Here is a 288,358-nt window from a genome sequence, read left to right on the forward strand (position 1 = left end):
ATTTGGCAGAGGCAACTGGAAATAAGCATTCACCCCATCTGTAGGAAAGAATTATCTTTCTAGCATAGATACCCTTACCTTTGCTTGGTGTCAGTGTGTTTTGACTAGTTCACTGGGATCTTGCTAATCAGGACCTCAGTGGCAGAGCTCTCTCCTCTAAATTCTCTGGTAAGTACTTTGTACACCCCACACTTGGCATACTGGGGTGCCATTATAGGTCCCTAGTGTACGGTACTGAGGTCCCCAGGGCATTGGTACACCAGTGGTCTCCCATGGGCTGCAGCATGTATTATGCCACCCATAGGAGCCCACGAAAATGTCTGCAGAGCTTCCATTGCAGTCTACATGAAATGATGCTTGCACCTTTCACTTTGGACATAAGGTTTCCCTTATATCCCGGTCACTGCACTTTAAACCTATAAGTCAACCCTAAGGTAGGCCCTTCAGTCCAGGGGCAGGGTGCCTGGTTCTAAGAGTCTGGGTACCCCTGCACGAGAAAAGGTACCCCCTACAATTTCAGAGTCCATTCTTTGGGCTTTGTAAGTGTAGGGCAGCCATTTTAAGGTATATAGTGGGCATTGGCAAGTCGAGATTCCAACTACATAATGGCTGCCCCAAACCTGGTCATGTTTGGCATCAAACAAGTTGGAATCATGCAACTACACCGATTCCAGTGTTTTTTTTAATTTATTTTTTATTAGCATTGTTAAAATACAAAACTTTAGAACAACACAACAGGTCAATTTGTTGTCACAGCAGTACGGAGTATATCTCAGTCACACATCATATATTTGAATAAAACAATCCTTAAATGGTCTCGTCTTGCGTACATTTCTAATACAGAGAAGCACTAACCATAGAATTCAATACACTCTTTGACAGTAGTTTATGAGAATTCAAGTCCAGATTACATAGTATAGTACCTAGCAACACATGGTTTGTGCAGGGCATATCACATCATATCCAAATTTTCAGCCCACCACACAAAGGTGATATTAACCAGGGGCCACAACAAAGCCAGTTTTACCTGCAACTGCTCTCTACCTATGGTACAGTCTGCGCACCCTCAATGTGTTCCATTCCAGCCCAATTGCTCTGACCCCTAACCCATGTCAAAATGGTGCCCAAATGTCCCGTGGGCGGGAGGTGAGGGGGTACGAGTTCCCAAAATGTACTCAGCTGTATGTTGCCATAGGTGATGTCAGCAATCCACCCCTTAATCAATGGCGCCCTCCTCATCCCCCAATACACCTCAATTTGTCGCTTCGCGTACAGTAGAAGCATGGTGTGTAACTTGCGCAGTTTGGGCGGGATGTCTTTGACACAGCCCAGTAGTACTAGAATGGGTGACGGAGCATACGGCACTTCAAGAATTTGGCTTATTGAGGTAAAAATGTTGAACCAATACTCTGCTATCACTGGGCAATCCCAAGTCACGTGTAAGAACGAAACAGGAGAATATTTGCAGTGCCATCAGCTATCATCCTCTCTTAATCCCATACGCTGTAGACTGATGGGTGTCCTATGAAATCTGTGTAAATATTTAAAGTGGATTAGTCGAAGCCTGTAGTTTGGAGACAGCTCTTTCAGTTGCCCACAACAGAAGTCCCATTGTGCTTTGGTCAGTGGGGTGGGAACCTTCTCGTTCCAATACTGAAAGGATTTTGATTTTTCCACTGGGGCTGTGTTTTGCATGTGTGTATATAATCGCGTGACTAGCTTTTGGGGGAGAAGGGGATTTTAGTAGGTTCTCCAATGCATGAAGTGTTGGGGGGTCTCCAGGAAGTTTTTGGACAGGGCTGTATACGTCGCTCGTATCTTATGGTATAGGAAGAGTTCAGAAAATGGCACTGCATGACCTTCCTCCGCTGACGTGGGTGGTCTAAATTCATTTTCAGGAAATAAATCTCCGAAGGTGCGTAGTTGCAGTTTCTGCTCTAGTGATTTACTAATCCCATTTCCGAGACAGGGCAGCATTGGATTGTGTGTCAGCGGGATCGAGGAAGCATACAGCAGTGGGATTCCCACCCTTTTGCGCAACTCATCCCAGGCCCAATGCAGCATACCAGTAGTGTCTATATCCCCATGCGGGCACCGCGTCAGCTTATAGAGAGCCACTTGTAGCGGGACAGGCGTAACGGCATCAATTTCTACTGCCACATGAGGCTAGAATGGCGTGGGGTGTACCCAAAAGTGCAAAAACTGGGCCTGGGCGCATAGCGCGTAAAGACGCATGTCCGGAGAGCCTAGCCCACCCTGACGCAGCGGAAGTGTCAACATGTCCCATGATGTCCTAGATTGCCCTCCCGCCCATGCCAGGGAAATTAAGTGCGACTTAACAGTGGTATGGAAATGCATTGTGAGTGGGATCGGAATATTTACAAATCGATACAAAAACTTGGGCAGAATGACCATTTTAGCCAATGCTATCCTCCCAGCTAAAGATAATGGCAGTCTAGACTAGATCTTGACCTTTTCCTCCTACCACTCAACAGCCCGCCCATAATTTAGGTTCCAAACTTCCTGTGTGTCACAACTGATTCAAATGCCCAAATATTTGACCTCTGCAGCTTCCCATTTAAGGGGGTATTCGGAATTCACCTGCGGCGTACTATTAGAGGAAATATCACCGATTTTGCCCAATTCATAAAAATACCAGGCGGGCCGCCAAAACGGATAAACTCCCTTAAAACTGGGTCTAGGTTCACTTCCGGGTTAATTAGATACAGGGTCACGTCATCTGCATACAGCAATATTAGTAGGCTCCTGGAACTAAGCCCTATGCCTCGCGCAGTGTGGTGTTGTCTGATACGGGCGGCCAGGGGTTCCATCGCTATCGCGAACAGTGGCGGGGATGGAGGGCATCCCTGCCATGTGATATAGGGAAGGGATCAGATAACAGTCCATTTACCCTAATACGGGCCCTGGGCAAGGTATATAATAACTGTATCCAATTAAGGAAGAGTGGACTGAATCCCATTCGGCCCAATATAGCAAATAGATATGGCCACTCAAGTGTGTCGAAGGCCTTGGTTGTGTCTAAAAAAACTACTGCGGCGTGAACCTCGGGATGTAAATAATGCAGGATCGAATAAACAGTACGTAGATTATGAGAAGTAGACCTTCCTGATTGATCCGGGAGTGCTACCATGGGGAGCAATGGTTGCAACCGATTTGCAATCAGTTTAGCTAGTATTTTTCCATCTACGTTTATCAACGATAGGTGTCGATATGAATGTACTTCCGTGTCTGGTTTTCTAGGCTTTAGTAAAGTGATAATTGTTGCTTCCCTCACAGATGTAAGCAGTACCCCCTCCTCCAGTGCCTCCTCATATACCGCCAGCAGCCTAGGTGCCAGTTCCTCCACGTATGTCTTGTAAAAGGATGTAGTTAGGCCATCGGGGCCAGGGGCTTTGTCAAGCGGTAAACTTTTTATGACCTGGGTGACCTCTTCAGTAGTGAACGGGAGATCCATATACTGTCTGTGTACGTTATTGAACCACACCAGGGCAGTTGAATCCATAAAAGACTGCAATCCCTCAGGACACGTGTCTTGGGTGGCAGTGTAAAGGTGTGAATAGAAATCAGAGAAAGCGTTTAGAATGTCTGCCTGGCCTCTATCTGTGGTGTCTGGTGCAGTGTGTATTTCGTGCGACCTGGTCTATCTCCCTCTCCATACCGCCTCACCTCTGCATATTTGCCAAGGAATTTAACCTCTCGTTGTGCTTCATCAGAGAAATCAAGCAGCTTGTCCTTCAGAAGGCCAACAGTGTCTGAGCCCTCAGTGGAACAGAATCGCTCCTCAAGTTCTCTAATTTGGGCCTCTAGAGAGGCAATCGTTCCCCTAATAGCCTTTAACACTCCCGCCTGTCTGGCAATACACTTCCCCTGATGCCAACTTTGAACGCTTCCCAGAGCGAGGCCAGCGTATCTACAGATCCAGTGTTCAAATCAAAGTACTCATTGATATCTGACCTTATCTCCTCCTTAAATGCTTCATCAAGCAGCGCGTGAGATGGGAGGCGCCAGATGAAAGCGCGCAGGGGAGAGCCAGGAACAGACAGTTTCAACAGGCATGGGGCGTGGTCAGACAATGTGTGCGGCATGTGCATTACATTTAAAGTCCAAGAGGCTACATCACGAGACACCAGCCAGAAGTCCAAGCGGGACCAAGCACTATGATGATCAGATTTGCAGGTGCCCTCCCTGAGCAATGGGTGCCTGCTGGCCATATGTCTATCAGGTCACCGTCAGAAATTATAGCTTTCAAGGCAGCGCCAGCTGTGGGATGTAAGGGTCGGGAAGCCGCCCCCCGCCTTTCCAAGTCATCATTCAATACAGCATTGAAATCACCTCCCCACAGTATCGTGCTGCAGCCCGTAGCCCTCGCCTTCATCCAAACTTCATTAAAGAACTCAGGGGAATCCACATTAGGGCCGTAGACGGCTACAAGAACCAAGGCGACACCACATAGCGGTCCTTGTAGAAGGGTGTAACATCCCGCTGGATCCACTTTCACCGATCACTCCTTCCAGTCCAGCCCCCGCTTAATCAATACAGCCACACCACGTGCATAATTCGAATATACAGAGGAGTAAACACTACCCCAGCGACCATGATGAAGCCTACTTGAAGGTGTCACATTTAGGTGCATCTCTTGCAACAGACAAATATCTATATTATGTCTAGATAGGTAGGCATGGACCAATCTTGATTTCCTACCGTCATTGAGCCCTTGAACGCTCCAAGTAATGCAATTTAGTACATTAGTGAGGACGCGCGTGATACGCACCCATAATCCTCACATGAGTAGCAGAGACGAGTCTTCTCCCAACCGTGAATCCGCGACTTAACCCATGAGTGACATTCAGACTGGCAATGAACAATAAGCTAAACCCCACCTCCCTTTCCCCTCCCACTCCAACCCCCCAATCAGGTTGTAGAATACCCACCCTAGAAAAAAGAAACCACAATTATGTGCTTCGCAAAACAGGGAAATTTTCCATGGGGGCGCAGTGATACCGACAAACAACCTCGTTCAAAGAAGGTGGCCGGGAATACTGCGGATGATGCTACATGCCCTAGCTCTCGGCAACACAGGGAAAATAATAACAGCATAACTGGGACCACCCGGTCATATAACAATAGTTGAAACAACATGGCTCCGGGCCCACTGCATGGTTGTCTATAGAGAGAAACCAGCTGAACTTACAATACCCACATCAGTCATTGTCAATGAGGCGATCCTCTCTAGATTGAGCAGCCTCACGGTTACCCTTGCTTTTCTTACTCCCTACATGTTTGGTAAATTTTAATGCATATTTTGAGTCAGTAAAAAAGTGTGTAGTGCCTTCGAAGGACACTTTCAACTTGGCTGGATACAGCAGGGAGTACCGGATCTGTGCCTGTAAAAGGATACGTTTGGCTGAGAGGAATTCCCGTCGTGCCGCCTGTACCGCCGGGTTGAAGTCTGGGTAGAACGAGATGTCTTTGCCTTTGTGCTGTATGCACAAGTTACTACTTGTGTAACGATATATCTGTAAGAGACATTAGTTAGTATTAGATTCCTTACCTTAGAATATCCCCAGGCGTCAGACTGGATCCGGAAATTTTTGCGTAGCAGTACCCTTGCGCGTCGGTAGGCGTCGTCTGCGGCTCCGCGTCCGTCGTCGGCATCGTGGGCGCCGTGATGACGTCGTCGGAGTACTTAGACGCCGCCTCCACGTGCTGACGTCAGTTCTTAGACACAGCTTTTCCGCGCCAGAAACGCAGAGCCATGTTAAAAACCAACACTGGTGCCATTGAAACTAGGGCCCTGAAAGGGGGTAACCCTAACCCTAGATATTGGTTCGCAGAACGGGGAGGATGGGTGGGTCGGTAAGGAATCTAATACTAACTAATGTCTCTTACAGATATATCGTTACACAAGTAGTAACTTGTGCATCTGAAAGAGACACGTTAGTATTAGATTCCTTACCTTAGAATAGATACCCCAGCAATACCAACCCCGGTGGTGGGTCTGCGAACCAATAATCACACCAGAAAGTCCTGGAGGACGGAACGGCCAAAGAAGCCATCCCTCCGGACTTGGCTGTCCAGGCAGTAGTGTCTTGCAAACGTGTGCAGCGATGCCCACGTAGCTGCCTGACAGATGTCTTGTAAGGGCACACCCCTGCCCAGGGCAGTGGTAGCCGCCGTTGCTCGGGTAGAATGAGCCCGCAGTCCAACAGGGGGCTCCTTCCTAGCCAAGGAGTAGCATGCCTGGATACACAGGATGATCCACCGGGAGATGGTCCTCTTGTGCACCGCTTTCCCCTTCTTAGCGCCCACGTAACCAACAAAGAGTTGGTCATCCACCCGGAACTGACGTGTGCGATCCAAGTAGAATGAGAGCGCACGTTTTGGGTCCAGACGGTGGAGCCGCTCTTCCTCTTTAGAGGGATGCGGTGGCGGGAAGAAGGTTGGCAAGGTGATAGACTGCCCGATGTGGATGGCCGTTACAACCTTGGGCAGGAAAGAAGGTTTGGTACGCAGCACCACTTTGTCCGGATGGACAGAAAGGAAAGGTGGAGTACAAGAAAGGGCCTGGAGCTCACTCACTCTCCTGGCAGAGGTGATGGCAACCAGGAAAGCAGTCTTCAAAGTCAGAAGGCGAAGAGGACAGTTGTGAAGTGGCTCAAAGGGAGCGCACATCAGAAACGTAAGAACCAGGTTCAAGTCCCACTGAGGCATCACAAACGGAACAGGAGGAAACGTGTGTGTGATGCCCTTAAGAAATCTATTTACAATAGGGGACTTGAATAAAGAAGGTTGATCAGGCAGCCTGAGAAAGGCCGAAAGGGCAGAAAGGTAGCCCTTGATAGTGCCCAGAGCAGAGCCTTGCTGGGCAAGAGAAAGAAGGAAGAGAAGGACCTCAGAAAGAGGGGCATTGAGGGGATCCACAGCCTTTGCTGTGCACCATGCCACAAATCTGTTCCACCTGCAGGCGTATACCGACTTCGTGGAGGGACGACTGGCTGCCAGAATGATGTTACAAACTTCAGGAGGCAAGTCAAATGGCCTCAACTTTCGCCGCTCAATCTCCAAGCATTGAGGTGGAGACTGGACAGGTTGGGGTGGAGGACCGTCCCCTGCTGCTGCGACAGAAGGTCCTCCTGAAGAGGCAGATGAACCGGGGGATCGACTGACAGACTGAGTAGCTCTGGATACCAGTACCTTCTCGCCCAGTCCGGAGCCACAAGGATGACTTGGGCCCGGTCGCGCTTGATCTTCTTCAGCACTCTGGGCAGAAGTGGTATAGGCGGAAAGGCGTACAACAGACCGCAACTCCACTCGAGACGAAAAGCGTCTCCGAGCGAGTGCCGCCTTGGAAATTCCAACGCGCAGAACTGATGACATTGCGTGTTCTCTTCGGTGGCGAATAGATCTAACCAAGGCTCTCCCCATCGCTGAAAGAGGCCTTGCGCCACGTCCGAGTTCAGACGCCATTCGTGATCCATCATGCACCGACGGCTGAGCTTGTCCGCCCTGGCGTTCAGAGAACCTGCCAGGTGTTGAGCCACCAGGGTCACGCCCTGGCGTTCCAGTCATTGCCAAAGGCGAAGAGTCTCTTGACAAAGGGTCCACGACCCCACCCCGCCTTGTTTGTTGCAGTACCACATGGCAGTGGTGTTGTCCGTGAACACCTGCACTACACTCCCCCGGACAGAGGGGAGGAATGCCTTCAGTGCCAGACGAATCGCCCGGAGCTCCAACAGGTTGATGTGGAGCCGGGTCTCCGCCGGAGACCAGAGGCCTCTGATCTCCGCCTCTCCCATGTGGCCTCCCCACGCCCTGGAGGGACGCGTCCGTCACAACTACGTGCTCCGGTTGGGGAAGGGAGAGGGATCTGCCGCTGACCCAATCACGGTCCGTGAGCCACCACTGCAGCTGTCTCGCAGTGCCCTCCGAGATCAGGACGTGGTCGGATAGGTTGCCCTGATGCTGGGCCCACTGAAACTTCAGGTCCCACTGCAGAGCCCGCATCCGCCACCTGGCGTGATGCACCAGTAGGATGCAGGAGGCCATCAGCCCCAGAAGCCGCAGCGTCAACCTGACCGAAACCCGGGATAACGGCTGAAAGATGGGAATCAGATCCTGAATATCCCGGACCCGCTGTTCGGGTGGATAAACCCGAAACCGCGCCGAGTACAGAACCGCTCCGATGAAGAGGAGCTTCTGAGAGGGGCACAGGTGTGACTTTGGCACATTGATGGAGAACCCCAGCTGGTGCAGGAGGTCTGCCGTAGTCTGGAGGTGGCTGACGACTGTCTGGGGCGAGCCCGCCTTCAACAACCAGTCATCGAGGTAGGGGAAGACTGAAACCCCTAACCTGCGCAGATGAGCTGCGACCACCGCCATCACCTTTGTGAACACCCGTGGGGTGCAGGTAAGGCTGAAGGGGAGCACGGTAAACTGAAAGTGCTCGTGGCCAACCATGAACCGCAGGTAGCGCCGGTGGGCAGGCAGGAGGGGGATATGAAAATAAGCGTCCTGCAAGTCCAACGCTACCATCCAGTCTCCTGGGTCCAGGGCAGCCAGGACCTGAGCCAGTGTCAGCATCTTGAACTTCTCCTTCCGGAGGAAGCCGTTGATGTTCCTTAGGTCCAAGATAGGGCGTAGGCCCCCTTTGCCCTTCTTGGGTACCAGAAAGTAGTGGGAGTAGCAACCACACCCTACTTCTGGCCCAGGAACGCGCTCGATGGCCCCCTTGGCCAAGAGGGCCGTAACTTCCTCCTGCAGAAGTCGCAAATGATCCCCCGATACACGGTGGTTCTGCGGTGGCATGGCTGGAGGAGTCACCTCGAAGGGGAGGGAGTAGCCCCTTCGGACGATTTGCAGCACCCACCTGTCCGATGTGACAGTGCGTCAGTGGAGGTGGTGATGGCGAACCCTGCCCCCCCACTGGCGTCACATGGGCCTGAAAGCACGGACTAGGAGGGTTTTGAGGCGGATGCTGCGGGGGAAGGTGTGGACTGACCTCGCCGTTGCCCCCGACCGCCCGGACGGCGGTTCCCACGGCCGCCACCGCGTTGGGTATTGCCCTGCGGAGCGTGGCTGGCGTGGCTGGCGGCGCGTGTGGGCGCACCCCTTCTGTGGCCACGAAAGGAGTGAAAAGCAGCCGATTGCTGACGCGGGGCCGAGAGGACCAAGGACTTGGCCGTAGCCCTGGAGTCCTTAAAGTGCTCAAGCGCATGGTCTGCTTTGTCGCCAAAGCGGCGACGGCCATCGAACGGCATGTCCATGAGTGTGTTCTGGACATCTGCCAGGCGTGGCGTCTGACCGCCACCGTCGTTGCCATCGCTCTACCTAGCGAGTCGGTGGTATCCAGCCCACACCTGATGGAATACTTGGCTGCATCCCCTGTGGAATTTTAGTTCGTGAACTGAACATCATCTGCGCCATCTTGCCCATTCCTCAGACTCACGTATGAACATACACGACAGCCATTTTAGGTACCATGGTCTCCCTGTTCACGATCGATCATCAGCGCACTTCCCTGACCCTGCAAGCATCCCCCATGCACCCTGGCTGCCCCCGCTCTCACATGCACAAGTCATGAACCCCCCCCTTCCGCATGACTCTGTCTCTGGGAATCACACCCCGCGCCTGACCAACACCTCCTTTCCTTCCATGAATACCCCTCTTTTCCTAAACCCTTCCTCTACGCTCGATTGTCCACACCGATCCTACCTTTCATGAATATCTCTCCTTTGATGACCCCTTCCTCTGAGCCCGATTGTCTGCACGGACCGCTGGTCATCCCTTAGCCTGAGGATACAGTTTATTGCCCACTACTGTATGCACTCGCCCCTCTTCAAAGGAGCTACTATTGATCATGACCTCCCCACCCCCTGAGATTCGATCAGGCGCACACATTCCAAATGAATCGGCGGAACACTCAGCTGCGTGATAGCCCCCTCCTATTGTATGGGGGGTGAGGACCTCTACTGTAGCCACGTGTTGGAATGAGCCGGAACTGGGGGGTACCGGGGATGTCTTTTTTTCATTACTTCACAATGTCTTTATTGTAATAAAGAGCGGTCACATGTCGTAAACCAGTGAATAAAAGGCCAGGCCTCAGAGAGGCTGCTAGAGAGCACCTCAAGACGATACCTTGTTGTCCGATCTGATGTGTTCTGCTCCGTCGGAATAAAACTTGTTTCCTGTCTTCCTGTCTCCAGCGCCTGCCTCTTTATTTGATAAACTTCGTATGGTATTAGAGGCGTTTAACGCCGGGCAAAATTACTTAAGAAACATCGACTAAATCGCCTGACCATTTTTCTGATTTTCCTCAATTGGCGTCCCAAGCGTGGGGCCCATCAGCGACACGTGGATCCAGTGGGAGAGGTCCCGACGAGAGAGTGAACGACTGCAACGAACGGGAGAGCTCCTGTCCGATAGACCCTCGTCTGACAGCCGATCATCCGAACTTCACTGGTTCCGAGCAGACCTCTCCCGAGTGATCTACGGTCCTGACTGGGAACCATCAGGAGTGCCGCGATAGCAACAGAGAGTAGAGGACGATCGGGCGCTGGAAGCGGAAGACGAGAAACTGTCCATGCGGTCCGGGTAAGGTCGTGACACACGACGAATTGCGAATTGATTAATTGTTTGATTGATTGAAATACTAGTATTTGCTTTGTCGCTCTTTGAGATATTCGCTGCCTGCAAACGGGGAGGAATAGGAATATTCTATCTCCCTTTGCGGATAGTGAAGGGTAGGTAACGCGGACTTTTGTCCCCCATTGCAATCTGCCGTACCTATTTTTCTCCCCACTGATTGATTGTCCGAACATAGATTGTTTGGAGTATAGTTCTTTTGAGGTTCTCTGCTTGCAAATAACGTGGAATAGCAATATTCTGTCTAGTCTTTGCAAATAGTGAAAGATAGGTAGTGCGGACCTTTGTCCCCCGTTGTAATCTGTCATGCCTGTCTTCTCCCCACTGATTGGTAGTTGGTACAACCCGGACCGCTTATTAGAGATGAACCATCCAGCTCCATTGGAAGGCACCCCTAATAAGGACATGTTCACTAAGCAAGGACTAGTCGCTATAGCTTATAGTAAGTTATGGCATAAATATACAAAAAAGGACCCCGAAAGTCAGTGGCCACTGATAGGTTCCTTTGATGATCATAAAATAAAAACGTTAGAAGCAGCTGTTAGAACAAATAAGGCAACGCCCACCATGCTCGATAGTATCGGCATGTGGCGCAAAGAAGCAGAGCAACGAAGGAAAAGAGAGGAAGCAAAAATAGGGAAAGAGTTACCAAAGGCAGCCCACCTGGCCGCTAAGGAACTAGATGAAGAAATAAGAAGGAGAGAGGAAGTTAGACAAACGCAAGAATCAGGGTCGGCAGGCCAATGCCCTGTTAGGACCCCCTCTACGCTCTACCCAGAGATGCCCTCCAAACAACGGGCAAACGACGAGTTACTGCTAGGTCCTCCGATTATCTACATACCCCCTCCTTATGCCCCGTGCCAGCCTCTAGCACAGCACCTACCAGTTCTGAGTGCGGGCGAGGGTGACCCTAGCGCTAGTGCCCCGGCTCTTACCGCCTTCGCACCGGCCACATTGGTAACAACATCAGATGAACTCGAGATTAGCAAGCAGCCAACAGCCAGACCAAATAGGTTGAGCAAAGACGAGCGGGATGGGATTGACAAGATAGCAAAGACACTGGTAGAACGGAAGGAGAGCGAAGAATATACGATGGATATGCACAATTCACATGCCGGTAGCCACAGACGGCATTTCATTTTACGGTTCAGCTACCACACCCTGAACGCATATGAGGATAGGTATCAAAATAAGGGTCCTGCTAAGCTGACGGCTCTATATAGAAAGGTCGATGTTGGAGATGGGACTGAGTGCGATGTGACGGACCTCTTCATGCAAACGCTTGAAGTCTTCCGCCACCTCACGGAACAGAAACCAGAGGTTAAGATCACAGTCCCTGAAACGGCTGAGTCCCCATTAGAAATAGCCAACACTATGATGCCTATCAGAGAAGCCGCCCCCTACTGGGTTCCCCCAAGAGGTCAGGGAACAAACGACGATATCAACCACGCAGATGCAAAAGGGAGGGTTGTGTACAATTGGGTTTACCAACCATGGGATCGACAAGATATTTTAACCTTTAGGCAAACCCTGCCTGATTTAAGGAAGAACCCGACAGCATTTTACACCGAATTAGGCACAGCCTTGGGTTCAACGATAATGACTCTAGCAGACATTGATTTGTTTTTCGGGTTATGTCTGCCGGCTGACGTGTGGAAGCAAATCCGGAAAGCCGATCACACAGATCTGTTCGGACATACCTGGAATCAACTCAGTGAGCTAGATAGACGACGAGAGCCCGGAAGGAAACCGATAAAAGACATACTGGAACTACCGGACAAAATAGTTCAGAAGCTAAAAACCTTGATCCCAGAGAAAAAGGTAGATTGGTCAATAGTCACGGCTTGCCGTCAGAAACCCCAGGAAGACGTATCAGAATACTTCTCCCGATTTGAAACGGTGTTCTCCGACTACAGTGGCCAAGATATGACCACCGCAACCGGACAACACCTATTTGTGCAAAACTACGTAAAGGGTCTGTCACGAGAGGTTTCCCAAAAGTTACAAACAAGCGAGAGTAGTTGGGGGGCCTCCAAACCCGCCGCTATCCTCCAAATGGCTCAGTACTACGAACACCAAAAGAATGAGAATGATAGGGCAATCGAGAGAAAGAAGAAAGATTTGAAAGAAAGGGTGATGATAGCCCAGATACAAGGGGTGGCAGTCGGGAAAGAACTACACAGGGGGAGCTACCAATCAATCGCCCCTAGAAATCCACCCCCGAAGGACCGCACACCCACTCCCTACTCTGGACGTAGGGACATAGAAGATAATCAGTGTGCATTTTGCAAAGGATTCGGGCATTGGAAGTCTCAATGTCCGGTTCTTCTGGAACTAATTAAAAATAAAGAAACGAGGGACATGACGAATGGCCCCAGGACTAGAGGGCAGGGGCGGGGGTACACAAACGACACCAACAGCGACAGACCAGGAAGATCGAACACATTTGACCGTCCCCGACAGAACCAGTACCAACTATCTGACAGTGAGAACACTCCCGACTTCGCATAGGACTGCCAGGGGCAAGGGAGGGATTGTGTCGAGCTCTGTGTTGACCAGCAAGGTCCTTACGTCACCGCTAAGGTCCTGGGTACAAAGTCTCCATTCTTGGTAGACACTGGAGCGACACGTAGTGTATTATCAAAGCGACTGATTCCAAGGGCACCCTTGTCTGGCTCACACATTACATCGATAGGTTTCGATGGAACGCCCTCCACTAATCCCCTGTCTGTACCTATCTCCTTTGACCTAGGAAACAACCCCACTGACACAACATTTCTGCTCTCTTCCAACTCCCCTGACGCCATTATGGGTATTGATTTACTAAAACATTTCCGAGCTACTATTAGGTGTTCCCCAGATGGAGTCCGAGTCATCCTGTACGACAACCCGAGCATGTCCAGATCCCGCCCCGCACGACATATGTACTCTATAACTGATGCTGACCCATCCTTGCTCGACACACTAACCCTGTACCTATGGGCCAGAAACGACTCGGATGTAGGACGAATGATGATCGACCCTGTGCACATAACTGTTCGACCAGACGCAATACTCCCGAAACTCCCACAGTACCGGATATCGCCCGAAGGCGAGAAGGCATTGGTAGCGATTATTCAGTCCCTGGTAGATGCAGGAGTGGTAGAGGAAGTGGTTAGTAATGTCTGCAACAGCCCTATCCTACCCATTGTTAAGAAGCAAGGTGAGGGAGATGAGAAAGCGTACCGCTTCATCATCGACCTGCGAGAAGTCAACAAAGTGGTGGTGCCACAGTACCCCGTAGTCTCAGACATCACCACCATTCTGACCCTCATCCCGTCCACTGCCACCACCTTCACCGTTATTGATCTCAAGAATGCATTTTTCTCTATCCCCATCCAGACAGCCGTTATCTCTTCGGCTTCACCTTAAAAAACCGTTCGTACCGATTTTGTAGAGCTCCCCAGGGCTACACCGAAAGACCCAGCATTTACAGCCAGGCCCTCAAAAGACAGCTGGACGCCGTCCAGCTACCAGATGGAGTGGTGTTGATCCAATATGTCGATGATATCCTTTTGGCGGCCGACACCACTCCACTTGCAATCACGGCCACGATCCAACTCTTGCACTTTCTTGCGGAGAATGGCCACAAAGTCTCCAAAAAGAAACTGCAGTTCTGCCAGCCTCAAGTGACATACCTAGGCCATCTCCTGTCCAAAGAAGGGAGGAAACTTACGCCCGACCGAATCCAAACCATCCTAGACACCCCATCCCAAAAACACAGAAGCAAGTCCGTTCATTGGTGGGCCTTACCTCTTTTTGCCGACAATGGTTACCAAATTTCAGTCTCATTATAAAGCCCCTACTTTCCCTGTTGGCCAAAGATGTTCTCTTCCCACTGCCTTGGACCCCCGAATGCCAAGCGTCCTTTAAGGAGTTGCGGGATGCCCTTTGCTCGGCACCCGTCCATAGAACACCAGATTACTCCAAGCCCTTCTCCCTCTTCACTCACGAAAGGGAGGGATGCGCATTGTCTGTTCTAACTCAGCCCATCGGCTCCAAACAACGCCCTTGTGCCTACTTCTCTGCCACTCTTGACCCAGTCGCCAGAGCTTTACCTGCCTGCCTTCGAGCAGTAGCCGCCGCTGCTGTCTCTATCCGTCAGAGTGAGGGAATTGTACTTTCAAACTCTCTCACGGTGTTAGTACCCCACGCAGTTGACACCCTTTTGAACCAGACCAAGACTCAACACCTGACTAGTGCACGACTGTCGGTGTACGAATTGACTCTACTTGCACCCCACATCACTCTGAAGAGATGCACAACTTTGAATCCTGCTACACTGTTGCCCTTGCCTGAAAATGACCCCGATGTGCCCCCTATACACGACTGTGTGACCCTCACGGATGAACAGACCAGGAGTAGAATTGACCTCCGAGACATTGCTTTTACAGACCCTGATGGAGAACTATGGGTAGACGGCTCTTGTATCAAACTCCCAGACGGCACCACTTCGGCTGCCTATGCGGTGACGACAGCCCGAACAGTAGTTGAAACAGCCCGCATCACGCAACGATACGCACAGGCGGCAGAGCTAATTGCCCTCACACGAGCATGTATCATAGCAGCAGGAACCACGGCGAACATTTACACGGACAGCCAGTATGCCTTCGGGGTGGTTCATCATTTTGGGCTCTTGTGGAGGGAAAGGGGATTCCTGACGTCCCACGGCACGCCCATCCTTCACGGAGATCTAGTCTCCGCCCTGATTGAAGCAGTTCTCCTCCCCAAATGATTAGCAGTGATCAAATGCCAGGCACACAAGAAGGTGACGGACTTAGTTGGACAGGGAAACGCACGGGCCGACATCACTGCCCGAACCACAGCTGAGAATAGGACGACGACACGCATATATGTGACCAGGTCACAAGCAGAAAAATGGACTGACGCTAGGGAAACGATTAGGGACATCCAGTCGGCCAGCACACCTCACGAACTGACTGAGTGGGCACGGGTGGGTCTAAAGGACGATGAAGGCTGCTGGCGGGCAAAAGACACGAACAAATGGTTGCTGCCTGACTCATACTTGATTCCCATACTGACTATGGCACACTCCCCTGCACACATAGGTTCTGCCCCCATGATTGAACTCATTTCCAAAGTCTGGCACAACAACAAAATCCCCGACTCAGCCAAACGCCTGGTCCAGCAGTGCCTTATCTGCCTACAACACAACCCCGGGAAAGGAACTGTGGTACCCCGGGGAGGGTTTGGGATCGCCGACCACCCCTTTGAGGTCCTCCAGATGGATTACATCCAGCTGGAGAGATGCCAAGGCTTGAAGTACGTATTAGTCATTGTATGCGCCTTCAGCAAATGGGTGGAAGCCTATCCAACCCGTGATAACACTGCCATGACTACTGCCAAAGTACTACTGAAAGAGTTTTTCCCTCGCTACGGCCTTTGTCGAATTTTATGGAGCGACAATGGCCCCCACTTCATAGCTGAAGTTATCCAACTAATCTTGAAGGGGCTGGGGGTAAAGCAGAGGTTCCATGCGGTCTTCCACCCCCAATCCGCTGGCCTAGTTGAGCGACACAATGCTACACTGAAACTGAAACTGTCAAAAATAGTGGCCACCACAGGACTTAAGTGGCCAGATGCCCTCCCACTGGCATTGCTATCGATGCGCTCCACTCCCACTAAGCACCACTTGACCCCCTACGAGGTTGTGTTTGGGCGACCAATGAACCTCTGGACTGCCCCCAAACCAACCTCCATTCACGACGTCCCCGACGTCCTGCTGTCAGATTATTTATACAAATTAACTAAAACGTTGTCTGTCATTCATCAACAGGTGCAGCAGGCCATCCCCGATGCTTCCAGGGGTCCCGGTCACGATATCCAACCGGGAGTTTATGTTTTAGTCCGGAATTTTCAACGGGCAAAGAGTCTGGAACCCCGGTGGACGGGCCCCTGGCAAGTACTGATCACCACTCGGACGGCTCTTCGAGTAGAGGGAAAAAGGCACTGGCTGCACGCACACCACTGCAAGAAGGTCTCCTCGACCCTGGCCACGACAGAAAACGTCGACACCCAAGAAGAGCTCCTGAACAAAGACCGGCCATCACTGAACTGCTATCCTGATACCGAGGCACTTGAACTTGCAAAATTCTCTGATCCCACTGTGCCATCCCGGGAAGGGTATTTCCTGCGTCAAAAAGGAGGGAGCTTCGGCTAAGTAGACCACGGACTAAGTTAAAATCTCAGAACGGTGGCCTAAAACAACCAAGGGTTACCCGGAGAGAAGCTAAACAAAGTCTGTGGTTCTGCCCATTACCGAGCACCTTGAAGATGATGGAAGCGCCAGATAAGAAGATGATGGAAGCAACCGGAAATACCCACTACAGGAACCCAAAGGCTGACAATTTGCACAAATCAAAGACAATCGCCTTCTTCATTCTCTTCCTCCTTTGCCTCCTCCTCATGACTTCCTTCTGGATCTTGGAGGAAAGCACACCCGCTCATCAGATATTGCCGACCACTGCACAGCCAACCACCATGAAAGAGCATCACCTGATCTCCCTTTCGCCTCAGCTCCGAGAAAGGCGTAAGGAGTTGTGGAACAATTCCTTCGTGCAGTTATTGCACCAGCACAACCTTGCTGCAAATGCCACGAACTGCTGGGTCTGCGGGTTGCTCCCGCATGCCACTGGACACTCCATCCCCTTCATCCCTTCTCCTTTCTCAGTTCACGGCTCCTGCCTCGCCTGGTTGATCCTCTTGCAGGAAAGCCACAGGACAAACAGTGTCACACTTCTACTATGGGTTCTGGCTGAACAAAACAGGAAGGACGTCTGCCCCCTTTTGTCCTGTGACCTCAGGTTCCGCCTTCCATATGAACATCCCTGCCAAAGAACGAGTTGAAATGCAAGTGCTCCACAATCCAGCTAGACCCACCTTCTCCTACCTGCGGAAGCGAACGGCTGCCACTCTGACTGTGGCCCTGTCTGTCATCAATGTCACAGGTCTCGTGTGCCTCGAAGGCCAGGGAACACAGCTGGTGGGTCACAGTTCCTGCCACATCACCCGAACATTGGTCTCAGTTGATCCCCCCTCCTTTGTTGCTTCTCCGAATATGTACTTTGTTTGTGGCATCAAAGCTTACACTTGGCTCCCGAAAGGTTGGAGGGGTACGTGCTACATCGCCTTCATTCTTCCCCCCACGTATGTGGCCCCAGCCTACCATCACCGGCAAAAGCGCGCCGGAGACATTGGACAAGCCGACTCCACCGGAGCACAGTTCCTGGATGCAGTGAAGGGACTTGTTCCTCTGTGGGGCCCAATGGCAAATAGCCGCGCTATCCGACACCTGACTCAGGCAGTAGAAACAACCATTAACATCACGGCTGGCATCCTCGCTAACAACACGGCTGAGCTTCAGGCAGTCCGCCTGGTGGCTCTTCAAAACCGCCTTGTTCTAGATGTGGTTCTGGCCGACCGTGGAGGAGCATGCCGCATCATCGGCTCCAGCTGTTGCACCTACGTGCCAGATAACTCGCCTTCAGTCGACAAAGCAATCGAACACCTCCACAGACTATCCTCAGAGGTTCACCAGGAGCAAGACGGATGGTCGCTTGGAAGCTGGTTTTGGGACACTTTGAAGGACTGGGGATGGAGGTTGTTTACATTTATACTGATACCAGTCGTGGTACTGTGTGGGTGTTGCTTAGGTATTCAATGTTTGCCACCTTTGTGTTCACTCATTTCTAACTGTATGTGCCCTAAGACTTTGGACTTCAGAACTGAGCACATGAGTCCCCTCTATGAGATAGAAATACGTGGTCTTATGGGGATAGATCCGAATTGACAAGCTGGCGAGACATGTTAAAAGGGAGGACTGTGGAATTTTAGTTCGTGAACTGAACATCATCTGCGCCATCTTGCCCATTCCTCAGACTCACGTATGAACATACACGACAGCCATTTTAGGTACCATGGTCTCCCTGTTCACGATCGATGATCAGCGCACTTCCCTGACCCTGCAAGCATCCCCCATGCACCCTGGCTGCCCCCGCTCTCACATGCACAAGTCATGAACCCCCCCCTTCCGCATGACTCTGTCTCTGGGAATCACACCCCGCGCCTGACCAACACCTCCTTTCCTTCCATGAATACCCCTCTTTTGATAAACCCTTCCTCTACGCTCGATTGTCCACACCGATCCTTCCTTTCATGAATATCTCTCCTTTGATGACCCCTTCCTCTGAGCCCGATTGTCTGCACGGACCGCTGGTCATCCCTTAGCCTGAGGATACAGTTTATTGCCCACTACTGTATGCACTCGCCCCTCTTCAAAGGAGCTACTATTGATCATGACCTCCCCACCCCCTGAGATTCGATCAGGCGCACACATTCCAAAGGAATCGGCAGAACACTCAGCTGCGTGATAGCCCCCTCCTATTGTATGGGGGGTGAGGACCTCTACTGTAGCCACGTGTTGGAATGAGCCGGAACTGGGGGGTACCAGGGATGTCTTTTTTCATTACTTCACAATGTCTTTATTGTAATAAAGAGCGGTCACATGTCGTAAACCAGTGTATAAAAGGCCAGGCCTCAGAGAGGCTGCTAGAGAGCACCTCGAGACGATACCTTGTTGTCCGATCTGATGTGTTCTGCTCCGTCGGAATAAAACTTGTTTCCTGTCTTCCTGTCTCCAGCGCCTGCCTCTTTATTTGATAAACTTCGTATGGTATTAGAGGCGTTTAACGCCGGGCAAAATTACTTAAGAAACATCGACTAAATCGCCTGACCATTTTTCTGATTTTCCTCACCCGGCCCTCCACAAGGGCTTGGCCGAGTTTGGCCCGTACCTCCAACGGACACTCTGGCAGCACCTCCGCGACCTTATCCCACACAGAGTGGGTGTAACGTCCCAAGAGGCAGGCGGTGTTGGAAGACCGCAGGCCCAGACTAAGGGATGAGAAGATCTTCTTCCCATACTGGTCATACCTCTTGGATTCCCTGTCCGGTGGGGCCGACGGGAACGCGGTCTGGGAATTGGAGGCCTGGATGACCAGGCTCTCGGGGGTAGGGTGGGTGGACAGGAAACATGGGTCGCCCGGGGCTGGGCGGTGGCGTCTGGCCACGTTCCTATCTACGGGCGAACCCGTAGCGGGCTTGGACCAAGTGCCCAGAAGAACGTCGGTCAAGGCCTCATTTAAGGGCAGTAGAGGCTCTGCCGAGCTTGACTGCGGTTTAAGGACCTCAGTGAGGAGATTAGTCCTCACGGCCGCGACGGGGAGCTCAAGGCCCAAGGCCTTGGCAGCCCTCATCAGCACCACACTGTAGGTAGCCCCCTCCTCCGTAGCCACGGTAGGAGGGGAGACAAAACCAGTGTCTGGAGAGGTGCCCAGGCCACTGGCCTCCCCAAGGTCTCCTGTCCAGTCCTCATGAGACTGACACTCTCTGGTCAGAGGGTCCTCAGACCCCTCCCAGTCCTCTTCAGCACCCATCTCCTGAAACTCAGGGTCCTCAACTAATGGGGCCTGTTCATAGAAGTTAAACTCTCCAAACGACGTCTGGAGCGGCGCCCATCGGGGCCGTCCCGATACCGGAACAGGAACGAAGGTAGGACCGGGGACGGCGCCGCCCGAGGACGGCGCCGGAACAACTGAACCCCTCGGCGCCGGGCCCTCGGCGCCGGCGGCGTCGGGATAGCGGGAACCTGCGGCGCCGGGCCCGAAGGCGGCGGGGCCGTAGCACCCGACGGCGTCGGGGCCGAACCCCCTGACCTGCTAGGGTTCCCAGACGGGTCCGCTGGGCCCGAAGGCGCCACGGAGCCCGTTGGAGGAGAGAGATTCCTCATGGCCATGAGGAAGCGCTCAATCTCCTCCTGCGTCGCGTGAAGCCCAGGGACCGTAGGGTATGGGGCTGGGCGCGGCGCCTGCGACTCCGTTGGAGCCGCGTGGGTGGTGTCACCCGAACCCCCGGCCGCATCGCGCGAGCGTCGGGGGGAGTCCGCAGAGCGATGACGCCGCTTGGACTTCTTGTGCCTCTTACCTGACAACGACTTCGACCCGGAGGAGTGCGGCCTACTCTCGGAGCTGTGGTGGCTCCGAGCCCGCGACCTGTCCCTCGACCTCCCATGGGACCAAGACCTCTCGCGGCGCGGGACCGACTGCCGGAGTTCGAGTCGCCTGCGGGACCGCTCCCGTCTGGCTTTCGAAGAGAGGGCCCGGCAGTCGGAGCAGGCCTTGTCGTCGTGATCGACGCCGAGACAAGTTAAACACCGTCGGTGAGGATCCGTGACCGACATCAGACGGTCGTAATCCTCACAGTGCTTAAAGCCGGGCATCCCTACGGCACCGTCGGTGTCGAAGACTCGAGAAATGATCAAAAGTGATCAAAAAGGTTAGTCAAAAAATGACTAGGGTTACTGCTTTTTCCAGATCTGCGCTTGCTGGCGCGGAAAAAAGAAGAACTGACGTCAGCACGCGGAGGCGGCGTCTAAGTACTCCGACGACGTCATCACGGCGCCCACGACGACGGACGCGGAGCCGCAGACGACGCCTACCGACGCGCAAGGGTACTGCTACGCAAAAATTTCCGGATCCAGTCTGACGCCTGGGGATATTCTAAGGTAAGGAATCTAATACTAACGTGTCTCTTTCAGATTTTCCCTTTCTCTCTAGCTAGCCTAAGGATAAGGTCTCTGTCTTGGTCGTTCAAGAGTTTTGCTTTAATGGGCCTCAGTGGAGCGCCAACCGGGGCCTCTGTCCCAGCGACCGATGAGCCCTCTCCACCACAAAGACAGAGGATAATTGGGGATCAAATAGTTCATGGAGTAAGTCAGTGATGAAGGTCTCCATTTTGGATATGGCGGTCGTCTCGGGAATTCCAGTTATTCAAAGGTTGTTACGCCTCGCCCTTGCCTCCAAATCATCATTCTTGGCTCTGATGACCCCAAGTAATTTGTCAATGTGAAGTAGCTGTTCCTTTGTCTCAACCTGGAATTCGTGGAATTCCGTTTGTGGTTCTCCAGCATATCAAGGCGAGTCTCGTGCACAGAACCTTGATTTAACTGAGTCTAGCTGCGTCGTCAAAGTGTCAGGTTTCGTGACGATGTTACCAAGGCTGGATCGCATCTCCAGCATAAGGGTCCGTTGGTCCTCTCCTTGATCCTCCATCTGCGTATCGTGCTGGCCATGTGTCGGAGACCAGTTCAACTCCGCCCTGCGCCACCAGTATATAGCTGCAGCGCAATGCACCTCCCCACGACACGCAGCTACCAGGGGTATCGTGCAATCTGTGCAGAGCAAATGCCCGTATTATTATTATGTCGCATACCCCCAACTTGAGGCTGCCTGGATTAGCATCTCAAACGACTGCAGCACACAAGACTCAACAGAAATGCCACAAATGACGGCCTGTCGCAAGTCAGCAGCGCCGCGTGACAGTGGTAAAAGGGGAAACGCCAACTGCTGCAAGCAATCTGTTACTTAAAGCACTGGCACCGCTGATGTTGATACATTTGGATTAAATGGCGTTATCTCTGTTTTAATACTTGACTGATCTAGACTTTTGAATTATGCACATGGCTAATTAGCTGCAGCCCCTTCCTTCCTCCTGCACCAAAGCCCTTTTCACAAAGTGCGCTGACAGATGACAGTGGGGCCGGCGTGGGCAGTGTAGGGCTGTTGATGGTGACGTGGGCTTAAGTGATCGGGGCCCTGCTGCACTGCCCCCTAAAACCTCCATCTCCGCTCCTTGGGATACGGCAGCAGAGAAGATACCAGCCAGCACTAAGGATTCGACTTCTTCTGTGAATACCTGCAGCCTGGAAGACGCATGGGGTCAACACACAGAGAGCACAAAAGAGGGTCCCTGCTTTCATATGCGTTTGGATCCTGGCGGCCGCCCCTGTGGTTTTCCCTTGTCAGTCACGCTGCTCTGATTTGTGTTGTGTAAGACAGCAGAGGGTCCCAGCCCCAATTTAGAGCTGGCATCGTCTCTGCATGGTCTTCACTTCCAGAAATTTTCTATATTTTTATTTTATTTATTGACATACTTATAATGCATATCACTGCAATCTGGTATTTGAGTATTACTTATCTTATATTATTTACATTAAACCAATTTGGCCACACCAAGGACAAGCATTGGCATAGCCAATAGGTCTCACCTTTGGGACCTTATAAGTGTTTAGTATTCCAGCACAATATCCTTGGCGCAACAACATCAACTGTTGCATGGCTAAACACTTATATGGTCCCAAAGGTGAGAACTATTGGCTATGCCAATGCTTGTTGTTGTTTCTTGTTGCTTTATCGAATTTCTAACTAACAAAGTTAGAATAAAAACCTCAGAAAGTACTGATTTACTCATTCAGTTTAGCTCTTTCTTTCTCTCGAATGAAACGCCTAACAGCATCAGGATGTATGATTCCAAGCAAATTATCCACTGATCTGGTTGAGACAGCCTACAAGATGTGTACTCCGTGAATTATACCAAGGGAAATGTTCAACTTTCAGCTATGTGACACAGAGGCTGCACTGCTGTGAAACATGGCAAAAAAAAAATACAATGGCAAAGCCAATAGTTCTTTTCTGGGCGAGACCTACTGGCTATGCCAATGTTTGTTTACTGTTGAGCACCGCATACTCCCTACTCTGGTAACCCTCACGTTCCCATTTACCCAGACCACAACTTTTACGAACACTGGCAAAGCAAATAGGTCAGGCTTTGGCATGCAGGGTCACTGGTTGTTTTTTTTTGTTTTTTTTACATTTCTTAATGCAAGAATATACCATAACAAGAAAACAGACGTCTGCATAAACATGGCCACCATTTGCTTGCAAAAAGATTATTAAACTTAAATGAAAAAATATTCCCCGACGTGGCTTTTTTACTAGTGAGCTTTTTCAATAACAAGACTTTCAGTTGTGCCATCCATCTTATTGTAGGAAAGTGCCCCTTTTTGACATGGTCTCCTCCACATTTTGCCTGGTATCTGACAGAATTGCATTGTGTTTGTGCTAGCCAGGCCCCCAGTGCCAGATCGCTTTCCCTAAAAACTGTACAATTGTTCACAAATTGGCAAGACTTTTAGCACCCCATACATATCTAGTAAATGGTATAACTGGTACCTAGGGCATGGGTACTAAAGAGGATCCATAAGGGCTACAGCATGCCTTGTGTCACCCTAAGGGACCCCACAGCACACTCATGCAGACTGTCATTGCAAGTTGCATGAAATGGTGCAGACAAAATGGAAAAGACGACATGGCACAAACCAGGTGTGCCAAGCCTGCAGACACTGCATGCAATATATGTGTGTCACCCCAACATCAGGCCTTACAGCCCTAAGGCAGAGTGAATTATAATACAGGTGTTGACATATCTGCATGAGCAGATATGTCTCTGTGATGTCCAAATTGGTTCTTAGACATTGCAAGTGAACAGGGAATCCATCTTAAGTATATGTACTGGGCACCAGTGATTACGAGTTCCCGAGCCACATGATGGCTTCACTGAAACCAAAGGTGTCAGTTATCAAATACCTCATACTAATAAAATGACACTGATTCCAGTGATGGATTTAATAATACATGCACCCAGAAGGTACCTTAGACGTACCCCCTGAACCCTATTAGTCCTCTAGTGTGCTGGCTGACTGGTACAGTCCAGTCTGCCACCACAGATGCACTTCTGACCCCCATAGGAGGAGAGAGCCTCGCTCTCAGAGATCAGGAACAGTGCCTGCTTTGGTGGGAGGTGTTTACACCTCCTCTAGCAGGATGGCTTGTAAAGCAGCATACCACTGGCAGAGGCTCAAAGCATCTGCTGCCTATGATATGCAACCCCAGCTTCCCTCAGACCCGGGAGATGCCACCCTCTGCCCTGACGCCCATTCGGCACCAGTACAAGGGAGAAATTAGTTATGCGTGCTGTGTGGAACACCCAGGTCAGACCCACCCCAAAGGTGAGCTGCCTGATGTGCCCCAATCTAGGAAACATGCGTCATCTTGGTGATGGCAGGATTAGGAACACTGGGACAGGGTTATGCCCACTTGCCACAGGAAGTGTGATTTCTTTAATACATTTAACAACTGTATTATAAAAACAGTATTCCTGAGGTGGTAATGTGTGATAAGAACGCTTGTGGACAATTCCTGTGACATTTTCTTGTAATGATGATGACTTCTGTTCTTTGTGCTGCATTATTGCAATGTGATTCTATTTTGTTGTACTGCAGTTTTTGTTTTATTTATGGTTTTGACTGTTTTGAAGTTATTTACCAGGTTATGTTTTAATTATGGTGTAATGTTGCTTGGGTGCATTTTGTGTTGTGTTTAGTTGTTTACTTAAGATATGGAAACACTTAGTTTTTCAGCCGAAATCAGCATGCCTGGAAAGTTCCTTTTCACAAGCAATCGTTTAGACATTAAGACCACCTTCAACATTGCAGTCCAAAGACCTTCAGGATCAACACTGAAACACAAAGAAAGTTATCAGTGTTGAAGAGATCAATGCAGATTTCTGCAGAAGGTGCACGACTACTGAATAAGAGGAGCTTCCGAACACCTCTGACTCCCACATGTGACATCACCCTTTTGGTCCAGCCATCTGCTATTCCCTCACCAAGGCGGTCTGTTTTATCTTGCTTCTCACCAGCACCACCAGCTTCTCCTCAATTATTTCCTAGAGTAACACAGATTGTTCCACAGACATCCTTATTACTTGTATGTACTCCACATTAGACTTTATGATATATAAGCCCTCGTAGAAGGCAGAGTTCACGTTCAAGAAGAATTAGAAACAGTTTCAATCTAGAAGCTTGAGGTAGGAGAAGATACTGATCCTGACTGCAGTCTCACGCTTCTAGGACATCTACATCCTCCTATTTCACCAGTAGACGACATATCGTCCTTTACTGCGGTTAAGCGCATTATAATGATGCCTGTACCACCTGTAACCTCAATGGTTATTTTAAGATCCATCACCATCGGTCAACCTCCAGTCTGCTTGTACTTTTGGTTACAGGCCTTTTGGAACTGATTTTTCTCACTCCACATTGGACAAGTCTGCTGAAGCTAGATGTTTCAAAACTACTTATTACATAGAACTGATCCTCAACCACATTCGATTGATCGTCTCAGAAGGAAGAAAGTCTCATTGCATAGCACCAACCTCCCCTGAACTCCCGGATAAAGAGAGTAAGCATCTGGACTCCATAGGAAGAAGATGAGCAGGACAGTGGCAACAGACATAAACATGTCAAGCACTATCAATTTATTATGATTCTATGGCAGGTCTCAGAATGCTCTCTAATGCTTCGTGGAGAAGTTACAGCAGAGGAAGACAAGAATTTCAATAAGTAATCCAAGAAGACAGCTCAAATCTGGTGATTTGCACGGTTGCAGATACCTCCAAACTTGCAACGCACTACTATTGCCATGGATTGTATGCAAATCATGGTTCCTGTTTTTTGCCTGAATAGACTAAAACCAGAAGCTTAACAACCCTTGACGAACATTACTTTCTCTAGAACTTCTCTATTTGACACTCGTGGGGAAGATCACATAAATAGAATGAATACTTAGCTGTAGACATTAAAGCAGGGGGGGGTTGGAAAAGAGAAAGGAATGTAGGTGCCACTATAAACCTTTTGACAGATGCAGCTAACCACAGAGCGTTCAATTCCCTCAATGGTCCCAACAAAAATGAAGAGATGGTCAACAATGATCTGCAGCCAGAGGGAAACCACCACAAAACCACTGACTCCATTTCCCCCCTCTTTATTATGCACTTCAGTGAGGAAAAGCATAATGAACCACATGAAAGATTCGCAAAAAAATAGCAGGAGACAGATGGGTTTTGAATAGTGTTCAAAACCGATACTCCCTTTAAATCAAGTTTTCCCCTCTATGTGTTTCACCAAGAAGATCCTCTCATTACCACGGACAGCAACTCTGAAAGGAAGTCCCCACAGTGCTGCAGAAAGAAGTGGTGGAAGAGGTCTCTCATCAAAAGGATTGGGAATTTATTCCTGTTACTTTCTGGTTAGAAAAAAAAACAGCAAAACAGGAGTTCAGACCCATTCTTGATCTCAGAAGGATTCACATATGAATGAGGAAAGAGAAAAATCATGATCTTGGCCTTTTACTAGATTTTCCCATAGTTCTATCAAGGGGACTACATGTGTGCTGTAGATCCCCACCTGCCAATTGTACAGAAAAATCAGAAGTTGCTAAGGTTTCTAGTGGGGAGTGATCATTTCTAGCGCCAAGTAAATTATCCAAATGAAAAGAAGTTGCTGACATATCTCAGAAAATAAAAGATCTTAGTCTATTCCTACGTAGAAGATTGGTTAATCAAATCTGCAATGTCGGAAGAAGCCCATAATCATTTCCATATAGTTTGAGATTTTGTGCCAACTGCATGTCAACCATAAGAAGTCAACTGCCCATCCAGTTCAATGAATCCACTATTTGAGCGCAATTCTGTAAACTCAAGTGTGTATCTTTTGGAGGAAAAACTCATCTATTGGGTCGAAGTATAACAATCTGTTACAAACTCCTCATCCAATGGCACACCAGGTATCTCTACTAGGAACGACGGCCTCTTGTATTTTTCTAGTTTCCCATACCAAGGTCCACATCAGGCCTCTTCAGCAATAGCTGTGGGAGAGGATGTGGCATAGTGGCTAAAGCGGTCCACTTCATATCTGGGGAACTAAGTCCAAGTCTCGGCAGGGACGCTAAACGTCCTGGGACTCGGGGCAAATCATTTAATCTCCCCACGCATACTAAAAATAAATGTGTCCATCTGTAACGTAACTAGTGCTCATGTAAAGCACTCTGATACCTTCAGGTTGAGTTTGTGTTATATGTATTTATTTGAAAGGTTTTATAAAGCGCAAACATGACCCTTAATGGTATCAGAGCGCTATACAAAGTGGCGAAAGCACAAATTGAACCAATATAATGGCACACATGATTTAGTTAAGTCAACACACTGTCAACCAAAGGGGAGAAACAATCAAGGTCAGGGGCAGGGGAGTCGGCCCGAGAAGAGTGACCAGTACAGTTTCAGAAGGGCTAAAGAACGAGATAACAATTGAACAGACAAGCATAAAATATATCGAAACAGTTTAAAAGAAGTATCAAATATGTAGACGGGTGGGGGGCTTGAGAAAGAGTACAGGTTGATGCTGTTAATGTTCACTCAAGAATAGCCATTTGACATGTTTCTTGAAAGATGCAGTGGAAGGATTGGATCTGATCTCAGTAGGAAGAGTGTTCCAAATTCTTGGAGCAAGGCCGGTGAAGAAGGCACAATTGTACGTTATTTTCTTTTTGAATTTGGGAGGTGTCAAAAGGAGGGTAGTACTTCTTATCTTCCGACCTGAGCCAGATAGATCAAGCTTTTTTCGCCAGGTAAACCAGGGTGTTGTAATGTATGGCTTTAAGTGTCCAGCAAGCTATCTTGAGACGTATCCTAGCTTTGATAGACAGCCCATTTAGTTGCAAAAGGTCATGAGTGATGTGGTCATGCTTTCTGGAGCCTGTGATGAGCCTGGCCGATGCGTTTAAAGGGGCTCTGAGCGGGGCCAAACTAACTTCGGAAGCCCAGCAAGAGTCACCAAACCATATTCCAGGCGAGAGATAACCTGGGATTGTACTGCATGCCCGATGTCCTCAGGCGGAAGGAAATGCTCGATTTTCTTAAGGGTGTTGAGTTGAAAATTGGCTCCCCTAATAGTTGAACTGATGTGAGCTTGCCTATTTAGGTATTTTTCCAAAGTAATGCCTAACGATTTAGCGGAGTCAACCACATGAGGGATGCAGTTAAGAGCAGTGAGTTGTTTAAGCTAGTCCAGGGTAGGTGCAGAGTGGTTGCGGGGGGAAATCAGAAGGAATATATAAGTTATATAAAACTCTATAACAAAATAAATACCTGAAAGACCAATGATGCCAAGTCACTGGCAGTTGGGAAGACAGACTCACTGTATCCCAGTCTGTGATTTAATCATTCCGTTGGTGGGACTAGTATCGTGATATGTGGAAAGGTGTTACTTCTCATAAGGAAATTCTGACACAGACATTCGCCACTTGCACCTTCCTTCTTGGATGGGGTGCTCACAAGGACCACATTGACGTTCATGGAACATGATCATTAAAGAAGATTCTCAGTCCATCTAGTTCTAAAGTCTTTCCTTTCATCCTTCAAGATGAAGTATTTACCTGTAAATAAGTACTATGCAACTACAATAATGTACGATCTGAATATGCAAAGAGGGATAGATGCCATGATCTAGAAATGCCTCATAGCAAGCATTTACAGTTCACAGCTATTCACTTCCCAGGTTTTCAGATAGACTAGTCAGGGATGTTTCTTTAAGCATGTCTTTCAGTCCCACTGATCCCGATACTACTACAAAGCCAGAATGATCCTCCTAGCTCTGGGGTGGATGCGATAATCAGTTTACAGGCCGTCTGCACCTGCAAAGTAATCAAACAGGAGGCTGCAGAAGGGTAGGGGCCAGATCCTGCATCCCAACCTTCTATCATTGAACTAAGTGCTCTGGCTCCTAAACACATACAATATGCTCATTTGAATTTGCCACAGGTCTGTACAGACATTCTGAAAGAGGGAATGCATCCATTCACCAGCACATCATATACTTTCAAGTGAAAGAGGCTTTGCATTTTGGTGCATTCAAAATAGTTTTGACCCTCATAGTGGTCAAGAATAAGTAGTACTTCCTTATTGTCTGCATTTAGAGATCTGGGTTGCACTGTTCTTCAATGAAGGTAAACATTGTGCAAATTACTACCAATAGAGAAATCTCCTTCTCAAACCTTTCTTCAAGATACTAGTCGTGAAATATTTCTTAGAGGGTATTAAATAAAGGTGATTCCCCCATTAGGTCTCAGTTTCCATCTTTGTAGTATATAATCACCCTTTCTAAACACATGGGTCTGACATTTGAGCCTATGCACAAGGCATATCCACAGCATTTTACTTGAAAGTCTGCTTTTCAGGTAGTTATAATTTCAGCATTAGCTCCTAGGGTTAGCAAGATTCAGTCCTTATGCAGTCAGGAATCATGTGCCAATCGGACTATATCTTTGCCCAATTTTATTTCCAAATCCATAATCTCCAGGGGAAACCGCTCATCACACTTGTGAAGCGAGATTTGAAATTTATATTAAATAAAAACGAAATATTTTAGGCAATACCAATTTGTAAATTATTGTCCTGTGAAAACAGGTCTAGTCACTACGAAAAAATTCCATCTGCACATCGATAGTCTCTTGTATCTTACTACGCAAGCAGTTGGCAAAAAATAATTAGGCCCATCAGGCCTAGAGCCCATTCCTATAAAGGTGAAACTCTCTACAACGTCTCTTTTGTGAGATGTTCTTATATCATAGATATATAAAGCTACCACTTGGAGGTCTGTCAGTACATTTATAAGACACTATTGACTTGAGTCAAACTCTAGGGCGAATATACAAGTAGATCAGGCATCATTTAGGAGTCTTTTAGGGGGATGACATGGTGCTTTCTCATCCATTCCTTTCCCTTTATGTGGGGCGGGCCTGCTATGCTATTCAGTGCTCATGACTAGCATTAGGGACCTTTTATGGGCTATTTCTTATGGGAGGAAACATGCTGGACTGATTTACAGGGTATATCAACACCATCCTCTTCGGTGTTTTCAGGGTGGAGTGGATTAATACAAAATACTGGCACACCTTTAGATAATTTTAACTCTTGCATCCCTCACTCTCTCTACAGGTACTATAGGGTCAAGACAGTGTCTTTACACAGACTGGAACACCATAAGTACCCCCTTAATGGGGAGGTTCAGACCACACATGTCAGAGACCACTGGCATGTATCGGGAGCAAACCATATGGCGTAGCATTTCACTTCAGGTTGGGTGAGTGCTCAGTGTCCTTTAAAGATAAATGCTTGACATGCGTGGTGGTCCATTGCCAAAGATAGTAGGCACTCCCTTACAAGAGTCACAAATGGGGGTGGGGTCGCACACTACTCACACACCGGCGGTGTCGCCCCTAAGGACTCTGGTCAATGTAGTAAAGTGTTCGCGATGCATCATCTTTCGATCTTCGCTGTCTTCGCCATCCCTGGACACGTGTTTCGGGGTATTACCCCTCATCAGCAGGGATAGGCCGTGTACTGGGGTTGCCGATGGCTGCCAATATCTGCCAGGTATAGTACCACTCAGGCGCGTAGGTGCGGGATCCCAGGCTCGTCAGCCCGCTGCTCAAAGGAGCTTTAAAGTTACAAATGGGGGTGGGGTCGCACACTACTCACACACCGGCGGTGTCGCCCCTAAGGACTCTGGTCAATGTAGTAAAGTGTTCGCGATGCATCATCTTTCGATCTTCTGCTATCTTCGCTGTCTTCGCCATCCCTGGACACATGTTTCGGGGTATTACCCCTCATCAGCAGGGATAGGCCGTTTACTGGGGTTGCCGATGGCTGCCAATATCTGCCAGGTATAGTACCACTCAGGCGCGTAAATGCGGGATCCCAGGCTCGTCAGCCCGCTGCTCAAGGGAGCTTTAAAGTTACAAATGGGGGTGGGGTCGCACACTACTCACACACCGGCGGTGTCGCCCCTAAAGTCTCTGGTCAATGTAGTAAAGTGTTCGCGATGCATCATCTTTCGATCTTCTGCTATCTTCGCTGTCTTCGCCATCCCTGGACACGTGTTTCGGGGTATTACCCCTCATCAGCAGGGATAGGCCGTGTACTGGGGTTGCCGATGGCTGCCAATATCTGCCAGGTATAGTACCACTCAGGCGCGTAGGTGCGGGATCCCAGGCTCGTCAGCCCGCTGCTCAAGGGAGCTTTAAAGTTACAAATGGGGGTGGGGTCGCACACTACTCACACACTGGCGGTGTCGCCCCTAAGGACTCTGGTCAATGTAGTAAAGTGTTCGCGATGCATCATCCTTCGATCTTCTGCTATCTTCGCTGTCTTCCTTGAGCAGCGGGCTGACGAGCCTGGGATCCCGCACCTACGCCCCTGAGTGGTACTATACCTGGCAGATATTGGCAGCCATCGGCAACCCCAGTACACGGCCTATCCCTGCTGATGAGGGGTAATACCCCGAAACACGTGTCCAGGGATGGCGAAGACAGCAAAGATAACAGAAGATCGAAAGATGATGCATCGCGAACACTTTACTACATTGACCAGAGTCCTTAGGGGCGACACCGCCGGTGTGTGAGTAGTGTGCGACCCCACCCCCATTTGTAACTTTAAAGCTCCCTTGAGCAGCGGGCTGACGAGCCTGGGATCCCGCACCTACGCGCCTGAGTGGTACTATACCTGGCAGATATTGGCAGCCATCGGCAACCCCAGTACACGGCCTATCCCTGCTGATGAGGGGTAATACCCCGAAACACGTGTCCAGGGATGGCGAAGACAGCGAAGATAGCAGAAGATCGAAAGATGATGCATCGCGAACACTTTACTACATTGACCAGAGTCCTTAGGGGCGACACCGCCGGTGTGTGAGTAGTGTGCGACCCCACCCCCATTTGTAACCCTTACAAGAGTCCCCTTTTTTCGTAACTTTCCCAGTAATTAACCACCTTTTCTTTTTCCCTGGTGTACTGACCTAATTGTCATACTGATGAGGATCCCATGGAGGAGAAGGAAAAGTTACTTTGCTGTACACCTAGGTCTTTTCCAGGGGAATCCTTATCAAAGTCGTAAGCAACCATATCCCCTTCCTTGACGAATGAATGGAAAACATGCATGTCTTATGTCTAGGTCCCTCTGGTTACCTTAAAAAAAAAACTTAAAAATAACTAACTTGTCACCTGTGGGGATTATGGGACACTGAAGAAGAGTTGATTTCTTCAAGAAACAGTGAGTTTTTTGCCCACCGAGCTCTATAGCAGCCTATCAACTAACATCACCCTGGTCTTCCTTTCGAAAACGTTTTGTGTAAGGTTTATTTGGGCACTTTTTTATTGAATTATTGACTATTTGGATAGAATTGGCTAATTTCTAAAATAACTGAAAATTAATGAAATGCGGTCCAGTTTTAGCCTTTTATTAAACTGCAATCTTTACCATCTTTTTCAAGAGGAGTCTTTGTATTGCTCGTTAGAGAGAGAGGCCAAAAAGGTTGACTATTCCCTTTATACACACTCTCAGCGCTGGGGCCCCTCTCTCACTTCATGTATATATTTTTCACTCGTGTTTGATTTCGGGGCCTTTCAACCAGTAAATTCCCACTCATCCCTGTACCTTATCCCATCCACGTCACTCACAATATGGATAATGGACAGTTTACATCAGCCCCTTCACTTGCCCTCTTGATGACTGGGGCAATCTGTTATGTCCTTCTAGCTCAAACACCTGGTATTACATCTCGTACTGTCACTTTTATCCACACTGCTGACTCACAGCATCTGCATTCCTCACACTGCTGACTCAGACTGGAACTTACTCTTGTCAGAAAGTATCTGATCTTTGACATGTTGCGTGGCACTAGGTTATTTTTTCCCATTTGAGCCAGTCTCAAGTTGGTGGAGGAGCAGACACTTGTGGGAAGCTCCACATTTTTCTCACAGTGTCGCATTTACTATCAGTTACTCGAACTCCTGATACTAGGGTGTTTGTCTCTGCTTAACTCATACTCCTAAGACGAACCGTCTACACGGCCCCTTCTCTAACACTCATCATTGTTGGAGAAGCAAGTTACATATATTTGGGAAAAAATAGTTACACGGATTTACTCAAAATATAACTCCAATTATTACAACTTGGCTTTCATATAAAACTATGTTTTAATTTGTTGACCATAGCAATTAGAGGTTTTAGAACAATCTCTGTACAAGGAAACTGGAAAGAAAACAAATTCTTTGCCACCAAGGCTGAGCCTCCCCTAATACTGAGCCACAGCCACTCTTCAGGACTGCATTGGAGTCTTCTATGCCGCAGATCAATGTTTTCCCTCACAGGCTCGGACTGCCATCACAGCTTGTCTGGCTCATCATCCAATATCTCCCAACACAAGACTGGGATCACACCTTCTCCCGCACATCAGTTAGGAAGATGATGTTATCTGCAACAAAATACAAATATTTACACTTTTTGTTAAGTTCGAGTATTATACATTTGTTATTTGTACAATGCATGGCTGTCATTCGTCTGGTCTTTTAGAACTGCTCTGGTCTGGAAGGTGGGTTTCCAATGTCAAGAGAGATGTGTGACGCCGAGCTCCGGTGAACAAGTCAACTGGATTTTCAAAAGTTGCACGCTTGTGTGGAACAAGTGTGGGGTTTTAGGAGTATTTAAGTTGAAAATGTGTTTGTACCATGCATTCTTTCAAAGCTTCATGAATCATTTCAATTCTTATTGAGGTGCTTTATCCAGATTAGATCCCCCCAATTATTTAAAAAAAAGAATATTGCTTTAGCTAATCTTTTACAATTGCAAATTAAGTACTCAACTCCACATTTTTTGGTACCATCATCAGATGGGAGATCAGAGAAACAAAGCGGTGAGGACGAAACAGAGCTTCAAGATTTAAACTGATGGTGAACACATGCTTGTAGTCCAAGGAACATGAAAAGAACCTCTCCTAGAAACTTATATAACATTAGGTAGCATATCCATCAATATTTATAAAACATCATTGTCCCAAACAGAACCAATATATAAGCAAAACATTTATTTTTTTCTCATTTTTTCAGTTCCATCAAAAAACACGAATTCATAAAAAAACTATATATATATATAATTATATACAATGTAAATAGTCAAATAGACATAAAATGTAACTCTCAATCAGACTCAAACATTCAAGCATTCTCTCAACCAATCACCACAAAATATACTGTAAAGCAAAAGTGCAGTAACATAATCACAAAACCAGAAGGGCCTAAAACAAAAAATACAAACAAACAACAAAAAAGCGCCGACGCGCGTTTCGGAAAGGGACAACAGATCCAGAAGTTCCTTCTTCAGGGCGCAAGGAGAGTCACAATTTATAGGAAAATTCTCCACAAATTAGAATGACTTGGATATTATTAACACTTGATATCGTCAGAACCACACTTTCAGGGGTTAAATATTTGACGATGATGGTTCAACATGCAGAATACAAAGTCTGTGGGGACAATGAGGGGAAACAATAAGCAATCATTTTTAAATAACATCCAGTTTCGCTGCTGGAGAAACCACCACCAAGTCGTGCTACTTAAATCGACTTGTGCTTAGAGTATATGTAGTGCACAAAAGATGATAAGTGTGAAATAGAAAGAGAACACTCTATAGCTAAGATACAATGACGAATGAAGGATTGAGTCTACAGTAAGCCTCGGATCCAAGCACATGGTTATATATAGAGACTTCCCTCATCTGGACATGGCTTATGACTGCCATTAGACACTGGTTTAATGGTATGTCCAAATCAGACCTTGTGATGGCTCTGCAGGTCATAATTCGACTGCTAGATCTTCTGAGCTTCAAGTCAGAAAATCAGTGAGACAGGCAAAGAGTTGAATAATTTTTCCTTTGCCTAATGAACTTTCCTGCTTGAACAGGACCGCCTCCCAATTTAATGGACAGGGGGATCTCTAGCCAACATGGCCCTTCTAAGTTCAGGCATCTCTGAGATTGATCCCAGCAAGGAGTCTCCCAGTTGCCTGAAATTCCTGGGCTGCGCTTTGTTCTACATAGATAACACCAGCTAGCACTCGAAAGAGGCTGCAAAGTGACATGTTTTAGCACTTTACACAAACACAAACAAATAGGGTTCAGTGTTATCTCCATGAAGCTAGACACCCTTCCAATGTTTCCCATCTCCTTCCAAGATTTGCAAAGATTTAGATTTTTTTTATTTCAGATGATCTCTGCATTTTATGTTGGGAATTTATAGTTATCTTTTGTTCCTATAACTGTTTTTTCATTTTTATCTACAGCGTGATCAGATGCAATAGGATTACATAGACAGCAGAGTCCTGAAATAACGTCAATATATGGTTCTAAATGTTAGCACCACAGAGACCCTGCGGTCCACAGACCCTATTGTATTCTTCCTTATGAGAAGGGATGAGCCCCTCACTGCTACTGCCGCCCTGCAGGAGGATAGCCTGCTCCACTGCTGCTGTGCTAGACCTCTTTGCTGTATGAAGCAGGTTCCAACTTTTGTGGTATGTACTGTATACGTTATGTGCACATAAAGCATAAACTACTCACACAGTGTCCTACAAGTGAAAGGAAGCGTACTTTGCTGCTGTTCAATGAAAACTTGTACTACTGTCCCCTGTGCTGTTCCTCTTGCGTGTGTGGGCCTTTGAAGGAAGCTTGCTGTGCAGATGTCTGTGCAGTACATGTTATGCATGCATGAGGGAAGCGTGCACTGCTGCAATCTTTGCTATACTCGTGTTGTGGGTCGAGGGTAGACCGCACTTCGGCTGTTGGAGCTGCAGTTGCTTTTGTAAAGAAGCTTCAAAGTGTCTCGCCCATGCTGCACATGCTAACTGAGCGAGGGAAGTCTGTACTTCTACTGCTTGGAATAGGCCGGTGTGTGCGAGCTGTATGAGAAACTTGCACTGCTGTTTCCATGCTGTACCTGTTCTGCGTAGAAAGGAACCTTAGAATGCTACTACCACACTACAGCTATAACCCATGAGATGGAAAGGGGGGGGAATTAATTATTAAAAAAAAAAAAAAAACTATTGGCTTTGGCAATGCTTGCTCTTTTTTGGGATAGTCATGATGCAACGTCCACACTCAGTGTACTAATGGGTCACACCATAGTACAATTTTAACTCACGATCTGGGACATTTTTGAAAATTTAAGCAGCTCCCAATTATTTTGACATGTAATTTAGCACTGCCAGCGGGTGCTACCCTGGGAGCCCTGCTGAACTAAAATAAAATAAAAATAGGAACACCTTGACATACATCTCTAAAACGCTGAGTAGGCATGCGCAGCGATAACATGAATGGGTCCTTTCTCCTATGAACAACCACGTCTTTTTGTAGGTGTTTTCCAGACCTCCAAAAACAGACTTTAACCACTGGTTTTCATCAAGGTCTCCACCTCTTGAACAAATGAGCTAGGTAATTGCTTCTGGGGGCATGGTAATAAGAGCCTGTGGTGAAAACAGGATTTATGGACAGGGTGGCAGCATGGCCATCCTGAATTTGCCATGGTTGACAGAAAGCCTTGCCCAGAACGTTAAATCACTCATTGTCCACAAAGGTCGCTGAGTGGAAAGGAAGCCACTGTTTGTTGATCTCACACAAAGGTGGCGTTGTTCTATCGTCATACACATTGACGGCTATTTCACACTCTGCTTTGCCATAGGAGTCCCTAAGGACGCACCGGGCCCCTTCTGGACAACTTGAGTCAAGGATAGTGCAGTTAACATGGACTCCGGGGCAATAAACTGATATGCATGCCCAATTTTCATACACGTACCCTTCCACATTTAGCAGTCAGGATAAGCGTGATTCAATGTTTTTTTCCAAACTAAGGATAAAGGATTAACGCTTGCTATCTAATTAATTTTGTAACATAACTTGTTTTGCAGGATAGCCCCCGGAGCAGGATGGGCACTTCACATCACACTATGTTGCCATGTGCCTCCAAACAGGAATATTTAACACCGCATACACTCAGTCTTGAGGTTCTGCCTAGACATTCGCACCTGGTTAAAAGAGTCACTCATTCTGGTCTTTCCACCATCTAGGCTCATACCGTATAGGTCTTCGCATCAATAATCCATTGCACTCATGAGATGTTGCCTACACACCCGGCTGTGGCTGCTTTAGGAGGTTTAGAAGTTCCTGCCTTTACACGCTTTACTACTAGCACAGAGATCTTTGCAATAGCTAAATGAAACTACCTTGTTTGACTTAACAAAACAGCTAAGACACAAATTCAGGATGCTAAAATTATTTATTAAAAGAAAAAAAAGAGCCGACTTCCAGCTGCAGTGTTGGGGTTGCCAGTGTGCAGTCTGGCTCTACACTGGCAGATCCATTGACCGCGCGGCGGCACTGCGCTCTAAGGTCTCTGCATTACCAGAATATCGTGCTGTGAGTTTCCCAAGGACGCTAAGTAGAAGTAAAGAACTACTATTGAGGTAGTCTGCAGACCTCTAGAAAAGTGTTGGCGATTGGTGAAGCAATGTGTCACAAAAGTCCATGCAAGTTAGTTAAATTTGAGCTGTTGGAATCAGCTACATAGTCCATCAGTCTCGTATCTAGTACATCCTTTAAGATATATCCATAGCACATTCATTAAAGTGTTAATATGAAAAAAAATTACTCCTTGAAAAAGTCCTACAAGGGAACAAAACGTGTCAGCTGTCAATGTGTGCCGTTTACTGGGCCGATGAAAAACATCAATTTTTCTTTAAAGAACAATCACTAACACCACGAGAAATGTAACATTGCTTTGATTATGTCAACACCACCATGGGACAATAACTCAGAGTCCTATAACTTGAATTTATGGACTATGCTAACTGATTACTTTGCTATTGGACTCAGAAAAGCTTTTTGTAACAGATGAGAGATTTTGAAACCTATATTACGTAATGTGTTGTTACCAACATAAACATTTTTTCATTCCATTTAAAACGTTGCTGCTCGGAGTACTCCCATATAATTTTTTGCTTCCTAATCCTGCTCCTCTCATGCATTTAACTTCCTGTCCTCACCCTTCTCATCCAATCATGTTTAGATGGTCAGCGGAAGGGGAGAGTGGCCTGAGATGATGTCTTTTGCAAGGTAATCAATTTACGTGCACCTTTGAAAAAGTGTGTGTGGTGCAAAAAACGTACTCTGCCTTGTGAACATGTTATGAGCTCCTTAATAAAAGGAAAACTGTGAGGCATTCTCATATACACGTCTCCATGCATCCACCAAGCCCACGGTGGATAGGAAGCTTCTGTTCCTGAAATGCCAGTGTTCATCTAAGTTGGCTAGCGTAAGCTGCCCTCCTACACCACTGGTGTCACCCCCATCGTTCAGTAAACGATTATGGTTTAGCACTGAAAGGCTGTAAATCTTGTGGTCAAAACTCTACAACCAGAGTTGCATTCGTAGTCCTATGTGACAAAGGATATATGCTGTTGATAGTATTTCAGAGACTTGCTTTGTTGCATGCTGTAGCATGTCCTCCATAATAAGAGAGGGAACTTGTGTATGATCTAAATTTCATCCCTTCTCAACACTTTCAAGTTCAGAATCTATCGTCTGCGAGCACTCTACCTCATCTTCTCGAGGCCAGGAAAAACTGTAACCAGTGTAGGTCTTAGCTTCTTTTGTGGTCCTTCCCTCGGCAATGTCAAAGTCAAGAGAGGTATCAGGATTTCCAGGACCCTTGCAATTTCTCATTGGAGTGTCTAAGTCAAGTTTTTGGTCTCTTCCTCGCCTGTGGTTTACCTTCGCTCCAGAAGGTCGCTAAATGTTGAGCCAATCCCACAGCAGTGTACTCAAGAGAAGGTTTTACCTCCTGCGACAATCCTTAATCAGAGATGAGATAGCTCTGTGGCTGGAGCTATTAAATGCCTCTGCGCCAAATACGAAGGCTGCATATTCGGTGCCTCTATACTTTACTAGCAGACACCCCATGTCCCTTTATCTCACTCTAGCAGATTCTTCTCAACTCCCTTTGTGATTGGTTTCACACCACCTTCTTCCTCCTTTTATGTCTCGTTCTCTGCAATGTTCTGATAAGAAAAGAGGTGCCTACTATCAAAAATGAGGGCTGGTGTGCCTCAGTGGCAACCACCAGCTCCAATTAAGCACTGCATGTAGTGCTTGTCAATGGTGCTGAAGCTCTTCCATTTTGAACTGAATGTGTGAAACCAGGTGTTGGACTTGGACATTTTTGCAGGGTCATCCCTAAACGTTTTGCCTTTCTCTTAGCCTTTTTTCTGACATGGTGTTGGTGGTTTTAGGAATCTGGGCATTTTAGCACTGCTGTTCAGTGTAAAGTGCGTGTGCTCTCTGTGTTACATATGGTAAGATTGGTCTACACCTGTTTTGCCTACTTAATTTATCTGTCAGTCCCTTGTAAAGTGGTATCTCATATACCCTGGGCTGGTAAATTAAATGCTACTGGTGGGCTTGCAGCGCTGATTGCACCACCCACCAAAGTAGCCTTTCATACCTATCTCAGGCCTCTGCCATTGCAGGGTCTGTGCGCGCAGTGTTACTGCCGCCATGACGTGGCACCTAAAGTCTGTGCCATGTCTGTGACCTCCCTTTTACGGCATGTCAGTCACCCCTAAGGTAGGGCCTATCTAGCCCTATGGGCAGGGTGCATTGTAGGTAAAAGATAGGACATGTACCTTAAGTGTGTGACATGTCCTGGTAGTGACAAACAGCCATTTTGGTTTCTCACTACTGTGGGGCTGCCTTCCCATAGGAATGCATTGGGTATTCCTGATAAGAGTTTCAGTAGTAATTCCTGATATGAGAGGAGCAGCGTGGTCAAGTTTAGTATATTTGGAATTATATATATAATAATAAATGCTGCACAATGGTGTGTGCAGTTTGATTATAACTATTTTAGAAATGCCACTTTTAGAAGTTGGCATTTCTGTGTGCTATGTGTCTGCCTGCCTGATGTGAATTGCATGTCTGGCTTTTTTTTTGAGTGACAGGGGCTGGGAGGTGTGTGTGGCTCCAGGAGGGGCAGGGTTAGCCAGCACTAGGCTGAATGGGACATCTGCATTGAGAGTAGTGGGAGGAGTAATCCCCTGACCCTGAATAGGTCTGTGCCTAGCCTGTACAATGCTGGCTCTGGCCCCTGTGGTGTGTCTGATCACCGAGCCCCCACCTGACAAAGGGGAAGAGGAGCCTTGTGCTCCTATTCCCCCCTGAACCAGTTGCTTCTGGTTCCCCCAAGCCCTGTACTGCAAAGGAATGTGTAGTATAAATAAAGGGGCTGTGACCCCATGATGGAGTGCTGTTTCTGGACTTGCTGGGGGCTTGCTGCTGCTGGGGCCTAGGAGGAGCTGCCACAGGGGCTTGCCTCCCTGAGCCCAGCTGTGACCCATGGACCTAGGGACTTCGGTTGCCTCTAGCGCCTGAGGGGCGCTATACTTTGGTGGCCCTGAAAGAGGAGGAGCGTGTGGGCCTTCCAGCTCTGACCTGCAACTTGTTTGGAGGGAATCCCGATGTAGGGATCCCCCTCCCCATTGATGCCAGGAGAGCGGATGCCTACCCGCATTGTGCCTGCAGAGCGGGAGCCTACCCCACTTTATGAATATTTAAATTGAGGGTGCTCACCCCGCATTTGTTGCTGACCTAGCGGGTGCTAAACACAAAAGCGTACGCAGTTCCCCAATAGAGGACGGTAAAAGGAGGGGGAAGGGGATGAACCAAAAGTGGGTGAAGGCACACCTGAGGGGAATCCTCCCTTTGTTCTTGACCTAGCGGGTGCCCACCCCGCTTATGTTTTTTGTTGGCTATCGAGAGCCAACCCCGCATTGTGGTGCTTGGCGGGAGCCTACCCCGCTGTATAAGTGTTCCAAACCGCGGGTGCCGACCCCGCAATATGATGCCTTTTCGCGGGTGCCCACCCCGCATTGTACCTCCAGGAGAGGAGAGGCGCCGCACCTCGTGTGCGACGCGGAAACCAGGCGGCCTTCATGCCTGACTGTGGGCAGGGCCTGCTTGCATCTCGGAGCCGGAGCCTCGAGCTCCATTCCCGCCCCTTCCGCCCGCTGCAGAGAGGATCGCGTGAGGAAAGCGAGGCCGCGAAGGAGAAGAGCACCAGAGGAGGAGTTCCCCGACAGCCCCGGTGAGTGGGGCTTCTCAGTTGTCCATTGTGTGTGCCGATAGAGGCACAGTGCCAGTTCCATTTTCTGAGCGGACCCGCAAGAGAGAGGGCCGCTCCTACGATTGGGGGCCATTTGTTTAACAGAGTCCCGGAGTGGGGCTTGTGGGCAGTTTTGTTTAAAGAGCCCCAGAGAGGGGCTTCATGATTGGCACATTGTCACTTTTATGGCAATATGTTGCCGAAATAAAGATGATGATGATGATTGTCACATTGTCAGTGCATATTTTTCTGAGGGGAGCCGCAGGAGAGTGGGCCACACCTACGATTGGTGGCATTTTTTTGTAGAGTCCCTTAGTGGGACAGGAGAGGCACAGTCGTGTCAGGGTCTCTTTATTTGATTCACAGCTGTGCCGCACCAGTGCGGGCAGCTGCAACGTTTGGCAGTATTATTTTAGAGTCCCAGTGAGGACCCATCCAGAGGCACAGTGAGTGATAGTGCCCACGTTTTGCTTCACAGCTGCACAGCAATTAGTGGCAGCTGCAACGTTTAGGCCAGAGCAATTGCGCACCTTTGGATTCTGCTGCTTTGGCAGCACGCCCTGACATTATGGACATAGGGCATGTGAGCCCTCTGAGAAGGCCAGTTGGCCGGGGGACAGTGCGAGGTTGGTAGGGCGCCAGATGTGTTTTATGCACCATGATTTGTGCCTCTGATGTTTATGTTTAGGAGGTTATTCCCTAATCTGAGGTTTATGCGTGTGAGGTTATTCTCTACTGCAGTGTTTCCCAAACTGTGGTCCGCGGACCCCCAGGGGTCCGTGACACATTCCCAGGGGGTCCGTAGGCAACAGTTTTAAAAGCACAGAAACGTTTCTTGTATAATTAGCAGCCTTCCAGCAACAATAAAAGTGTCAACAGAATGCCAGTGATAAATGCACCTGCTGGAGCTGAGGAGAGTTTTGTTCAGTGGCAGCTTTGATTGAACTAATGTAGCACAGAGGGTTAATGTGCCTACTGCAAAGAACGTGTATCATGCATCTTAAAAAGCAGTATTTTATATGCATAGGTTCGTGGTTACTGCCTTTGTTACTGTGCACTTCATAAGTGACAATCATAATCTAGCAGAGGAACCTATAAACTGTCATCAAAGAACTGCTTGCAAACTGCATGGAACCAGTTATTAACTTATATTTTTCCCAGTTATTCATTATTCTGATGCTGCTAAAAAGATTTATTTGGGTGGAAATGCATTTTTAATGTTAAAGTCAGTGCTAGCCACTGTGTTATGTTCTGAATCCTGAGTCTGTGCTTTTCCAGACCAAGCACTCTTTAAACATTTTATATACACACTGATTTACATGTATGATTCAATGTCTCTATATGTGTGTGATGTAAAGCGCTCTGACATCCTACAATGGTATGAGAGATGCTATAAAACAAATGAAATACATGTGACAGAGGGGCTATTACTTCAATATGAAATACTAAGTGCCAGATGTACGATCTGTTTTTATATGCGCGAACGGGTTCGCGAACCCGTTTATGCATGCAAAAACCTATTGAGCCATGTACATAGCCTATTTCGTGAGTCACAATTTGTTTGCGACTCGCTAAATAGGTTTTGCAACTTCCTATTTGGAAGGGGCATTTCCTTCCAAATAGGGAGTCTCAAAACCATGTACAAATGTTTTGCGGTCGCAAAACAGTCGCAATTACCACCTACTTCAAGTAGATGGTAATGCATTCGCAAATGGGAAGGGGTCCCCAGGGGACCCCTCACCCTTTGCAAATGCATGCAAAATAATTTTTTAAGGGCAGGCAGTGGTCCCAGGGACCTCTGCCTGCCCTCAGAAAATGAAACTAAAACGTTTCATTTTATTTTTTATTTTAAATGCATGGAAAACGCAGCATTTTTATTTTTTAACTGCTTTATTTAAAAGCAGTCCGAGACATGGTGGCCTGCAGAGCCCAGCAGGCCAACATCCCTGGGAGGGCTGGCATTCCCAATGGGCTCGCAAATTGCGAGAGGCTCATTAATATTAATGAACCTCGCAATTTGCGACCCTATTGGGAATCTCAAACAGTGTTAAACACACTGTTGTACATTTCATTTAGCAACTCGCAATGTGTCGCCAATTGCGAGGCGCTAAATGAAATGGTCGTACATCTGGCCCCAAAATCCTTAGTACTTTGAGTATTTGTTTTGTGTGCACATGTGTGTATTTTTTTCGAATTACTGTTTTAATTTTGAAATTTAACTCATACAAATTGCTTGGGGGTCCCCGGCTTCCAGTGGTGACTCAATGGGGGTCCTCAGGAGTCAAAAGTTTGGGAACCACTGCTCTACTGTGATTCATGCCTCTGATCTGTGATTTATGCTTATGAGGTTATTGCATACTGTGTTTATGCTGGTGAAGATATTATGGTCTAATGTGTTTAGGCTTATGAGGTTGGCACAGAATGTATTTTACGCCTAATGTGATGGTTTATGTTGCAGGATATACTGCAGAGTACAGTGTTTTGCCAGTAGGTACTGGTTGTGTTCTAGGTTTACTATTTTTACCTGGTGATGGTTCTGACAGTGGCCCAATTGGCCGTCATGTGTATATAATCCCCTGTAAATATTGCCTAGTGCTAGTTGGCACAGTGTATATTGTGTGATTACTATTCTAATGTGTTTATGATAATACAACGGCTATTTTTATATATAACCTTGTGTGGAGTTCCTTTTGTGGTGTGCCTAGTGTGTTGCTGCTGTGTGTGTGTTGCGCAAACGCTTTATACATTGCCTCTGGCTGACTGCCCGTGCCAAGTTAACCAGGGGGTGAGCAGGGGTTATCTTCAGCGTGTAACTCCCTTGCCCTGACTACAGTGGTGGTTTCTGCCTGGCTTAGGCGCACGCCCTAGCCAACCAGAAATCCCATTTCTAACACCAGTAAACAAGAGTAAATCTGTCTTTCATATGGGATCGCCTCCTAAATGTGTCCTCCTGCAGGCCGAGTCTTTGTCCGTTTAAATTAGTATTCAGTTACCAAACAAGCTAGTTGTGGCTCCAGGCTGAGGAGATAAAAGGGGAACTCTCTGTGTTCGAATCTAAAGAATGAAATGTGTACATTTGATTTGAATAACACATCCTTCAGCAAACATTCTAACACTAATTCTTAGTCCGATCTGGCACACCCACCATCCATATGTTGTTGCATCTTAAATGCATCTTCCACCTTCAACACATCAAGTTATTGATCCTGTTGTTGGTGCATTGCACATCAGATGAGGAAGGGAAGGAGGTCCAATACGGACCAGTTGCCTGCCTGGGAGCCAGTAGGCTGCAAACCACTCAAGCTGAACTTCCATTGATGCATGGATGATGGAGCCAAGTGGGACACCTACTTCTCACCAAGTTCCAGCGGCCTTGTAACCCCTCCATTCCCCCAGCCACCTTCTTGGGTCTCTCTGTGGCTGGGTCTCAGTGTGCCTTCAGCCTTAATGTTCTGGGGCTCAGTCCTTGGTGAACATTGAAGAGCTGAGAGCCCATGGACTCTCTTCACTTAGCTGCCAGTCAGGAGATCTTCGTCCCACAATCCTTCTTTTCGAAGTGGCCGGACTGCGTGAGGGACGTGACCACTCTAGCGACGGCTTCTACAGTTGGGCGGAGGAGCGTCACCCTGCCTGCTGAGGCCTCAGGAAAAAAAGTAAAATAAAATGGTAATAAAATTACTATTACCATTTAATTTTTCCTCTGCCAGCCTGAGCTGGTTGTGAGGGCGGGGACATTGTCGCAATGCCACTGACTGGCAGCAGGTGATGGGGATTGGTGCACAAGCTAAAGTGCACATCTTTTTGGCCAGGTGTCTTGAAATGGACAGTCTGACATGCACACTTTAAATCTCTCCAACCAGAGATGTATTAGACCGCTGGGTGGAGAGCAAGCACAAGCTCCTAGCGGCTTAGGGAGCACTGAGACAGCCTGCTCCATTCAGTCCTGGTGCTTCTCTCATGCTGATTAACAGCAGGAGAGCAGTGTCTGGACTGGTTAGGGGAGTTGGCTGGGGCCTGCGCTGAAAGATGAGTAGAACACCAGGACCGGAGGGCGTGCAGCAAGGTAAGTGAATGGTTAATTTTACTTTATCCAATGTACAAAAAATCAACAACATGCATTACATTAACGTTTTAAAATTAGAAATTTACACACAAAAAAAACTTACCTTGCGGCCAGGCCCGCTTCTTCTGTGCTTCTGCTCTTCTGAGTCCGCTTCCAGGAACAGGAAGCAGGCAGCCAGGCTCCCTCCCCATAGCCAATCACAATGCTGCAGTGCATCGTTGCGATTGATCTGAGTGCCGTGACATGGTGCTCAGCCAGGGGCTGTAGGGGTGGGCATGTTCTGCATGAAGGCTCTATTGGAGCCTGCATGGAAAACAGGGAAGTGCACATGACTGCTTTGGGCTTCCCTAGAGGGCTGACCAAACAGTAATTGCGCACTTGAGTAGGAAAACCACTCCGCCCCTGCCCTGCTCCGTGAGGTCACTGTACCTCACAAGGCTGACGGAAGCAGCCTTGCTACTCTAAAAGGCGGAGCGCTGTCCCGCAGGATATTTATCTACATTCTGGTTACAGTGCATTGTCACTGGTTAACATTTACCAAAGGGATTTACCCCTCTACGGCTGTAGCGAAGTACGCCCTGAGCCCATCTGGCCGCATTCCAATCGTTTTACTGGCAGTTTTTCCTCATATTGAGTACCTGGACGGGTTCTCATGTGAGTAACTTCTTTTCTTCTATTTTTCCACGTGTGGCACACAATTCACGAGACTTCCCAGTTACATCCTCAGATGTCCCTTCATCGTTAGTCCTGAAGAGAGCCTACACTGCATATAGGGTCGAAATGCTGTTGACACACAGAAGAAGCGAACCATTACACAGCGCATGTCATTGCATATTGCTGCTGTCTACATAGAGATTATTGGTCGACTTAAAAAATTGTAGAAACCTTCTATATAGAAATTCACACTGTCACTTAACTTTGGGTTCCTGTTCTCACTTGGGACGCAATGCACTAATGTTTTTTGTTTTTCAAATTATGTTTATATTGCTTTTGGTCCAAAAATGTATAAACATGTTACATGAATTCTTCTATGTTAGTGTTTCTTTCGCCCTCTGTCATTGAGGTACCCTCTAAAATATTGCAATTTTATTACAAAGTTATCTTATCAATCCACAGGGACCGTTATTTTTCCTTATATACTGCTCCGTGAGCAGAGCAGCCCCACCCACCCTCCCCGCCTCCCACCCGCAAAGGAAACATAACACGATAATAACTTTCAGTTATTATCATGTTATGATTCCTCTTCTTGCACTGCTTGAAAGCAGTGGGGCGACGCTTCTCTGTCATAGCTTGAAGTACACTGCATAAGCACATAGTCAAGGCTATGGTGCACAGTAACACCATCAACACAATTAGCCGCAGTGGAAGGGCTAATAATTAGCTAAATCTAATCTTGCATGGTGGGTAAATGTTTTAATGTCAATAGGCGAAGAAATTATTTTTCATCTTGCCAACTGCTAGGAAGGGCAACAGGGCTGTCGTGGGATCAAAAGAATACTGGCCATGTTAATCCCTTCAGCGGGCATCTTTGCATAGATCCTGCTGCACACCGTGAGCCTTTTGAGAAAGACTCCCTTACAGCCAATCAGATGGGTTCAATAAAAGGTTATTTCCACAGAACAAGGCATAATGGCTTCAACTAAAATGGCGAGGAGGAGCATGATCCACGCAGCGGTGCGACTGCATTGTGCTTTTGTGGACTGCTCAAGTACTTGCAACACCATTTATTTGTGTTACAATGTGTGCGCAAATATATTAGGAGAGCTGCCAAGAAATAAATATCACAGTTGGGATATTGTACATCAAATTGGGGGCAGCTGATGCTACCTACCCAAAGCCTATGGTGTGACATTATTTTCAACAAAGGCACAACACAATATTGTGTTCTCACATCTCCGTTGTTTAGTCTTTATGAGCACGAGTTAAATCACTACTTACTGTATTGAACCTTTCCCTCAAATGTGGCCCTTCCCTACTGCAAACTTTATCCTAGGTTGATTACACTGGCTCACTAGACTGCACCCATAAAAGAAGGTCTTGCCAATCTATTCTCAGCATGATGCTGTGCCCCTTGCAGCAGTGAATGGAGTTAGCTTCATAAGCATCTCCCGAACATCTGTTGCTAGAGCCTCAAAACCGTTCAACCAACTTGGAGGATACTCTTGTGCACCAATTTTCTTAATGTTAATCAACCACCAATCATCCACTAGTGTGTTAAATGATAAAGGAGCTTCATCAAAACTAAGGATGGACTCCTTGATTATGAACACAGAAGCACAAGCACTGGCTGCGACACATGGGGTGAACGTGAAGCTGACTCCCCCCCCACACTAGGGGTGTTAAGGGACCTACAGTGCTTCCACCTACTAAAATCTGCTACTAAGCTTCATAAACCTTCCTCCAGTTTGTCTTCAACCACTTACCTGGGTAATAAACTAAGGTTGCCTTTGCCCGCCACAATAAGACACTCTTGTACATGTAGGCTAAAAACGTCTTTTTATAGTCAACTAGTGGGTCACTAGACAGTTAAAAATAAAGAGTAATAATGTTACATAATATTGGTGATTTAAAACGTTGCAACAGATTCTGAACCTTAAGGGCTTACGAGGGTCTGTTGCTGAAGCTCAGGCCCCCACTTCTTCATTCCCTTCAGTACTCCAGCAGGCCATGCATCAGAATGTCAACGGAGACATACCGGCACCAGTTCTGGAGTGCAGCTTCATGCTTTGGTGACCCAAGGTCTTACTCTACCACTTTAGGGATGCAGAGGGAACCCTCTTCTCCCTCATCCCATTAGCTTGCAGTCATTCACAGTTTATTCTCTATGCAATGACTGAACCCAACTGGCCCCAAAGCAAGGGAAGAACTGGAAGCTGTTGGAGCGTACGAGAGAGCGGGGTGCAAATCCTCAAACATCAGTTGATTAAATTTCTCTTCTCCTTGAGGCTGGTTACTCGTAGATACCTAGGGCAGGCAAGCTCTTGAAATTCACTAGAAAGGAGAGTGATAAATAGCACCCAGACACTCTGGAAGCTCACACCTCTATATAAAATACCCAGATAGTTTTTCCACCCCAGTAAGTTCCAGATCTGTTACAGGCAGACCCTGCATTTAGGTGGTTTATCCGTGTTCTACTGTGAGGTACTAACGTGTTTTTCTGCACAGTGACCCAAGATCACTTGCTTACCTTTCAGTGAGTGAAGGGGAAACAACTGTCTACTGGGAAAGTCAGGAAGGATGTACGTCGAGAAGCTGGGAGTCTAGCTGTTAAATATCATATCTATAGCATCTTCTGAGATTTTACTTAGCTTTCCCAGAGTACGTTAAGTAAAATGCATGGGTTACTGCAGCCAATCCAGCTGTTTCTCGACTTCCAAGGGCCCCACTTGTGTATTCGTGCTGGAGTCAGATACCAGTATGAAGTTATCTTCAGAACGGATTCCCGGTCTCTGCTGCTTCTAGCAGTAACTCGGGCCGATGGAAGATCTGTTCCCATTCTTTATCTGAGAACAGTCTCCCCATTTTTTTATTCCATCTCTTGGCTGGGCGTTTTGTCTAGTCGCTTGGTCTGTATTATAAGTTAAAAAGTTCTGAAAGGAATTATTTTATTTGCTTTTGTAATCTCAAATGCAGCTGATGTCCTACTTGCCGGAAGTCAAATGGATTTTTGAATGGCCCAATTTGGAGGTATATCAAAATGTATTTCAGATTGTGGCGGAGCATAATCACTTTGGGTTGGTCAAACTTGAGGATTCCCTTTTGATTGTAAAGACACCCTATCCTTTTACAAACATGCTCTCAATTTGATACATTCCTTGCCTTTGAATGAAGTGATGAAATCTGAGTTGCCCATTTTTGGAGAAAGCACTCGGGTGAAAAGTTGTAAAAGCCATCCCCTATGCCACCTTGTCCCAAACCACCATTGTAGCTTTGTGTTTGTTTAGGCAATCAAGGGACACTGTAGATGTGGGCCCCTGCAATAAACTAATCAACAAAACATCAGTTTTTCTCTGACTCAGTCCTACTCAACTTCACCATACATCTAAGCTGAGTTGCCTGGTAGAAACACATGCTGTTATGGACAGCCAGGCCCACCTTCAGGGCATCAGAATGCCTTTTTTCTGACAATCCGAGGTTTCTTTACAGCCTAGATAAAGCTGCTCACGGCTCCCAACAGTTTCAGTTCACCTTCCTTGGGGGGGAAGAGAGGGTGTTGAAAGATGTTCACCAAAGTGTGGATATACATATTCATTGTATGTACATCTTACTCTTTCCCTATTTAAACTTCTGAGATGTCCTTGTAATGTCTCACTCTCTCAGTCATCGGCCCTGTGTACATAGCAAAGGTCAAGGGAGAGGTGGCAGCTCTATTTTGTACCTTTCTGTGGTGAGAGCAGGCTTGACAGGATCCCATGCACCCTAACTCTTGCTTGGGGATTGCTATATCCGTAAAAGTTCATTTTTCAAAACTTAGGCTGAATCCGTAGTGTTTAAGGGTTTGTTCGAGGTAGCGTAAATGGACCCTTTCAAACACTTTACTCCACCAATACACAGGAGTAGCATATTGTTTTGGGTTCTTTTGACGTGATCTATAATGTGTACGATTTGTTTAGTATTATCACTGCAGCTCCTGTTGTGGAGAAACCCACATCGGTCAGGATCAATTGAGCATGGCATTACAGGGTTCAGCCAGTAACCTAAAATAGAGGTGAATAATTATTTCATGCTCAGGTTGAGTAAGGAGATTGTTCTATGCAGGAGGAACATTGTGTGCGATCTTCGCCCGGGTTTGGAATTACTGGAATTGCAGGCTCTAACATGGTTTGTAAATGTTGCAGAGTATAAGAAGGAATTAAAACATCAAGTCAACATGGATAGAGTATGTGACTTGTTGGCTTGCACTCTAACACTGGCTGATATCAACTTGTCCAACTGGACAGGGCTGCCCAGAGAATCTACAGTAGTTGTGCAAATTTTACAATACGGGCCTGAGCAAGGTAGTCTTGTATGTGGTCATGGGCTTATTTCTCAGTAGTAAATTGGGTGTTATGATATTCTCTGAATTGACTTGCTATCCATGGGTCATCTCTGATCCTCTTTTTTATGATGCTTCATCACAGCCATGAATTGCGCCTTACTGAGATGGCTCTCCGTCATTACGAGTGCATATTGCATGCTATATTGCCCCGTGTAAAACATGTGCCTTGTTCGGCACAAGGCGCATTCCATCCTATCCAAATCAAAGAGCTTTAGATGAGCTCCAGTGGCAGTGAGTTTGCGCCACATTTTATGAGCAGCAGGTCTTTTATGACCAGAGCTTTCGGCTTTATCTCCTTTCTTTTCTCGATTCTCTTGACAAAGACTGGTACTACAAATCCTGTATTGCTTTCAGAGCTTCCAAACGGGTGGGTGTGTTTATGCTATTGTTATCAGGTATATACTGGGAAATTATCTCTTGTATTCCTTACTCATTATGCACGTTTTTCATTTAGATTACATTTGATACGGTGGTAACAAAAGTCCAATACATGGTCACATTCAACCTGGCACAAACCACTAATTGTCAATATGAAACAAAACAGTTCATCTGCATCTCACCCATATACATTAAATCCTGAGCCCACAATTGTATAGCTTAATAGGAAAGGGCGCATAAGTAAAACAATATGACCATCTGGTGCTAAGTTCCAGATATTTATTCCTCACCATTAGGGCTTGACTCCGTGGCCTTGGTCCTCAGGTATTGTTCCAAGGGGTCCCATATATATTTGGATCTGAAGTTTCGTGGCAGCAGCTCGCTGACTCATTATGCACTTTTTGAATGATGATGTCTCTTAATCTCCACTGGCCTGCTTAACTCCAGTGCTATGGTAACTTGAAGTTAAAGGGTAATGAGCATGCCATCGACTCCCTATCTCTAGGTTTGTAGCCCTAGATAAGATTTGCTCAGGAAATGCATACGGTGAAGTCCTATGTAACAGTGAGCGGTAGAAGCTTGGGCTCTCCAGAGGTCATCCAGTCCTATTGCTTTGAGCCACAAATGTCCACTGTTAGTAGCACCTGTTTGCCTCTTCTCTAGGCTGACCCAATAAACTTCTTCTCAGACACTGCAGTCTGCACCCCAACACCTTTCCACATTCCCTACACCACCCAATGCATATCCCATTTCTGGAGTTTCCAAATTACTGCATCGCCTACACTGCTCTCCCTTTTTAAGTCTCGCCTTTACAGCACGCATGCGCTGCATAGGAGACCTTTAGCCATCGTGCAGCTCTTTTTGGAAGCACATACTCGTGCTTGTAGAGGTATACGCCTTGCAGGAGCGCGCAGGGGCGCGCCACAAGCAAAAAAAAAAAGAGCAGACTGCTCTCTCCAGCACGCGCGTGCACTACTTGCAATTAACTTTCGCGGCCACGGGGCCGCGCTTGTGTTTCAGTGCTTGTTTTCCATCTTGAGTTCTGCTGGAAAACGCTGCGTTGGTTGTTTTCCTGGGGCAGATGGAGTCAGTTACACAATTATTGCCCGTCCTCCACTCTCGGGGAGTAATTCGTTCTGAAGCATTTATACCCGGAGTGTGAGGCATGAAACAGTAGAGGTTTTAGCAGCCACTTACACGCTGACATGTTTCCCCGCTTCACCATGAAGATGTCTGCGGGAGCCCTGCGTTTGATTACATGTTTAAAGGCTGTCAGGGCTAATCACATTTCGTTCCTGTCAATGCGTTACCGACATTTCGCGTCTGCAGAGGTTTATTTTGTCGGAGGCAGCGGCAGACAACAATCTGAAGAGAAGGAAGTCGAGGCGAGTGGAAGGGCTGCCGACTTGCAGCAGGCCACACACCAGCATACGTTCAAAAAATCCCGGCGCCACCTGGCTTGGGCACCGCTCCCTTTTGATCTGCTTCCGCCCTACGGCCGTTATTAGGTATCGGGTATTGTAAACATTTAGAGTGGCTCGTGCTTACAGGCGCTTTCTGTGACATTGCCATCCGGAAGCAATCTATCCGTGCTCAACGCACTTCCGTCTGGGGCATGGCGCATGGTGGTGGCACTGAAGCTTCCGGGTGTGTCAGCTTCAAACACATACAGATGCAATAACTGGTCGTGTTCTCACTGTGTTTGATATTTCTTGTTAGGCCTCGCTTCACTGATCAACATCCTCTTTAAATATGGCACCACATGTCCCTGTTGTGCGTAAACGCTGCCATAGAAAATTCATTTTTTATTAGTAAACTATTCCTACTCTCGCAAAAGGCATCACAGTGTGTCATTAGCGGCTTTATAGGCCATGGTGCTTCTGCTAGTGCTGATAATTTTATTTATTGAAGCATTAGTGTTGTACAGGCCTGGCTAGCACTGCACGGTGGGTAGCTTCAATGGGGCTGTGTGTGGGCTCATTTTTTTGAGCTGCGGGCCCTGACGAGACCAAGAAAAAACAAGCACTGGCATAGCCCATAGGTCTCCTTTGGGACCTTATAAGTATTTAAATTATGCAGCACAATAACCTTACTGCAACAATATAAACTGTTGCATGGCTAAACACTTGTAAGGTCCCAAAGGCGAGACCTATTGGCTATGCCAATGCTTGTTATGTGCAAGGCACTTCTAACCTCCTGGCATTCTATGTGCGTGGCACCTCTACGCACCTAGCGTTCAAGAATGCTCTCAAAGATGACACGATTCAACCTGGACAGTCAACATCAAACCTTCCCATCTAAAGCCCTTTCTGTCCCTTTTGCTCTTGCAGATAAAATGGCAGCGGCTGTAACTAGGCAAATTAGTTACTCCATATCAATTGTAAATACGGACCTGACCAGCCAAATGTCCCATTAGCCACACAGTGTGTACACTAATTGCTCTGGTATGCATTATATCTAAATCCTACTACTCAACCAAACTAGCGATTTACTAGTTCTTGACAACATTTTCAACATTACTAGAGAACAGGAGACAAAGAGTTGGCTGGGTCGCTCAGGTCTTCAATAGTTGTTCAGGGCCCTTCTCAACTGCAATCTCCCCCGCTGTAGTTGATGGATTTGGTAATAAATGCGGACATACATAATTCGATTAATGTGGAACTCTAACACCACCATGGTTGCGAACAGCAGGTGAGATCTCAGTAGTAGTTTATCGCAATGGAAGACTATAAGCAGTTATCCACCAACAATGACTGAATCTTAATTACTATGATCACCAATGTGATTAATATAAAAGCAAATTTTCAGGTCTGAAATTTCTGGGACTGGGCGGATATGCAACCTGGGCTAGGAGCAGACGGGAAGCTTCATCGAGGCCTGGGCTCTCCGGTCACCCGGTGTTTTAAAAAACAGAACTACAAATACCACAGGCGTAAAAGTGTTCTTTCATGCGGTCTGACCCACACCACCCTATGAGCCCTCCTCCCCATTAACACTTCCTGACGTAAACGTACCCATTCTAATGTAAGAGAGACTAATTTAGCAACTGAAAGATGGCCCGCCGAATGCAAGTATTGTACTTTTCTTGAAGTAACAATTTCCCAGTGCCTTTTCTGTTTTTTTTTCTGTAGTCATACTATCGTGCTTTCCATGAAATAGGTTTGTATACGTTTTAACACTTACTCCTTTATGAAATAAACATTTCACACATTTAGTAAGGATAGCATTTCCTGAATCGCCTATTTAAATTCTTCTTCAAACAGGTCTATTCAACCATTGTTAACCCATACAGTTTTTTTAGTGTTGCACAGCAGTGTGGGTAACATGGTTTAAAGTGAGAAAATAAAGCACTAGGATGCGTGCGGTCAGTGTTGGCGGTGTCATAGTACTTTTATTTTTTTCCTTAAGCCATGTTGGACAACAGCTCACGCAGCTAAGCAACATGTATAAAAAACTGAGAACGCCAAAAGATTTAGAGTAGGTAAAACCTATTGGTTTTGCCAATGTTTGTTGTACCTCGTTCAAGCTTGCAAGTGGAAGAAACTTCTAGATTCACCTCTTCACCCCTCCTCATTCCCCACCCACATCCTTCCCCCCAGTTGGTTCTGGAATTTCCTTCCTACCTGCCCAGGCGCCAAAAGATGTCTAGGGTGGCAAAGTAGGGAAGAGAACAGCTACTTTCCTTCCACCCTGGCAGGATGGCTCATCCTACTAACACTCAGTCCCCCTTTGTCTCACTGTCTGGGAGGACTACACAAGGGTCAACAGTCACTCCAATAACAGTCATGTGACCCAGGGTACAGGTTGTAGGAGCCAAATGGTTAGGACAAGAAAATGGCAGTTTTCTAAGTGTCATTTTCCACATTTTTACTCAAAATCCGACCTTACCATTAAAGAGGATTTTAAATTACAATTTGGAAGAGACACAAAGGGCTTTTCTACGTGTCCCCATACAAACGTTATCTCTTATTAAATGTAATAAGATAACCCAATGTTAAGAGAGTGGTAGCCCTCACAGTAGTGAAAAACAAATGTAGGAGCTTTCACTACCAGGACATGTAAAACGTAAAAGTAAATGCTCAACTTTTTAAATACACTGCACCCTGCTCTATGTGTTGTTTAAGGCCTATCTTAGGGGTGACATATGTATTAAAAAGGTTTATTTTACCAGGTCGAATTGCAGTTTATACCTGCACTGCAGGCTGCAATGGCAACTCTGAGACTGGTTTTAAAAGGCTACTTAATTGGGTGGCACAATAAGACCTGCAGGGACATTAGCAGCATTTAATTTGCAGGCCCTGGGTACTTGGTGTACCCATTTACTAGGGCCTTATAAGGAAATTAAATGTGCCAATCAGGAGTAGAGTCAGCACAAGCACTTTAACACTGGTCAGCAGTGGTAAAGTGCAGAGTTTTAAATCCAACAAAAAACTATTGTCAGCAAACAGAAGGGGAGTAGACAAATAGTTTGGGGGAAGAGTATCCCAAGGCTGACAGGCCTAACACCCATCCAATGTTTTGGCAGAGCAGTTTCTTGTGGAAGGACTGTATGCTTCTTTGAAAATATGCATGTAATCAACTGAAACATCTACATGCCCGCACTGGAGGACCTGAGGCACTACTCTGTTACATTAGAGAGCCCAGGTTGTAGGTCAGAATTCTTCTGATGCTCCTGGTCACCAGAACTGGTTTTCAGAGAAGTTTTAATTGAGATGCAAGAGTATTGGAATATCCAGGATTCACGTGTGCCTCACTCAGTTTGGAGCAATGAGGATGTCCTAAACTTTCTTACAATTGTTGTAATAGGTAGGAATAGCGTACACTTACGTAGACCAGCTTACCAGCAGTACGCTACAGCACCCCAGGTACCTGGAAATGCACATCTAGATTTTTTTGTTTAAATATATATAGAAGAGGTTCTATTCAGGAGTTGACGAGAAACCACATTGCAAGGAAGAAACCATTCGTTGATGTAGCCATCACGTTTTTTGATTCTGTATGTAAAATGAAGAAAAGCAGTTTACTTCTTTATGATGTATTGACTTTTAAAGTGCCCTCTACCATCTAGTGGAGAAAGAAGGGAAGTAAATGCACCTTTGAGAGGCAAATTAATCCTATTGGCAGATTTTGATCTCTGGCTCAAGTTACGGTAGACCCTACCTGGAGCTTCAAAAATTATTTAGATGTCTGCAATATTAGGCTTTTCAACAAAAATCCTAATTGTTCAGTGGGACATCTTTTAGCCCAATCTTCTGTTCCAGCAAACTAATTTCAATGGTAGAACCAATCACTCTCATATTGAAAAAGCATTCTTTTATACCGTTTCGGTTTACTATACCAACTTGTCTCACAGCACTCAATATAAGTATTAGCGATCACGAAAGAGACAGGAAAACATAATATAATGGTTTTGCCTTAAGATCTTTCCCAGTTCATGCAGACTTTAACCCCTGCCAGGCAAGAAAAACCCCAATGTTAAATGGAACCAACTCAATCAGGGAATCTTGGAAGCTTTAAGTAAAATTAGAAGAAAATGGAAAGGAATCCAAAATAAGAGAAATACTGTTTTTGCCTCAGTAAACTGAAAGAAGTCAGACAACAGAAAGAAAAAAATAGTTACAAGAACTCTTGGGAGACTATACAGCTTTTCTGGATTAATATAAAAACCAAGCTCACCTAGACACAATGTGTTCACGCCTGCCAGAATCCAGAACACTCCTATTATCAATGAGGAGCTAGATGCGATCATCACAGAGATGCATGCCGCCATTGCCCCTCTGTTTATTCTTATATTGTCTAAGCGACTGTGTGAAGACCTCTGCTTTTTTAATGGTACAATCTGTAACACGCACTCCCCTGCCCTCCTTACTGATGTCATGCCGGAGATAAAGCCCGCATATAAATACAATTTACAATTATATTAAGATCCACAGTCGGCCTTCGAGGAAGAGCTGCTAAGTGTGCTAACACATGCCTCTTGGTGTTACCCTCAGATGCATCTCAAGTGTGTATATGTTTAAGACACCTCTTTATGGACCATCTAGCTAGCAATATTGAGTAGCTCTGTAGCTAGTGGAATCAGGACCTTGTCATAGAACTCCTCCACAGTCAGAGATCTACTGAAGAAACCCTCTCTGAATACTAATGATATTTTCTTCTGCCACATTTTTCTAAGCTGTGAGCGTAGTTATCTTTCTCACGCTTCAGGAGTTCACAGACAGCAACAGACTTTTGGATGTGCTTCAAGGCAGGCTCCAGCCAAGGAAAAGGCTCAGAATCTTGATTTTTAGCAGTGTTAAATGAACTGTGGCTGCTGGTACATAAGGGGGTATTGGGGTGCTTGTACTGGACCAGCTACCTTGAACACCATTTAGTAGACTTTCTGGGCGATACCCTAGTCTAGTTGATTTCCTTTTGAAGAAAGACAAGTCTCAAGTTATCCCTCTGACTCTGTTTACCTACGTCTCGATAAGCCTTAACTGTGAAATCCCTCAAGAATCCATATTGTGTAGTTCTATTTAATATACATATGTAGCCACTGGTCAATTTCTCCCACCAGCAGGGGGTTTACTTCTGTAAGTATACAACGACAAGCAATTACGTTTCTTTTCACAGCTCAACACCACAGACCATGGAAGAAGGAACCCTTACCCGTTGACCAAGTGCCTGTCTCTTACCAATAGTAGAAGTCCAAGTACATTTTATATCTATATCCAGTTATTAACGAGACACTTCTCATCTCTGACAACATGTCTAATTTGAATGGAGACTTGTGGCTGTGGGTGAAGGCAACCATCAAAACAGGTCAAATCTATACATAATCATGGAACCAACAATTACATCAACCTGTCCCCTGAAACCAAAGTGTCAATAGGCTAGCATATAATTCATGCAACTGAGATCTTTGATCGCTCCTTTTAGCTCGTTTTGTATCACAATCACGTTTTAATCCGGTTGTGATTGTATTTTAAGGATGACATACACCTTAGCCATGATCATGTTCCACAGGGCTTTGTATCAGAAGTCCCATCACTTTATTGGCTCAATGTTGCAGCAATACTTGACAGATTGTACCTTCTTCCAACACATCACTATATACCCTAAACGTGAAATTCCTTGAAACGGAGGTAGGGTTTTTTAGGAGCTTCTGCAAAGACCCAGAACTTTATTTTGAAGTCCTTGTAGACCGAACCAGGCAGGCTGAAGTTCCACTAAAGGCTCAAAACTTACCATTCAATATCTTTTCCTCCGTTTCAGCAGTACCCAGCCACTCATTTTTATTATATTTCAATATTGAGCACCATAAAACGTCTGCATTTATGACTTGAACATAACATAACACACCCGAGTGCATCTTCCAATAATGTTTCACTGTGAAGAACTAGCTTAGAACATCTGTCTGCAATTGTAGACGTCTGGAAGATAATGAACTGGGAGGCGAATGTTGTGAGATAAAACCTGCAGCTGCTAGGCCTCCCTCCTTGGTCATAACAAAACATAAAAAGACCCCGTGCTTGTGAACTGATGGCCAGTCTGTACCAGCAAGGTCTTCTACTAAAGCAAAGGGAAGAACGGCTGATGTGGCCACTCAAAGGACCTGATCTCTTGTACTCAAGTCCCATCTGCCTTTACCTAAGGCGAAAAGACTGGGAATGCTTTAAATGTGCTAATGGATAAATGCATTAGCTGAGGAATAGGGTGATATCAATCGACTGCATACAACACATCTCTGCGTATCGTACAAACACACAATAAATACTTGTATTTAAAGATACATGTGCTTCAGCAGTCCAAATACATATATGATGCTCATGTAGACTGTTCTCCTACGTCAATTTGTTGGCAGAGTGATGCACAAACAGTGCAGCACATTCCTCCCACATAATGGTAACAGAATACAACACATAATATGCACATTTACACACACAAGCACCAAACATATTAATCCATATCAATCAAAACACTACTGCAATACTGTGCACACAACACTGCACCGCTGCCATACAGTTGTCGACAGGAGGCTCTTTACCCATATCAACTCCATAATATCAGAAGAAAGACATCCCTCTCGCCCACAGAACATAGCACCAGAGCGTTATGGTAGGCAAAGGAATGCCCCATACCGTACAATAGAGCCCCCACACAACCACAGAAAACCTTAGTCAGGCCATCAACCACAAACACAATACAGCTGGCTACGTGATGCCTCCAAACTACCCAAACTACCCAACCCTCTGGACAAGTATTCACACAGTTCAGGAAGGACCTCAAGACCTGGCTCTTCTACTGAACCTCCCCAACCAGACGGATGAGCAGGCCAACCTCCCTCCCTCCCTCCAGCCCTCCTCCCAACCTCCCCGACACCCCCCCAACCCTCAACCTCCCGCGGCGTGCGACCCTCACGTTGAGTAGCCGCACTTTACCAACCCATGATTGATTGATTGATCTGTGGAATGTCGAACAACAAAATCCTGAGGCTCAATCACCTCGTCTCTAGCACGAACCACAAAGACTCCACATAGGCTTAGACACGTCAGAAGCACAAGATATCAATGAAATAAACAGGAACCATCATACAAAAGAGATGCGTTTCACTCTCCCAGCAGTCAGCAGTTCAGTACAAATTACCACTGTGCCACTGCAACAGACATCTGGGGATCAGGACCACCGCATACTTCCTTTTTATTCTGCCCCCTTGTTTCGGGTGTGTATTTACACACTAGCAGACATGGCCGGACTGGCCGTAGCGGGCACCGGGCAATCCCCTGGTGCAACGCACAGGTGGGGGCCGGTTTTGGAACCCTGGAAGCCGTTTTTGTTACAGGCCCGTTTTTGCAGCATAGCGTGGGGGGTGGGGGGGGGGGGGGGGGACAGAGGGTCGGGGGCAGCCGAGCACTTTGCCAGGGCCGGTTTTGGTTCCTAGTCCGGCCCTGCTAGACATTTCAACCAGTCTGTAAATTTAGGGGAAGGGGTTCCAATTGCGCAGGACACAGCCACTCTAAGCTTTCCCACCAGGAAAGCCACTACTGTGTATTTCCTACATGTTTTGGGCTAACTTGCACATGCTTTTAAATAATTGTGTCCGAAATCCCATTCTTATGTGTGCACTTTTCATTTCTCAGCAAAACGGTAAAAAAAATTTGCACGCACGCAAAAGTTCCGCGAACACCCGGAATTGCTTGTTCTGCCCGTTTGCGATGCTTTTTTCCTGTTCTCGGAGAGAAATATCTCACAAACACGCATTTTGAAGCGCGAACAAGCAAAATATTCCGCGAAGCCGCAGAATGTTTGGCAATTCCGCGTTCTCCGCGGAACGCGAAATTACCCAAATTCCGCGAGCGGAACGGAATTTACCGCCCAGGCCTACCAAAAACTTAAAACAAGTCATTCGAAAGCCAATAAGTGAATAGTGAAGAGCAATAAAGAACGTGTAGTTTTCATGCGTCACTGTTTTTCTACATTTTGAGGTCAGTTCTGGACTGACATGATTAGCACACTCCTGCCATCTGGTGGTCAACTTAAAAAATGTCCGTGTGCAAGAACCAACCAGAACTACGTCGACAGGGGTTCTCTATTTTTTAACTGAATCAGCAACTTTTATGAGACGCTTATGTTTTATGAGCGCACTAATGCAGAGCTTGTTGGTGCTAAGGAATAACACAGCAAGAGAGCGAGATAGGAAGTTACTGGTTGAAGAGCCAGCTTTGGATGGCTTCCATGAACTTGGCTACAATGGGCTGTCTAGTGCAGCTGGAAAAGAGCTCCCCAAAGGAGAAGGACCTGTGTGCACATGTACTAACTGCTCGACTTCCTGGAGCTGATCGACTGTGCCAGGCCGCGGTAGGAATTTAGACAACAAAAGCAAGGCACTGGAGTACTGTAAAGTGACCTACAATAGTAATAGAACATTGTTTTCTGGATACATTTGAGTGAAGTTGTGACAGTGAGTATAAGGTGATGTTTGCGAACATGCAGTAGAGAAGGTATATTTCTAAAATGTTCCTTTGTCTCAGACATAAACAAATTTGATTCAGTGCCAAGATGTTGCAGGGGGGAAAGGAATTCTTTACAAATACAAGTTATGTTGCGTTAATTGTCAGATACTAGCACCTACAATTTACACTGCTTAAAACTGTCAAAATCTGCGGCGTCATCCACTAAGTAGAAGTAAGCCACTCTTTTTATCAGTTCAGATGAAGGTAATTCTGACACCCTGTGCTGTCTGCCACGATGAAGCGTGGTGCAGTGCATTGAGAAGACCTATCCCAAGATGTACTGACACAGAGCAGAGCCTTCTCATCTCTCAAGGCTGTTGACCAGGAGGGGTCGTGGCTTGCGCGCCGCATTGACATGGCGGTCTGCGCTTGAGCTCCGCGACGAACAGGGTCCGTCGGAGCTTTTTACGCTGATTCCAGGAGCCCCATCTCCCGAGAGAGACGTCTCTGCCTGCATGAACACATCGTGTGTAACTTACGGTCTTTCTCCGTCCTTGACAGCTGGTGGAATGATGTATTTTTCCGGCTGTTTGCACTGCTCGTATTTCTCACGAGTGGCCGCCATCTTGCATTCCTGTGACGGAGATCGGAATTTCTCCTCAGCTGACAGCGCGTTTGTCACACACTTGACAGAAATAGTCGGAACAGATTCTGGTTGGTTATTCATGACTCTTTTCGTTATTTTTACGATGTTTCTCATCTGGTCAATGATTTTTAGGGCTCGGGCCTACGCCTCCACGAAGTGGGGGGCGGAGCTTCCGGGCTCTTATGCGTTAAAAAAAAAAAAGAATTCAGAAAGGGGTCCGGCTGGCACATTCCTTAGTTTTTTATGGCATCTGCCTAGTGATTCGTCTTCGCTGTGCTGTCTATTTAGTAGCGTTGACGTGATAGGCTATATGTAATTTACGCGTGCCCGATTTAGCATATTTTCGGCGGTTTCGCGCACGGCAGACTTATTAATCTTAATTAGGAGCTGTCAGAGTGCCCGTGTAATGCAATCCAGATGGTGCGAGCGCGTTCACCATTGCATTGCATGTATCATGCGCGCGTTTAACATTTACCTTTCGCGCACGGCAGTCCATTCATTTGGCGGTCTGTTCTGTGTGTTTGTATTTGCACATAGTGCAGAGGCGTAGTGCAGAGTGGTAGTGCGTAGTGCAGAGGCGTAGTGCAGAGGCGTAGTGCAGAGTGGTAGTGCGTAGTGCAGAGGCGTAGTGCAGAGTGGTAGTGCGTAGTGCAGAGGCGTAGTGCGTAGTGCAGAGGCGTAGTGCGTAGTGCAGAGGCATAGTGCAGAGGCGTAGTGCAGAGGTGTAGTGCAGAGTGGTAGTGCACAGGCGTAGTGCAGAGTGGTAGTGCGTAGTGCAGAGGCGTAGTGCAGAGGCGTAGTGCAGAGTGGTAGTGCGTAGTGCAGAGTGGTAGTGCGTAGTGCAGAGTGGTAGTGTGTAGTGCAGAGGCGTAGTGCAGAGGCGTAGTGCAGAGTGGTAGTGAGTAGTGCAGAGGCGTAGTGCAGAGGCGTAGTGCGTAGTGCAGAGTGGTAGTGCGTAGTGCAGAGGCGTAGTGCAGAGGCATAGTGCGTAGTGCAGAGTGGTAGTGCGTAGTGCAGAGGAGTAGTGCAGAGGCGTAGCGCAGAGTGGTAGTGCGTAGTGCAGAGGCGTAGTGCGTAGTGCAGAGTGGTAGTGCGTAGTGCAGAGGCGTAGTGCGTAGTGCAGAGGCGTAGTGCAGAGGCGTAGTGCAGAGGTGTAGTGCAGAGGCGTAGTGCGTAGTGCAGAGGCGTAGTGCAGAGGCGTAGTGCAGACGAGTAGTGCAGAGGCGTAGTGCGTAGTGCAGAGGCGTAGTGCAGAGTGCAGAGGCGTAGTGCAGAGTGCAGAGGCGTAGTGCAGATGCGTAGTGCAGAGGCGTAGTGCAGAGGCAGAGTGCAGAGGCGTAGTGCAGAGTGGTAGTGCGTAGTGCAGAGGCGTAGTGTAGAGTGGTAGTGCGTAGTGCAGAGGCATAGTGCAGAGTGCAGAGGCGTAGTGCAGAGGCGTAGTGCAGAGGCGTAGTGCAGAGTGGTAGTGCGTAGTGCAGAGGCGTAGTGCAGAGTGGTAGTGCGTAGTGCAGAGGCGTAGTGCAGAGTGGTAGTGCGTAGTGCAGAGTGGTAGTGCGTAGTGCAGAGGGGTAGTGCGTAGTGGTAGTGCGTAGTGCAGAGTGGTAGTGCGTAGTGCAGAGGCGTAGTGCGTAGTGCAGAGTGGTAGTGCGTAGTGCAGAGTGGTAGTGCATAGTGCAGAGGCGTAGTGCAGAGGCGTAGTGCAGAGGCGTAGTGCAGAGGCGTAGTGCAGAGGCGTAGTGCAGAGGCGTAGTGCAGAGGCGTAGTGCAGAGGCGTAGTGCAGAGGCGTAGTGCAGAGTGGTAGTGCGTAGTGCAGAGGCGTAGTGCAGAGTGGTAGTGCGTAGTGCAGAGGCGTAGTGCAGAGTGGTACTGCGTAGTGCAGAGGCGTAGTGCAGAGGCGTACTGCGTAGTGCAGAGTGGTAGTGCGTAGTGCAGAGGCGTAGTGCAGAGTGGTAGTGCGGAGTGCAGAGTGGTAGTGCGTAGTACAGAGGCATAGTGCAGACTGGTAGTGCGTAGTGCAGAGGCATAGTGCAGAGGCGTAGTGCAGAGTGGTAGTGCGTAGTGCAGAGGCGTAGTGCGTAGTGCAGAGGCATAGTGCGTAGTGCAGAGTGGTAGTGCGTAGTGCAGAGGCGTAGTGCAGAGTGGTAGTGCGTAGTGCAGAGGCGTAGTGCAGAGGCGTAGTGCAGAGTGGTAGTGCGTAGTGCAGAGTGGTAGTGCGTAGTGGTAGTATGTAGTGCAGAGTGGTAGTGCGTAGTGCAGAGGCGTAGTGCAGAGTGGTAGTGCGTAGTGTAGAGTGGTAGTGCGTAGTGCAGAGGCGTAGTGCAGAGGCGTAGTGCAGAGTGCAGAGACATAGTGCAGAGGCGGAGTGCAGAGTGCAGAGGCGTAGTGCGTAGTGCAGAGGCATAGTGCAGAGGCGTAGTGCAGAGTGGTAGTGCGTAGTGCAGAGGCGTAGTGCAGAGGCGTAGTGCAGAGTGCAGAGTGGTAGTGCAGAGGCGTAGTGCAGAGTGGTAGTGCGTAGTGCAGAGGCGTAGTGCGTAGTGCAGAGGCATAGTGCGTAGTGCAGAGTGGTAGTGCGTAGTGCAGAGTGGTAGTGCGTAGTGCAGAGGGGTAGTGCGTAGTGCAGAGTGGTAGTGCGTAGTGCAGAGTGGTAGTGCGTAGTGCAGAGTGGTAGTGCGTAGTGCAGAGGCGTAGTGCGTAGTGCAGAGGCTTAGTGCAGAGTGGTAGTGCGTAGTGCAGAGGCTTAGTGCAGAGTGGTAGTGCGTAGTGCAGAGGCGTAGTGCAAAGGCGTAGTGCGTAGTGCAGAATGGTAGTGCAGAGTGGTAGTGCGTAGTGCAGAGGCGTAGTGCAGAGGCGTAGTGCAGAGTGGTAGTGCGTAGTGCCGAGGCGTAGTGCGTAGTGCAGAGTGGTAGTGCGTAGTGCAGAGGCGTAGTGCAGAGGCGTAGTGCGTAGTGCAGAGGCGTAGTACAGAGGCATAGTGCAGAGGCGTAGTGCATAGTGCAGAGGCGTAGTGCGTAGTGCAGAGGCGTAGTGCAGAGTGCAGAGGCGTAGTGCAGAGGCGTAGTGCGTAGTGCAGAGGCGTAGTGCAGAGTGCAGAGGCGTAGTGCAGAGTGCAGAGGCGTAGTGCAGAGTGGTAGTGCGTAGTGCAGAGTGGTAGTGCGTAGTGCAGAGGCATAGTGCAGAGTGCAGAGGCGTAGTGCGTAGTGCAGAGGCATAGTGCGGAGGCGTAGTGCAGAGTGGTAGTGCGTAGTGCAGAGGCGTAGTGCAGAGTGGTAGTGCGTAGTGCAGAGGCGTAGTGCAGAGGCGTAGTGCAGAGGCGTAGTGCGTAGTGCAGAGTGGTAGTGCGTAGTGCAGAGGCATAGTGCAGAGTGGTAGTGCGTAGTGCAGAGGCGTAGTGGTAGTGCGTAGTGCAGAGTGGTAGTGCGTAGAGCAGAGTGGTAGTGCGTAGAGCAGAGTGGTAGTGCGTAGTGCAGAGTGGTAGTGCATAGTGCAGAGGCGTAGTGCAGAGGCGTAGTGCGTAGTGCAGAGGCGTAGTGCAGAGTGGTAGTGCGTAGTGCAGAGGCGTAGTGCAGAGTGGTAGTGCGTAGTGCAGAGGCATAGTGCAGAGGCGTAGTGCGTAGTGCAGAGTGGTAGTGCGTAGTGCAGAGGCGTAGTGCAGAGTGGTAGTGCGTAGTGCAGAGTGGTAGTGCGTAGTGCAGAGGCGTAGTGCAGAGTGGTAGTGCGTAGTGCAGAGGCGTAGTGCAGAGGCATAGTGCGTAGTGCAGAGTGGTAGTGCAGAGGCGTAGTGCAGAGGCGTAGTGCAGAGTGCAGAGGCGTAGTGCAGAGGGGTAGTGCGTAGTGCAGAGGCGTAGTGCAGAGTGGTAGTGCGTTGTGCAGAGGCGTAGTGCAGAGTGGTAGTGCGTAGTGCAGAGGCGTAGTGCAGAGTGGTAGTGCGTAGTGCAGAGGCATAGTGCAGAGGCGTAGTGCAGAGTGGTAGTGCGTAGTGCAGAGTGGTAGTGCGTAGTGGTAGTGCGTAGTGCAGAGTGGTAGTGCGTAGTGCAGAGTGGTAGTGCGTAGTGCAGAGTGGTAGTGCGTAGTGCAGAGGCGTAGTGCGTAGTGCAGAGGCGTAGTGCAGAGGCGTAGTGCAGAGTGCAGAGGCGTAGTGCAGAGGCAGAGTGCAGAGGTGTAGTGCAGAGGCGTAGTGCAGAGGCGTAGTGCAGAGGCGTAGTGCAGAGGCGTAGTGCGTAGTGCAGAGGCGTAGTGCAGAGGCTTAGTGCGTAGTGCAGAGTGGTAGTGCAGAGGCGTAGTGCAGAGGCGTAGTGCAGAGGCGTAGTGCGTAGTGCAGAGGCGTAGTGCAGAGTGGTAGTGCGTAGTGCAGAGTGGTAGTGCGTAGTGCAGAGGCGTAGTGCGTAGTGCAGAGGCGTAGTGCAGAGTGGTAGTGCGTAGTGCAGAGGCGTAGTGCAGAGGCGTAGTGCAGAGTGGTAGTGCGTAGTGCAGAGGCGTAGTGCAGAGGCATAGTGCGTAGTGCAGAGTGGTAGTGCGTAGTGCAGAGGCGTAGTGCAGAGGCGTAGTGCAGAGTGGTAGTGCATAGTGCAGAGGCGTAGTGCAGAGGCATAGTGCAGAGTGGTAGTGCGGAATGCAGAGGCGTAGTGCGTAGTGCAGAGGCGTAGTGCAGAGGCATAGTGCGTAGTGCAGAGGCGTAGTACAGAGGCATAGTGCAGAGGCGTAGTGCGTAGTGCAGAGGCGTAGTGCAGAGGCATAGTGCAGAGGCATAGTGCAGAGTGCAGAGGCGTAGTGCAGAGTGCAGAGGCGTAGGCCAGAGGCGTAGTGCAGAGGCGTAGGCCAGAGGCGTAGTGCAGAGGCATAGTGCAGAGGCGTAGTGCGTAGTGCAGAGGCGTAGTGCAGAGTGCAGAGGCGTAGTGCAGAGTGGTAGTGCGTAGTGCAGAGGCGTAGTGCAGAGGCGTAGTGCAGAGTGGTAGTGCGTAGTGCAGAGGCATAGTGCAGAGTGCAGAGGCGTAGTGCAGAGGCGTAGTGCAGAGTGGTAGTGCGTAGTGCAGAGGCGTAGTGCAGAGTGGTAGTGCGTAGTGCAGAGGCGTAGTGCAGAGTGATAGTGCAGAGTGATAGTGCGTAGTGCAGAGTGATAGTGCAGAGTGATAGTGCGTAGTGCAGAGGCGTAGTGCAGAGTGGTAGTGCGTAGTGCAGAGGCGTAGTGCGTAGTGGTAGTGCGTAGTGCAGAGGCGTAGTGCAGAGTGGTAGTGCGTAGTGCAGAGTGGTAGTGCGTAGTGCAGAGTGCAGAGGCGTAGTGCAGAGGCGTAGTGCAGAGTGCAGAGGCGTAGTGCAGAGGCGTAGTGCGTAGTGCAGAGGCGTAGTGCAGAGGCGTAGTGCAGAGTGGTAGTGCGTAGTGCAGAGGCATAGTGCAGAGTGGTAGTGCGTAGTGCAGAGGCGTAGTGCAGAGTGGTAGTGCGTAGTGCAGAGGCGTAGTGCAGAGTGGTAGTGCGTAGTGCAGAGGCGTAGTGCAGAGGCATAGTGCAGAGTGGTAGTGCGTAGTGCAGAGGCGTAGTGCAGAGGCGTAGTGCGTAGTGCAGAGGCGTAGTGCAGAGGCGTAGTGCAGAGTGGTAGTGCGTAGTGCAGAGGCGTAGTGCAGAGTGGTAGTGCGTAGTGCAGAGTGGTAGGGCGTAGTGCAGAGGCGTAGTGCAGAGTGGTAGTGCATAGTGCAGTGGTAGTGCGTAGTGGTAGTGCGTAGTGCAGAGCGGTAGTGCGTAGTGCAGAGGCGTAGTGCAGAGTGGTAGTGCGTAGTGCAGAGTGGTAGTGCGTAGTGCAGAGTGCAGAGGCGTAGTGCAGTGGCGTAGTGCAGAGTGCAGAGGCGTAGTGCAGAGGCGTAGTGCAGAGTGCAGAGGCGTAGTGCGTAGTGCAGAGGCGTAGTGCAGTAGTGCAGAGGCGTAGTGCAGAGTGGTAGTGCGTAGTGCAGAGGCGTAGTGCGTAGTGCAGAGGCGTAGTGCGTAGTGGTAGTGCAGAGGCGTAGTGCAGAGGCATAGTGCATAGTGCAGAGTGGTAGTGCAGAGGCGTAGTGCAGAGTGGTAGTGCGTAGTGCAGAGGCGTAGTGCAGAGGCGTAGTGCAGAGTGGTAGTGCATAGTGCAGAGTGGTAGTGCGTAGTGCAGAGTGGTAGTGCGTAGTGCAGAGTGGTAGTGCGTAGTGCAGAGGCGTAGTGCAGAGGCGTAGTGCAGAGTGGTAGTGCGTAGTGCAGAGGCGTAGTGCGTAGTGCAGAGTGGTAGTGCGTAGTGCAGAGGCGTAGTGCAGAGGCGTAGTGCGTAGTGCAGAGGCGTAGTGCGTAGTGCAGAGGCGTAGTGCAGAGGCATAGTGCAGAGGCATAGTGCAGAGGCATAGTGCAGAGGCGTAGTGCAGAGGCGTAGTGCAGAGTGCAGAGGCGTAGTGCAGAGGCGTAGTGCAGAGGCGTAGTGCAGAGTGCAGAGGCGTAGTGCAGAGTGGTAGTGCGTAGTGCAGAGTGGTAGTGCGTAGTGCAGAGTGGTAGTGCGTAGTGCAGAGGCGTAGTGCAGAGTGGTAGTGCGTAGTGCAGAGGCATAGTGCAGAGTGCAGAGGCGTAGTGCGTAGTGCAGAGTGGTAGTGCAGAGGCATAGTGCAGAGGCGTAGTGCAGAGTGGTAGTGCGTAGTACAAAGGCGTAGTGCAGAGTGGTAGTGCGTAGTGGTAGTGCGTAGTGCAGAGTGGTAGTGCGTAGTGCAGAGTGGTAGTGCGTAGTGCAGAGGCGTAGTGCAGAGTGGTAGTGCGTAGTGCAGAGTGGTAGTGCGTAGTGCAGAGTGGTAGTGCATAAGACTCCTACTCCTGAGGCGGAAAGCCGGGAGCTGCACTTCCTGATCACTTTTAATAATTTTTAACCTTTTGAGTGTTGCTATATTACTGTGTTTTGTTTTATGACTATCTGACCGGCAGACCCTCTTTACATGGTCCTGGGAGCCTGCTGACTACGAGCAGCGCCTCCCTCACTTAGCCAAAACGCCCTCTGGCTGCCGCCATTGACGGCGTGCAACGAGGCCACACCCCCTCTCTGGCCACGCCCCCCGCCGAGTTAAAAGCGCTGAAAACGAGCGCATTTGCAAAGACTCCTACTCCTGAGGCGGAAAGCCGGGAGCTGCACTTCCTGATCACTTTTAATAATTTTTAACCTTTTGAGTGTTGCTATATTACTGTGTTTTGTTTTATGACTATCTGACCGGCAGACCCTCTTTACATGGTCCTGGGAGCCTGCTGACTACGAGCAGCGCCTCCCTCACTTAGCCAAAACGCCCTCTGGCCGCTGCCATTGACGGCGTGCAACGAGGCCACGCCCCCTCTCTGGCCACGCCCCCCGCCGAGTTAAAAGCGCTGAAAACGAGCGCATTTGCAAAGACTCCTACTCCTGAGGCGGAAAGCCGGGAGCTGCACTTCCTGATCACTTTTAATAATTTTTAACCTTTTGAGTGTTGCTATATTACTGTGTTTTGTTTTATGACTATCTGACCGGCAGACCCTCTTTACATGGTCCTGGGAGCCTGCTGACTACGAGCAGCGCCTCCCTCACTTAGCCAAAACGCCCTCTGGCCGCCGCCATTGACGGTGTGCAACGAGGCCACGCCCCCTCTCTGGCCACGCCCCCCCCCGCCTCCTCACACTATATAATGTGTAACTGGAGGAAGCGCGGCGGACGAGCGCAGCGGGAGCGCCGTTTGCGCGCCTAAGGCAAGCCCGTCTGCGCCCGTCCGCGGCCGGATCGCGACCAGCGCCAGCCATGCTGCCTGTGCCTCTGCACACAAACAAAGGATAGTCTGGTCTGGTGCGGAGCTCCGGTCACTGAATGGTGCCACTACCTGTAAGTCGCCTGAGCTCAACCTGACGACCCTGGATCTCCCTCCCCACTGCCTCCGCTGCCAAAAGTCTCCAGGCATCGTCCCTTCTCATACAACCTCACTTCTCAAAATAGCTAATAAACCTTCCCGTAACACCTTTCCCATCCAGCTCAGGATCGGTCTACTTAACTGCAGATCCCTCCCCAAGCATGCTGATGATCTATGCTTGCTTATAACGGACTCACAATGGGATGCCTTGTGCCTTACAGAGACATGGCTCAATGAGTACAATATGGCATCCACTTCGCTAGCGATCCCGCCAGGCTTTAAAATTAGTTTTTCTAATAGAAAGGAAGGCCGAAGAGGTGGTGGAGTGGCTTTCATCTACAACGAGAAATATACTTTGTTGTCCTCCACTCCTACCACATTCACAAGCATTGAGGGGTTACACTTCTGCCTTCAAATTACCCCCCAATTGTCTCTTACAGGCCTAGTCATTTACAGACCCCCGGACTGTCCGACATCAGCCTTATGCGAGCTTATGGACTACATAGTCCTAAATTCGCTAGACCACTCCTACTATATTGTAGCCGGCGATTTTAATCTGCACGCCGACAGCCCTAACTGTCCACAGGCCACTCATCTTATCTCTACCCTGCACTCGGCCAATCTAACTCAAGTTATTGCCGGCCCCACGCATCGGGCGGGGCATATGTTGGATCTGTTCTTTTCCAACATATTGAACACAACAGCCATCTCTCCGCTACCACTGCTCTGGACGGACCACTACTTAATCACCATGACCATCTCAATCCCCTCCCTATCTAAGGTCATAGGAAAACGATCCTATGTACGGAGAAAATGGGACAATCTAACAGCAGACATACTGTGTCCAGCACTTCGTACAAACCCCATACCCCTTACCTCTGATGTAAACTCCGATGCTGCATCTCTGAACTTGTGGATAAGGAAATTAGTGGACTCTACAGCGCCGGCCAGTATTGCTATGTCACGCAGAGAATCACCCTCTGCTCCTTGGTTCTCCCCTGAACTCATGGCCGAAAAAAGTAAATGCAAAAAACTGGAGCGCCTTTGGCGAGCAAATTATTGTGACTCAGCCAAAACCCGCTATAAAAAAGCTCTTCATGCTCTACATCTATCCATCAAAAAAGCCAAAAAAACCTTCTTTGAGGCCTCTATTCTGCAGGGGGAACAATCGAGCAAAGAAGTTTTCAAGATTGTTCAATCTTTCTTTAAGCCCAGAGCCATCGAGACGGATATTATCCCATCGGTCAGACTCTGTGAATCCATATCAGACTTTTTTGACACTAAAATTCTAAAAGTGTATGACACTTTTACAGATCCCCAGCCGACATTATTGGATGAGTTGGGAGTTTCTGAGTTTCCCACTACCCCCTTAAACCAATTTCAGCCCATTACCCTCTCTGAGGCAGTAAAATAAATACAAAAATGTAAATCTGGAGCTCCTGATGATCCTTGCCCACCTAAACTATGGAAATTAATGTCTGAAGCAATCGCAGTTCCCCTCTTACACATATGGAACATGTCCATTGCAACGGGCACGTTTCCGGACTGCTGGAAACAAGCCACGCTTCTTCCGCTGAAAAAAAAACCTCATGGTGCACCGGGTGACCTGAGCAATCTCCGACCCATTTCTCTCCTTGCAGCCCCCGGCAAAATGCTTGAAAAACTGATCCAACGACAGTTAAATAATTTTATTGAAGAAAGCGGTGCCCTACATGAAACTCAATCGGGCTTTAGGGCCGGTTTCAGCACTGAGACGGCCCTCATCGAGGTTGCCGAGTCTATCAGGTGGTCCTTAGATTCAGGGGCATCAGCTATGCTGGTGCTCCTGGATCTATCAGCTGCTTTCGATACTGTAGATCACAGCAGACTGTTGACCCGACTTAAGAACATTGGCCTTGGAGACAAAGCACTGAACTGGATATTCTCCTACCTCACCAATCGCTCCCAGAAAGTGGCCCTGGGTCCCTTCTCTTCTGGACCAAAAAACCTTTGGTGTGGCGTCCCACAGGGGTCGGCACTCAGCCCCCTGCTGTTCAATGTCTATTTGGCCCCGCTTTTCACCCTGATTGCCAAATGGGGGGTCAAGGCAATATCCTATGCGGACGACACTCAATTAGTCTTCCCATATTCAGACACGTCTGAGGCAGCCTTCAGTAAAATCAGGGGCTGTCTTCAAGACGTAGCCAAATGGATGAACACTAACAAGCTCAAAATGAATGCGAGCAAAACGGAGGTGCTATTCTTCGGTAATCTTAAACATCCCCCCCCCGGATCTGTGGTGGCCAACTGAAATGGGCCCTGCCCCATCTCCCGGAACCCATGCAAAAAATCTCGGAGTAAAATGGGATGAGAACCTATCTTTCCTGCCGCATATTCAACAGCTCACCGCTGGCTGCCTGCATAAACTCAGAAATCTGCGGAAACTTCTGCCCCTGCTACCAGTCGAATGTCGAAAAACGGTTGTTCACGCAACAATCACATCTCGACTCGATTATTCTAATGGCCTCTATCTTGGTCTACCCAAATATGCGGTGCAACGCTTACAGATCGTGCAGAATGCGGCTGCGAGACTGATAAAACGTGTCCCTTTCAGGCATCACATCTCTCCGCATCTGCACGAGCTGCATTGGCTGCCTGTGGCAAGCAGAATTAAGTTCAAAGTGCTGACCCTGGCTTTCAGAGCGCTAAAAAGCACGTGTCCCAATTATTTAAAACTCCGACTCCCGCGCTACCACCAAAAACGAGAGCTACGCTCAAACTCCTTGCTCAAGCTTACTGTTCCTCGCGTGAGGAAAGCTAGACTTGGAGGCAGGTCCTTTTCGGCCGGCACGGCGAAACTTTGGAATTCCCTGCCAACTGCCATCCAATCCGCCATGTCAGAAGCCAGCTTTAGGAAACTCCTAAAAACTTGGCTTTTTATGCAATAACTCGATTCTTTCTCCTGACTTTTCACTCTTGTTGTAGGACTCGCTAGCGCCGGGACACCTCCCCTGAGGTAGCTGTTCGCGCTCTATAAGCTTCTGTATTATTATTATTATTATTATAGTGCAGAGGCGTAGTGCAGAGGCGTAGTGCAGAGTGCAGAGGCGTAGTGCAGAGGCGTAGTGCAGAGTGGTAGTGCAGAGTGGTAGTGCGTAGTGCAGAGTGGTAGTGCGTAGTGCAGAGGCGTAGTGCAGAGGCGTAGTGCAGAGTGGTAGTGCGTAGTGCAGAGGCGTAGTGCAGAGGCGTAGTGCGTAGTGCAGAGTGGTAGTGCGTAGTGCAGAGGCGTAGTGCAGAGGCGTAGTGCAGAGTGGTAGTGCGTAGTGCAGAGGCGTAGTGCAGAGGCGTAGTGCAGAGTGGTAGTGCGTAGTGCAGAGTGGCAGAGGCGTAGTGCAGAGGCGTAGTGCGTAGTGCAGAGTGGTAGTGCGTAGTGCAGAGGCGTAGTGCAGAGGCGTAGTGCAGAGGCATAGTGCAGAGTGCAGAGGCGTAGTGCAGAGGCGTAGTGCGTAGTGCAGAGGCGTAGTGCAGAGTGGTAGTGCATAGTGCAGAGGCGTAGTGCAGAGTGGTAGTGCGTAGTGCAGAGGCGTAGTGCAGAGTGGTAATGCGTAGTGCAGAGTGGTAGTGCGTATTGGTAGTGCGTAGTGCAGAGTGGTAGTGCGTAGTGCAGAGTGGTAGTGCGTAGTGCAGAGTGGTAGTGCATAGTGCAGAGGCATAGTGCAGAGGCGTAGTGCAGAGTGCAGAGGCGTAGTGCAGAGTGCAGAGGCGTAGTGCAGAGGCGTAGTGCAGAGTGCAGAGGCGTAGTGCAGAGTGCAGAGGCGTAGTGCAGAGTGCAGAGGCGTAGTGCAGAGGCGTAGTGCAGAGTGGTAGTGCAGAGTGCAGAGGCGTAGTGCAGAGGCGTAGTGCAGAGTGCAGAGGCGTAGTGCAGAGGCGTAGTGCAGAGTGCAGAGGCGTAGTGCAGAGGCGTAGTGCAGAGTGGTAGTGCGTAGTGCAGAGTGGCAGTGCAGAGTGGTAGTGCGTAGTGCAGAGTGGCAGTGCAGAGTGCAGAGGCGTAGTGCAGAGGCGTAGTGCAGAGTGCAGAGGCGTAGTGCAGAGTGCAGAGGCGTAGTGCAGAGGCGTAGTGCAGAGTGCAGAGGCGTAGAGCGTAGTGCAGAGGCGTAGTGCAGAGTGGTAGTCCGTAGTGCAGAGTGGTAGTGCGTAGTGCAGAGGCGTAGTGCAGAGGCGTAGTGCAGAGTGCAGAGGCGTAGTGCAGAGGCGTAGTGCAGAGTGCAGAGGCGTAGTGCGTAGTGCAGAGGCGTAGTGCGTAGTGCAGAGGCGTAGTGCAGAGGCGTAGTGCAGAGTGCAGAGGCGTAGTGCGTAGTGCAGAGTGCAGAGGCATAGTGCAGAGTGCAGAGGCGTAGTGCAGAGGCGTAGTGCAGAGTGGTAGTGCGTAGTGCAGAGTGCAGAGGCGTAGTGCAGAGGCATAGAGCAGAGTGCAGAGGCGTAGTGCAGAGGCGGAGTGCAGAGGCGTCGTGCAGAGGCGTCGTGCAGAGGCGTAGTGCAGAGTGCAGAGGCGTAGTGCAGAGTGGTAGTGCGTAGTGCAGAGTGGCAGTGCAGAGTGGTAGTGCGTAGTGCAGAGTGGCAGTGCAGAGTGGTAGTGCAGAGTGGTAGTGCGTAGTGTAGAGTGGTAGTGCAGAGTGGTAGTGCGTAGTGCAGAGTGGCAGTGCAGAGTGCAGAGTGGCAGTGCAGAGTGGCAGTGCAGAGTGGCAGTGCGTAGTGCAGAGTGGCAGTGCGTAGTGCAGAGTGGCAGTGCGTAGTGCAGAGTGGCAGTGCGTAGTGCAGAGTGGCAGTGCGTAGTGCAGAGTGGCAGTGCAGAGTGGTAGTGCGTAGTGCAGAGTGCAGAGTGGTAGTGCGTAGTGCAGAGTGGCAGTGCAGAGTGGTAGTGCGTAGTGCAGAGTGGCAGTGCAGAGTGGTAGTGCGTAGTGCAGAGTGGCAGTGCAGAGTGGTAGTGCGTAGTGCAGAGTGGTAGTGCGTAGTGCAGAGTGGTAGTGCGTAGTGCAGAGTGGTAGTGCGTAGTGCAGAGTGGTAGTGCGTAGTGCAGAGTGGTAGTGCGTAGTGCAGAGTGGTAGTGCGTAGTGCAGAGTGGCAGTGCAGAGTGGTAGTGCGTAGTGCAGAGTGGCAGTGCAGAGTGGTAGTGCGTAGTGCAGAGTGGTAGTGCAGAGTGGTAGTGCAGAGTGGTAGTGCGTAGTGCAGAGTGGTAGTGCGTAGTGCAGAGTGGTAGTGCGTAGTGCAGAGTGGTAGTGCGTAGTGCAGAGTGGCAGTGCAGAGTGGTAGTGCGTAGTGCAGAGTGGTAGTGCGTAGTGCAGAGTGGCAGTGCAGAGTGGTAGTGCGTAGTGCAGAGTGGCAGTGCAGAGTGGTAGTGCGTAGTGCAGAGTGGTAGTGCGTAGTGCAGAGTGGCAGTGCAGAGTGGTAGTGCGTAGTGCAGAGTGGTAGTGCGTAGTGGTAGTGCGTAGTGCAGAGTGGTTGTGCGTAGTGCAGAGTGGTAGTGCAGAGTGGCAGTGCAGAGTGGCAGTGCAGAGTGGCAGTGCAGAGTGGCAAAGCAGAGTGGTAGTGCGTAGTGCAGAGTGGCAGTGCAGAGTGGCCGTGCAGAGTGGCAGTGCAGAGTGGCAGTGCAGAGTGGCAGTGCAGAGTGGCAGTGCAGAGTGGCAGTGCAGAGGGCAGAGTGGCAGTGCAGAGTGGTAGTGCAGAGTGCAGAGTGGTAGTGCAGAGGGCAGAGTGGCAGTGCAGAGTGGCAGTGCAGAGGGCAGAGTGGTAGTGCAGAGGGCAGAGTGGTAGTGCAGAGTGGCAGTACAGAGTGGTAGTGCAGAGGGCAGAGTGGTAGTGCAGAGTGGCAGTGCAGAGTGGTAGTGCAGAGGGCAGAGTGGTAGTGCAGAGTGGCAGTGCAGAGTGGTAGTGCAGAGGACAGAGTGGTAGTGCAGAGTGGCAGTGCAGAGTGGTAGTGCAGAGGGCAGAGTGGCAGTGCAGAGTGGTAGTGCAGAGTGCAGAGTGGCAGTGCAGAGTGGCAGTGCAGAGTGGTAGTGCAGAGGGCAGAGTGGTAGTGCAGAGTGGTAGTGCAGAGTGGCAGTGCAGAGGGCAGAGTGGTAGTGCAGAGTGGCAGTGCAGAGGGCAGAGTGGTAGTGCAGAGTGGCAGTGCAGAGTGGCAGTGCAGAGTGGCAGTGCAGAGTGGCAGTGCGGAGTGGCAGTGCAGAGTGCAGAGTGGTAGTGCAGAGTGGTAGTGCAGAGTGGTAGTGCAGAGTGCAGAGTGGTAGTGCAGAGTGCAGAGTGGTAGTGCAGAGTGGTAGTGCAGAGTGCAGAGTGGTAGTGCAGAGTGGTAGTGCAGAGTGGTAGTGCAGAGTGCAGAGTGGTAGTGCAGAGTGCCTAAAACACATTGCCATTTACAATGCCATTATCTCTAACTTAAAACAAACCCGAGCCCTAATGCATTCCTAATGCTTGTTTACCTTTTCAATACTACATTGTGACAGCGCTTTATTTTTACTACGCAGTGGCTTATTTTGGAGGAGTTCTGCTATATCTTGTTTTTTCCTCGCATATGGTTGGCAATATATTTTGCTCTGCCCTGTCGGTTGTGAGGCGCTTTACTATTGTTTTTGAGTGAGAATTTATTCGCGTGTCGTGGGCTCCCTCCCACTCTCCTTAATCTTTTGCTGTTCTTGAATACCTGCAGTGTTTGTTGCTTTGTCGCTTTTTGGGACGTTACCTTTATGGCTGAGAATATGGGCTTGCCCTCAAATGCCAAAGATGCTAAAGCCTCTTTAAAGAGATTTAAACAACCATCTCCCACGCCAGAGTCTTCTCAGAAGGACACTGCGTCCACGCTAGAGACTATTCTGACGCGCTTGAATGATGTTCACGACATTGCTCAGTCCACCAAAACAAACACAGATATGCTCCAAGTTGAGGTGTCTGCCATCAGGAATGAATTTAAGGCTCTCTCCCTTCGTGTATCCGCCACAGAGACACGTATTAGTGGTGCAGAAGATGTTGTGCAGAAACAATCTAGATCTCTGGGCCAATTAGAGCGTTCAATGGCGGCATTGAGGAGAGACCTCACTGAGCAAGAGGATCGCAATCGTAGATCCAATCTACGCATTTTTGGCCTTCCTGAGGACGTTGAGAAAGAGGCTCTTTCTATGATTGATTTTATATCCAATTGGCTTCCTGCTACATTGCAACTGTCTTTCCAAAGAGATTTTGAGATAGAGCGGGCACATCGTGTCCCCACCTTCCGCTCCAAATCGGCCTCACAACCAAGGGATATAATTTTTAAGCCACTGCGTCATCAACATACGGAGCAAATTTTGGCGCACATGAGAAAGGTTAAGAATGTTTCCTGGAATGGCCATCGTATTTCCATTTCTCAAGACTTTGCCAGAGACACGGTGATAAGAAGGAAGGGCTTTCTAAACCTACGGAAGCGATTATCTGAGATGAATATCCCCTTTTCCTTCTCTGGCCCTTCAAAGTTTCGAATTACCTTCAAAGGCCGTTCTAGAGTTTTCGATGAGCCTGCTGACCTGGCCTCTTTTTTGGACAATCAGATGGAGCTTCAGATGGAGCTTCAAATAGACGCTTCGCATACTCCTAGTACTTCCGGCACTTGAGATGGATGTCCATGCCTGTAATGTGTTTGTTCTCTCTCAGATCTCTTAAGTTTGTCTTTTTAGATCTGGGTGGTGGCATGATGGTCCACCGTTCTTAATGTTTCTCTGTGTTCTGATGTTTTCTGTTTGACGTTGCCACTTAAATGTGCGATATGTTCTCTTCCTTCATTCTCTCTACTCCTCCTCCCTTTCTTCTGTTTCATTCGTTCCCGCGTTTGAGATATTCTCTCAATATTTTCTCTACTCTTCTGTGGGTTGCTTCTTTTCTATATTGCTTCTATTGTGTTTGTTAGTTCTGTACCTGTCTTTTCTCTTGTTGCAGACGGATCTGCAACTGGAGGCTTCGTTTACACCTGACGCCTTTATACCTGAGACAGGGCATGTCCCCGTAATGTGTTTGCTCTATTTAAGAGCTGTTAGGTCTGTCTCTTTCCTTCGAGTAGTGGTGTTAGCGTACACAAATATTGTTCTTTTTTTAGTCACTTAGTTTATATACGATGTTTTTAACTTAATACGGTGGTGTGGTTCTTCTTCTTTTTCTTCGTTTTTCTTACCTGTTCCCCTTTCCCTTTATGCTATAGGTTGTCAATGTCTTGGTGTACTTTCTTTGTACCTTTTTTCGATTCTTTTTGTGGTACTGCCTATTTTTCTAGGTTACCTTTTATTTTGACTGTCCTGTTAGTGCTTCTATGTTTTCCTTTCTTTTTTGGTTACCATTGGTTTAGTTCAGCTTTCTTTTTCTTTCTTCTCTTCATTAATGTTTTGGTTCATTCCTTCTCTGCAGTCTCCATGATATTTCTTTATCTTCATTTTTATATTTGACCTTTCTTTCCCTTTGCTCCCTCTAATATGAGTTTGATTGATAAACTCTTGTGTGCCTTCTGCTGCTATCTATTTTGACTCTTCCATCATTTATTTCTTTTCGGTACTGTCTTATGGATTGTTACAGTTATTGCTACGCTGCTACCTATTCTTTCCAGTTATGTATCTAAAGTTATGCTTCTAATAATTGTCTAATTCACTTATTTATTTCCTGCTTGTTCACTCACTTAATGCTTATTTCTTTCCTTATTGTATAATTTTACTAGATTTAATGATTATGTCAATAGTGCAGTTTTCAGTTCTCTAATACTTTCCTGTATATTCAGTTATATTTGCCATACTCTTACATGAGGTTCTACATTACACATAATCAGCTCTACATATTTTACGGCAATTGTTTGATTAGTTGTTTTCTCTTGCTTTTTGCATATTGCTTATATGATATAACTCCTTCTATGTATTGTTCCCTGATAGGTATATTGTTTCTTATGGAAGTGCTTTATTTACTCTTAACATGTCTTTATACCTCTCCATTATATTGATACATGCATGATATACGCAGGTTGTTCTCATAGATTTTCATGTTGAGATATTTTATAATCCTCTAATTAACTTTATTCCATAGTCATGTTTTCTCTCTTCCCTATTAATTACACTTCGTCCTGCTATACAGTGGGGTTGTAGATTGCTGATTTCTATTATATTTGCTCCTTATGACGGCTCCCCTGTTTGTCGTCCCACGTTCCCCCTAGTATGAGTTTGGTCTTTTTCAGACCCCCTACGCTGGCTCTTCTCTTTCTTCTTTCTTCTTCTTCCTTTCCTCTTTTCTCTTTTCGGATTTCCCCAATGGTTTTTCCTTTTTGGACATTGTTGTTGGATGCTTGGATGTTTGTCTTCATGTGGGTTGCTTTCTGTCTATTATTTATAGCCTATGTTATTGTTTTCCATACTAGTCGATGCCTGGCTTGAATGTGTTGTCCCTTAATGTTAAGGGCTTAAATCATCCTGTGAAACGATCCAAGATCTTGGATTATTGCAAATCTCTCTCTTCAGATTTAGTCCTATTTCAGGAAACAAAAGTATCTACCAAAGTCGAATTATTCTTGAAGAAAGATTGGGTTTCAGATGTTGTTTGCTCTGATGCGTGTGGCAAAAGAAATGGGGTTGTCACCTTGGTTTCCAGGAATTCAGGATTGTCCATAGTTTCTTCTGATCACGATTCTGAAGGTCGTTGGTTATTAACTAGATTGTCTGATGGTTCTTCTGATCTTTATGTTATGAACATCTACGCCCCTAATAAGGATGATCCGGCCTTTTGGAAATCAGTTGCCAAAAAATTGAATGATAAGCCTCACTCTGGTAACCTTGTTGTTGGGGGGAGATTTTAATTTGGTGATGGATCCCATTCTTGATAGGAATTCAGTTTTTCAATTTCGTCCTCCAAAATCCCATAAACAAATGCTTAATATGTGTTCCCTTTCTCATCTGCAAGACATATGGCGCCTTCATAACCCTACTGGTAGTGATTTTTCCTTCTTTTCTTCACCTCACTCTACCTTTTCTCGTATTGATTACTTACTTGTTCATTCTTCCCTTGTTCCTGCTTCCTCCTCTCCGATTATTCATCCTATTCTGATTTCTGACCATGCCGCGGTTACTTTTACTCTCTTGTCCTTTGCTCCCAAATCGAAAGCTAGATCTTGGAGGTTAAACACAGAACTTCTATATGACACTTCTCAGGTTGATGAATTTTCTAGCGCGATTGACACTTTTTTTTTGGAGAATGAAGGATCAGTTTCCTCCCCGATTGTTCTCTGGGACTCGTTCAAATGTACTTTCGGAGGCCAGGCTATTAAATGTATGTCTAAAAGGAATGCTGATATTAAAAAAGAACTTGCGGATCTCGCTACTAACATTAAAAATCTGGAATCTTCCTTTCGTCACTCTAAAGATACATCTTGCCTTCAGTCAATTAAGCATCTAAAATACAAATACAACACTATAGTTACCAAGAGAGCCTATATTGGGGTTCAAGATCAGAAATCCAAAAGGTTATTGTTAAAAAATAGAGCTCGTAAGATGCTCGCAGCTACATTGAAATTCCAAGATTCTTCCTTTAAGTCTTTCCAAATCTCTTCTATTACTGATCATCTTGGTGTTAAAAAATTTCAGACCGGGGAAATTCTTGAAGTTTTTCGGGATTTTTACAATAACCTATACTCACCTTCTGATCAGGCCTCTTTTGAACAATGTCAAGAGTTCTTAAAATCTGTTCCTGTGAAATCACTTTCTCGAGAAGATAATACTTTTTTAGGTGGCCCTATTACTTCTGATGAAATTACCTCCGCAATTAAGGCTACTCGTTCGGGGAAAGCTCCAGGGCCTGATGGCTACCCTATTCTATTTTATAAAACCTTTCTTCCTGTGATTGTTCCCAAGCTTCAGTCTGTGTTTGATGCTTTTATTCAGAATGGCTCTGTCTCTGGTACTGCGGCGGATGCTACGATTGTGGTGATCCCTAAAGAGGGAAAGGATCATTCAGATCCCAAATATTTTCGCCCCATTTCCCTTTTGAATATGGAAGCTAAGATCTTTGTAAAATTTTGGCCAAGAGATTAGAATCCTTCATTCCTACATTGGTACATTCCTCTCAAACCGGTTTTGTGAAAGGCCGTCTTGCGCGTGACAATATTCGCACATTTTGTCACATTCTTGGAGCTGCCAAACGATCTAATCTCCCAGCTGCGGCCTTGGCGCTTGATGCTGAAAAGGCCTTTGATAAGGTTTCTTGGCCATTTCTGCGGGCTGTCTTATATGCACATAATCTTGGTGACTCCTTTATTAACATGGTCATGTCCTTATACGCCCAGCCCAGAGCTAATATACGAGTTAATGGTGCTACGTCATCTTTTTTAAATCTTCGCCAGGGTACCAGACAGGGTTGTCCCTTATCCCCTCTTTTATTCTTGTTATCCATTGACCCTCTCCTTAGATTGATTGAGCTGAATCCGGATATTAAAGGGTTTTCTTTTGGTCCTCATTGCATTAAAACTGCGGCGTACGCAGATGATGTCCTTATTTTTTCATATGATATTGCCGTGGCTATACCTGCTATCTCGGATACGATTGCCCTTTTCTCAAAGGTTTCTGGATACACCTTAAATAAGGATAAAACTGAGTTGTTTCCCTTGAATGCCTATTGCTTCCCCACACATATGGGTTCTGCTGGTTTCAAATGGCAGTCTAAACACTTAAAATATTTGGGTATTTATTTCTGTTCTACTTTATATGATACAATTGCCTATAACGAAAACCAGACTATTCTTAAAATTCGCCGCCTTTTAGATACTTGGTCACCGAAACACATTTCCTGGTGGGGTCGTCTTCAGACTCTTAAAATGATGATTACACCTATTGTTAACTTCGTATCCTCTATGCTTCCGGTGAAACTTTCAGATTCCTTTTTTCATGAAATTGACGTTTTGACGTCTAAATTTTTATGGAATGATAAACGAGCGAGAATTGCTTATAAATTTTTACGGAAGCCTTATGATATGGGAGGGGTTAATCTGCCTGACTGGGATAAATACCAAACTGCCTTTTTGGCTTCCCAAGGTGCTCTTTGGTTTTCTTGTCCCGTTAGTCACGTGCCTTCCTGGTTGTTCATAGAGCAGGAATTGGCTTCTCCATTACCGACTGCATCTTTTTGCACTGCGTCTACTCTTTCTATTCCTTTTTCCCGCTCTATTATTTTAGACACTCTGTCTGCGGTTCGAAAGGTAGACAAGTTGGTGGCGCTTCCACTTCATAAATCTAGATGGTCGTCTATTTGGCGGAACTCTAAAATTAAAATTAATATTGATCCTTCCTTGATTTCCTACTGGGCGGCTAAAGGGATATCGTTGGTTAAACATCTTTATGGTCCTAATGATGAGCCTCTACCCTTTTCCTCTTTAGCTCAACAATTCTCCTTAACTAATTTAGATTTTTATACTTTTCTTAAAATTAAGGTGGCACTTGCTAAAGTACGTCTTCATCCTAATTCTTCTACGTTTACTCTTTTTCAAATTTGGTTGAAATCTGGTCATGTAGCCTCAAAAATTTATAAATTTTTATCTACGTCTTCATCTTCCCCTCATACGGTTGCTCAACATAAATGGTTACGTCATTTTGAACATAGCGTCATCGATCATATTTCTTCAGATACATGGCAGATGATTGGTAAACTTTCTCTTCGCAATAAAATCGCCCCATCGTTAATGCAATCTAAATTTTTCTCTATTAATCTTCTTCATTGGACGCCTGTGCGCTTACATTCGCTCAGTCTCAAAGAAGATAATCTATGCTGGAGTTGTGGCTTATCGCCAGGGGATTTTTCACATATGTTTTTTGACTGCTCTCTACTCCAACCCTTTTGGGACCTCATACATAAACATATTATGCTCATTTTTGATATTAATTTTCAACTTTCTCTCCCATTAATTTTATTGGGCCCTCTTGCGGCTCCATCTCCTCTCCCCTTGGAGCCCATGGAGCTACAATTATTAGATCTTCTATTGACCGTTGCTGTGAAAGTAATTCTTATGGACTGGAAATCCTTCTCCTCTGTTTCGTATCATACTTGGTGGGCTTGGGTTTCCTTCTTACGCAGTGCTCATACTTCGGTCGATCAAGCTCATCTCTCTCCGTCGATTGCTAGTGGGGTGTGGACCGCTCTAGACAATTACATGGATTTGTCATCACAGGGGTTGGTTGATCAATATCCCTTTCGTATGTCTGACTGAATGGTGTCTTGTTTGTTCGGATTTATTCATTACTTTTAAGGTTTATCCATTGGAAAATCCTTCCTTCCTTTTCCCCCTCTTTCTTCTCTGTATCCTCTTTTTTCCATCTGCTCCCTCTTATTCTCGCTTTTCTTCCTTCTTTTTCTGCTTTTTTCCTCCTCTGACTATATCAGCTGATAGTGATACATTTGTGGATGGTTTACATATAAGCTAACCTGATTGGTCTTCATGAATGCATATTTTTATCTCTGGCAGAATACTTTTATTTACTATATCTGGATGCATTTCATATGAATTATTTTTGGATTTCATCTTCTGATGGTCTGTTTATTTGCTCTCAAATGTATCACTTTATTTATATTCTGTATCTTCATTTGTTTATTTACAACAATAAAATCTTTTGAAATTAAAAAAGGCTGTTGACCAGGAAAACTTTACCGTGACACATAATCATTTTGAGCCAACAAGTTTTTTTTTTATCCGACCGGGTTCTCTTAAAAAACTACTGACATCTCCACATATTAGGAACACCCTACCAATATATTCTGCTTTATTGTAAACGGTCTTGAATCATGCCCCGTCAATGACCAGCGCTCCGCAGCTTTACAACTATGTTTGTACTTTACAAATGTCAACACATACATATATGCATACGCATATCCCCAAAAGAGGGGCTTTAGGAAACTCCAAGGTTGGTGAACACAGCCTTTAAGAAGGGCTGGATATCGGAGCACTGGTGAGGATAAAGGTCCGCAAGGGTAGATCAAGAATCGACTGGAGTTCACTCTAAGAAAGGAAGCAACACTGTGCATGCCTATAGAGAGATCCAGAGATGGACAGTCCAAACGCATGAGTAAATCAACAGAGGGGAGAGATCCAGAGATGGACAGTCCAAATGTATGTGTAAATAAACAGAGGGGAGAGATCCAGGGATGGACAGTCCAAATGTATGAGTAAATAACCAGAGGGGGGGGGGATCCAGAGTTAGACAGTCCAAATGTGTGAGTAAATAAACAGAGGGGAGAGATCCAGAGATGGACAGTCCAAACGTATGAGTAAAGCAACAGAGGGAGAGATCCAGAGATGGACAGTCCAAACGTATGAGTAAATAAACAGAGGGGAGAGATCCAGAGATGGACAGTACAAACGTATGCGTAAATAAACAGAGGGGAGAGATTCAGAAATGGACAGTCCAAATGTATGAGTAAATAAACAGAGGGGAGAGATCCAGAGATGGACAGTCCAAACGTATGAGTAAATGAACAGACGGGAGAGATCCACAGATGGACAGTCCAAACGTATGAGTAAATAAACAGAGGGGAGAGATCCAGAGATGGACAGTCCAAATGTATGAGTAAATAAACAGAGGGGAGAGATCCAGAGATGAAAAGGGGGATGCAGAGATGAAAAGTCCAAATGCATGAGTAAATAAACAGAGGGGAGAGATCCAGAGATGGACATCCAAAATGTATGAGTAAATAAACAGAGGGGAGAGATCCAGAGATGGACAGTCCAAATGTATGCGTAAATAAACAGAGGGGAGAGATCCAGAGATGGACAGTCCAAATGTATGCGTGAATAAACAGAGGGGAGAGATCCAGAGATGGACAGTCCAAATGTATGAGTAAATAACCGGAGGGGGGATCCAGAATTAGAAAGTCCAAATGTATGAGTAAATAAACAGAGAGGGAGAGATCCAGAGATGGACAGTCCAAATGTATGAGTAAATAACAAGAGGGGAGAGATCCAGAGATGGATAGTCCAAATGTATGAGTAAATAAACAGAGGGGAGGGATCCAGAGATGGACAGTCCAAATGTATGAGTAAATAAACAGAGGGGAGAGATCCAGAGATGGACAGTCCATATGTATGAGTAAATAAACAGAGGGGAGCGATCCAGAGATGGACACTCCATATGTAGGAGTAAATAACCAGAGGGGAGAGATCCAGAGATGAACAGTACAAATGTAGGCGTAAATAAACAGAGGGGAGAGATCCAGAGATTGATTTGATTTGATTGGAAGATTTATAGAGTGTTAATAACTGATTTTGCAGCCCTACATATAATGCATTGCCATAATCTAATTTTGAAAGGACCAACAAGGTAACCAGGGTTTTGGATGTATCCGGTGGAATGTATGGCAACAATTTCCTAATTAGTTTTAATGTGTACCAAACAGAGGAGGAGAGATTATTTATTTGCGCCTTAAAAGTAAGTTTGGATTTGAATGTAACTCCCAGATTCCTTACGTTGTCCACCGGCGATGGGCATCTGCCGAGCCTATCCGGCCACCATACGTTTGACCAGATTTTAGGTTCGGCCCCCAGTAGCAGAACCTCTGATTTATCGCCATTTAGTTTTAAGCAGTTAGCCTGCATCCAGTGACTGACCTGGTCCATGCAGAGTCTGAATCTAACCCGCGGTCTCAGTGGTGTTGTTGGAGATTGCCACCACTATTTGGGTATCATCAGCGTAGGATAGTGGGACGAACCCGCAGTTTCTGATGACGTTGGTTAGAGGGGCAGCATATATATTAAATAGGGAGGGGCTCAGTGAAGATCCCTGGGGGACCCCCCACGGCAGACTGAAGGACCTAGATGCAAATTCCCCAAGCTGAACCGAGAAGGATCTGTCTTCCAGAAAACAGGCCAGCAAGGCAGTTGTGGATGTATGAAGGCCTATGTCTTTCAGCCGGGTTAGGAGTATATCGTGGTTAACAGTGTCAAAGGCCGCAGACAGATCTAACAGAATGAGGGCGGCCTTCCCCCCTGCGTCCAGTATACTCCTAATTTCCTCGGCTGCCATCACCAAGGCAGTTTCAGTCCCATGTTCCTCTTGGAACCCATATTGGGAATCATCTAGGACATGAATGTCCCTGACAAACCCCGCAAGTTGTAAATTCAACAGTTTTTCAAGGATTTTAGCAGGGAATGGGATTCTTGAAATTGGCCTAAAGTTAGCTGGTATGGAAGGGTCAAGGTTAAGCTTCTTAAGGAGAGGAAGAACCGAGGCCGCCTTCCAGGATTTAGGGAAACAACGGGACTGTATTATATTGGCGAGGAGCGGCTGGAGTTGGGAGCAAAGCAGCTCTGGAAACAAGTGTAAGACCTTGGGGGGGGGCAAGGGTCCATAGGGCCCCCCGACTTAGTTGACATAACCAAATCAATGATCTGTTCAACCGAAGGAAATGAAAACTTGAATTTAGATTTTGTGGGGCTAGAGTCTAAGGGCTTACCCTGACTAGGCTGACTAGGTTGGCTAGAGATGGACAGTTCAAATGTATGAGTAAATAAACAGAGGGGAGGGATCCAGAGATGGACAGTACAAATGTATGTGTAAATAAACAGACAGAGGGGAGAGATCCAGAGATGGACAGTCCAAATGTATGAGTAAATAACCAGAGGGGAGAGATCTAGAGATGAGCAGTACAAATGTATGAGTAAACTAGCAGCCCGTCCCGACTTTGTCCGGGAGCAACAGGCTTCCCCGACCACTGCCCGCCCCGACATTGTCCAGCAGCCCGGCCCCCGCCCCGCCCAGCCCGTCCCCCGCCTGCCCCGACATGGATCCCCTTACCTCAGACGCCGGTCCGCTGCTCCTCACGTCAGCGCTCCTCCCCCGCGCCATGTCTGCCGCTCCCTTACCTCAGCCGCCGCTCCTCCAGCCTGTCCGCTGCTTGCACCGCCGCTGGCCTGTCCGCTGCTCCTCACGTCACTGCTCCTCCCCCGCGCCATGTCCGCCGCTGCTCGTCGCGCTCCTGGACGCCGCTCCTCCCCATGCTCCTGACGTGAGCACGCACGTCGTGGCAGGCGCTACTTCGGAGGCACGACTTTTTTTTTACTGTACATTTTTTAAATAACGTTTTTTTAAAAATGTATATAGCCTATAACCATCTACACACCCTGACGATTCCAACGGTGTATCGGGTGGGTGGATTGGCGCTGTGGTTCCCGAGTTTACCCGCCTCAAAGGCTGAAAGTTCTTCCTTTATTATAGTAGTATAGATAACCAGAGGGGAGGGATCCAGAGATGGACAGTCCAAATGTATGAGTAAATAAACAGAGTGGAGAGATCCAGAGATGGACAGTACAAACGTATGAGTAAATAACCAGAGGGGAGGGATCCAGAGATGGACAGTCGAAATGTATGAGTAAATAAACAGAGGGGAGAGATCCAGAGATGGACAGTCCAAATGTATGCTATAAATAAACAGAGGGGAAGCTCAGGATACCAGTAAATCTGTTAGCAAAATCATATGAAGGTGTTTATAAAACAAATGCACTTTGATTAGAGATGAAGCAATAGCTGGCCATTTAATGGCTTGGACGTGAAGCATTGGTTTGGCGGGGGTTATAACATCCCTTAATTCGCTACTCATCTCCCCTTTTCCCCAGCCTGTTTCTCCGCTGCACAGGTGTTTTAATGGTTTTCTCATATAGCCGAATCGCAGTAGATACAGACCAGTTTCCGTTTGTATTTTGCCCAAATCCCTCTATGCTTGGGAGGTGCTTAGCAGGTAGATACACGCTGATAGCTAACTCACTAGGAGCGCCTGGGAAAGGGCTCTTAGCACTTACTTCTTGAGAAATTGAAATAATTTTTAAATTGCACCACATTGCACTGCTTTTAAACTTGCATTGTACCTGATATAGCTTTCATTTTGTACTTCCCCGGTCCACCGATGAGCAATCAGTTTGAGTGGAGGGAAGTTCTCACACGCACGCACCGGTGGTTTCTACACTTCCGGTTTGAAGCAGCTTGAAGGTCAGCAGGCTAGTTGTGCCTCCCCTTCACTACTTAAGCTCTATGTCACCTGCGGCATGCAGCAGGAGCGCCGGCGGCACGCCAAAGGCAAGCCCGTCTGCGCCCGTCCGTGCCTAGGGCCACACCCCCTGTCGGGACCTCCAAAGATTTGTGTGTCAAACCATTGATTTATACCTCTGAGCAGCTTAAATCGATATTTAATACCAACATGCGCTCTCACAGCTGCCCGGCCATTAATGTTGAGCGAATAACTCAGTTTCCTCTCTTTTGTTCCACCTGTTCGTTTTCCTTAGACAACCACCACGCTCTCTTACCTTCGCATACCAAAAAGCAACATACGGCACTTAGAATTATCCGGTCAGCCTTCATAAACGTACGGTCGCTACCTAAAGATAAATAGGAAATTCTAAATTTCCTTGAAGATCTTAAATTGGACCTTCTTTTTATAACTGAAACTTGGGGCGACCGGTCCTGTGGCCAAGATTTCTCCACAGCAACTCCTGAGGGCTTTACGAGCCTTAGATTTGCAGAGCCTCAAAAAAAGAAGGAGGTCTGGCAATTATACATCGCGACAACTATTTGGTGAGAACAGTACTCATCCACACAACAATTTGTGAAGCAGTTACCTTCACTATCACGATACCTCACTTTAATCTTTTTAAATGCATCCTTCTTTAGCGGCCCCCAAGCTCTAAAACTGAATTTCTCTCCTCTATGGGTTGTTTACTAGAGTCAGTGGCCGGAGAAAACAAATACTCCATTTTTGGAGACATCAATTTCCATCTTGAAGCCAATGAAGACCAAGATACCATGGCCCTCCTGGCGGAAATTGAAGCGGTAGGCCTTATCCAACTGGTCTCATCCCCCACTCACACTGCGGGCCACACATTGGATGGCCTTTTTTCTAACCATCAACAACTTACATTAGAAGATATTATTCCCATGCCATGGACAGACCACTGTGCGGTCCTTTTTGAAATTCGATCTAAAATTAACCCTGCTTTGCCCACTAAACCTACCACCCCTAGCCATTATAAAGCATGGGGTAACATTGATTCGCAAGAATTTAAATCTAAATTACTCGCCTCCCTACCAGCTGTTCTTTCTGACTGAGCTGGCAGCTACCACCCATACGAATTGGATTTTGGACGCAGTCGATTCGGCGGTTCCGACTAAAAAAAGGTCCACTAACAGGGCTCTGCTGTCTGCTCCTTGGTTCAACGAAACCCTTAGACTTGAGAAACATATTTGTAGACGTCAAGAGCTTCGCTGGCGATTAGATTATGATCCTATTCAAAAGTTACATTACAAACAGGCTTTGTCCAAATATAAACATCTCCTGGTTACAGAAAAAAGTACATTTTATTGTAGGCAAATAGAATCTGCACAAGATTCGGTAAATCATCTATATCAGGAGGTTACTCGGTTATCTGGACAAGGCCCTACAACTTCTATAGTGGCTTCTCAAAACCTTTGTAACTCACTGGCAACTTACTTCAAAGAAAAAGTCATTAATATATATTCTAACTTTACAACTCACATCTCCAGTGACTCTCTTCCAGCAGTTTCTCATGAACACACAGATTGTCCTGTGATGTTTCAATTACACTCACAGACAAAAACCCTGCTCCTTCTTTGAAGGAATTTAATCAGGTTTCTCCAGAAACGATCTCACACATACTTACCACCATCAATTAAGGATCTCCCGATGACCCTTGCCCTCCGCCCACTCTCAAGTTGTTCCCTGACATTATAGGCACCAACCTATCGGAGATCTTTAATTTGATGTTTAAACCGGCATATTTCCCTCTATTTGGAAAAAAAACGTCATCAAGCCCCTTATTAAAAAGAGCAATCTGGATCAATCAGAGGTCACCGGTGACAGACCTATAGCTTCTCTTCCATTTCCAGCTAAGATCGTTGAAAAGGTTATGAATGCTCAGTTATCAGACTTCATTGACCAAAACAATTGCCTGGATGAATCTCAGTTTGGATTCAGAAGGGGACATGGCACCGAAACTGCTCTCACAAGGCCTCGGATGAAATCAGGAAAATATTAGATGGAGGAGGAGCTGCAGTCCTGATATTGTTGGATCTCTCTGCGGCTTTCGACACGGTCGATCATGTGACTCTGATCGACCATGTCGCGGACGTTGGGATCTCCCACAGCGCTAAAGCCCTTCTGTCCTCTTTCCTTACTAACCAAGCACAGTCAGTCAGTTTTGGTAACTTCAATTCACCATCGTTTGCTCTGCCATGCGGTGTGCCTCAGGGATCCTCGCTGAGTCCGACCTTATTGAACATCTATGTGTCTGACTTGGCGAGGGTCATCAAATCCCACCAAAACACACAAGATGATGGACGGAATGTTGCACAATGGCAAAACATTCACCCCCAGTCACAGATCTGGGTTTAATCCATTGTTATTTTGCTCACCAAGCCACCCCAGTTCAAACATGGCCATATGCAAATCAGTCTTGACCCTGTGCCTCATGGGAACAGTCCAGCCCGAACTTCATCAAATCCCACCACCTGGGCATAACATCGTATGCAGACGACATGCAACTGGTTCTGGCATTTAATAACAATGGTGCAAAAATGGCACACAACTTCCAACAGGGAATGCTGGCAATCAGTACATGATGGCAGATAATTACCTTAAATTGAATTCCGATAAGATGGAGGTTATGATTTTTGGCAATCTCCTCCCCGTTTGGTCCCCCATTTGGTGGCCAGCAGAGTTGGGATCACCTCCATCACCAGTTGCAAAGGTATGAAATTTGGGGGTCATCTTTGCCAATAAACTGTCAGTTATGCACTATGCAAATACGGTTGTCTCTGCATCGTTCTTGATCATTAAAATGATAAAGAAACTCCTTCCTTACTCGACTACTGTAATGGGCTTCTCATTAATGCTCAGGAAAGAGTATTAAACAAGTTGCAACTGGTGCAAAATGCAGCAGCTAGACTGCTCACAGGTACTCCCAAATTTAAACCAATCTCCAACAATATTCGACAGCTGCATTGGCTACCTGTTAGAAACAGAGCCAAGTTCAAAGCTTTGTGTATCTCCTTTAAATCAATGCACTCTTCCGGACCAAGGTTTTAAAAAAAAATCACTATGTCCCTATACTCCCTCAAGGTGCTTACGTTCATCTTCAGCAAACCTCTTGATGGTACCACGGACAAAAAAGGTCTCATGAGGCGACAGATCCTTCCTAGTTGCCACTACTAAGCTTTGGAACAGTCTTCCAGCCCATATTAGGACAGCCGCGACCTTACTTACATTCAGGAAGCAAATATAAACGTGGCTCTTTAATCAATAGTCACTATCTCCCTGCTAGCATACTCCATAGCGCCGAGACACCCATGGGTATTTGTGCGCTCAATAAATCTCATAAATAAAAATAAATAAAATAACTTAAAACAGACGCTCTATTCCTGCCATAACTTCAAACAAAATTTTTTTCATCTAGATCCAGGATTAATGAAATTAGCATTTTGTCAGCTTGGAGTTGGGTTTGTCAGACAGAGATTCTACAACCAGGCTTTTCACAATCCCTATGCCCGACCCCTAGGACTTTCAACCTCACAAAGCAGGAGGAGGGATACAAGTGCCAATAATGGCCGCTTAACCTCTCCTCGCACTGGCACATTCTAAGGAGGCCCCTTCATAAACCTTTCCCATCATTACCTGCTATGATTGTTGTCGCCTGTCTCCTTACATTATTCTTGTCCGTGTACTCCCCGTAGTCAATCTTGCCTTCTACAAAGACCCGAGCCCTGCAAGAGACAAGAGGGAGGTGTTAAACTCAATGTTGGATTATTTATACGTCCGCGCTCTACAGAAAGGGAAGACTTCGATACAACTCGCGTGGGACACACAGTGAGGATCTGACTTCAGACAGGACCTGCTAAGAAAAACAGCAACAGTCTTGTGCATTCTAGGGAGTCTGACACCTAGATTCAGTTACTGCTGAAGCTTCGTCAATAGTAACAGGCCCTGTTTGAAGGTCACATCTCCAGGGAGATAAAGGGGTCAAGATAGAAGGCTAATAGAGGGATACATGAGCAGCTCTAGAACCCTACATACATTTGATCTACCGGGTCAAACACCCAAAACAAAAAAACAATGAAAAGAGGATTCAAGTAAACAAACTGAAGTTAATATCCATGTACTACTTCATTGCCCCTCCTTCCTGAGTTAAGAATACAGTCCCACCCCTTTGGAAATGTTGACAGGGCGGATGATGGGGTGAGAGCTCAGAAGGGATCCCCAAGGTACTTACCAAAGTGGCCTGCACCCGGTGCTCAATCCTTACTGCTATTTAAGACCTGAATGTAAATGTTTAGTATTTCGCCCTTCTGATGAGGCATCCTACTACTTGCCATGTACAAGAATGGGTGGCTGCTGATCTCCCTGTAGTTCTACTGTATTGTACCGGCAAGTTACTTACAAAAGCTATTTGAAACATTTGCAGGGCTAGATAAAGGAGGTTCAATGGATTACTCATGAACAATGTGTCTTAAACCACATTTTACTACTACTTATATAACACAGCAGCACTGAGAATGATAACTGAGAGCAGAGTTCTGGAGGGCGACTCTTGAACATCTTGGCTAGGTGCTGAGAAGGGAGTTAGTTTCCCTACACCCCTGAGACATGGCTACTGGGGTCTTACGCACCCAGCGATAAAAGGGCGGGTGGGCTTCAGGTTCTGGGCACTTCTGCTCATACTGACAAGAAGGCACTTAGCCATGAACTGGAAGGCTGGCTAGGCACCACCCATCATGCAATGGAGGAGAGATGAATCCCAAAGGCCCAGAGGCAGTGCTTAGCATTAAAGCAGGAAAAAAGAAAAGGAAATGGATAATTGGGAAGAAGGGATTAGGAGGAAACACAGGGCATTGGTGCCTTCGCAGACTTCTGTAACAGTGCATGTGCCAGAGTGATTTGCCCTGCACAATGGTCCAATATGAGGTAGTGAGCAACACCAGAGGATCTAGTACGAATTATTACAGGAATGCATAGTCAAATGGATTAGGGCCTAGATAGGATCACAAGAAAAATTATGTTTTAAAAAATCCAATTGAGACAGGATTAAGCAGGGGTGATTATTGGCACCCCCGCCAGGTTCAATCTATATGGCACATCTGGTCCAACAAAGTTATTTTTTTCCCTTCCCAGCCAAGGCAAATGGTTCACTAACATAATGTACGTTAATGGCAGGGCTTTAAGTGGGATGGGTCATGCCGGTGCTCAGCACCAGCAGTAATAAAAAGCAGGAGTTGAAACTCGTCTCTATCGGGCTCTCCATTTTTGCCCACACCCTCAGAGTGAACAAAAAACTTAACCCTGCAGCAGTCACATCCTTCACTGTCTTTGATGCAATCCCAAAGAGACTCGTTGTAGGTCTTTCATAGTCTCATCATTTCAGAACTGAAGCATTTTCAATATTATATGAAACAAAGCCACAGTTGTTGCTTGTTTATCTCATGCAACTAACAACCATTGACAAGCCACCAGTCCTGGCTTGTTGTAGGTGTAATATTACTTGTTGTATTATATATCTGGATGCAATGATAGAAACAGCAAAATACCAGTCTGCTGTCACACTATGCGAAGCATAGGTTTTTAGCCACGCCCTTAATTACATAGGCACATCCCTTTGAAAGAACCCCACCAAGTTTTTTCATCCCACTTAAAGCCCTGGTTAATGATATAGATTTCCGTCTCTCACCCAAATGGACTGCAAAGAAAATGGATCTTCTTAAGTGCCTTTTGCTGAGAACCACAATTTATAGATCCAACTGCACCAGAGAAAAAATTAGTTTTACGGCGTAAAAATCCATTGTGCTTTAGTCCCTGGTCAATAAATACCACCAAAATTTAAATTAGCATGTATTGTTATCTAGGTGAAGCGGAGGGGGTACATTCCAGGTAATATATTATGGCAGGTTTTTCAAGTGGCAAATTCCAATTCCATACTGCTGGGAGAAAGATATATAGCTAGTAGTGCAGAACGTGAGATGGTGGGCTCCAGTATCAGGACATGCACAAATACTATGTACATGCCATAGCATTCAGTGTGCTGCCACTGAGATTGGAATACTCTATGCAAACGCTGCAAATAATTGAGCATCACGTTTGGGCTAAACAATCTAGAACTGAAAACAATGTCTGAATACGACTCTGTGAGGAATTCACTCTTTCCAAATTCATATCTAAATTAATGTTTCTGATCATTGGTTCCAAATGCAATTCGAGCCGGAGCTCTTCTTCAGGTAGAAAAAAAATGTTCACTCAAAGGAGGGAAAAAAAGACATGGACCAGTGAAGCAAAAACGAAACCAATAACACCTGCGCTGCAAATGTTATGCATGTATGGAAGTGGCAACAAATGCTATTATTAAAATAAGATTGAAACAATCGTGCATTATCCTGTAAGAGAGATATGTTAAAATGACCCTTGGACCTATACTTTAATTATTGAAAAACAGTGTTTATCAAAGCATTCTTTCAACGTCCAACAAATGGCAGATGCGAGTCGGTAAGTATACAAGTCCCATTAGTTTCTCCCATGGGGTGAAAAAAATTAATACTGTCTGGTCGAGTGACTTGATGAGAGGACAAGGCATGGGCGTACTTCGCAGAGTTTTGCTACGCGGAACTCCACGAAGTTACAACAGCGCGAGTGGGGTAAAAAACTCTGCTGCACGGACTTTTCTGCACTCCGCGAGCTCCGTAGAGCGCGAAGTGCAGAAAACTTCACAAACTCTGTGAACGGAGCAGAGTTTACGGCCCAGGCCTAGAGAGGACTCAAGAAAGTTGGCTCAGCGGTAGATCACAAGATAAAAAGTCACTATGCATTAGTACAATGGTCTTGCACCCTGATCTGCTGTTTGTCAAGACCTTAACTGGCATATTTCAGTGATTTTTGGTGTTGATGGTGAACCCTACCAGCACTTTGAACAGTGTTCTTTCCAGTTTCCTCCCTGTGTGAATGTTACAGTTTTTGCACTGTTCTGAACCATAGTTTTGCTGTAATAGTATTTATCAGTGAAGTATATGGAATATGCTACTTACCAGTATGCATCTGTTCTTGGCATGTAGGGCTGCTGACATTCATATCTGTGAATAGATCACCGCCTAGTGGTCGGTCCGGATGATTGCACCTTGTTGTCCTGGAAGAGTCTTCGAAGTATCACGAGATAAGTGACTCCTCCCCTGGACTACAGTGCGCATAGGCATCTTCTCCATCCTCAGATTGTTTTTCGCCATTGTGGCAGAGATGCAGTATAGAAAGTAAGAGATGTCCATGTAAATGTAAGTAGAAAGTACTGCAGCTGCGATATGAATGTCAGCAGCCCTACATGCCAAGAACAGATGCATACTGGTAAGTAGCATATTCCGTTCGAGGCATGTGGGCTGCTGAATTCATATTTGTGCATAGACTGTATAGCAGTATCTCCTCTAGCGGTGGTCCCCTGTACCAGCTGCAGCAGTTTGGAAAAGTGTTTTAAGGACAGCTTGGCCTACAGCAGCTTGCTGCTTTGCTTGCACATCTACACAGTAGTGTTTAGTGAAAGTGTGTATGGTAGACCATGTAGCTGCCTTACATATTTCTTCTAGGGGAATGTTTCCTAGGAATGCCATGGATGCCCCCATTTTACGCGATGAGTGTGCTTTTGGGGGAACTGTTAGAGTGCGTTTAGCTTTGTGGTAGCATATCTGAATGCATTTAACTATTCATCTGGCTATTCCTGATTTTGAGATGGGATTCCCTTTAAGTTGTGGCGCAAAGGCAACGAATAATTGCTTTGTTTTCCTGAATGATTTAGTTCTGTCAACATAATATAGCAGAGCTCTTTTTACATCTAGTGTGTGTAGGGCTCTCTCAGCCACTGATTGCGGGTTTTGGAAGAAAACTGGCAACTCTATGGACGGATTGATATGGAAAGTGGATACCACTTTTGGCATGAACTTAGGGTTAGTACGAAGCACTACCTTATTGTTATGTATTTGCATGAAAGGTTCTTGAATGGTTAATGCCTGTAGCTCACTCACTCTCCTGAGGGAGGTAATGGCAATCAAAAAAGCCACCTTCCAAGTTAGAAATTGTAGTTCACATGAATGTAGTGGTTCGAACAGAGGTCCCATAAGTCTGGTAAGTACTATATTTAAGTTCCAGACGAAGTGAAGGTGGGTGCTTTGGAGGGATTATCCTTTTAAGTCCTTCCATAAAAGCTTTGATTGGGGGTACTCTAAACAAAGACATGTGTTGTCTGTTTTGGAGGTAAGCTGCAATAGCAGCAAGGTGTAGTTGTATGGAAGAGTACGCCAAATTGCATCTTTGAAGATGCAACAGGTAACAGATAATGTTTTGGATGGAAGCATCTAATGGGATGATGTGGTTATTTTTGCAATACATAACAAATCTCTTCCATTTAGCTGCATAGCATGCTCTAGTAGTTGGACGTCTTGCCTCCTTGATAATGTTCATGCAATCAGGAGGTAAATTAATGTACCCAAACTCCAGCCAGATCGCTAGGTTCATCTGATTGGGATCTGGGTGCCTGATTTCTCCATGGTTCTGAGTTAAAAGATGTGGCGATAAGCGCAGTCTTTGGTGGGGAACTACTGAAAGTTCTAGGAACGTTGTGTACCATGGTTGTCTTGCCCATGTGGGAGCATCCAGGATCATTGTGAGGGACTGTTGGCGTAGTTTGCGTGCCACCAGCGGAATCAGTGGGGCTGGAGGAAAAACTTACGCAAATCTGCCTGACCAGTTCATCCATATCGCATTGCCCTGTGACGACGGATGTGGGAACCTGGCGGCAAAGTAATGGCATTTTGAGTTTTCTTTTGTGGCAAACAGGTCTATCTCTGGATGCCCCCATTGCTGAAAGAATGGTTTGAGAACCTGAGGGTGAATCTCCCATTCGTGTAGCTGTTGGCTGTGCCTGCTTAACAGATCTGCTATTTGGTTGTCTTTCCCCAGCAGGTGTTCTGCTAGGAGAAAGATGTGCTTTGAAATTGCCCACCTCCATATGCTCTGTGCTAGGTGAGATAACTGTGGAGAGTGTGTCCCTCCTTGCTTCTGTATGTAATACATGGCAGTTATGTTGTCCGTCCGGATCAACACAGTCTTGTTGTACAAGTACTTCTGAAAAGCTTTCAGTGCTAGAAATACTGCTAGCAACTCTAGGTGGTTGATGTGCAGTGTTTTCTGTTTCATTGTCCAGAGCCCTTGAACTGTGAATTGAAGTAGGTGGGCTCCCCAACCTGTCAGTGATGCGTCCGCTGTTAGTACTACTTGTGGAACCGGCTCTTGGAACAGTCGCCCCTTGGAAAGGTTTTGTGGGCTCCACCACTGCAGAGAGTTAGTTGTAAGCACGACTGTCCACCAACACTAGGTCTTTTAATTGCCCTTGAGCTTGGTTCCACTGCCTTGCTAAGCATTCCTGCAGTGGACGCATTTGAAGTCGGGTATGAGGGACAATGAATATACAGGAGGCCATCATGCCTATGAGCTGCATGAACACTCGAACTGGTAAGGAGTGTTGTAGCTGAAACTTTTGAATGAGTCTCTGCATATTAGCTATCCTGGCTGGATTTGGATATATTTTTGCTACTGAGGTATCTATTGTTGCTCCCATATATTGCTGTATGTGGGAGGGCTGTAGATGTGATCTTGGGTAGTTTATGGAAAACCCCAGAAGGTGCAGCAGCTGGAGTGTCTAGGACGTATGGCTTGTACACTGCGCGTACGAGTTGGCCTTTATGAGCCAATCGTCGAGGTATGGAAACACATGAATGTGTTGCCTTCTGAGGTGTGCTGCTACGACCGCTAGGCATTTTGTGAAAACTCTCGGGCTGTAGTTACTCTGAAGGGGAGAACTTTGAATTGATAATAATGCTTTTCTATAGTGAACCTGAGGTATCTTCTGTGAGCTGGATGTATAGGTATGTGAAAGTATGCGTCCTTGAGGTCTAATGTAGCAAGGAAGTAATTCTGCTGGACTAACGGGAGTACTTGCTGTAGAGTAATCATATGGAAGTGCTCTGAGAGTATGCATTGATTTAGCAGTCTGAGGTCTAGAATGGGTCTGAGGGACCCATCTTTTTTGGGAATGAGGAAGTATAGAGAATATACTCCTGTCCCTTGATGTTGAAGAGGGACTGGCTCTATGGCTCCCTTTTCTAGCATTGACGCGACCTCTTGTTGTAACAGTGTGATGTGTTCTTTGGACATAGGACGATGTTTGGGTGGTATGTTGGGTGGAGTAGAAGTGAGTTCCAGCCAGTAACCATACTGGATAATTTGTCTCACCCACCTGTCTGTGGTAATGGCTTTCCAGACTGGTAGGAATTGTTGTATTCTGCCTCCGACCGGTGTTGGGTGGTCTGGAGGGAGTGTGATAAAGTCACTGTTTGGTGGCAGTGGAGGCTCTGGTGTTATTGCCGCCACGTCCCCTGTCCTTGTTATTGTTTCCCCTATAACCACCTCTGTTGGAGCCTTTATTAAAGGTACTCTGGGTTTTACTCTTGTACGTAGAGGACGTCTGTGATGTGTTGCCTCTTGCGGCGCCTCTATAGGAGGAGCGACGAAAGGAACCTCTATTTTGCTGAAACTGAAGTGCGCCCATAGACTTAGCTGTTTCTGTATCTTTTTTCATTTTGTCTAAGATTGAGTCTACAGCTGGACCAAACAGGAAATCTGGGTTAACTGGTTGGTTGAGGATTGTGGATTGCACCTCGTTTTTAAAACCAGAGATGCGTAACCACGCATGCCTGCGTAATAATACACTAGTATTAATGGATCTTGCTGCTGTATCAGCTGCATCTAGCGCACATTTAATAGAGGCATTAGTTATGAATTTGCCTTCTTGAATGAGGTTTTAGCTTTAGCTTTAAAAGGTTCTGGTAAATGTTGCAGCAAATCCTCAAGTTCATCGTAATGTGCTCTATCATAGCGTGCTAATAAAGCCTGTGTGTTTGCAATCCTCCATGAATTTGCAGCTTGTGAGGCCACTCTCTTGCCTGAGGCCTCTAAGATCTTAGACTCCTTGTCAGGAGGGGGAGCATCTCCTGTTGTTTGTGAGTTGGCTGTCTTTCGGGCGTTTGCCACTACTAGAGAGTCTAAAGGTAATTGGGATTTTATATAGGCAGGGTCTGAAGGGGCTGCTTTATATTTCTTTTCTGCTCTGGGATTGAGTACACACGCTCTGGCTGGATCTTTGAATATGTCCGGCGCATGTTTAAGTACCCCTTTTAACATAGGAAGTGTCCTGACATGTTTTTCAGAAGTAGGAAAGGTGTCAAATAAAAAGTCCTCTTCTATGGGGTCAGTGTGCATGTCCACATTGTGATATTTTGCTGCCCTATCTATCAATTGGTTGAAAAGAATGGTGTTGTCAGTAGGTGACGGTTTTGTAGGGTATGTGGAGGTGTCTGGGATGGACTGTGGATCATATGGATCGTTTTGGTCATCCCATGGGTTGTCTTGTGCATCAGGATCTTGTGGCTCATCAAAATTGCCATGAGGATCTACCCCTATGTTCTCTTCCTCATCATACTGTGAATGTGTAGGAGAGTAAGGCACAAAAGCCATATTAGGATAGAGAGGAAGAGGAGTAAAAGGTCTTGAGGGAGATGTCCCAAAGTCTTTTTTCTTTGGAGGAACAGGGGAAGGAGTGTCTGTGTCCAATGGTCTCTTCTTTCGATGATAAACTGTAACATGTCCTGTTTCAGGGTCTATGTACAATTTAGACTGTTCCTCACACACAGGATCAGGATGGAAGAGTTCTTCCTCAACTGTCCGTGGCGCCGATTTTTTTGGCTTAGTGACTAGTCTGTGACTTTTTGGCTCGAGAGCCTAAGGTCGTGGAGCTTTTTCTGGTTCGACAACTTTGTCTTTGTCAATGTTCTTTGGTATTTTAACAGTCTCTTTTGGTCCGGCGACCTTCTTTGGACCGACGATTTGTTTCGGATCGACCGGAGTCTTTGGTTCGATACGTTTGTCTTGTTTCTTGTGCTAGACGACTTTTTTCGACTCGATGTTTTTGCTCGAGTCGACGGCCTTTTTTGTGTCGACGAGCTTTTTCTTCGGGTCGAGTATCTTCTGTGGCTGAACGACCTTCTGTGGCTTAGAGCTCTTTTTCGTCTCTACAGGCTTCGGCTCGAGAACTTTCTTGGGTTGGCCGGCCTTCTTCGGTTAGAGAACCTTCTTCGGTTCGACGACTTTTGGGTCGACAACCGTGTTCGGGTTGACGACCTTCGGTTTGACAACGTTTTTCGGGTCGACAACCTTCTTGGGGAGAGTGTTACTCGGGCCAGGTGTATCAGAAGGCTTAGTCTTTGGCTCCGGAGCCGAGCCGGTAGGCGGGGCTTCTGAAGTAACTTGTCGATCTCGGCTAAGGCCTTTAGGCGGTGCGTCGACCGGAGCCTTTTCTTTTAGGGGTAAGCAGGGGTCGGGGTGAGTACTCACTTTTTGCCCTGGCGTGATCTGGTCATCGGAGTCCGACTGGTCCTCAACGGTGACGATTTCTAGATCCGAGTCCGCCACTTCAGGGAGGTCGTGTTCGTCCTCGAAGATGTTCTCCGGTTCCGGTGCCTGCTGCTGCATCTCTTGCCTAGCGGCCCGTTGATTCCAGATTGTTTTCTTCGAACGGAATTGGGCACAGGCTGGGCAAGTTTGCTCGTTGTGGTCTGGTGACAAACACCTGTTGCACACTGTATGTTTGTCAGTATGCGGAAATTTTGCGTGGCATTGTGAGCACCTTTTGAATGGACTTCTTTCCATCGACAGCAGTCCCACGTGGCGTCGAAAAGGCCCAACGGTCCGCGTCGACGACCGGATCGAGATGGAAAGTTTGATCTAGTCAAGGAGTACCGAACGAGAACAATACCGTCGAGGTAGAAGGCCTTTTGGCCTTAGAAAGTAGGTTAGTTTTGATTCCGAAGTTGGAGTATAGGAATAACATCCGAACCAATGGCGGCAAAAAACAATCGGAGGATGGAGAAGATGCCCATGCGCACTGTAGTCCAGGGGAGGAGTGATCTATCTTGTGATACTTCGAAGACTCTTCCAGGACTACAAGGTGCAATCATCGGACCCAACACTAGGCGGCGATCTATGCACAGATATGAATTCAGAAGCCCACATGCCTCGAACACACACACACATATATATATATATATATATATATACACACACACACACCCATGCACACTGTTAAGCCCTTCATTTTTTAATTTTAATTTTTACAGAGTTTTATATAGCACAAACTTGATCCAAATCGTGTATCAGAGCGCTTTACATACCACCAGTTGCTTTACATGAGGATACATTCATTTCTGTTACGCACGGGGAGATTAGGTGTTTTGCCCAGAATCACAGGATGTTCAGCGTCATTGCCAAGACTCAAACCCAGTTCCCCAGATTCAAGGTCGACCGCCCTAGCCGTTAGGCCAACTCCTCTTCATGAAATTAGTTTCTTTTGAGGCAGTGAAAGTCCAATGATGCTTGAAACGTAATCTGCAGTCTATCTTTAGTGTTTAAAGCTGTGGCTTTAAAAGAAGGACAACTGACCAATACACATGATTAAGACCCAGGAGGCTCGAAACGCAAAGAATTATCTGCTAATAAATGAAGTTTGAACATTACTTACCGGCTGGTGTGCATTGTTTCATTCCTCGATGTAGGGAATATATACATCGGTTTCCCTAGGGTAACGGATCAAGAGATTGCTCCCACCCAGAGGGAGTACCATAAACAGCTGCTTCCTGCAGGCGGGAGCAATACTGGCAGGGAGTGGCAGGGGCCACGTGGGGTCCTGGAGCTTCCTGTGGCCCCCAAAAAGTGTATGGTGGATGCCCTTGGTGGGCACCAAAGCACTCACTCATATTGAAGGGAGGCCCAGGGGCATGGGATCCCCAGGGCAAAAAAAAAATCTGGGGTCTCTAAGGCCTTTTTTGAGGTTTCAAACCTGGGGGTGGGGTCCCAGGGGCCTAATAAGGTTCGGGAGCTGGGCCATCACTCATGACATGGTCAGTGACATCACTGATGACATCTCAAATGACATCAATGATGACATCATCCAGTGAGTGTTTCATAAACCTTTCATAGACTTATATATAGATAAGATATATACTAAGCTACTACTTTTGTACTACTGAGTTGTTCTATTTCTAACATATGACATCCGAGTGGCTGTGTGACTGTCGGTATCAGTGTGTGTGAGTGGGTGTCTGAGTGGCAGTATGGGTGTGTGAGTGGCTGTATAGGTCTGTCAGTGGATATTTGAGTTGCTGTATGAGTCTGTGAATGGGTTTGGGAGTGGTTTTCTGAATGTGTGAGTGGTTGTACGGGTGAGTGCGTGAGTGGTTCGGTGGATGGTGTCATGAGTGATGTCATTTAGATGTCATCAATGATGTCACTAACCATTTCATGGGTGATGTAATATGTAGGGTCATAAGCAGTGCATTGTGGGGGCGCAAGTTATAGTTAGCTCAGGTAACTATAACTGCTGAATTTCTATGGTTTTGTGCATGTAAAATGTCAACCTAACTATAATGTCCTTGTAACTTTTGGGTTTTTAATTGAATTTTTAAGATTCTTTGAATTCTATTTCCTAACTATAATATCCCAGTAAACTTTGGTTCCTTCAGTGAATTTCAAAGTTTTTTCAAAATGTATTTACAAACTAGAACATCCTTGTAACCTTTGGTGTGGGTCTGTGAGTGGGTGTGTACGTGTCTGAGTGGCTCTGTGATTGTGACTGCTCACCCATCTGTATGATATTGGCATCAGGATGGAACACCTGTCCAACCCTGCTGCCCTAGATGTTGCCTTATGGTGGCCGATAATCCAATGGAGCGGGCTGTAGTCCTGCTCTCCTTAAAGTGGGTTTGCAGTCCTGCTCTCCTTAAAGTGATCCAACCCTGAGTCTCCCTTATCCCCAAAAAGTCTGGAGCCCTCAAATGGCATGTCCATAAGGCTAGATTGAACATTCCCATACACCCCAGGGGACTGCATTCAAGCATGTTAACAGGGGCCCATGCTGGTACCAATGACCATGTCCAAAGAATCCGTTGTGTTCAGCCCACAGCGGATTGGAAAATTTGCAATATCACGGCCATGCTGAACAGCCTGGGATAGATTAGCCCTGGATTCCTTCAAAACCATGGGCAGAATGTGTGCAATGGAACCCCATAGGGCATGGACATAACATCCCAAAAGACAGGAGGTGTTCACGGATCGGAGGCAAAGACTGACATACAACACTCTACCCCTCTACGTGTTGATGCAATTTAACTCTCTGCTAGACATGGCAGAGGGGAATGCATTCGGGTTAGCTATTCTGTCTGAGGCCTGCATCAGCAGAAGGGTGCTGAGACAAAAAGGACGAGTTTCCCAGACAGTGACGACAGGCAAACTGAGGAATGACTGACGCCCAGAGCAGTGTTTGGCCAAGGTCCCCAACAAAACATCCATCAGGGCCTCATTAAATGGGAGGAGAGGCTACGCTGAAGTGTGACCAGAATGTAGCACCTCTGTCAGGAGATTGGTTTTGACCTCCTGTGTGGACAGCTGAAGGTCTAGAAAATCCAGAAGGGGAAAACAAGACCGAGTCGCCTCCAGCAGCTAGTCTTACTAGTTATCCTAATACTCTCTTATGTCATCCTCTCATGTGTCAGAATCTGTCCCAAAAATGTAATGGAGGACACATTCCCAGGTCTGGCCAGGGAAGGAGTGCCCGAGTCAGAAGCATTTGCCAAAAGAGGAAGCGGCATTGAAGTCAGATTCAGATGAGGTTGATACGATGCAGTGTAGAGGTCAGCAGTGGGCCTACCCGGTGTGTCCGGCGCCAGTAAAGTCACCATCAATGTTTACAGCTGAAACTCTGGCAAGGATCGTGGCGTGGTTAGGAGGGGGGAGGATTCGGAAGAACCAACCAGCACTGAAGGAGTAATTAAGAGCATCATCACTGCCATAAACTCTTGGATCTGACAGGCGTTGCTCAAGGCAAGGGCAACTAGGCCTGGTTCGGAGCTGGTATCAGAGGCTGCTTTGCGGAACGGCTGCAAGAGCAGGTTCTAGAGGAACAACGTCCACGCATTCCCTCTGGTGACATAGGGGGAGTGACTGGGAAGAATTCGGCCTGGATTTCTTTTTCTTGGACTTACCCAATGAACACAAACCGAATGAATGCGAGCTGGATGAAGAGTCGTCAGACGAGCAGTCACAGGAACAAGACCAGGATGGGCCCGGGCTGTGCGACCTTGGCCAATGCAGAGCCTTCAGGTACCAGGCAACAAAAAGCTTGACCATGTGCTCCTCTATATTGTTGGAGTGAATCTGGACACAGTCCCAGGCATACCAAGTGGGGATCAGTCACTAACATCTGTCAAAGGCATTCTCCACAAGGCTTAAACCTTGTAGATTTGTTGCAAGACATCCCTTGCACAGTGGCAAAGAATTATTTTTAAAATCTCAAAGACCAGAGGCATTTCCAGATCAGCGTCAGTTGTCACGGAAAGAAAGAAACTAATGTCAGCATACATGGGTGGGGTCTATATGCTCCAGCACGCGTCACATCTGGCACTGACAATGTTGGCGCGGAGCTACAAGCGCCACCTCCCGGCACGCAGAGGTACTGCTACAAAGTTTTGCAGATCCAGTCTGACGCCTGGGTGATATTTTAAGGTGAGGAATCTGTGGTTAGAAGTATCTATCAGAAAATCTGTTACTGAATACTTGGAAAATGTTAATATGCTCCACTTGATTAATATGGAGAACTTCTATCCTACCAATTAGCCCTGCAAACATGACTTATAAGGGAACCTGGAACCCTTTGTAAAATATTTTTCATTTCCTGTCAACTTCAATCCAAGATGAATATTCCTTTCAGGGTGACATCCAAGCCTCCCTAATATAAGTTGGTTTTAAATCATAATAGGTTTTGGCCAATATTACGGACCCTATGCTTTTCTGATATATTGCTTGTCATCCCAAATGTTCCTGACAAATTAGTTGTTGGTTATTTCACGGTCAGTAAAATGTATGTTGTTGTAGTGTGGTGGTCAATTGTGAAAGCAGTCCCTGAACAAACAACATACTGTACCCTTTCACCCCAAAACAATTACTGTGTATCCCTGGCTAGGGGGTCACTTGACTATTATTTATTTTCACCTAGAAAAGACGTCATGGTACAGAAGGTCATGCTACAAATTCTAGCTCAGCAAAGCAAATTCCTTCGTGCCTGGACTTTCAAAGAACCCATGAACACATGCATGAAGATGCCAGGTTGGTTTATAAGTAAGATTTTGTAGCTCACACCCTGAGAAGTGCCGAGTTTGACAGCTAGAAATGCCGGGTTTGACAGGTGCTTAACTTCAGAACATTTGCAGCAAGTTCATCTAATATATGTTCATTTTCACATAATTAGCTATCACAAAAAAGGAAAATTACGTTTTCCATAACACGGGAACAGACATTACTCTGCCGAGCTCTTTATACCTGGCCGGTTTGATCGGGAATGTTGGTGGCGTATCAGGGCCACTTCCATTATCCTGCTTCAATACAGTTGGAAGTTGGGTCTTCTATATAAATGACTATTATTTTTCTGTGAATTGAGTATTATTCTGTACTTATGCACTGATTTGGATTGACTGAAAACTTCTAACTACAGGCTGTATAGCACATGGCCAGCAACTTGGCTATAAAACCGCTCTGAAATTGGACTTCATTAGGCGCCATCTGATCCGATTGCCTACCGCTTGGAACTTTATGTGGTCCACTCATTATATCATCTGCCCTGACGAAGTTCCTTCGATAGGAACGAAACGCGTTGGCTGTTGTCCCATTTTAAAATACGAAGAAGAATAAAAGAATATTGATAAAGTTCACATTTGGCTCTTCTGGGACTGCATACCTGGTGCTGCCTCAATGCTTCTTGAAGTTTTGTCTCTGGATTTCCAGTTGGACCCAACCGCAGCAGGTCCCGGAGGCCTTATGCACAGAAACTGATATATATGGGACTTTAGGATTGAGGTGCTCAACTTGTAGTCGGCTGTGGGTGCTATAGTATCTTTTCAAGGAAAATGTTACTTACTTTACAACTATCGGTATGTGGCTCGTGGTGCTGTAGACTCACAACCACATGCTATGCACATTTCTTCCATATATTTTTGGATTTCGACATTGCAAGCTGTTTTTCTTCAAAGTATACGTTTCGGTTTCGAGGTATCTTATTATCCCTCCCAGAAACCCTCAATGCACCAGGACAAGACTCCACCTCAGTGTGAGTGAAGATAAGCAAAGTGATGCGATGCAAGGCAAGAACTATTTACAGGTGCATGTTAAAACAATAATGTCACAATGCAAGCATCTGTAACACCTGCTCGCTTCCTGGAAGGTGGGAGGGTGCATGTGAATCTATCACTAAAAGTTAAAACAGATAGTTACAACGTAAGTAACATTTTCCATTTGTAACATGTGTAGGTGTAGAGTAAAATGTTCTGCGCAGACTGGAAAGCAGTGCTCTCTCTCTCGCTCTCTCAAGCGCTGGCTTGTGAGGGGATGAAGCAGAGGTGTGGAACAATGTTTTAAAGAGTTTGTATGACCTGTGCCTCATATCGGGTAAGAATGTCCACACACTAATATTTCGTTAGTGTGTGTGGATACCACATGCCAGCTTTACATGTCTACAAGTGGTATGTTTTACAGAAAAGCAATTGTAACTCTTTTTAAGAGTTGAATTTGCTCTCGGCAGACTGTGAAGAGTATGGTTTACTTTTGCCTAACATACTTGAATACATTTGACTATCCATCTTGCAATGGCAGAGTTGGAGGTTTTGCAAATGCAAAAAAAAAAAAGAAAAGTTGCTTGGTTTTGCAAATGAATTTGGTAAAGTCAAGATAATATATTGAAGTCCTCTTTACATCGAATGTGTGCAATGCTCTTACTTTAATTGTGCAATGGTGTGGAAAGAAAATAGGCAAGTCAATGGAATGGGTGAACTACTTTTGTCAAGAAACAAGATTTGTCCTCGGGACAATCTGAACTTTATGAAAGCAGGTGAAAGACTCCTCCACAGTGAAGGCATGTTACTCCCTAACCCTGCAAAGAAAGTGACTGCTACTAGGAATGATGCTTTCCATGAAGGATATTGTATTCAACATTTATGTAATGGCCCAGACGCAGGTCTCCTGAGCCTCGTGAGGACCATGTTCAGGCTACGCATATGGATACCTGGTGTCCTTGGAGAACAGCCTCTTTAGACTTTCCATGAATGCTTACACCACTGGGATCTTAAGTGAAAAATCCTTGTTATCTGTGTTGCAAGTAAGCAGCTACGTACAAAACCAAGCCTAATAGATGTGTATGTCAAGCCTGACTGTAGCAAGTGTAATAGGTAACTGATAGTCTCCGGAACTGATGCTTGCAGATGTTATATACGTTTACTAATGCAGTAGTGTACACATTTTTCCATTTCCATGGTTTGGCAAAACAAGTTCATGTAATAGGTCTGTGAACTTCAAGCAAAGGGTGCATACATACCTCTGGCACTATCACAATGCATGACTCCATCATCCTCAACAATTCCATCATCATTCTCACTTTTGGAAGATATAATGTCTGATAGAGAGGGAGCAGTCTCTGAAATACAAATACTCCATCCTGATTTGAATAGGCTTTGCCTTTTACCTTGTTTAACACCTCCCCTAAAAACTGTTGTATTTCCAGCGGGCAGATATAAGACCTTTTGGCTTGGACTGTGTAACCTAGGCGGTGGAGTAAAACCTAGCCTGTGAAACAGTGGTGCTGCTATCTCAGTGCATCCTAGGTATTGCTCTTAGCTGCTGCTCATTAATAGCCAGTTGTCCAAGTATGGAAACACAACTGGCGCCGCAGGGCAGATGAGCTGTGACCACTGCTAGACAGTTTGTGAATTCCGCTTGTGCCGTAGACCCTCAAAGAGCACCACATTAAAGTGGTGGTGTTGTCCACTTACCATGAATCTGAAGTAACAATGACAAGCCGAATGGATAGGAATACAAACATGCGCGTCTTTGGGATAGAGGGTCTCCATATGATCTCCTGGGAAAAGTAACAGGATGACATCCCACAACGGGTGGTCATTTTGAAATGCTCAGACATTATGTGACTCTTTAGTGGGCAAAGATAGGCAGCAAAGTGCTGTCTTTCGTTTGGGAACAAAAGTGTAGGAAGAATACCTCCTTCCCTCTTCCGTGGGTAGGTAGGTCCATGTTGTACGGCACCTTTGCTGAGAAGTGTTTGCAACTCTCCTTACCTTTGTGTAGGGTGGCATGGTGGGCAAAATACAAAGGACTGGAGTGCGGCCCAAGCAAATGTCAGTGGCTGAGATTAATTCGCGCTTTCGATCCATCACCTTGTTGTGGCTGCAGACGATGCTCTAAGAGCGATGGGTATCCCCAGAAGTGGATGGGGTGCTCACTGTGCCACTGGTATAAACCTGTCTGGGATTGCTAGTGGTCCTTTCTGGTCGGGGCCTCGCCTGGCAGTTTGGAACAGTGTTCCCAGGAGGAGAAGGGTCGGTACTGGTTTGCATATGGCGGGCCTTTGTCTAGAGTCGGGTCAGAAACGATGGACTGGGATGTGGCCCGAGCGACTGCCAGTGGCGGAGATTAATTGAAGCTTCCCATCCATCACCTTGTTCTTGCTGCATCTCCCTTTGCAGCAGAATTTGATGTTCTTGACTGATGGCAAAGCGGGATGTTTAGTGATGTAGTGTGAAACTCCAAGCATTATCCTTGCTGGACAATGAAAACAACGTACATATTTAAGGTTATACCCTCTACCTCCAGGCACCCTATTCTTCCTTCAACAGATTAAGTGTGATCGGTGTGAATAGTGGGTAAGTCACTGCTTGGAGTTGAAAGTGCCCCGTCCTGGAAAACCACTATCCTTTTCTCTGCCATTTCCTGTAAAGCGCTCTGTTATGTACGTAGTTTGTGGTTGTCCCTCCAGAAAAGGCTTATACTAAAATGCTGCATTGTTACTGTAGTTTTGGTCTCCCCTTGCAACCGTTACCGCTGAAATCCAGTGTTGACAGTTTGCATCTCAAACAACTCCATGGCTATTGGTGTCCTATAATATTTTCTCCATCATTATGTCCATTTTGGACCAAGCAGATGATCACTATCAAAGGAGACGATGACATGTTACTGAACATCACAATGAAATCCAGACACCCGGAGCCAGGAATGTAGAAGATGATGCTAGTATTCATCTCTATAGAGGCTGCGACTGCTTCATCTACTGCATGGACAATGTTTGCATTAGAAATCATTTTTGCTTCTTGCACCAGTTCTCAACCACGTTTGCGATAAACCTCGCGGAGATGTTTTATCAATTGTTCCATTTCCTCCCAATGGTACTGGTCATGCCCTGAGAGAATGCCCACAGAGTTGGCTATGTGCAACTGTATTACATTTCCCACTGCAACTCATTTCCCTGCTGCATTAACCTCGAGGTTCTCCTTGTCAGGTATTGGTGCATCTTCAGTTTTTATTCAAAGACTCACTTCCTAGAAGTGTGCACCACTAGGGTGTCGGTATGTACACAGCCCTGGATCTAAAGGGAGTCATCAGGTGCTGGTTTGTAATTTTTCTCTAAAAGTAAACACCTTGTCTTTAGCAACCTCCTTGAAATTTCCAGCCACATATTTTGGTCATGTTCTTAAGCATGGGTACCAAGTGGACTGACATCTTAGTTTTAGACTGTATCTCTAATAGAACATCCTCCTCTTCCTCAGTGACACAGAGCATCACCTTATGGTGCTCTACTGCTCTCTTTACGGTTGTGTGATGAGCTGGTATGTCATCTGGAGGCGAGGCTTTCACCAGGTAAGGCTTAAAGGTACTGTCATTCTGAGCATTATAATCCTTCCAATGCCTCTTCTGGGACTGGCTTGTAATATGGATGCAGTGGGTGAAACGCAATATGTTGGTCAGAAGATGTGCGTTGAGTGCAGAGGTGATGGTGATCAATGTGGTGATGGAACATGCCTGAGTAATGGGATTGGTGTCCTTCTGTCTCAGTTTTCTTAGAATATGGACCATGAGCAACTCATCGCAGCTCATTTGCTTGATGGGGAACTTTCTCTTCTTCAGAGGAATTGGGTCAACCTCATGTTGCGGGGTGAATCTTCCCCAATTGAGGAGGAATGTAGTTCCACTGATTGACATCAGGCTGTTCTTATGGCTCAATGGCTGGAGGTGTCACTGAGCGTTGAGACTGGAGTCACAACTGGTTTTGGCACCAAAGGCATCGATCAGGCACCTTTGTGTCAAGAAGGCATGGTCTGGCTTCAAAGATCAGAGCCCTTGGCTCGAGGGTTTTCCCGAGCTGAAACTGCCTGTTGGTGCTGAGCGGGCTTGGAAGCAGTGGGCAAAACAAGATTATCGATGCCTCTTAGGCTCAATAGGTGGCCCTCTTGACTCTTGTGCCTGTCCTGGCTTTGGAGACTCTTGAGGTTGAGCTAAGGAGAGACTATCTTCAAATGGTACGCGAGGAGTTGGTGCCGTTAGTTCACTGTGTGTCCTGGGTGCAGGTTTGGCTAGGAACCATGTTCCTCTTCAAAGTCTCCCGCTGTGGAGAATGTTTTAGGACTTCCACCGGATTGGTCTTCGGAGTAGGCTCCCTCGATATCCTCAGGTCCAAAGACAAGCTTCAGCGTGTGGGGCCCTCAAGCAGTATTTTATAATGCTCCCACTATCTTTCTCATCTGTATTTAGTAGTCTTTTCGTTTTTAAATGAGTGACAGGTCGAACAGCTTGATTGCTCATGGTCCCTGGGAAAGCAAAGATTGCAAACCTGGTGGCAGTCCAATCACAGGAACTCACTGTTACACTTAGAACAAAACCGACCTTCAACAAGTATTCGGATATGATCTGGTGCCAAGAAAAGCCCTCTGGCCCGTCGAGTCAGAATTGTCATCAGTTGTAGTGTGTCTTTCGATGTTGTAGGCGGTGAGATCAGTCACTGGAATCGAGCGATTGTTGAGTGTAGCTCGATGATTTCGGAGCACCCAAAGCACATCTGAAGCCGATGGTGGAAAAAAGAATGTGAGGTGGAGCCAGGGTGCACTGTGGGTTTCTGGGAGGCTTCATGAGTACCGTGAAATAAAAACTCATTTTTTGAACAAAAGGAATGTGTTATGTTCGTGTCCAACAGTAGATGGCAGGAGTATGCAGAGCATCAATCAATCAACCACTCAATCAGGGTTAGTAAAGTGCAACTACTCACCCGTGATGGTCTCAAGGCTCAGGGGAGGGGAGCACTCGAAGAACCAGGTCTTGAGGTCCTCCCTGAACTGGGGCAATGTGGGAGATTGCCAGAGGAGGCGGGTGTGCCAGGCTTTGGCTGTGAGGTAAAAGAAGGATTTTCCTCCCGATATGGTATTGTTGATACGTGGGACGGTGGCCAGAGAGAGCTGGGCTGATCGGAGGTGTCTTTTGGGTGCGTGGAAGGAGGGTGGCTGTTCAGGTGTGCGGGTCCTGTGTTGTGAAGGGCCTTGCATGCGTGGGTGAGGAGTTTGAAGTAAAATCTACAGCTACACATGTAACAACTCAATTATTTTCTATCATGGCCAGTTAGCTCAACCATTTATTTCAGACCAACTTTGAAGGCATGCTAACTAATAATTTGAATATGCTACTTACCAGTATGCATCTGTTCTTGGCATGTAGGGCTGCTAACATTCATATCTTAGCATTAGATCGCCGCCTAGTGTTGGGCTCGGATGATTGCACATTGTTGTCCTGGAAGAGTCTTCGAAGTATCCTGAGATAGGTGGCTCCTCCCCTGGACTACAGTGCGCATGGGCATCGGCTCCATCCCCAGATTGTTTTTCGCCATTGTGGCTGAAGATGGAGTGAAAAGTGTAAAGGATGTCCATGCTAATGAATAAATACAATAGTATATCTGCAGCTGCGACAGGCACCGGGGAGGAGGGCGGGCGATATGAATGTTAGCAGCCCTACATGCCAAGAACAGATGCATACTGGTAAGTAGCATATTCAGTTCGAGGCATGTGGGCTGCTAAATTCATATCTTAGCATAGAATACATAGCAGTCCCTCCATCAGCGGCGGTTGCCCGTGCCAGCTGCAGAAACCTGAAAAAGTGTCTTGAGAACAGCCTGTCCTACAGCTGCTTGCTGCTTGGAATGCACATCAACACAGTAGTGTTTTGTGAAGGTATGTGGTGTGACCCACGTGGCTGCTCTGCAAATATCCTCTAAAGTAATGTTCCCTAGGAAAGCCATGGATGCCCCCAGTTTGCGTGTGGAGTGCGCTCTGGGGGGTATTGTTAAAGTGCGCTTGGCTTTTTGATAACATATCTGGATGCACTTAACAATCCACCTGGCTATCCCTGCTTTGGAAATTGGGTTGCCTTTGTGTTGTGGTGCGAAGGCAACAAAGAGTTGTTTTGTCTTTCTAAAGGGTTGTGTTCTGTCTATGTAGTACATCAACGCCCTCCGTACATCTAAGGTATGGAGCATTCTTTCCGCCACCGTTTGCGGGTTTTGAAAGAATGCTGGTAAGTCAATAGTTTGGTTTAGATGAAACTGTGACACCACCTTCGGAAGGAATTTGGGGTTAGTGCGTAGCACTACCCTATTTGGATGGATTTGAATGAATGGCTCTTGGATTGTGAGCGCCTGCAGCTCACTGACACGCCTCAGAGACGTAATAGCCACAAGGAAAGCTACTTTCCACGTAAGGAACTGGAGTTCACACGAGTGCAGGGGCTCAAATGGCGGTCCCATCAGTCTGGTGAGAACGACATTGAGGTTCCACACCGGAGCTGGCGGTGTTCTTGGGGGAATGACTCGTTTCAGACCTTCAAGGAAGGCTTTAATGGCAGGCACCCTGAAGACAGAGAGGTGCTGCCTGTTCTGGAGATAAGCCGCTATGGCGGATAGATGTATCCGAATGGAAGTGTACGCTAGATTGCACTTGTAAAGATGCAACAGATAGCAGATGATGTTGGGGATAGATGCATCTAGCGGGTCGATGTCATTGGCCGTACAGTAAATGACAAAACGCTTCCACTTTGCAGCATAGCATGCTCTAGTAGTTGGTTTTCTCGCCTCCTTGATGATGTGCATGCACTCCGGAGGTAGGTTAAGGTATCCAAACTCTAGGACTTCAGGAGCCAGATCGCCAGGTTGAGCTGTCGTGGATCTGGATGCTGAATGTCTCCATGGTTCTGCGTCAAAAGACTGGGCGTGAGGCGCAGTCTTTGATGCGGCACCACTGAGAGTTCGAGGAACGTGGTGTACCAAGCTTGGCGCGCCCACGTTGGAGCAACCAGGATGAGAGTCATCTCGTGCTGCCTTAGCTTTCTTGCGACCAGCGGTATTAGAGGGGCTGGCGGAAAAGCGTACGCAAATTTGCCTGACCAGTTCATCCATATCGCATTCCCCTGCGACAGTGGGTGAGGGAACCTGGCGGCAAAGAGTTGGCATTTTGCGTTCTCTGCTGTGGCAAACAGGTCTATCTCCGGATGACCCCACTGCTGGAAGTACGGGTGGAGAACAGACGGGTGTATCTCCCACTCGTGCATTTGATGGCTGTATCTGCTGAGCAGATCCGCCATCTGATTGTCCTTTCCTGGGAGGTGTTCTGCCATGAGGAAAATGTTCCTCTGAATGGCCCACTTCCACATGCTCTGAGCCAGATGAGACAGCTGTGGCGAGTGGGTGCCTCCCTGCTTTTGAATGTAGTACATCGCGGTCATGTTGTCCGTCCGGACTAGCACGACTTTGTTGCACAGATGTACAATGAAGGACTTGAGCGCCATGAAGATTGCCATCAGTTCCAGATAGTTGATGTGCATCTTCTGTTGCTGCGTCGTCCATAGTCCCTGCACTGTGTAAGTGAGCACATGAGCTCCCCATCCCTGGAGAGACGCGTCCGTTGTCAGGATAATCTGCGGCACAGGCTCTTGGAACAGTCGGCCCTTGCAAAGGTTGTGTGGAGTCCACCAATGCAGAGAGTCGTATGCCCGACTGGTAACCAACACTAGGTCTGTCAATTGTCCACGAGCCTGTGTCCACTGATTCGCTAAGCACTCCTGGAGCGGGCGCATGTGTAGCCGTGCGTGAGGGACTATGAAGATGCAGGAGGCCATCATGCCTATCAACTGCATGAACACTCTCGCTGGAAGCGAGTGTTGTGGCCTGAACCTTTGGATCAGAGACTGCATGCTGTCTATCCTGACTTGGTTTGGCTGAGCCATGGCCGTCAGGGTATTGATCGTCGCGCCTAGAAACTGCCGGACATGTGCCGGCTGAAGATGCGATTTTGGGTAGTTCAGGGAGAAACCCAGATCGTGAAGAAGGTGAATTGTAGTCGACATGTCTGCGGCGCACTGTTGCTCTGACTTGGCTTGCACGAGCCAGTCGTCTAGGTAGGGGTAGACATGGATGTTCTGCCTCCTGAGGTGCGCCGCTACTGTCGCCAGACACTTTGTGAACACCCTCGGGGCTGTTGTGACTCCAAAGGGTAGTACTTTGAACTGGTAGTGCCTGCCTTGAATAGTGAACCTGAGGTATTTCCTGTGTGACGGGTGTAGTGGAATGTGGAAATAAGCATCCTTGAGGTCTAAGGTTGCTAAGAAGTCTCCTTGGTTTAGCAAGGGAAGAATCTGTTGCAGTGTAAGCATGTGGAAATGTTCCGATAGTATGTACAGGTTGAGGGGACGTAGATCTAGAATGGGCCTGAGAGAACCGTCCTTCTTTGGAATAAGGAAGTACAGGGAATATACCCCTGTGCCTTCCTCCCCCACCGGCACGAGCTCGATTGCTCCCTTTTGCAGCATCACCACTACCTCCTGCTGCAATAAGAGCAAGTGCTCTGCGGACATAGGCCGTTGCCTTGGCGGGATGTTGGGTGGAGTGGACTTTAACTCTAGGCAATAACCATACTGGATTAGTTGTCGCACCCACCTGTCTGTGGTGATGTTTCTCCAGACGGGCAGGAACCGCTGCAGTCTCCCCCCGACAGGTGTTAGGTGGTCGGGGGGCAGTGACAGAGAGTCACTGTTTGTTGGGAGTAGAGGTGCGGGAGCTGTTGTTTCCTCTGCCGCGACCTCTGTTGCTGTTATTCCTGTAACCTCCCTTGTTCTGTTTAGTGAACGAGGATTGTGCCCCACCTTTCGTGAACTGGGATTGTTGACCCATTTGTCCTCTGGTGACTCCACGTGCACCTGAGCGACGAAAATTGCTGCCACGAAACTGCTGTGACTGTAGGGCCCCCATAGACTTAGCAGTGTCTGTGTCTTTCTTTATTTTCTCTAGGGTGGTGTCAACATCCGGACCAAACAGACTATCAGGATTGACTGGCTGATTAAGAATTGTCGTCTGAATATCCGGTTTAAACCCTGAGATGCGGAGCCACGCTTGTCGTCTCAGCATAACGCTAGTGTTGATAGCCCTAGCAGCTGTGTCCGCAGCGTCAAGTGCACACTTGATGGCTGCGTTTGAGATTAGCTTCCCTTCCTCGATAAGCAGTTTGGTGCCCTCTTGGAACTGTGGAGGCAGGTGTTGTACGATCTGTTCTAGGGTGTCATAGTGCGCCCTATCATAACGCGCCAAGAGCGCCTGTGTATTTGCAATGCGCCAAAAGTTTGATGCCTGTGCAGCTACTCGTTTGCCCCCTGCCTCTAGCACTTTGGATTCCTTATCCGGGGGAGGAGCTTCACCCGTAGTCTGGGAGTTGGCACGTTTCCTGGCATTGGCGACCACAAGAGAGTCCAATGGCAATTGTCCCCGAATGTATGCGGGGTCCGCCGGTGCAGGTCTGTACTTTTTTTCAATGCGAGGGTTGACCACTCTCGCTCTCGTAGGCTCCTTAAATATGTCCCCAGCATGCTTGAGGACTCCTTTAAGCATAGGCAGTGTCTTTACTGTCCTTTCAGAGACCGAAAAAGTGTCGAAAAGGAAGTCTTCCTCAACAGGGTCGGCATGCATGTCCACATCGTGATTGGCTGCCGCCCTTTCGAGTAGGGCATGAAAACCTGCTGAATCCTCAGTCGGGGATGCCCGTGCATTAAAAGGCTGCGGGTCCTGCCCCGCACCTTGGGTGTTCTGGTCACCAGTGTCATCATATGAATCCGGTTGCACATCAGGTTCATTGATTGGGAAATTGTACTGGTCGTCCTCATCATACCCCTCACCCTCAGAGTGGTCTGGGGAGGGAGTAGGGCTCCGTCTCGGAGGAGGCTGGATTGGTTCCGTGAGGCCTGAGGCGTCAAGGGGCACCCTCTTCTTCTTTAGTGGAATGACATAGGGGTCCACTGGCTCCGAAGTTATTTTCCTCTTATAGAGGGTCAGTTTGCCCGTGTCAGCGTCGATGAAATGCGCCGAATCGTCCTCGGATTCGAGCACCTGACGTGGAAGTGGGCCAGTCGGCGAAGAAACCACCTGTTTCGGTGCCGATTTGGTTGAAAATGCCTTGGGCGCCTCCTTCGGCGGCAAAATAAAGAGAAGTTTCCCAGACGGCTTCTCTGGAGTGTCTTTTCGCGGCTGCGTTGATGGTATCGGAGCCGACGGGGCAAAGGCCTTTTCCCTGATCCTTTTCAGTGAGTCGGCTATGGGGGACGGCACACTCACAGTTTGTGTCGGCGCCGACGAGGATGGCCTGATTTTCCCCTCGGATCTGACGTCCTTGTGGGCCTTGTGCGTCTTCGGCGTGGATCCTGTCTTTACCGCCTCCGATTCCTGCGTTCGGGGCACAGACTTCTTTCCGTGTGCCTGCGTAGCCTCCTTGGAGCCGACTTTGGCGGGTTTTGACGGCGTCGGAGCCGCTGTCCCGTGCCGACCATCTTTCTTGGAGGACCCCTCCTCTGGCGTCGGTTTCGATTTCGCAGCATCGGAATCGACGGACTTCTTCGACTTCTGCGGACCGGAGGTCGACGGAGTCGATGGGGTAGCAGGCGCCGTCGGTTTCACCGGCACGGCAGCCATCTTAGGGACACTCGAGTCCTTAACTTTCGGTTTCGATTTCGGGTCGGCCATTTTAGGTGTTGTCGATCCCGATGGTTTCGGTTTCGGTTTCGAAACAGTCTGCCCAGCAAGTAAGTCCGTGGCCGGGCCCGAAGGCGGGGCTGTGGCTTGCGGTAACGGGTCTTGGGTAAGGCCGACAGGCGATCCCGTGTCCCGGTCGGTATCCTCGAAACCTTCGGGGCAGAGCTCGTCCGCTGAGCTATCCGCCGCGGCCCCATAAATCTCATCGTCGTCTCCTACCTCGTCGACGTATTCAAGGCCTGGACCCGCGACTCCGTCGTCGTCTCCCGGATCCGCCTCGACCTCCGTCCCGGGTGGGGAGATTTGGAGAAGATGACCCTGGTCCTCTTCGTCTTGGTCGCCGAAGATGTTCTCCGGATCCGGGGCCGCTTGTTTAGCTTCCATGCGCACCGCGCGCCGAAGCTTGAGAGTCTTCTTCGATCGGAACTGTGCACAGGCCTTGCACTTTCCGTCGTCGTGGTCAGGCGAAAGGCATTTGTTACACACGGGGTGTAGATCGATGTGTGGGTACTTGGACCCACAGAGCGGGCAGTACTTAAACGGGCTCCGCTCCATGTCCGAAAAGGCTTGCAGTCGTGTCGCGATGAGAAGGCCTCAAAGTTCCGAGAGCGAAGAAAACTCCGCTTTTTCCGGCTCCAAGAGACGGAAGACTCGAGACCGTGCGCAGACAATACCGACGCAAGAAAATCGAGGCCTTTTGGCCGCTAAAAGTTAGTTTTACTTGGTTCCGACAGTAAGACGTCGAGACCACATCCGAACCCAATGGCGGAAAAAAACAATCTGGGGATGGAGCCGATGCCCATGCGCACTGTAGTCCAGGGGAGGAGCCACCTATCTCAGGATACTTCGAAGACTCTTCCAGGACAACAATGTGCAATCATCCGAGCCCAACACTAGGCGGCGATCTAATGCTAAGATATGAATTTAGCAGCCCACATGCCTCGAACATACACTTATCCTATTTATGATTTGTTCTTCATATGCACATTTATGAAGGGCATCAAATCCAGAACTAGCATGTTTCGGACACCTCGAGGGATTTGCTTGGGTTTCAGAGTAAGGGATGCCAGGTCCAGGGACAGGTGATGGCAGACAGACCCAGGGATGGGAAGGGCAGCCACAGGCACCAAAAATCAACACTGAGGGAAGGAAAACTGTCAATATCACCAACGGATCACTAAAGAACACTGCATCTAGGCCTGCCAGCGAGGCACCTCCAGGGCACGGTAGGGGTGTTTGCAGCCAGAGAAGAGGAGGATCTCTCTTGGATAGTGAAGAGGAGGATCTCTCTTGGAAAGTGAAGAGGGCTCACTAAGTTGTGCTCCTGGAAAAGAGGCAGCAATGGCGCCAGCAGAGCCAGTATGAGAAGGGCTCTGTGGTACGGCTAGATGCTTTAGAATAGAACAAAGTTATAGTAGTTGACTAGGATTTTAAATTAATTGAATAATTGTAAATTGAACAGATCTGAAATATTTAGGTAATTTTCAAAAGACACACCAAGGAAGACTATGATAAAGTAATTTTTCTTTACTCTCTTAACTAAAATTATAAATCTCTTTAGATAATCTTCAGTTCTGAGTCAATTGCTACTTAAAGCAATACCGTCTGTGGAACTGCTACTTGGGGGAGAGGACAAAGAAGAAAAGAAGAAATGAAGGACCAGCAAAAGAGGTTAGTGCCTCTGGGACAGTCTGCTAATTTGTGTGTGGTCTTTAACCTGCCATCTTCTACTGAAAGCAGAGCACAACTCACTAAAAGTGAAGAGAAATTAAGGTTATACACACAACTGGATAAAGTAACTATATATAAGTGCAGACAGGAAATTACTAAAAATAGGATTACCAATTTGCACTGCTATATTAAACTATGCCAGCACTTGCCTCTAGTATGCTGCTTTGTAAGATCTGACTCAACCATATTTCATCCTGCTAGGTTTTTCAAGCATGGCATAGGTGTGTCTGGTATCCTCCTCTAAAGTAACAAAGAAGAGGACACAAAATGAATGCAATCTACAGTCCCAATCTCATTTCTAATCCTTTCACAAAGCCCACACTTACCCCTTCTTCACATACTGGTATGCGACGTCCCTCAGGCCAGGACGAAAAACAGAAATGCGATGCCACGTGGTCTTCTGACTAACATCACCTGAATCACACAGAGCAAAAGTGTTAGAGAAGCAATAATATATAGGCCATCACATCACAGCTCTGAAACCCTAATATACTCGGCTATACTAAGACAGAACTTTTTTTTAAAAGCAGGCATACAAATGGAAAAGCGGGACATTCAAAGAACAGAATCTCTCACCTTTAAACGGCATTAGCAGGTCTTTGCCAATTCCTTTTGCTGATGCTGTTCTCTACCGACAAAAAGGCAGAAACAAGCATTGGCATAGCCAATAGGTCTCGTCTTTGGGACCTTGTAAGTTTTTAGTTATGCTTTACATTATCGTGTCTAGAAGCTTTAACATATGTATTAGGCATATTATAGAACTGCATTGAGAAGTACTTATTTAAATAGTTTTTTGTACAACTAAACTGGAGGGTACATGTGAAAAATACATACTAATAATAGGGTACCAAATGAAACTGGCAGAGAATTTAATAGAAGGATTGGCATGGTATAAACACATGGCGACAGCAGCTGGTATAACATGGTTAAGAAGTAAGTTATTTTGTGTACATATATAAGAACTATGTGAATACATTCGTAAATGAGTGGAATGTTTTTTCCAATTAAATTGCATACTAAAAACGTATTTCTTCACTAATAAAGCAAATCTATGAACTTTAAGCAACTAAACTCAAGTCTTGGTAACCCGCTCACATCAGGGTTATTTTTGATTCCACCTCACAGGCTTAGATTCTTCGCGAACCCAATTTATGTTCCCTGAATCAGTATGCGTTTTGTGTGCGTATATATAAAGGTTGTGGTGCCTGCCATGGATTAAATACAGAAGAGTGTATTCAAAAAGTCGCAAAACGCATTTTGTTACCTTTTTGCACGCTTTGCTGCAGAGCGAACAGCTAACCTTTGTCCTGTTTCTGCTACTGTTTAAATACCACCACAAACAACTTTTTAAAAGCAGCCTAGGTCAGAATTTCTGTCTTTTTTCAAGCCCACGAACAGGAAACACGTGTACGGAAGAAATCTGGTACAAATAAAAGCAGGGCTGACTCTGACTTTCATCCTTCCTACTGTTCAAAAAGCATTAGCACATTACGTAGGTAATATTAACAGCATGTAATGTTATAGTACAAAAAACTCACAGCTTGTAAAAAGTGGTATGTAAATAGAACATTTTATTATTAAGAGTGATTCCCAAACAGAGGCTGCGGGCCACGCCTCTGCTTGGTGCCAACTTTACCTTAGCATAGGCGTACACTTAGCAACATTTATTTCATATTGCACCTATAAATAAACATCACTTGCAGAAAACAGGGTTCCATTCCAAACTATTGCAAAAAAATAACGATATAAAAAAAGAGCGATTTTCATGCGTATCCGGAGGTTTATTTATGCTCTCGACGTTGTACATTTAGCATGCACTGAAAAGTGCACACAGAAAGAAATGGAAAGGGAAAAACATATGAACAAGCAAACACAAATGAGCAAAATAAATAGGTGTGTATGCAAACAGAGAGAGTAAGACACGGACAGTGAGCGAGGGACAGGTATAGATAGATACGCAAGCATACACAGGGATAGACAGAGATAAAGCAAAACAAGGGCAATAATAAAGGCTATACAAGTAACTGAACAGAGACAGTAAAAGCCGGACATATACACAGAAACAAAGAAACAGAGGCACGTTGCATTATCGTCACAGGATTACCACTGTCTTTATAACGTAGCCAAAAAGACACTTGGGGCACCTGCTGCGCAAGACAACAGTTCCATACACAAGGGTTCAAAAGTATATATAAAAACTTGCTCTAAGATATATACAAAAGAATTCACTGTCAGCCAATGCAGCGCGACATGTTTATATACAAGGATTTTTAAGCTCACAACAACACAATTGTAAGTCACTAGTACGTCAAAGTTCTGTAAAAATAACTTTACCGCTCTGATACATATACTGTCTGCTTCTGCTCTGTTAGCGGTAAGAAATAGAAAAAAAAAACGTGAATGCGCGGCAGCGAAATTGAAAGACGCTGCACTAATTAAAAACAGCTGCTCGCTCCCGCAAGGTGGCCGCCGTGGGATGAAACATTTGCTTAAAAAGGAAACCAAAAGACACTGCGCTAATTAAAAACAGATGGAAGTCTGCGCGCCGCTGCTCGCTCCCGCAAGGTGGATGCCGTGGGAGGAAACATTTGCGTAACAAGGTGGGACATGTACCCCCCTTGGGCCAATTGTGTGCTTTCTTTTTGGAAAGACGCACGCAAAGGCCAATACAATGAATGCAACAAAAAAAAAAGCCACACGCACGAGTTTCATAACAGTCCTGAGCGATTCCAAGAGGTCATCTCCTAGCGCATGCGCACTGCACTAGGCACAACCTAAAAAAGGCTGTTTGTCGATGTAGAACAGCATCGACAAAAAACGATGACAAGTAGACACAAATGTATCATCACATGTCTCATCACACTGTGGCGCCCTGACCACATATATGTCGGGACGTATAATGGAACAACGAAAGCCTTTACTAAGAAGGCTTTTACAACGAATGCGAAACAACGACCCTGGCTTTACCACACCAGTTTCTACTTCGAATATTAATATCACTCCATCACATAGTAAATGATTTAAAGAACTGTAACAATGATAGCATTGTAACTCCTACCTTTTCTGTGATTGCCGTTTTAATGCCAAATGAAAATTAGTCTTTAATATAATGTGAAACTGAGTTGTGTCTCTGTATGGGGTTTCAGTGGATTGGTGGCTTGAGGGAATCGAGTTAGCGGTTAAGTTGTTTCCCTGTTCACTGCTCATGATTTCCTTGCACTTCCTGTGTTTGCAGTCGGGACAGACCCGCTCAATGAAAATTTGGTGCTGAACGACTTGTACGTTTTTTTCCTTATCAGACTTCTATGGTCCAATTAAACATTAGCTGGCAGTGTGACATTTATTTCTTTTTTCTTTTTTTGTGATCTTGTCAGCCATTTCACTTGTTTTAACAGAGCACGAATCTCTCTTTGCCTTGAGACAAGCACTCTTTCTTGTTTTTGCACTCTACGCGTCCTAATACTTCGCTTTTCTAACCTGCATATTTGAGCCTACCTATCACAGTCTTTTTTCTTCCTGGAGCTTACTAAAATAAACATCCTTAAACTGTCCCTTCTCTGGGCACTAAATCTGGCAATAGGGTGCAATCTCTCCCCACACCCTTAGCCAGGGCTTTAAGAGGACCGGGTCTCACCGGTGCTGAGCTCCAGCAGGTTTTTCAAGGGAGCCTCGAAACGGGTCTCTATCGGCCTCTGTTTTGTGCCCATTTTTTTCCAGACTGCAGTAACAGCCACATCGATGTGCGCGTACTCACACTGCTCACTTCTCACTAGTGGAGAAGTTACGGCATGACGTCATGCCAGGTAAGCGTTGTAGGGGAAGGGAAATCCTTTAAAGAGAGTAATTTTCTCTCTGGATTTCCCTTCTCTTTTTGAAACTCAGGGGGCAGCTACATTGTTGTGGGGTCACCAGGGCTTTAAGTGGAAGTTTTTTTAGTGTAATATACAAGCCATAGTTGTTTATAGCTTATTTATCTTATGCAACTAACAACCACTGACAAAGCCAATAAATCAGACTTCTTGTAGGTATGGTGTTACTTGTATCATATATCTGGATGCAATGAGAGAAACAGCAAAATACAAGTCGTGCGGCACACTATGCTAAACATAGATTTTTAGTTTAGCTGTTTTTAAGCCACGCCCTTAATTAGAATGCCAGCCCCCTTTGAAAGCCCCTCAGTTTTTTCATCCCACTGAAAGCCCTGCCCTTAGCCCTAAACTCGCTCGTGGTGTTCGTTGTACTGACATGCGTTGAAGTGCTATTTGTTGTGTTAAATGATTCGGCATAAAGACGGGCATAGTAATGATGCCGTCGTGGTGCCGGTTTCGGTGTAAAGGCTATTTGTACCAAAGCCTTCGTTAAAAAGGTAGTTTACCATATGTCGAGCAGGATGAGGATGGGCAGAGGAGTAATGTATGAAATGCTTGGAGGAGTGAGCATAGAAAGATAGAATGCACGGTGGAAGGTGGGAAGTGCAAGCACATGCGGGAAATCACTCCCACGGAGTGCTGGAAGCAAAAGAAACAAGCATTGGCATAGCCAATAGGTCTCGCCTTTGGGGGCGTTATAAGTGTTTAGACAGAGCTATTGGCTTTGTTAACATTTCTAATATGTATTGTAGAGCATTGTGAATGTTGTGCATTGTGAATGTTGTGCAGCATGTTAAAAATGTATAAGTCATAATAAACAAAGTGTTGTAACTATTTATGTCACCTTACATCTAACCGAAAAAAACATTATATACAACTGAAGTATTGTATTAAAAACCAAAATTAATACAAAAATGTGTTCTAGTTTATTTGTTTATGCAATGTTGTTAATGTTTCCTTGCTATGTTGGAAATAATTTTTGTTATAGTTTTTATTGTAAGGTGTTGGATATAAACAACGGGATGGTGGATGTTGTGAATTAGTATTTTAATTAGATAGGAATAGTGGAAAGTTATTTGTGGAGAATTAATAGATGTCAAATTTTTATGCCAAACTGAAGTGGTGTGGAGTGATGCTGAGGTGGTTGTGAGTAGGGGCGGAGGTGATGATCAGTTGATCCGGAATGATATTGAGGTGGTGCTTATGTGATGCTGAATGATACATAGGCGGTACTGAGTGATGCTGAGGAGGTTCTGAGTGATTATGTGGTGCCAAGTGATGTTGTTTTTTGTTCTGTGTTGAAGTGTTGCAGTAATGATGCTGAAGTGGTGCTGGGTTGGTTCTGAATTGCTGCTGGTGTGGGGCTGAGCTGGTGTTGCACTTTTGGTGGTGCACTGATGTGGGGGTGGCGCTGTGCTGCGGCGTCAGCCACGCAGAGGCGTGCCGCGGTGCCTGGGCGTGTAACGACGTGACTGTACGCCCCATCCATGGCCACGAAAGGTGCAAAAGCAGATCGAGGGTGATGAGGGGCCATAGAAAGGCCGTTGCCCTACTCTCCTTAATGCGCTCCAGCGCTGAATCCACCTCGTATCCAAAGAGACGGGAGGCATCAAAGGGCATATCTAAAAGTGATGTCAGGACATCCCCAGAAAAGCCAGTAGTCCTCAACTAGGAGTGGCTTCGCAGGCCCACTCTCCCTAAAGAGTCAGTGGTGTCTAGTCTGCAGCAAATGGTGAACTTAGCTGCATCCCTTCGTTAGCAGCAGCCTGGGAGAGCAGGGCCCGGGACTCCTCCGGGACGGCTGGTAGCACTTGCGCAACCACATCCCACAGAGCCCCTAGGCGGGGCTTGAACCAAGTCCAAAGCATGACATCAGAAAGTGCCTCATTGAAAGGGAGAAGTGGTTCTGAGGGGGGACAATCCCGCTGAAGCACTTCCTTCTAGACTTTAGTGTTGACTGTCACAAAGGGCAAGTTAAGGTCCAAGACCACAGCTGCCCCCTGCACCACTATTGAGTAGGATGCTACATCCTCCATAGCCAAAGTAGGGGGAGAAAGCATGCCAGTATCTATAGAAGTGTCCAGATCACTGGCTTCACACAGATCCTCACACCAGTTCATTGGTTCTTTATAAGGCTGGTATTCTTCAGTGTCCAGCGATTTCTCAAGTCCAAGGCCATAAGAATAGGGCTCAGGCTGCGGCTTGGAGAGTATAGCTCCCTTCGGCGCCAGCGTCGGATGACACTCCTCCAGCTCCTTATTGGAATTGAGGATGCAGATGGCGCCATCAGGAGCATCGGCCTCGCGATCAGCGTCAGAAAGGTCGAGATGGCACGATCTGCACGATTCAGATCCATAGGTGGTACCGTGGTACACCAGAGCCGCCAGAGTGGATCCAGTAGGGGCCCTCCCAAACCTGCGTGCCTAAAGGCACACCGAAAGGATCAGGCCACCCAAAGATGAGGTGCATGGTCTCATAAAATGCTCTCAACTGGGATGGGGTCGGTCTAGGTCCCGGAAAATCGGGAAGGCGCGGAGCCTGGCCTTGAGTGGCGACGCTCCCATCTTCTTCGTCTTCTTGCGGGACTACGACTTACCTGAATGGCTCGAAGCCTTGGAGTGCAACGACTACCTTGGGCTCCGGCACCACTCCCGGGACCTTCCTCTCAACCGGGGCCTTGATCGTCCCAGCCTCATACGCGTAGCCGCCATCAGCTTGAGGGATCGCTCCCTCGAGGCCTTCGGGTTCATGGCATGGCAGTCTGGGTGGGCCTTCAGGTCGTAGTCCAGCTCCAGACATCAGAGGCATACAAGGACTGAGTCCGTCACTGACATCCGTCAGTGACAGGTGCCACAGGGCTTGAAGCCAGCCTTTCTAGTTGACATATCCACCACACCAGGAAGTAAACCTCAAAAAGACTTCGACAAAACGTGGAAAAAACCTATTAAAAAAATGACGAGAGGTAGCTGTTCCTAGATCTGCGCTGGCTGGCGCGGATAGAAAAGAACTGGCATCATCGCTCCCGGGTGAGCCTATATAAGCATAACGAACCTCAATTCCAGCGGCGGATGCCGCCAACAACGCCACATGGAGCTGAACGACGCCACCTACCAGCGCGCAGGGGTACTGCCCATGACATTTTTTTGGATGCTTGGGGAAAATTCTTAAGTAAGGAATCTACAGCTACAAGTCTCCATCAGATACATATGTATATAAAATGGGTGATGCTTGCATGTATTTTTTGGAATAAGATGTGTTAGTTGCGCAGGTGGTTTGGCAAGTGTACATGAACTGAAAGATACCCAAGTGCTTGCATGAGTAGGAAAAAAGAATGTTGATCAATTAAATGCATTTTGGAAGCTTCTATTCTATTACTGCCTGGAGGGCACCACGCCAGTTTCACTAAACAGTACTCATGTACATTCCTTAGATTCATATTTACCCCCACCCTTCCATTAATGTTCATCAAACAGTTTGCTTACAGTTCCTTTGCTACCAGCTACACAGATTCCATAATATCTGCTTGCAGCAACATGTCCTGCATGCCATGCATTGAATATATTTGCTAATCACTCATATCAGGCTAGTTGCTGATTGATGAGACGCCCATTAAGTACTACCTCTATTTGAAGGGCATTAACATTCTAGACTGCTTAGAAACACCACTGCTGCACAGGTACAAGGCAAATGCAGCAGTAACCTTAAGTCAGTCAAGTGAGTACTTTTAATTAGCTGTGGGACTCAACCTCCTGGTTTAGTCTTTTCTCCTGCTGAAACAAATATTAAATGTATTGTAGACTGAGACCAAGCTCCTCAAACTAAGTAGCCCCCTTTCTGCCCTTCACTTAATGAGATGTTTTTAGAACACTCTCCTCTTATGCTCTAAGGCTTATAGTGAATCTTTTGTAGCTTTGAGTGATCAGGAATATCTGCCTAAGAAGATGATACATAAGTGCCTGATTTCATTTATGTTATTCATGAACTTTCAGTTTGTCTGAAGGGGCAAGAAATGTACCTCTCGTTCGGCCTTTCAATTGTCTTCATGGTATCCAAAATGCTGAGGCCTGTGATTACATTTCCTCATCAAATGAAGGGAGGCTGATCATTTATCCGAACAATGGCTCATTGGTATTCCAGTATCCGACAGCTCTCCAGCAGCATTTCAACAAGACAACAGATTTTCTAAACAATCTAGACTTACTCGTCAATTCCGGGTAAGATTTTTGCATCTTCACCCAGTACATAGATTTCCTAGAATTCATAACAGACACAATTATATTGGTTAGGCCGGCTTCTAAGAAGCAGCTGAGCTTAATCAAGAAAGAAATCCAGTCAGCCCTATCACAGGAGTCAATTTCACTTTGAACACTGCAGAGAACAACAAGACTCTTTTCCTTAGCAATCCAGTCATTCATTATAGAGTTCTTCAATAGTGGACCAGTCCACCTTCTTAGAGGCCCAACCTACTCATGTAAAATCAGGATTCAAGGGAAGGGCTACAAAACAGGGATATGTGGCATGGGACAGCCACCTTTAGAAAGACAGTAGATGTTACGACTTGATTCAGATGCCGGCTTGAGGAAACCAGACTAGACTGTGACATGGGCAATGTGTGACAATGGGAATGTTCCATTTCTGTGGTCCCACAGAAATGGAACATTCACATACCAAAGTCTGCCCATACATGCTGCAAAGGGTGTGGTCAAAAGCAAGATAGGCACTGGATTGGTTTCAGATGTCAACTTTCTTACCACCCGTTATAGTATGAACAAATTGAGGGTCCCCACCCAGAGGTTCTTGCAGAGCTTTCCACTAACCCAATACAATTATTGTCAGAGCAAATCACACCAGCCAGTGAGCAGAATCACACCAACCAGTGAGCAGAATACATTCAGATGATGTCAAATACAGCTGGAGACTAAAGCATTTGAAAGCTGGATAAGTACATCTTCAGTAGGATCAAGAAAACAGAATTTCCTGGGGACAATTTCTCCATTGGACGTCCCATAAGCAATCTCATAAGCTAATTCTTGGGGATCACTTTCTAGAATGGAGGATTTCTGCATGGCCATGGCCTTTTACACTGTACTAAGGACCTAGTCAGCAAACCAGGACCCCAAGGATCAGAGGCGCAACTAGAGTCAAATTTCAGGGGTGCGGGGGCGTCTTAGAAGAAATTTCGCGGGGGGGGGGGCTGAATCTTTAGGCAATCGGCAGAGTCGAGCTGCAGGGGCTCTTAGAAGGGGTGAAACAACAACAAAGCCCCATTAACATGCACAAGGTCTTTTAAAGACCTGTGAAATGCTCGGGTGCGGCTGTGAGCGGGCCCAGGAAGTGTCTCATCCCGGGCTGCCGCACACGACTGGGGGGGGGGGGGGGGGGGGGGCTGAAGCCCTTTGAGGCCAATGGGTGGTGCGTGCCTGCCAAGGATCATGATAGTCTCACTCTAGGCTGTTGATGTACAGGAAGACTTTTAGATCACGTTAAAAGTTGTCAATACCTCTGTGATCTAGTAAAGATGGGCCTCCAATACCGTTCCATTGATTGGCACAGTTAAGTACAAGGTCACTGTATGATCAGTGGTCTTTTCCATGGGAAAATACAATCTAGTTTTAAGACTTACCCAAATACGTTCTTTATAGATATAGCAATCTCTGGAACATCAAAGTGGTCTAGCAGCTTTTTCAGTCCTGACCAGATAACTGAAGCCTTTCTCTGAAGCAGCAATCAGCAAAGCTGGCCATGTTTCTCCACCTTGAGGAAGGCTCTGAAGCTAAGCCTTGGTCAATTGTGACAAGTCCTTTTCTTAGGAGGGTGTCATTGTTCTCAACCAGGGACGAACATAGATAATAATCCCACAGTGCGCATGATGAGTGAGCATGTGATAGTGCTCTCAGGAACCAGTGTCATAAGCTTCTGATCTTCTGCTTGCACTTCATACGGGGAGTATCGGCGGTAATGAAAGAGGCTGTAAAACCAGCTCTGTTTTTGGGACACCGTCTACTAGATGAGTCATGGCCTCCAAAACTTGTATTGTCAGAACACAGAGGAGGAAATACTGTCATATGGCATTTATTTATGTATTTAAAAAATTGGAGGCAGCTAATAATTTAGTTAAAGAGGGTGATTTGGATAGTAATGTACGTGTGATTCTTTTTAACTATTTCATTTAAGGAGTAGAACGGTATATGTATTGTATATATTTAATTTGTACTTTACATAGTATAATTAACCTTCCCTAACCTCTACTGTAAGCAAATATACATGCTACTTAAATACTCCCCGCAGATCAGGTCATACAAAGGGGGGTTTCCAAGTCGCATGCTGGAGAAATTAAAAAAAAAAAAAAAAAGATTTGAATATAGATTTAACTGCTGAATAGGATACTACTCAGTAAGCTGATAGAAGTTAGTTATTGAGATGTTTAGTTTTTGAGGCCAGGCTCTTGCTATAAGAAACCCACAACTTCTTAAACAGAGTTTCCAAAGACGCCTCACAATCTGGAACCCACCTGCAATATTCAGAGAATTATTCTGAGAGTGAAATCGTATTAAGGAAGTGACTTTGAAAATGTACTATTCACTTTATAATTTGTGAGCTAGACATAAAACACGTAGTACAAGTTAAAAGGTTATATGAACAATTGTTTCTCAGGGTATTTGGATCCACATTCTGTGAAATTAACAGATATCTAAAGCTTAATCCCTTAGCCTCTGAGGTTTTTCGTACTCCAGTGCCGAGCCCTTTTTTGATGCTTGCCACACTTTGCACTAAAGCCTTCAGAACAACATCTTCACATAAGGCCAAATTTGCAACCCACATGTTTGGAATTCGAAAGGTACTTGGGGATTGTGAGATCTGCTGCAGGAATTAGCCAAAATATAGCAACATTTAGTTTTTTTTGGGGGGAGGGGACATGGGGAAATGCGCTGTGCAAGAAAGCTTATATTCCCCACCTCCCCCCACCCCCAAAATGGCACCCACAAAATGTTTACTGTGCTAAGGTCCCCTACTACCCATCTTTCAGGACCAAGCAGAGTTGTGTAGTAAATTTAAACCACAAGTTTTGCATTTTTCAAGTAGTAGTCTATTTTTCAAATTTCTTATGGCTTTAACCTACTTGCAATCGGTGGTGGAAACAGATGTCAAAGTCATGGGAGAACGCGAAAAGCGGTACATTTCTAAAAACTAGATAAAATTCCAAATACAGCAAGAGTTCAACTGTGTAGATCACTTGTGGTTTACCTTAAAGAAAATATTGTTGAAATAGGAAAAAAATGGAAAAAAGCAGAAATTGCTGTCGTTTTCATCTATCATTTTTACAAAAAGAATATACTGTGACATCCTGCACACCTTTATTGTCCAGGTATATACAGTATTTGCTGGCTGTACAAATATGAGTGATACCCAGAGCCAACCACTGAGCTAATAATGATTTTTCATTGTTTACCAACCAGGATTCTTTTACATGGTAAAATCTAATTAATGACAAGCATTGGAAATGCAATAGGTCTCGGATTTATTTGAGTTAGAGCTAATGGCATTGTAAATGCCAATGTCTTTTAGCCATGTGTTATGGGGTGTATGCATGTGGTCTGTAGTGGAATTATGTGATTTGGATTGGAATTGTAGCAATGGCGGCATGCTGCGCTTTAGATGAATATGTTTAAAAGTAAAGTGCACCATACTGCGATTGCTACAATATTTAATTGTGGTGCGTTAACAATTGATGTGTGCACTGATGGCTGATGGTGTGTGTGCCTGTAGAAATTGTGCACTGATGGCTGGTGGTGTGTGAACCTGGTGGAAGCATGCACTGCCAGCTGGAGGTGTGTGTGCCTGGTGGAAGCGTACACTGACGGCTGGTGGTGTGTGTGCCTGGTGAAAGCGTGCATAGACGGCTGGTGGTGTGTGTACCTGGTGAAAGCGTGCACTGACGTCTGGTGGTGTGTGTGTCTGGTGAAAGTGTGCACTGATGGCTGGTGGTGTGTGTGTGTTTGGTGAAAGCGTGCACTGACATCTGCTGGTGTGTGCCTGGTGGAAGCGTGCACTGATGGCTGGTGGTGTTTGTGCCCGGTGAAAGCGTACACTTACGACTTATGGTGTCTGTGTCTGGTGAAAGTGTGCACTGATGGTGTGGTTGTGTGTGTGTGTGGTTGTGTGTGTGTGGTTGTGTGTGTGGTGAGAGTGTGTGTGTGGTGAGTGTATGGTGGTGAGTGTGTGGTGAGTGTGTGGTGGTGAGTGTGTGGTGGTGTCGTGTGTGTGGTGTTGTGTGTGTGGTGTTGTGTGTGTGGTGTTGTGTGTGTGGTGTGTGTGTGGTGTTGTGTGTGTGGTGTTGTGTGTGTGGTGTTGTGTGTGTGGTGTTGTGTGGTGTTGTGCATGTGGTGTGTGTTTGTGGTGTTGTGTGTGTGGTGTTATGTGTGTGAGTGTGTGGTGGACTTAGTTCGAGTTTTCGTACTCTGCACACACACACTTCCCCTACACACTCACACACTGCTCACCCTACACACTCACACAATGTTCACCCTGCACACTCACACAATGTTCACCCTGCACACTCACACAATGTTCACCCTGCACACTCACACACTGCTCCCCCTGCACACTCACACACTGCTCACCCTACACACTCACACAATGTTCAGCCTGCACACTCACACACTGCTCACCCTGCACGCTCACACACTGTTAACCCTGCATACTCACACACTGCTCACCCTGCACACACACACACTGCTCACCATGTACACTCACACACTGCTCACCCTACACACTCACACACTGTTCACCCTACACACTCACACACTGCTCACCCTACACACACACACACACTGCTCACCCTACAAACTCACACACTGCTCACCATACACACTCACACACTGCTCACCCTGCACACTTACACACTGCTAGCCCTGGACACCCACACACTGCTCACCCTGCACACTTACACACTGCTAGCCCTGCACACTCACACACTGCTCACCCTGCACACTGCTAGCCCTGCACACGCACACACTGCTCGCCCTGCACAAATTTGCATATACCCGCCTTTGGTCTGTGTTTTGGTACGGAGGTGAATTCCTTGATAAATGGGTCCACAAAGATGCATAGCGTGCCAGATCAGCCCGTGGAAAATCTGACTTCTACTGAATATTACAGAGGATGGGTCCCCCCATATGACTTCAGATAGTGTGCAGCAGCACTTTTTGATAATTCTTCCTTTAGGTCTGGTGTAACATAGGACACATTGTTTATAATTGGAACAAAGGAATGTTGGCAGGGAATGGTGCAGACCTTATCCTGTCCCATAAATGTAGTTTTTAAAAATGTGAATTTTTGAAATAGGTCAACATTTGGGTCCCGACCTTAATGAAAGCTTCAAGCCGAGTGACTGGGAAATAACAGCAGGCTTTCTAAAGGTTTCAGCTGACGCACCATGCAGGGACGCACATCTTCACCATCAGCCCTCTGTGGCACGAGAGGAACGTCGTGGTGCGCACGGACGCCACGTTCTTTCGCCGCCCTCGGAATGGCAGATATGCGGACTTCCGACATGCGGCAGCTGTTTGTGTCAGAGAGAGAGGGAGATCTGCTCGGTGCGGTGACCCCGCAGTGTAATGAGATATACACCAAACAGCGCTGGGAATCGATAAGGGGTGGGGGGGAGATTAGTATTCCCCCACCCCATTTGACAGAGCATTGTGATACGCTCTAGTGTCTAATTCATGTTTACGACTCCACTTTTGCTTACGTTTCATGAATCAGCACCAAAGTTAAGGATTTCAAAGGTTGCAATCGAAGGAGCGCACAATGCCCCTAATGCGAGCGCCCACACCTTCATTAGAAGGTGCAGCCCCTGGATGATGCCTGCAAGGTACACTCAAAGAACCGTGGGTGAAAAGGTAAAATTCCGTGATCACTTAGGTAATCACAGTTCACTCTGCCCTGGCTGAAAGCCTTTGTTTTTAAGCTTGGACATAAAAACTGCACAGCTCAGATGATACGTGGCAACAGAGAGCAAGTCGTCCGTTTTGCAGGGGCTTCCTGGCCTCCCTGCGCCCCGTGTCTCCAGTGCCCTCGGGCTTCACACATACACTGCAGATACAGACGGAAACAGAGAGCGTGATATGTAAACTCGCACCTCCCCTCGCTGCGGACATTCACTGCACCGGTGGGGCCAGGCGCGCCTGGGTCTGAGCCCCGGGAGTAGGGCCCGTTGCCAGAGGCCAGGGCTCTACCTACACTCGTAGCCTGCACGGTACTAGGTGGCTTGAGGCGCGCTGCTGATGCTCGTAGCCGCGCCTGTTGCACTAGGTGTCGCCCGCATTGAAGGCGGGCGGCTCCCTCGATGTGTCCTCGCCTGACCCAGCGCTACAGCCCTCCAGCCGCCCCTCCTGAAGGGGTTTCACAAGCCCGCCCGGGTGCATCTCTGGGGAACACGGACCAGGAGGGAATGTCCTGTAACCCATGCCCAGGCCCCTCACGCAAGACTTGGGTTTAAGGCCTGCAGTCACTACCGCACCCATCCGGCTTTAACACAGAAATCTGACACTACTCTTAGCAGTGATCACACAGCCGCCGAGGACAGGGCAAGAGAGCGGGCACTACAGCTAGTGATAGACCGAGGGGCGGCGAGACTTGGCAGAGTAAGAACTTTCTAAAGGATTTTGCACGATACACAGTACAGCGCTTTAACAGTTCCCGGAAATTATAACAAAAACATCCTAAAAACAAAGAGCACCAATAAACAAGCTGAGGATCAACGGGCGCGAAACAGCGTGGTGGGCGCGCACGAGACGCAGCGTGGGCGTGCACATCAGCTGAAGATCGCCGGAGAAGACACAGAGTCTGCCTGCTGCCATGACTGACCCGCTGCAGAGGGAAAGAGCCCGGTGAGTGGGGGTAGAGGGGGGGCGGCAGAGAGGGAGTGGGCAGAGAGGGAGGGTGTGTGTGTGTGTGTGTGTGTGTGTGTGTGCGTGCGTGTGTCTGTCTGTCTGTCTATGTGTGTCTGGCGCGTGCCTGCCTGCCTGCCTGGGTGTGTGCGCGTCCACAGACCCTGGTCGGCTCGTGCACCGCTCTGTATTCCCTTGCGAGCGAACTCGGCGACAATAGATCTCGTTGCCGAGACCTAAAAAATGGGTATGAAGGAAACCAGTGCATTTTTTAAATGTGCCCAAGATACTGAGGTGTTCTGTACAACTCTTAATGTTTTTTTATTTGAGGTCTCCACATTGCTATTTGTGGCTTTTCGGGTCCTTGGCAATAGGCCCAGCCATACAAGGAGGGTTCAGTTTGTATCCGGTGAATGTGGGAACACTGGGTGGTTTGAATTTTAGGGATCCCCATAGAATCCAGAACTTTTTTTTCATAGAAATGTGCAAAAAATGCATAAATTTAGCTAAAGTTTGAGCTATGAAGGGAATTTTGCGTAAGAAAACATACCGGGATCCATGCAAGCCACACCACGCTGATTCACTTGGGTCTCTAGGTTTCAGAAATGCTCAGAGTTCTTAGGGATCCCTGGATAGCGGCTAACCCAGAGCCCTGTCAGTGGAACTACTCTCCATGGCAAGTGAGAAGAAATGTGGATTTCCCCCCTTCTTTGGACCATGTCTTCGAGTACACACAAAACAAATTCAAATTGTCTCTCGCCTGTCATGGGGATGCTCAAGGCCCATTGGATGGATACAGTGGCAGAAACACCAGGCCAGCCCCCACCTCATTAGTTTAAAAACAATATCCTAGGCTTTGGTGGACTTTGTCTCCTCCGAGGTAAATTCCCTAAACCATGCTGGGGCTCAGCAGCATGGTGTTTGGGAGGGAGGGGGCACTACACCCTCTTTTTTTAATTTAGTTTTGATCTAGTTACAAGTGGGCTTTCTGCACTCATATCCCTAGGGAGGCAGATGGGTTAAAAAGGGGCAGAAAGGTTGCATTGCCCCTTTTGGGAGGAGGCCTGGCACGAGGCCCCACCAACGTTTTTTGACCAATGAATCTCTGGTGTCTAGTGGGATTTTTACCCACTCCCTAGACCACACTCCTCTCATTTTCTGGGAAGATCTACACCCCCGCCCACACACATATACAGTAAAAGACACATTGCAACACTAAACAACAGACAGTGTGTCCATGCTTACAGGTTAGAAGCCTCCACACCAGGGCTGTAGGAAAAAAAGGCATTATCACTCATCTACCACACACAGTCACCCCAAACCTACTATGATTCAGCTATAACAGACCTCAACTACGGATCGGGGTACACCTTGGAGCCGCTTCTAAGCAGTAACATTTAGACTATTAACAATATCAAGTAACCCTGAGTAACTAGAATTGGCACGTATAGTGTAAAGTCCACAGGAGAAACAAGTATTGGCAAAGTCAATAGGCCTCACTTTTGGGACATATTGGCTTTGCCAATGGTTTTACGCTGTGCTGTACAGTATTGCTAATGTTGTGCACCACAGCCAGAGGAAAAAATAAGAAAAGGTGCGAAGACGCAATAGTGTAATTTTGTATTCAGGCGCATATGTATGTCTACAAATGTCGCTTGACCCTTTTTATTTTTGATGAGAAATGGAACAATATTTTTAGGTCGAGCCTAGCGCAGCGCACATGCGCTGCTCTGCGACACTATGTAATGGCTTCAAAAATCTGACCACGCGCTCGTGCTTTTGTTTTTGTCACAGGCTATTGGCCTTTGCGTGCGTCTTTCTAACAAAGACAGCACGCAATTGGGCAAAGGTGGGTGCATGCCCCGCCTTTGCTTGGCCCACAGCCTAATGCTTGCGGTTACCCGCAAGAGCGACATCTGTTTTTAATTATCGTGCCCAGACGCGTGCTCGATAATTCAAAACAGATGACTTGTTGTGGCGGGCGCACCACTTGCGTGCTTGTTTTCGTTTAGCTTTCACGAGGCCGCGCTTGAGCTGCTGAGTCTGGAAGTTGTAACGGGTTGTGCTCCGTCGCCTTCAAAGGAATGTGTGCGCTCTGCCCCATGCCTCCAGAGCCAGGACTTTTGCAACGCTCCTGAAAGTGAAAAACACAGGCTAAACGTATTTGTCACACATGCAGAGAGTTACAGCGCCAGCTCATTCAAGCCCTCCCATAATGATAAACACCCTTTTCAGGCGGAAGTCATATTATCATCTACGGCTTGTCCATACATTAGCAGGTATTGCCAGCGCCGCATAAAAAGTAATGCAGGCCGTGCACGCAGGTCGCCAGTCAGACCTTAGCTCAACTCACTCCTACCGAGTGCTTTGTAAATAAGGTGCATGTCCAGCGCTTCAATTCATACCGCAGTCATTGCTAGGCGCCTTGTACAGCAGCCGGGAGCCCTGGAGCACGCAGGATTTGTTGGGCGTGCCGGGATTTACCAGTGAAAGGTGCAGTGTTTGAAGGGGCTTGCAGGTGGGGTCGCCGAAACAAAGCTCCGGTGACACCCAAGACAGCAGGCACATTTTTGAATGAAAGACAATGGGAAAAATCCAGGGCGCAAGAGCACCGCCAGGAAGGGCACGGGCCTATTGAAAGCACTAGCCTCAGATTTGTGGCCTGCTTCCCCGACCTCTGCTTCATATAAAGGAAGTGAGTGGACTTTTAAAGGCAGCGGCTCCTTAATCTCCTCAAGTAAGCAATGCATGTTAAAGACACGTCTGACTTAATGCGGGTTGCAGCCAATTTAAATACTAAAAGGGGAGGGAGGAAGGCGCTTGAATAATTAATTGTTATAATACGAATCAACGTTATGAATGGGCCTCTTCATTAGTGTGTGGGCCTCTTCATTCATGTGTATTTGCATTGTGTTTCTGTGTGGGCACACATCTATACATATTAGTGTGTTTGTACAGATGTGTGTGTATGTGTTCGTGCCTATTCATGTCTGTGTGCGTATGTGTGTGCCTATTCACTCGTGGGTGCGTGTTTGTGTGTGTGCCTCTTCATTCCTATGTGTTTCCCGAGTGTGTGCATTGTGTTTGTGTGGGCACTCTACGCATATTAGTGTGTTTGTAAGGATGTGTGTGGCTGTGCCTATTCGTGTCTGTGTATGTGTTTGTGTGTGGTGTATGTGCCTATTCACAGGCGGTGAAGTGTTTAGCCACGCAACACACACTTTGCATGTATTTGTCTGTGGTGTGTGTGCCTATTCATTTATGTGTATTTGCCCGAGTGAATGCATGGTGTTTATTTGTATGCGTGCTGCACTCATCAATGCATATTAGGGTGTTTGAAAGGATGTTTGTGTGTGTGTGTGTGTGTGTGTGTGTTTCTTTTCCATATGTGTGTAGTTACCTATATGTGTGCCTGCGTTTGCACGGCCTAAATGCATTTTAGGTTGTGTGTCTGCGCTCGACTTTATATTCGAGTGTATTTTTAAGGCGTTGCGTGAATAAATGTGTCTCTGTTCTGCACCTGTGTGTATATGTGTAAGATTGTGTATTTGTTACGGCTACACTGTGAAATAAACATGTATGGAACTTGGCGGCAATGAAAAATAAAAAACAATACGACACACGTTCCAGGTCCTCCCCAAGCCTTGTTTACGCTTAATGTTCCTTTCAACAGTGTCATTTCGTGCCCACAGATACCCACTTCTACGTAATCCTGCCATGCATGGCATTCTGACTTTGTATGTGTAGTAAGCCTGTTCGTATTTTTTAAACTGTATTTGATTTCTTTCCAGCTTTCAACAATGTTCTTGGTTTAAAGTTCTTTAAAATGGTTTGCTATATATTTCGAGAAACTTGTAGGGGAACCGTCTTTCATATTATATTCTCTTTTCACTCATGTACTTAATGAGCTTTAAAATACACAATCTTCTACTACTTTTTCCAGATAAATTTTGGGATAGAAAACAATTGCAAAACACCATTAAAGGTAATGTGCACTTCAAAATTTAACAATAGTTTGTAATTACTTATCAACAAAATGCATTGGTTGACCCCAAACTTTCCTCCCCTAAAATGCCTTTTGCATTGTTGTTGGGGTGGGGGCATGTTCCCAAAACATATATTCCTGAGTGGGGGCCTGGATTTAAGACCTAATATTTTGAATTTATATTGATTCCTAACAATACACTCACATAATAAATATGTACAGAATGTTGGGGGTACTTCTTGTGTGAACACGGACATTTATTTTGAGAGGTTGCATAGACTTGTGTGACAAAAAAAATTGCTTTGTTTCCAAGCAAACAAAAAGATTCACTGATCGCAAATAGAATTTTCTGAATTGCCAGTGTTTCATTAAATAACCAATGCATTTTCTAATCTACTGGGTTCTGTTCAGTTTATTAGAATGTCATGATAGCTAGACAATAATGCGACAATGTACTGCATAAATAGCGTTTAATAAGCTGCATTATTTGCATTTTCCATACCTCTAAATTCAACCAACTAATTGCCATATTGTTTCAGGAGTTCTGCAAGTCACACAAGCTATATCAATTTACGCTTGCTTTAAAAGTGATCCTTACACCAATCACACTCTCACCAGGTTCTGTTACCCAAAATCACTTCCAAACCTCAAACTTTGTAAACAAAACACATTTTCCTCACAATTCTGGAATGGCCAATAGGTCTCGCCTTTGGGACCTTATAAGTGTTTAGATACGCTGCACAAAATCCTTGGTGCAACATCAACTGTTGCATAGCTAAACACTTATAAGGTCCCAAAGGCAAGACCTATGGGCTATGCCAATGCTTGTTTCTTTTTTTAAAGCCTTTTTAGGTCGAGCCTAACGGCAGCGTTGCTCACTTTGCGAGGCATGCTGTAATGCTGTGGAAGCCCTGCCCACTCGCAGCCCATATTTTTAATTAGGTTGTGTTATTGTCCTTTGTAAACGCTGGCTTCCGATTGATTATGAGACTTGTTAGTCCCTCCTTGGTTCTGCCCTGACTCCATTTGTTACCACCCATAAGGACTGGACCTTTAACTTGGCTCGTTACACGGCCTGCATTATATTGGATGTGAGCACTATTTTGTTTAATGTTATGCCCCTATTTCGGCCAATCGCTTTTATTTTACTATTAATCACGGTCTGCTTTAACTATAGCGGCCACGTTTCTTACTTTCTTTTTTTTCTTTAACGTACTAATGTCGGTCCGCTTTAAGTATTGCGGCCGCATTTACTTATATTTTTATTTTTTTGTTCACTAGCGCTCATGCGGCACTTTCACATTTATGGAGGCCACGCCCTTTCTTTAAACAAACTGTCTAAAGAAGGGTGCGTGGCCGCTATTAAAGTGAAAGCGTGGCATGGGCGCTTTTACCAACAAAAAAAATCGGTTTGTCAACTTGACAAACAGATGCTTTTTTTTTAAGCGCCGAATGTGACGGTTTCTCTTTAATAATGGCCATGCCCCTTTCTTTCGACGCAGCTTGTCTAAAGAAAGGGACGCAGCATCCATAAATGTGAAATCGGCGCATGGTTGCTAGTAAACAAAAAGACATTTGCAATGCAATATACGAGACCTATTTCATTGCAAATGCTTTTTGTTTCCGCCATCCCTTCTAAAAGTATTAGTGGCGGTTTCTCTTTGCGGGCGTCGGGGCTCTGCCCCAGGTACATTTTGACATGTGTAAGTGATTACATTTTAAACAGAGATCATGTTTATTTCATTTTAAAAAATCCCAAAGAACACGGGGCACTGTCTCGGAGTCTGCTGCCCCACTCACCAATACCGCGGCACCAGCTCCTCCGCTGTTTACATTTCGTCATGTCATCACGTGACATGACTGATTGCTTTGCTGCTCCCGGTCCCAAAGAAGCCTGCTATGTGTTTGCCGGCTGAGAACCTCACAGCCCTGAAGGCTGTAACGTCATCAGCTAGGCAAAGACATAGCCTGGAGGCCCAGTCTCCACCCCTGATGGAGTGGAGATTAAGTTAGCCTCGGGCGTTTTTAACAGAAGCCCGGGATCTCTAACTCTCCACGTCAATCAGAGAGTGGAGGAGAGCTTCCCATGGTGTCACCACACCCCCTCCAGACTCGTCACAGGGCGTGGTGAGACCCACCCTGTGACGAGTAGTAAAGTGACCATCTGCGCAGGCTCAGAATGCTTCCCGCGCGCGTGATTTGGCAGTTGGAGGAGTGGCAGCCATTTCATCCAGACGGACTGTCATAGAGCAGACTGCATTAGAGCGGAGACTAGCCGAGGTCGGAGCCTCAGTCTGTCCTGTCCTGAACCTGAAGGAAGCGGACCGGTCGTGCCCGGCAGCAGCAGCCTAGTCCATTTGGTTGCAGGCTGACAGGTGGTTGCTGTCTGGAGCAGACTTGTGAACTCGGGCAGTTCACCAGGTAAGGCCCCAGGGCGGGCAGTTTTTAACTTATAGGCCTGCGCTGCGTGTGTTAGTGTTATTCCATGTGGAGCGGAGGAATAAGGGGAGATAGTTTAGCCTGCTGCGCCAGAACAGATAATGCAGCGCGCGCAATATTCCTAAAGAAAATCTGCAGACAGTGAATGCGGCCCGCATTCCCAAAATAACTTATGACTGTCTGCAGATTATGCGGCCCATTTTGACCAGTGACTGAGGGGTGTGGAGGAAGGCTAAAGTAAATAAGTGCAAGTTTATTGCCAGGTACTATGACACTGGTTCTGTCTGCTCGCAAAAAAGTTGGGCCCCTCCACTGTTGACCCCTAAAAGGTGGGCACTTGCGCAATTTGAATTGGAAATATGTTATCCCCGACCTCTCTCCCATTTGCTCCTAAAATGTGTACTTTGCCCATGATGCAAGAAACTCCTCAAATGTTAGTTACCTCAGTGTTCTCCCAGTAGGGTACCTGCAATGTTTGGGTTGGGCGGATGATAGTTTGAGGGGAGGCAGTGGCCTGTTTCTGTTTAGCACAGTGGCTTCCAAAAGTCTTGAAAATGCACCATTTGCCTACTAATTTTTCAAATTTTTCTCGGCGGGGCAACCCCCCCCCCCCCCCCCCCCAATCCTCCCTAGGTGGTTCGGGCACGCTCGCTCGCACGGTACGCCTCACCACTTTCAAATGTCACCAGCAGGCACTGAAAAGTTTTATTTCTTTCTTTGCAGTCACAGGCCCCTTTTTCCCTGCTCTGCTGCCGGGGCATATAAACACGGTCTCCCTTTGTTTGCGGGTCCTGCTGCCTCTCAGAGGAGGAATGCGCTGCCAGCTGCCCAAGTTTGCTGCACTCACTGAAGGGTGCGCAGGGCTGCTTCTCGATTCGGTGAGTCATTTGTAACATTGTTTAGCATTGCAGTACAGACCGCGTCTAATTAGACTTGTTACCTCTGTTTCCCGCCCACAGGTTGAGCCTGAGGCATCCACGAGGGGACCTGGGTGTCATGTTTTTTCCTCTGAATAAGGAACTGCTCATCATTTGTTTCGCTTAGAACTCAGAGGAGCGAATGGTTTGAATGGTTAGCCTTTGTGCTTTGAGTAAAAAAAAAAAACCTGCCAAACAAACACTTTATGCTTTTATAGTTAATGATTGAGGGCATTTTATCATTCATTCTGTAGCGATTTTTCTGTAGCCCTTTACTTAGAAGTTTATTTGCATGAAAATAGTACTGGTTAATGGTTGGTATTGGTCGAGTTAGTAAGAAAGGCTGCGTTGACCTTTCCGGGATTTGACCCCTGAACTGTAGGTCACATCTTAGTGCTTTATTTGAGCCGGTGGTTTTCCGGTGCTCAGTGCTGGCACTAAATCATCAACACCGGTGCTTTTCATGAGCACCAGTTAACTCGTTCGGTGTGTCGAACGGCCCCCGGCCGGGGGCCGTCCAAAACATGTCCACTCATTAATTCACTCGCATCGCGACGGAATTCGCGGAGCGGTCAACGGGTTAAGAACACAGAACACATTTATATATTTATTATGGGGAGATTAAGTGATTTACTCAGCATTAAATAATGTTGAGCCGACGCAGAGACTAACCTGGTTCCCCAGCTCCGAAGTACCCAGCTCTGGTCATTATGCCACATCCTATCCCGACTTTCATGCTTAGTAGTTGGTTCTGTTTTTGGTGGTGCTACCAGGAGAAATGGGATGGAGCAAGTCGCGTCCTGACGAGTGACCCAGCACTTTTTTTTTCATGTTACACTTGTTACGGATCATTCACAAAATTACACCACGTTGCATAATTTCAAGTCAGTTCAGGAAAACTCTTTCACTGGAGTATGAAAATGTGACCGAACAGAACACAAGCAGCTGTTTGCGGCACTTGTGTTCTAGCATATTTTCAGTTTTGGACAGAAGATACATTTCACCCTAAAATGTATTGCTAAATGCTAGATTTGCATTTCATGTAACTTGCCCATAATTTTGCCCCAAAAAATGATGCAAATTTTGCATACCCTTCCTTACCCATGGCTTGGTTGTTGGTTGGAAACTCTTGGTCAATTAGTGCCGTGGAGGCGGGGGCCGCATATACTATTCTAGGGATGTACACTTTGGGCCGGATTTACATCTCGGTGGCCGGGTTACTCCATCACAGCGGTAACAGATATCCCGTCCACTGAAACATAAATCCCATAAGGTATAATGGGATTTATATTTCGGCGGACGGGATATCCGTCACCGTTGTGAGGGAGTAGCCAGTCTCCTGAGATGGAAATCGGACCCTTTCTCTGGAAGATAACAATCAGTAGTTGAGTGGTGGGTGTGTTTATATTGCTACTGCAGCAAGAAAAGTCGCATTCCAGTATCTTTCCGCCTCTTTCCTCCTTGTTGCGAGGTCTGGAAGTCACGACCAAAATGTTTAGTCAGCAAGAGCGTCTCCGTCTAGGTAACTAATGATGGAAGAGCTTGTGTCTGGCATCCCTGTGCTAAACACATAGCTTAGTGGGACCAGAGTGCTCGTTTAAGTGCTGGATTCTTTCAAAATCTTAATTTGCTACACCACGTGCTTGTTTAATCTGCAATAGAGGAGCAGGTGAGGGGAAGCAACATGAGAGGGGCGGAAGAGTGCCCCGATCGATACCCCCTCATTACCCATGCTGTTAGGTGCTACTGCGGAGTCGTAGGGCAACAAATGCCTAGAACCCCCCCCCCCCTCTCGATACCGGCACCCTGGTGCTTGTTAGACACTGCTGAGCTACTCTTCCCCCCCCCTGGGAGAGACCCGCACCCTACAGGACTTCTATTACTCCACACCCTAGCCCTGGAATCGGAGGCCTACTTCCGCAGACGCACATTGACATTCTTCTTAATCCACTAGCTCTTCACCCCTATCTTTCTTCCCTATGTCATCTTTTCTCCAGTCTCTTTCCCCACCTCACTATGTTGGAGATTTATTTCTCTTTATTTTGTCCCATCTCATTTCTTCCTTGTTGGTCTAGTTCTGATGTCATGGAAGTTTTCCATTTGACATGATTGTTACAAAATTGTGAATATTGTATAAGTTGCCAAAGACCTTCTAGCCCGCAGCACTTTCGCTGCGACCTTATAACGGGTGGTACACTTCATGCTAATTGTCGGGTGGGACCTGGGGAAGACGCGCAACTGCAAGAGCATGCCGCCTCACATCTCATCCCCGAACCCCAGACCACACTGCTATCGACACCATGCGATCTCACGCACTCTAAACCCTCTATTTCTTTTTATACTTCTCATCAGTTTTTGCCGAGAGTAATATGATATGTGTTCAATATCCCGTTGTGTATTATCATAATGCTGAATTGTCGCTGTGATGTTTTGAAGATTATGTGTGCCGTTTTCTCTTGCTCATTGCATAACTGTGTACTGAAAATAAGTGCTGAAAACTAATAAAATATATTCAAACAAAAAAAATTAGAGGGGCGGAAGAAACACAGAGGACGAGAAGAATCAATACAGAGGTGGGGTATTACAAAGATTGGGTACAAGGAAGAAATATGGAGGGAGGAAGAAGGCAAGCACCCAAGGGCAGAAGTGGAGAACGGGTGGGGGCAAAAAAGCACAAGGCAGACATCAAGCAACGTGGAGCGTGGGGCTAGAGAAACACATGGCGAAGGAGCAAAGATGCAGAGCAAAGGGGCAGTGAAGCACACAGGTGGGAGAGCAAAACGAGCACGGGTGGGAAAGAGAAGCACACAAGAGAGACAGCTGGAAAACACCAGCACTCTTGTGAGTGCAAAAGCAAAACGAAAAAAGTATTTTGCTAAAAGTCAACAGTGATGTATAAAAAGCCAACCAAAAAGACAAAAGCCAACCAGAGAGGTAAGAGGTTATGTTCCAGGGAAGGTACAAACAAGAATGACAAGCTACAAAGACATCCACTTTCTAGATTGCTTTCCCATCCTGTGACATGCCAAGTACATCTAGGTACTTTTGTCACCAAACAGGGAACCAAAACCCACTTCAAAGATTGACTAATGTAAATTAAAATGATCAGACAATCCAACAGACAAACATGATCTGGAAAGAGAACGCAACATCTTGAATTTGCTCACTTTAGTCAATGTATGAATATGCTACAAGTGAGGGGAACATTGGCAACAAGTATCCTTGATTGCACAACGGACTGGAGTGTAGCTGCTCTGCTAAACAGTCCTTAAATTCTATGAAACTCAAGAACAAAAGAGAGTTTTTTTTAGTACAAGTGCGTTTCTGAGAGTATTTATATTTACCAATTTAGAGTGGAGAATGCAATAACTGCATGAATGCTGTTTCCATGGACCAGTGAGATCGTCTTCAACTGCGACCCACAACGACAGTGCTGTGACTTCTAACATTGATCAGTGATCGTCTTCAACTGCGACCCACAACGACAGTGCTGTGACTTCTAACATTGATCAGTGATCGTCTTCAACTGGGACCCACAACGACAGTGCTGTGACTTCTAACATTGATCAGTGATCGTCTTCAACTGGGACCCACAATGACAGTGCTGTGACATCTAACATTGATCAGGGATCGATCAGTGATCCTCTTCAACTGGGACCCACAACGACAGTGCTGTGACTTCTAACATTGATCAGTGATCGTCTTCAACTGCGACCCACAACGACAGTGCTGTGACTTCTAACATTGATCAGTGATCGTCTTCAACTGGGACCCACAACGACAGAGCTGTGACATCTAACATTGATCAGGGATCGATCAGTGATCGTCTTCAACTGGGACCCACAACGACAGAGCTGTGACATCTAACATCGATCAGGGATCGATCAGTGATCGTCTTTAACTGCGAACCACAACGACAGTGCTGTGACATCTAACATCGATCAGTGATCGTCTTTAACTGCGACCCACAACGACAGTGCTGTGACATCTAACATCGATCAGTGATCGTCTTTAACTGGAACCCACAACAACAGTACTGTGACATCTAACATTGCAGGATTGGGGTAATGTTCTATGAAGAATGCGGCGAGAGTATGTAGCAGTCCATATATATAACCAAGTTATTGGTGTACTTGCAGTCGTCAGAGATACTTCAACAAGTCACATATATACAAAAAAATAGATTAACTTGGTCTAAAAAATAGGAAGGCCGCATTCACCACATTACAAATTCAAACCAATATATGGCATATTAGCTAAATATGGTAGATCAGTAGCAGCGACGGATCACGATGGGGGAAATATTCACATAATGGGTCAGGCAATGACCAATAATGACCATGAAGGCATACAATTTAAATCTGAATAAATCAAGTTTGCCAATAAATGAAGAATTAACTGGGCAATTTCAGGAAAATTAGGAGTCATTTTTTTACTTGCATGAAATTCCGAGTATGAAAACAGTGAGGAGAAAGGCCCCGTCATCATTAGACATAAACATACCCGCAGAGGAGAGGCAAGCAGGAAGGGGCTTGGCCTCTGTATTCTGCCAATATTTACCTGTATTGAAGGCTTCTCCTTCTCCCGACCGCCACATCTCATTAGTGGCAAGAGAGAAAATGGTCACAGGATTCTTGCCGTCGGCCTGTCTCAGGACAGGATCTTGGCCTACTCTGCCCAATAGCTGCACCCGGTTCAGTGCTGCAAAGGTACAGTAAATTAAATCAGGGCGATTGAAACACAACAGCACCATCTTTCCTGTAAAATCAACGTGTGAAGAAGTAAGCTCGGTTGAGAAGGCATGCAACGGAATGGCCCAAACAACTTCACTAATAGCTAAAAAGTGAACAGTTCTAGAGACTGATTAATAAATGCACTCTGATGATTTGATATACTATTGCAAGATCATGTAATATAAATTCCCCAAAATACATGCACACAAGATTAAACCTCCACTTTAATCCGGGGGTCTAAAAGTAATGGTAAGGTGTGTTACAACACCCACCCATCATCATCATCACACAGTGTGACCCTGCTTCTAGCAAGGCCACACAGGGCCTTAAAGAAGATGCACCAGCCTACTGGCATGATGGGATAACTAGAGGCACATGTTGTATCTGGACCATAATGACCATCTCAACATTCTCTGAAGGCAGATAGCAGCTGAAATCAGATCACTTTTAGAAGATAAAATGTGACTAAACATGATTTATCCTTTTCAATAATGATGTCTAAGCTACACAACTGAAGTGAAACGTGGTGCTTGAGATGGGTTACTTACATCGCTCCAGAACAAGGGAAGCTGTATCGCTCAGATTGCGCCTGGTAAGTTGCCGAAAAATCTGCATCAGAAGAAAGGGTACAATATTAGTGAAAGAGAAACATGACACTTGGCTGATGTGCTGGGAATGCCACAGGTATCTCTCAGTCGCCTGATGTATCCACACACAGACAACTTCTGATTAAGTGGAGCGCACACAGGATACATACATTGATATGTCAACAGAGACAACAGAATACGTATGCAGTTAGAGCCTATGGTATTTCATACATGTATACCGCTATGTGTGCTGTAGATACGAGTCTTGTTCCAATTGTTCGGTGGAAACACCCACTTTTATGTACATAGGCCATGGCAGCATTTCATTCTTTGTAAGTTTAGCATATGCAATAATGTGTTGCTAATGTATAATAAAAGAAAAAATGCAATAAAGATACTTAAAAAAATAAATTACACTTGGCTGATGTAAGAAACAGGATACGTTTTTGGGGAGGGTGACTGTCCACCTTAAGGAATAATAATCATAACTGTTGTAAGGGTGAACCCTCAAAGTCACTAAATTAATCCAGGCTCAACCTCTTAGTAGCTAAGGCAGACAACCTTAGCTTAGGGCAAGTCTAAAGTGTTTATGCAGTACCAGAACAGTAATAAATGGAAAACATCAAGCAATAAAAGTGAATTAGAAAAATAGATTACATTTTAATAAACAAGATTACACCAAAAATACCAAAATAAAATAAAGGGAACTGGAGATATGATTTTTTATGTTTGAAAGTAGAAATACAGCCACAAAGCCAATGATAGGCTATGGAAGTGGTAGACTAGGACCTAGGCTGGCTTTGAGGCTGACCCGATGGAGCCCTGATCCGAACAGTAGTGACTCTACCCCGGTGACAGTCTGGAAGTCAAAATGTTTCTAGGTTCCAATGTACAAAGGACCTTTGCCGCTTTTCTCAAGTAAAACGCTGACATTTCTACTAAGTCTCAAAAAGCACACAGGAATACACTTCTAAGGCTTCCCACGACCTCAGGGGAGGGCACTTGGAGACTATCAGGGTATCGGGCAGAGGCCAACATCAAAGTCCAATCCAAGTCCTGTTGCCAACGGTCAGTTGGGCACCACAGGAAACAAGCATTTGCAATGCAATCGGTCTCGCCTTTGGGATCTTATATGTATTTAGCTATGCAGCACATTAACCTGGGTGCTGAAACATCTACTGTTCTTTAACATGGTGGAAAGTAAGCACCAAACTGCGTGACACACCTGGTATGGGAACACATGGAGAGAAATATTGCCTTTCAGCTGGAAATGGTATTGTCCAAAGCTCTGTTTTGACTATAAAATCAGGGCCTTTGGTCGTCATATCACTGAAAAAAATATTATTGTCTTCGGGTGCTCGTGGAAGACAATTTCTATGGACTGGAATCTAGAGAACGCTATAGTGATTCTGGTATTTTACTGACCTCTGCTGGTCGTTTTCTGTCAAGAAAGTTAAATAGAGGCCGTTGCCAGATAAATAAAAAAAAAAGAAATTCCTGCAGCAGAAAGCAATTCTGGTATTTTATTGACCTCTACTGGTCCTTTTTTATTAAGACAGTTAAATAGAGGCAGTTGAACAGAAAAAAGTCGAATAAGCGGAAGCAGACGAGCCCTAGGGCTGATCTCCAGAGCCCACTAAGTACATACACATAAAAGTATATACTAATATATAAGTATATACTAAAGTATATACAAGAGGTATTGAATGCTCGACCTAAAAAGCCTCTTTAGTATTAAATCTGTTTATTGGCATAAAATGACATACATAAGCAGTATTCCGTGCAATATATGACCTTGACAGAAATGTGGCGCTAGGCCACCCAAAAAGAGGACTGACAGAAGCGCTAAGTAGGTACAACATCGCTATGGGCCTACTGCCGCAGTAAAAAGGTCTGTCTGGAGAAGCATGTAAATATCCACACACAAGAACAACAACCAAACCCCCTACCCGAACCCCGCCATCCCCCCTACTACCCACCCACCACCCCTGTTCCAGGTCCAGTATCCTCCTGCCTCTGCCTCATCACCTAACCAGGTGTTCCTGAATCGTCTCCCAGCGCTAGTCTCAATAGTCGTAGGTATCTGGGACAGGTCACTTCCCTAAATTCCGTGGCCAATAGTGCTAAGAAGGGTTGCCACAAGTCTGAGTATTTGTCCCCTTCCCCCTTAGCAATCAGGGACAGCTTCTCCATTCCCAACACATTCCAGAGACGATGTAACCAACCCTAAAAGGTGGGGATATGTGTGGTACGCCAATGGGCTAGGATGTTCTGCAGCGCGGAACCCAGGGCAATGGCCATCAATCGACCTCGGCGGGCACGCTGCGGATAAGTAATGGGATTGGGCAGGCCCAGCAACACATAGGCAGGAAATCTTGGGAGCGTTGTATCAAAGTGTGAGTCCACTTCGTCTAAAACTAGCTTCCAATATTCCTGCAGATGAGTACAGTCCCATAGAAGGTGAACCAACGTACCCCTCTCTCCACACCCACGCCAGCAAGACGCCTCCCGTGTGCGATCAATCTCATGGAACCTCTCCGGGGTGTAGTACCAATATGTGGTGATCTTGGTGAGGGTGTCAGTCAAGCCCATGTGGTAGGCGGAGTGTCGAGCCCTGTAACAAATGCCCTCCCATTCCTTGTTGCTGAGTGTGCGCCCCAGGTCTCTCTCCCAACGTGCCCTTCCTGAGTTGTAGATGTGTGTAAATCTGCCTAACAGCATGCGGTATAAGTCCGATATGAGCTTGCGATTCGTTTTCCTCGTGATCAACCAGTATTCGTACGCACTGAGTCTGCGGTCCGCCCCATCCCTAATCTGCCTGTTAAGCGCCCAATGTCGCACCTGATAATATCGGACATGCCAAATTCTCGCCGGAAAGCATCAAAAGGGATGACCCCTTCCGCAGTGTACAAATGGGACAGGACCCGACACCCCGCCGGGCCCCATCGGGCAAAGGCCGCTGTATCTTGGCCGGGTCCAAAATCCGGGTTGTCTAGTAGGGGTGTCAGCGGTGATGGGAAGGACGTCAACTCATCTTAATATTCACGAGGTCCCACACTTCTAGCGGGGTCCGTATAAAATACGATGCATAGAGATTGGGGGTACGGTGCTGTCGTCGCAGGAAGGGAACCTCTTGAAGCGGGCGGCCCGCTACTGCCTGGTCCTGAAAGAGCCAGTGCTTCTCAGACTCCCACCTGCTCCATTCCACTAGTGTTCGCAGCTGCACCGCTTGATAGTATAACAACAAGTCTGGCAGCCCCAGTCCACCACTCTCAGGAGGCAGCATTGCTAACCGAAGTTTCATCCTCAGCCGCCTTCCGTTCCATATAAACTGCGCCAGTTCAGATTGGGTCTGGCGAATCCAGCCCTCCGGCGGTTTCATAGGTATGGCGCGAAATATGTAAAGGACTTGCGGTAGGATCGTCATTTGTATAGCCGCCACTTTGCCCAGCCAGGATAGCGGGAGATGTCTCCATCTACCCAGCTGCGACCGAACCGTCTGTCGGAGCCGAGCATAGTTTAGACGAACCGTGCCCAGTAATGTGGCAGCCAGCTGAATTCCTAGATAAGGAATGGCCTCCAACGCCCAAGGAAAGGGGAAGAGTCCCAGCAAGTAGTCTCGGGTGGGTGCTGCTAACGAGAGGTCTAGTGCCACTGATTTGCTCATGTTGACCTTAAATCCTGCCACCCCCGCAAAAGTGTCAAGAATGTAGACACACTCCGGCAGGGATTCTCTGGGGGAGGACAGTGACAAGAGGACATCGTCTGCATATAAACTGATGGTATGCTCATATGCTCCGATCTTAATCCCGTAGACTGTGGGGGCGAGCCTCATGGCCTGCGCCAGCGGCTCCATGTAGAGGGCAAAGAGCAGGGATGACAACGGGCACCCCTGTCTCGTACCCCGTTCGATGGAAAAGCGGGGTGAGGAGCAACCATTGACACGCACCGTCGCCGAGGGTCTTGAGTAACAATTCAGTATCCAAATGCGGAATCTATCTCCCATCCCGGCCTTAACCAGGACCTGCTCCAGATATGGCCAGTGGACCCGGTCGAACACTTTCTCCACGTCGATCGCGAGCATCATATATTCCCACGTCGTTCGCATGGCCTTTTCTATTAAGTGCGGTATTGTCCGCAGTTTGCCGCTCCGGGATGAATCCCGCTTGGTCCGGATCAATCAATCCCGGCATAAGCGGAGCAAACCTTGCCGCCAATATGCTCGTATTTATTTATTTATTTATTTTTTAAACTTATATGGCGTGCAAACAGCTGCCCAAAAAGGGTTTCCCGGCGCCTAAGAACACAACATCAAGGATGTAATAATATAGCAGAGGTCGTTCAAGGTTACTGATCGAACAACCAGGCTCGTATACAGTTTAAGGTCCACGTTAAGTAGCGATATAGGCCGATAGGCTTCGCATTTTGAGTGGTCTTTCCCCGGTTTGGAGATAACTGAGATGGTTGCATCTAGTAGATCCCTCGGAATCGAGCCCAATTCCGAAAAGGAGTTAAAAAGAGTAGTAAGCAGAGGAGCTACTTGGGAGCAGAACGTTTTATAGAAGATGGCTGTGAAGCCGTCAGGCCCCGGTGCTTTCCCTAGTTTCAGCTTGAAAATGGTGGAAATGACTTCCTCCGGTCTAATGCTGCGGTCTAAGAGCTCAGCCTGATCCTGTGTAAGAACCGGAAGGGGGTTAGACGCCAGGAATGCGTCACCCGCCGCAAGGTCCAGTGAGGACCCGGTATAAAGGGAAGTATAGAAATCGCTAAATGCTGCTGCAAACTCCGCATCTTCCGTTGCTAGACTTCCGTCCTGTTTTCTAATTTCCTTTACCATATGGCGTTGCCGCGTTTCCCTTAGCGCTCGGCCCAGTAAACATCCACATCGATCCCCCCCCGGTAAAGTACATATGTCGCACCCTCAAGGCTGCAAACTCTGCCCTGTCCTGATCCAGCGCGCTCAACTGCTTACTGATAACTTTCAATTGCCTCCAGACCCTGGGGGCGCACGTCCTTTGGTGCATGCGTTCTAACTCCTTAACCTTCTGTGTAAGCTCTTCCCTTTTATCCGCTCTTTCCTTATTCTCAGCTGCTGAGATCGCTATAAACTCGCCCCGTAAAACCGCCTTAAGGGCCGCCCAATGTGTGGCTGGCGAAGTGTCAGAGATGCTATTGTGGCGCAAGTAGTCCTTGATAGTTCCTACTATTTTCTCAACTATGTCCTTGCGGTGTAGCAGTGTGTCGTGTAGTCGCCAGCAGCGTGTGGGTCGCGTCACCTGGGGGAAAATGAACGTCGCAGAGATCGGGGCATGGTCGGAAAGGGACGCGGCACCTATGTCAACAGTGGACGTCAAGGCCTGAAGGGACGTGGAAGCTAGAAAGTAATCTAATCTCGCGTAGGTGCGATGTGCGTTCGAGTAGTATGAGTATTCTCTAGCGCCCGGATGAAAGCTGCGCCACAGCTCCCCCAGCCTAGCCAACCCCCCACTGGAGAGGGTTCCCGCCTGTGTGGTGCGCTGCGCGGATCTGTCCATGGTGTTATCTAGCACAAGGTTAAGGTCCCCGCCTATCAGGATATGTCTGTCTGTGGAGGCCGCCACTTCGCTGAGCGCCAGGTGAAAGAACTTTTCCTGCCCCTCGTTGGGAGCATAGACCGAACAAATCGTAAATTCAGACCCACCCAAGGCGAATCGGTAGGATAGCAGCCTCCCCTTTATCTCCGCTCCCTTCTGTAGTACCCACCCTCTGAAGCGCTGCGACACCAAAATCGCGACCCCGGACGTTTTATTCGGGGGCGACGAGAAAAATTATTGTGGAAAGCAGCGCGCCTTCATCCTAGAGCAGTCTTTTTGCAGTAAGTGCGTCTCCTGTAGGAGGCATATATCAGCCTTTGTGTGTTCTAAGCATGAGAGGACTGCCTTGCGTTTGACTGGATTGTTGAGCCCCCTAACGTTCAGGGATAGAATGCGCAGTTCAGTGGGTGGCATGACTCATCTCTACCCCTGACCGCTCAGAATTCCAGAGACCAACTATCGTCGCCGAAGGGCTTCACCATAAGTGCCCATTTTCTAGTCTGGTGCGGGACCATGTAGGCCCTCCTGCCACATTCTGGCGACTCGCGTCGTCATCCCTCAATGGATACTCCCGGAACTGGAACCCCTCCCGCCCGCAAACCCCTTCTGTGTCCCTTCCCCCAGCCTCCCCTGCAATTCACACACCCACACAAACCTGTACCCCGAGCCCCCCCGGCCCTCTTCCCGCAACCAACCTGTCCCCTCCCTCCCCTCACCCCTACCCCTTGCCCACCGCACTCCCTTTCCCCACCCCAACGCCCATCCTAACAATGAAATTGAATATGAAAAAATAGAGAACCAAACTATTGTCCATCATCTCTCGCGGATGATTGGTCGAAGAATATTGTGGGGTATATCAAGTCCATTCCTTCCTCCATCCCCCCCACCGCGACCCCTCAAAAGGACACAGTAGACCCCAGGCACATGAAGCTCTGAATGAGTGTTCACCCCGGCTGCTGGAAGGTTAAGTCTCATGCTACCGCTTCCACCGCTGCCCTCTGACCATCTTCGATCTCCGCCTTCCGAGGTTTCTTGACTCGGCGTCGTCCCCGCTGTTGACGCCATTGGGATGACGATCCTTCCGTGATCCCGGGGCGCGCCGCCTGATCTTTCTCCTCCTTCGGCAGTGTGATGCCCAGCACCTGACATGCTTCTTTCAGAGAGCGAAGCTGGTAAAGCTTATTGTCCAATTTGAACACGATCCGAAATGGGTGGCCCCAACTATAAGGTATAGCTTGTTGTTGGAGGTAACTCGTGACCGGCTTGAAGCATCGGCGTTTCTGCAATGTGAGGGCAGATAGGTCCTGAAAGAGGGTCGGCGAGTGGCCGCGAAAGGAGATGGTATGCATCTGCCTCGCCTTTTGGAGGATGTCTTCTTTTGTGCGGAAGTCCTGTATACAGATCAAGATGTCTGCGGGGAAGGCCACCCCGGCATGTTGGGGCCCGACCCTATGCGCCCTGTTGATCGTCAGTACCGTCTCCACTGGGCGACCCAAGATATGGTTGAAGAGCTCCCTGGTGAATTTAAAAAGATCCTGGTCTTTGTCCGAGTGCGCCACTCCCCGAATTCGTATGTTATGTCGCCGGGAGCGGTTTTCAAGATCCTCGAGGTGTGATTGTAAGTCCACCTGTTGGTCATGTAGTCTTATAATCTCCTGCTGCATCGCCTCCATTTCGACGTCGCGACCTTCCTGTTTTGTTTCAAACACCGCCACCCGTTCGCCAATGCTATCCATGTCCGTCCGCACCGCTCGGATCTCATCCGAAAAGTCTTTTTTGAGGGTGTGAATGTCCTCTCTCAGGGTCGTGAAGAGTGACTCTAGGAAGGCCTTCGTGATGGGTTCCGAGCTTGCTGCCGCCGAGTCGCCCCGTCGCACTCCTGTTGCCGAAGCGTCCATAGATGTAGGGGACGACTGGGCCTTGGCGAACATCTCTTTTACAGTCTTATCCTTGCGGACCCTCGTCCCCGACATCATGGCTGTCTCGTGGCCAAAGGCTGCGGGAATCTTCTAGGCCACGTATCGTCTCTGGGGCAATGGGCGTCCGACAAGGCCCACGCACGCGCCTAGTCCCAGACCCCCCCCGAGCCTCAGGGAGCAATACGTCCACCGCCTGGCTGAGAGGGACCACTTCGCCTCCTCACTCTGCCCGCGTCCGCACCCCCTCCTTGGTGCCCAACTGCGGCACAGCCGCGTCCGATCGTCCCTGGGAGAACCCGCTACCGGCGGACCTGTGGGTGTTCTGTGCCGCTTGCCGACCTGTGCTCCGCTTGCTTCCGCTCACGGCCTCCCGGGGTGGCGCCAGCCAAAACCTGTCTCTCGTGCCACGTGGTGAGACTGCCGTGTCCGGGTACCTCCTGGCTCTGCCCACTCGGGCCACGATCCGTGTCTCCTCTGCCTCCCGTTATGGCCCACTCTTCGCGCCACACCCAGGCCAGCACCAGCAGAGTTATTCGTGCGCACTGTTGTTGCTCACTTCCCCACCACACCGCCGCCACCACAGGCCTCCTTCCACGCCAGTCACTCCCTATTCAAGGCCGGCCGCCTCACAGATTACTTGTGTCTTCAGCACTCGCGTGGTTCGTCTGCGTGGGATCGCCGTGTCTCTCTCCGCCCCACTGGGTCCAGTAGCCGACCCTCACTGTCCTATCTGAGCGGCCATGCGGCAGGCCCGCAGCAGCAATCAGGCGTGCTCCCCGCCTGTTGCCTCGCGCAGAGCGTGTACGAGGGCCGGGCCCGCCGTTTCTCTGCTGGTTCTCACACCGGTTCTCGACTAAATTGTCTCCAAGCCTGGCCGCTACTTCACGGGCCCTCCGTTCGCCTCGAAGGCAGATCCCAACCTCAGGCCGTACTGCAGGCCTCGCGGCCACTGACTTATACCCCCGTGTTCAGGAAGGCCTTCTGGGCAGGGACGCCGCTCCCCTCTCCTCACCTCTGGGCCCAGCGTCAGTCCTTCACCATCCTGTCCAGGCAGCTACACAGCGGGTCCGCAGCAGCAATCAGGCGTAGACCCAGCCGATGCCTCGCGCTGAATGTGTGCGTGGGCCGGACACGCCGCACCCGCACCGGACCTCGCGTGGAGCAGCCCTGAACCTCAAGCTCCCGGCCCGGCTGCCACCGCTCAGGCCTGTCGCTCCGCCTCCAAGGCGGGCCGCGGGCCGCAGCGAAGGCCTTGCGGCTGCGGTCGCTGTTCTTGCTCCGTCCACCCGTCTTTCAACCCCCGCTGACCTCTCGGGCCACAGGGGGTGCCAAGCTGGCTACCGAGGTCGCTGAAAAGGGGCTCCGCGAGGCCGGAGCCCTGCTGTGGAAGGCCGGCGGCGGGAGCTAGGAAGGATGCGTCCGCTCACGCCGCCATCTTGGCCACGCTCCCTAAAAAGCCTCTTTAAGCTTGTTGTGGGCCTGGAGCCACATAGATTGTCACCCAACTGACCCCAGGAATCTTTTTTTTTTTTGCCTGGTCCAGCACTACAGGGCTCCTTTGAAGTTACAAACAGCAGTTCTAGCCCCTTCTGTTCTTCTACGGGTCCAGAAAGTGTTCAGAAAATAGAAACTTGGGGTTCCACATTTATGCCTGGCACCAACTTTTGATGAGGATCACTCCTGAGCATTCCCCAAGTTCCTTGGGCCAACCCGATCTACTTCTTCAGTAGTTTCTGCAAACAGAACCAAGATACCATATTTCCAAGACAGCTGAAGTCTTTGGCCAATCTAAACTTTGGCTCAGAGCGTTGGGGGCATGAGAGAATCATAAGAAAATTACCAGTTCAGTGTTCTTCCACATCAAACACTAAAATCAAGTTTGAAGCAGGCCCTGTACCCACAACAAAATAGGGAACAGAAGTATGACAGGACAAAAAGGAGTGCCCTACAACACCCAGACAGGGGATACACAAGAACTGTCCTAGCTTTCAGTTTTCTCCCTTTCAAGAGCACCAACGTTTTACATGTGCTCTTGAAAGATCTGTCAGGCAGGGTTTAACACTGTTGTGCAAATAGGATTGCCCAAAGCCCCCACACTGAATATTCTGCCACTGCCACTGGAAAGTTAATGCAAGTTAGCCTCCAGGAAGGATACAGGTAACTTTATGAAACCTACTTTTCCTCAATATTTATTAAAATCGAACTTCACCATTGAATTGGATTTTTAATAAATATTAAAAATAATGAATTCATAATTTTTCTAGCCAGTCCTACTTTCGAGATGCTGCATTATTCATTTAATCTGTACTCTTTTTTTCTACATAGGACAGTTAGACCTGCCATAGTAAAAGTAGCTTTTTTGGGCCTTGTCACTGTAGGGACATGGTAATATTTATTTTCTGCATATTTCACTTTTAAATACCATGCACCCCGCATTGTGGGCTTCAAGGCCAATATAGGGGTGATTAAAAGGGAGGGCTTTACCTACCAAAAAGTGTTATTTTGACAGGTTGTACTAAAGGTTTTTCACTGCTGCAGTTAGGGTACACAAAGTAGACCTGAAGTCATGCCTGCAGTGCCACCATAGGGGATGGCACAGTAAATGCTGCTATCCACAAGTGGAGATTAACTTCGAGGCCCGGGGTGAATTTCCACACCATCTACCTGGGATGTACAAAAAGTTGAATTTAACTGCAACAAATGATGGACGGAATGCTGAATGATTCAAACATTCTCCCCAAGTCAAGAGATCTGGTTTAAATCCATAGTTCTTTTGCCCACTACGCAACCTCAGTTTGGACCCAGCCATATGCAAATCAGTCTTGACCCTTTCATGGTAACAGTCAAGACCGAACTGCCAAGCCAGTTCCTCCCTGGACTGGAAACAAGCATCCTGGGACCGGTTTCGGTGTATTTCACCCTTCATCAGCCTGGCTATCTTGAATCCAGTGGCACAGTGAGCAAGGGAACCACGGCTGGGCATAACCGCCCCACTTAGGACGAAAAGTGTAACTGCAACAAATGACGGACGGAATGCTGAATGATTCAAACATTCTCCCCCAAAAGTTGAATGCACCAATCAGGATTAAGCCTATTTAACCGTGTTTAAAGGGGAGTCCAGGCCCTTTACTCCTGGTTAGCAGAGGTAAAGTGCAGAGTTCTGAAGCCAGCAAAACCAGTGTCCAGAAAAAGGCAAATTTCCCACACAGAAAAAATGTGGATTTCCTACAGCTGCCAAATCTAGAAAGAAAGAATATAATTACTGATAAGGACAACTAAATCCCAATCAACTAGGCACATTCTTTCTCTCTTTTCCGTTTAATCTGCAGAAAAAGAGGTCATGGCCCTCAGTTTCAGCCTTTTTTACCCAATACTATGGTTTTCCCAGGGTCCCTGACATTTCTGTTGAGCGAATGTACAGTCATTTCTATAAATTCTCTATACCTATCTTTACCTGGTGGCACTCTTAAATGCCCCCTCAACTCATACCGAATCCAGTTTCATGACTTCTCATTCTAGGAGTATAAATGATAAAGAGTTCTTTAACTTGTAATTGATGATTGACAACATCACATCTCCCTCAGCACCCCTCTTTACAATACAAAATGTATTTATATGATCGAGCCTCTCCTCATAAGACTTATGTTTTAAACTATGCAGTATCTTTCTTTGTCCTCTTGAGAAATACTACAGACTAGGCTTTGGTGGAAGGGGTTTGTAGCAATAGATCCTTTTTTTAATGGTTATACCGCTCCCTATACAGGAATGCCCTCAGAGTAGACATTTTGCATCCAATATAGCACTCAAAGATACACAAGAGTAAGGAGTATTTGTGAGCAAGACTACCGGGTCTGATGCAAAGATAACAAGAAATCTGTGGATCCAAATCTTGTGCTGTTCAGCTAAAATTAAAAAAGAGTCCGCCTAAGGTTGGCTGTGAAAAACACAACAGTCAGGGGATTTCATTATTCAGTTGATGTCCAATAGGACCTTTAAAAACGGAAGGGGGAGGTCAGAGTATAACTTTATCCCCGTGGGAATACTGTAAATGGTTTCTCAGTTGAGAAGGTTTTAAGATGTATCTTTGTGCGCATGTGTAGTAATCAGCTCACAGGCAGGTTGATTTTCAAGTTGGTTTATTGGAACAAGTGCTGCGCAGCAGCTCACACAGCCAGCAGATCCTCAGTAAAACAGTTGGTAATTCAAACTACATTCTAAATAGAATACAGGGATGGAAGGAGAGGAACAAAGAGTATGAAAGGTTCTAGAAAGACTAGACAGTAACCTAACAGAACACTACATTATCCTCTCTTCTACAAAACAAAAGAAGAAGATGAGAAGAACAGAAATAGACCTGGAACAAAAGAAGTTAACGGAACCTGGCAGGAGTGACTCGAGTTCGAGAGCTCCTACGAGGTAGGACAGGAGCAGAAGAAGTAGAAGGCAAAGCAGGAACATCATGAGAGGGTAGAACAGGAACAGAAGGAGAAGAAGGCAACACAGGAATATCATGAGGAGACTGGAGATGAACAACAGATTTGCCCACCTTAACAACCCTGGCAGCATTCCACCAGTTTTTCATGTTAACTCTCACAGAATTGCCACAGACCTTGTCAATGACAAAAGGTTCAGAAAACTTGGGACTACCCTTGGTGGAGTGAGTGGGCAACTTGATCCGAATTTTATCTCCCACTACAAATGGCTGAGAGATTACTTTCTTCCTGGAGTCAAAAATACTCTTTTGTTTAGACTGGGCATGCAAGACATTGGACCTGGCCACTTCATCCACATTGTCAATGGAATTCATTTTCACCCAACGTGACATCCACCCAGGACAAACCTTCGAACATGGTTTTCTCCCACGCAGCAGTTCAAAAGGGGAAACCTTGGTGGAAGAGTGGGGAGTGGTACGATAGAACCACAACATGGATCTAACTGCGTTCGGGACATGACAGTGCTGAGCAATGGCCCACTGAATGCAATTGTTGAGCACTCTGTTCATGCGCTCGACAAGACCATTCGTCTGAGGGTGATAAAGTGCACTCCTCAGATGATCGATACCACTCAAATTAACAAATGAACCAAATTCCTGACTGACAAATTGTGAGCCATTGTCACTTACAATGGATGAGGGAAAACCTTCACGCAAAAACAGGTCTTTCAGGAAGTCAATAACATTCTTGGAATTGGCCTCACTTACAAAACGGACTTCTGGCCATTTAGAATAGTAGTCGACAGCAACTATCGCAAATCTGGAGGCAGGAGGGAGTAAATAGAACGGACCTACTAGATCGATACTAATCTTTTCCCAAGGCCTATCAGGGAAAGGGATAGGTTGAAGAGGGGGAGAACGTGTTTTCAAACATTTCTCAGCACTAGCACAGACAACACACTCAGCAACAACAGTGTCTATGTCCTGATCCATCTTGGGCCACCAGTAATGTTCTCTAACCCTTCTTTTGGTCAATGTTTTGCCGAGATGACCCTCATGCGCACCTTTGACAATCCTAATTCTAAGATCACTGGGAGGAACCAATCTGTCGCCACGCATGAGGATACCACCTTCAATAGAGAGCTCATCAGAAACCTTGACAAAGGTCTGAAGAGAAACATGAACATTCTTCTCCCTGGGCCACCCTCCTCTGACAAATTTGATTACTTCACTGAGCAGGGTTTCACTGGACAAATGCTCCCTCCACTCTTCTTCACTAATAGAGCGCATATCATCAATCCCAACAAAAGCTACAAAACAGTCTTCATCATCAAAATCTTCCTCGCAATCCTTGTCAGAGTCAAAATCAACAGGGTTCCTTGAAAGGTAATCAGCCCTTATGTTCTTATTGCCAGGTATGTAGCTGACCTCAAAATCGTATTGGAGTAGCTTCGTTGAAAGTCTGGCAATTCTAGGGGAATGCTCTTTAATCCGAACTCCAGTAAGGATAGAGACCAAAGGACTGTGATCGGTCCTCAAACGGAAATGCTTACCCCAAATGTACGGATTAAATTTTCTTATTGCCCAACAACAAGCTAGGAGTTCCTTTTCAATAACTGCAAAGTTGGATTCAGCTCCACGAAGAACTCTCGAAGCATATCCTAGAGTATGTTCAACACCACTAACCTCCTGAGTGAGGACAGCCCCTAAACCAAACCCACTGGCATCTACAGTGATAGTGCACAACAAATTGGGATTAAAGGGCTTTAAGACTTTAGGCCCAGTAAGTTCTTGCTTAATCCAAGAAAAAGCTTTTTCACAATTGGCATCCCATAGGAAAGGAACCTCCTTTTTAAGCATGTTGGACAAAGGTTGTACCTTTGTGGCATAATCGGGTATGAACCTAGCGTAAAACTCACAAAGTCCAATGAATGACTTCAAACCACTTTTGTCTTTGGGTGCAGGACTATCGACAATAGCCTTGACCAGACCAGGTCTGGGCTCCACACCATTCTCAGATAACACGTGTCCAAGATACTCTACCTTTGGCGCTCTAAAAATGCACTTTTCTCTCTTTAAAACAACACCAGCACTACTCAGAGCTTTCAAAACTTCCCTCAGAATTTCATCATGGACATCACAAGTTTTACCATGAATGAGCACATCGTCCTGGAAAACAACAACCCCACTGATGTTTTTTAAAATATTGGTCATTATCCTTTGAAATACGGCTGCCGCAGAGGCCAAACCAAAGGGCATACGGCAGTATTGAAAGGAACCTATAGGGGATACAAAAGCAGTAAAGTGTCTGGAAGCGGGATCCAGAACCACCTGGTGGTACGCGGATGCCAAATCCAGTTTGCTGAACCACTTAGAACCATCAATAAGGGACAACATGTCGGGAATCTTAGGTAGGGGAAAGGAATCAACCCAAATATTCTTATTTAGGCTGCGTAAGTCGACACAGACACGAAGTTCCCCATTCTTTTTCTTAGCGACCACTAGAGGGGAAAGCCATAGGGAGGATTCAATGGGTTCAATTATTCCTCTACTGCAAAGGTCATAAAGCTCTGACTCGAGCTGTTCTCGCACACTGAACGGGACGTTTCTCAGTTTGTGTTTAATAGGGATGGTATTGTCCTTGACACGGATGGTGTGCATGAATCCTTTCACCTCCCCCAACTTTTTGCTAAAGACATCAGGAAAATCTTTGGCTAAAGTGCAGACAAAATCATCGTTCTGGGTGGAAAGGACATTGTTTGTAGGGGAGAGATCGCCAACTTGAACAACAGCAATGGAGATGGGATCTTTGGTTCCAGGGCGGAGAACCATCTTAAACAAACCTTGGTGGAACCAACCAAGGATGTTCAATCCTTTGACTGAGACATACACTTTGCCAAACATTTTCCTACCTCTGAATTCAATTGAATCTTCAAAATAACCCAAAAGTTCAATCTTCCTGCCCTCGTAATTCATCGTCGCCACGTTTTTTGTAGTAATCAGCTCACAGGCAGGTTGATTTTCAAGTTGGTTTATTGGAACAAGTGCTGCGCAGCAGCTCACACAGCCAGCAGATCATCAGTAAAACAGTTGGTAATTCAAACTACATTCTAAATAGAATACAGGGATGGAAGGAGAGGAACAAAGAGTATGAAAGGTTCTAGAAAGACTAGACAGTAACCTAACAGAACACTACAGTATGTCAGGTTCTAGCCCAGCCGTGCCTGCCTGGCTTCCTTAAACTACAATTCCCATGAGGCCATGGCGAGAGGCACTCTATGAATAGAGGGCGGGGCTGAATCGGCGTTGTGCGTGATTCTGAGTGTGTTGGCTTTTCCCAGTGTTTCGAGTTCAGGCGAGTGAAGGGTTCCAGTTCCAGGAGCTCCGGGGGACCCTTTCGTCTGATTGTCAGAGCTACAGTCTTTACGCGCTCAAGATTTGAGAGCGTTACAAACCAGCCCGGCCCGCCTCATTGTTTACGGACTTAGCGGGATGCGGTAAGGTACGAGGCGAACGGGCACAGAAAGCGCAGAGGCTTCTCCGTCTATGAATCAAGCCCGAGATTGATAAGGATTCGTTAACAGCTGTTACTGTAAGTCCATTTATATTGCAAGAGCGGAATACAGTGGATTCTTCCACGCATTGCCGTTACGAAGAATCTGTGGATATCTGTTTGGTGTGGTCTTATGGAATATAATTGCCAAAGCGGAAAGCTGTGGTATCTCTTACTACGCTTCGCCGTATTTGGAGGACTTGTTAAAGAATATTCTGAGCCCGGGGGATTACAGTCGCCAAAGCGGAAGACAGTGGTGCCTGAAACTACGTCTTGCCGTATTTGGATATCTTCTTTTGTCAAAGTAAATGATTTGGGGCATAACCTAGTTAGAGTGGTGAAGGAACCTCTTTGACTCAGGACTTCCTTTTTTTTCTTTCTGGGAACTTGGAAGGAAGGAACCTTTTTCGAGATTGTGTCAGGTTATGAAGTTCTATTCAATGCTTCATTCGTTGTTTGAATCTTTGCCTGCTCTGATGAGATGTATCATATGGAGGAGAGTTCCCATTCAACTTTGATTTCAGGGATCTGGGGGTATGTTGGCTGTTGCTACACATAATACTTCTGAGAAGGTACTCTTGTTGAGATTATTAACCCGTATTTTGTGTTGCATAGGGGAGGAAGCGTTTTTGAGTTAATTGGAACCACTACAGAAGTAGGAGCTATAAAGGGAGTGTTCAAGGTGAATAGAAGAACACTAGTGAGAATATATGACAGTAGTCTGTATAATTGCATGACTTATAATTGTGTACTTTCTCTTACAGATTTCCTTTCCCCTGCTGTTCCCTTTGTTCCCTTCCTTCGCCCGATCACTCGAACACCCTGTATAACTTTTATGTCAGTGTGTTGGTGAGGTCAGGAGGTGGACCATTTTTGCTGCATCTGGATCCCGCGGAGTGTGACCTGACAGCATATCTACAAACATTTTTCTGTGGAAATAAATGAAATAAAGAAGGTGGTCTGCCATTACACCAGTTTAACTTCATCGGTAGCATAGGATATGAAAGGTGTAGAAACCAAAAGAGATTAAAATATACAAAAGCAAATGACCCACTGCCCTTAGAGAAGGCGGTTTGTCCATTCTCTCTTCCTTTGCATTGCCCCAGCAGTATAATCTCTGATTTAAACCAACATGTGTAAAGCAGTTCTCAGAAACTGCCTACAACTCCGACAATTGTTGTGTTGCAAGTTTACCTAGTTTGAATTATTACCAGTGCAAATCCAGCATTTTTCCTGCCACCAAGGTTTTTACTTCATTCTTTCTTTACTTGATTAATTTGACAACATTGGTTGAAGTATTTTAATTATTTTATGTGAGTATAAATTGTACTCACTTTATTTTCAAATTATGAAAATAAGGTACATGTTTTAGGTGGCCTATAGTGAGACTTCTGTAAACTGATTTTGGCAAACCTAAACACGATCTTCAGCTAAGTGTAGCTGTGATTCTCTCCTGTCTAGTTAAAGGCTACACATATTAATAAACATCACGTGACAGCAAACATTGCAATCTATGTTCAACTGGTTAACTTTAAGAGCCTCAAGTAGAGCCACTGTACTGTGTACAGTGTATTTAAATCAAGGATGCCCATAAGTGGTGAGTGTCACAAATATATGAAAATAAATAAATGTACATAAAGTAAATGTAAATAGGACTAATTTGAAAAGTCTAAGGTTATTCTGAAAACGTGACCTGGTCTGGCCCTCATGGTCCAATATTGGATTTCCCTGACTTTTTAACAATGCATTTTCATTAGCATACCCAGAAATGTAAAGTGTCAAATTGAGCTGTTGGTTTTAGAAGTGCATGTCTCTAAATGCAAGAGCATATCTGTTAAATGTCCAGTAAGCAGAGCAGTTCATCTGCTTACATTTGTAAATAGAACCACAACATGCAATTTCATTCAAGGGTGTGAAATTCGTATTGCCAGATGCCCAGGACATATTGCTTGGACTCATGAACAAGAAGTCTTCATATTTATTTGGTCCACTGGGCACGTAGGCACAACCACGCTGCAGTAAAACCCCTTTGGCGCTGTATTTGCTGGTGTTTGCCGTTAAGGGGAATTAGTACTTTTGTTTTCAATAGCGGACTGTCAGCTTCTTGGTGAACTATATTGCAGTCAAGTATCACCACACATGGCTTTTGGGGAAAGTTTCTACTTTTGAATTAGACTATAAAGCAACCAATGTTGGTTATCCACGGACAATGAAAGCTCTTTAATGTCAACTTCAGAAAATGCATCTACGTATTTCCATCAGAGGAATAATTTAAACACTGACAAGTGTCAAGCAACTTCAGTAATTAGAGATGCAGCCTTGACGTAGAGTTTCCATTCGTAATTCAGTATCTTCAAATAACAATAAGGATGACACATCAATCACACCCTGCCAGGCTTATCTTATGCAAGCATAAATACAAACATGCTGTTGAGGAAGAAACAGAATCAGGTTGTAGTGAACTAGCAATAGCATGGACTTTGAAAGAAAATACTTGGAAAACAATGCTAAATGAACAAACATTGGCAAAGTCAACAGGTCTTGCCTATTCAAGAGCCATTGGCTTTGTTGTACACCAGTGTGGCTGCTTTTCAGCATGGCTAAAAGTTAGTGGCAAAGAGGAGAGTCACGTGGAGTGTCGTAGAGTGAAATGGCGAAGAGTAGAGTGTTGTGGAGTGTCAGAGCGTGTTGTGTATTGGAGTGGAGTTGCTTCAACATGAAACACCTTGAAAAAACAAGAGGCGCTTGGCAAATCAAGAACAGTTTGTTTAATTACACAGAGAGGCCTGGAGAACAGTTTTCGCCAGAAGAACAGTTACAGACGCATCGTCGGAGGACTGTCTCAATTTCCAATCGGTCTGCGGCCTCTTTTTATATAGTTCATCGTAGGCAAAGTATTTCCGGAGGTCCATGTATGGTAAAGAATGTAAGTTGCTGCCTTTAGAGTCATAAATTAGTTGGGTAAAGGAAAGTACAAGTGGGCCTCGACCTTCCGTGGACACAATGTGGCCACTGGGTAAAGTGTCCAGATGTCCGGCATGGGGAGTGTGTGATCACTGCGTGTGCTGTGTCCTGATTGGCTATATATTCCTAACTCATGTGGCATCTGACTTTATGGCGTTTGGGAGCGCACATATCCCTTCGGCCATGTGTGCTTTATTGGGGCCAATTTCCCTGGATCATTGTAGTGTCGCCACACCTATCTGTGGGAGTGATCTAGAGTTTACTGTTTGTGCGTTTTTCTGCCAGCTATGTGCAACCCCACCTGTGACCTATCAATCAATAACCTCGGGCCTGGGTCTCAGAGCCTGCTAGACTACGTATTTGCAAGTCAGGTTGATGTGGAGTTCTCAGCGAATTCGTGAATAAAGATGTGATTTTGTTCTCATACTGGTATCGTTTTTCATATTAACTGACTTATTCTAATCTTAACAGTGGCATAGTGTGGAGTCGCATAGAGTGGCATACACTGGAGTGGCATAGAGTAGAGTGGACTGGTGGAGAGTGCATTGGCGTGGTTTGTTGAAGAGTATAGTGGCATAGAGTGCAGTAGCATTGAATACAGCTCCATACAATGCAGCGTTGTAGAATGCAGTGGCGTAGATTAGGGTGCTGCATAGTAGAGTGCAGTGGTACAGAGTGGAGTGTTGCAGAGTACAGTGGCATAGAGTAGAGTGGAGTGGTATAGAGTTGAGTGATGTAGACGGCAGTGGCGCAAAATAGAGTCGAATGGCAAAGAGTGCAGTAGCGTAGAACGTATAGTAGAGTCGAGTGGCACAGAGTGGTGCAGAGTAGAGTAGCAGGGTGGTGCAGAGTAGAGTTTGGTGCAGTAAAGTGCAGTGGCATAGAGTTGCAGTGGCCTAGAGTGGAGAAGTGCAGAGTAGAGTGGCGTTGAGTTCAATGGCAGAGAGCACAGAATCGCAGAGTAGAGTGTTAAGAGTGCAGTGGTGTCAAATGTAGTAGAGTGGAGTAGAGACAGTTGAGTAGAGTTCAGTGGCATAGAGTGTAGTGACAGAGTGCAGTTGTGAAGAGTGCACTGGTTAAGAGTAGAGTGGCGTAAAGTCCAGTGGCGTGGAGTAGAGTGGCATAAAGTATATTGTTTAAGAGTACATTGAAGTGGCGTTGAGTGGAATGGTGCATAGTTGAGTGCAGTTGCATAGAGTAAAGTGGTGTAGAGTGCAGTGGTGCAGAGTAGATTAGAGTGGCCTACAGTGGATTGGCATAGAGTGCAGGGGCATAGAGTTGAGTGTTACGTAGCAAAGTACATTGGGGTACAGTAAATTGGTATAGAGTGCAGTGTTACAGTGTGCTGTAGAGTACAGTGGCATAGAATGGAGTTGTGAAGAGTATATTGGTGTGGCCTACTCTGCACCACTGGAGTGGTGCAGTGTAGTAGCACAGAATGGTATAGAGTAGCTTGGTGAAGAGTCCACTGGCATAAAGTAGAGTGGTACAGGGTAGAGAAGAGAGGCGTGGAATGAAGTGGCATAGAATGCAGTGGAGTGGTGTAAAGTGGAGTAGTGCAGAGTAGAGTGCAGTGGCGTAGAGCGGAGTATGCATGGTATGGTAGCGCGCTGCCATTATAGACAACACATTTTCAATTTTATTTCTTTATTTATTTATTTATTTTATTTATATAGCGCAACAGCTTACCCAACAAAGGGTTTCCCGGCGCTAATGATTCAATAGTGTGTTACAGGAGAGGGCATTTTCAGATGTTACACAGCCAAGTTTTTAAGGCTTTTCTGAATTTCATATAGCTCCCTTCGTTACGTATTGCGTGTGGCATAGCATTCCATAATGAGGGTCCAAGAAAAGCAAAGGATTTTCCACCCATGCGTGATGGTTTTATTTTGGGAATGACAAAGTGATTAGCTGTTGCAGATCGAAGAGTCCGGGAGGGATGATAGGGACGGACTAGTTTTTGTAGGTACTTGGGAGCATTGTTGGTGGAAATCTTATGCATAAAGCACAGGGATTTAAATTTAATCCTATTCTCTATTCTCAACCAGTGTAACTCCCGGATATATTTGGAGGTTGATGAGGAAATAGGGATTTTCCATAACAGTCTCGCTGCCGCGTTTTGCACTGTCTGCAATCTGCGGATCGTTGCCTTTTTTGCCCCCAAGTATAGCACATTGCCATAATCAAGCCTAGATGTTATTAAGGCATTGATGACCGTTTTTCTAGTGGATTCGGGTAGCATCCAGCAGATTTTTTTGAGCCACTTTAGTATTGCAAAGCAAGTGGCCGATGTCTTCACAGCTTGCAGGTGCATGTTCAGGGAGTCATCAACGATGACACCTAAATTTCGGGCTTGCGAAGCCGGAGTCAGATGGCCAATGTTGGGGTCCCCACAATTCTTTATTTTTACCCAGGACAATTAACTCGGTCTTATCACCGCTCAGTTTGAGAAAGTTTTCCTGCATCCACCCTGCAATCTTTCCCAGTCCTAGTTTTAAGGTGGAGGGAGTATCCCTTTCTGCAGAGGAAAGGGAGAAAAGAAGCTGAGAATCGTCAGCATAGGAAAACATTTGCAATCCAGACTCTTCCACTACTTTAGCAAGTGGGCTCATGTATAAATTAAAGAGTAGCGGGCTCAAAATCGAGCCCTGCGGTACTCCATGCTTAAAAGTCCGGGTGGCTGAACAGGCAGATTGAGAGAAAACTTGGAATGTACGGTTTTCCAGCAATGATTTAATCCAGTTGATGGCTGCACCACGAATGCCTATGGAGTGGAGTGTCCGCATAAGTGCTGCATGTGACACCGTGTCAAATGCGGCACTAAGATCTAAAAGCACAAGTGCCACCGTTTCTCCTCTGTCCAACATGGCCCGGATGCTCTCTGTTACACCTAAGAAGGTTGTCTCCGTAGAGAAGCCTGAGCGAAAGCCTGATTGAAGGGGGGGGGTAACAGGTCATGTGTAGTTATGAATTCCGTAAGAGACCGGTGAACGTGTTTCTCCAGAATTTTTGCGAAAATGGGCAGAAGGGAGATTGGCCGGAAATTAGAGGGCAGATTTGGGTCAGCACCAGCTTTCTTTAGCAGCGGATGAATCATTGCGTGTTTCCATTCGTCTGGCACATATTCCTCCTGAAGGGATGCATTTAAAAGGTCAGTGATAATGGCCATAGCTCCCCTGTTAAGTTGTTTTAAGACTGAGCATGGCAAAGGGTCTTTAGGTGAACCCAATTTGATCGTATTGAGTAACTCAAATACGATATCGATCACAGAGGAGCCAAGATGGCGATCGGGATGGCTGCATAAACGTTTGGCTCCGCGAGCCCTCCCGCCCCGCACATATATCCTGGTGATAAACTTTAGCAGTATTTGCTAATCTAAGTAGGTGAAGGAAAGCATTCACTTACCATCTGCTTTTGCGGCTCCACCGTGCAGTAGACCCGAAGAAAAGTCCCCGTCTGTTTGGCGGCCTTCGAGGTGCTGTGACCGGGATCTCGAGTGAGGAGAGTGTCCGGCCGTGATTGCAACACCAGCGGCCTATGGTTGCGATGGGAAACCGGTCGGAGAGAAGCTGAGAACTGCGAGCCGGAAGAGGTGATACCAACCCACTCCCAATAGTGGGTTGTCCTGCGGGAGGTGCGATATAGCTGGGCCGGAGAGAGTCCATGATGCCCAGTTCCCCTTCGGTGTGATACCCGGTCATGTTAACAGCCCCCCCCCCCGGGAGCCGGTGGGTGACTCCCGAGAGGCAGCAGGGAGCTTGTTTAGCCTTTTGGTGACTCTCCTTTTTGTTGCCTGCCCCGACTATTGAGATCCCGCTGTGAATCCTGCTGCTCCCGGGGGTCGGACCCGATCCTGAGGTGAGGTGGAGGGGAACGAGAACGTGACGGCTGAAATGGCGGATGATACTTTCTCGCGCACCCCTCATCCGGGCAGAGAAACCGGTACACAAGAGAATCCCGGGGTTTGGCTACGCGAGAAAACGCCCACACCCAAACATATACTGGCTGCACTAACAACCCTGCAAACTGATCTGATCCGGGAGGCCCGAGAATTGGGACGAAGGATGGCCGCCATTGTTGTCCCGCCACCTTGTAACGGCACGGATCGCTCTCAAGGAGGCGCCGATGTGTCTGCCTCTGCCTCATTGACGTATTCCCCGGATGAGTCTACATTCTCGGAGACGTGGATAGATTTGGTTCATGAGCTTACTGTGGATACACCTGTGGCGCATGTGATTGTCTCATCGGGGCTTTTCTCTGATCGGAGAGTGGATGAACAGCGTCGATACACGGTTTGGGCGGCCCCGTCGGGGTTTCGGCGCTTCCCGCATTGTGTGCTTCCCTTTCCATGTTTGGCGGGACTGTGTTTGAACTCGAGACTGTTGGCGGTGTTGACGTTGTCACAATCAGACTTCCGCCATGCATCATCGGCGAAATTTCGGTGGCTGGGATCCTATGGAGCGGCGACATTGCCTGATCCTCCCGGTGCAATCGGACCCTTTGTGCTACTTTGTATCCCGTCTAAGGGATGGTTTAACATTGGTACTATTGACAGACGAGGCCAGGGGTGAATCGCTTGGGACATGGAGGGAATCATAGATGGTTGATGATGATTTAAGGGGCGCTTAGCGGGGATGTAATTGATTGCGTTATACGTGATTGCTGCTACATGTACTTCTTCTACCGATACTGTTTCTACGATTTTTGCACGCGGAGGTGGGAGGGGCCGGATAACCAGATCGTGGGCCCTTCTCCTGTATTTTTTTCTCTTTCTTTTTCTCTTTTTCTTCTCTGTATTTCGGGTCTCTTATTTAGGGCGACAGGCATGCTGCTGGGGGGGTCGGCCGTAGCCTTCTGCAGGGGTGCAGGGTTGGGGGTTGGGGGATGGGTTTGTTATTTTGTTCTCTCTTTATTTCTATGTCTCTTTGCCCTTTTCCTATTTCGATGTTGTCGTCTTCCATGTCTCCCATATTGTGTTTCGCCTTGAGGGGTGGGGCTAGTTCGCCATGATTGCTTTGTGTTTATTGCATCTATCCTGACTCATATACCCTTTCCCCCGTCTCTTTCAATTTATGTACATCGCTGGCGTAAAACCTTTTGCTTTTAGTTAGCTGTCTTAGGGGTGTGTGTGCTCGACAAGGGGGAAACAGTGGCCCTCATCCTCCTGGACCTCTCCGCTGCGTTCGACACGGTCTGCCACCGCACCCTAGTCCAGCGCCTCAGCAACATCGGTATCCAAGAGAAGGCACTGGACTGGATCATCTCGTTCCTCGCCGGAAGAACACAAAGAGTACGCCTCCCCCCGTTTCGCTCCGAGGCCACCGAAGTCATCTGCGGCGTCCCGCAAGGATCTTCACTCAGCCCCACCCTCTTCAACATCTACATGAAACCTCTCGCAGCCATCGCACGCCAGCACAACCTCAACATCATCTCTTACGCCGACGACACCCAGCTGATCCTCTCCCTCACCAGAGACCCTGACACCGCCAGAACCTGCCTACACGAAGGGATGAAAGACGTCGCCGAGTGGATGAAGGACAGCCGCCTGAAACTGAACTCGGACAAGACGGAAGTCCTCATCCTGGGATCTTCGCCCTCCGCCTGGGACGACTCCTGGTGGCCCCCAGCCCTGGGCACCGCACCCAAGCCAACCGACCACGCACGCAACCTGGGCTTCATCCTGGACCCCTCCCTCTCGATGACCAGACAAGTCAACGCCGTCTCCTCATCGTGCTTCGACACCCTGCGTATGCTTCGCAAGATCTTCCGCTGGATCCCGACCGAGACCAGGAAGACTGTCACCCAGGCACTCGTCACCAGCCGACTGGACTACGGAAACGCCCTCTACGCCGGAACCACAGCCAAGCTACAGAAAAGACTCCAGCGCATCCAGAACGCCTCCGCCCGACTCATCCTGGATGTGCCCCGACGCAGCCACATCTCCAGCCACCTGAGGAACCTGCACTGGCTCCCCGTCGACAAGAGGATCACGTTCCGGCTCCTCACCCACGCACACAAGTCTCTCCACGACCTGGGCCCCAAGTACCTCAACGACCGCCTGACCTTCTACACGCCCACCTGCCAGCTACGTTCCACCAGCCTCGCCCTCGCAGCCGTACCACGCATCCGAAGAGCCACCGCCGGAGGAAGATCCTTCTCTTTGTGGTAAATAAATAAATAATACCCTATTTTTGACTAGACATATATCATAACAGATAGCTCAATAAATAAGAGTCAAGATTCGAGGTAGTAGGAGTTTTGCAGGTTTAATACAGCATAAGGACAGGAACAGGACAACCTGCATAGGAATAGGATGACAGGGCCCAGCAGCTGCTGGGGCTGGATCTGGGATGAGCGCGCTGGCTTTTAATAACAATACACGAGCATATATACATAACGCAAACACATAGCATTACTTTGCAGTAGGCGTAGCAGTGGGTGGAGCAATAGGTGTGACGCGTAGCAGTCGCGAAAGATAAGGGCGAAAGTAGGTGTAACTGGGCGTATACATAGACATGTGATGCAAACGTAACAGAATATGTCATGAATGGGGCGGAAACCATGGAGGGGGCTACCTGAGGAGCCGGGACCTCTAACCTGATGGTGCGCGCAAACTGGCAATGACGTATCACTGGGAGAAGCTGGGGGCTATGAACTCTGTGCTAGGAGCAGAGACTGAAGTCTGGAGAGTCAGGGCGACATGTACCTAAACAGTATCTAGTATCTGATGTTTAGAGAACATGTTGATATAAACTAGAAGTTAGGAGGGGAAAGGCTAACTTGATTCTAAGACTGGACCATGCATTATTCTACACGTAGTGCGTGATGAAGAATATTAAATGAACATTAAATACAGTATTTCTCTAACGTGGAGACGTGAAGGCTAGACAATGACGGAAACTATTGATGCAGTTCAGTAGCTTAGGAATGCAGAGAAGGAGGACTGAACTGATAACTGGACTCATAACATATTCTTGGCAGACTCAGAGACTGAGCCAGGCTGGGCCGGGCACTGCGAGGCAGGAAGTAAGTGAAGGGTCGAGGATACAGGTGGGGGCTGTATCGCTCCTCAGCGAGGTTTCTGGAGACAGGAGCTGAATCTGGTGTCCGGGCCCTTTTGAGGCCTAGAAACGGGGACTTTATAATGGAATAACGTGCACACTGAGAAACGTGGCAACGTAGCTTTACATAGGCCTGATATTCGTAGTATTCACGAGGACTGGAAACTGGCATACTAGAGGGGGACACAACTGTAATTGCGTCATTAATCGGACATGGGGAGTACATATGCATATTTAATCATGCACACATAACATATGATGGACGACACGTAGGGACACAGAACATGGCAAAATTTACTTTTCCACATTCCCTCCTTGTCACTACGTTTCCATCAGGAAACATCAATATTCATGATACCATCTATCATTTCATACAGTATCATTTGCTCATCTCGAATTCTCTTAGAACGGGATTTAGAACGGGACTTGGGACTAGGAGTTATACTAGGAATACAGGATGTAGCACACATGCCGCAAATCGCAGGGCCACATTGTATACAGAGGCAGCAGCTGAATATGATCGCTACTGCTATACCTAGAAAGGACAAGACTTTCCATCCCCATGCGGAAATTATATTCCAGAACCAACCGGACCATGTCCAGGTGCCTGGATCTTGGTGTATCAGATGGGCAATTTTATGGAGTCTGGTTATAGCTGAATAAACAGACGGCGCGTTATTTGGAATGAAAATGCAGCAACTAGATCCGATGACTCTACAGGCCCCGCCCCTATCGGCCAGTATGACGTCAAGGACGAGACGATTCTGTAAAACGACAAATCTCATGGCAGATTGCTCTTCAGTTAAGTTACCTAGAGCAGAGGCAGTCTCATTTACTACAGCTTCGAGGGTTCTGGTTAACCTACGGATTAGTTTACTATTCTGGATAGGTCCTATAAAGAAGAAGAAACCTTTATTGAAATCGGTATATTGTTCTAGAGTAGTTTCAGTATAATCGACAATTGGGGACTCCCTTCTATGTCTAATGTGTACTAGATGTGTATTTCTATGATAATCAGATGGGGCTAGAAAAACAGGTGGCAGTAGGAAGGCAATGTAACAGGTTCCCTCCCAATCGAGGGGCAGACGAACATATGCGGTCTGACCACAAATAAAATATGAATGACGTGAAGCTTTGAAAATAGATTTCCCACTGTCACTATACTTGACAACAGTAGTACAATCACTATGTCCTACATGTATGGAACCCTTATTTCGGACACATAATTCGCCTTTGACTGGTAGTACTGAAATAGCAGGTAAGTCTGGAGTAGTATCAGACTGAACATTCAGGACCATGAAATTCGACGAATAATTTCCTAAATTATACACTTCATTTTCTAGATCTAACCCGGTTCTGTGGGGGAGACCTTGCTTGTCTGGGAAACATGTACTGTTAAGAAAAGACATATCTGTTGAGGATGACGTTAACGTGGACCATGCCCCACACGAACCATTATGTGAAAAAGGATAAGGAAAGAGTGGCAGAACTCCCTTCGGTGTCTGGAAAGGGGGGAGTCGACCACATACCCAACAATTAGTGGCATTGCTGGTCTGGTGTGAGTAATGTAACATGCGGATAAAGGAGTTATTACGCATAGCGAGGCGGTAAGAGAGTTCATGAGGGGGCAGATCACTAAACGTGTGCTCTGCTGTAACATTAGAAGACTTATTTACATGAAGAACTGGGAAACACAGATAAAATGCATAACTGGTGCAGGAAATCATAATGCTGAGAAACAATATGAAACATAGAAAAACGATACATCGGATTGAGTTTTGACTGACTCTCTCACTATGGGGGTCTATTTTATACATGTCAGAAACAGTCTAACCGTTTCACCTAGGAGAGGACTTAGACAATCAAACTGGCTGACTTAATTTACTAGACCGGAGTTTCTGTTTATACTCCTGCTGCGGAGTTTTCTCTAACAGGGGGGGGTTTTGAATCAATGTCATTTGCGGGACAGTCCTTGAGAACAATGCTTTGACAATCCTTCAAATCCTGGGAAATGTTCTTAAAGACGGGTTTCAGTCCATTAAAAAGTTTGACATGAGAAAGGTGCACCCAGCCCTTGCGTCCTTCCAACTTCACGGCTGTACGGGTGGTGAGGAGGACCTGTCGGGGCTCTTTCCATCGAGGCTCCAGCGGACTTGATCTGTCAAAGTTGCGGACCATTACCATGGATCCTGGAACGATTTCATGCGGGGCCACCTTGGTATTGTCTGGAAATGCGGCGGCAACCTGTGAACGACATGAGTTGAGGGCAGACATCAAGGAAGCTAGGTAATCTGTCAGCATATTACTTGAAACATCGGTAATACTTCGGGGTCTAGGAGTACCCCACATATTTGGGGGGCGGCCGAAAATGACCTCGTACGGGGACAGACCTGATCTGGAATGTGCGACCATGCGCATATAAAATAAAGCGACTGGCAGAGCTACTAGCCAGTCCACACCCTTCTCTTTACACACTTTGGCAATTCGGATTTTCAGGGTCTGGTTATGTCTCTCAACGAGACCGGCTGCTTCAGGATGGCGTACACAATGGAACTTCCACTGGTACCCTAGCAAAAGGGAAACATGCTTCATGAGTTCGGATGAGAATGGCTGGCCGTTGTCAGAATATATGACTCTAGGGAGTCCATAACGGGGGAAGAACTCACGAACCAACTGCTTGGCAGTGGTCGCGGCTGTGTAATCTGGGACTGGATATGCTTCTGTCCACCTGGACAAAGCGCATACAACTACAAGGACATACTTGAAACCTCGACATCGCTCCATCTGAATATAATCCATCTGGAGGACTTCAAAAGGGTGGTCAGGAGGCTGGAAACCACCTTGTTCCACCGGGACACTTTTACCTGGATTAAACTGACAACATATCATACAGGTACGGACTTTCTGCTTAGCTGCAGCTCGTAAATGCTTGTTGAACCAAATGTTCTGGATACTATCTAACATAGCTTTTTCTCCTAAATGTGTTGGACTATGTGCGGTATTGATAATGACTTGAACCATAGAGTCGGGGAGAAACCATGTGGTTCTACCCTTCGTTACCCATCCTTGATCTGTCTGGACCCCTCCTTGTTCGGACCATTTCTTGATTTCATCGGGAGTAGCATGTAACTGGATATCTATGACATCTTGAGTAGGGTCCTTAACTGTCATACATGTAGTCGGATCTGGAGTATGTGTCTGATTAACTGGAATGTCTGGAGTCTGTGCTGTAAGCTTGGCTGTGCGGTCTGCTAGATCATTACCTTGGGAAATAATGTCAGTAACTTTCGTATGTGCTTTGCACTTCATGATAGCAATAGATGTCGGTAAATGTATGGCATCTAACAGAGCTTGAATAAGGAGACCATGCTGAATCTTGGTTCCATGAGAAGTCATGAAACCTCTCTCCTGCCAGAGCACTCCAAAGTCGTGTACAACTCCAAATGCGTAACGTGAATCTGTGTAAACATTAACTTTCAGGTTCTTGGCGTGTATGCAGGCTTGTGTCAGAGCAACTAGCTCTGCTGCTTGAGCGGACAGAGTGTCAATACGGTGTGTTTTAATAACGTCAGTGTCAGTAGTCACTGCATACGCGGCGACTAGTTCTCCTGTACTTGTTCTCATACATGAACCATCCACATAAAGTGTCAGGTCGGGGTCTGGTAACGGAATATCTGTCAGATCTTGTCTTGGCTTTGTCGTAATGTTAACTACTTCCACACAGTCATGTGGGTCAGGATTCGAAGTAACTGATGGTAACAGTGTAGCAGGATTTAAAATGTTGCAGCGTCTGATTTCTATGTGTGGCTGGAACAGTGTCAATTCATAACCTGTTAAACGTGCAATTGTCAAGTGCTGAGTCTGTGTTCGGTTTAAAAGAACTTCCACGGAATGTGGAACTTGTACTGTCAGGGTATGTCCTAAGACTATGGAATCACTTTGTCTGATAGCTAGTGCTGTGGCTGCAACTGACTTGAGGCACGCAGGCAGAGCCTGGGCTACAGGATCTAATGTGCTCGAAAAATAAGCACAGGGCTTGTTTTGTCCTGCTTGATCTTGTGTGAGAACAGATAATGCTGTACCTTCACGTTCAGTAACGAAAAGTGTAAAAGGCTTACTGTAGTTCGGTGTCGCTAGAACTGGAGCTTGGCATAAAGCTTTCTTTAACTCGTTGAAACTAAGTGTATGTTCAGATGTCCAAGGGAGAACAGTCGATACGGCTGCCTCCTGTGTCGTTAACTGTATCAGTGGTTTGGCTAGAAATGCATACTGGGGAATCCATTGTCTGCAATAAGAAGTAAGGCCGATAAAGGCACGTACCTCCTTCTGGGTCTTGGGCTGAGGAAGACTCGCTATTAACTGGATACGGTCTGGTGTCAACTGCCTACCCCTCTTGGACAGTAAGTGTCCTAAGTAGACCACTTGCTGGACACAGAATTGAAGTTTAGAAGGGGACACCTTGTGCCCCATCTCGGCCAGGAAATACAAGACTGTAAGGGATGCTTGCTCGCAAGCACGTTCAGAACGGGCTGTGATCAGTAGATCATCGACATACTGGAGCAGGGCAGTGTCAGTTGGCATGTGAACATTATCAAGTTGTCTCTTAAGTGCTTGACTGTAAATACTAGGACTTTCTGTGAAACCTTGAGGAGCGCGTGTGAACATATAGCTCCTTCCATTTAAACAAAATCCGAAAAGGAACTGGCTGTCTGGATGAATAGGAACACTGAAAAATGCATTCTTGAGGTCGATTACTGTAAAGAACGTGGCTTCGGAATCAATGGCTGTCAATAGGGAAGAGATGTCTGGGACAACTGGGTACTGCGGAATAATACATTTATTAAGCTCTCGTAGGTCGATCACTAATCGATATACTGGGGGTGCATTTGGATCAGTACGTTTCATGACTGGAATGATCGGAGAATTACATACATTGGAGTCAGTTTCTACAACCACTCCTTGAGCGATGAGCGCGTCAATAATTTTGGCTAAGGCTGCTACAGCCTCAGGTGGCAATCTGTACTGTCTGATTCGTGGTAACACTACACCTGGTTTCAGGGTCACACGATGGGGTGTGATTTGCATGTACCCTACATCAGTTGGACCTTGCGCCCATAAATGCTGCGGAACATTAGACAGTCTTGAATCAAAATCACGTAAAACATAGTGACCCTTAAAGTCACGTAGGAACAGACGTATTCCCTCTGGGGAACAACATATAACTGCACCTAACTCTTTCAGTGTTTTAATGCCCAATAGATTTTCTGGACATGACTTAGTAAGTAACAGATCAGTAGTACGGGACAATTGACCTACTTCTAGAGTAACTGGCTTTGAAATCTCATTTACGATAGGTTTTCCTGAAAATCCAAGGGAAACATTTCTTGAGCCTGAGAGCGGAGCCCCTGGAACTTCGGCATGACTAATTGTGGTCCTACTTGCCCCTGTATCGATCAAAAACTTTCTGTCTTTCCCTAATACTTGACTGTGAACATAGGGACCTTCTTGATCTACAGGTATCTCGATGAGAGGCAAGCCTACCTCCCTCTCTAGGCTGTTTCATGAATACTGCTGATACTCTGGATACTCAGACTGTGCATACTGGTACATCTGCGATGTAACATGCTGCGTTGCAGCGATAGGCTGCGGTACTGTAACTATCTGTTGTGCATTCTGTGGCTGAGGAGTCTGTGAAACTTGCTCTTGTCTAGGCGGACGTGGTCTTTCCTTAGTCTTACCAGTAGCTATGTTGTGTTTCAGAACTGCACACTCATTTATAAAATGACCTGGCTGTTTACAATAATTGCAGTTCCCTTTAACGGGAGCTGCAGGATGACTGGCTTGATTCGGACCCCTCTTCTGACTGTCTTGAGGAACAGATTGTGCAACTAGTACTTTCATTTTCGTGTCTTTCATACGTTTTCTCTCGTGTTCTTGCTCTTCCCTGATTCTATTCTGGTGGTACTGGAGCATCTGGAGCATCTGGGACGGAGTATTAGCTTGCCAGGTGCTTTCGACTTTCAAAACTCGATTTTTAACTTGTGGGCTTGAATTCTCGACTAATTTAGTAACAAAAAGGTGAGGGTATGACTCACTACTTGTCTTGAGGCCACTATTGATGCTAAAGCATTTTTCAAACCTAGAATAAAAATCACTAATGTCTTCTTCTTGTTTCTGTTTACAGGCTGAGATTGCATCCCAGTCTTCCTTTCTAGTTGTCAATAATCTGGGTAAAACTTGAATCAATAATTCTGGTAATTCTTTACATTTCTCTCCTAGACCAGTACCTGGTACTCGTGCCTTGTCTTCAGCTTCTAGAACTGCCCAATCTATCTTTTTCTCTCCCACCTCCCATTCTTTTTCCTTTAGCTTTTCATACACCCCTGCGGGCAACAGGACCTTTAACATTTTAATGATATCTGGGTAAGTGTATTCTCCCATACGGAGCATGTCTTTTAATTCTCTATGGAACCCTGCTGGATCTTTGTCATGACAGGGAATTAATTTCTTCATTTCGAGGAGTTCCATCTTTGTAATCGGAGTGTAAACAAACACTCGTTGCATTTCACCGTCCTCTGTCTTAACTGGATGCACTTCTCGTAACGGGTTCTGTCTTTCCATGTAAAATGGTTTACTTTCTGGGGGTGAGACATGAACAAAATGCGGGTTCAGAAACGTTCTATATTTGTGGCGCTGCTCTAGAATGACACTAATTAAGTCGGTACCTAGACCTTTCCATCTATACTGGAGTAACTCGTTCAGGATATCATGTAACGGACCTGGATCAGAGTGCTGACCCTCATACAAAGTAATGAGGTGCTGGATCATATACATACCCACCAGTCGTTGCTCGGCTGGGGGCAATTTCAGAAACATTTGTGCCACTATTTCGTCTGGAAAAGTGGTAGAATCAGTAATCCATCGGACTGCTGATCGGGCTAGTTCCTGCTCATGCATGGTACTTAATTCACTGTAACCGATTCGTGATTTCAGAATGTGATCGGTAGCTTGGAACACTTGTTCTAGGGAACCTTGTTCTGGTGCTGAATGATGGAAAATTGACTTGTGTTCTAGGCGTAAATGGCGATCTGGAAATCTAGATTTGCCTACATACGCTATCCTGGCGGTATTCTCGTCGTCTTCCTCTTCAGGATCAGAGTTACTTTCTTTCTCGCTTACTTGTGCTGCTTTACGTTGTTCGTGTATCTTTATTATTTCTCTACGGATTTTCTTGTACATACTCTCCATGGCACTAATGGTATTGTGCTTACCCTCGGCTATATTATCACTCCACTTTGTCAGGATTTTCATTTCGGCCTGATCTTTAGACGGGTAATCTTGTTCTCTTATTAGACAGTTAATTAAAAACTTTAATATCATACGCTGGATCTCAGCTTTCCTTTGAGACATGGCATCACTAATACTTTCTGGATCATCCCCTGTACGGATGAAACGATATATTCTGTCTAGATCTTCTTTCATATTGGGTAGGGTGACTAGATACTCGGTCACCCTCCTTACGCGTACTGAATATAAAACCATATTATTCTCGCCTGGGACTGGGTCATAGGCACATTCGCCAAGGGCTTGCCTGATTTCTGCGACAGACTTATTACTCTTGGGAGTACGCTGTGATGCTTGAGCATGTAATTCGAGTGCTGATAAACGCTTGCGTGGCGGCGGGGTTTGAGGAGGACCTCCTCCTGCGGCCTCTAGACTAGAATCGTCGACTGATATTCTTCGTGGCGGAGCGGGAAATTGAAATGCTGGCTGGACCGGGGGTACCGTAGCAGATACTGCATGGGGTGCCCCGGTGTCTGGAGAAGCAGGATGTGCCTGATTTACTGGGACTGGCGGAGCGCGAACAGGATTTGCATATTCAGGGACTGTGTCGTCCAGATAGGACGAAATAAAAATATCAGCTGCGGTCGGTTTGTGACGTAGCTTGGTCGGAACTAATGGTGACGGAAAATTACTGGATGCCTCCGGGGTCGCTTTTGGCAAGCCCTCGGCAAGAAGAGGGTACATACCCTTAATAAGGGCATTCCTCTGTCTGTCTCTCTGTTCAGTTTTGACTTGTTCACCTATCTCGATTAATTCTTTTTCTTGGGCTCGCTCTTGGGATTCTCTACTTAATTCTGACTTTCTGATTTCTTTTTCGGTTCTTTTATGAGCTTCTTTGCGCCATAACTCGATGGCATCTTTCTGTGACTGTCTGGCTTTCTTTTTCCATAATGCCTCTTCTACTCTCATGATGCACTCAGCATCCCATGTACCCGATACGGGCCATCTATACTTTTCTTCTAACTGTTTGGTATACTCTACCCATAAATCTAGATACAATATGGCGCTTATGCCATGTTTCTGATACATAAAGTGACCTGGACTGTCCCTGGGCGGGACGGGAACTGCTGCTTCCAGCAGACCCTTTCTAGTTTTTAACTGACGTAACTTGGAAAATATGGGCATGACTGAACTGTAATCTAGACACAATACAATACACAATGAACACGATACTTATTCCCCATTCATACCACGACATTGAAATACATGAAAAACATTTAAAATAACAGTTCGAACAGAATACTACCTGGAAATATTGAGAACAGAACACATAAATTTTCTCGAGAACAGAAACTGACTAGAACAGAAACTAGATGCACTGCTGAAACAGTACGAAACTTACCGGTCTCGTAAAGAGACACGTCAGGACCCGCATCCACCGAAGTGGACACTTCGTTTGTGGGACTGTGTACCACCAACCCACAGACCAGAGTCAATTAAATTGACCCTGTCTAGATACCACCCCAGTAACGGTACTCACCGGGCAGCAAGAACGGAAAGCCTCAGACTGGACTGGACTGCTACGACGACGGACGACGAACTTCGGACTTCGGACTTCAGTTACGGGTGGACCTCCGGATACCTCGGACCTTGGACTCTTGGCTTGGGCTCTGGTCGGGACTCGCCGCGTTCCTCCACCGTCTCGTCTGGATGCTGGCCCGCCTCCTCCGTCTCCTCCGTGGGCCTGAGGGATACTTGAGCAGAAATATCTGCCACTGCGCAGAAGAGTTCCGTCACGACTGCAGAGGGTCAGGGGGTCGGCGTGGCTTCACCGACGCGTGGGGAAAGGGCAAGTCCCTATTCGTGCGCCATTATGTGGTAAATAAATAAATAATACCCTATTTTTGACTAGACATATATCATAACAGATAGCTCAATAAATAAGAGTCAAGATTCGAGGTAGTAGGAGTTTTGCAGGTTTAATACAGCATAAGGACAGGAACAGGACAACCTGCATAGGAATAGGATGACAGGGCCCAGCAGCTGCTGGGGCTGGATCTGGGATGAGCGCGCTGGCTTTTAATAACAATACATGAGCATATATACATAACGCAAACACATAGCATTACTTTGCAGTAGGCGTAGCAGTGGGTGGAGCAATAGGTGTGACGCGTAGCAGTCGCGAAAGATAAGGGCGAAAGTAGGTGTAACTGGGCGTATACATAGACATGTGATGCAAACGTAACAGAATATGTCATGAATGGGGCGGAAACCATGGAGGGGGCTACCTGAGGAGCCGGGACCTCTAACCTGATGGTGCGCGCAAACTGGCAATGACGTATCACTGGGAGAAGCTGGGGGCTATGAACTCTGTGCTAGGAGCACAGACTGAAGTCTGGAGAGTCAGGGCGACATGTACCTAAACAGTATCTAGTATCTGATGTTTAGAGAACATGTTGATATAAACTAGAAGTTAGGAGGGGAAAGGCTAACTTGATTCTAAGACTGGACCATGCATTATTCTACACGTAGTGCGTGATGAAGAATATTAAATGAACATTAAATACAGTATTTCTCTAACGTGGAGACGTGAAGGCTAGACAATGACGGAAACTATTGATGCAGTTCAGTAGCTTAGGAATGCAGAGAAGGAGGACTGAACTGATAACTGGACTCATAACATATTCTTGGCAGACTCAGAGACTGAGCCAGGCTGGGCCGGGCACTGCGAGGCAGGAAGTAAGTGAAGGGTCGAGGATACAGGTGGGGGCTGTATCGCTCCTCAGCGAGGTTTCTGGAGACAGGAGCTGAATCTGGTGTCCGGGCCCTTTTGAGGCCTAGAAACGGGGACTTTATAATGGAATAACGTGCACACTGAGAAACGTGGCAACGTAGCTTTACATAGGCCTGATATTCGTAGTATTCACGAGGACTGGAAACTGGCATACTAGAGGGGGACACAACTGTAATTGCGTCATTAATCGGACATGGGGAGTACATATGCATATTTAATCATGCACACATAACATATGATGGACGACACGTAGGGACACAGAACATGGCAAAATTTACTTTTTCTCTTTTTCTTCTCTGTATTTCGGGTCTCTTATTTAGGGCGACAGGCATGCTGCTGGGGGGGTCGGCCGTAGCCTTCTGCAGGGGTGCAGGGTTGGGGGTTGGGGGATGGGTTTGTTATTTTGTTCTCTCTTTATTTCTATGTCTCTTTGCCCTTTTCCTATTTCGATGTTGTCGTCTTCCATGTCTCCCATATTGTGTTTCGCCTTGAGGGGTGGGGCTAGTTCGCCATGATTGCTTTGTGTTTATTGCATCTATCCTGACTCATATACCCTTTCCCCCGTCTCTTTCAATTTATGTACATCGCTGGCGTAAAACCTTTTGCTTTTAGTTAGCTGTCTTAGGGGTGTGTGTGCTCGACAAGGGGGAAACAGTGGCCCTCATCCTCCTGGACCTCTCCGCTGCGTTCGACACGGTCTGCCACCGCACCCTAGTCCAGCGCCTCAGCAACATCGGTATCCAAGAGAAGGCACTGGACTGGATCATCTCGTTCCTCGCCGGAAGAACACAAAGAGTACGCCTCCCCCCGTTTCGCTCCGAGGCCACCGAAGTCATCTGCGGCGTCCCGCAAGGATCTTCACTCAGCCCCACCCTCTTCAACATCTACATGAAACCTCTCGCAGCCATCGCACGCCAGCACAACCTCAACATCATCTCTTACGCCGACGACACCCAGCTGATCCTCTCCCTCACCAGAGACCCTGACACCGCCAGAACCTGCCTACACGAAGGGATGAAAGACGTCGCCGAGTGGATGAAGGACAGCCGCCTGAAACTGAACTCGGACAAGACGGAAGTCCTCATCCTGGGATCTTCGCCCTCCGCCTGGGACGACTCCTGGTGGCCCCCAGCCCTGGGCACCGCACCCAAGCCAACCGACCACGCACGCAACCTGGGCTTCATCCTGGACCCCTCCCTCTCGATGACCAGACAAGTCAACGCCGTCTCCTCATCGTGCTTCGACACCCTGCGTATGCTTCGCAAGATCTTCCGCTGGATCCCGACCGAGACCAGGAAGACTGTCACCCAGGCACTCGTCACCAGCCGACTGGACTACGGAAACGCCCTCTACGCCGGAACCACAGCCAAGCTACAGAAAAGACTCCAGCGCATCCAGAACGCCTCCGCCCGACTCATCCTGGATGTGCCCCGACGCAGCCACATCTCCAGCCACCTGAGGAACCTGCACTGGCTCCCCGTCGACAAGAGGATCACGTTCCGGCTCCTCACCCACGCACACAAGTCTCTCCACGACCTGGGCCCCAAGTACCTCAACGACCGCCTGACCTTCTACACGCCCACCTGCCAGCTACGTTCCACCAGCCTCGCCCTCGCAGCCGTACCACGCATCCGAAGAGCCACCGCCGGAGGAAGATCCTTCTCTTACCTGGCTGCCAAGACTTGGAACTCCCTCCCCATCCACCTTCGGCTGACCCAGGACCATCTCGCCTTCAGGAAACAACTCAAGACCTGGCTGTTCGAGCAGTAGCATACCCCTCCCCCAAGCGCCTTGAGACCCTCCCGGGTGAGTAGTGCGCTATACAAATGGCATGATTGATTGATTGATTGATTGATTATGCGACATTGATTTTCACCTTATTTTTCGTTATTGCAAAATGAACCGTCTCAGATCCTTATTATCGCATGGTATTTTAATTATATGTCATATCCTGGATGCTATTCTGCCTTTGTACTCCAGACCACTGTATGTTTTTATACTACATTATTTTTAACCGATTTGAATAGCGGCCGGCCGGATTGGTTGTAGGCCCATGTTTGTATCTCCGCACTACAAAAATAAAGGTTTTTAAAAAAAAAAAAAAAATACGATATCGATGTTAAGCATAGGCCAATTTTCTAGTGTGACACAAGAAATATCATGGATGCTAGGGCCTAGTGTGTCGGTATGATTGCTCTGTCTCTCAGAAAAGGTATTAAGAACGTTCATGTTTGCCTTATTTTGTTCATTTTGTGCTTGTTCAATGCCCTGATATATTTTATCAACTTTATTTACAAAGAAAGTAGCCAATTGGTCACACTGTGTTTTATTGAGGTCAGGTGGGGGTTGTGAAGTATTTGAGCCAGCCAGCTCTTTCACTATTTTAGAGTGTTTTAGATTTATTTAGGGCCTCTGTAATTTTGATACATACAAATTCAGCTTTAACTTTACTTTCAATTGAAATGACCATTCCATTTGCACAGACATACAGTTTTACTAATAAACCGTACAGTACGCAAACGAAAATGTGTGGAAATTGCATCACCTAATGTAATGATTTGTTTTTATCATATTAAAGTATTTGTTTCCAACACAGTTCAGAAATATCAAAAAATGTGCTTTATTTGTTTTCCTAATTCTGATGCATTCTGAAATGCTTAAGACAGTTCATTTAAATGTTGTCACGTGCTAGGAAAAAAACCCATTTCCTACCCCCAGTATCCAGCAAGATTGTCACATAAATCCTCTCACTTTTAAGTCAGAGAAAGAAAAGTAAACAAGCACCCTTGGGAGACAGCGCCCGACATTTGACCTCTGTCTTTGAATGCACAGCAAATGTGACAAGATAAGAACAAGATTTAAAGGCCTGTTTACAGAAAGGGAGTTCGTGGAAGAATACAGAAAACACGGTTTAGGCAACGGGAGGGTCAAACTGAACCTGGAAAGCCTAAAGCAAATAAAGGCAACAAATAGAAAGTCAGAAAATGTGAGTTACAAACCACAAAGCCAATGGCAATCACTCTGCGGAATGCGTTCCTAGGTCAACTTTCTGAAAGTCCCCAAGATGTCTTTAGCAAACCAGACAGCTATGCTCACTGGTAGGCTGCGACCTAAAAAGGATCAATTTTACAAACGTGTGTGAACCTTCACTTTCTCTTTGTTTGAATCCACAGGTATCGTAACTCTTAACATGAGGCCACTCCCTTTGTATCAACTGATCCTTGACTCTACTAAAGTACTGAGGTAACTTCGTTCTTAAGTCAGTAACGATAATGTCAACCCTTTACATTTCCATGACTTCGCAGCAGCACAATACTCCATCACCCAACAATGGTTTGCACCATTAATAGTACAGTGTATAACCATAGTTATTCTATGTATTTAGAGTTTCATAGAGCGTCAAGACACTGGGACACATGTGCCAGTTTGTTCTACACAATTTTAGGAACACGGTCAGCAGCAAACTCTCTGATGCAGTAGTACAAAAGGAGTAAGGCTGATACATGATTCTAACTTTTAAGAGCTACTGTATGACCCAGTAACGCACAAAGGTCCAAGTTAATGCTAGGCCAGGTGGGTTTCAACCCTGCTACCAGACATATATACATATGAAACTCCCTGCACACACTCTACAGCCTCCTCTTATGCTGGTGGATCTGCCATTTGAGACAGACATCCAAGGAGAGTGCTTCTCATCAGGAAGATAGTTACTCTGTAGCATTAATAGACCATCCTACTAGAGTTCTCTGCATCAGCGAATTATTAAATTAAATACTACAATGAGGGCCCATTTACAAGGGCACTCTCCAAGTATCAGGACTCTGTATTGGCTCCACTTTCACTCGATACTCTCTTCCCACCTTGCCCTCCCACCTTCCCTCCACTTCCATGGTACCTGGATTGCTGGTCTGTGGAACATGATCCGTCTCTTTCAGGTGCACCAATAAAGTCCTAATAAAGAAAAAAGTTGATTATTAAAAGGAGAATGACAACTGTTCATATCTTTAAAATATTTTTAAGCACATCTAAGGACATATGCAGAGACGTTGAAAAGAAACAGTTTACCCTGCATAGTCTGTGGCAGTGAGGGACAAACAAGTACATTACAACAAAGATACACACATTGTAGAATATGTTTCGGAAGCATTGCTTTATCTGAGACGATTCACTTTCGCTGTATTTAAGATTACTATTAGTAGCAGGAGCTAATCAATTTAGTCTCCAAACACTCTCTCATAAATGAACCTTGGGTGGGAGAGGCCCTTTTTAACAAACAAGGTTATAGCCAAAGAGCACCTTTAGTATAGAGTCGCGAAAGACGAAATTAGTTAATAGTGTTGATTGGTATTCCAACTATGAATGGTTTTTCAGTTTCTTCTTAGTCACACGATTTTCATAAAAACAAACTTTATTCAGTTGATCTTCATGATCAAAGAATTTCCATAAAAAACAGTCCATGCATTTCATTCCTGCTCACTGAACTTCTTCACGGCTAAATAGAACAGTATCTACTTACCAAACAGTTACACAGGATTTGTGACTAACTGGAAATCAGATTTGATTGCCTATTTTACTGATGTAAGAGCAAAAATCAGAGGAACACAATTTCATTCTGTACTAGCTCTCCTTTAAAGTGCATGGCCTTTTAGAGTGCACTGTCTCCGCATGAATGCTTTGGCTGGTGGAGGTGGGTACTAATTGTCTATGTACGGATGGATGACCCAGTGAATGAAGTACATCATCCATAGCGGTTTTGGACACTGGTTTATTTTGTTCCCTGTAAATCCCTGTTATTCATGCGTTTTTAATCTCATTCTATTGAATTTGTGTTTTTCATAGTGGCAAGCAGATTTGCTAGCTTTGCACAATGCATATACTTGGGGCCAGATGTACGACGACCCAATTGCGAGTCGCAAATTAGGATGTACAACAGTGTTAGAGACACTGTAAGCGATTCCAAATGGGGTCACAACACTCTCTCATAAATGAACCTTGGGTGGGAGAGGCCCTTTTTAACAAACAAGGTTATAGCCAAAGAGCACCTTTAGTATAGAGTCGCGAAAGAAGAAATTAGTTAATAGTGTTGATTTTTTTCATTTCAAAGAATTTTATTATTATTATGAAAAAGCAAATGAAGATACACAATACACGTGTCAGTGATACAATTGATATACTATAAAACAGTCAAAAATATAATAGGCAAGCATGTGGTTTAAATATACATTTGTAATCAATATAGCCCGCCAGAAACAAATAAATAAATTAGGGTGGTGAAAACAATTATCATATATCAGAAAGAAATATCAAAAGTATCACTGTCAGTTAGAAAACCCACAGAAAGGAAAGGAAGGGAAAGAAGAAGAGGAGAGAGAAGAAAAGAGAGAAGAGAGGAAAAGAGAGAAAAAGATAGAAAAAGCAAGAAAGGAAAAGAGAGAGGAGGATTTCCACCGGACCATCCCAACAGATACAACACCATTCAACCAGACATATCAAAGGGGTATTGTGCAATCAGTCCTTTGGAAGATAAATCCATGTAGGCCTCCAAAGCAGTCCAAACACCACTAGCAATAGACGGAGAAAGATGGGCATGATCAACCGATGTATGAGCACTGCGTAAAAAGGAAACCCAAGCCCACCAGGTATGATGGGAAACTAAAGAAAATGACTTCCACTCCATTAAAATTACTTTAATTGCAACAGTCAATAAAAGATCTAACAGCTGTAAATCCATGGAGTCTAAGGGAAGAGGAACGGGGGAAGCTAGAGGGCCTAATAAGATTAATGGAAAAGATAGTTGAAACTGAATACCAAAAATGAGCATTAGGTGTTTGTGAATGAGATCCCAAAAGGGTTGAAGGAGAGAACATTCAAAGAACATATGAGGAAAAACGCCAGGTAATAAGCCACAACTCCAACAAAGATTGTCCTCTTTGAGATGCAACGCGTGTAAGCGCATAGGAGTCCAATGGAGAAGGTTAACGGAGAAAAATTTAGATTGTATTAACGATGGGGCGATTTTATTACGAAGAGAAAGTTTACCAATCATCTGCCAGGTATCTGAAGAAATATGGTCCGTAACACTCTGGTCAAAATGGCGTAACCACTTCTGCTGAGCTACAGTATGGGTAGGTACTGAAGTAGATTGTAAAAATTTATAAATGTTAGAAGCAACGTGGCCAGTCCTGATCCATAATTGAAAAAGAGTAATTATAGGGGAAGTAGGAAGAAGGCGCACCTTAGCCAGGGCCACTTTGATCTTGAGAAAGGTATAAAAATCTAAATTAGATAAAGAAAACTGTTGAGCTAAAGAGGAAAACGGTAATGGAGCATTATTAGAATCATAAAGATGATGAACAAGCGAGATCCCTTTCGAAGCCCAATAAGACATTAAAGAAGAAGAAATAGTAATTTTAATTTTAGAATTCCGCCAAATAGACGACCATCTGGACTTGTGTAATGGAGTCACCACCCTCTTGTCCACCATTCTTACCGCAGCAATAGTATCTAATATAATAGAGCGGGAAAAAGGAATGAACAAGGTGGACGTAGTTAAAAAAGAAGCAGTCGGCAAAGGAGAGGCCAGTTCCTGCTCTATTAGCAACCAAGATGGAACATGAATAGGGGGGGATGAAAACCAGAGAGCACCTTGAGAAGCTAGAAAGGCAGTTTGATATTTTTCCCAATCAGGAAAGTTACAGCCTCCCATATCACAAGGTTGTCGTAAGAATTTATAAGCAATCCTAGCCCGTTTATTATTCCATAAAAATTTAGAAGTAAGAACATCAATGTCATGAAAGAAGGAAGCAGACAACTTCACTGGGAGCATGGAAGAAACAAAATTAATAATCGGCGTTATCATCATTTTAAGAGTCTGAAGGCGCCCCCACCATGAAATGTGTTTCGGAGACCAGGCGTCCAGCAAACGCCGTACTTTAAGCATAGTCTGATTCTCATTGTAAGCAACAGTATCGTACAAGGTGGAACAAAAGTAAATACCCAAATATTTCAATTGCTTAGACTGCCATTTAAAGCCAGCCGAGCCCATGTGTGTAGAGAAGCAATAAGCATTGAGTGGGAACATCTCAGTCTTGTCCTTATTTAAGGTGTATCATGAAACCTTTGAAAAACAAGAGATGATAGCAGAAATAGCAGGAATGGCCAAAGCAATATCCTCCGAGAAAATAAGGACATCATCCGCGTAAGCCGCAGTTTTAATCCGATGAGGGCCAAAAGAAAAACCTTTAATATCAGGATGCATGTCAATTAATCTAAGGAGAGGATCAATGGATAATAAAAACAAAAGAGGAGATAAAGGGCATCCCTGTCTAGTGCCCTGGCGATGATTAAAAAAAGACGACGTGGCACCATTAACTCTTATGTTGGCACAGGGTTGTGAATAGAGGGACATGACCATATGAATAAAGGAATCACCAAGATTATGTGCGCATAATACAGCACGTAGGAATGGCCAGCAAACCTTATCGAAGGCCTTTTCTGCATCAAGAGCCAAAGCAGCGGCCGGGAGCTTAGAGCGTTTGGCTGAACCGAGAATATGACAAAAGGTTCTGATATTATCCCGCGCGAGACGACCCTTTACAAAACCCGTTTGAGATGGATGTACCAATTTAGGAATGAAGGATTCTAAACGCTTAGCTAAGATTTTAGCAAAGATCTTAGCTTCCATGTTAAGAAGGGAAATAGGACAGAAGTTTTTGGGGTCAGAGTGATCTTTCCCCTCTTTTGGAATCACTACAATGGTGGCATCAGCAGCAGAACCCGAAACAGATCCATCCTTAATAAAGGTATCAAAAACGGATTGAAGCTTGGGAACAAGCAAATGAAAAATGAAATGAAATGAAAAAGAAACTTGATTAAGCGCACTGTGGCCAAGCGGCTTCCTGGCGCTGAGGGGTAGGGGTGAAGAAGTCGGATTCTACACTGCAGCCGGAGGAGCTAACCGGGGAAGGCCTGAAGAAAGAGAAAAGTTTTTAATGCTTTACGGAAGGCAGAGTAGGTAGGGATAGATCGGATGGATAGTGGAAGACTATTCCAAAACTGGGGGGCCAAAACCGAGAAACGGGTGCCGCCGGTTCGAGTTTTACTGTAGCGGGGGACTTGAAGAAGGAGTTGAGAAGATGAGCGAAGAGTCCGAGAAGGGTTGTAGGGGGTGATCAAGGAAACAATGAAAAGAGGGGCGGAATGAGTATAGGCTAAGAAGGCTAAGCATGCTAATTTGAAGGAAGAACGAAAGCGTACGGGAAGCCAGTGAAGGGACTTAAGAACAGGCGTGATGTGAGAGAATTTAGGGAGGTGAAAAATGAGCCGGGCGGCCTGATTTTGGATGGCCTGAAGCCGGCGCATTTCAAAAGCAGGGATACCGGAATAGAGGGCGTTCCCATAATCAAGACGGGAAGTGATGAGGGCTGTAATGATAGATTTGAGGGCATCGGTGGAAAAGAAACGGGAGATTTTGCGGATGAGCCGGAGGGATAGAAAGCAAGATGAAATTACGGAGCTAACTTGGGAATGCATAGAGAGGTCATTACTGACCTTAATGCCTAGAGTGCGAACAGAAGGAACTGGGAGAGGAGGAGTGCCAAGAGAAAGGGGCCAGTGAGTTGGGGACCAGGGATTAGAGGGACCACCAGTGAGGACAAGCTCCGTCTTGTCGGGATTTAACTTAAGGTGGTTCGTGATCATCCAATCCGAAATAAAAACTAGGGTAGAACTGAAAAAGGAAGAGGAGTCAGGAGTAGAGAGATCAAAGATGAGCTGGAGGTCGTCAGCGTAGTTGTACACGGAGACCCCCAGCTCACGGAGAGAGAAAATAAGAGGGTAGATATAAAGATTAAAAAGAAGAGGGGAAAGGGAGGAACCTTGGGGGACCCCACACACGAGAGGGCGGGGGGGGGGCGGAAAATCCAGCGAGCTGGACTGCCTGGGACCTATCCTGGAGGAAGGACTGCAGCCAGGAAAGTGCTACCCCTCTAATGCCGGCTGCGCTGACACGGTCGAGAAGAATGGCATGGTCAACCGTGTCAAACGCAGCCGACAAGTCGAGGAGCACCAGCGCCTGGGGGAGATTGGAATCAGCCCTTCCCTTAAGCTCGTCCAAGACAGCGGTGACAACAGTCTCGGTAGAGTGGCCCGGGCGAAAGCCCGCCTGGTGGGAGGCTAGGAGGCCATGCTTCTCAATGTGTGAGGACAGGCAGGATGTGACATAACTTTCCACAATCTTCCCCAAATAGGGAAGAAGGGAGATGGGCCTGAAGTTGGAAGGAGAGGAAGGGTCCAAGCCAGGTTTTTTTATTATAGGTAGAACAGTGGCGGTTTTAAAGGAAGAAGGAACTAATCCGAGGGCCAAGGACGAATTGAGAAGTGTAAGCGGAGGTCCAGGACAGTGAGCAAAAAGGGTTTGAAGTATCCGAGCCGGAGCGCAGTCAGCTGGAGAACCCGACTTGATCTTGACGAGCAGAGCAGAGAATTGTGCAACAGAGATGGGGGGGAAGTGATCTAACAAATAAGGCGGCGGAGGGGGAGCGGGGATGATCTGGGTTTGAGAGACTACGGGAATGTTAGCTTTGATGATGGTGATCTTATCAATAAAGTAATTATTAAGTGAAAGACAAAACGATAAGGATGGAGTGAAACTAACGTTAGTACGATCAGATGTGGCAAGTTGCTTTACAAGTGAAAAGATCTCTCTGGATTTATTTGAAGACCGGGCAACTTTTTCAGAAAAATAATCTGATTTTGCCAAGATAATGGCTTTTTTATAACTGTTGAGCAGTGATTTATATTTGATTCGGAGGAGGGGACAGTAGTTGCGCCTCCAATGACGCTCCGATCGCCTAAGGTTAAGTTTAAGCTGTTTGAGTTCACTAGTGAACCATCTGTGGGCCTCATGGGGCCGCACAGATTTGATGTTTTTAAGAGGGGCGACGAGGTCACAGGAGGAAGAAAGCCAGGCACGAACAGCATCGGCTTGGTCTTCAAGGGGGAGATCCGTCATGTCGGGTACTGTGGAAGCCAGAGAAGAAGAAAGAAGGGAGAGATCTGTCTGGTTCCAACAGCGGGCTGTCAGATTTTTGGGGAGAGGGGTTTTTACATAAGAGGGAAGGGGAATAATAAAAGATATTAAAGAGTGATCCGACCAAAGACAAGGGAGAGTGGAGAGGACAGAAAGGGGGCAACGTAGGGACCAAATTTGGTCCAGAGTGTGACCCTTAAAGTGAGTGGGGGAAAAAATGTGAGGAGTAAAGTTTAGTGACTGGAGAGTCGCAGAGAAGTCTTTGGAAGCTAGACATTCTCTGGGGTCGTCGGGCCAGTAATTAAAGTCCCCTAGTAGGACAACTGACGAGTTGTTCACTGCCAAAGTGGCCAAGATATCTTGTAATAGGGGAACAAATTGAGGCATGGACCGAGGGGGCCGATAAACAAGGACGAAGGTGAGGGGGTCGATAAGATTGATGGACCGGGCGACCAGAAAGTCCACGTTAGGTATTGGTGAGTGATCAAGAAGCTGAAATTTCAGCGTAGATCGAATAATCATTGCCACACCACCACCGGCTTTACTGGCCGGGCGGTCCATGCGAAGGGCATAATGTGTGTCAGGAAGGATAGCAAGAAGGTCAGGGAGTGAATCTATAGAAAACCAGGTCTCTGTGAGGAAAAGATAGTCAGGACAGTCTGAGGATAGGAGGTTGAAAAGTTCAATTTGGTGCTTAACTGCTGACCGGGTGTTAAGCAGTAAAGCGGAAGCTGCGGGAGGTGATGGTGTGAGAGAGGGGGTGGCTAGATGAGCCGCGGGAGAGGAAGCGAGGGGGAAAGAAGAAGGGAGTGGGGGTAGACATGGGGACACAGAAATACCAAGGGAGTCTAGGCGTGAGACTAACGAAGGAGAGACAGGGATAGGAACCACAAGTGCAGATAGTTGTGCAGAAGTGTATGACACAAGTTGGGCAGGGTCTGCGGCCCCTGGTCCCGGGCGGTCGCGGACGGGCGCAGACGGGCTTGCCTTAGGCGCGCCTTCGGCGCGCAAACGGCGCGCCCGCTGCGCCCGTCCGCTGCGCGTACGGGGAAAGCACATGATTTATAATGCCGTTAGGGGCGTGGCCCGGAAGAGTAGGCGTGGCTGGGGGCGCGGCTCGCTCAAGGCGGCGAGCGAGTGATCCTGGGGCCGCTGCAGCGTCTGCCTGGGCTGCGCGGGTGTGCTCAGGTAAGGAGGGGGTCAGAGAATGCAGGGGAAAGTTAAAATGAAGAGCGCGAGGCGAGCGCTGTATCAGGGCGATTATTATTTAAAAAGGGTTCAGATCTCCTGAGAATGGCTCCCGCGGAAGGCAGGGGAGTAGTCCGAGTAGCGAGCTCGTGATTCAGCTCCTCTTATGATGCAGGGTGGGCGTGGCTAAGAAGAGTGGGCGTGGCCAAAGACTGCAGGGTGAATTAGGGATGAGAAGTGCGGGCGAGCACAGTTTCAGGGGGATACGTTTTAAAAAAGGATTCACGTCTCCAAGATGGCTCCCGCGGAAGGCAGGGGAGTAGTCCGAATAGCGAGCTCGTGATTCAGCTCCTCTTATGAGGCAGAGTGGGCGTGGCCCGGAAGAGTAGGCGTGGCTGGGGGCGCGGCTCGCTCAAGGCGGCGAGCGAGTGATCCTGGGGCCGCTGCAGCGTCTGCCTGGGCTGCGCGGGTGTGCTCAGGTAAGGAGGGGGTCAGAGAATGCAGGGGAAAGTTAAAATGAAGAGCGCGAGGCGAGCGCTGTATCAGGGCGATTATTATTTTAAAAGGGTTCAGATCTCCTGAGAATGGCTCCCGCGGAAGGCAAGGAAGAAAGGTTTTGTAAAATAAAATAGGGTAACCATCAGGCCCTGGAGCTTTCCCAGAACGAGTGGCTTTAATTGCAGCAACAATTTCGTCAGAGGTAATTGGACCATTTAAAGAACTACTATCCTCCACAGAAATAGATTTTACTGGGACAGATTTTAAGAACTCTTGACATTGCTCAAAAGAGGACTGATTAGAAGGAGTATATAGGTTATTATAAAAACCACGAAAAACTTCAAGAATTTCCTCGGTCTGAATTTTTTTAGTGCCAAGGTGATCAGTAATAGAAGAAATCCGAGAAGAGTTATAAGAGGATTCCTGAAATTTTAAGGTAGCCGCAAGAATCTTACCAGCTCGGTTTTTTAATAAGAGCCTTTTGGATTTCTGAGCCTGAACCCCAATATGAGCTCTCTTGGCGACTATGGTATTATATGTATATTTTAAGTGCTTAATTGACTGTAGGCAGGATTTATATTTAGAATGTCGAAAGAGAGCTTCTAACTTTTTAATCTCAGTTGCCAAGTCGGTAAGTTCCTTTTTGATAGCAGAATTCCTTTCGACATACACTTAATAACCTGTCCACGGAAAGTACATTTAAACGAATCCCAGAGGACAATTGGGGAAGAAACTGAGCCTTCATTTTCAAGAAAAAAAGTATCAATGTCCTTGGAGAATTCACGAAGTTGGGAATCATCATGTAAAATTTCAGTATTCAATCTCCAGGAGCGGGGTCTTGGCTGAGGAGCAAAGGACCGCAACGTCAAAGTAACCGCAGCATGATCAGAAATCAGAATAGGGTGGATAAGCGGCGAGGAAGAAGAAGAAACCAAAGAAGAGTGTACCAATAAATAATCAATACGCGAAAAGGTAGAATGAGGGGAAGAAAAGAAAGAAAAATCACTACCAGTGGGATTATGTAGACGCCATAAATCCTCAAGATGAGAAAAGAACACATATTAAGTAGTTGTTTATGCGATTTAGGAGGGCGCAACTGAAAAGCTGAATTCCTATCTAGAATGGGATCCATTGATAAATTGAAATCCCCACCAACAATAAGATTACCCGAGTGAGGTGTGACATTCAATTTCTTGGTAACTGATTTCCAAAAAGACAGGTCATCTTTGTTCGGGCTGTAAATATTCATAACATAGAGATTAGCATTGCCATCAGACAGCTTAGTTAATAGCCAGCGACCCTCAGTATCGTGCTCAGAAGAGATTATGGACAAGCCCGACTTTTTAGAGACTAAGGTGATAACCCCATTCTTTTTACCAAAAGCATCGGAGCAGACAACATCTGATACCCACTCTTTCTTTAGGAAGAGTGCCTCCTTGGTGGATACCTTCGTTTCCTGAAAAAGAACTAGATCCGAGGAAAGAGATTTGCAATAATTCAAGAGCTTAGACCTCTTGACAGGATGATTCAAACCCTTAACATTAAGGGACAACACATTCAGGCCCGACATAATCTTGCAGAGGAAATCAAATAGAAAACATGAATGAGAGAAAGCAAACAAACAACACCAATACAAGCAGCCAACCACAAAGCCTTAAGACCAAAAAGGGAGAGTCCTATGAGGAAATCCAAAGAGAGAAAAGAAAGAAGAGAGAAAGAAAAAGATGAAAGTAAGAGAAGATAGAGACAGATAGTCAAGGAAAGGCAAGAAAAGAAAGGAAAAGAGATTAACAAGAAAGGTCTGAAAAAGACCAAATTCATACTAGGGGGAACGTGGGAAGACGAGCAAGGGGACCATCATGAGGTATAATAACATAATGCTAGGAAAACCCCAATGTCACATATAACTTGGTATAGGTAAACAGGAAGAGGAAGACATTCGAAATCTGGATTGATAGTAAGAGGAATATTACCATAAGAACAAGGCAACCAGTAAGTTTATAGCAAAAGTATGCGGATATCAAAAACTATAGAGTAGTAAAGAGAGAGTACTATGAAAAAAGGAATAAAATCAAAAGAAGAAAGACAGCAAATAAGTGTGAAACATGCCAAACAATGAAGTGGCAGTAGAGAACGACAAGAAGTTATTAAACAGGAAAAAGATAGACACTAAAATGCAACAAAACAGCAGCTGACCCTAAAGGCTATAGGACCATTATATCAATAAAATTACAGAAATATCGAAAATAGATACCAAAACTGAGTAAGCTAAGCAAGAGCAAACCCCAAATGCAGCAGGAATAATAAAACAAAAGTGAATAGGAAGAAACGAAATATCGAAGAAGATTATAAAATACAATATAAATACATTAAATACAATGAATCAGCCCTAGTAGAGGAAGATATTAAATAGTTGTGAAGCAGAACAAGCAATGAAACAGCAATGTAGATATGTATCAAAACTAATTACACAGTAAATATTCAAAGGCACGTGTAAGCAATTAACTACTATGCATAATATATATAAACTTTGTTATATGTAAACTAATGTAAACAGGAAGAAACATCGAAAAGATATTAATTGCATATATGATACCTAGATAAGGTAGAAATAAAGCGTAAAATAAAGAGAATAACTGAGACCTAGTAGAGAAAAGCATCTAATAATGGTAAAACACACTAAGTAGTGAAGCATCAATGAAGTAAGCCTATAAATAAATAGAAGAGACAATAACTGTAACATGGTGAGAACAGCTTAACGCGAACTATAGAGAATAGATAACAAAAAACTGCGACCAAGTCTTGTACCCAAACAGAAAACAGTACAAGAAATATTCAAGCAAATAATCAATAAAGACATACAAGCACAACGAAAACACCAAACGGAAGAGCCAAGTAAAAAACAAGTGACAAACTTGACTTCGCAGAAAACGATAGGAAGCCTAAGAACAGGGATAGAAAAAAGACCAAATATGGATATAGACTGTACAAAAAAGACCAAAAAATAGAGGGACGCAAAAAAAAAAACTAGCCGGAATAAGGGCGTGCGGAGAACAGAACACTACTACAAAATTGAAAAAGGGAACATAAATGAGATATGTCCAATATAACAATCAGGGACATCATAAAGAAGAAAAGGATAACAAACCATGGGGAAGAAGAAAAAACACTACCAAAGCGAAAAGACCATAGCAAGAATAAGGACAACCGACAAGAAAAGAAAAGGCACTACCACAATAATGAGAAAGAGACAACAATTAGAAAGACCTAAAGTGTCAAACAACGGCATCATAGAGATGGAAAGGAGACCACACCAAGGAAAGGGAAAAAAACACAACCAAAAACTCAACTGACATCACCAATCACAAAAAAAACAGACGCACCGGCAACAATGGAGCATGCAGGTCTAAAAAAGGCAAGCTCAATAGACCTGGAATAGAGAGAAAAAACATTAAAGACATAAGAATCACATCAAGTGCCAGACACATCAGGAACAAGCGACGCCTCCATTTGAAGATCCATCTTTAGCTCCATCTGATTGTCTAAAAAAGAGGCCAAATCAGCAGGTTCATCGAAGATTCTGGAGCGACCTTTGAAGGTAATGCGAAATTTTGAAGGGCCAGAGAAGGAAAAGGGAATATTCATTTCTGATAGACGCTTCCGGAGATTAAGAAAGCCTTTCCTTCTTATCACCGTGTCTCTGGCAAAGTCTTGAGAAATTGAGATACAGTGGCCTTCCCAGGAGACAGCTTTAACCATCCGATATGAGCCAAAATTTGTTCCGTGTGCTGATGACGCAGCGGTTTGAAAATTATGGCCCTTGGTTGCGTAGCAGATTTAGAACGAAAGGTGGGGACACGATGTGCCCGTTCCAGCTCAAAGTCTCTTTGAAAAGAAATTTGTATGGTAGAAGGCAACCATTGGTATAAGAAGTCAATCATAGACGGTGCACCTTTCTCGGCTTCTTCAGGAAGGCCAAAAATGCGCAGGTTGGATCTGCGGTTACGGTCCTCCTGCTCAGTGAGATCCCTCCGCAATGCCGCCATTGAGCGCTCTAACTGCAAAAGAGATCGAGATTGCTTTTGCATATTATCCTCTGTGCCACTGATACGTGTCTCCGTGGCAGAGACACGAATGGAGAGAGCCTTAAAATCATTCCTAATGGCTGATACCTCCACTTGTAGTAAATCTGTATTAGTTTTGGTAGACTGCGCAATATCATGTACATCATTGAGACGCGCCAGAATAGTCTCCAGAGTGGAATTAGTATCTTTTTGAGAGGATTCAGGTGTAGGGGAAACTTGTTTGAGCCTCTTAAGAGAGGCTTTGGACTCTTTTGCGTCTTTAGCAGCTGGTGACAAGCCCATATTTGCCGCCATAGAGCCCCCAAAACAAAGTTAGAAAAAGCAACCACTGCAGCGAGATGAGGAAAAGCAAAAGGCCAGAGGATATGAGTGTACTCAGGAGGCAAAAAATAAATGAGCACAAATATGAGAGCGCACGTCCAGCAAGTACAGCAGAGTAATAAATAGCGGCGGACTCACATGCACAAAAATTGGAATCTCAGCACAGTAATATCAGGACCCTGCCGGTATCAAGCAGACGCCTTCAGGAACTAAGAAACCAAAAAGCAGGGAACCGAAGAGCAAGTAAGAACCAATGAAAGGCAGTGGAGGCGCTTTGAAGAAAGGAAAAGTAAAATGAAATGCAAAAAAAGTCTCATTGTAAATAGGCACACAGCATGAAGAATAAAAGATAGCCGTTATAAGCGTGTAAAGGCTAACAACAGCCACCAGCACCTGTTTGCCCGCATTTCTGACAAGTTCGTATCAAGGGTACCTCCGTGTTGTGAGGAGAATCGGAGCTTCGTGAAGAAAAAAAACAAAATGGCGGCCGCCCGTAAAAACACCGAGCGCCACCTCAAAACGGCAAAAAATCAGGCACCAGCAGCTCCAGGTCGCAGGAAGGTCTCCCAAACAGCACTCGGCAACTTCAGAGACATGAAGCTCCCTTTGGGCGACTGTGGGGTCACTGGAAGCGGATATAAACCTCCGACGGCCCTCGCTCGTCTCGGAGCTCAAGCGCAATCCGCCATCCCGTAGCGGCGCGCAAGCCACGCCCCCAGTTAATAGTGTTGATTGGTATTCCAACTCTGAATCGTTTTTCAGTTTCTTCTTAGTCACACGATTTTCATAAAAACAAACTTTATTCAGTAGATCTTCATGGTCAAAGAATTCCCATAAAAAACAGTCCATGCATTTCATTCCTGCTCACTGAACTTCTTCACGGCTAAATAGAACAGTATCTACTTACCAAACAGTTACACGGGATTTGTGACTAACTGGAAATCAAATTTGATTGCCTATTTTACTGATGTAAGAGCAAAAATCAGAGGAACACAATTTCATTCTGTACTAGCTCTCCTTTAAAGTGCATGGCCTTTTAGAGTGCACTGCCTCCGCATGAATGCTTTGGCTGGTGGAGGTGGGTACTAATTGTCTATGTACGGATGGATGACCCAGTGAATGAAGTACATCATCCATAGCGGTTTTGGACACTGGTTTATTTTGTTCCCTGTAAATCCCTGTTATTCGTGCGTTTTTAATCTCATTCTATTGAATTTGTGTTTTTCATAGTGGCAAGCAGATTTGCTAGCTTTGCACAATGCATATACTTGGGGCCAGATGTACGACCACCCAATTGCGAGTCGCAAATTAGGATGTACAACAGTGTTAGAGACACTGTAAGCGATTCCAAATGGGGTCGCAAAATGTGAGGCTCATGAATATTAATGAACCACTCGCAATTTGCGACCCCATTGGGAATGGCAGGCCCTCCCAGGTATGGTGGCTTGCTGGGCTCAGCAGACCACCATGTCTGGGACTGCTTTTAAATAAAGCAGTTGTTGTTTTTGACTGCAGACCGTTTTCCTTAAAGGAGAACGGGATGCATTAAAAAAAACAACAACAAAAAAAAAGTTTTTTTTAAATTTTTTTAAGGGCACCCTTCCCATTTGCGACTCCATTACCACCCCCCTTGAAGAGGGTAGTAATTTGCGAGTGCTTTGTGACCGCAATTGCGGTCGCAAAACATTGGTACATGGCTTTGCGGTCATTATTAGGAAGGGAACGCCCCTTCCTAATAGCAAGTCACAAAACATGTTTAGCGAGTCGCAAATAAATTGTGACTCGCTAAATAGGCTTTGTACATGGCCCATGAGGTTTTTGCATGCGCAAACGGGTTTGTGCTTGCAAAAGTGGGTCGTACATCAGGCCCTTAATGTACAAAATCACGCTGGCTCTACACCTACCAATTAATGTAAACTTGCAGACCTGTAGCTCGGTGCCAACAAAAACTGTTAGCAATATAGCTCGGCTTCCTTTTTGGTAAGTAAAAACCAGTATGGATTGAATACCTTACCCATGCCCATCCAAACCTTCATTTACTCGACTGCAGAATTCACAAACCAAGGCCCATTTTTGGAATGTTTTTTACTCTGTTCCACAGAATCTAGCTAACCACCTACAAAGACACTTACTGCTTCACTACGAAACAATTGCAAAACCTCAAAGTAAGTCTGTTAGCCTCTCACCACCAGTTTCACATCCCTTCATGAACACAACCTTCTCCAGGATAGTATGTCCCACTATCAAGACTGTCTCTCACCCACACATCCAAGACTCTCTTCATTAACCACTAATGATACATTTTTTTAATCCTTCTCAAACACTCTAAAAATCTCTGCTTCCGACTACACTGGATTCCTGTGACGAAGAGGGTTACGTGTAAATCCCTTGTGCTGGCACATTCAGTCCTCTATGGACATGGTCCTGCTTACCTGAGAAAGCGCTTCAGGTTTTATGTTCCCACCAGGCAGCTGCGTTCAGCCACGCAGCTGCTTGCCCATGTTCCGAGATTTCGCCTTAAGAGGATTGGAGGGAGCTCTCTTGCTTTCAGGGCATCTTTGGCCTGGAACCTTCTTCCCTTGAACCTCTGCAGCGTACAGGACCCCAAGCTCTTCAGAAAAAGGCTCAAGACTTTTCTCTTTTTCTAGTAGTCTCTTCCTGCCTTTCCTTCCACCAGGGTCGCGCCAAGACACTCTTTGAGTAGCTGCGCATGTTACAAATCCCATAAACATAAACATAACAAGGCCTCGATCTCCCTACCACCTAAACCCACTCTACAGTTATATACCCTCTCACTTGTTCTTAAAAGACCCCTTCCCCTCCAAACAGCTTCCGCCACCCCCAAACACTCTCTGATTCCGCAAACATGTCTCTTTCTACACGCCAAAACTACCCCACTCGCCCCCAAATGGTTTCTTCCAACATCATTCCTCCCTTTTCTGAAGCTATTTTGTAGGACTTACCATTGCAAGGCGATTTTGTTTCCTCTTTAAAAGATAATTTCGGGGGGCGTGGTCAAGATGTTGGCGACACTCGTTTTCTAGCTCCTGCCCGTCATCGGCCCGCGACAGCATAGCACGGCTCACCGGGGGCCAGTTCAGCGTGGGACCGGACCCATGAACTCTGGGAGCACTCACCGGCCCAACTTGAGCCTGCACCTCGATTCCCAGCGGTGGAGGTGGGAATGGAGAGGCAGACCCGGCCGCCCACGTGAGTGCGGCCCAGACAATGCAGTGGTGCGGGATCGGATCACCGAGGCCAACTTCTTTCCTCGCCGTCCGCCCCACTGGTATCCTGTCCCCCTGCTCGGCCGGTGGAGGGGTGCCGGAGGAATGGATTGTGCACCGGTGACGCCGCAGCGACCGTTGTCCGGAGGCTTCTTGGCGGCCTCCGACGAGAAGGTGGATGTTCCCCTATGTCAGCTTCATCCCCAGTGTGCCCCGGCTCAGGGAGGCGCTCCGAGTGACTAGTACCTTCCGAAATATCGGCAACATCAAGAGGGGGCCCTGGGTCATGTGATCGCAGGCCAGTCAGAGGCGCACCGTTGGCGGCAGCAGACCACGCAAGCCCGGAGGCCTGGGGAGCGGCCTACGCGGCTACACTGACAGGCGCCCGCGCCAGATTGTGGCCCCCAGGGGCCCATCTGTGTGCGGGGGTGCTCGCTCGCCCCGTGGCAATCAGCCAGATGCACCTGGAGGATATCGAAAACCGATCCCGCAGGCATAACATACGGATCCGGGGGTGAGGAGCTCCGGAGATACTCGAGACTTGTTCGCCTTCACCACCGGCCTCTTTTGGCATATACTTGGTGATTCCCACGCAACAGATGTCGTCTTGGACAGAGCACATAGGGTGGGACCGCCCCACGGCCCCAACACGCCGGTGGCAGATATATTTGTGTGTGCATGACTTCAAGACCAAGGAAGCTATCCTGTCTAAAGCGAGGACCCTACACCCGATTTCGTTCCAGAGTAATTCCCCGGTACTGTATCAAGACCTGGCTTGGATCATGCTGCAGAGACGTAGGCAGTACCGCCCTGTGACCGATCATCTGAGGCAGCAGGGGGTTTCGTATTCCTGGGGGCACCCATTCGCCTCATCTTTCAATTCAACAGCAAACTGCACCAGCTACGTTCGCTGATGGCCCCTTGCCGCCTGCTGGGCCTGACACCACCGAGTGAGGAGGGCGACGCCGATGGCTTGAGTGTGGGGCCAGATATCTCTCCATCGGGCTGGCAGCGACAAAACAGGAGACAGCGCCCTCGGAGACCGCCTGCCTCAGAAATCACTCAGAACCAACAAGATGCTCTGGCTACAGCTACAGAGGCCCTCGCTGGAGAGGGTTCGGAAGACAAATGAAGGCCCCTGTGTACATCCACATTTTGGAACCCATCTGACGAATCCTTGCTGGTTTTGGGTGGGGCAGCGGGGGGGTGAGGGTTGAGGGGGGTATGTCTCTCCTCATTAACCATACTATGGACCCCAAGTGGTTGTTATTCGAGTCGTCTTGGGACAACTGACTTTCTTCAGGTACTGTTCTTGCTCTCAGTGTTTTTGGGCTAGGGTGGATTTTCTCGTTTTTGCTTGGGTGTTGTCCCGCTCGTTCACCTCCCCCCCACCTGCGGGGCGCCAGGCCCCATCGCCTATGTACCGCGCCTCTCCTTTCTTGGCTATGGGCACGCAAGGAGCTCCCCTGAGGCCCGATCCAGCCAGTTCCCCCTTTGTATGACATATGTCGCAGGAACCACTTAAGGTACTTACTCTTATTGTTCGGGGTTCTCCACTATTTAGAACAGTTGACCGCTGATACTGCCTCTTGCGGGAGACCCACCTCATCCCCAAGGATCACCACAGAATGAAATCCTGTGCATTCCCCACGCAACTCTTTTCCTCTAACTCCACCAAATCTGCCGGGGTCGCCATCCTAGTATCCTGCTCCTTTTGGGGCAAGGTTCTACCAATTTCTGATAGCAGTGACCTCCCTCATAGTGGGCTCTGTGTATGCTCCTAACAAAGGACAAGGGAATTTTTTTCATACAGTACTCATAGAGGCGACAGCTAATTCTGAACGACGATTGCTGCTAGGGGGAGATTTAAACATGGTCTTCGATAATGTCACTGACCGCTCGTGTCAGCGAACAACACAGGTTGAGGCTCTTTCGCAGGCTGACCTAGATCGTCTCCGAGAGCTTGGACTCACGGACATGTGGCAACACTTTCACCATCATAGCCGAGCCTATACCTACTACTCGGGGGCGCACAAAACATATGCCAGACTAGATTACCTCCTCAGCTCCACCCCCTTACAAGCTATGACGACAGATACTGATATCCTCACTGCATCCCTCTCCGATCACTCCCCAGTCATGGACACCTTCCATTTCCCACACTCACGACAGCCGCTGCGACATTGACGCCTGCGCGACACATTATTACACCAGGCTTCCACGGTTGCTCAAATTAGAACGGCTATTACGAACTTCCTGGCCCTAAATGCTACTCCCGACACATCCCTAGCGACACAATGGTCTGCCCTTAAAGCCGTCCTGCCGGGAGAGTTCATTGTTATATCCGCGGCCAGCAACGTAGAGCGCAGTCGAAAGCGAGCTGAACTAACCAAACAGGTGGCGGAGCTGGAACAGATGCATCAGCGTACGGGTGCTGCTAGGGCCTGGCGTCAAACTCTGCATAGAAAGGAAGCAACTTGTGGCGCTAGATCAGGATAAGGCCAAGTTTTCGGCCCTCCTCCATTCCTATTATACTGGAGGGAACAAGTGCAGCCACCTTCTGGCTCATAAACTACAGGAGGCGCGACAGCGTCAGGGAGTGCAGGCTATTCGGGATATGGGGGTGGGCTCACTTTGGAGGGCGCAGCTATAGCTGAAGTCTTCCGGGATTTCTATGGAAGCCTATACTCGAGTGACTCTCTTAATGCTCTACATAGCTCTGATTACCTGGAGGCCGCAATGCTGCCGGCGCTCTCTCCAGCGCAGGCAGACTGCCTCGACAGAGATATAGGGACGAAGGAAGTTATCGCAGCAATCTCCCACCTCCGGCTCGGGAAATCTCCGCGACACGATGGCTACTCTGCAGCGTTCTAAAAGATCTTTCGCGACCAAATTGCCCCCTTACTACGAGACCTCTTTAACACCTTTGCACACACTGGAACTATCCCCGGGGAAATGCTGGAGGCGTCTATAGGGGTCATCCCCAAGCAGACGATACCCTCCTTTCCCTCTCTAACCCAATTCAAACATTGAGGGTGCTCTTCATTGAATTGCATAGCTTTGCACAGGTCTCCGGTTTCAAGATTAATATGGACAAATCAACCACCCTCGATATCTCCCTCACACCGCACACATTAGTCCACATTCAAGAAGAACATCCGATGCAGTGGTCCACCTCTACTATACCATATTTAGGAGTACAACTAGGTGCTACTATCTTCACACTCGGTGCAGAAACAGATCTGACCTTCCAGAGCACGAGTACCTTCTCCCGGCCGTCTGTGGGGTCAGTCGGGGTGCTGGAAGGCGGTGGACAGGACTCCGCTTGTCGGTACCTGTGGACTGCAGGGGAGTAGCTCTTCTACTCCAGGGGAGACTGTAGGTGAATTTCGAAGGCTGGCAGGCTGCCCAAGGCTTTGGTAGCTCTCCAGCCTGCAGGACGAGTCACTCTCGCGATTGTTGAGAAACGGCTGAGGACGGGCAGTGTTTCGTGTCAAAGTCCACAGGTCTGCTTCAGTTTTCGCCAAGCAGTGACACTTCTTTGTCCTTGCCACTTAAATACTCAATCTAAGGGAATTTAAGGGGAGTGACAGGTAGTAGCAGCCAATGAGATATCTACCTTTAGGATGTCTACACCCTCTATATATGGGCATAGCCCTGACCCTAGAATGCTAATTCTGTCCAAAACTCTATGAAGTAATTTGAAAAGTGGGATCTACATCAGTTGGCGTGACCAAGGGGTGGTGCTGACTGAATGTGGGCACACCTCCTAATCTTACTCATTTTCCCGCCTGTCTTGCCACCAAAAAGTGGGGTAAAGACAGGGGGCGGGTATATCCACTATCTGGAGAGGTCTGGGTTGCATAACAAAGGCGTCAGGGCCTTGGAAGCTTCCGGCCCTGGAATGTACATTCAGTGTGGCAGAGGTGTGAACACCTCCACCTAGAGCAGGCTTTGTTCCTGACCGCTGAGAGCGAAGGCTCTCACCTCTGGAGGTGAAAAAACTGTCTATAGAGGCTGGCTTGTCGAGACGGGTTAGACAACACATTAGTAGTCGGTAAGTTTTCAGGAGACACCTCTAAGGTGCTCTCTGGGAGCAATTATTAATAAATACAGAACTGGCATCTGTGTGGGTTAATTAAGAAGAGGTGTTTGGGGTACAGTGAAGCCATCATGTAGCTGGGGAATGCTGATATACTCGTCATGGCTTCCCTGTGTACTTGTAATATCTATGGTTGAGCTTAGAGATCACAGGGACACATCCACTCCCGCAGATATGCCCACACATGTATAGTGCACTCTGCCTTAGGGCTGGAAGGCCTGCCGCAGAGCTGACTTACCTATACCACATGCAGTGCTTGAAAGGCATGGCCATGTTGACTCTTCACTTTTCTCTGCACCAAGACACGCAGGCTGCAATGGCAGTTTGCAGGAGGAGTTCCTTTTGTTTGATCTTTTTTATTGGCTTTTTGTGTTTATACAGGAGACATTTGTTTCCAATATTTGAACAATGTTACAATACAGGCGTGCGGAATTTACAAACAGTTAGGGTATTCGTTAACGTCCTCAACATCTGATCAGTCGTATACATTTACTTAGGGACGTATTCCATGCATTTCAGATGTGAACATACTTTTCATGCAGAAGGGTGGAAGGAAACCTTGACATTAAACAAAGTAATCGAGAATACCGGGAAATTGCCATTCATCATTACAACAACCTTCTACCTTGGGTAGTTATGAGGTCACAAGTGTTGGAGAACTACACATCATGTAGCCATGAATCAAAAAAGAAAACTCGAAATTAATAACAAAGGAAGGGGGTTAACTAACAGGAAGGGTTCTCTATTGCCCTGTGTGGTGTCTCACTGCCACTGGATAAACGCCATCATTAGCTTGGACCACTTAATTGCCTTGTTTTACATATTGCATAGCGTGTGTTCAAGAGCAGCATGACTATATAGACCAAAGTTTATGGGTACGTGCTAGTTCCTTCGCAAGTTACATTTCACAAGGGGTGTCAGTGTTCTCCTCTGGGATTAGTGTTCATTGGAGAGCTACCAATATTGCATCCCAGCTGGATAGGATTTGGAATGTACATAGGCCTAGGTTGTCCTCCCTACAAAGGGTTGTTCCCTCCATCCTAGCCCAGTTGAGTATGGAATAGACCAAGCTTGCAAGGTCAGGGGGAGGGGTCGCTGTACTTCAAGCGTCTGGTTATGAGTCGTTTAGCTACCACTAAGCCAAGGTCCAGAAATCTGGTAGTGGTTCTGTGTTTTTTGTCTCTAGTAAACACCTCTCAAATGCAGGCCTCCCACGTGTTTGGAAGTATTCTATCAGTGCATGTGGACAAGTGTCGTATCACTCCCTTCCAGTAGTGTCGCAGAGTGGGACAGGACCACAGCATGTTTAAAATGTCAGCGTCATGAAAACTGCAGCGAGGGCAGCATGCATCTTGGCCGTTAAAATAACGGTTCATTTTGTCTGGGAAAAGATATGCTCTGTGCAGTATGTAATATGGAATCAGTCTGAATTTTGCATTCCGGGGAACTGATGTGGGGCTTGCTGATATTACGTTCCGTTCTTTGGGTGTACATGGATGGTCCAGATCTGCTTCCCAGCGGTTCCGTAAAGATATCAAACTTGTTGCAGTCTGCGTGCGAAGTGCGTCCGCAAACCATCTGGTGGGGTGACTCCCTGTACCCATGACAAGTATATATTGGATCATGAGGTGTATTTGTGGTTCTTGTGCGATGTCACCACAGTGTAATTGAAGCATGCCAATCCAGGAGGCATGACTTAGGAAGAGACCCGGCGGGACTCCCTCCTCCTGCATTAAGGTCTCATATGTCATGACTGTGCTATCACTATATAGATCACCCACTGTGTGAATGGCCACCTCGTGCCAGGCCACAAGTTCGGCTGGCCTCGTCCTTCTATCGCTCCTGAGCATTCCCAGTAATGGAATAGCTGGTACATATAGTGTATCCTGTTTGGTGAGGAACGGACCGCTGCGAAAACAGCGGTGGGCTACTTGAACTAGCTGAGGAAGAGACTGGGGGGATCTGGTGCATGGGTAGAAAAGATGGAGTTTTGCATCCGAGGCGAATGGGGGAGGAGGGGGCATTCTCCGCTGTGTCCATCAGGTATTGCTCCGCCTTCCATCCACTGTATCTGGGATGCTAAGTAGTAGTGTTTTAGATTAGGCACAGCCAACCCCTTTTGAGCTAGGGGCACATATAGTTTCGCGAGCGCCACTCTACAGAGCGACCTGTTCCATATAAGGTCTCAGCACACTCGTTCTAGTGGTTAAAAAAAGGATGGGGGGGGGGCAAGTAAAGTGGTAAGTTAGTGAAATTATATAAAAGCTGCGGAGCACTATCATTTTAATAAGTGCTACTCTCCCTGCTACTAAAAGATGAAGTGTTTTCCAAAATGCTATTTGCGACGTCAGAGAGGTGACCGCTCTGGTAAGGTTCCCACCCATCAGGTCTTGGTCAGTGTGATAGATCCATATTACTCAATATTAGAACATGGTCGGCTGCCAAGTTACTGGAGTATCACAGACAATGAGACACAGGTCTGCTGAGTGGGGGGCAAAGGGAAATAAGCATGATTTCCACTAGTTAACCAACAATCTTGCAAAAAGGGTGAGAATGTTAGGTATGTCAGTCGGGACGGACCGGACATTCCTGATATTGATATACAGTAGAATATCGTCGGTATACATCGATATTGCGAGCGTGTCTGCACCTAGCGGGATACCCCAGTGACCCAACCGAAGTGCATATGATAAGTGATAGTGGCTCAATGACCAGAGAAAAGATTTGCAGGGAAAGGGGGAAGTCCTGTCTGGTGCCCCTGCATATCCTTATATGTTTCGAGATTAAATTTCCTGTACGCACTCGCACGGTCGGTTCATCATATAAAAGTCTGACCAGGCGCAAAAAAGTGTGGACCAATCGCATACCTCAGCAGTACACTGAAAAGGAACGACCACTCGATAGTGTCAAAAGCTTTTTTCAGGTTGAGTACCAAACACCCCGAGCCAGGCCAAGCGTGTGAAGTGCATCTCATTACACGGAATAACCTGGGCAAATTCAGAGGTGTTACATGCGGAGACGAACACATTCTGGTCCCCGTGTATTAGTTGTGGTGTCAGTGATGCCAACCTCCCCGCTAGTACGCCCCCAAATATATTATAATCTACATTTAATAACACTAGCGGGTGATGCGTTCATAGTTGTGTGGGATCTCTGTCAGGCTTCGGCAGAGTGACAAGTGTGGCTTCATTCAGGGAAAAAGGCAAATGTGAGTATTGTAATGCCTCTTCCTACACCTGACGCAGTTGCGGAGCTAAGATGTCTGCGTATGCTTTGTAAAATTCAGATGGAAATCAGTCTGGGCCCAGCACCTTCCCTGAGGCTAAAGCATGCATTGCGCCTCGTATCTCGTCTGGCGTGACAGGGGTGTCCAACCCCATGCGCTTTTCCGGGGTCAGCCTGGGGAAAGCAAGGTCGTCTAGGAAAGTGTTTGTGTCTAGGTCTGACGCCTCCAGCGTTGACTGGTATAATTTTGTGAAATGGAGGATCATCTTTACATGTATTTCGTGTTGTGGATATCTCGTCACGCCATCAGGAGACACCAACGCAGTGATTGGCCCGGTCGGCTGGTCTTGTCTAATCAGCCAGGCAAGAAGGGACCTGGAGCGGTCAGCAGTCGCATGTCGTTTCGCTGAGTGTGCCGTGTAATTCAGGCATTTCAGTTGTTCAATTTGTGTCACATGGCAGGCTGAAGATGCCATGTAGGGATGGGAGGGGGGGCTCCTTTTCCCCCAAGCAAGTGTTATGAACTGTGGGTCGTGGTATGAGTGGGTGCAGCCAAGATAATCTGTGCCTGTGGCGGAGGGGAGCAGGTTAGGTGCGCCCAACAATATATCTGGCTGGACATGTAATGCGTGCGGTGAGAGGTAAAATGAATGCACCTGTGTCATGGTGTTGCGGTGTCTCCAAACATCCACTAGATCCCACTGCCGCAACCAGTCCCTTAGTGGGAAAGCGTTAGTGGATGTTGTGGTGCAACGGAGAGGAGGGAAAGACCTATTCAGACCCACATCCAGGACACTATTGAAATCCCCTCCTACCAGCCATAGTATGCCACACCACTTAGCAAGCACCGGTGAGAGTAATCTCAGAAATGACCCTTGTTCTACGTTGGGGGCGTAAATGTTGTCCAGTAGGAGGTGCCCACCATCCAGTCTCCCCTTGATAAAAACATATCTACCCTATGCATTTGTCACCACTTCCTCTGCCAGGAAGGGGGTGCCTGGATAGACCCAGATAAGAACACCGCAGGCAGGGAGGAGAAATTTGTGGTGTACACTCGGCCACTCCACCTACGTTGCAATTTAGATGTCTCGGTGTGTGTCAAGTGCATTTCTTGCAACAGAGCAATTAGGACATAATGCCTTTTGAGCTAGGAATATACTGCATAGCGGCGAGAGCTTGTGCGTAGGTCTAGCACATTCCAGGTGAAAATTCTCTGTTCGGTCATGTAACTACAACGTGATAAGTTGTAATATCTCGGAGGTCAAGGTATACATGTATTTGTGTGTAAAGGCGACAGCAAAACACCACGAGACGCGCCCATAGCAGAACCCATGGAACCTCGTTTGAAACATAAACACAAACATGGTAGTGTATGAATACCAAAAGGGCAGACCCTATAAACAGAAGGGGCTGCCCAAACGTATGCTTAAACTTCTGTGAAGCTAATGAAACCCCCAAGTAATACAGGTGAGAGGATGTGAAACCTTGCAGGTCATTTAAGGGTATCATCCCACAATCTTACCAGTGATTAGATAACCTACATAGGCAGTGCAGAATTGAGTAGGAAACAGGACAGCACGTATCCCCTTCACCCGCCCTCATACCAGGAGCCAAAGAGTCGTATAGCAGTTCCTGACCCGGACCAATCGCTCCACGTATGTTGACAATGTAATATGTTAATTTTGCAGGCAATTAGAAAGAAAGAACGGCAATGGAGACCAAAGAGCAAGTATAAAATAAGTACATTTCAAATAATAGCGTCAGACAACTGTGGAGTAATATCCGGCAAGGTTAGCAAGGTTGTGTCCAACGTTCAAAGCATTGAGGACTCCTCGTCTCCAGGCGAGTGGACTGGTGCTGCATCATTCTCAGAGTCATTAGTGGAGGCTGCTAGGCGCTCTGCCTCACGGACAGCCCGCTGCCGCTCTCTTACGATTTGATCCAAGTCTGGCATTGCCACCAGACTGGGCGGGTGTCATTTGCTTCGCCACCCGCGCGTTCTGGGCACATCTTTCGAGATGCTCCGCTTTTCCCCTTTCTTCATGGTCGGGGACCGGAGAACTGACTGGTTGTTTCCAACCAGTCTCCTATGTGCTGAGGTGTGTCAAAGAATTCTGCCTTTCCACCTGTCACCACTGCTGGAAATAACAAGGAGTACTGGATATCCAGTTGACGGTGATTCTGCTTTATTTGTTGGAATGAGCCACGCTGACGCTGCACTCAGCACGTAATCCAGGAAGAACATCATGCGTGTGTTCTCTAACCTGACTTCCTATGATTTCCACGTTTCACGCAATATTGCATGTCTGTCTATAAAGTGAAAGACTTTGAAGAGGAACGGGCGAGGCCCTGACTATGGTGCCCGTCTCCTGGATGGGATGCTGTGCGCACGTTCAATCGTAAAAAAGGAAGACCGCGAGTAATTAGGCAGCAAGTTCCTGATCCACTGCTCTACAAATGCCACCGCATCTTGGCCTTCCACCCCTTCTGAAAAGTCGATTAGGTGGACATTATTTCACCTGGAGCTGCCCTAAGCATCCTCTACCCTGTCTTCCAGATGTCTGGCCTCATGCTCTTGCTGCTGTTTTAGTTCTGATAGGATGCGTTCTGCAGTCACCACCTGGTCTGATAGCTTTCTGTGGTCTGCACGGGGCAGCGTAAGTTCTGCTGCTACGTTGTCTATTTTACACTCCAGTGAGACATGAGATCTCTCTATTGCATTCACCATGGCTTCAAGTCTATCCTCTGGGAGATGGGACAGATCTTGGGTGTCCAATTGTTCTGTTTCCATTATGGCCGTACCCCTACCCCTAAAAGCCCTAACAGTCTATCTGCCCCCGGGGTGCGGGGACTTATTTCCACAGAAAGTTCACTAGACCCCAGAGTATTTTATATCAAAGTAATGGCATGGGGGTCTGCACATCAAGGTATTGGTCCTTACCGATGCTCCTAAAAAACATTCTTTCTGCTCTTCCAGGAGGTAGACGAAAGGAGAAAGTCTACTGGACGCCAGGGTTTAACATTTTCTTTTCTAAATGGGGTAAAGAACAGCTATCCTGGCATCGGGCCGAAACCCCCTACCCCAACCAATAAACTCCCAGCAGTAGTTCTAGTTCCTTTGGGCATATAGCCCACATACTGCATTCATTCCCATGGTACGACAAAGGAAATGTTGATCTTTTGGGCACAATTTTGACTCTCCCGCCCCAATTCTGCATTCCCCAGGTGGAAAAAGTACTGTCTGGTACCGGAGGACGGGAGCTACCACACCCTGTTCTGCTTCGCAAATTATTTTTCCTGGTGATCTATCTGCCACCCCGCCCCCTTCCCGGGTTACCTCGCCCAACCTCCATCTGGATGGGCAGATTGGAGGTAAATACCACCCAGAGGTCTAAAAGCCCACCAGAACACCAGAGAGAAAAGTGAGGCAAGGAATAGGACAGGCGAATCCAACCTTGGCAAAAGGCCCCGGGCAACAGACAGTATTACAGACCCAGGGAGTCACCCCCCCATGCCCCCTCCACTGCCAGCCCATATGGCAAAACTATGCCCAGAGAAATTCCACTCCTCTCAATTGCAATGGTGAATGGCTACACAACAAGCAACCAGGTAACCCTACCAACACTGGGCATAGCTCAACCCAAGGGACTCCAGTGTGGTGTGACTTGCTTGGACCCAAGCAAGTTTTCTTACCCAGAATGCCTTGTGAATGTCAAAGAATAGGTCAAAAAATATTATTTTCTCATATTTTTGAGGCAGAAAGCTCTGGCATTTCCAGGAGATGGCCAAAGTCTACCACCCTGCGTGCCCACACTTCTGGCTGAAAGGCTGCATTCCATGTGTGGGTGTACTTAATGCACATTATAGAAAAACACCAAAACTGTCTGTCTGTGCAAAAGTAATGTTCATTTTCAATTGAAAATGTGCTGTCTGTAATGGCAGTGCTCTACCACATCATGTATACTCCACTCGTCGCCACTCCACTCTGCACCACTGCCAATCACTTCTCTATACTCTACTGTGCACCACTCCACTTTACATAACTCCGCGCTACAGCACTCTACACCACTTCACGCTATGCCTCTCTAGTTTACCCTGTTTCACCCTACTCTATGCCAATGCACTCGTCGCCACTCTACTCTACGCCAATGCACTCTACGCCACTCCAGTCTAGGCCATACCAATAACTCTGCACAACAACACTTTAGGCCACTGTACTGTACGCCAATCCACTGTACACAACTATAATGTACTCTGCACTTTTTTGCCACTGCACTCTATACCACTTAATTATACGCCGTTATTCTACGCAACTGCACTCTACCCTGAACTACTCCACTCTACGCCACTTCACTCTACTCTGAAACAATCTACTCTACACCACTGCGCTCTACGCCACTGCACCTGTCACTGCACTCTACGCCCCTACATCACTGAACTCGACTCCACCGCTCTAGACATCACTGCTCTCTCTAACACAGCACTCTCGGCCATTCGACTCTGCGCCACTCTAATCTGTACTACTCAATGCCACTGCACTGTACTTTGCACCACTCTGTGCTACTCTACTCTGCACCATTCTACACCACTGAAATCTGTGCCACTTAACTCCACACCACTAGCCTCTGAATTACTCAAGTCTATGCTGCTCCACTCTGCACCACTCCACTATGCACCTTTCTTATCTAGGCCACTGCATTCAATACCACTGCATCGTTCGCCGTTGAATTCAATGCCACTGCACTCTATGCCACTGTACTCTATCCCACTCCACTCCACGGTACACCACTCTACGCAACTCCACACTATGGCACTCCAATACACAACACTTTCTGCCACTCCACTCTACAACACTATTCCACTCTTTACCATTCCACTCTACGAGACAACCAACAATCACTATATATGACAGCGAACAGAAGTTTCTGACTGACGTAACGGCATATTACTTTTGTAAATCAGCAATCGGGGCAAACAATTACAACTGATAATACTGCCACCTATTTCTATTTACTTTCATTAGTTGTTGATATCTACAGTTAGTTTCTCTGGAAAAACTTTGCTTTTGGGGTTCACCTGTGGGTTTCATGTATGCTTCAATCACAAATTGTAAGTAGGTAGAAACCATAAATATAGAAAAAATGGACTGCCACTTAGAAAATTGCAAAACCTATTGTAAAAATGTTTTTTTTAAATAAATCTGGGTTCCTAGCATTGCAAACCTTTTTTATGTCATTTTCAGAAGAAAAAATACATAATACACAATTATTACACAGCGCACCCCCACACACTTTTCGCAAAAAAAAAAAACCACAAACATATTTTTGGTATTTTCTCAGTTCCCTCCATGGGTATCCATAAACCCTTGGTACCTTTAGAAACACCAGAATATGTGAAAAACAATTGCAAATTTGGCCAGGATACCTTCTGTGGAAAAAAATATGAAGGTTTAAATGCGAACTACTTAGCTAAAACCTACCACCTACTGAAACTGAATGCACCCTCACACAATTGCAAATTCAGCTTTTTTTGCATAGGAAGGGTTGATTTGGTTTCTGCGCAGAGTATTCAACAGGTAGGATAAAAGAACAGAGCATTCAGTATTGCTTGATTTACGCAACATTGCTGTTGTAGTGGAGGAACAAGGACAAAAGAGAAAGTCAGAAGAAGTGTAAGCAGAAATGCTCTTCATCAGACAGCACCCCAAAAATCTGGAACTCTCTCTGAACAAATATGCTTAGCAGCCTTCTTATACGAGTTTAGTTTAAGTTCAAAGAAAAGCGCATTGGCTATCTGTTAGTTCAGAATCAATGTGACTTGCATGTCCTGAACATATGTAGTACTGCTGACAAAACTGTACAACAGGAAACAATGCTGATCCTCATTATTCATTACGCGTTAGCTCTGCCTCCAATCCTGTAAAAACACTCTGGTGTTCCAGTGAAGATCAGGATTGAGATACACAAAAAAACAATAAAGGAATAAGAGGAATGAAGGAATTCACAAATAAATTATACTTCCCAGGGATATGGTAAGGCAATACACATGACAAACAGTTCAGACTTGAAAATGCCTCCACTTTCAACAGTAGAAATTGATTGGTTAAAATGGTTAGGCACCAGCCAGATCCCAGAAGCAGCAGCTATTGCCAGCATCGGATTTGTAACGCGGGCATTCGGGCAATTCCCATGGGGCCAGTATTCGAATTCCAGCTGTGGGCTGCTTTTTTTTAGCAGCCTGAGGGCCGATTTGGGCGGTTTCTGCGTTGGTCGATGCCCCCAGCTGCCCAGTGGGTGCCTGAGTGGCCTTTCTGGAGGTAGATGGGTGATCTCTACCTCCCTTTTATCAATGGCAGCGGTGTCACTCCCTTTCTCTATTTGGGCCGGCTCATTAATATATGCCTATTGAGCGGGGACAGGGGGTCTGAGCAAATGTGACCTCACTTGTTTTCAGGTGTGTTTCACCAGTGTAAACTAATCCATGCTTTTTAAACCACGCCACCCCCTTTTTAGGTCTCGGCTAGCCGCGCGGAAGCGCGTCTCCGCCGAGAACCTATTGCTGCCGTGTCTTCTTCCCAGGAGACAATCCTGGCCACACGCATGGCGATTTGAAACTGCCACGCGCACGCGAACGCGCGCTGTGGCCAGGCGCTGTCTCCTGGGAAGCTCGAAACACCACACACGCATGCGCATACACACACAGACACACACACAAGCGCCCATGCATGCACGCACATACATACATACAGAGACACCCCCCCACATACACACACACACACACACACAAGGGCACCAAGGCCACCCCTGCCCCCTCCCCGCCGCCGTCACCGTCGCACACATACATACACACACAAGCATACATACATACACACACACACACACACAAGTGCACCAAGCCCCCCCCAGCCCTTTTGAACTTACCTGGCCAATATCGGGGGACTCTGCTCTCAGCACGCGACGCGCAACCTCCTGCTGGCGCGGCCCCGGGGCTCTCCACCGCTCACAGGAGCCCCGGGGCGCGAGACACATTGACTCCGCCTGCCTCCTCTTCCGGTCGCGGCCCCGCCCCCGTCACAGGCGACCTTGCCTGACTTCCGGTGCGGCCGCGTCGGGATTCCGGGGGCATTTTCTGTTGCTCCCCCTCCCCCCTTTTGCTCCTCCTGCTTGTTGTGTATGTTATTGAAACTTGTACTGCTATACTGCTGTAGTGTATATTGAGGCTGCATCGGCTGTGTTTTATGCTGTATTGCGCGACTCTGTTTTAAGTTTGTCTATTTTGTGTTTAATATATGTTTGTATGTACATGCTTTCAGCTGATCTCTTGGCATAAGTGCAAAATACACATTAAATAAACGTAACTACAAATAAATACACATTTTGAACTAGTTTTCGGGGTTTGTGTGAGTGTACACTACCTGTGTTGTACCATCTTTCTTCTTTTCAGAGAATGCTACAAAGTCATTCCAACCTACTATCCTGTGACTGTTATTTGTGCTAGGGGAGCTTGCGCTGCTGGTACCTATGCAGGGTTGGTCCTTGCTTGGAATCTGGGGGCCCGGCAGTGACTTACAGCTTTCACTCTTCTGCTGGCAACATGTTCTTGGCGATAAGGGTCTCGCAGGGGGTAGTACTGTTTGTGGAAACGCTTCAGGGTGAGATTTCAAGTACTAGGGAGCAGCTCAAAGAAGCATAAAGGTGCTCCTGACGTCACCATGCGTTCTTTATCTGCGCAGCACCAACATGTCCTATTCACACTCTGGTGCAGCCTCTGTTCATTGTCAAGTGACACTTGGGCAGATGGGTGTGTGTCTGCGCTTTGTTGAAAGGACACCGGGCCCTCGTTCATTCATGCCTACAGACTGCGCCAAATTACTTACAAATGTTTCATTCTGACTTTGAATTTTCACTTATTTTACTAGATTGTCCCTCCGCACCCGGAGGGTATCAAAATCGCAGGCGGTGCATTGAACAACGTCCGTTCAGAGGGATCTCACTCCTCTCAGAGCTCGTTACTTCCAAACATTGTACTAAATACGAGGCGCGTGCACAGCAGCTTCACCGCCCTTGGCGTATTTATTGTGAATTAGCGTGTACCGTACGCACACACAACACGTGGCTTCAGAGGGATATCTGCAGCAAGACTCTCTACTACTCCTCTCTACTACTCTTTCTACTACTCACTCTCCACTACTCTCTCTCTACTACTCTACACTACACTCTTTACTACACACTCTACTACTTTCTACTGCGCTCTCTACTACTCGCTCTCTCCTTTACTATACTACTCTCTACTATGCTCTACTCACTCTACTACTACTCACTCTCCTATTCACTACTGCTCTCTACTACTCTGCTACACTCCCTACTACTCTCTGCTACTTTCTACTACTCCCTACTACTCACTCTCTACTACTCTCTACTACTCTCTCCTACTCTCGCTCTACAACTCTGTACTACTCACTCACTACTACTCTGTACTACTCACTCTCTAGTACTCACTCCCTACTCTTTTTCTCTACACCTCTCTACCTGCCTCTCTCTCTACCTCTACCCCTCTCTACCCGCACACATATGCACATATATATGTATATATATATATGCATATACATTTATATATATGCACGTGTATATTTATATATATATATATATATATTCACACATATATAAACATTTATACATCTGCTTATCTATATAAATACAAATATAAATGCATGCATACATATATGCATGCATATGCATGTTATGTACATGAAAAGTTTGAAAAACACTAATCAAACCAAAGCTAAAAAGCCACTTAATTACAAACCGAATTGCTTTAACTTTTACAAAGCCGAGACCTGTTGCATTTTTAATGCTTGTTATAAAATGTCCCCAATGCAGTGTTTTGCGGAAAGGCAATATGGAAATGTGGGACACTTTTTTTTTTGCATGCCCGGGCCAATTTTAAATCCCAATCCAACCCTGGCTATTACTTAGCTGTACCCAGGACGGCCCAGCCTCAATATGTGCCGACTTTACTCCAGTGCGATCTGCTGACACTGGTACAAAGTCAGCAACGTTAGCACTTAACTCAGGGTAGCAACTTGCAGAAGGTCTCTTAATTTCAGTTTCAAATACCTCACTTAACGGGCTAGTAGACCTCCTTTTTTCCAAGTTTCATCCTGAGTATGGGTAAGCTGGAGAATTAACACCTTGATGCCAATAAAGAACCAAAAACATTTAGCTTGTCACTTATTCGCACGTAAAGCGACTTGCTCGTACTCATGAACCTCGAATAATGTTAACAATATAACCAACATGTTCGTTTTACTAATTTTGCATATTTTTCCCTTTACACGGGGATCCGAGTGAAGCTTGCTTATGTGTTTTCTAACCCTAATACGCTTGCAAATGAAAATGGCTGCTGCTAAGCGGGAATTTCTACTGTGAATGCGTCGGTCATACCCATGTGACGTGACGTACTCGCAGCTTTGGAGAGAATCTGTCGCATCTGCGCACTAGAGCTAAGATGGCTGCTTTGTGTTCTCACATGCGAGAAGCTTGCATTGCTGCTTTTGCTAAGCTGTTCGTTCTGCTTAATCCTAATGCTATAGTTTATTATACAGTAATGGGTATAGAGTAGAAGTTCATGGTATACAGTGTATTCATTTATTCTGTGTTCTAAAACGGTTTCTTTTCCATTTTATGGTACATTACGAACTTGGCCTATTATCCTTTGCTGCACTCCATCTTGCTTGAAACTGCGTCTGCGCGAGATCTGCGAGTCTCGGCAGCAGACCCTTTGAAACCCAGCCAAGGAGCTGACTGACTGAGAAGATGCTCCTGGGAATCTCACCTAGTGAACTTTGCACAAATACATTGTTGTATTACATAGAACATCCATTGTTTTGCGAGTGGAAGACTTCATGGGAGCCTGAATTTGATAGGCGTGAACCTTAATTTAAATAAGGGAACGTAAAAATTAATATTCATTGCTGAAGTAACAAAATTTTAGGTGGTGTGTCGACCTCTCCTCCTCTCTTGTCCAATCAAAATTGGGGATCCTTACACTTGCAACATTGGGGGGGGGGGGGTACACTGACCTGGAAAAAGAGTATAACTAGCATAGGTTTAGCTAGGGAAATTGTCCGACTTGTCCGAATAGCTGACCCGTCACTGACCCAACGCACTCAATAGCTGATCGAGAACAGAGGTGCCGCGGAGCACTCTGTCAGAAGACTCGCTGACCCAATTGGGGTTCTGGGACCTTAAGTGCTTGGCGAAGCACTTTGCTGGGGAAACTGATTACCCAATCGGTGTTTTGACTGATAGCTGCAGAGAGGGAGTAGCGCAGGCGTTGCAACTGAACTGCGGTGCTGGTCTCAACTTTCGGTGGTCCGGTTCTGATCCAAATCTGGTCTACCCTGTCCTGGTTTCCATACTGCACCTGCTGGCCTACTGGCTACTGCATTTCCTTGGGGTTTCTTCTGTCCTTAATTGACCCGTGGCCAGAGTTGGTCTTCACACCGTTCTAGGTAAATATAAATCTGTGTGGGAAACAAATAGTATATTTGCGTCCTTTTCTTACATTTCCGTATCTTGCTAAAGTCATAATTGCATATGTTCCTTTTCTCTCCCCCTCCTGTGAGACATTATTAAATCGTGATTCTTGTTGATTTAGCATGACCCAATTTTTCTTCTATCCTTTAGAATTAAAGACAAAGAACTGTTTATGAAATATAGATGTTCCTTTTCTTTCCCTTCCTTTAGCTGAACTAAAGTGATTACTCTGAATTATTAGCGTGTTCCAATTTTCTTACCTCCCTTAGCCTCATGGTTAAATCAGTGTCATCATATTAAAATTGAGTTCCCTTATTTTACCCACCTTGTCATTAGCGATTAAACTGTGATTTCTAGCATGTCCCTTATTTTTCCCGTCCTTTAGAAAATACCATTTCAAGTCTGATTTTTGTAAGTTCATTACAGTATGTTCCCTGTTCTTACCTTCCCTTTAGACTTATAAATGGTTGGTATAATATATCTTTTGCATAGTTACACGCTTTTCATGATTCTGATTGATAGCTTGCTTGCTGTAAACCTTTGGCTCACAACTCTTGATGAAGATTAGATAAAGGTTTTTAAAACTTCGAGTCTGTGGTTATTATAAATGAGTGCAAATGTTATGGTATTTTTGATTTTTTTTGCCTGTCTTTACAACCAACTCCCTGATCCATGGTGGTCAGAGGTACCAGTGACAAGGATTGGTAAGTCAATGGTATAGGAATCGGTAGCATTCAATAGACTGGTAGTAGAGTGTAGGTTACCCGATTGAATAACTATGGTAAATTGAATTATGGGCCCAGGTAAATACAGATAAAATTATAGTCGGATGACTTGCGCGCTCTATCAGTATACTTTCTGGTAAGCAGAGGACGGTTAGGGATTAGTTAAGATAGGTAGGTAGGTAAATTGCTGCTTACTGTGAAAATTAAAATTGCTGCTAAATGAAAAAAGTATTGATCGATCAAATATCAAATGTAAAATGTTTTGAATTTTAGAAATATTTTTTGAAATATTACTGATGTGCTGCTATATTGATTTATGTATTAACCAAACCCGTTTGTGAATGTTATATGTTTGTCTGGAATCCCCGGGGGCAGAATAGCGGGTGGTAAAGGGAAGCCACATCGCAGTGAGTCCACTTACTTGCAGGAAGTTAGTGCATGGTTGTGCAGAACTGGAAGCAGTATTTAGGGTTTTCTGTATGAATGTATGAATAAATGATAGCAAAGAGTTCGCTGGCAAAACTTCTATTGTGATATCACCTAGTAAGGGTCACACGGAAGGAGTAGCAGGTTCGTCTGAGCTTGATTGATAGCAAAGGGGTTCGCTGGTGAAACTTTGGCCTTAGCATATATCCCAGAGTGGATGAGTCCGGAGGAGTAGCAGGTTCTCTAATGCTTGTGTGAAGGGTAGGCAGAAGGGATCTATCCGCAGTGTATGGAAAGTAAACGGAGGAGATTTACTTGCAGTGAAACAAATCTTTCCTTACTAGTCACTCGAGTACAGTGGCGAATGTTTAATAGTGTAAATTAAAACAAAGCACTTGCACTTTAAATAAAGAATTGAATTTTAAGATACCTTGTGAAGGAGGGAGTCAGTTGCGGAGCAGCGCTGACGTCACTCAGTGCCGCGCTGGTATTGGGCGAGACAGCGGGCCTCTAGTTGAGATAGCATTGTAAAGGAGGGGTGAGCACAGGAGCGTGGGAACTCGTCTCACGAGAAAAGCCGCACACTCATTGGTTGAAATTATTTGAGAAACGCAATTTGGTTGATTGCAGGAAAATAAAAGACGCACTGGTATTGGAAGTAGAATTGTAAACAAGAGTTAGGTGATTGTGAATTTTATAAAAATATATGTGGTATCCAAGCCATCCAGAGATTCGACCTGATCCAAGATATCAAGAGTTTGCGAGAGAACAGTCGATAAAAGGTAGACCTCGCATTATGTACGGAAGAGAAAAATGTCGATTGTAGACAAAGTAAAGAATTATTTCAAAAAAGACAAACCCATTAAAACTAGAGAAGGAGTCAATATTCCGCCACCAAACACTCCTGCATCATTTATGATGTTTGACAGAGGTTATCACGCCTGTGTATGGTTAGAGAACTGGGTGGAATATACTAAAGATGATGGAATTTTAGCATTTCCCTTAGAAGGTACATTCAATGGAAGAATTTTGTTCAACCTTACATCCCTGACCTAGATTGACGCAATATGAGGCAATAGAGGAATGGGAAATAGAGGCTTTTGAGTGAGACAGTCCCAGGATTGACAAAAGTTTGAGTAAATTCTATCCTAAGGTTCAACGAGAAATTAAAGACAAACAAATGAAACAATGGAGACAGAACATGTTAGTTGAAGGATTATATGCTGTACTAACCTTAGAAGAACCCACGGGAGGTAAAAGAACTGAGAAAACAAAACATTTGATAACTAGTGGTGATTCAGACGATGATTATTTGGAGGATTTATTAATGAAGAATCCACCACCTTATAATGAGGAGCCTAGATCCCTAAATTCAAGAAACCCATTTGTAAATCCTACTTATAATGAGGGACCGAGTAAGGTAAATCCAAGTGCCCCAGGTTTAAACCCACCCTTGATTCCGCAAATAGTACACGAAACGTCCATGGAAAAAGTACTACAGGACAGAGAACGAGAGGCTTTAATCAAGCAGAGAACTGAGCCGATTCAGAAAATGTCTCAGTTAAATACAAGTCCTGAAGCTTTGACAATCCCAGTAACTATTGGCCCAGTTGTTCCTTTGTACGGGGATAAGCAAGTTGTACAAAAGCTCCAGTTATAACTACATCAGTAGTGCAGCCGAGAAAAGAGCCCTTGGTACTAGACGATCAAGCAAGTGAGTGTGAGTCAGTAATTTCGTTAATGGACTTACCAATAAGTGAACTAGAATAAGTTCAATGAGAAAGAACACTCCTTTAAATTCAAGAGAAGTCCAGATAGAGACATCTTTTGGTACAAGAAGTGCCACGGTAGTGACCCCTGAAGAAATAGACAGGTGGACCCGAGAAATAGAAAGACCCAAAACTCAGCCCAAACCATTAGATATATATAAACTAAGAATCGAATTGGAAGAATTGATGGCTGGGAATGTGGGATTGGACAGACTGAACACTCTTAGTGAAGACGAATTATTATTCATTTGCAAAAGTATTACCCGGAATACAAGAGTGTACCATGAGAAATTAATGGACACTGCAGCTAGCATGGGAATTGACATTGGCAGATCTAAAGTATTGCAAAAGCCATACCAGGCAGAATTCTCGGACAAAGATTTAGAAAACATGAACGTGTCAGGGAAAAAATACAGATAAGAGAATTACTAAACTTGTTGCAAAAATGGGGAGAATTAGAGAAGTGGAAAGCCAGATGGGCAAAGAAAAAAAGAAGAGATTAGATCAAAACAAATGACTTCTGAATATGTCCTAAAAGAAGCAGAAAAGGTGGAAAAATTATATCCTATGCGAGAAGTGCCAGGTGGAGGTTATGTACATATGCATGGTCTTGACAGGATATTGTATCCTTTACAAATGATTTCCCAAAATTATGCGAAAAACCTGTAGACTGGTACAGGCAGGTCGAAAGATTTTTAAAAGTTTCCAAATGCCTCCTGAAAGATCTAGACGGATTTTTTGACATTGTAGTCCCTGTAGATTTGTGGACAGAATGTAAAATTGCTGTTGATTGGCCTACTGAAGAATACCCCAGAGACCCAAAGACAGGGGCCCCTTCCGAGGATGTCATGAAGAAATATAATCAGGTGATACTATACCTGAAAGGAAAGGTGCCTGCAAAGGAGACTGACTGGACTAGGATAGATAGAACCACTCAGAATCAAGATGAAACTGTTCATTCATACTATGAACGTCTGTTACAGGTGTTCAAGACATACAGTGGGCTGGACAATATCGAAATGAAAGACATGACCCATTTCATTTATCGATTTGTGTTAGGGTTAAGGCCTGAAATTTCTCAGTGGATTAAAGACAATAAAATCTGTTGGCAGGCCAAGCCAATTGACGAGGTCCTTAAATCTGCTAAGTAATGTGAAAATGAGCTAGAAAATAAACAAAAACAGTTGAAAGAAAAGGTTATGTGGGCACAGGTAAAATTAGCAGAGCACCAAGAACAGCAGTTAAGCAAAATGACTAGCAACCAGAGTCAGGGACCCGGGAATGGGGGAAAGCCGAGGGGAAAAATGAGTAGAGAAGAGGCCAGAAAAAAGTTTCCCCGTCATGGGTGCGGAAAGATGGGACACTGGAGGGAAGAATGTAAGGCTGTGCAGAATGGTAATGTGCAAATTAATGATTTAAATCCCCAGACGCAGAATGAGGTACCACGGAAGACCCAGCAGCAGCTAAAACAGAATCAGTTGCCTCGTGCACCTAGGCCAAATTATAGGAGCAAAGCACAGCATGGTGAAGACAACACAAGTTGGGAAGGAAGGGAGAATAGAGATAAAGCAACTTCACAATTTCTGTTAAACGACACATTCCTCTGTGACAAACCTTACTGACGGTGCCTGAGTGGGGAGGACGAGGAGTGTGTGCTTGGCGCCTCCTTGCCGATGGACCAGTCAGGGCCATACATTGAAGGAAAGGTTGAAGGAAATGATGTCACCTTTCTGTTGGACACTGGTGCTACCCGTTCTACTGTAAGAACAGTGGACGTTCCAAACCTACCCCTCTCGGGAGAAGCAATCCAAGTAGTGGGTGTTTCTAATAAACTAATTAGTACCACAGTTACAGAACCTATGGAAGTTAAGATAGGGAATTTTAAAGAAATGCACAGATTTGTTGTCTGTGATTCAAGTCCTGTGAACTTGTTAGGACAAGATTTGTTGTGCAAAATTAACTGTACCATCTTTTGCACTCCAAATGGTGTTGAAATTCAAACCCCAGATGAAGACGGAATTTACAAGTTAATGTTAGCAAGTCCAGAGACTGAAATTAAAAAGCTGACAATACAAGACTTACCAGAAGAACTCCAACAGACAGTGAAACCGGAGGTATGGGATTTTACTGGAAAAGATGTAGGATTAATGGCAAATGTTGACCCAATTAAAATAGCAATAAAAGAAGATGCAGTCTACCCAAATACTCGACAGTACAAGATGAGTGCAGAAGTGAAAGCAGGGGTTGCTATAGAAATCAAACGGTTGCTTGAAGCAGGCATTTTGCAGGAAGTGTCGAGCAGTCCTTGTAATTCTCCCATAATTGGCATAAAGAAACCGAGTGGTAAGTACAGGGTTGTACAGGACCTGCGCAAGGTTAATAAAATTGTTGTTCCTTGCTGTCCTGTCGTGCCAAATCCTGCAGTGATTTTATACCAAATACCGTGGAATGCTGGATGGTTTACAGTCATTGATCTGTGTCATGCATTCTTTTCGATTCCATTACATCCAGACAGCAAATTTCTTTTCTCATTTGAATTCGACAGTCATGTCTACGTCTGGAATCGTGTTCGTCAGGGGTACACAGAAAGTCCTTAGATTTTTAATCAAATTCTGAAAAAATGCCTTGAATCTTTGATATTGCCCGGAAAATCAGTCCTGGTGCAATATACAGAGGACCTCTTGATGGCGTCCAAAAGTCGGAAAGACTGTGTTGTTGACACCATTGCATTACTGAACCATTTAGGTGAAGGAGGACATAAAGTGTCACCAGATAAGTTACAGTTCTGTACTTCATCAGTGAAATATCTGGGGCACCAGATAGAGAGAGGTGTCAGGAAAGTTACCACAGAGAGAATTAGAATAATTCGAAACATGGAGTTGCCCAACACCCAGAAAGAAATCAGAATGTTTCTTGGAGTTGTTGGATACTGTTGGCAGTGGATTGTGTGATTTGCAGTCCTAGCAAGACCATTGATAAAAATGACAAAGAAAGGAGCTAAGGACCCAGTTGAGTGGGATGACGAAAGCATGACTGCTTTTGTAAAATTACGAGTGTCTGTGTACAGCTCCTGCACTAAAAATGCCTGACTATTCGAAAGAGTTTGCACTATTTTGTGACACATGAGACAATTGTGCACTTTCAGTCCTGACCCAAATTCATGGCTTAACAAGACGTCCGGTGGCATATTTTTCTTCCACATTGGACCCAGTGGCAGCTGCATTACCTGGATGCCTGAAAGCAGTAGCTGCAACATGCATGAGTCTTGAGCAAAGTGAATCCATCATTATGGGACATCCTGTAACTGTGTATGTTCCACATGCAGTTGTAATTCTGTTGACAAGAACGAAAACACAGTATCTCACGCCTAGTCGGCTGACTAAGTATGAGAGAATCCTTGTAGGTGCAGGAAACGTAATCATTGCCAGATGTAATATCTTGAATCCAGCTACCCTACTACCAAATTCACTCTCAGCAGAAGTGAAGGGGGAAGTTGAACATGACTGCATTGATCTGACCGAGTTCAGTACAAAACCACGCCCAGACATAAAAGAAGAGCCCTTAACTAATGCAGAATTTGAGCTGTTTGTAGATGGATCTTGTATGAGACATGAAGAAGGAGGCCTAAGCGCTGCTTACTCAGTGTGTACGTTGGGAGGTCCAGTTGAAGCATCCTATTTACCTGGAGTCAAGTCTGCACAAGTAGCAGAATTGGTTGCATTGGCAAGAGCCTGTAAATTTGGAAAAAACTGGAAAGTAACCATATATACTCATAGCCGTTATGGGGTTGTGCATGACTTTGGCCAATTGTGGATGCAAAGGGAGTTTCTGACTTCTTCGGGTACTCCTATCAGAAATGGAAATTATGTACAAGATTTACTGGAAGCAATCCAGTTACCAAAAGAATTGGCTGTGGTCAAGTGTGCTGCTCACAAATCTGGCAATGACAAAGTGACAGCAGGTAATCGATATGCTGACCAGTCAGCCCAACATTGTGCAAAATACAAAATGGCTATTAATAAAAAGGTTGTGGTAAACGGAAACAGCTGCCAACTTATGATGCTAGAAGGAATTAACACATGGGAAGAAGTGAGAGTCTTACAGGACACAGCAGAGTCAAAAGAGAAGGAAAATTGGAAGAAATTTGGTTGTCAGAGGAGGGTGGAAGATGGTGTCATTGTATACCTTGAAGGGATGCCTGTGTTACCAGACTGTCTGCTTGCTCCTATGGCTAGGTTGATACATGGAGACACTCATTTAGGAAGAGATGCTATGATACGCATATTTAGAAAGGCATGGTTCAACTCGAAATTCTGAAACATAGCAGAAGCACTCTGCCAGAGGTGTCTGGTTTGTCAGCAATTTAACCCGGGAAAGAAAACGGTAGTGTTGCCCGGGAAAATTGGAAAGGCAGAGGGCCCTTTTATACGACTACAACTTGACTTTATTCAGTTACCCCCTTGTCGAGGAATGAAGTACGTTCATGTCATTGTCTGCCTGTTTTCAAAATGGGTGGAAGCCTACCCCACACGTAGGAATGATAGCATCACAGTAGCTAAACTGTTACTTAGGGAACTTATACCTCGGTACGGTTTTCCAGTGACAATTGAATCAGACAGAGAAAAGCATTTCCATAGTGAGATTATAAATCAAATTTGCGCAGCATTCAAAATCACGCAAAAACTGCACTGTGCATATCGCCCAGAGGCTTCCGGAGTGGTAGAACAATTGAATGGCACAATCAAATCAAGATTGGGAAAAATGTGTGAATCAACTCAAATGGAATGGCCAGATGCTTTGCCCCTTGTTTTGATGGGACTTAGAAGTATTCCAGACCGGAACACCGGCTTGAGTCCCCATGAGATACTGATGGGAAGAGCAATGCGGCAAGCATGGGTGCCAGGATACAAACTGATAAGCATTTCTGAGGATTTGGTGCTAGAATACTGCAAAGAACTGGTTGACCAAGTGCGTTCTATCTCTCACCAGGTTGGGGAAGACGCTGTCGCCAGACCAGCCACACCAGCACATGACCTGAACCCTGGTGATTGGGTAGTAATAAAGAAGCATACTCGAAAAAGTTGCCTTGCACCAAGGTGGGGAAAACCACGACAAGTAATTCTGGTTACCACCACAGCTGTGAAACGTGCAGGAGTACCACACTGGATTCATGCCAGTCACACAAAGAAAGTGACTGAACCTGAAGAAACTGAGGCTAAAGGTTGTGCAACTGAAGTGTCTCAAAAACGTGATCCAGAAGTAGCTGAAGAGGAACAACCGAGCTCCAGTCAAGATGATTGGGTCCCAATAATCGACCTGACTATAGATCCTGTGAGAACAAGAAGCCTATTTAGATAGACAGTGGGAGAGTGAGGACGAGACAGGTGTAGAAGGAGATACTCAGATCATCGAAATCCAAATCAAATCTGATACTGAGGAGAATCAGATAGGGAAAGAGCAGGAAATCGATAAACCTCCAAGAACTCCTGAGCCAGAAGAGGGACAGATAAAAATTAGGGCAGAAGTTCAAGCGGAAGAAAATCAAAAGTTTGAAGAGCTTGAACAGGACCAGATAGGAATAGACAATTGTGTTCAGGGAGAAGAAAATGAAACAAATCAAAGCCAAATCCAGCATATACCTGAACAAGGCCAGTTTAGTGACCAGGCAGAAGAAACTGAAATAAGACCTGGACCTAGTCAGATAGGGAGGAAACAGAAGAAGACCCTGAAACAAATGTGCCACAACTGAATGAAAATAAAAGAACATTTGAAGAGGGCCAAGACACAGTGCCAGTTAAAAGACTCAGAAAAGGAGACAAGGTACCTAGATTTGTTAAAAGACTAAGACTGCGACTAAAAACTATCAACGAAGAACCTGAGCAGGTGAATGAAGTCTCAAGTCAAGCAGATCCACCTGTGATACAAACCAAAAGAAGGAGTTCACGAATAAAAAGACTGAATAATAAATATCAAAGCCCTGAATGGACTTATTTTGTATTGGAAGATTTTAAAAACTTGGAAATAAACGACGAAAGTGATGAAGAATTGATTACTGACCAGACTGACAAAGAAGTGAGACCGACCTGAAAAATCCACACAGGGTAAAGAAGCTGTGTAAAGTTACAAAGAGGGGTCGAATCTCCTTTAAGTCAAAATGGCTGATTCTTCTGTTAATGGAAGACCGAAACGAGGCTGTTTTAAAACATGCTGTAAAGTATGTTTATGTAGTATAGCAATAGTACTTATACTGTGGATAGGACTAACCATAACTATTCCTTACATGATGAGTAAAGACACAAGCCTGTACCCTACTAATCAATTGCCAAAAGACGCTGAAGAGTTACAAACTAGAAGTACACCACAAAGTGTAGATACACCAGAGAAAGCACTTAGCCTTAGACAAACAAACATAGACTTAGAAGCACCAGATGAGGAAGGACTACATTATAACAAAATAAAGAATAGAACTCATTTAAATGTTTTTGCAAACCTGTTAGTACATTATGTAGAAGCTATGGAAATAGACGACTGCTATGTCTGTATCAAGCTGCCTTCTTCGGTAGCTGAAGGTGTGACGTACCACCATTTGCCCCTAACCTATGGAATTTCCTGTAGTGTTTTAGCTAGCTTATTTTACAAAAGAGGACCATTACAGTATTACTATTCTAATTTAGAGGTGATATTTTCTGAACATCCTGTACGAAGAAACTTAAACCCTGTACATACAACTAGAGATGTAGCAAAATACATGAGTGAATATTCAGGTAAAATAAATATAGATGACGCACACAAGAATAATTTGATCTGTTCATTACACTAAAAGGAGAAAATGTTTCTGAACATGGTAGAGAAAAGAAGAGAAAGTTTCCAAAAGAAAGCAAAAGACAAGAATCAGAAAACTCATAAATGGGCTGAAAGCATAGGGAGCACCTCAAATGGTGGGGCTTATGTTGCTGGATTTCGAAAAGAAAGGGAAACTTTGTCTTCACAGAGAACGAACCAGTTATTTTAACAATATATTCATTGGTTCCAGTGAATGTGAACACAATTACAAGGTAATTGGTGGTTGGGGTTTCAAAGATGGGACAGAACCTGTGTTTCCTGGAATTTATTGTATATGTGGGAACAAGGCTTATTTCAAATTGCCCGACCATTGGTATGGGAGCTGTTATTTTGGTATTGTCTTCCCAAAGATATACCACGTGGGAAAAATCACTGGAAGCAATGAAAGAACTAATGAATTAGTACGTAGTAAAAGAGAAAGTGTTGGAGAAATAGTAGGTGATATATTTAGTGCATTGATACCTACAGTGGGAGTGGCTCTAAATACACACAGAATTTGCAAATTGTCTACAGTAGTAGATCGGTTATCAACTGACACTGCTGGAGGTTTCCTGATGGTCAATACCGAATTGGTTGTGATCAGTTCAATGGTTTTACAAAATCGACTTGCTCTTGACACATTATTGGCAAAAGAGGGCGGAGTCTGCAGAATGTTGAAAGCGCAACATTGTTGCACTTACATACCAGACAAAAGTGTGGAAATGAAAGGGTATGTGAGAAATATTACACATTTGGAAAAAGAGCTTAAACCACTGGAGGTTGACGGTGCATGGAAGAGACTTATGATGGTCTCTCCGCCGTAGGTCGTTGGTTTTCTAATCTAAGTAAAAGTCTTGTGAGCAAAATACTGATGCCAATAGCGGGAATAGGTCTACCAGTATTCATAGTAATAATTTGCTTCAAATGTCGAAAACACAAAAAGAAATATTCTGTGAATAAGCGTGGAGTAAAAAGGAATATTGAAGAGCTCGAATTAGAAGAATTGAATAACCAGATTTATAAGAAAATGAAAAATTCTCATCCTGATAAAAATGCAGAGAAAAAGCAAAATAGAAAGTTTGAAGAGATTGAAATGGGTGAAATGTGAGAAGTTGGCATCTGGTTCCATTAATTGTGATGATATAAAATATCATCAAAGAGGGGATTGATGGAGCAAGGATTCGCACGTAAAGCGACTTGCTCGTACTCATGAACCTCGAATAATGTTAATAATATAACCAACATGTTCGTTTTACTAATTTTGCATATTTTTCCCTTTGCACGGGGATCCGAGTGAAGCTTGCTTATGTGTTTTCTAACCCTAATACGCTTGCAAATAAAAATGGCTGCTGCTAAGCAGGAATTTCTACTGCGCATGCGTCGGTCATACCCATGTGACGTGACGTACTCGCAGCTTTGGAGGGCATCTGTCGCATCTGCGCACTAGAGCTAAGATGGCTGCTTTGTGTTCTCACATGCGAGAAGCTTGCATTGCTGCTTTTGCTGAGCTGTTCGTTCCGGTTAATCCTAATGATATAGTTTATTATACAGTAATGGGTATAGAGTAGTTCATGGTATATAGTGTATTCATTTATTCTGTGTTCTAAAACTGTTTCTTTTCCATTTTATTACGAACTTGGCCTATTATCCTTTGCTGCACTCCATCTTGCTTGAAACTGCGTCTGCGCGAGATCTGCGAGTCTCCACAGCAGTGACCTTTGAAACCCAGTCAAGGAGCGAGCTGACTGAGAAGATGCTCCTGGGAATCTCACCTAGTGAACATTGCACGAATACATTGTTGTATTACATAGAACATCCATCGTTTTGCGAGTGGAAGACTTCATGGGAGCCTGAATTTGATAGGCGTGAACCTTAATTTAAATAAGGGAACGTAAAAATTAATATTCATTGCTGAAGTAACAAAATTTTAGGTTGTGTCGACCTCTCCTCCTCTCTTATCCAATCGAAATTGGGGATCCTTACACTTGCAACATTAGGGGGGTGGTACACTGACCTGGAAAAGAGTATAACTAGCATAGGTTTAGCTAAAGAAATTGTCCGACTTGTCCGAATAGCTGACCTGTCACTGACCAAACGCACTCAATAGCTGATCGAGAACAGAGGTGCCGCGGAGCACTCTGTCAAAAGACTCGCTGACCCAATCGTGGTTCTGGGACCTTAAGTGCTTGGCGAAGCACTTTGCTGGGGAAACTGATAACCCAATCGGGGTTTTGACTGATAGCTGCAGAGAGGGAGTAGCGCAGGCGTTGCAACAGAACTGCGGGTGCTGGTCTCAACTTTCGGTGGTCCGGTTCTGATCCAAATCTGATCTACCCTGTCCTGGTTTCCATACTGCACCTGCTGGCCTACTGGCAACTGCATTTCCTTGGGGTTTCTTCTGTCCTTAACTGACCCGTGGCCAGGGTTGGTCTTCACACCGTTCTAGGTAAATATAAATCTGTGTGGGAAACAAATAGTATATTTACGTCCTTTTCTTACCTTCCCGTATCTTGCAAAAGTCATAATTGCATATGTTCCTTTTCTCTCCCCCTCCTGTGAGACATTATTAAATTGTGATTCTTGTTGATTTAGCATGACCCAATGTTTCTCCTATCCTTTAGAATTAAAGACAAAGAACTGTTCATGAAATATAGATGTTCCTTTTCTTTACCTTCCTTTAGCCGAACTAAAGTGATTACTCTGAATTATTAGCGTGTTCCAATTTTCTTACCTTCCCTTAGCTTCATGGTTAAATCAGTGTCATCATATTAAAATTGAGTTCCCTTATTTTACCCACCTTGTCATTAGCGATTAAACTGTGATTTCTAGCATGTCCCTTATTTTTCCCGTCCTTTAGAAAATACAATTTCAAGTCTGATTTCTGTGAGTTCATTACAGTATGTTCCCTGTTCTTACCTTCCCTTTAGACCAGTGGTTCCCTTACTTTTTTAACCCGTGGCTCCCTTGACCTAATTCGCAGTTGGCCGTGGCTCCCCACCATTTTTTTGCGGGTGGGGGGGATGTAAGCAAGACCTCGGGAATACTTCCTGTTGGCTTCCTTAAATTGATTGGGATGCAATTAAGGTATTAGGGATAAAAAGGATAGCAGCTGCTATCTAGCTAGCTATTCACAAACTACCAGCAGACCATTAGTCACTCTCAGACGTGTTGTAAGCACATCAAGTAGTACCTGAATAGAGGAGGGGAGAAAATTGAGCTTGAGGTCAGAGCTACCCACTTTGGGACTTAGGAATCCGGTTCGAGTCTGGTCTTTGCTCAACATCCTGTGATCTGGGCAAATCACTTAATCTCTCTGTATCTAAAAAAGGAACATGTCCTTATGAAATGTCATTGGTGCTCATGTAAAGCACTGGGTTGGGTTTGCTCTATATAAAAACGGCAGGAAAAAAAATAAAAAAATGAGTTTCATTTACTCTTTCAAGGCTATTTGCATCTAAATAACGGAAGGTGTTTGTGACTCCACAAGGAGCATGACCCCCTCCTGTGCTGCAACACCTTCCTTTCTGCCACTGACCAGCATCTCTTTCACAGCTCATCAGCAGCTGAAAGAGTTTTTAAATGGTTAGAACTGCCAGGCGCCAACATGCAAGATTATGGGCATCATATTTGCCTTTGAGTAAGAAGTGTCTGGATCTTCATTCGCAGGCCAAACGCAAGCGGGCCTCACAGCTATGTCTGTGGCTTTAAGGTCCCGGGAAGAAGGGGCTCTCGCAGCGCTACACAAGCCTGTGAGGCCCAGGGGAGAGAATCCCTTCCCTGGGCCATGCAGTGCTGCAGCGTATGTGTGAGGCCAAAGACGGGGAAATACTTTTGTGAGACTCTATGTTAGTGGGCTGAGTGTGGGGCCCTGGGCAGCTGTCCATGCTGCCCATGCCTAGCGCTGGCCCTGCAGCTAGTAACTATATATTAACAAATACAGAAAATGCCCTTCTCTCCACCGCTTACCTCTTGTCCTGCTGATCGCATTCCTTGCCCTGCTAGGCTGGAAATCCAATCCCAGTCACGGGTACTGCAATTTCTCCCCACGGGGTCAGGAAGGAGGGTTAGTGCAAGGAGGTGACCTGGGCGTAGAGCTGTTCACCGAGCTAATGAGGTATCTCACTGCCCTAAGATTGTGGCCAGGCAGAGGAAAATAAAGTGGCCAAATGCAATGTTGCCTTAAAATATACCTCAGTAGAGGCCGAGGCTCAGGGTTAACATGCACAAAAAGCCTGTGCTGAGTAACAAGGCCCAAGGGGAGGGAGAGCATTATGTTGAGAAACTCTCAGCTCGACTGGGTTGCAGCTACTTGAAAATAAATCATTCGTAATTGGGCAGAATTATGGCATCAGGTGTAAGCAAACAGCAGTACCACTGAGACCGAAACCCGCTCTTCAGGCTCAGGTGCGTGTGACATTGACGCATAGATGGAACCCGTTCCTTGGGCTCTGGCTGAACGCAAAACTGGGACTTTTGAATTTGTGGCGCCCGCAGAACAATGCAGGCAAGAGATACATGTGGGGTAGATAGCTGCTGAAACTCGCTCTCCGGGCTGCTGCTCCAGGTGCAGGAAGGTAGGTGAGGGTGCCGACATGTCCAAGGAAAACAGCGCTGGGCTCAGTACTGGCTGGGCTCCGACGAGTAGCCGAGACCTGTGTGCGCTGTTTGTGCACCCGCCGCCTCCGTGATGCTCTGCTTCAGAAAGTCGGAGACTAGGGGCAGGGCAACCTATACATCGCGGAGGCGGGGGGGCGAAAGTGACACATACTTAGTGCGACTTTCACACTTCGTTTCACCCTTCCCCCGCATCTTGCGAGGTGAGATGACAGGAAGTACTTTGCATATCTTGTGCCGGCTAAGCTGCAATATGTTCATCCTGCATTCAGGCCCTGGTAGGGCCTCAAAAAGACGCAGAATATAGACACGGCCAGACGCTATCTTTCCCACATCGTGCGCGGCTCCCCTGGCTCCTGATAACGGCGCACCAGGGCGCCGCGGCGCACAGTTTGGGAACCACTGCTTTAGACGTATAAATGGTTGGTATAATATATCTTTTGCATAGTTACACGCTTTTCATGATTCTGATTATTGATAGCTTGCTTGCTGTAAACCTTTGGCTCACAACTCTTGATGAAGATTAGATAAAGGTTTTTAAAACTTCGAGTCTGTGGTTATTATAAATGAGTGCAAATGTTATGGTATTTTTGATTTTTTTTGCCTGTCTTTACAACCAACTCCCTGATCCATGGTGGTCAGAGGTACCAGTGACAAGGATTGGTAAGTAAATGGTATAGGAATCGGTAGCATTCAATAGACTGATAGTAGAGTGTAGGTTACCCGATTGAATAACTATGGTAAATTGAATTATGGGCCCAGGTGAATACAGATAAAATTATAGTCGGTGACCTGCGCACTCTATCAGGGGTAAATTATGATTTGGAGAAAGGTTCCTAGTTTTCAAAGCTTTAAATATATAAGAGTTCAGCAAGCACTGTAACCAGGTAAGATAACCCAGGCTAGGAGTGGTTACACCATTGGCCATTTATAAAGCACTTACTAATAAGTGTTTATTACAACTGAAAAGAACTATTTTTAGCAACCTTAGAATAACAAAAGATTGCGGGAAAATAACAGAAAAGTTCTAAACTTATGCCTTGCAGATTGCATGCAGCGCCTTGATGCTCATTCATAACACGTCGAGGTATAATACAAAGATTATAACTTGTGATCTGCAGGTAACAACACAAGGGTCGCTATAAAAAAAACAGTAACCTACTAAGCTGTCTGCATAAAGTACACGTCTGTGACCTACATATTACATGTTGTACTTTACAGACACACATGAACCTACTATGCTATTTTATGATGTATCAAATCTGTGAACAGACTGCACACAGAATTTTCCAGTAAATGCATTAACCTCAAGTGTTATCTTGCTGTGATCATGCTATGGAAACTTTCAGGTACACAAAGATCTTTGCAGTGGGTGCTTTAACAGGTAACATTTCAAAACGCATTCTGCTTGGAACCAATTAAGAAAATCAGAACAGAATTACTATCACATGTGTGCGTGTTGCAATTAGTTGTGGCAGAGTTTCTAAAAATATATGTGCGAGCTGACTAGGAGGCTCGCTCCTGATGGCCCTTCACCCTGTAACACCACCCCTTTCTGTTGCCACACCAACAGCCAATTGATGGGATCCCAGGATACATCCTTTCCCTTTCTAGCACAAAAGGGACTGCAATAGAAACCGAAACTGGAATAAATCCAAGTGCTCAGCAAATAGCGAGAGACAATACCGAAATGCTGCATTAAATTCTTGACGAGTGTCTGCCTGCCTGCAAAAACCGAGGTACTTGCTCTAGTTCAAAAACGTCAACAGGCAACCAGTGCAATTAAGAACTCCCATTCGTGCGTTCGGCCGCTGGGAACATGAATAAGGACGCTGAGGGCGTCACGAAAAATGCAATAAACAGCTGAAAGTAATCAGCAAAAGTAATCAATTGAGCCCAAGTCAAATTGATACTGTACATAACTAACGCCAAACCAGAGTTACAGATATTGTGTATACGAATTTACCCAAATGGAATTTATCCAATTGACCCTTTAACAAGTGGATCAAGTAGAACACACAAAATGTCAGATAAAGAACAAGGGCGCTCGCCACTCTGGAAAGTTAAACATAACCTTATAATTTATTATCATTGCTGTTATTATTTTTATAAGTCAATAACAAGCAGGCAAGAAGACAACCTGTCCGCTACTTACACGGACCGCATGTAATTACAATCCAGCGTCCCTTCTCCGTTATTGAGCGCTTTATAGGACACATGTATCCTTAATTCCAGAACTTCCGGGTCGCATACCAACCAATCCTAAGGCTGAATCTATTCTAGGAGTCAGCTAGGAGTGGGAGGGATTGTAATGCGTAAGGTGACCTAAGATTGGAGCATGTTGCCTGTTGAGCCAATCCTAGTACTTGCCTGGAATTTCAACGTGCTGATTGGCTGCGTAGACCGCACATGTTACTGCAGGTGCCGGTCCGGACACAAACACTTTTGCTCGAGATGTATCGTGCCTGATTCTAGGCTTTTATCGGCTCGGTCCGCGGATAAATGCATTTGTTACAGACCTGGCGCCTATAGACAGTCTGGGCTGCAGCAGAACTTGCTGCTATCTACGGAGATGGGGAGGTTGGAGGTAGCAGCGGCGGCAGCTTGGCGATTTTGTGCGAGGTTGATTCTGATGGCGAGATAGTGTAATGGTCGGATCCCGGTGACGGGATCCCCACGCTTGTTGGGCCTGTCTTGCTGGATGCTGCCTGCAGCGTGGCCCACGTTTCTGGGTTTCAGGCTTGGTCAGTGACTGACGTGAGTGTAATGATGACCGCTTCGCAGGAATATATTAAGTAATTGGTTTAATTAACAAGCAGGTTCATAGATACATCCACATCCAAGTAATCCAATCTGGCAACTGTCTACTTACTTTTCTGGAAACACTGTGATGTTTAATGGAACTACAGCACTGTATCCTAGATACCAAGATGCCACATCTCCCTTCTTTATATAACAAATATAATGAATGATAAACTAACATACGAATAAGAAATTAAATAATGTAACATAATTGGCAACAAAGTATTGAAGAAAGAATTAAAGCACATAAACGTAAATACCATAGAACAATAGTTACTCGCTGGAAAGTAAAGTACTGTACAATATTAATTGTTATAGAAGAAGAAAATACACATGCGCAACAAAGATATGTTAGCTATATTAAAGATGTGTAAGCTATGCTATACTATCCTAACCCCTTCCTAAACAACTGCATAATTACATAACGTAACTTCTATATTTCACAGGAGCTCTTATTACTCTTCCAATGCGTGTTTGTGTTTCAATCTTTGAAGGTTGAGAAGTGTCCTCAGTGGAAGCTGATGAGTCAATAGATACAGAATTTGTAGAATGTTGTTCAGAAGCAACATTGACTTGTTCATTTGAGGACAAAATGGTACTTGAAGTATAAATATCGTCAATGGTAGATTGCATAACATGGTCTCACATCCAATTCATCGAGGATGCAGAATCAGCACATTTTCCACCTTGTTTGTTGTGTTTATATAACAACATTCTGCTGTAATGCCATGTATTCCCGTCACTTAATTTTGCTGATTTAGAGTATGGTGACGTAACTTGTAAGGGTGCTGAGTATTTACTAAGGCCTTTCTTGACTTTATTTGGTAACTTTACTTTGACCCAATCACCAGTTTCTAGTTTAATCTCATTGGTATTGTGCGTTTTATCAAATTGAGTTTTGTAAGAATCATGCATTCTTCTTAAATTGGATCTTACTAATGCTGGTGACCATTTGCTATGGATTTTTTTTAATGTTCCATGCTACATTATCTTTACAGAAACGTTCTCTTCCTCTCAAGATTCTGAAAGGACTGTATCCAGTTCCAGTGGGAGTGATTCTATACGCCCACAATGTGCATAACAGTTCTTTCTCCCAATCTTTCCATGCATTAATTGAAGCTTGAACACTGCCCATTATCACCCTGTTGAATCTCTCAACACAACCATTTCCTGCAGGATTATATACCGGTGTGCACTTTTTACAAATGCCATTCCTTTCTAAAAATGTAATGTATTTTACAGAAGAAAATTGAGGACCATTATCACTCAAAATTTCCTTGGAAATACCTTCACGAATAAACAAGTTTTGTAAGAAATTAACAACATGTTTGGAGTCAAAATTTTCCGTAATATCAACTTCAGGCCATTTAGAATATTCATCAATGATTACAAGAATATGTTTGATGTTTCCTTCCTTGTCTTCAATGGGACCAAGCCGGTCTATACAAAGATTCTCCCATGGATTCTCTGGAATGGATCTCAACTCTAGAGAGGGTCTGAGTGTTTTTAAAGACTTGTCTGAATTAGTACAGATTGCACAGTTTCTAACGAAATTTTCAGTGTCTTTTATCTATTAATTCTAGATTTTAGTTTTGAAATACCCAAGTGACCTTCATGGTTGATTTTTAATATTCTCATCCTTAATGTGGTGGGAACAACAATTCTATCACACCTACAAATGTAACCATTATCATCGATGGATAATTCATCTTGAATCTCCAACATTGCTTTTAGATCTCCTTATAAATTGTTTTTGTTAGGCCAACCACACGAGATGAAGTCTATGACTTTTGATAAATTAATATCTTTTGAAAATCCATCATCCCACTCATCTTTGGAAATAGCATTGGTCTCATCAAAAACAATGGCAACACTGAAAATCTCCGTTTCATTATAGACGTTAGGATCTTGAGGAATGGGTGATCTGCTCAAGTAATCAGCCACTTGATTGTTCTTTCCTGGAAGGTACTCAACATCATAGTTAAAGTCTAATAATTTCAGACTCATCTTCGCAATTCTGGGAGTAGCTTTGAGTATTCCTTCTGATGTTAAAACTTTAAGCAGTGGTTTGTGGTCAGTGCGAAGAATGAATCGTGTACCCCACACAAATTGTCTAAATTTGGTGTAGCCCAAACAGGGCCAAGCATTTCTTTTTCAATTACAGAATATCTCACTTCTGAAGGAGAAAGTGATCGTGAAGCAAATGCTATTATCTCTTTACCTTCCTCATTAATTTGTGACAGAACTGCTCCCAAACCTCTATCACTTGCGTCGGTGGTAATAATGCTGAGAGATAGATTGTCAAAAGCTTGGAGAGGAAGAGCATGTGTAAGGTCAGTTTTGATTCCTTGAAAATCTTGTTCCAGTTCCTCATTCCACGTAAATTAATTCTTGACCTTTAATAGTTGCCTCATATTATAAGTCTTTGTTGCAAAGTTATTGATAAATTTCTAATAGAATTCAGTTAATCCAAGGAAGATTCTAACATCGTCTTTGGATACAGGCGATGGAGCTTTCTCAATAGCTTCCATTACATTTTTCTTTGGAGATATACCTTTACTACTAACTTGGTGCCCTGGATATGTAACACAGTTTAACCTGAATTTACATTTTTTTAATTCAGCAGTTAAACCTTTCTCCATCAATTTCTCTAATACAATTTTCAGTCTCTCGTCATGTTCTTTTAAATCATGCCCCATTATTAGAATATCATCTTGGAAGTATGTTATACCTTTAATGCCTTTAAACAATTTGTGCATCAAACGTTGAAACGCAGCAGCCGAAGCAAGACTGAAAGGCATTCTTATGAATCTATAACATCCAAACGGTGTAATGAATGCTGTCAAGTTTCTGCTGCTTTCGTGTAATTCAACCTGATGATAGGCTGAAGTTAGGTCAATCGTAGCGAACCATTTTATACCCTTAGTTTTTGATAAGAGTTCATCAATTTTTGGGAGTGGAAATTTGTCAATTATGATGTTTTTATTGAGATCTCTTAAATCAATGCATAGGCACAAACGATTATTGGGTTTACGTGCTATGACCAAGGGAGCCAACCACTCCGCACTTTCCACCGGTTCATAATTTCTAACTTGTCTAATTCCTTCATAACATCGTCTCTGATACTCAAAGGAATAATCCTTGGCCTATGACATATGCGACTTGCATCTTGTTTAAGCATTATTTTGTGTGTGAATCCCTTCAATTTGCCTACTTCACCAGTAAATACTTTAGGAAATTGTTTAGTAATGCTTTCCGTGAATTTTTTATTCAAATCATCAATGAGCATAACTTGATTTAGTATGATGCCCAATTCACCTTGGTCCATCCAACCTAAAACGGAAGGACCTTTTCCAGCAACATATAATTTTCCTATGGTGGATCTGTCTTTGAATTTGAATAATTCTTCGACATAACCCACCATAGGGATTTTCCCTCCGGTGAACGTTACAGGTTGTATGTCAGATTGTTTTAATTTTTTATTGATATTTTTATTTTTATTTATTTATTTAGAAAGTTTTATATAGCGCTGGCTAGAGCCGGAGTTATCAGAGCGCTTTACATGAGCATCAGATCATAGTTACAGGTTACATCGTTACAAAGGTTACACAGTTCTTAGAGCATGGAAACATAGTTACTTGTAAGGTCGAGATAAACAATAAGCACAAATACGTAAGGGGAAAAGAAGGCAGGGTGAGTAGGGGAAGTATACAGATAATGAAGGTGGGAAAGAGGAGGGGAGGGTGAGAGACACAGCATGGGGAGAGGAGGGGAAAGGTGCCGGGGACACAAACCGGTAGACGAGTCAAGGCAACGTCCAAAGTCCAGTAAGCTGTGATCCCAGGGGAAGTGGTATCCTTTCCCTATCTCTATTGCGAGAGGTTCCCTTTACGCAGTGGACTCTCTCAGAGGGGTCTCTGAGACTCCAAGGCATACATACTGGATCCTTCCCCAAAAAGGGGAGAGGGAGTGCTTTGGCAAGGGGTGCCATACCATACCTCAAGTGTGAGTGGCTCCCTTGGCGCGGTGGACTCACTCAGCGGGTTCGCTGAGACTCCAGAGTATAAATATTGGATCTTTCCCCAACAAGGGGAGAAGGAGTGCTTAGTCAAAGAGCACAAAGGACAGGGGGTAGGCAGAGTAGCAGGCAAGGGGAGAGATTCACGAGAGAGAGGATAGGAGCTAGGGAAGAGACAATAAGGAGAGACGAAAAAAAGTCTGCCTAAAGACCGACTGGGTAGGTGACGACCAAGGAGGGAATACACGGCCCATCTGCCCTATAGCTAAACTAAGTAGCTCCATCGGGCATCAGACAAAATAGTTCAGTCTCAAAACATTGAGAGGGGAGGGAGGGAGAGACATAAATAGAGGGAGGATGCGGTAGGAGACGAGAGGAAGTTCAACAATGTGGTTCAACAATATACTAGAAGAAGATCAACAAGTAAACATTAAATCAAACTATCAACAATACAATTAGGGGAGGAGAGAAAAGAGAGAGAAAGCAGTGGGGGGGAGGAGGGGAGAGAGAGTGAGGATAAGGAAAGAGACAACCGTAGAGACGAAAGGAAGTCTGCCTAAAGATCGACTGGGTAGGTGACGACCAAGGAGGGAATCCACGGCCCATCTCCCCTATAGCTAAATCAGGTAGCTCCATCGGGCATCAGACAAAATAGTTTGGTCTCAATACATTGAGAGAGGAGGGAAGGAGAGACGCGGGCACGTTAGCCCGAAGTCCGGCTGGGTAGGTGATTGTCAAAGGAGGGAGCCCAAAGTCAATCTCCCCCATAGCTGTGATATCTCTTCTTTTCCTCTGTCATACCTTTTTAATAAACTCTCCAATGAGAATACTCTTCATCCAATTATTAAAGTTCCGGAGGTAGAAAATGCGACTTTGGCTGCGTTGTTCCAGTCCACACTCCTAAAGCACGTTGTAAAGAGCAGCTACTTTTGACCCATGGTCTTCAAGCCTTTTGTACTTTGCAGGTGGCTCTTCAGTCTCTAATGTAGTATGTGGGGGATATATATTTGGAGAGTATGAGAAGTCGTAGGTCTCCCTGTTTAATTCAAGATGATGACTCCTTGGGATAGGCCCTCACTCCATTACCATTAGTGGGTCCCGTAGTGGTAGATGGTCCTTGCTATTTGTAAGGATGGGATTAACTTGGCTTACTATGTCCCAATCTCGGTAATATCCTGGGATCCTTAGTCATAAATATTAGCGGTTAATTATAGTAAATAATATCATTTAATTTGAGGGTTAGAGTGTCTGGGGATGAGATCAATGAGCACGCTCTGTTTTAATTGCATAATGTATCAGTCGTTCCAAGATGGCTGCTTGCTTATTTAGTGGTGGAATAGATCTGGGGATTAGTCCTATCACTCTTTCCCTGCAACAAAACTACCTGGGTATAGTCCTCTATCTGTTTCTATGGGGGCAGATCAGCGTGCATGTTCCTTTGTTTCTGTTTGATAGCGTGCTGAAAGCAATTAGTCCTATGTCTTTGCCTATGTGGTGGTGTGAGGTGAGTGGTCCTTTCTTTGATTTACCAATACAGCTAGCTAGCCACACGATCGCAGCATCAGAAGAGGATGTTTAAAATTGGAAGTTCATAGACCGTATTCTTCCGTAAACTTTGTTTCTTAGTCAAACTATTACGATAAAAAATCTTTAGTTTGAAATGTTCTCAATAGATGAGTCACAGCAGGAAATGATTAGTTCGGTGAGCAGTGTACTCTGCTTTTTCAATAAAATGTCACTACTCAAACTGAAGAAAGTCTTAAATAACAAAAATTCTTGTGGACGTTGTAGGTAGATCGGGTTCTTCAGATAGAGGTGTAAGTAGATCCCATCATGTCGCCATTGTAATGATGAACACTTCGCAGGAATATATTAAGTAATTGGTTTAATTACCAAGCAGGTTCATAGATACATCCACATTCAAGTAATCCAATCTGGCAACTGTCTACTTACTATTCTGGAATACTGTGATGTGTAATGGAACTACAGTACTGTATCCTAGATACCAAGATGCCACAGTGAGGTGCCGCTGTATAATGGCGGTGGCAGCTTTTAAATGCATATGTAGTATGCTTAGTATTTAAACTCTGCGGATGTTCCTTTTGGTATTTTTTTGGTTGCAGTTTTATAGGGTCTGTAAAACTGCAAAAAAAAAAAGTGCATATAAGAAAATTATTAAATCATTAACCAACACCATCTTGTTGTCGCCTTCATATAATCAACTTTTATTACCCATAACTATTCATGATCTGTATTTAATTTGGGTAGTGTAAAACTATCTCGTCCCCCCGATCACAAGGGTAAACATTGTCACAATATGAATGTATAGATCTACATCATGTCATAATTGACGAAACCAGAGACTTCAGTCTGAGGTGCATAAAAGTCATGTCCTGCTTAACAACCATGTGTGCTGTAATGTTGTACTATTCCATGACTCGACCACGCGACTCATGGTCATTTCCTGTACAGCCAGCTGTGAAGAATCGCGTGGTCTGGTGTTGAATTCTCCGCAGCTGGACGGTTCCAATCGTGGGTGCGTTCTTACGGAATAAATCTACAAAATAAACCTGCTTGTCTCACGTCCTTCATTCAACAACTTGGCGACGAGTGGGAACTCATTCTGCATTCAACATGTACAAAAAAATCACAGAATTAAAAAAGATTATTAAAACATAATGACCTTGTCAAAAGTACCCACTAAACCTAAAACCACTTCTTACAACCATGAGGGATGGCTGAGGGCAGTGGTGGCTCAGGACCCGCTTATCCCATTCTTTGTGCTGCAACGAGTTATTTATTTTATTTATTTATTTAATGCATTTTTATAACGCGCGGACTTTACCCGAAGGTGTCAGAGCACTGTACAATAGAAGCAGTTATGTTATATGAGAGAACTGTTACAGGAATGGAACAAAACAAAAGTAGCAGGCCATAGAATCAAAATAACACAGGCAAAAGGAACACAATATCAAACACAGAATGTACAAACAAAAATATAAATATATATGACTAAAGAACTTCCTGGCGAAAAATAGCAGGCCATAGAATCAAAACAACGCAGGCAAAAGGGACACAATATCAAACGCAGCAAGCACAGAATGTACAAACCAAATATAAATATATATGACAAATTTACAATGACTAAAGAACTTTCCTGGTGGGGTCTGAGAAGGAGGGAATTAGTTCTGAAAGTGTCTTTGGAATAGATGAGATTTGAGGTCCGCTTTGAAGATCTGGATGGAGGTGATGGCACGGAGCAAAGGAGGAAGCGAGTTCCAGATTCTCACCGCATTACCTGAGAACGATTGTGACATACATTTTTCCCTTTTGAAGGAGGGGTGCTCAAGAAGGAACTTTTCCGCATTCCGAGAAGGTCTTGAGCCTCCAGACAATTTCAGTTTATTCGCCGGATAGCGAGGGGAGGAAGAGAGCAAAGCTTTGTGGGTGATGCGCGCCCACTGGCTCCGGGTAGGCCTCTCAGGTCGGTTGTAGCCCGGTTGTTAGACTACAGGACTAGAGACATAATACTGCAGAGAGCACGCTTGGAGGGCCCTTTGATGGTGAATAATAAGAGAGTCTCGATCTTTTCAGAATTTACAGCAGCAGTGTAGGCAAGAAGGGCCTCTTTTCTGAAAGTTAAGAAAGCGCTGTGTGACAACAGTATACAATACTTTCTCAGTGGCGGCTGGTGACATTTGAAAGTGGTGAGGCGTAAAATGATTGTCATACAGCCCCGTAGTGAGCGAGCCCGAACAACCTGAGGGGTGTTCTGGGGGGTTCTCCCCCCTGAGAAAATTTTGAAAAAAGAGTGGATAAATGGTGCATTTTAAAGCAAATTTGAGAAAGCAGGAAGGTCAATAAAGCAATTCTGAAAGTGCAGTTATTACATTAATAAAGAGATGTCATATAACTGTTCAAAAAAAGACAAGAAACAAAAGCACTGCTTCACTGGTAAACTCTGTAAAGTAGCGCTAATATGTTTGGGTGTGAATAAAATCAATCTAGCCACATTGCGAACACTCTTACTTGCTTATTTTAATTTTTTATTTAGGTTGAACATTTTATTCCCAAAGCGCATTGTTTAAACTAAAATGTTTAACTCCCCCTTAGTACTACAAGGAGACTGAGGCCTGTTGCTATATAACAGCGTCGTAGAAACAGCTCTCTTTCATAAACGAGCTCTTCAAACTAATCACAACCAAAATAAAATAAAAGCAACTTCTTACTTCCCACTGACACTGATTAGAGCAGCGAACATCAAAGCAGAATATAACACAATACACAGCACATTAAAGAACAGCACTGTACACTGTGCAATACAATGCAAAACAGCAGCCCTTAATAGAGCATAGCACCGTGTAGTACTGCGCACAGCATGCATACACGGTACAGCACAGAGCGGCATGCTGAAGCACAACAGAGTACAGGTCATGCATAGACTCTCGTGCAGCTCAACCAGACCGCTGCAGCCCACACCGTCCGCAGATCAACTAATACTCCACCCCCATACTAGACAGCTAGGTTCCAGGTGGTCTTCTACAGCACTCGCACTACACAATATCTAGACTCCATTCCCATAAGAACTAACCCCGAAAGGCTGCACTACAGGACAGCTATATCCAAAGGCCCCACTCTACAGTACAACTTGACACGAGCCTCCGGACTACAGCGCAACTACCAGCTCTGTACCTGCAGTGGAAACAAACTTATTACCCTTGCACCTCTGTTAGTCACTGGGCCCTGGTACTACAGCATAGGTAGACCCTACTCTACCGCACAATGAACCCACTGCACTATAGTGCAAATAAACAAGACACTAGAATCGCTGATTTACGTCTAAGTATCTATCTCAACGATGATCAGGATTCTATCATTCTTTTGGTGGCCAAAGAAATGAAATACTGTCAATGAATCCAACCGAGCACGAGCAGTAGTTCTAGGGAGGCCATCTTATCCCCAAGCCAGAGGATGCATGCATCAGAGTGGAGTCTCAATCAACAAACCTGGGGAATGAATGAATGGGCACTTTTAAATATGCAGCAATGTAATTATTAGTGCCACTCTAAATGCAAGATGTGGGAGGCCAGGCATCAGAGTGCAAGTGCAACCGAGCAAAGCGCAAACCCATGGTCATTAACACACCGACCAACTCCGGCTTAGGAAAGCATGACAGAGGGAAGGGGGGGGACTGGCGGCAACACACCGGACGGAGACAGACACCCCTTCACGGACAGTCACTGCAGACAAACTCTTCCCACTTCCCCACTAGTCCTTTCCAATTAACCACGTGCTAATGCGTAATATCCAGCCAGTAGGGATAGGAAGGGGTGATTAGTGAACGCCACCTGTTCTCCTGCCAGAGACCCTGCTGGCCGCACGTTCATCCTTGCGAGGTCGATGTGAAATAAACAGCAGAATGGAAGACCCCATGAAAGAAGGGGCAACGGTCAAACTTCTAGTACGTGCTCATACACGCACACAACACACACACAAACACAACACACAAGTGTGCACACACACACAGAGACACATACAACACACATAAAACACGCGCACACACAACACACAGGCACGTCTCCTGCCATGAGCGGGCATTTTTCGGCTCCTGTCTCCATCCAGGGAGCGCGGGAAGAAATGCGAACTAACGAACTAAGGTGCCGCTGCACGAAGCACACTGGAGATACACTATCCGCCACCCGCTGTCTCCCCCCTGACGCCAGGCGTTAATGATGTAGCTCTAAATTACTTTTGGTATTTCGCACAGTTCAGCGTTTCATCTTAAAGTAAAATTGAAAGTTGGGTCTACTAATCACTCGTCACCAGAATTCATACTGAAGGTGCAGAGAGGGGGGTCGTAATGAGGACACGGCGTTCACTGGCAGAATGGTAAACGAGCAGACCTAACAAACTGCAATTACTCTGGAATGTAATGAAGCCATATTTTCGCGTGCCTAAGCCCCCCCAGCGCCTGTACAGGAGGCAGGGCCTAGTCATAGTGAGCCATGCATGGCGGCCATCCCCAGGGAGACATCAGCCTGTAATTGGAAACTTCATGCTCACTCACAAACACATACACATGCGCTGACAGACAGACACCGCGCACTCAATCACACGCATATGCACAAGCATGCAAGAGAAAGCGTTGCACTGTCCCAATAAAATAAATACCTTATTGTTAGAAAGCAGAGCAAAAATCACAATGCCACAGGTGTGCACCTAAGAAGACTGCACCAGTTTGTGCGGTGAAGGCGTGCCTCTCAGCCAATCCAGACGCTGCTCCAGCAGTGCCAGGATTGGCTTGAGCAGGGTACTCCTCCGCCCATTAGGAGACCGTGGGCTGCGGCATGAAGCAACCCTCGGTCCCCTAATGTGCTGCCTAGTGCGCATGTACGGGCTGGTCGTAAAAATGACCAGCCCAAAACCGAACATGCGCACTATTGCTGCTGTTCTTAGTGCACTAGAGGCTAGACCGTCACGTCACCACCCTTGCTTGATGTCGTCATTGACTCACTGTCAGTCAAACCCCGAGTGCCGCAGCCCCACCCCGATCAGCGTCCTGATTGCCTCAGGCCGGGCGTGGCCCAGTGACCGGCCGGCCAGGACTTTAATTAGCATGAATTTTATTGTAACTTCCAACATCGTTTACAACTTCGCTCCACTTCTACGATGTTGGGGCAATTTGGCATTAGTGGGGCAACGCCACAGTGCCCCAATGGACACACCGCCACTCTCTCTGATGTTCCCCTCCAAAGTTTGGATTAGCTTTGAAGGAACCACTCGCCTCTGAAGACCCGAAGTCGGCGTTGGCCTGGTTGGAAGCATATAAGGCAGGGGACCAGAGACGCAACTAGAGCCAAATTTCAAGGGGACTGATTCTTCCAGCAATATGCAGAGTGGAGATGCAGGGGCTCTAAGAAGGGGTGAAAACACAACAAAGCCTCTTTAGCAAGTAAATGGTCTTTTAAAGACCTGTGAAGTACTCGGGTGCGGCTGTGTGTGTGCCCGTTAAGCTGTCTCAGCCGGGCTGACACACACAACGGGGGGGGGGGCTGAAGCCCTTTGAGCCCAATGGGCATTGCGCTCCTGCAGGGGACCACCCTCCAAACGACACACTTGAAACCGGCAGCACAAGAGAGAAGAGTGCGGAAACGCCCGTGCGGGCACTATGGTGTAGCTTTAGGAGTGTCCCATCTCCTTCACAGATTGAACTGTAAAGAACGGCAGTATCAGACATTGTGATGGCCTACAAGCCCTTTTCAGGGGCCGAGAACCCCTCTGAACAGAAATCCATGCTGTCAGACTCCGTGGCCTCCCACTGTGGCGACGCCGGGATTCCTGATGTGACCCCCTCAGACAGCAGACGATCTGCTTTGATATCCTTTGCTATTTTAAACTCATGCTGCTGCTGGAATAGGGAGGGGAGGGGAGGGAGGGGAGGGAGGGGGGGGGGGGGGGGGGCACACATTGGAACCAAGTACTACACTTTTGCATAATTCCTGATTGAAAAGACGTGGGTATGGCTGATCACTGGGGTGGATCTTTCCTCTGCCTACCATATACTGGGCTTGCATAGTACTGACCTGGCATGTGAGCACATTGGTCTGCCCTCTCCCGAAACCCTCCTGCTGGCTGACTGGGGGAGTTCCCTATACATTTTATGTTTCAGAACAATCAGTTTGGCCGGCCGGCCATTGCTGTGCTGCCCTTGGGTTGAGAATTCATGGTTGTGGGATGTTCATGTTTTTCCATTCCTCCTTTCTTTTTTTATTTACACAAGGATTGCACTGCATAACACCGAATGGAGGGAGGTGGACATGGAGGTAGCGGGTGGGGGGGGGCTTGGGAGGTAAGAATGGACCTGATATTTAGCGACACTGCATGACTAATCACCAGCGCCCACTGTCCTTCATGTCCTGAAACATTAGGGGGATGGGATCGGCCTCCAAGAGACATACATATATAGATACCCTGGACGGCGGGGAGTGCAGATGGGCATGCTTCAGGAGATCCACCTGGCATGGGACGAAAGTGACCAGTTGAGACACATGCGGAGTCCACTGTATGCCACCTACTACTCAGCCTATGTCCGGGGCACCCTGATTTGGATCAGGGCGGGGACCCCGTTTGAACGTACTCACTCGGTTATAGATAAGGAAGGTAGGTACGTCTTTATTGAGGGCCTGAATGTTTGGGAAAGAAATAAAGCTGGGGAGTCTGTTGGACCCAAACCAGGATCAGGTGGCTTTCTTTCAGGCTCTTTCTGTTCATATGGCTGGTCTCCTCACCGATAGTTTACTGCTAGGTAGGGATTTTAATTGTGTATTGGACGTGCGGTTGGACTGCTCTACCCCCCACTACTGGGGACTCCGGCCCACAGGCTGGCGGAGGGTCTGCGGAACTGCCTGGGACACTGGGGGATGGTCGATGTGTGGAAAATTCAACACAGGGGGAAGACCTAGATCATCATATTTCTCCCACATCCATCAACTCCACACCCAGTTAGACCAATTTTGTTTGCTGCCGCCAACTTAGCCAGTGCCTTGTTTCATCTGAATACTTGGGGGACACACTTTCAGATCACAGCCCTGTCTTACTGGGGTTCCGACTTGCGGGGAGCTGCCCACCAATCCCCACCTGGCGGCTCAATTCGTCCTCTCTGTAAGATGCATGCTTATGCAACTCCCTGGCAGACGTCATCTCTGATTACTTCACTCAAAACCAGGGCTCCGCATTCTTGAGCATAGTGAAATAGGTGGTATTTAAGGTGGTGGTGCGGGGCCATTGTATTGGTCAGACGGTGGGTGTCCAAAGGGAGCTAAATGGGGAACTCTGAACCATGGAGGATATATTGCACACCTTAGATAATGCCTTTAGTACCTGGCCGGATAGACTAGATGAGATCAAGGAGACAAGAGAAAGATATAATGCATACTAGAGAGGCTTTGCAATAATGACCACAAACAGCATATTGCTAGGGCACATGAAGAGGAGAGGAATTCGGGTAGGTTGCTGGTGTGGTTTATCAGACCCGAATCCAGAGGGTCCCCCATTTCACATGTCTGGCGGAGGGATGGTATTTCCCTGCATTCCCCTCATGCCATTAACGCTGAGTTTTACGAGTATTAGGAAAGTCTGTATGCAGACCCTGAACCCCCTCCCCCGACGGAGGCAAGACCTGCCTTCTTGATTAATATTCTCTGGAAAGGGAACCCGCAGCACACCGCAAGGATCTGGGAGGTCCTGTGACAGCGCAGGAGATTTGGGTGGCCATTAAAGAAATGGCAAGGGGCAAGACACCAGTCCCGAAGGGCTCCCGGCCGAATTGTACACGACTTATGCTGTAGCCCTAGCTCCATAGTTGGAAAAGATGTATGCGGACTCCTGGAGGCTCGACACACTGCCCAAATCCACTAATGATGCGGTGGTTATCCCCATATCCAAGACTAGAACACAATGGGCCAGAGCTACTGAGTTTAGCCCCCTTTCCATGTTAAACCTGGATTTCAAGATCCTCCGCAAGGTTTTAGCTCTCCGATTGCCCCCACACCTATTGCCCATTGTCCCCTTTGCTCTTCGCTATGGTCATTGAACCGTTCGCAGCGCTTTTCTGACAGGTGGGCAGGGGCTCTGGCGTGGTAGTAGAGGGGCAAGAACATATCTCACTGTACGCAGATGACATCCTCTTCTATCTAAGAGATAGTAATACAGGAGTTGAGAGAGCGTTAGAACACTTACAGGATTTTGGGAGAGTGTCTAGCCTCCAGGCCAATAAAACCAAGACACACGTATCCCATAGGGTGATGCGCGACTGTCCGGCCTTCCCTCGGACCTGACTTGGTCACACACCTCCTTTGGATACCTGGGGATCCAGATTTTTAATTCATTGGAGGACCTCTGGGAGGGTAATCTGGGGAAAGATCTCCTGTCCCTGAAGTCCTGCGTCCTTTTTGGTCCTCCCTCAAACTACCCATTATTTATTTATTTAAGGGATTTATAAAGCACGCAGCTACCCAGCAGGGCACTGATTATGGCCCGGTTCTTGTTGTCTAAGATGGTGATGCTAGCGAGGCTCCTCTATTTCTTTGCTGACTTGCCGATACGTTTCCCGGTCTCGTAATTTAGACAACTGGACACACTGGTGCAGGATTTGATATGGTACGGAGGTTGTCACCAGATGTCCCTGGCTGTCCTTAGACGTCCCCCTGAAGAAGGGGGCTTAGACAGTCCTGGAATTTTAAAATATATTTCCGGGCTTCTCAGCTTCAATGAATTACACAATGGCTTGACGGGGCTAATCAGGAGGCGCTGGGGGAGTTGGGACTGTCAGATCATATGGAAATGCTACTGGCAAAACTGCTCTATCCAACAGTGGGAGTCACACGCCCAGGGGTTCTACTGTCAGTGGCACTGAAGTGCTGGTGCCGATGTGTCTTTTTTTTTTAACCACGGGTACCCCTCTTTTTTTTTTTTTTAGTTCACAAAATTTTTTATTGAGAGAGATAATCGAGCATTACAATAATGAGCATAAATCAGGCATGGTTCAAGTATCATCAAAAGCATAGTATAACGGGGACAGAGGGGGGATGAATTAAATCAAATATAATACAATACAATACAAGCAATAAGGGAAAAATAGGCATTGCATCAGTAAATTTTCAAGTTTCACACCCATGAGGGGTGCTAAATAATCATACAACTTAGTGAGGTCAGTATCTTGGCTAAAGAGGCAATACGATCTATGACAAAGCGTAGACAACAGTTAAGCCGGTAGGTATTGAAGGGGTTCCATCGGGAAGGGAGCATGTGTGCAACAGATACTCATGGTGGTTTGAATAGGTCGAAGTGAGCGTCGAGTGAGGACCATAGTTTCCTATAGGGGGACGCCAAGGTGTAGCAACAAGCGCTGTATTGTCGGCTCCCCTGAGATTCGAAACCCAGTTGAGCCAGTGGGGGAAAGAGGCTTTGCCGGTGTCTTTCCAATTATTTAGTATGAATTTAACCGGCGCTGTCAAGAGTAAGTCAAGTTGGGTTCTGTCATTTTTATTGAGGGTGACAGCTTTGGTAAAACCTAAGACTAAGGTTGCAAATTCTCTCGGGAGCGAAACATGTAGCACTTTGGTAATGAATTCGAAGATTCTATCCCAGTAGCCGGAGACACAAGGGCATTTAAATATTAGATGTTCAAGGTCCCCACCCTCCGCCATACAGTTCCAGCAGGAGTCATCTTCTTTGATGTTGTGCAAGAAGAGTCTCCTGGGGGTCCAAAAAGCTTTATGGAGAAGCCAGAATTTAGTTTGGGATAACGTAGGGCTAATTTTGTGACGTGTGGTAGACTCCCATATTCTGGCCCACTCTGTTTCCGAAGTAGGTGTGGAAGAGTATGAATCCCAGAAGGACTGTGTGGATGTTAACAGTTTGGAGCTCTGTGGGCGGATCAGTTTGTATATTCTGGACACCTGATGACCCAGTCTATTAAGTGTGTGAAGGTAGCCAGGGAGGGAGGGGGCGGTGTCGTTCAGATCTGCTTTGGAGAGTGCCACTTTGAGATTTAAGAAGTAATAGAAATCTATGGCCTGGAGTTGAAACTTATTTTGTAGCTCGCAGAAAGGGAGTGGCGACGAACCATCAAATAGCTGGTGAGGGAAGTGTATACCCATCTTTATCCAATTAGGATTATTCAGTGGTTTTCCTTTGTATATCAGTTTGGTATTGTGCCACAGCGATTCCCACTTTGATTTACAATATTGGTGGGGTAAAAATTTGCTTACATGAAGGAGGGCAGCCTTCGTGTGTCTGAATATGGTACCTGAGGACACAGTGGGTTGAGGTTTGGTAGTGAGGAGGGCGGAGGGGTTAAGGCCCTGAAGAAGGGATTTTTCCACCAACAGCCACACCGGGGTGTGGTCTGTGTGTGGAGTCAGCCAAAATTACCCTTGTCTGGCTAAAAATGCAGTTTGATAGAGCTTAAAGTCAGCCAGATTGACGCCTCCTAGGGATTTATCAAGCCGTAGTTTTTTCAGGCTAATTCTGGCCTTTTTCCCTTGCCAAAGGAAAGAGGAGATCATCTTATCTAGTTTGGAGAGAAAATCTTTGGAGAAGGCGAGGGGTAGCATAGTACTCAGGTAGTTGATTAGTGGTGATATCATCATTTTTATAGATTCCACCCTTCCCCACCAAGTAATAAAGCGTGGGGCCCAGCCATCAAGGATTCTTTTAACTTTAGTCAGTGTCAACGTTTTGTTGTGTTTGATGGTGCTCAATAATTTATCGGTAAACTCTATCCCTAAGTATTTTATAGCCTCTGTTTGCCAAGCTAGACCTGAGTTACCAAGAACGTCTTTGGTGGTGAAGATGTTTAGTGGTTTAACTTCGGATTTGTCTTTGTTTAGCTTGTATCCCGACAAGTTCGAGTATTTGTTGATTGAGGTCATAAGACCCTCGATTGACTTGGCCGGGTTTTCTGTTGCAATCAATATGTCGTCAGCATATGCTGCTAATTTTACCTGAGTATCTCCGAAGGAGACTCCCTGAATGTCCTCATTCCTTTTGATGTCAGTTAGAAGGGGTTCAAGGGCCAAGAGGAAGAGTGCCGGTGAAAGTGGGCAACCCTGTCTGGTGCCTTGGTAGAGGCGAAATGGGTTGGAGAGGGTGCCATTGAGCGCTATTCGAGCCGAAGGGGAGGAGCAAAGGGCCATCACCATTGTGATGAAAGATTGACCTAGATTGAATGAACGCATACAGTGTTTAAGAAAAGACCATGACACCTTATCGAAGGCCTTTTCAGCGTCCAGGGTGATCGCGACCATCGGAGATTGGCAGTTGTTAGCTTTCTCTAGAATATGGCACAGAAGTCTGGTATTGTCATTTGACATCCTGTGTTTCAGGAAGCCAACCTGCGATGGGCTTATTAAATTGAGAAGAACAGTGTTAAGGCGGTTTGCCAGGATCTTGGCATATATCTTGCAATCAAGATTTATCAAAGAGATGGGGCGGTAGTTTTTGGGGTGGAGATGGTCTTTCCCCTCTTTAGGGATTACGATTATGGTAGCCTCACTCATTGAAGGTGAGATACATCCACTGGATGCCATAGAGTTGAGAACAGTGTGGAGCGTAGGGGTAAGTTGGTTTTCAAAGGCTTTATAGAAAGATGCAGTGAAGCCATCTGGGCCGGGGGCTTTGTTATTTTTTAGAGATTTGATGGCCGCTGTGATCTCTGTTTTACTGATGGTGAATCCTAATCGTAGTTTGTCAGTTTCTGATAATTTAGGAAGATCGAGAGATTCGAGATAGTCGGTGCAAGCTGCTACGTCCAGCGGCTTGTCACTCTTGTAGAGCTCTTCATAGAAGGTTTTAAATGTATCTAGGATTTTAGCCTGATTGGTGTGGGTAATATTTGCGGAATCTTTTATTGATGATATGGTTGACAGCTTTTGCTTATGTTTGAGATATGAAGCTGGCAATTTACCTGCTTTATTTCCTTCGCAAAGTTTCAGGGCTTTGAAGCGGTTAATCCAAACGCCCGCTCTTTTACTAGTTATGGCATTATATTCATATTTCTTTTTAGTGAGGAGGTCGAGGGGTGTGTGGTCTTGGGGGTTGGATTTGTGCTGGGCGTCTAGGATTCTGATATCTACTTCGAGTTGCTCCAGGTCTTTGTTTAATTTCTTATTGGTTTTAGCTCTAATATTTATAATGACTCCACGGATTGTGGCCTTAAGAGCATCCCATAGAGTGTTAGGCGCGGTATTGTTTAGGAGTAAGTATTCTTCAATGGCGTCCGCTATCGTAAGTCTGTCCTCTGGGCTGGTTAGAATTTCTTCATTAAAGCGCCATCTTCTAGGTGGGCGGATCGAGCGGGAGCCTGCAAGTTTGGTGTGAATACATGCATGGTCGGAAACCAGTTTGGGGGCAATGCCAGTTTCTTCAATCAGGTGTGCGAATGATGTGGATAACAAGATAAAATCAATACGTGAATAGGAATTATGTGGAGCAGAATAAAAGGTGTAGTCTCTCCCATCGGGGTTCTGGAGTCGCCAGGAATCCTTAAGGCAGTAACGCTCACAGAGGCGTAGAAGGGCCTCATGCGACCGTGAGGGGTGGAATGAGCATTTGGATTGTCTGTCTAATAAGGGGTCTAGGGGTAGGTTAAAGTCGCCCCCCATGATTAGTAGGTCATCTTGGGGGATATGTTCGATGGACCGAGAGACTGAGTCCCAGAACGCGGGGTTATCGGAATTAGGGCCATATATATTCACTACGTGAGCAGTAAGAATGGTTTTTAGATGTCAATCTGGATGGGCGCACTGCCAGTATGGAAGCACTATTAGAGGTAGTATGTGGTGCAACTAGGTGAGTGGAAAACCATGTAACCACCCAATGGAGATGTCCGCAAGCTGAACACGTCCTATAGTTAATGGAGAGACGTACCCTGTGCACACACTCAGTGATATTGCAGACGTTAGTCAATGTATAAATTCCTGATATTTAGAAAAATATGCAGAGGAACAACAGCAAAAAACAATGATATCATTAGAACAGAAATGTCAAGTATATATGATGACAAGAAAGAATCGTAGTTTAATTATCAGTGCTTTGACAACAACCAGCCGACACGTGTTTCATCGCATCACGCAAATCTTCAGGGCTCTAGGTGGCTGTGCTTAAGCCAATCGGTCGCTCTTCCGGTGATAATTCCGGACCGGAAGGGCCCAAGACCAGCAAGTATCCTACTATCCAATGATTGTAATTCTTTAAGCGAAATGCGCTTCTAAAATCACCCGGGAGATATTGTATTTGCTCAGTTGAATAGGTAACTTCCGTATCCGGTGGGTTTGTAGTATGTAGAGGAGCAAAAAAGAGGTAGCTCTATGCTCACGTAATAAAATGGTTATATTTGAACGTCTTGGTGAACTCTTTTCTCCCGGCTCGCCGTGTTCCTGGTATGGACTACGTGAATGGGATCATCCTCTCTGCGCAGACGAGTCACTAATAACCTGCCTTCTGTGTCGTGAGTGTGTGATAGTAGTGTCAGATTGGCTTTTTTCGATAACAGTGTGATTACTCCACCTTTCTTGTGTGGAGCAGGAGAGGACAGGACATGGGACGACCAATGTATGTTAAGGAATCGTAAGTCATCCTCAGATAGCTTGGTTTCCTGCAGAAGGACGATGTCCCCTTTTGTCTTTGCCAGATAATCGAACACTTTCCGCCTTTTCACCGGATGGTTAAGACCTTTGACATTTAGTGATATTACGTTGAGATCGTCTTTGATTGAATTGGCGTTAGCCATCGGTGAGATATTTTATCGCTGGGTGGAAAGCTGGCGGCGAGATGTGAAAAGAGCGAATTGTTGTGACCAATTCGGGCACCCTATTCCGACAAAATCGGATAAGTTTCAGCGCAACAATTATTAATAAGAAGTAAAAGTTGGAGAATTGAGATGCATGCCTACAACATGGGGTGGGGAAACAATAAGGGATCAAGCGGACTTGGCATGGTGGGATGTACAAGGTATCTCTGTGAAAATTAAACATCAGAAAAAACAGAATCTGATACAAAATGAGGAGGAGAATACTGAACCTCTGACACGTGACTGCTCTTATATACTCTCTCTTTTCCCCTTCCTCTAGGTGAACCCTCCCTCTCCCCCCTCCCACCCCCCCTAAATACGTACGTAGGGAGTACGACGACAGTACCGTGCTACGCAAAACAGGAGTAATAATAACAGAAATGAATACATATTATCAATACATATTAACAATCCCAAGGAGAACGCAGGTGGCTAGTATAACCAACAGGTAAGTGACAGAATAAACTTTTAGCTAAGTACAAGTAAACAGGTCGTAAGAGGCATCGCCCTAGTATAACCAAGTAGGCAAAGAACCGTTTTAAGATTATGGAGCTATCAAGTATATACGCCCACGGTGTACCAATTGGGATAACCTACCCCCATTAAGTGTTAAGTTAGTGAATTATTAGGGCCAATTTTGAAGGCGCTACCTGGAAATGAGCAGTTTGTATTGTTGTACTCATTGCTCTAATTGTAATAAACTGTGCAAGGCATTAATCATTCAGAGTCGTAATCAGTCGCACATTACAAGAAGTCGCTGTGATGTGATGGCCTTAGAGGCCAGTGCTACAAACTCACGGTACTGAGGACTCGATGTTCCTGGCAAACAGTAACTAGGGACGCGTGTCAAGAGCCGATTAAAGTTCTACGGTGGAGGATCAACTCGAGGGATCCGCTGCGGATCCTCTGGTAGAGTAACAAAAGGCATTGGATCTAACTGGCTACGTCTTGTTGAGTCGGACAAGTGGTCTTCCTTTTGTTGGAAAGGCCGGTTGATTGGTCCATTTCTTGATTTGGGCATTCTTCGAGATGGTGTGCCAGGTCTCTCGGGTCCGTGAAGAATCTTGGACGACCATTCATCATGATCCTGAACTTGGCTGGTCCTGCGACAGAGATGGGGATGTTTTTGGATCTAAGTTTGGGTCGGAGGTCCAGGAAACCCTTGCGCACATCCATCGTATCTTTGGAGAAGTCCTGCGTGAAGATGATCTTGTGGCCTTCCCAGATAATGGAGTGATTTTTCCTTGCATACTGGAGAATCAGTTCGGCGTGTTGAAATCTAAGCGGTTTGCAGATCATTGGCCTGGGTCCTTTAGCATGATTGCTCGTGAAGGTAGGGATCCTATGTGCCCTGTCCAGTTCGAGGCCATGTTGGAACTCAGTGTTGGTAATCATGGGGCTCCATGTCTCTAGAAAAGCCACGCACGAATCAGCATCTTTTTCTGCTTTTTCTGGTATGCCAAAAATTCTAACGTTGCCCCGTCTGTTACGGTCCTCCAACTCCGCGTTGTGGCGTCTGAGGGCGTCGGTGGTGTTTTCCAGGCGCTGTATTCTGGATGTTGACTGTCGCGACAGGTCTTCCACATCGCTAATCCGTTGTTCTGCGGCTCCCAGGCCTGAATTCAAAGCACTCATGTCGGCTCTAATCGCGGTTAGTTCGAGTTGCATTGAGTCAGTATTAGCTTTGGTTGACTTGGAGATATCCGTAAGGTCTGACAGTTTCTTTAAAATCATCTCCATCGTGGCCGCCATGTCTGCTTTGCTTTTGATGGGTGAGTCGGAAATCAGAGGCTCTGGTTTCACTTTTTTTGGGTTGTTTCTGTCTTCTCTGTTAGTCATTGTGTTAGGGAAGTTTGGCACTATTAACCTCGCTGATAATGTGTAGAAGGAGCTTGAGACAAGAGGACCAGATATCGATTGCGATAGAGCAGTGGTCAGCGTCCCGTGCGTGGGCAAGAGTTGATGGACAGTAACCCAGAGCCACACTGATATGAGGGTGGTACGTGACAGTCACCAGGAGCACAGGAACGTGGGCAGATTATCACGATCGTTAGCGCTGGTCATGTGTTGGTTAGCGACCTCAACAGACAAGGAAGGAGCTAATAGAGCACACATGTAGGGGACCGCATCCACGTGGCAGTCATAGCAACTCTCCCGCACTCATTCCTCAAGTTGGCATTGATGAAAGCACTTGCAGTCTGAGGGCATATGCTGGACGAAGATACTGCCTCCTGACTTGATTTTCGCCGACTTGTTAGGGCTTTCAGGGTCAATGAGTGCTCTCCCTACTCTCCCTGTATTCAGTTGTGTAGGTTCATGGCTGGCAGAGAATCCTCTATTGGTGGCAAACAGCGGGGCAGTGTCCCAGTCGGGTTTTGGTTAAGCGCTGGTTAGATCGCTTCATATAATGACAGGAGAGATGGATGGATAATTTCCCTACGTTTTCCTGCTCTCTAGTCGCTCGGTGAAGGCGCTCGCGTAACAGGAGGCGCCGCCATTTTAGGGTCAGGCAGGACGTGCTGAATAGATTACCGATGCGGGCGGTTAGGTGGTAATCCTCACCTTAAAAGAGGAGATCTGTGTGGCTGTGGAGCGGCTCATTTTCCCTCCGATCCTGCTCTGCAGTAGTCGGGCGCAAAGGCACTACTTTCCGTCAGGCAAAGCCGTCATGACACCGAGGCGCCATTTTGCCTCATCCCGATGTTGGCGCGTGGAGGGGTGAAAGAACCAGCATAAGTCCACAAGTAAAGGTCGGCCAGCCCCATTCAGGGATCTGAAGTGTGCCACATGCCTTTAGGCATCGAAGTCCGCAATCAACCGTTGCAGCGCGACTCAGTGGCGGTGTGAAAGGGATCGAGATCGCTCTCCTGTAAAGCGGAGCTCCAGGTTAGGCGGCCATTCCCACTGCCGTCCAAGCCACGCCCCCGCGGGTACCCCTCTTTATACACCGGCCCTGCCCCTAGTGGGACTCCTCCACAGGGAACCCCTCTCTTATTTTACTACAGGCCAACTGTCGGCCTGGACGGATGCTGGACTAGTGATGGCGAGGACTGCTATCATCAGGGAACACTACCGCCATTGGAAGATATTTTGTCACATTATGACTTGCAGGCAGGTCAATTCCTTATATATGAAGCACTGATCCAGGCTTTCCGGGACCTGTGAGCGGGAGGAACACTAGACTCACGCTGATCTGCAGTTAGTGGTTACGAATGGCTTCACCCGACACTTGGTAATCTGGTTCTATCGAGCCCTCTCAGCAATGATCTGTACCCCTCTATCCTGCGATGAGATGGGAGGGGATCCTACAGCATGACCTAACAGACCTGGAGTGGGGCAGAATATTAGCCTCGCCTAAAAAGATTTCTAGGAACACAAGACTAAAGTACCTCCAAATTAACTGTGTTCACATGACTGACATGACCACATAAAATTCAGGTAATCTATGGGGGGGGGGAACTCACCCCTGTCTGAGATGTAGGCACTTAATAGAGACTGATTTTGCTCATAAGGTGTGGCATTGCCTCCAGCTGCGTCCCTTTTGGGATGAGGTGATTGCCGCACTGGACTCCACGCAGGCACACACCCTTCCCTGCTGCCTTAAGACTGCATTTTGGGGCTCTTTCCAAGGCTGAACGCATTAAAGGTGGGTACACGATTCATAGACCTGGCCCTCGCGTTGGCTAAAAGGCGTATCACCATGACCTGGAAATTGGCAATGAGACCCGGGATTAGTGTCTGGAGCTCTGATGTGACAGTGGGAGAGAGCAGAGGAGTGGGCATTGGTCAGGGAGAAGATGACGTTCCATAGCGGCTCTATAGATTAAAGTGTTGATGACTTGTGAGCACCTGGAGTGCGATTTGAGAGGGGAGCCAGATACCAATGATAATGCATCCAAGGGAGGAGCGAAGGATACACGGGGGCCAGGGATAAGAGAGGAAGAGTGCTGAGTTGGAAGGAACTAGAGTGACGCTTGCCATGGGTCTCCGCGCCTGTGCTGAACATAGAGGAGTGTAGAACCTCGTTCCCCCTTGAATGGGACTGGAGATAGTATGCACAGAATCAAGGGAGTTCCCAGAGTAATAACATAGGCTAAATGAGGTGAGTACTAACAGCTCTCTTTGTGGTAGTGTGGGCGAGCAGTTAGGCGTATGCAGAGGGCATGTTAAACATTTATTTTATTCACTCAATCAAGATCGATGGCACACACTTAGACTGAAACAAGACCAATTGGGTAAGTATAAAAAAGGTATACTTATGTTTTATTTTTATAACCAAGCAGGAGTTGGCGTGGGTAAGTAATATATACTCTCAAATGCAAGATTTCACAAGGAAATGCAGTTTTGGTTGAATTTGCAATGTTTACAGGTTGGTATGGATTCAAAAAGCAGTTTACATTACACAATAAAAAAAATAATTCTCCAGAGTTTTATGTAGCGCAAGCTTGACCTGAAGGTATCAGAGCGCTTTACATGAGCACCAGTTGTATTACATACGGACACATTCATTTTTTTAGGCACAGGGAGATTATGTGATTTGCCCTGAATCACAGGATGTTGAGCATCCCTGCTGAGACTCAAACCCAGTTCCCCAACTTTGAGGTCAACCGCCCTAGCCGTTAGGCCATATCCTCTCCCTAATATTAATTACTTTTCGAATGTTTTTTAATTACTTCTAGATTACTTTGACTACTGGGGGTGGTATGCCTAGATACCACACCTCTGAATCTCACAATACAAAGTAAGTAAGACTTTTCTTGGCTTAAGTTATAGTTGCTGTTTTCCTCATACAAAAAAGTCCAACACTTAAAACATTTTAGGCCCAAAATCTTATAACATAGGTTCCTTTGGGGAAAAAATGGTTATCGGTTTCACAGGTAAGTAAACCTCTTGCAAGTGAGGGTTTTGGAGTTTAGGACCAAGGTTCCCCAAGGTATAGGTAGGCACACAAGTTGCACCACCAGCAGCACTGTTAGCCAATGGGGCTAAGGGGGCCTTCAGTTAGGGACTGCTTACATGCAGGCCGCTTGTGTGTGGGAGCAAAGTTACTGTAGTTAAGGTCAGCACTGCAGGGACCAACAATCAGCACGGGAGCTGCACCACCAGCGGCACTGGGGCGACCCGGTGCAGGATGCCGAGTAGACATTGGGGACCCTGTGATTCTCAATGGAGACCTTCGGTCAGCAAAGTAGCTGCAGGCCCAGGCAGGGAGACTTCCTGGAGCTGACAACCGGCTGTTGAGGTAAGTTCTTGGGGATGCCTGGACACCATCAGTTGGGCCACCCAAGGCTGTGGGATGTTGGGAGCAGGGGTGTCTTTTGGCATCTGGTACCATCTCCGGTCGCGGTCTGGAGGGACCCTCCAGTTTGATGCTACAGGCATCATATTGAAGCTTGAGGGAGGTGGGGTTCACCAGATCCCAGGTCAGGATCCACGGGGAGTCCTCCTTGTGGTGTTTGGGTCTCTCGAACTTGGGCTGAGTGTGTCAGGTGCACAAAAGCGGAGTTGCCCGAATCCATATTCTGTGGGTTGGTATTGGCTTGAGCAAATCCTTTGCTCAAGGGAGACAGTCTGTTAGTAGAGTGCAGCCAGGTCCTCCGGTCACTGGGGGTTGTGGCTCCTGTTCTCGCCGGGATTCTTGCTGTAGGCAGATCGTGGACGGTACAGGCAGGTAGGGCTGGGGCCAAAGCAGTTGGTGTCCTCTTCTTCCTGTGTCAGCACGGCCCTTCCGTCCTCCTCCATTCTTCCTCGAATCCGAGGAGGCAATGTTCAGGGTTGCCCCTAAATACAAAATATAGGGGCGTTTAGAGGGGTGTGCAGGTGGGGACCAATGGGACCCTACCTTATGTGACCCTCCACTGTGAAGGGGCATGAGCCTCTCCCTAATTAACAGAGCCCCCTTATCTTCAAATGGAGGGGACGGAGTGGTGTGCTTCACCTCGCATTTTCCCACCTGAGGGGCGGGGTTGGCAAAGGTGGACACCTCTCCTCCTAGCTAGGTTTTCCTGCCAATTCTCCTGCCCAAAGTGGGGGGCAGAACCAGATGGAGACAGTTGCTGGGGGCAAGACAGCTTCCAAAGGCGGCAGGCCTTTGAAGCTTTCCCTCTGTGGACCCAGCCCATCCTAGGGAAGGAGGCATGACACTTCTGCACAGGATGGGCTTTGTTTATGGCCCCAGAGAGCGGAGGCTCTCTACCCGAGGGTGGCAAGTGATGGGCAGCCATTCAGGAACCACACCGGGGCTGGTCGTTTTTCAGGGGGCACCTCTTAGATGCCCTCTGTGGGCATTTTACATTAAATCCCACACTGGCATCAGTGTGGGTTTTGTTCTGAGAAATGTCCTACCAAACTTCCCAGTTTTGATTAAAGCCATTAGGGAGCTGTAGAGTTTGTAATGACCGCCTCCCAGATCATATACTCCTTATAGCTTTAATACACTTACAATGTCTAAGAATGAACATAGACACTGTAGATGTACAGGGATCCTGCTAGTGCAACCTGCAAGAGGGGTGATGTACCTAGACTTCAGGCAGTAGGTTGCCGGCATGGCACACAGGGATGTGTACCATGCCGACTCTTCATTTTTGTCTGCACTAAAACACGCAGCCTGCAATTACAGTGTATGTGTGTTAAGGTACAGGGCCTCTAAGGGTGGAAAATTATGTGCTGCAGTCCTTAGAGGCCTTCCATTGTCAGTGGCCTTGGTACCCATGGTACCTTGTACAAGCTGTCTACCTGTGGCCAGAGATTTGCTAATTGTGGGTACAAAGGTACAGTCTTGGGAAAGAACCCAGGCCCTGGGAACCTGATTGGTAGGGATCCAGGGCACATCATGTCAGGTTGCATCAGATATCAGGCAAAACGTAGGGGGTAACCATGCAAAAAGGGGCACTTTCCTACAGACACCAATTATGGAAGCCCATCATTTATTAAAAGAAAGCTATTCAGGCAGCCAAGTTTCACATCAAAATTTAATTTGTTCTGCTTTGAATTTCTCTCTACAATTACTTAAAATATATTGCAAGAATACTGTGTAAGGCAAGGACTAGTCTTGAACCAGAACTCATTTCTCAGGGTTTTTATGAATCCTTTGGGAATCTATTTTTACATAAAAATATTGCAAACATGAAAGCACTGAATCTATTTTTTTATTTTTTGGTTTGGTATCCCCCACTGATTATATAGTTCCTAATATACCTACATCCTTCTGGCTCCGAGTCATTCCAGGAGATAAGGCTTGTATACTAAATGCCTTTTTACAAAGCAGGACTTATTTGGATGGTGAAGCCAGTTAACACGCTCACACTGTAGGAAAAAAAAGCTGGACTAGATGCACAGTTGCTCACACTGCGAATTTCTGCTTTATCTTTCTTTGCTAAAATATCAGAATCAGCAGTCACTGCCTAATTGCAGGTGTACAGAGTCAAATGCTGTTTTAATCTCAGTCAAGATTTGCACTCCTTAGGGGAACAGAGGCTAGGGTCTTGGCTATCCAAGGACAATAACTGGAACTCCAGGATAATGAACATGTAGCTGCTTTAATTCTCTTAGATTTTTCATAGGCATTTCACACGGTAATCCATTATATCTTTCTTGCCCACCTGGAACTAGTGTTAGTGGCGAGATGTAGGCCTTTAAAGTGGATAAGACCTTTCTAAGCATTAGCAACAGGCACATCTATGATTCAGAACCTCGTCTCTTGAAATGTGGTGTACATCAACGTGCAGGAATATCTCACTTCATATTTAAAACACATCTGCCAGCAGATTGGTGGCCTCTGGTATAGTGTCTTCTGGGACCTAAGCAATGGATCTATAGATGAAAGTAAAGTGAAATCCTTGATGGATCGGGTTAGGAAAAAAACGACTTTTTGCATCAATGTTGACAAGTATTAGAATTTAGTCTTACATCCGTGATGGAATCGTCATTTGATTGTCCCATTAAATTTCATCCTCCTTTGTTGGTCTTTGCAGTTCAGAACACCCACTCACCCTCACACCTACAACCAACTGGATGCAGGCAGTGCAGGTGCTGCTGATTGCTCACACCTCAGAAGCTGCTCTCCATACTGAAGTACTGCTGCCGTCCTCCCGAGACCTACCACAACCACCCACCTGCGGGTGGGGAGTAGGAGAGCTGTGTGGTGATCGACTGCAAGAGGTTTTCACTCATGGCCACCCTCACCCTATGTGAGGGCAACTGTACTGGGGAAGCTGGGATTTTCATCTAGATTTTCTTTCTCATCTCTAGAATCCCAAACCAGGTCGACTGGACCTTTTTCCCTGTTCTAGAAGAATAAAGAGAAGATTTTACCACAGCTTTGAACAACTTCACCATCAAATCCAAATTAAACTCAAAGGACCACTGACTACGAACTGAAGTTTCAAAGATTTATTACAAAGCCAAAAATAGTTGGACATACAAACATCTCAGCAAGAGGTTCAGAAAATTAAACTGGCACCAATACAAACATAATTCTACTCAAGATTCTCAGACAACTCAGAATAAAAAGCAAAGTCAATTCGAGTAACATTAGGCAACCAAGTACAGTCCCAGCTTGAAGTTTAGACTGCATTTACAAAAAGGAAAAGGAAAATGATTAGTCTGTCTTTACACTATTCTACGGTGACATCCCTACATAACATTCTCATCAGACAAGAGTAGAGGTGTCAGCTGTGAAGACTTCCAAAGAAGTAAATTCACCTTCTTCAGGAAAATAGTCTAACTGTTGCACTCGCTCTAAGATGCTCCTTCTTACACCCTACTCTGCCCTAAGTTCCCCAAGACACTCTTTTTAAAGCTTCCTACATCCTGCTCTGTCCGTTCCCTGACTAAGATCTGCTCTCCACCATCGGGAGCTGTCCCTAATACAAAATCCCCAAAACAGTCGACACGCCCAGAGGTACACCCCTCTGGCAGGTGAAGATCTTCGTATTTTTCCAGTATGGCACCTTTCCATCCAGCGTCCGTTGGGGTCTCCTTGGGTCCCAGGCACCTTCCTCGCTAAATGTTGCACTCCCAAATTCTTTGGCAGCTTTTCTCCATTCGCGCCTACTATCCTAACTCCTAAACAAGGGACCCTTCTACCTAACGAGCCTTGTGGCCTTGCACCTGCAAACTGAAATACATGGGAACATCTCTACAAACATTTTAAGTTACAATTCAACATTTTGCTGAGGACAGTTGCTTCCCCGAAGAGAGAAAATGTTTCCTTCTCGACTAAAGAACTAGTGGAGAAGCGTGGCTCAATGGTTAGAGCGGCAGACCCTGATGCAGAGGTCTGGCCCGGAAGCAGGGTTCAATTCCCGCCTTGGCGGCTCTTGGACTCAATCTTTCCGGACCTGATAATTCTCGCCTCGGTGCCTAGTCTAATCATGGGTCCCACTCTGTGACTCTGGGCAATAGCTTGCTTAATCTCCACAACGGCCCCAGCAGCGCTTGGATGCCTGGCTTCACCTTGGGGGTGCCCAGGAGTGGACATTTCACAAGGAAAAGCAAGGAAGGGTTCCACAGCGGTATGAGTGCAGCGCCGGGACGCCCCGTCGCTGGGTCAGCCGTGCGCTTTACAAGTACAAGTACAACATAAAGCTAACAAAAGAAGATACCGTTAGGCCTCTACTGGCTTCAGCATACCTCAGGCCCTTGCACTTTCAAATGTATTTCTAACACGACATGACATTACATTTTACTACTTCAACACGTTAATTCTACTTTCAATGTGAGTACTAGCTTTCGTTCCAAAGCCTACGTTAATTCACTCGTTGATAAACATATATTTCAAAAGCATTTCAATAGTGATACATTTCACAGATGATTTCATTCCTGTATTAGGCAACACTGCATTTTGATTAAAACTCTACATTAGTCTCTGGTTAATAAACACATCCATATATACCGTGCTGATTCTTAGCCTAACATAAGTCTAAACTACATTAGTAGACCCTCTAAATATGTGGGTGCTGACTACTCGGGATTATGGTGCACCCCCTACAAATTTCAAAATAACACGGTGCTCCCTCAGTTCCCCCCTTTGATGACCCGTGTCGTTACACACACTACACCATCCTTAGGGAAGAACCGACTTATACAGAGCTTGTTTCCATTTTCCCTCTCTTAAGCAACTCCATGTTCTTCAGGCTTTGATATTGACTGTCCTGCAGTCTCTCCATTCGCCTCTCTTGCATTCTCATCGATCTTTCCAGTCGGCTTGACTTGTACCACTTGTACGCTCTAACCAATCCCCAGAATCAAAACTCGCAGCACACCACTATTATTAAGGGCTTCAAAATGTAACCAAGAATACCTTTCCCAGGATTCGCAAACCAACTTCCAACCTTATCAAAAACCTTTCCAACCTTCTCCCACACTGTTTCTCCAGTCAAGTCCTCAATCTCATAATGAATTGCAGTAATGTTGCTAATATATTTCTCCAGATCTTTGCTGTTGTCTGGTATATAAGTGCAACATTATTGAACCGTTAAAAGTTTACAGACTCCTCCCTCTTTAGCTAGGATTCCTAAAGCAAGATGGTTTTGTAAAACCATAGTTCTTATCGATAACATCTCACCCTCAACCAACACTAAGGCTTACCTGTATTCATGGATAATTTGTCTACAACAGTCACCAACCTTCGGATTTTCACGTCATTCAGAATCACTCCGAACGTGGGTATCATTGCTCCAAAAACTTCTCCAACTATGGCTCCTGCACTTTCACCTCGTTTCACTCTCACATGTTGTCCTGTTTCTATCAGTTCAAAATCTTCTGTATGGTAAATCTTGGGGAAAATGATAGCTAAATAACACGTCCCATACCATTTCTCAGGCAATCGCACATAAGCATTCCTCCCACAAACAAAATACACAGTCGGAATCACTTGTACCACACTCTGCAAGAAATTCTTTGCATAATACTCCAAAGAGAAAGTATGCTCACACGTATGACCTACGTTGACATTCTCATAATATGTCTGTGGTCGGTGAATGCACAACTTCCCTTTCTCTACTTCATCTAAAGCTATTGGACCAAAACTCCCTTTAGACTTGTGCAACTTCTTTTAGTCTGTCCAATCCACTTTGCCTTGTCCTGAATCTCGCAACTGTTTTTTTTCCGATATCTATCTTCTACCTGATCAATGAATTTCTTCTCTGTATCTGACAACAGGCATGTCAGATTATGACAATGTGCATAAGCCATATCTAACTCCTGGGTTGGAATAAAATAAGTTCCAAGCCTGTCCTCTGACTTGTAATAATCATACTTGTTCAAATGCTTATATGCTGGTACTTCAGGAAGCACCGCATCATAATTCAAAAAGAAATACTCAAAATGATTGCGACCATAAAATATGCTAAGCAGCAAACTACATGAAATTCCATATGTCAATGGAAGATGGTGATATCTAATACCCTCGTCTACAGAAGCAGGCAATTGCATACACACATAGCAATCTTTCGCATCCATTGCATCAATATACTCATACAACAACTTTGCATATGCATTAAGCTTGAAATTACCCGTAGACAGATCTGCATGTAATCTATGACTCTCTTTAGCAGCAAAGCTCTGTCGTGTCCTGCCTTGACCTCTTCTTTGCTAGGAATAGTAGGTGTAGGTGTTCCCTCAACCTCTACTGCCTGCTCGTGTGGAACTAAATACGATACTACAACTACTAGAATAATGAAGAGTATAACTCCTCCTATAAGTGTGCCTTCAATGCACCTAGCTCTACAATTCGGCTTTCCAGCCTCCATGATCTCAGAACTTGCTTTTCGATATAGTCGTTCAACAGCAGAGTTCAAAAGTCTCTTTCTTCTTCTTCCTGTAGAAGCACTCGAACCACACCTCAGAGGCTGAAAGTCCCCCTTTTTTTGTTTCAGTTCCTTATTTACAGCAAACAATAGACTACCCTAACCCTTCTCTGTCCTCTATGGGAAGTCCCTAAATTTCTTCTTCTTCCACTCAGACCTATGTTATTTACAGCAAATATTTGCAACAGTCTCATTCATCAATAATAAGATTTGTTCCAACCGCTTCTAGCACATATTCCAAAAGTTCAAGACGAATAACAATGGATTCTTGAACTGATATTTCAGGGCCAAATGTAGGAAAAAACAATCTACTCAAAATTAGATGACGAATTCTGCTTACAATCGGTGGATTCGGAACAGTGATGGTCAGTACACCTTCGATCTCAAGTCCCGGCACCAACAACAGCACGTCCAGTTTGATGTTAGGACTGTTACTGATCACTGTCACTGCCCTCACCCTCCCCGATCTCAATATGCCTGGCATCAGTCACAGGATAGGTCCACTCAGGAGTCGCGAACCTTCGACAAGGCACCCTCTTTCCCCTTGATCTTCTTGGTCCTCCACGAGCTTGCCTTTCCCCGACACAGGAGCAAGATCCCTCTCGGAAACCAACCTCCGGTTCAGCCGCCCTTGTCTTCTTGGCCACTGCTCCCCTGCTCTGCTGGTACTCCTGCTTGGTACTTGCTCACTTTGCTCACAGTTCTCTTCAGCTGAATTTGGCTTCAGGTCACTTTCACAGTCACTTCCCCTTTTTGAGGCAGTCTCAGACTCACTTCCGTTTTGACCCTCCTCAGCTTGATCCGGTGAGTCACCAGGTTCTTCAGATAACCTCACAGTTTGGCTTGTCCTCTCCTGTGGCCCTGCCACTTCAGCTGGATTTTCATCAGGGAGAGGAGCTGTTTCTTCCAAGGGTGCTGGAACTCGTCGGGTGTGTGAAGCATGCACCCAATTCGGTAGCCCACCGCACTTCACAGCAGTGTTCCTAATAAGGATGACTTGATAGGGCCCCTTCCAATGAGCATCCAAGCTGCTTTTTCTCATGTGCTTCCGAACCAGCACCCAGTCCCGCAAACTCAGGTCGTGGCAGAGATCACTGGAAGGCGGAACCACAGCAGCCTGCACCTGATGGGACACAGAACGGATGACATCAGCGAGTCCCTTGCAATAATCAAGGATCAGATAATCTGTGATACCCAGCAAGGCTGTCGATGGCACCACTGGTAACCTCATTGCCCTCCCCATCAGCACTTCATGAGGCGAGAGACCTGCTCTCCTGTCTGGGGTACTGCGCATACTCATTAGCACCAAAGGCAAGGCATCTGGCCACTTAAGAGACATGGATGAACACACTTTCATCATCCGATCTTTCAAAGTTCCGTTGACCTGCTTCACTATCCTAGAAGCCTCTGGTCAGTAACTACAGTGGAGTCTCTGATCAATGTACAGTGCTGTGCAAAGCATCTTCATTATCTCACTATGGAAATTAGTTCCTGTCCGATTCCAAAGAGATCGGGACCCCGAATCTAGGCTCAAGTTCGCTCAACAATAGCTTAGCTACTGTAAGTGTGTTGCACCTGCGTGTCAGGTATGTCTCCACCCACCGTGAGACCACACACACCACCACCAAAATGTATCTCAAATGATTGCATCTGGGCATCTCGATGAAATCCAATTGCATTCTATTGAACGGTCCCCCAGACCTCCCAATGTGACTCATGGTGACTGCAGTTCTCTTCCCAACATTCATTTGTTGACACGTAACACACCTTTTACAAACAGCTTCTGCCACTGCACGAAACTTTGGATTGTACCATGTTTGTCTGAACACTCGTAGCATCGCATTCATTCCCAAATGAACTGCCCCATGAATTTGTCTCGCCATCGGACTCAACAGCTCATCTGGCAACACCGCTCTCCCATCAGTCAAGTCCCAAATGTCCACATCTCCTTTCACACAGCCTGAATTGATCCACACATTTTTCTCATGGTCTGACACCTGTTCCTGCATACACCTAAGCTCATCCCAAGTATCCTCCATGACAAGCATCATGTCTTACTCAGTTCTTTCCTCGCATCTCTCTATTTTTTGTTCAGTGAATGAATAACCTTGTTCGCCAAAGAATCGTGCAACTTCGTCCGCATAGCGGTTTCCAAGTGACACGAAATCTGTCCCTTTACCATGAGCCGTACACTTCACAACAGCAATTTCTAAATGGTCTTGTAAAGCTTCCAAGAGCAGCCTAACAAATTCTCCATTCCTGATTGCTGTTCCCGACGACGTCATGTAACCTCTGAGACCATAACTGTCCATAGTCATGAACCACACCAAACCCGTATTGGCTGTCAGTATAAATGGTAATCCGAATTCCCTTTGCTGCCAGGCAAGCATGAGTCAAAGCTAGGAGTTCGGCCACCTGAGCAGAGTATACTCCTTCCAGGCAAGCAGCTTAGACAACTCCTGAAATAGTGCATACAGCAAATGCTGCTCTCAACTGACCAACACTGTCTCTTATGCACGAACCATCAACAAAGAAAATGTCATCAGGGTCAAGCAGTGGTTCATTGACAATGTCAGGTTTCGGTTTGGTGCATAGTTCAGTCACATCAATACAATCATGGTCCTCACAATCTTCATCAAGCGTGTTTGGCAACGGCATCAAGGTAGCAGGATTCAAAACAGAGCACCTCTTAAGGGTCAAGTTCTCCGCAGCAAGTATAACCTGCTTGTAGCGCGTGAGCCTATTATTCGTCAAGTGCTGTGTCTTGGTCCTGGTCATCAGTAGCTCAACGAGTGGCACAATCAATGGATGAACCATCACAATGCTTTCACACCTTTCAATGCTGACACCCGTTGCAGCAACGGATTTGAGACATCGGGCAAAGCTGAAGCTACTGGACCTAAAGTAGCTGAGAAATAGGCAACTGGTCTACGGACACCTCCATGATCTTGAACTAGGACTGCTAATGCACAACCTTCTCGTTTACAGCAAAACAATGAAAAAGGCTTATTGTACTCAGGCATTCCCAGTGCCGGAGCACGACAAAGGTCCTCTCGCAACTCAAGGAAAGCCTTCATACAGTCGTCCCATGGTACCGGATCACTCACGTTCTTGTGCGTCAGTCTCTGCAAAGGCTTGGCTTTTAGGGAGGAGTTGGCAATCCACTGACAACAGTAGCCAACCATCCCCAAGAACATCCTGACCTCTCTCTGTGTTGAAGGCACCATCATGTTCGGAATTGCCTCAATCTTGTCTGGCGACACCTTCCTTTTGCCCTTCTCTATCCTGTGCCCCAGATACTGCACCTCATTCAAGCAGTAGTGCAACTTATTTGGCGACACCTTGTGTCCGTTCTCTTTCAAATGGTTCAGTAAGGCAATGGTATCAATCCTGCACGCATCCTTAGTCTCCGACGCAACAAGGAGATCATCTATGTACTGGACGAGAACAGAGTTCTACGGCAGTACTCGACTCTCAAGGTTCTTTTTCAAGATCTGATTGAAGTTTTCTGTATACCCCTGAGGGATACAGCACCACCTTAAGACACGATTTTCCAGCCTGAAAGCAAATACAAATTGGCTCTCTTCATGCAGAGGTATTGAAAAGAAAGCCTGACAGAGATCGATCACGGTGAACCACTCAGCTTGGCACGGCATCTGAAATAGGATTACAGATGCATTCGGTATCACTGGACAACAGGGAACAACTATGTTGTTCACTCTGCGCAGGTCCTGTACAATCCTGAACTTCCCACTCGGTTTCTGCAATCCCATGATTGACGAGTTACATGGACTCCCCAATATCTCCTTCAGTATTCCCGGTTTAATCATAGACTCAATCACAGGCTTTATCCCTGCAATCATTTCTGGAGTCAAATTGTACTGGGGTGTTCGGGGAAAATCAACATTCTCCTTGACTTGAATCTTAACTGACTCAACACCCTTAATCAGTCCTATGTCTTCTCCAGTATAGTCCCACACCACCTGTGAAACTGACTCTCTCAAATCAAAAGGAAGCTCATCCACTGTCAAAACAGGGTACATTTCTATGCACACATGCGGATTCGCGACCTTAAACGTAGCGTCATCATCATTAGTCTGCAATTCCACTCCCTTATGGGTGCAATAGATGGTGCAGTTAAGTTTGTACAGGATATCCCTTCCTAGCAAACAAACAGGACTTGAATCACACACCACAAATTGATGTCTATCCCTGAACGTTCCTATCTTCACAGGAATCAGTTCTGTCAGAGGGTTTGTCAGTTTCATATTAGCAACACCTACAACTTGGATTGTCTGTCCCGAAAGAAGTAGGTTGGGGACTACTGCAGATAACACAGTACAAAGGGTGGCACCAGTATCAACCAAAAAGGTGGTAGTGTGACCATCGACATCAGCTTCCACAAATGGTCCCCTCTGGTCTACCTCCAGGACCGCCCCAAGAGTGCAGTCCTCCTCCCCTCTCAGGCACCGTCATGCCAACGGGTCCAAGTAACAATCATCCCTCTCCTCAAAGAGAGGCATCTGCCAGTAAGTCCGAGTCCCTGTCAATATTTTCGGGGGCTGGGGAACCTGTACTCGAGGAGCCGAAGTCACCCTTTTATCGACTTAGTCTTTGCCACTGACGTCACCGTCACCTGAGGTACTTGTTCCTGAACTATTTCCGCCTCCTGCTGCTCCTGATTTGCAGGATTATAGGGACACTCGCATCTCCAGTGTCCAAACTGGTGGCACTCAGTAGTCTTTTTCAACACCGCTACATCTACCCTTGGCTTGAAATCGTCCCCATTTTCCTTTTTCTGACCGTTCTGTTTTCTCCCCAAGGTACCTCCCCCTGATTGGACCTGACCTCCCTTGTCAACGGATTGCATCCGGACCAGCATCAGCTTGTCCTTGAGCTTTTTGTGCTTCGAGTCGATTTAATCTCTATAGTACCTAGCATACCTCAAAATCTCGTCCAGCGGTTTGTTCTGCCAACAAATCAAATGTTGCTGGATCAAAAGACAGATCTCAGGCCTCAATCCTAGAACAAACTTTGAAACAAACTGTCCCATGTCTCTAGGATCCATCACATCCAACCCACTGTTCTGCTTAAAGACCTGTAATAGTCGTTCGTAGTACTCATGTACTGTTTCTTTAGGCTCCTGTACCGTCCGATCTATCTTAACCCAGTCGATTTCCTGTGGTGGTACCTTAGATTTCAACCACGTAATCACTTGTTCATATTTTTTCCTTACAAGAGGTGACGGTCCATTTGTGGCAGCCTCCCTCTCTGGCTCCACAGCGGGCCATTCAACAGCGACCTTGCATGCTACCCACAAGACTCCTGGAACCACAATGTCAAATAAGGTGCTCAGATCGATTCACAGCACCTTCGACATCTTGACAATCCTCTCTACCTGCTTGTACCATTCAACTGGGCTCTCGCACAGCTTTGGGAAATCATTCGTGAAGGCAGCTAAATCTCCCTGACTCCAGGGCACGTGTACATATCCTCCATTGGCCACCTCCCGCAAAGGGTAGGCTTCAATTTCTGTCATTCCTCCTCCCGGAGGGGGTGTCTCAGTCGTACTCCTTCTAACACTCTTTTTCTTTGACCACCTTTCTTCCCCATTTATCAAGTCTACTCCAAGCTCATATCCCTATAATTAGTTCTCGAATGTGAGTCTTCAGTCCGATCACCCTTTTCTCTTCTAGATCTTGCTCAGTATATTGCAATCTGTGATTACCCTGCAGCCTTTTTGTTTGGGCAAGTCCACATCATATTTGTCTGCTAATTCAGTCAGTTTCTCATGGGCCGACCTAGCTTTCAGAGTCACATCCTTCACCACAAACAACAACTCAGCTGGTATATAGAGCTCAATCCTCTCTAGAGGCAAATTTCCTTCAACGATCTCATCTACTGCTTTTAATCGCATCACATCAAATCAATTATTTTTGCCTTTATTGCCGCACACAAAGTACCTCGACTAGAGCCACTACTCCATTCTTCACAAGCACGGTCTTGTTCCCTGCACCTGATCACTTCAGATACGCCTCTGCAGAGCGTTCTATTCTCAATACTCACTTTGTCCCAGTCCTCCCTTGGCCTGTCAATCCGAGTCCCTTCAATCGTCTCTCATGTCCTCAAGTCCGGCCTCAACTCCCCTATAGATTTTGGTCTCGGTCCGCTTAAATCCATTGGACCTCTTGACGAGTCTGCTGTCGCTGGCAAAGGGGTACTCCATTCTGGAGGTCTTGGCATTTGACCCACCCCATCCACCACACTACTTCTTTCACTAATTATGCTCCCTTCCATACCCATCCGCAATGGACCTCCACTTAGCGTCTGCTCTGGATTATACACTGACACTATCGGACCAATAGTGACCGGTACTGTAAGAGCATCCGGCCACCTCTGAGAACTGACACCTTTACATTCGGTCCTTCTCCTGTCGAGATCTTTCCCACTACCTCAGTTCTAGGAGGGAATTGTGGTACCCTCACCTCCTCTACCGGGGCTGTCTTCTCCTCGCCTGACTCTGGGTTGTATGGGGGTAGTCTCTCAGATAACAGCCTTTCTATCAAGCTGTCATCCTTATCACTGTCGTCGTCCTCTGTGCGTCCCCTGTTTTAACCAACAGTGGATACAACCTATCTCCTTCGATCGTCTGTATGCTCCATCCCTTTTCCAATGCATCCCACCTTGCATCTTGGACTGCCCTAACTGACCTCTTCACTCTTTCCTGTCGCCTGTCCCTGTTTCTTTCGTGTACCACCCTGATCCATGCATTCAATGCCTCAAACTGTGTCGGCCTAGGTAAAGGCCGCAAAGTAGCCATATTCGCTTTCAACTCATATAACACTTCCAATCTGAAATTTCCGTATCTAGAAAAATTCCACTCCTCATTTCCATCTGTCATCTTAGCCCAATTCTCGAGCCACAATATAGTGTGCAACCCAACATTTGTAGCCATGTAATGAGCCGGAGTATCCTCTGGTGGGGCCTCTTCTTCCCTCTGGGTTCTAACTTCTTTTCTTTTCTGAATAAATCTAGCAAAACTTTAAAAAAAATCATGATGAAAACCAGCGTTTCTTCTCTCGCAGCGCTCCTTTACTTCCCGATGGCAATCCACCAATCCCAGGGTGGCTTCACACCAACCGCCCTATCCCAGCGCGGCACCTACTGACGTCACTCGCCTTCGCTTCGCAGCAGTTCCCCTCCTTTACAGCTTGTCTCACACTCACACATGCGTCCCAAGCATACACTGAAATGATCACTTCCGGCCAAGCAACCACTTCGCTGACTGTACATCCACAGTCACGTAATTGTCACTGAACTGGCAACTGTCTGTCCGCGAAACGACCGGACAATCACTTCAACTGATAGGTTACAAACACACAGCATCTCACGACTAGCGTCAGTTACTCATGCACTCACACATTCGTTCCTCCTATCTCGGTCCAGCGGGCGATCGACGGTACCTCACGATCCCCTTAACAGTGGTCGACAATTACTATGGGTGTTCGATACACCTGAACCACTTAACCTACTCCTTGAGCCTAAGATTTTCCCGGGCTGCGTGCGCTCACAGCCTGATCTCCTTTCATACACAGGCATTCCAACTCCGCAAGACATCACAACACAACATATAACACCGCACTCTAACAACATATAACCCTATACATACTCACTCGCCTACGAACTGCTGATTTTCGCCGCACCGTCACTCTCAGTCAGTTTCCATGGAGCGCTGTCTTCCCCCGACAATCCACTGGGCAATCATTCTCTAATTTCTATGGGCCTTGGGAGACTCTTATCCTAATCTAGATCAGATCTTACCCTACTCAGAAAAGGAACCATCCTACTCCGCTACCAACTGGGGAAGCTGGTCTTTTCATCTAGATTTTCCTACTCATCTCTAGAATCCCAAACCAGGTCGACTGGACCTTTTTCCCTGTTCTAGAAGAATAAAGGGAAGATTTTACTACAGCTTTGAACAACTTCACCATCAAATCCAAATTAAACTCAAAGGACCACTGACTAGGAACTGAAGTTTCAAAGATTTATTACAAAGCCAAAAATAGTTGGACATACAAACATCTCAGCAAGAGGTTCAGAAAATAAACTGGCACCAATACAAACATAATTTTACGCAAGATTCTCAGACGACTCAGAATAAAAAGAAAATTCAATTCGAGTAACATTAGGCAATCAGGTTCAGTCCCAGCTTTAAGTTTAGACTGCATTTACAAAAAGGAAAAGGAAACTGATTAGTCTGTCCCTACACTATTCTAAGGTGACATCCCTACAAAACATTCCCATCAGACAAGAGTAGAGGTGTCAGCGGCGAAGACTTTCAAAGAAGTACATTCACCTTCAGGAAAATAGTCTAACTATCGAGCTTGTTCTAAGATGCTCCTTCTTACACCCCACTCTGCCCTGAGTTCCCCAAGACTCTCTCTCTACAGCTTTCTACATCCTGCTCTGTCCGTTCCCTGGACTAAGATCTGCTCTACACCCTCGGGAGCTGTCCCTAATACAAAATCCCAAAACAGTCGACACGCCCAGAGGTACACCCGTCTGGCAGGTGAAGATCTTCGGATTCTTCCAGTATGGCACCTTTCCATCCAGCGTCCGTTGGTGTGTCCTTGGGTCCCAGGCACTTTCCTCACTAAATGTTGCACTCCAACATTCTTTGGTAGCTTTTCTCCATTCACGCCTACTATCCTAACTCCTAAACAATGGACCCTTCTACCTAACGAGCCTTGTGGCCTTGCACCTGCAAACTGAAATACATGGGAACATCTCTGCAAACACTCGAAGTTACAATTCAACATTGTGCTGAGGACAGCTTCTTCCCCGAAGAGAGAAAATCTTTCCTTCTCGACTAAAGCTAACAAAGGAGGATACCTTTAGGCCTCTACTGGCTTCAGCATAGCTCAGGCCCTTGCACTTTCAAATGTATTTCTAACACATGACATTACGTTTTACTACTTCAACATGTTAATTCTACTTTCAATGTGAGTACTAGCTTTCGTTCTAAAGCCTACATTAATTCACTCATTGATAAACATATATTTCAAAAGCATTTCATTAATGATAAAACATTTCACAGATGATTTCATTCCTGTATTAGGCAACACTGCATTTCGATTAAAACTCTACATTAGTCTCTGGTTAATAAACACATCCATATATATCGTGCTGATTCTCAGCCTAACATTATAAGTCTAAACTACATTAGTAGACCATCTAAATATGTGGGTGCTGACTACTCGGGATTATGGTGCCCCCCTACAAATTTCAAAATAACATGGCGCTCCCTCAGTACAAGAGGCTTAAACGGCAGCCATCTTGCTTTGGGCAAACACAGCACCAAGTGTATGGCTATTGTCCATGTTCCACACGTCACATCTTGACCAAATCTTACAAAATGCATCCAAAGACCTCGGACTACAATGCACTAGCGCAATGGTTCCCAAACTTTCTGGAACCTCGATCAACTTTTATATAATAATGAACCTACCTTTAATGGGCATGATGGGTGCTTTTTTTAATGTAACTAAAGTATCGTTTGGTAGTGCATGGTCATTTACAGAAATCATATAGTCCAATGAAACGGCCACTAACTTTTCACAGAGTTAGTTATACTGTTTAAACTATGTAGCGTACATCACTTAAGTAATAATGTGTGGAAATTGGGTGTCTGTGAATATCATTTGTGCATCACCCATTAAAGTGCCTTTGTTTTGATCCTATTAAAATAGCTTTACAGCACATTGAATTACAAAAAAAACAACATGCAATTCATTTTTGCTTTCCTACCTGTTGGATGCATGCAGTTCATATACTGGTATTTATATTTTTTGTTGCAACTTGCAATAAAATAACGGCATCCTAAAATTGTCACAATTCACTTTAAAAACTCCTCTCACTATGCACTCGGAGAGAAACACACACCAATGCCATGTTAAAAGAAAAAAAGACCAACTTGTCAGAAGGCTTAGTCTGACAGTTCATTTCCGCCAAGCTTTTCAAATATGTGACCAGAAACACAGAATCAAAAGCATCTTTGTTGTTCAGACATTCCCTACTCACAGTTTAGGAAACAAGGCACTAGTGCCATCTGCTGGGTTGGATATTTACATCTACAACTCCAATGCTTTCTCTTTTGGCACTAACAATGGAACATACACATCTTTTACTTGGGCGACCTACAGAATTGAATATATATTATAATATACAGCTTTACAGCCTGCCCAATGATGAAACCAGCTCGAATATGTTGGGACCAATGTTCCCTCTAATTTTTTTCCTCTGTGTGAGGCAGTGGAGGGTCTCTGTGCGCTGCAACCATGGCTATGTGCGCCAGAAACCAGACGCGCGTGTGCAGCGCCAAATGTCACTCTAAACGTTTACTTAAAAAAGTGAAAAGGCCGGTTTGTCTCAAAAATTTCCCTCATCGACCATATTATTTACATACAAGGATTACTTCACATGATTTGTTAATTCAATTCAAAAAGTACACCTATAAACACTACGGTTTATCTCAAAAATACATTTTTATGTATATCAAAAAGTTATTCATTGTTTTTTGTTTTTCTTTTCTTTTTTTAAATAAATCCATTTAGCAAGTGACAGAATGTAGACTTCAGTCCTACAATACATATGTTCATTGATACATATTTTTCTTATAATTCATACTGTTCCTAAAACAACCACATAAAAAAATCCTAATATTCCTATATCCCCCTGGATCACTTCATTCATACACATTAATATCAACTCTCATACTACTCCATTCACTCTCACAGCATCAATACAAACTATATCACAACTTGGTACTCAAGACGTCTCAATAACAATGTATGAGACCCAGCACTAGAATGGTCTACGCGCGTTTCGGTGGATTAACTGATGTCCAAGAACCACCTTCTTCAGGACCTTGTAAGATATAACACGTATGGATTCCAGGGGACCTACAAATACATATACAAAATATTAACATGGTGTACTAACATACAACTGAAATAAAGACTATCATTCCATTTAAATAGTCTAATCCAAACTAATCCGGCCCCCAACCACCCAGGAGAGGAAGTGTCACGTGCATACCTATTAAATTAGGGAAGTTGGCTCAAGATTAACAACCAGGAATTACTTAGGCTAGCCATGCAATGTCCCTATAAGAGACACTATGAATTTCAATACCCCAACAATTTACATTTTGCTTTCCTATCTATTATTGACCAGTTTGTGTTGTTATATCAAACTTACATATGAGATATTAATTTTCCAATATCCCAATAATGTCGATAGTTTTCAAAATTATCCGTTTTGAGGTTCGGGGGATCTTGTTAGTAGTTCCTATGATGACAGAATTTAAGGAACCACTATTAGTGTACTTATGTCATTTTATTGAAATAGATAACGTGATTTCGAGTAGCGTCATTTTACCTACTTGCACACACAGATTAAAGTCCGCATGTTATCCAAAGGCCACAGTCCTATTCCAAATTTCTAATGCCCAGTGGTAGTGTCATCCTATTCAGGAGAGAACAAGTGTGATTTTAATTATCTCTCCTGTTCTCTGGTATTCTCTTTTGACTATTTAACCACAACTGTTTACTCTACTAACCTTAGGAATTACGTCCTTGCAAATTCCCATTGGTCAAATCTGTTCTGTGGATATTTTCACAATAACTTTTAGTAGTCCAATAAAATTTCTTGTGCAATACCTAAAGAGAAATATATAGTCACACGTAAGTGCTCTATTTTACCATGTATTAGGTTAAAAGATGTTCCTTTTTGATTTTATACACAAAAGGGATGCTTTTAGTAAATTATGTACCATAATACTCATAGTGTTTATTGTTAATTCATGCGAATCCTACGATTAATTTAAAAGAAAGGCATAGATTTCTCACACTGAGCCCGGACTGTTTGGGACCCCTCTTACGTAGACGCAGATCGGTGCAGGAGCTCAGAGTCCTACCCACCTTTCGGATAACGATCCCAAACTCCCGCTTCCCCCTCTTAAAGTTTAAAGGGGCTTCGTCAAGTATAACTATTTTTGCAGTCTTCCAAAGATCAACGCGAGCCCCATTCTCGTTCTTCTCGGACTCTTACCTTCTCAATTATATGTCCTACGTTATCCGTAACCCCGTAACGCCTCCAAAAAGTTTTGTTGGAATAGCGCCGCCTATTTGCTGTCGGCTTTTTAAATACTGAACGCCGTCTTCATGATCGGCCATTCCATGCGTGGTCTCGCGAGGGGACGCAAAGCAAGTTCCCTTCGTTATAGAAAGAGGACTGAACATGTCCACCATCTTGTAATGTACAAAAACGCTACAAAGCCCTAACTGCAGCTGATGGTTTACCTTAATATGATACTCATCGCCATATTAAAATACTGGGCTTAAAAGCCTCCCACCATCTAAACAGATGGAGACTCAGGACAATGAATATCATTAAAACGATACACAGGCGAGCATTATCTTTTTTATATACTCTTTTTAAATTTTTTATAAAACAGATGAATACCAATAAGAAGTGATGTGAGTAACAAAAAAGGGATGCATAAATTATAAGGTAACTAGAATATACCAAGATATCACCATAATAATTGTATCTCACTCAGATCTTTCACTTTAAGTTGATAAGATAAAAGTCCCCTGTTAATTATTAGACTTATACTGGGCCAGGTTGTTAATTTTTGCGTAACATACTGTTTGAAATCATTTTGTAACATACCAGGCTATGTCTGTGTTGAGGCCTTTCCGTACACTATTATAATGGAAAATCCAAAACGTTTCACGTTTCTTACGAGTAATCTCTATTTTTTGACCCATTTTGTGTTGTATCTTTTCCAAAATACACCAGCGCAGGTCATCTTCAGTGTGATTAAGATCTAAAAAGTGTTGGACCAATGGTGCGACACTTTTTTTGTCCTGATAGCCGACTTGTGCTCACTAAGCCGTACCCGAAGTTCACGGCCTGTCTCTCCTATATAGGGGAGTCCACAGGGGCAGAATAATATATGCACAATGTTACTGCTTCTGCAATTTGTAAGAGATCTAAGTTTAACTTCCACATTATTGTATATAAGGCAATCTGTGATCATAGCTGATCCACATGCGTGGCAGGCTCCACATCTGTGATTGCCCAGAATACAAGGCAAACCAGTAATAGATCTCTGTACCAATTTCTCTTTGGCTTTCTCTCGCGTATGAACCAGCAGGTCCCTGAGGTTCCGATTTTTTCTATATGCTACAAGAGGTTGGGGTAGCTGAGGTTCATTTTCGTCCGTATTGAGAATTCTCCAATTTTTCTTGATGGCATTTTTAATCTTAAAATTCATAGAGGAGTGATTGATCACACATACAATTTGGTCTACTGATGCACGAGTACTTCCCTGTAGTAGGGCTTCCCTGTTATAGTACTTGGCTCTCTTGTATGCATGGCGTACTAACCGATGTGGATAACCTCGGTTTAGAAGTCTTATCTTGAGAGCGTCACCATGTATATGGAAAGCTTCCATATCTGTACAATTCCGCCGGATACGGAGGAACTCTCCAAACGGTATAGAGTCTTTCTGACAGTTTGGATGAAAGCTTCCAAATTGTAGGATGGTGTTCTTCGCGGTAGGTTTCCTATATAGGCTTACCTTCAACTGTCCTTCAGTACCGTCGATTGTAATGTCAAGGAACTCTACTTTCCTATTGCTGCAGTTAGCAGTGAATTTTAAATTGTTGTTACTTGCATTGAGCCATAAAATAAATTCCTGTAATGTGTCACTTTCTCCTCTCCAAACAAAAAATATGTCATCTATAAACCGTCTCCAATGGGAGACGTTTTCAAAAAATGGGGCTGTCTCATTAAATATGTTGATAAGTTCCCACTCCCCCATAAATGCATTCGCTACACTAGGGGCACACGAAGCCCCCATTGAGGTCCCCTTGATCTGCTTAAAAAGGGAACCATTGAAGTCAAAATAGTTATTATACAAAACGACTTCAAGACACTGCAGGATAAATCCATCTGGTCTGTTGTCTGGGAATCTCTGCAGGAGAGCGGCCACAGATTGTAACGCCTGACACTGAGGGATGTTGGTATACAACGCCTCAATGTCAAGCGTCACAAGTGTCTTTGTCCCACCGTCAAATGGGATCCCCTCGATTTTATTGATCATATCCCACGTGTCCCGAATGAAGGATGCGTATTTCTGTGTGAGTGGGCAAAGAAAGGAATCCACATATTTGGATAGTGGTTCTGTGCTAGATCCTATGGTACTAATTATAGGACGCATAGGAGGGTTCATTTCATTTTTATGAGTTTGCGGAAGGCCATAAAGGGCAGGTATTACTGGACACTCTCTGTTGAGGAATCTGTGTTCTTCATCACAAATATATCCTTCGCTTAGGGCCTCATTAGTCATCTCCTGAATCTGAATATTCAGTCTCATCAGCTCTCTAGGTTGCGCTGGTCTATAGTGATCCTGTACTGATAGCATGTCCTGCATCTTTTTATTGTACAATTCTTTATCAAAAACCGTTATGCCCCCTCCCTTATCACAGGGTTTTACAATCAGATCATGGTTATTTTTGATATTATTAAGGGCCATATTTTCTGTATGTGATATATTGAAACGAGGTTTGGTAGGATGTTTAACTATGCGTTCAATGTCCTTCAGGACATTCTGTTCAAATATATTACATTCTGGGCCCACCATGTCTAATGTGGGGGTGAACGTGGAGGGGGGTTTGCATTGCGATAGGTTGCTGTTTCCTACCTCTTCTGATCTGTGCATAAAGAATTTCTTAAGTCTTACTTTCCTGAAGAAGGAAAAGAGGTCCTCATGGAGCTTGAACTTATTTAAAGGAGTAGATGGAACAAAAGACAAGCCTCGACTCAGCAGGGATAGTTCTTCTGTCTTAAGCTCTGTCGTTGATAAATTGTATATTGGCATAGTCCCTGTATCTCTCTCGTTTACCACCAATATTGTTGGTTTCTGGTTTTCACATACCTTTGAGGTTGTGGGGGCATCTGTTGATGTTGTTGTCCCCCCCTGTCCTGTTGCCATCTGACATTCCTCCCTCTGAACTGTCCCCGTGGTAAAAAACCACGACCAGGGAAGGGGCGCTGAAATGGCCTACCTCTGTATGGTCTGGAGTTGTATTGACCATTTCCAGAATCATATTGATTGTCATTATCTGATTCCGAAGAACCGGTATCCGAAAAGTTGGTATAGCGCCTATTATAATTATTAGTTTGGTTTGTGGCATAACTGTTGGACCCATCATCTTGATAATAATTCGGGTTCAAGTAAGGATATGCTTTCTCTTTTGTAAACCATCTAATGTCCTTTCTCAACTTTTCTGATTTTTTATTTGTCAAATAAAGTTCAAAGTCTTTCATCTCCGCTAAAGTTTTATCTAGTTTTATTTGGGCTTCTTCTACTGCATTTGATGTTTTCAGTTTTTCCTCCATATCAGAAATTTCTCGACTTAAGGTCGCCATGATGTCTTTGGCAGTTTCAATTATCAGCATCATCCAGTCCCTGGAGCAGCGGTTAGATATTAGTGACCACCGCTCCAGGAACTTTCTGACCTCAACAAATAGTGCCGGAGCATTACGTACTCTCAACCCAGATGGTATCACTCCTACCTTTAGATATTCCAACATATAGAATGCGTGTGTTTCAATACGTTTAAGTTTCTTTTTAAGGTTAAGAAGATTTTGCCATTCACTATTATCCCCTTGTTGTACTGTGGAGGGACCCCCACTATCCAATGCCTGTCCTATTAGTGAGGAAAAATCCTCATCGGAAAATCCAAAGGTCTGTAAACCTTCCATGGTATATAGTACCAGGTACTAGTATTAGCTATTTATTCGGCTACCCAGTTTCTACTGTAAACCAACTATACTCATTAAACTCATGCACAATGTCACCCCTCCCCAGGTGTCGGGACACAGACCCGCTAGACCAGACACTTAAAATGTTTTGAAAAAATGGACTATCTCTAACAAAAATATCCCACAGTTAAAGAACTGTGAATGCAAGTGCAATGTTTGGGGACCCCCTCTAAGAGACCGTGTGGTCAGGGAAAAAGAGGAGAAAAAACATACAATAGTATCAAAAATTTCCCTCATCGACCATATTATTTACATACAAGGATTACTTCACATGATTTGTTAATTCAATTCAAAAAGTACACCTATAAACACTACGGTTTATCTCAAAAATACATTTTTATTTATATCAAAAAGTTATTCATTGTTTTTTGTTTTTCTTTTCTTTTTTGAAATAAATCCATTTAGCAAGTGACAGAATGTAGACTTCAGTCCTACAATACATATGTTCATTGATACATATTTTTCTTATAATTCATACTGTTCCTAAAACAAGCACATAAAAAATCCTAATATTCCTGTATCCCCCTGGATCACTTCATTCATACACATTAATATCAACTCTCATACTACTCCATTCACTCTCACAGCATCAATACAAACTATATCACAACTTGGTACTCAAGACGTCTCAATAACAATGTATGAGACCCAGCACTAGAATGGTCTACGCGCGTTTCGGTGGATTAACTGATGTCCAAGAACCACCTTCTTCAGGACCTTGTAAGATATAACACGTATGGATTCCAGGAGACCTACAAATACATATACAAAATATTAACATGGTGTACTAACATACAACTGAAATAAAGACTATCATTCCATTTAAATAGTCTAATCCAAACTAATCCGGCCCCCAACCACCCAGGAGAGGAAGTGTCACGTGCATACCTATTATTAAATTAGGGAAGTTGGCGCAAGATTAACAACCAGGAATTACTTAGGCTAGCCATGCAATGTCCCTATAAGAGACACTATGAATTTCAATACCCCAACAATTTACATTTTGCTTTCCTATCTATTATTGACCAGTTTGTGTTGTTATATCAAACTTACATATGAGATATTAATTTTCCAATATCCCAATAATGTCGATAGTTTTCAAAATTATCCGTTTTGAGGTTCGGGGGATCTTGTTAGTAGTTCCTATGATGACAGAATTTAAGGAACCACTATTAGTGTACTTATGTCATTTTATTGAAATAGATAACGTGATTTCGAGTAGCGTCATTTTACCTACTTGCACACACAGATTAAAGTCCGCATGTTATCCAAAGGCCACAGTCCTATTCCAAATTTCTAATGCCCAGTGGTAGTGTCATCCTATTCAGGAGAGAACAAGTGTGATTTTAATTATCTCTCCTGTTCTCTGGTATTCTCTTTTGACTATTTAACCACAACTGTTTACTCTACTAACCTTAGGAATTACGTCCTTGCAAATTCCCATTGGTCAAATCTGTTCTGTGGATATTTTCACAATAACTTTTAGTAGTCCAATAAAATTTCTTGTGCAATACCTAAAGAGAAATATATAGTCACACGTAAGTGCTCTATTTTACCATGTATTAGGTTAAAAGATGTTCCTTTTCCTTAAGGCCGGTTTGCAAATTGGATAAACACGCCCTGACATGAATTGATTACACAGGCATGTGAAATAACCGAACTTTTCTAGTATTATGTACCCTCGTTTTTTTCAAATTTTTAGGTGTCGCCTACCAGATAGCCTCCAGCTGTTTGTAGACCACAGCCTCTTGTGGACCGTACCAGAAACTTACAGATGGCTTAGAGTCCACTGCTTCTTGCCATTTGTTGACTATATTGCCACTCTCATTCGCTTGCCTCTTAATTAATGCCTTGCCTTTATCTTCTTGTATGTTCCTACCCTGGAGGATAGTCTCTTTATGGGCCTCCTTATTGTTTGGCTGGATTGTATCCTTCCACTGCTCAAACTTACGGAACTGCTCTTTTTCGTCTTTTAGAATTCCATGAGTGTGCACATGTTCTAGGTTTTGTGTTTGTGTGTGCTTCTCCTCCCAGCCAGCTGCACGCCCCCATGCTCTTTGTTGCTTTCTGCCTCCACTTCGCCTTTCCATCACATACTGTTTTTCCTTTCGATTCTTTACCTCGCCCGCATATTAAGCCTTGCTCCCTTCTATCTTTTCCTTTGCAATCATTTTGCCCTAACTCTCTCCATATCCTCTCCAACCTGCTCTCTTCATCCCCTTTGATGTTTATTCCACCTCTCGATAATATATATATATATATATATATATATATATATATATATATATATATATATATATATATATATATATATAGTTGTAATTGGTGGGCACAAGTGCATTCTTTTTTATATCCAAGTTGCATTTGTCATCTTAAATTAGAAAATAAAAAAAAGATGTCCGCCATGTCATTCAGTATTTGTGTGCATGTATGATGCGTGCTCGTCTTCTGAATGGTGCATCTTCTTGACGTCATCACACATACACTTCATGATGTATAGCACTGACACAAACATTGTCATGGGCAGTAGATCAAACAGGTGAGCCCCCTTGGCCTTCTACTTTGCGTGTATGTGTGTGTATATATGTGTGTGTGTGTATTACATAAGGAAACGGTTCACCAGCATCAATCAGCGCTACCCCAGCATCACTCAGCGCTACCCCAGCATCACTCAGCGCTACCCCAGCATCACTCAGCGCTACCCCAGCATCACTCAGCGCTACCCCAGCATCACTCAGCGCTACCCCAGCATCACTCAGCGCTACCCCAGCATCACTCAGCGCTACCCCAGCATCACTCAGCGTTACCCCAGCATCACTCAGCGCTATCCCAGCATCACTCAGTGCTACCCCAGCATCACTCAGCGCTACCCCAGCATCACTCAGGGCCTCCCCAGCATCACTCAGGGCCTCCCCGGCATCCCTCAGGGCCTCCACGGCATCCCTCAGGGCCTCCACGGCATCCCTCAGGGCCTCCACGGCATCCCTCAGGGCCTCCACGGCATCCCTCAGGGCCTCCACGGCATCCCTCAGGGCCTCCACGGCATCACTCAGGGCCTCCACGGCATCACTCAGGGCCTCCACGGCATCACTCAGGGCCTCCACGGCATCACTCAGGGCTTCCACAGCATCACTCAGGGGCACCACAACATCACTCAGGGGCTCCACAACATCACTCAGGGGCACCACATTACTCAGGGGCACCACAACATCACTCCGCGCCATCACAGCATCAATCTGTGCAACCATTCAACAACAACTGGTTCAAATATGTTCTCTCAATGTTTCAAGCTTTATTACAAATGTTACAAAAAAGATGTTAATATTTCACTTCTGATCTTGGATTTTCGTCACAATAAAATACACTGAACATAATCTTCACAAAAGTTATTTACAAAAGTTTAAGCTATTGCCATTATAAATTACAATCACTTTTATTTAAGTATTAATTATTTAAAAAAATTAAAAGCCATTGTTATTTGTAATATCAATACATCTAAGTCACGTAAATACAACACATATTGCATTACAAATGCTATAGGTGTCACGTTTGCGAAAGTTATAACTATTGGCATTGTAAATGACAAAGCTATTAATTTAGCTATTTTCAAAACCAACACAATTAAAAAATTGTCATTTACAAGACCAATAGCTCAAACTTTCCTAATGCGAGACCTATTGCATTGCAAATGCTTGTCTAGATATACATTAGCAGACAGCCACCAAATTGCGGTGTCCCACTTCCTTCAAATAGCTTTTGAGAACAAAACACATACGGGGCAAAGCAGAAACAGTACAAAGATAGCTCCTGACAAATGTACTAAAGCATTCACAAGGTACACAATTTAATGTAAGCTAGTTCGATCTTTACTTTCTTGATTTTTTGTGCTTTGACATCTTTTAGATATTTTCTGTGCTTTTTTAATTTTAACTTCATGTAGCAGCAATTTGTGTCCGAGTTGCCTCTGGTCGTGCGCTTTATTTAATTATTTTCACACATGAATTAGTCAGTAAACCACTAAAAAGGAATTCATATTAATTATTTTCCTTCTAGATTTGGTGCTTTTTTCTACACATCATACTTTTTAGAAAATAACTTGTGCGGTGAACATTTTGTGGGCGGTGAATTTTTCCTAACAGAAGTGGTAGTCTGGAGAATAAAAATTGAAAAATTGTGCCCATGCTTCCGTGAACGCCTTTGAATTTGTGATCTTCTTTCTGAAGCATATTTATATCTCGGGTAGCAATTACTATTCATTTGCAGCAGTAGCCTTTAAACATTTTGGGCCTCATTCGAGTGCCTGGTTATTTGATGTTTAATACTGCAAACGGAAAAAACAGATACTGCAGGGTGCAGTTTCAGAACGAGAACTAAACTGGGATAAGTGATACCAGAAGCTTTCGTCCGATGTCAACCAAGGAATATAGCGTTTTCTCCGCACAAACTGCTCAGTTCAACCTGGCAATGTGAAAATGTGTAGTATTTTTCATCCTGATTCAGGGGCAGACTTCCATTTGTGTCTCATTCAGGTTTACTGGCCCCACGGCAGGAGACGGCGGCGATAGGGGTAAGTGTTTCCATGTGGCCCCTGTGTTATGTATTTTCCTGAAGCACCTGTATTGTTCTAGTAACGGGAGGCTGCGGGGAAGATGGAGTGCTTTTAAATATCCATGTTAATCGCCGCTCGTGAAGGGGCTGCAATTAACATGGATTCTTAAATAAAAGCACTCCATCTCCCCCCGCAGCCTCGCGTTACTATCAAAACAATACAGGTGCTTCAGGAAAATACATAACAAAAGGGGCCACATGGAAACACTTACCTCCGCCCCTATCGCCGCCGTCTCCTACCTCCTGGAAATGCCCGTTTTTCGCGCCACGCACCTTTTAAAAGCGGTGGCGGCACGAATACTCTTGCGGGATGTGCCCTCTGTGCGCGCTCCACTGATGGGACTGCGCGCTCGGGGGTAGAGAAGTGCGCGGCCGCGCGGCTTCTTGGGAACAGTGGTTGGGACTCTCAGAAATGTATTCCAATGCTCCTGGAAATAAAGATGATGCCAGTGTTGGAGTTTCAGGGGGACACACCATACCAGGTTGCGGAGAAATACTTACATGTGAACCTCTAAACCAATACTAACCTGTCTACTCAAGCACCAACATACGCGATTAATTTTATAAACAGCTAAAACTCATAGTGCATACAATTACAAAGGAAACAAGACAATGATTGCAGCGGGCTTCTCCTAGGAAACCAATGTGATCAGAAAGAAATGTTTAGCTTTGTGCCCCAGCCCTAAAGCGAAAAATATTCGGCATAGTCTACTAAATGCAGCCATCATGCGCATCCCTGTAGAGGGCAAACGACTCAGATGAACTAGAATGACTACTTGAATCCCTGGGCCCTTTTCCTACTGCCATGTAACTCTTTCAGACCAATGAAGTACGAGATAGAGGTTGTTACTGTTGATGGTCCTACACCATGACGATATTCCAGTAGAGATTGAGGAAAGTGTAATCAGAACAATAGAGGCTGAAACAAGTCAAGATCTCCACTATCGTAGTGATGTGTTCAGTGAACTGTTCCTCTCCTCATTCCCTTTCCTTGTTAAAGTCATGCAACTCCCATCTACTCTTTTGTAGACCGAGATAAAGGTGACTGATCAACATGCAGGATACTGCAAGAGTC

The 288,358-nt window shown here is 46.1% G+C and overlaps 1 protein-coding gene and 1 long non-coding RNA gene across 3 annotated transcripts; both read right to left on the reverse strand.

Moving 5' to 3' along the window:
* Positions 1–33,469: 33,469 nt before the first annotated feature.
* SSBP1 (single stranded DNA binding protein 1) lies at positions 33,470–235,079 on the reverse strand. 2 transcript variants are annotated; one of them, XM_078653629.1, is made up of 7 exons: positions 234,952–235,079; positions 185,122–185,177; positions 145,608–145,668; positions 144,887–145,027; positions 118,551–118,638; positions 91,101–91,189; positions 33,470–33,766 (listed from the first exon to the last, which is right to left on the reverse strand). In XM_078653629.1, exons 2-7 carry the CDS (start codon positions 185,143–185,145, stop codon positions 33,726–33,728), a joined length of 444 nt encoding a protein of 147 aa, XP_078509755.1. In that variant the 5' UTR covers positions 185,146–185,177; positions 234,952–235,079; the 3' UTR covers positions 33,470–33,725. The 2 variants fall into 2 exon arrangements, with proteins under 2 accessions (XP_078509755.1, XP_078509763.1); XM_078653637.1 differs by lacking the exon at positions 234,952–235,079 and adding an exon at positions 230,541–230,592.
* A 43,145-nt stretch (positions 235,080–278,224) lies between these two features.
* LOC144769509 (uncharacterized) lies at positions 278,225–278,955 on the reverse strand. Its single transcript, XR_013598713.1, has 3 exons — positions 278,890–278,955; positions 278,399–278,498; positions 278,225–278,304 (listed from the first exon to the last, which is right to left on the reverse strand). It is a non-coding gene; the product is annotated as an uncharacterized LOC144769509 (long non-coding RNA).
* Positions 278,956–288,358: the final 9,403 nt, after the last annotated feature.

Source organism: Lissotriton helveticus, chromosome 1_1 (genome assembly GCF_964261635.1).
Source record: "Lissotriton helveticus chromosome 1_1, aLisHel1.1, whole genome shotgun sequence".
NCBI classification, from domain to species: Eukaryota; Metazoa; Chordata; class Amphibia; order Caudata; family Salamandridae; genus Lissotriton; species Lissotriton helveticus.

Excerpts from the sequence above, each read along its gene's own strand:
- SSBP1 (XM_078653629.1), bottom strand. The coding sequence starts at position 185,145 with ATGTTCCACAGACCAGCAATCCAG. Across the intron at positions 145,028-145,607 it reads TTCCCTTGTTCTGGAGCGAT|CACTGAACCGGGTGCAGCTA; the intron begins GTAAGTAACCCA and ends GTACCTTTGCAG. Across the intron at positions 118,639-144,886 it reads AGGAGAAGCCTTCAATACAG|GTGATGTTAGTCAGAAGACC; the intron begins GTAAATATTGGC and ends TGTGTGATTCAG.